Source organism: Rhamphochromis sp. 'chilingali', assembly GCF_963969265.1.
Source record: "Rhamphochromis sp. 'chilingali' genome assembly, chromosome: 7".
NCBI lineage: Eukaryota > Metazoa > Chordata > Actinopteri > Cichliformes > Cichlidae > Rhamphochromis > Rhamphochromis sp. 'chilingali'.
Window position 1 is genome coordinate 2,900,724 of NC_137934.1, and position 277,592 is coordinate 3,178,315.

The window sequence follows — 277,592 nt, forward strand, 5'->3', positions numbered from 1 at the left end:
TGATCTTATCACAGTCCCATGTCCAAATTACAGCCTGACTCTGGTCCTCTTCCATACAATTATAAATCCAATTCCTCGAGATCTTTAATCGTGATGACCTTGGCTTCTTCTGGTGTTCCATTAAGCTTTATCATCACTTTACAGTTTCTCGTCCAAGTTGCTTGGATTTTTTTTCCTTCCGTAATATGCGAGCTTGTCTGGCGATGTCTGCATTCTTTTTTGCAAGATGTTGCAAAAAAGAAGTATACTCCGCTTCCTCTCAGCTGTCTGGACTGCCTCAGTAAGTCAGTTTTGTGTTTTTGATTTACAAATCTCACTACTATCGCTGGAGGTGCTTTGCATTCTTTCTGGGAAGGGTATAGCATGCTGCAATGTTGTTACTGTGCAGGGGCAGTTTTTTACTCGCAAAAAACTCCACAACTTGCCGCTCCAGTGTTTGCAGCTCTCTACCGGGGCTCATCACCACCAGTTTTTACACCGATCCCTGTCTCGATGACTCTCGCGTAACTCCTATGTTTGGTTTCCAGACCAGTAATGATGACATCCTCAAGCCATGTCTACTGTTCCAACTCCTCCACTCTCATTTCTAAGAGTTGGATTTTCTTGTCTTTCTCTGTAATCAAGTTTTTTAGCTCTTTAATTTGGTCCATCAGAGACGTAAGTAATCCTTGTTGCTTAATTACTTTCTTGACATCCGTCGACAATGAATTAAGTGAAAGCTTGATCTCCTCCAAATCCTCTTCGATTTTCTTCATTTTTGCCATTTTCTCCTCTTTTAGATATCTATCCTTTGTTTATTCGTTTCCCTTTGTTACTATTACCTAATTCCAGGCAGGATCTATAGGCTACTCAGAATTACATAAAATTAATTAGAATCACCAAACAATTTTCACCACGCCTGTTTCTTTCTGCGCCATCTTGTTTCCTGACAATCTGGTTGTAAGATTACGATAATTATTTATTAAAAGTGAGACATTTTAAATGAGAATGAAAGAAAAGCACGTCTTTGTGCCTTCCTTTCCTTGTTAATGCCCTACGTGGCACCCTGGAAAAACTTTGCTAGACCCACCCTGCACAGCTACCAACTATCAGCTACTAGTGATGTGTCGGTCACAAACAAAACGGCTATTAAGGTGCAACACTGAGTTGAAAGCAGTTTCTTAGCACCTGGTTGATGAGGGAACAAGGTTTGTAACAAAGTTTGTCTGGTAGATATCTATTTTGTTGTTTTACGGAGCATATAGCAGCTGACCGCTACTAAGCATAAAGGCTAAGTTTTCACCCACTAGAGGGCGCTAACGTACCTCGTCATGTTTAGGCAGCGATGCCACGATTTCCCTGTTATATGCAATAATTTACAAGTTTTAGTGTTATTTGTTATGCAAGGTAAGGAGAATTAATTTGTGATTAATGAATAAGTCAAAAGGTTAAAGGTAACACACGGTTTGATTTACTAATAGTCTTTTATTCTGTATGTTGTAGCTCTTACGGTGTGTTCACATACACGGCTGTTTAATAAAAGGATTGTGAACCATCAGTTTGAGAGACCATCTTTTCAACCGGGGATGCTACACAAACAGTTTACCCTTGTGTCCTCCACACGTGTGCTTCAAGGACTTCTTCCTGTGTGCAGCAGCTGCATGACTCAGTTGGAAGAACTCTGATTAAAAAAACGGTGCTGAGTGCACGCTTATAGCCCATCTCTGTGAATTGCATTGCAGAGCTCAGCAGACAGATCCCACTCGTACACATTCCTGGATGGCTCATGGATCTGGTATTTTGTGTCAGGAACACCAACTGAGGATGTGGGTTAGATTTCTTTGAAAGAGAGGAAGAGAAGGCCGTGAATAAATCTGTCAAATAAAGTTACACAACTGTAGATGATCGGTCATTTTAGTCCCTCTTCTGTGTTTGTCCTCCTCACAAGGTTTAACACAAAACTGCCAACAGTGAACTTATTAAACTGACCCGTCTGGCAGTTTACAAGTTTGTCTAAAGGGCAGCAGCTTTTAAATGTTGCTGTGACTGACGAATTCACTGCATTCAGTCCAGGAGAAAAGCCTCTTTGATTTTGTTGGAAGAAAGTGGAGGACAAGGATGATATGGGTATGGAGGACAGAGGTCTCGGGTAGAAAAGGACGAGAACGAGGGAGGAAGTGGAGTGAGGATGAAAGTTTGGTTGGAACGCCAAGTTGGAAATGGGCGATAGGTGAAATCAGTTCAGATGAAGGAAGTGCTGTAGTTTGGAAGAAGATAGCAAGAGAGGAATTCAAGCTAATATTGACGTTTAGGAAGGAGGATGAGAACATACAGTTATGTTTGATTGCGGTATCAAAGATACCTTCAACATGAAGTCCACTTTACTCTAGTTTCATGAAAATTAGAGCTGATTGCGAACACTCATGACAATCCAAGAAACCTGAGTCAAGCTACACAAAGTGGGTGAAGGAAACAGGAAGTCAGAGCAGGAACAGAATCGAACATCCGGAACTTTCTAAGAGCTGCTGCGAGTAGCTTTTGCCGTTATATATGTCTGTACTGTTGAAAATCTGTGTTGATTTTGTTACATTGAGGGCCCCGAAAAGCGCTATATAAATGCAATACATTATTATTATTATTATTAACATAACTGATTTTCAAAAAGTTTAGTCAGTTCATCTGTACAAATGAACTGATTTTAACTCATTCACTGCCATTGACGTCTATAGCCGTCAATGGCAGTGAATGAGTCAATGGGTTTAACTCATTCACTGCCAATGGCTGGCAGTGAATGAGTTAAATGAAAGCATATTTCCTTAGATTATGTGGCTTTTTGATACCAAATAATAATAAAGCTTATAATGCCCTCTTTCATGTAACTGTGGGCACTCTGGGGTTTCTATAACCCGGTTGTCAGAAACTTCCCACACTGTCTGTCAAGTCTGTGATCACTGTGGTTGATGCTGCTGCTGATTGGTTGCTGTGGTGGTGGAGCTTGTGGTGGGCCTGTAGATGTTGACGGCTGTGCTTCTGAGTTAATGAGAACTAAAGCATCGGCATAACAAACACATTACTTTTTTAGCTGATATCACTTATAGTGAAATGAAAACTGGAACTGCTCACAATCTGGTGGTGGTGGTATCAGTGAAGCACACACCAGAGTCTGTGCTTCGTGGGCCTTATTCAGATGTCCACATGCAGTATTTTTAAAAATTGGGTCATGCAGCGTGACCAAGGCTGGTACCCAGAATGATCTGGTGTGCAGGCCTTCAAGTGTAAGCCTAAGTTACACGCATCCCTGTTTCTTGTCATGTGTTTCCTTATGGTATTAAGAGTTTTTTTTTTTTGTTTGTTTTGTTTTTTGTTATGTGCTATGTGCAGAGGTGTGTTTTTTTTTTTTCTGTTCTCAACCTGATCTCCCTGTTGGAGCTCAATCTGGGGGGAGTTATTTTTTTCTCCTTATCTTTCCTCATATTGTGCTTTTTCCATTGTTATACCTCTCTGACCTGTCTTCCCCATGTGATGTTTTTGTGTAATGTATGTATGGTTGGAGGGAAAGATGGCGCCGCCATTGCGTGCAATAGGTCGGCAGCCTTAACATGAAATTGCTCACTTGTGGGACTAATAAAGGTATCTTATCTTATCTTTTAATGCCAGTACTCTGGTCCTCAAACATTCTGTCATCGTGAGCTTAAATGGTTAAAGTGACATGCATTCATGAATCTGTCCATAGTCACAAATAATGCAACTATTTTCAGGATTTGTTGCAAATTTCTTGCAGAGCAGGTGTTCAGTCACAGGCCTACTTTATAAAATGATTTAGAGTGTGGGCAAATTAAGTATGAGAGGAGGTTTAGCAGCTGGACATTTCACAAATTAAATGTAGTTTTATTTATATGGCACCAAATATCTTAGTGTAGTGATTAAAACCACACAATAACCGTCAAGCGCCTTTATACTATTCATACATTCATACATGCTCTAAAACAAACTAGGGAGAAAAATGCAACAAAAAAGGAGAAAGAGGAAAAAGCAGTGAGACAATCACATGTACAGCCAGTCTTGTAGGAGACAATACAATATAAATCACATTTCAATGCATAAATATCCCTTTTTAATGTCAAATATATAAAATTACCATCACTCCTACATCCACAAAATCATCTCAGGCTCTTTGCCTTCACAAATCACCCTTGTTCACAGCCACTCATCAGCACAAAGGAGAGAAGAAGAGCACATGCTACTACTTTTATACCCTCCCTTTCATCCCCTGGGTCCTAAAGCCTTCCCAATTACAGCATTTGTAACTTGCGACATAATGGCAAGTCACACCAATATACCCATCTATGCTAATGGAAGGCCACATTTCAGCTGGACTAACAAAATCCCCCTTCTGTAGGTCAGCCGTGGCTTTCTCCTTGATGTTGCTGTCCTTGTCCTCCACCACTTCCTTGAGTGTCTTTCTCGATGGAAGGATAAAGGTGGGGTCATGCTTTTGGACGAAGGCCCTGAAAGCTTTCATTCTCTTCAAAGAGCTGCAAATCCTCCACAAGAAATACAGCAGAGCCTCATCCAACTCGGTCTTTCTGACTTTCACAGTAGAAAATAGACTACATTCAAAAGGGTTAAATTAAGTAACTCCAACTTCAAACATTTGTTTAGGGTACGATCCTATTACTAAAACACAACAAAGAAACAAACTTAGCATTGGCTTTATATCACATCCACTTTTCATGCTGTCAAGCTGACTGTGACATCACTGGTCTAGCCCAATCATCTTTCTGTCACCCTTCTTCAGGACAATCAGCCTTCATTCCATGTACTTTAAATCTCCCATCTGTCATTCTCCCTTGCAGACCCATTTGTGCAACCCACCTCCTCCCCATCACCTCCTCTCTCTCGTCACTCAGGCTCCATTTAAGCCTCCATCTTCATGTCCACCACCAGGATCTAGAGTCTGCAGGACATGCTCTAATCCCCATCACCGCTGGGATTCTGTTCTGCTGCGATGGGTCATCAGAGTCTAACCTCAAACTGAATTCTGTACATCAATAAATCATCTCCAGTTCTTTCAAATGATCTCTCATATTGAAATATATGGGACCTTCACTTGTTGTTGTTTGATGATGTTTAGATTTATTCACTGAATTAAACTGACTGAGTATAGTGTCAGTGTTGGGGATGGACATCAGCCAGGATAGCTTGTGAGACTTATGACATCCACAAACAGCAGCAGGTCAGTATTATTACTAATGACTTATTATTGGTGGGGATGGTTATCATTATGATACCGATGTTTTTGGTGTCATTGTTAATGACTTATTCTCTCAGTGCGATCATAATATGCTTGCATGTAAGTATGTATGTACATGCATTTTGGACTGATAGAAACAATGTTACCCTACACCCTTCCCATTTGCATGTTTTGAAGGGTGTGGCTGTTTTTTTGTTTTTGAAAGAAGAATGGAAAGAAAAGCACACCAAGACATGGGTCTTTGTCTCTGACCACAGGACGGAGTCAAAGACTCATGAATCTCTGCGGTTATTTTCTCAGCAGTCCACACACACAGTGTCTTTAAGTAGTTTTATTGATTTATTTATAGGGCTATTACATGCTATACTATATCGGATACCTCCAAACATGGGTTATTACTAGAGTGCAGCAAAGGAGATATCTATGGTCAGCTCTGGGAAGTTGTTTTTGACACACAAGAAGTGACCAAACAGATGGATGCAAAGTAATAGTAAGGGATCAATAAAGTATTCTGATTCTGATTCTAAATGTTTTAGAAGGCCTACCAGTATTATGGCTTTCTATTGTCTTTCTCTCTCAGGTAATTTCATTCATGGGAAACAAATGTTGTTGCACATATATCAATATTTATTAAATATACAATTACAGTAAAAATACAATTACTTCATATATGATACAGCCAAAGACTGTATCAGGAAAGCAGAAATAGTAGAAGCTGATTTAACAAAATAATTCAACACTGTAGGAAAGCTTTTATTTGCATTCCGGAGGAGATTTAGATCAATAACCCCTTTCAAGCATGATGTAAAGTATAAAACATATATAAAATTAATAAATATATACAACAACTGGAACGCACACCGAACGTTAACCTACAGTATCATAAACTACCTTGAGTTAAGGTCGAATTATGAGGTTGCCAATCAACCAAAATTGAGAAACCTGAAATTTTTTTTGAAAATAAAAAAATAAATACACCTGAATTAAACAACACAGAAATTAATCCCAAGAGAGGGGAAAAACAGACATCAAGACTTCAAATATAATATCACTTGAATACAGAGACGGGCATCGGTGGTCAAAACCCATTCCTATCCGAGCGACTCTTCCGCCACAGATAGATGGCCAACAACACTGAAAGACAAACAGTAACAGATTTGACCTGAGCGGAAAAACTAGAACATCTTCAATTTGCAGTAGAAAAGGTTTTCAGGCGTTTTTAAGAAATTGTGTCCAGGTTTGAAGAAAAAGCCAACTTACCAGCAAGAATACCGGGTATCAGCAGGGAAAGTACTATTGGAAAGACACTGTGTGGTGGAGGATTACTGAGGCTCACTGTCTTGTCACCATACTTTATCTAGAAAACACAAAAACGCATTTCACAGAGGGACGTCTCAACAGAGCACTGGGTCACAGTATTTCCTCTATTACTACCATTTTGAAAGAAATATCAATTTGAAAACGACTGTAGAGAACTGTTGTTATCTCTATGTCTGTTTCATGGTTTTTTGTTTTACTATGTTCGTTCCTTTCATGTCCCAGTTTCATCTCTGTCTTGTCTTCAGCGTCTGTTGTGGAAGTCTTGTCTCTGTGTTTATTTACCTCCCAGAGGTGTCTCTGTTTAGTTTTTTCAGGTTCACGTTCTCACCGTTTCCTTCCTGTTTTATTTTGATAGTCCCGTGTACATTATATTCAGTTTTGCTTACTATGTCTCATTACTTCAGTCTTCACGTGGTCTTTGTTTTGTTCTCCCCACAAGCTGTGTGATCCATGGGCCCCTGTTGGACGCCAGTCTGTGAGTTACTGGTTTTCGTCTTACCTGAGCTATTTTGAATAGCACATTTTGAGCTCTTAAGCAATAAAGCTATTTTAAAGTTTGTGTTCGTGAGTTTTGAGTCCTGCATTTTCGTCCCACCCTGCCTGCCGCATAGCGAAACCTGACATAAAAGGATTGATTCTCATTAGCTTTCCCTCACTTGTTGTACTGTTTCCGTTCAGGTTGCCAGCCCTCACCTGCTGCCTTCCTGGTGGTGCTCCAGTTTCTCCCAGCGTCCTAGCCTCTTGCTCTCCTGAAGCTTCTAGTGCGATCCCCCTCTTCCATAGGTCACTTGCAGTTTCACCCCGTCTTTCAGATGGATGCTTATTTTCGTATAGGCTGTTTCTTCTGGTATGCCAAATATATGGATGATGCTTCTTCACGATCTTGCTCAAGGTTGGGTTTTTTTTTTCCCTTGCATCTGCTGTGCATGGCTCAACAACATCACAAGGGCCTCGTTAGCTTCTTTGTGCCACTTTCCTAATTCTGTCACCCAGCACTGCATTTTGTTAAGTTTTGCTATTTCTTCTTGAATTGTTTCCTGAATTTCTCCAAATTTCCTTTTCATAGCATAACTGATGCAAGTTAGTTCTTTTTTTCACTTCACTTTTGACTTCAGCTTTGAATATTTTTAGTTTTTGTGTGAGACTCTGCATGGTCACTGTGCTGTCTTCATGCCTGTGTCCATCTGTCCCGTTGTCTCTCTTCATCCCTTTTCAGCTTGGTTAGCATTTCGTCAGCTTTCTTTGGTTTCTTCTTTTGTTTTCCTCACGCGCATGCATCATTTGAACCGTGTCAGTATTTTTTAAAGTCAGTTCTTCCCAGTCAGTCACGTCTCCCTGTCACTGTTAGTTACTGTTGTCTCTGTGCTCCATGTTCTGTTTCTAAGCCCTCCTTGTGTTCCTGGTGTCTTGACTCTAGTGAAGGTTTAGTTTTTCTGTCTCATGTAGTCTCCGTGTGCTATGTGCTTGGGTCTAAACCTGCCATGTTCCACGTCTCTGTGTCAAGTCTGCTTATGTCTCATGCTTCCTGTTTTACTTTGATAGTCCTTGTCCTATGTCAGTGTCCTATGTCAGTGTATCTAGTTTTGCTTCCCTTTGTCTCATTATGTCTGATTAGTCCCAGCTGTGTTTCCCTCCTGTTTCTCATTCCCTCCTCGTGTATTTAAACCCTGTGTTTGCCTTTTGTCACGTCATACCCTCATGGTTGTGTGATTCTCTGTGTGTTTGGTTCATTAGGTTTCCCAGTTTAGTTTTGCATTGTTTATTTATTCAGCAAATAAAGCTGTTTTCTGAGTTTTGCCTACAAGTCTGCATTTGGGTCCTTTCCTGCCTGCCACACACGACCATTTCATGACATTTTTAAAGGCAAATAGCGCTGATTTGATCTTTTCTTCTGCTAATTGTATTTTAAAGCTCAATAAAAAAACCCCCAAAAAAACAGTAATTTGAAAACATACCAGAAATGTATTTATGGTGTAAATTGTTAGCACAGTACTACACTTCTGAGGACTTTGTAAGATAATAGAGATGTTGTGATGTTATACCTATTATCACATTAATCACACTTAAAAGAAAGATTTACCTTTAAGTCATAAAATTCTGTGTTGGGTGGCCTTTTAATCCGACAGATAAATAAATCCATCTCTTTGGCCTCCAGGATACAGGGGTGTTCCTGTTTGTCTTGAACGCCCCACACTGATAACTCTTCTTTTGACATCTCCAGGTTGTCTGACTTTTTCTGAAACAACAACAGAAGTCTGATCTTCAGTGAGCTGATGTCATATGTTAGTAGATTGTTTCAACAGACGCAACATTACCTGTATGGTGACGCGTACATCTTCCCCTGTTCTTATAGCCGTGAAGCTGGTAAACTCAGGGTCCGGATAGTAGGTGATGTTTGTGGAGCAGGCCAAGGTTTGATTGGCTACTTTCAAAGACACACTGCTGCTCAAAGTTTTTTCAGCTGCAGGTGTGTCATAGGTGAGACTCTGCAAGGACTTTGACTGTATAACACAGAATGTATTTAGTGTGTGGACAGTACAGCAAGCAGATGATGATGTCAAGGTAAAGCAAGCACAAACACATTTCCAAAAGAGCTGGAATGCTTACGTCACCTTATTTTGTTGAGCATAAAGTGCATCCAGGAAGTATTCACAGCACTTCACTTGTTCCACATTTTGTCATGTTTATTCCAAACATTCCAGCAGCTATTCCTTATTCCAAAATGGATAAAATTCACTTTCAAGACTCTACACACAGTGTACCACAGTGACACAGTGAATGATAGTTGTTTGAACTTATTGCAAATATAGTTTTTTAAATTAAGAATATAACATATACATAAGTATTTCCAGCCTTTTCAGATGTGGGGAAGGGTACAGAAAAGGTCCCAATGAGCAAAAATGCTGGCCTCTTGTATGGAACCACGGGGACTTCATAGTTCTGGCAGCCTGGCCAATCTGAGTCGGGTTAGAAGGGCCACAGTCAGGCAGGAGAACCTTCCAGAAGGACAATCATTTCTGCAGCACCTGAAGAACTCTCAGACCATGAGAACAAAACTCTTCGGTCTGATGAAACAAAGATGGAACTCTTTGGCTTAAATGCAAAGTGTTGGGAGGAAACTAGCACTGCTCATCACCTGCTCATCACCTGGCCGATACTATCCCTACAGTGAAGCATGGTGGTGGCAGAATAATGGTTAGGGTTGAGATGAGATGAATGCAGCGATATGCTGTGACATCCTTGATGATAACCTGCACCAGAGCACTCTGGACATCAGACTGAGGAGGATGCTCATCTTTTGGCAGGAAAACAATGCTAAGCACACAGTCAGGATAACAAAGGAGTGGCTTCAGGACAGTCTGTGAATGTCCTTGGGTGACCCAATTTAGAGCCCAGACCCAACTGAACCTCTCTGAAAATGGCTGTGCACCGATCCTCATCATCCAACCTGATGAGCTGGAGAGGTTCTGCAAAAAACAATGGGAGAGATTTCCCAAAAATAGTTGTGCCAAGCTCATAGTATCATAATCTAAAACAGTTAGGTCTGTAATTGCTGCCAGAGGTGCTTCAACAAAGTGCTGAGCAAAGGCTGAGAATACTTACATGTTATCTTTTTGTTTTTGATAAATTTGCAGGAATTCCAAGCAAATGTATTTCATTTAGTCTTTTTTCGGGTAATGTTTCTAGAATTTTAAATGGAAAATGAATTGAATCCATTTTGGAATGAGGCTGGAACAACTGCAGCGCTCTGAATACTTCCTGGAAGCACGGAGCCTTCAGGAATTCTTGACTAAGAAACTAGAAATATTTACATTTAAGTTGTGTTAAAACTGTAGCTGTAATAAATGTCAGACTGTAAATCCAAAATCCTCTTCATTCCTGCTGCACTGAACCATCTGTCTGACCCTCACTTTCATTTTCTCATTCATATATTCAACAGAAAAGGACACATCAGAGTGCATTAAAGAGATAATGATCGGGAACATGAAAACCTACTTTGCTCATTGTTAACATGAACACTTTTGTAATTAATCGTTCATCTAGACAAAGACGCCAATCGGTTACTCTTTCAGTCACAGCTAATCTCTCTGAAACTTTGTTCACCGAGTGTTTCCCAGGTTTCCCAAGCTAGTGAGTCCATCAACTCAGAGCAGAATGTTAGACTGACGTATTCAATTTATAATAAACAGTCCCATTTCCACTGTGTGTGTCTGCAGACCTGATAGCTGCTGTTTCTGGGAAGCTTGACGTCCTGCTTGGTGTGGCTGTGTTTCACTCCTTCAGCAACCTCCAGGTGTGACCCCATGAGTGTGAGCTTCCTCTTCCCACTGCAAAACACAGAGCAGCATTTATGCAGAGCAGAGAATATGAAAGACTCTTGATCACAGAGAAGTGAGTCATCCTTGGATCCAGCAGATCTCACTGAAGAATAACGAGAAGCTTATTGTTTGATGGACCAGAAAAATAACCATCTGTCTATTTTCTTTCCTGCCAACCTGTTATATTTGTAATAAATAAATAAAACTAATGTAGTTTTAGATTCGGATGATTAACACCACCTTGACTATCTGCCTCAGGAAGACTCCCCACTTCACTAGCTGGGCCCACGTCCTCATTTTAGGTTTGACAGCGTTGTAGTAGGTAAAAGTGAATGCTTTGATATGACTTGAGCTGTGGTTTGGGGAAGGCCTCGAAGGGGACTGGCGACGGCTCCCTGGCAGATCCCCGTGTACTAAATAGAAGTGAAGAAGTTAAAGAATGGAGAACAAGGACGGAGGGAGGGTGGTGCATGTAAACGAGAATGAACAGCTTGCAGAACTGGGGAAACCAGAAGGTTGTCATCTATAGACGAGCGTGTTTGGAAGCGTGGTCCTGCTCCTGAAATTACGATACATAATCTCCAATAAAATGATCTGCAGATGATTTTGATTAATCAGGTTTGTTATTGCACTTCTTCAGAAGATAATTTCTTAGAGACAGTGTGCTCCATATGTCACATTAAATGAGACATATGGAGCACATATGGCTGGGGGGTCATGGTTTGGTCCTGCCTTCGCTATTGTGGTTGAGGGTAGGGACGGCCTTAGGCGTCTGGGGATTCCCAAAGGTGGCCTCCTCAAAAACAACTATCAGCACAAGTTTCTTTTAATCATAATTGCAAAGAAACTGACATTAAGCAAAGAGTTCAAACTCTTTCTGTAACCTCGGCTTCTGGAAGTTGTGGATCTACGATCAGCAGTTATCACTAACGAATTGTGCAAAACTAATTTTACCTCATCCAGCTGCTGCTTGGAGTAATGTTGCCGCAGGATGGCAATGAGCGGTAAGTGATGTTGGCGTCACCATGGCAACTACCATCTTCTAGGATAACACACACACGGACCACACCTTTGATATCTGTGCTGGGAATGTGGAACGTCAGACTGACGCCAGCGTTGTCCCAAATAGGAGACCTGAGCAAAGACACACAGACTCAGTGACATCATCACGACATGCAGAAAACCTTTTTTTGGTTTTTACTAATTTCGTTGTTTGCACCTTAATTTTCAATGCTTAAGTTATTTTATTGTTTTGTGTGGGAGACTTCATTGTGAATTTCACTGCATGCTGTAAACTGCTGTGTTTTTTCTTACTGTGCAGACAACAGTACATTTCTCCTCCTTCTGTTTTACACTCAGAAACCAAACAATCTGCGTTTCAAACTGTGCATCATTTGTCCTAATTTCTGCAAGCCTGAGTCTAAAAGCTCCAAAGCCAAAAAAACATAAATAAAAATCAGCGTGTCCAGTAAAAATGAATATTTGTTGTCAATGAAATCTGTATCAGTGTTTTTTAAACTCATTTTTAACTATTTTGCCATCGATAAGTGCTGGGTGAGAACTCACATATTCCCAAATTGTAGAATATGGTGGTTTGTTACCAGAAATGGGCAGTAACGCGTAATCTGATTACTTTTTTCAGATAACGAGTAAAGTAAGGGATTACTATTGCAAAAACGGTAATTAGATTACCGTTGCTTTCCCGTAGGAACGCTGCGTTACTGCGTTACTAAAACCGTGATTTTTTTTTTTGCGAGAATGTCTCATGACAGTGACGTAAGCGAGTGCGACATTTGTGACAACAGCTGTGTGCAGATCAACAATGGATCATATGTCGAGTGCAGAGAGAGTATGAGCGTGCAGCGTTTAAAGCGTGGAAGTACTGACCTTACTTTGAGTTTGATTCCATAAAAAGTGACAAAAACATTAGTGTCCGCCGTGCGTGGGAAGAAAACTTCTTTTTACAGCGAAAAAACCCCCTAAACTTCCAACAAGCACCGAGTAGCTGCCACGTAATGGGATTCTTCCACTGACCGCGGCACACCTGCACCAGGGTAAACCTCCGCCTACCCCACTCCTGCTTTACAGGTGAAAATAGAGCAACAGGACCGCTGAGTCTTTGACTTTATTTATTTTCTGCTGTGTTTTACTTGCATCTATTTGAAAGACTGAGTGTAAACACAAAATATATATATATTTTATGTGCTGGAATGTGCAGAAAATAGGTTTAAATATTAAACAAATTTCTTCCAGTCAGAGAATGTTGCATATAATTTAATTTTTGCTTGATGCATAAAGTTAAAAGATTAAAACTAATAAAACAAGTTTTAAAAAGAGATTTTTCCATTTGATTACATTTTGTATGATGGATTATGCAGAAAAAGTAGAATTGGGCTGAAAGATCTATCGCTTTATCACCTATTCAGGTTGTAAATCGTGTTTTTAAAAAGTAACTAAGTAACTAATTACTTTTGAAAATAAGTAATCAGCAAAGTAACAGGATTACTTTTTTGGGGAAGTAATCGGTAATTAGTTACTGATTACTTTTTTCAAGTAACTTGACCAACACTGTTTGTTTTTTTTTATGTGATCAACATTTTATTGATTTAAAACGGGGTTTGGGGGGGGGGGGGGGGGGTACAGACATATACAGCACAACTGTAAACTGCAGTAGCAAAGCAAACATTAGCAAACAAGGCATAGGGACAGCAAAGAAAAGACACAAAAACATAAAGTTAAAACCAATTATTGCCTCTTCCAGGAGATAACTCTGGATGAGAAGATTTTCCAAGCGTCAACAGTCGTGGGTCGAGCTTTATTTAATTTTGCTGTGGTATGTTCAAAACCAATAACACGGATAAGACATCGTCTCCAGAATGATTCCATACAAATGTCAGGACAGAACCATTGCTTTGTAATAGTCTTCTTTGCGGATGTAAATCCAGCGAACAACATTTTGCATTGCATTTGTTTTAAGGAGATTTCAGAGGTATCATTAAGGAGACAAAGACCAGGATTAACACTGTTTGTTACAGAGGTGGGACCAAGTCATTGTTTTGCAAGTCAAAAGTAAGTCTGAAGTTTTTATACTCAAGTCAAGAGTCAAGTATCAAGTTCCTGGTAAAGTCTGAAACTTTGAATTTCAAGTCTTTTCAAGTCTTTAAAAGAAAAAAGAAAAAAAATGCAATTGTATGCTAAAAAGGAGACCACTTATCTCAACACATGATGAAACACGTGAACTTACAAAATATACACAAAGTTATTCTGAAATTGCACCTCTATAAAATGCAGCTCAATTAAACTTAGCTGTAGGAATAGTCTTCCCCTGAATGAAAATTGCAAAAGCAGAACTTCTATTCAGACAAAAACTGCTGAGATTTCCACAGTAGAAAACAAAGAACCATTGCAGTAAATGTAGTGCGCTGTGATTGGCATGTCCTCTCTCTCCTGCCTAGTCTGTTTGTGCACATATGTATCTGTATGTGTCTATGTCTGAGTGACAGAGTGTGCGTTCCCTGCGTTCAGGTACAGGACCCAATTTCTGAAACAGACCCCGCTCACCATCCACCGACAATTGTGAGATAACAAGCTGCATGTTAGATGCGCTTGTAGAATTGGATTTAAAATAGCATAACAAAAATATCATAGACGTGAAAGCCAAACAATATCATCAACGTAGCCTGGACAACATTTGCTAGTAAGATGAAGTCAGCTATCACATCGTAGCAAAAGAGAAGCACCACCTACTGTTCTTTATGCAACTTCAAATGTCGGACAAAGTTGGAAGTTGTTCCATCTTCGGCTGTGATTCTCTTCTTGCATGTTTTTGCATATTGCATTTCATTTTTTGTTGACTACTTCGTAGTTTATGTACCTGAAAGAAATTCCTCTTGGCAGCATTTTTGGCTTGAGTGTTTTTTTGTTTTTGTTTTTTTTTTAATCTGGTTAATTTGATTGGCTGTGCAACAGCTCATGCACACAGTACGTAGTGTGGTGAATGAATGAATAAATGGTGCACACTTTTTATATAATATGCTTGTTAAATTTTAGATTTGGAGTAATATAGCAAACCTTTTCAAGCAAACAGGTTCAAGTCCAATTCAAGTCCCAAGTCATTGGTGTAAAAGTCCAAGTCAAGTCACAAGTCTTTTTTCAAGCCATAAAATTAATGACTCGAGTCCGCACCTCTGGTTTGTAATATGGGTGGTGTTCCCCTGGATTAAAATCTGCTCTTTATTCAGTTATTTCTCAGCATCTTAGTGATCTGTACAGTGACTCACTCTTTTGGAGTACATTCAGCATGCGTCTGGATCCTCACTCGTGTTACAAAACCAAGGTTTTGACCTGATAACACCGCATGGTTACTCCCATAGAAAGACACCACACTGGGAGTGATGGAGTAGATCTCCGGCCCCTGGCAGCAACACACAAAAATAATCAGATCATTTAGTTTCCTTCTGCTGACATCATAACCTCTACTGGATGGGGATAATGAGGATCAGACTCACAGATTTCTTCCCAGACTCCAAATCGTTGCAAGCTCTGTCCTGCGGGAGGGATACAGCACTTAGCATCTGCACAGCACTATAATCTATCAGGACTGACCTAGGACCTGTTGTAGCTAACGTTAGTTTAGTTCAAAAAGAGGAGTAAACAGAAAACTGCTAATAAAAGTATTGACATTTTTTTTATAATCTAGACATGTAAATCATTGTACTGATGAAGCAATAAGCACTTGGTGAATAACATTTTTTAAGTTAAAAAAATCGTTCTTTAGCATCTCTGGTGTATGTTTAATAGTTTCATTTTCTACCATCAATCCCATGTTTCTTGCTCAATGTTAAAAGTGATGACTTTAAAATAATGTAGCACAGACTGATATGAAGTATGAAAATCCAGAAAATCAGTCATTAGTACATCAGTCTTTCCTTGGTTAGCCCAGGAACAGCTGTTTTTGTTCCATCCACAACCAGCTTTGATGCACTCCTGACACCTGGACAGGAGACATATTGGAGATGAGATGAACAAAATAAAAGGTGTAATCACAAAAAAGATGAGCATGAAGAAGAGACGGGAAACAGCTTTCTTTTTACTCTGACTGTGAGTTGTTTCAGTCATTTAAGGTGATCAGACTTTCTGTGTGTGGGACTAAAAAAGGACCAGATTCAGTAACAAGTCACATTTTGTCTAAGTATAAAACATCGTGGACACTGATCTGATATCATAAAAGACAGCTGTGGTTTTGTTATAACAAATGTTTTACTGACATCAGGTGAGAATTACAGGTCGGCAACCAAAACACTGCATAGGATTGTTTGACTGTGTCTTATTGATTTTTACTCACTGAAAACAGGAAAAATATTTTTAAAATCCCATCTCGTCAGGTTTTCTTGCAAACCTCATTTTTTAAATGTAATTAAGTGTACAATTAAGCAGTCAAAATCTGGTATCCTATACTTGAGTAAAAAAAAAAAAACATTTCCAATAATGATTTCTTACATTAATTTGATATTTCTAACACAAGAGAAATACACATAGAAAATGCGAGGAAATAAGGGGGGTCAGTAGGAGGGGGGGTCCGGTGGCAGTGTGAGGACCTCAGATGATCGCGTCCTAACAGGTTTAGTTTGTTCACAGTGAAAGTAAGGAATCTCAGAGAAATTATGCCGAGTTAATTGGAATAAAATATTGATTTTTTTCATCGCGGTTGCGCTTTTTTAAAAAATGTAAATTTCTCTTGTTTTGCAAACAAAACTGTATGTGAGGGAAATGGAGATCAGTTTTGGATTCAGCACCCTACAAAACATAAAATTTTACCAAAAATATTCCTTGCAGCTGAAAATGTTTTTTTGCAGACGTGTCTGCGCTCACACGTCTGGTGGGACTCGCCGAGACAAGAGGAAAGCAGTCGAGGAATCGAGGATGCGACGACTCTCGTACTTTTCATGTGTCTTTTATCTAATATCTCATTTATTAATTTTATTAATTTCTTATATTTTACTCTCTGCTTTAATCTTGGCATGCACTTCAGTGAGAACTGCAGAAACATTCAGTCTGCGTTATTCTGCAGGAATTAAGGGGGAAACCGGCTGATGTTCTGACTACAGCTGAATTTAGGAAGCTGTGTTAGTTTACTGTGCTGACTAACAACATCTAACAATAATGATGATGTTGCTCTGGGGAAACTCCAGACCACAGCACATTGCGAGTGCTCACTTGATAAAAATTCCTGTCTAAAAAGTCTCTGTACACCTCCAGACGTCCTTTTTGTCTTGACGATGGCTATACTACACCAAAATAAAGACCACTCGCTAACAACGTCTGATACAGTTACAATTATTAAACTTTTCTAGCTTTGGTCATGAAGGTTTCATTCTCTCTGATTTCTAACCGTGACCTGATTGTCTGATCTGTCTGATGTACTGTAGTCTGTCCACAGTGAGTCGTTGAATTCTTTCTGATATTGATGGACTTACAACACGAAACTTGGCGCTCCCCTGATGTTAGAGCAGTCGTTTAACCTCAGTCGTTGTGACAGTGGTGATGTCCCAAGTCTGAATTTTACTGTGACATCAAGGCCTGTAAATTAAAAAAAAAAAACTTACGATGAATGTCAGTGTCTCTGTTATTACAGGGAGTGCAGAATTATTAGGCAAATGAGTATTTTGTCCACATCATCCTCTTCATGCATGTTGTCTTACTCCAAGCTGTATAGGCTCGAAAGCCTACTACCAATTAAGCATATTAGGTGATGTGCATCTCTGTAATGAGAAGGGGTGTGGTCTAATGACATCAACACCCTATATCAGGTGTGCATAATTATTAGGCAACGTCCTTTCCTTTGGCAAAATGGGTCAAAAGAAGGACTTGACAGGCTCAGAAAAGTCAAAAATAGTGAGATATCTTGCAGAGGGATGCAGCAGTCTCAAAATTGCAAAGCTTCTGAAGCGTGATCATCGAACAATCAAGCGTTTCATTCAAAATAGTCAACAGGGTCGCAAGAAGCGTGTGGAAAAACCAAGGCGCAAAATAACTGCCCATGAACTGAGAAAAGTCAAGCGTGCAGCTGCCAAGATGCCACTTGTCACCAGTTTGGCCATATTTCAGAGCTGCAACATCACTGGAGTGCCCAAAAGCACAAGGTGTGCAATACTCAGAGACATGGCCAAGGTAAGAAAGGCTGAAAGACGACCACCACTGAACAAGACACACAAGCTGAAACGTCAAGACTGGGCCAAGAAACATCTCAAGACTGGTTTTTCTAAGGTTTTATGGACTGATGAAATGAGAGTGAGTCATGATGGGCCAGATGGATGGGCCCGTGGCTGGATTGGTAAAGGGCAGAGAGCTCCAGTCCGACTCAGACGCCAGCAAGGTGGAGGTGGAGTACTGGTTTGGGCTGGTATCATCAAAGATGAGCTTGTGGGGCCTTTTCGGGTTGAGGATGGAGTCAAGCTCAACTCCCAGTCCTACTGCCAGTTTCTGGAAGACACCTTCTTCAAGCAGTGGTACAGGAAGAAGTCTGCATCCTTCAAGAAAAACATGATTTTCATGCAGGACAATGCTCCATCACACGCGTCCAAGTACTCCACAGCGTGGCTGGCAAGAAAGGGTATAAAAGAGGAAAAACTAATGACATGGCCACCTTGTTCACCTGATCTGAACCCCATTGAGAACCTGTGGTCCATCATCAAGTGTGAGATTTACAAGGAGGGAAAACAGTACACCTCTCTGAACAGTGTCTGGGAGGCTGTGGTTGCTGCTGCACGCAATGTTGATGGTGAACAGATCAAAACACTGACAGAATCCATGGATGGCAGGCTTTTGAGTGTCCTTGCAAAGAAAGGTGGCTATATTGGTGGCTGATTTGTTTTTGTTTTGTTTTTGAATGTCAGAAATGTATATTTGTGAATGTGGAGATGTTATATTGGTTTCACTGGTAAAAAGAAATAATTGAAATGGGTATATATTTGTTTTTTGTTAAGTTGCCTAATAATTGTGCACAGTAATAGTCACCTGCACACACAGATATCCCCCTAAAATAGCTAAAACTAAAAACAAACTAAAAACTACTTCTTCCAAAAACATTCAGCTTTGATATTAATGAGTTTTTGGGTTCACTGAGAACATGGTTGTTGTTCAATAATAAAATTATTCCTCAAAAATACAACTTGCCTAATAATTCTGCACTCCCTGTAGTGATATGTCTGTTTTAATGAGCTGAGCCAGTATATAATAATAAACAGAGTCAGAGAACCGCTATCATTATATCTGAGTATAATATATTTTCTTATGTTGGCAAATGTTGCAAATCAATAAACAACTTTTACTGTGAAGTGTTTTTAATTCTTGGAATTATTTCTGAAAAGCCACTGACCATCAGCAGGAAGTGTACGATCAGACAGGATGCAGGTGCAATGTGGGAACTGTGGAGGAGGGCTATTTGAAACACAAATCGAGCCAGACCTTGCAGCAAACTGACAGGCAAACCTCGATGACACTTCTTCACCCACAGTCAGGTGTGCGTGGACTTTTAGTGAGATCTGAAAATGAAGAACAAAACTGACAAATAACTGAAAGCCACAAATGGTTACAGTCCCGAGTGTGTTTGTAAGCTGCACCTGTCCGGTTGTGTCCTTTTCTACTCTGTGGGAAATCATTTTGTGTTGGGACTCATCAGGAATGGACAGCCAGTCTGAATCTGTGCAGTCATCTTCAAATGTGCAGCTACGAGAAGAAAAAGAAATGATCACCAAGTTCAGAATTGTTTGAAGACGTCAGCTGCACGTGTTGTTTCTCTCACCTGCGTTTAGAGCTACACCACACACAGTATGGATCCTGTGCAGACCAACACTCCTGCAGATTTGTGTACGTGCTGCACTTCGACACAGGAACTCGCTTTATCTAGAACAACAAACACTGTCAAATGCAGCACAGGTACATGTGACGTTCAGATAATCTGTAAAAAATATAAGTACCTGGTTACTAAATGGCACATACACATGTTTCTGATCCACTGGATCCAGATGTAATTTGGGAAACACTTTGCGGTCATCACTGGTCCTGTAGAGCACCGTGGGACAGCCAGCGTGATAGTTCCTGTCCACAGACAGCTGACAACAAGAAGGAGGTTTTGCCAAATTTGCCTTTGAACACTGGGTTAAAACTAATAACGGGATCACACCAGCGCAGAAATAAAAAACAATGTGTAGAAAACACTGCTACTGTTTTAGAGAACTCTTTGTTGCTGCCTAATTTCATCACATCCTCCAACTGTCATTGTGTTGCTCAGTGTATGAGTCAGAGTGATTAAATTTCTGACCCCATGAAAAATTTCATGTAGTCACAAAATATATTTGGGTCTTAAAATGAAGGTGATGCAGCTTTTTAAATGTAAATTAACAGCTTTAATAATAGCTGTAAATACGCTTTTTAAACTTTGTCTCCAAAAACAGACAATATGAAAAATAGGATAAACATGAATTCAGGATACTCAGGCGTAAAGAGATGTGTAGAGATGTCATGGTGAGTGTGAGAGTGCAAGGGAAACAAAAGGTGATAAAATGATCAGACACTGACATGAGACCAGTGGAACATGTGGGAGTCCACCGTGAGTCAGCAGCTCTGGTGTGATAGTTTTTCTGTTTGGTCCCCTCTGCAGACCTGATCACAAGGCACCAACCTCGAGCATGATCTCAAAACAACCCCCAGATCCAAGTTAAAGAAACCCGGTCTACAAGCTGGTTGGCGGTCATGTTAGAGTGATACCGCCAACTTTTGAGGGTTGTACAGATTGGGTCATATCAGCACAGACATTTAAAAAATACATTTAATTTTAAATAGTACAAAGACAATAAATACATTTTTTGAAGCAAAGAAAATTTAATAAAAAAAATGAACACTGACCATTATATCCTTTTTTTGAACTGGATGCCAATACATTTTTTTTTTAAAGTTACAAAAACAGGAACAAAATTTAAAAAAAAAAATATTAGTGGAACATCTCACAACTCATTAAAAGTTTATAGTGATTAAAACCAGTTCAGAGTCCACTTCTAAGGCCTGTAACAGCTATATTGTAGGTGTTACCGTAAAGTTAAACCTGTTTTAGGCTGGACTGTTTTCAACCAGGTCATATTTTGTTTATATTTCAGGTCCTTTTAATATGTCTGCTGTTTACCTCAGCAATACACCACATCTAATTACTCTGGAGGAGGCTGTAAAACTTTGTGAAAGTCCATTTGGAGTCCATAAGTCAGTAAAGCTCAGTTATGGCAGTGATAATGAGACAAGTTTTTGAGGATATCCTGAACTTTTCTGTAGGCGAGTGCTGCTAGTTTTGCTGCTGTTAGCAGCTGTTAGCCTCTTTTAGCTGCTGTTAGCCTACATTTGTGAAACTTTCTTTGAAGTGGATCTAATACTGTTGATCTCAGACACTTAATGAAGAAACTCTAATATGATGTGAGAATGTTATCAAACTGTAAAGTGGGATTTTTAGGACTATTGAGCCTAAATTAGCTGGCATAATCTCACCTGATAACCACCTGTTGTTGTTTAGCTGCCACAAATAAACGCCTCCTTTTATGTATTTTTAATGGATGATGTCTAAGTTCATAAGAATGTATCACTTTGGTTGAAGACGTAATGGCACACTTTCTTGTATAACTGATGAGCACAACGTTCTTTTTTCTATTAAATTACCTAAAAATACTTCATGTACCTTTAAAAGAAGATAACATAAGGTCTGAGAAAGTGGACATATTTTATTGTTTGTGATCAGTTCACTTTCTTTGCATGTATGAACACAAATGTCATACTGCGACCATAATGACCTTTAATTGACAAACATTTTATATTGCAATTAAGCCAAATAAAGTATTACAGTTGGTATCCATGCTAAAGGTCTGGGTGTTAAAAATGATGGTGAGGGTAACATGGAGCCTCATGGCAGCATTTCAAATGTTGAAACAAACACTTCCATTAAACTCTCAGATCGATTAAGCAATGTCTCAGAGTGCAGCAAATCTGTCTCCTCCTCTTCTCGTATTCAACCACAAACAGAAATGAATGCACTCATGATCCATGCTGCTTCCTTAGAAGAAGCCATGCTCTATATAGCAGAATGACTAAGAAGCAGAAAAGAACAGTTTTGCAATAAAATAGAAATATCTGCAGCAAACAGCAGCGGTGCTGAATGCTGAGATCATGGCAACGTTTCAGAGGCCCACTCAGATGTAATGGTGTCATATTTCTAAACAGGATCAGCACGAATGCTGCAAGATAGTGACCGGAAAAGGAGTCGTGTCATCAGAAACATTTACTGTCTGCCAGCATTCAGTTAGAAAAACACTTTAGAACACTTTACTCCGTCGAATTCCTCTAGAATTAAATGAAATTGTTACATTGTGACAGTTACACAGTAGTGTAAGGAATTTAAAGTATTGTGTAACTTCAGGTAATATAGAGGAAAAGAGACACAAATTAAATTATTAGCAATTTTAAGTAATGCAAAAATAATTTTAAGCAGTAAGTAATTTACAGGTGTTTTAATGGAAAAAGATATACAATGTATATAAGACCCCCCTCTGCCTCCCTGTGGGTTGGTATGTCTGTGTTCTTTCTCAAGATTGGCTCTTCTACAAGAGGCCTGGGAATCTGGGGGCAGTGCTTAGCTTAGCTGTCCCAAGGACTTTACTCTTCTGAACAGAGATCTCTGATGTTGTGCCTGGAATCTACTGAAGCCGTTCTTCCAATTTGGGGGTTACAACTCCTAATGCTCCTGTTACCACAGAGAGCACTTTGGTTTTTCTCTTTTTTCTCACTCTCCTTCCCGACCTTGCTGTCTGCCAGGATGTGGCAAACCCAGCGGTTATTCAAAAGAAAACAATTGCATTTTTTGTTCCTTGTCAACCACCACATTGTCTGGTTGGTTTCCATTGGATCTTGGGGACTTCAAGTGGGGAAAAGGTCTTCCTGTACACTGTCCCAGGCACTTGGTTGTGCTTCTCAGTGTACACAGCTTTCATCTTACATCCTGCTACTTTGTACTGAATAGTCACTGGGGTACCTTTGGCCAGCCTGCAACTTGGGTCCTGTCAGGTGTAGTGGACTCCTACATGATCATGGCAGCACAAGAACAACCATAACTACAAGATCAGAGGCCGTGTCCTTTAAGCTGGCCTTTTTACCGGCTGGCAGGATTTCACTTTGTCTACCTGTCGGTGGTACGGCCTATGCAGGGGTTTGCTCGTCCAGGATAGTTCCTCCTCCTGTTCCTCATTAACATGTGTCTTCAACTGCCGAGGCAGTCTTGAAGCAGTTAGTCTTTAGGGACCACCTCTCTGATGTATTTGAGGATGCTCCATGTTCCATTCTGGCTCTGACACTCGCTGATCCTCACCCTCCCGCTTCCCATTGCTAGTAACATGGAGATATCTGTACATTGTGAGGAGTTTTCGTATTTTGATTTCAGTGGCATCCTCCTCCTCCTATGGCCAGCTTATTATTCTATCTGGGTGTCTAATGACTGTCAGGGCCTATGTATTTGTAGTTTTAATCCCAACACTTTTTACCACTCAGTTGGCTGCTCAGTACACATCTTGTCTACTTGAGGTACTTGACTGTGGCTGACCTTTGTGCATTTCTGTCATGTTTCCTGTTGACCTGTGGGATATCCAGGTACTTGTATCCTTTATGTCTGCTTCTCTGCCCTCTGGCAACTCCATCACCTTCACTCTCTTTGCAATCATTCATTGTAAAGGAGCTGACTGATGATCGCTTCACTCCTGAATTAATGTCCGTATCAGCTCTCTGCAATAAGCTGGCTTAGAGGGTTGAGGTCTATGCAAAAGCAGTAGGTACAGTGCATCACCTAGATATGTTTGAAACTTTATGGTGACATGAGTGATTGCCTTTGGGGTTGTTGAATGAATGTTCTTAGTGCACTGTTAGTCTGATACAGTGCCAAGCACTCCAGTGTTTGCGTGTGGGGCACTGAGTGACAGGCTTTCTCGTAGTCAGTGCAGCGGTGTTTAGGGTGGTCTGCCTGGTCTAAGAGTCTTGGTGCACTGCTCTGTCAAACAGGAGTAGATGCCTTCATCCTGTTTTTATTTCTGAGCAAGTGTTCACTTGCCTTTCATGGAATGCTGCTAGCGACTTCAGCCAGTTCTTCTTCTTCCAGTATTACTCAGTTGCAGTTCAGGGTGCATCTGTTCCCATGTTATTATTTCGTTGTAGCTGGGAGAACAGAACTGGAGCTTTGGAGAACAGACCATTTATTGTTTATTTCTTCAGCTTAGTGGCTTGAGCTGTGAGCCTTTGTTTGGCAGCTTTCAGAGTCGCACTTATGTACTTATATTGTACTTCATATTCATCTATTCATCATGCTTCTCATTGAACCATTCTGCATCTCGGTAAACTGACTAACATTGTTCCAGACTTCCTTGATTGTGGTTTCAAGCTTTCTTCCCTTCCTATATAGATGTTTGACCTGACACTCATGTGCTTCTCAGATTACTGTGGTAGTATGAGCTCCCTGTTTCACATTTGTAAACTGTGCCAGTGCATCGGGGTAGTCTGTCTTGTTTGGGTGGCTACCCTAAGTCAGAGATTCATCTGCTGAAAATCACTTCACTAACTGACATCAGTAGCATCTATCTAACTTTGTGGGACTGGCAAGAGAACTCAGTTAATCTTTGGCTTTATTAGATCACAGTAAAATGCAAGAGACTATGGCAGAGGAAGGCATTACATGGAGCTGCATTCCTCCATCCATTAAAGCCATTAAGCTACTATTATAATTTATACATGAGTGTAAATGCACCCTGAAAGAAAATACTTTAGTAAATATAGTAAATATTGTGTCAAGCAAGCACAATATGATTCTTTAACGATGTGAGTGAGCTGTCAATACAGAATCTCTGCTGAATGGGGTTTTTTTTGTCAACTACATGAAAGCAGGTGGAGGATGATGAGTGATGGAGGAGAATCCAAGCAGAAGGCAGTGTTAGATACTTATTTCTATTAACTGATATCTATTACTTAATACACACCTTAATGAGCTGCCCGTCTCCTGTCCCAATGAAGAAAACCATCCAGCCTCTCTGCCTCACTGCCAGCACAGAGGTCATGGAGCTGTGCCTGAAGAGCACTGCCTTCGGTTTCAGGATCTTTGGCTGAAAAACAGGCAACCAGCAGATTGGATATTTACAAATAACTAACCAGAAGAAGTACTGAAAGTACCTGATATAGAAATAGCATCTCATTACTCAAAGTCTAAAAAAAGCCTTGTGTTGTTGTGCCATCAAAGTGACCTCTATTTATTCACGTTGTATTTTTGTCTTGTCAAAAAATTAAGTGCTAGCAAATACTTCGTAGTGCCAGTTGAAAATTAAGAAGTACATAATGTGGCAACATGTCACGTGTACTGTTTTAGGGTTTTTTCTTTTCTTTTTTTTTTATTACATCATGTGTACAGTTTAAAAATTAGCCTTAAAGAATCAATGGAACTAAACTTTTTTATAGATCATTTCTGTTTATATACATTTACTTAATTGAATACTAATTAGATGCAGTTTCACACACAACACGTCTTGTCTAAACAGAATGATCTCCCATCCACAGCTGCTAAAATCCAGAGAGTTGTGCTGGTCAGCAGCTGCAGCAACATGGTTTCTACTTACAGTTTGGAAAACTAATATTCTGATAATGAATCAATATGAGGTCCTATGAATGCACAGCACCAACTCTACAGAAGGCTTAAGCTGGTCTGTATACTTTATGGTTTTTAATAAATCAAACATCTTCACATGAACCAGCAGACAACACAGTACTTTAAATACCTCAGAATCCTTATTCAGTCATGACTTTTAGTTCATTTTTTACAATATGAGGCCCTGGATTTTTTTTCTGTTTTCTAAAGTCTAAATATTTTTAAAACTTTTAATGGAATATTTTGTGTCATTTATTTGATTCGTCGCTGTTATTTTAGTTCCACCATAATTATTTTTTGTTTAGTTTAATAATACAGTAGATTGTGTCCCTGCACATTTCTTACAGTTGTTATGTCTTTTTGATGCCACATAACAATGACTTAATGCTACTTTCTACAAACCAGAGAAAAAAGTGGGACAGGTGGAAACAGTTTCAACACAAAAAATAACCATTAAAAAAATAAACTTAAGTTATTCAGCGACCCACCGTCGCTTCTGTTGGCGCAGAGGTGTAGAAGTCTGGATCTCTGTCGGTGTTCGTGCTGTAATCAGGGCTGATGTCAAACACCATCAGCTCGGTGTCGGTGTCTCCTCCATCGATACCGAACACGCCGCTCCAAAGCACCGGCTGCTCCCCCGGGATGACCGAGGAGGCCACGAGTCTGCTGCGTTCACCGTTAGAGACACTGAGAGTCGCGCCCCGCAGAGACCTGAGTGTGTCAGTTTTACTTTTATCGCCTTCGAGCCAAATGAGACGGACTCTGTTTGTTCGAGCTGAGAGCACGTTGGAGAACAGATAGATGGTTGAACTGATCTGAAACCCGTCAACAAACTCCACGTCACCTTTACTTTTGATCCCAGGTTCGCCCGAAGCTCCATCAGTCACAGAAAAAATACCTCCACCCTGTTTGTTATCCGTATTCTGAAGGTTGACAGCCTGCTGATTAATACCACACTTGTTGTTTTCGGGCTGTTCTTTGTTTTGTTGGATCGCGGTCAGAATGTAAGCGTCGGTCTGAGTTTTCTTCTTCACATCCACCAGAAAGCTGACAGACCTGCTGCTGTTCTTCAGAGGTCCCACCTGGAAGTGTTCCCTGTACAGAAGGTTGGAGATGTTCTTCAGGTCCAGAATCTCGCAGTAACCGCAGTCATCGTCAGTCACACCGCAGCTGATCAGAGAGTCATTCTTTGTGAAAGGCAACAGCACGTTGATGCTGAAAGTTGCGTTCCACTCAGCTGCCTCAGAAACCCGGTAAAACTGGACATCATCCTGCTCGTTTCCGGTCTTTAAGATTCCTCTCTGGGTCAGACTGTTGATCAGACTCAGGCCGTGGCTCAGCTGGTACAGCCTCTCCTTTGTGGCGACGTAAAGTGTGTTTGAGGTCACGGCGAACTGACGGATGTCTCCATTAAACGTGAAGCCTCCATCCTCCTCCAGGCACAAACCCGGTTCTCCGCAGAGAACAGAAAGCAGAGCGAGCAGCAGGATCATCTTGAACCTACAGCAATACTTCCACTACACAGCGAAGTATGGCACGGCACTCGGCTCTCTCTCTCTGACGTGGTGTCTCAAGACTTGTGCGTAAAAGCGCAGCGTGGGTCTAAAAGCTGAGACGAATACTGCCTTCCGAAACGTCAGAACAAAGCCTGTTCGGCTTTTTTTACATCCTGTCAGAAATTATATCTAAGAGACAAGTTAACAGTAGCAGCCTCTCTCTCGGTGCCATGAAGTCAGAAAAAACTAAGGAAGACAAGACACATCCTCTTTCTGACGTGCACAGTTGTCTAAAGTGTGCAACCTTTTAAGAGCAGCACTCTCTCAGTGTCTTCATTTCCGAAAAAAAGTTTCGCATTGTACCCCTGCGGTGAACAGGAAGTAGTTCAGCGTTGTATTCTTATGGCAATATTTCGCTGCATATGTGTTTGTGAGTACAATAGCCAGAAATAGTTACAACTATACCCGGTCTCCCCTGTTTCTGGCATTTGTTGCTTTCGAGCTCTTTTAAAGTAGTGGATGCAAAATGTAATGCAAACTATTTACATGTCTCTGCTGTTAAATAGTACAGCTATTTTCTCAGCAATACAATTAGTACTTGCATGGTATGGTCTCAAACACAAAGAGTGAAATGATGCAATTAACCCCATAGTCTGGGTTAGTTGTAACATGTCCTGTAACACAATGACATAAGGGTACTGACAAAATCTTAATATTTAATCATTTTTATTCAACACCTTAATGCACGCACACACACACAGCTTCAGTGATCCCTTGCTCTCCTATGTAGCAGCATGGAATCACCACTCAGAGGAAGAAAATGTAGTTGTGCACCAGCATCTTCATTAGTACAGGTGTGGGGGTTTTAAAACATATTTATAGGACTTTGTTTCTGAGTGAAACAAAGTCCCAACGTGTGAGTATCAAAGTGCTGCTCTGAATATTTTCTGTTAAATATTTTGGCGGAGGTGTGGTAAATGGCTCCACTGCAGAGGAGCCATTTCAGTGACACCGGGCCTGGAGGGAGAGGTGTGTGTGTGTGTGTGTGTGTGTGTGTGTGTGTGTGTGTGTGTGTGTGTGTGTGTGTGTGTGTGTGTGTGTGTGTGTGGAGTCGGCCGGAAAGCTGCTCCGCAGTGGTGGTGAAAGATGGTGTGAGGACAAATCTCTGTTCACAAATCTCAAACATGAAAAGTGTTAAGTGTCGTGACTATGGTTACGATATAAACTCATAATTAATGATAAACAGAATGCCATCAACAGTCCGTTCACTCAAAAATACACAGAATATTTGAACATGCAAACAATTAAAAAAAAGGTTTAAGTAAGGCGTAAGTGCTTCTGTAATGCACGGCTGGGTTGTTGATGAACAGTGGCATGTGACTCGTGGTCTAGTTGACCACAAGTGCAGCGTCGTCACATTTCCTGATCCAACAGACTCAAGTGAATCAGTTCTCCATTTGTGTCCAGCATTATGAGAACTGTCCTCTCTCTTGTTAAAAAGAATATTTTCACAATGGTATATGTGTATTTATGCCCCTGAAGTCTTTTTTTCTGTATGTATGAATATCCAGGAACAAAAAAGAGGCACAATTACAGTAGTTCCCTTTCCCTCAACACAGAGTAAGATGAAGTTTAAGTTTTAAATCAATAAAAAAACATTAGCTGAAAACTAGATTTCGACACTAAAGCTGATTTCCGGAAGCTAATAACAACCCTCTTTAATTGTGACACAATATAAAATAATCGCCATCAAGGTGTTCTCAATAAATGCTGCCATACAGTGTGTTTGGGTCCCATAAATATGCATCACTTCTCCTTTAGTCCTCTCCAGTTTTTCTGAAACCTCTAAAAGGACCCTTACTGGATTCAGACGCCTTGGTCGGGAGTCAGACCCCCAACCTGAAGTTGCAAAGGCATGTAGTGTTGTGCTGCATGTGCTGCCAGACACTCATGGAGTGCAGGTAGTTTCTTTAGCCAGTAGGCATGAATCGTGTCAGGGTCTGGTGATGTCCTTCTTCCATATGCTGTTCGAGTATTGCTCCAACTCAAGGCTTGGAATGGATGCTGTTCTCATATTGTTCCGACACAAACCTTGTTAATCTAGATGATGTCTGAGCTGATATAGCTTCAGTTTTGTCTCTCTTGCTCATATCCCAGGAGTAGCATGTGGGACCTAGGCTGGAAAGTGTACTGGATACACATGCCCTGGCGCATTATCTTTGCCGTTCCCAGGACTACGCTCTTCTGGACAGAGATCTCTGATATCACTCCTGGGATCTGCTGGAGCCACTGGCTCAATTTGGGGGGTAGCTGCCCCGATGCTGCAGTTATCACACTAGTACTGTTGCCTTCACCATCCACATCTTCTCAAGCTCCCCCCTCAGCCCTTGATATTTCTCGGGCTTCTAGAGTTCCCTTTTGCTGATGTTGCTTTCACTGGGTATAGCTGGGTGAAAACTTTAGGGGGATTTAGATAAAGGGGAGAGAGTAATTGAAAACGTATTTATTTAGTTATTTATTTATAAGTAAATAAGGTGGAAAAACACTAAACACTCACTCAGAATATGATACATGCCATCCAAAGCCCCCAACACACATCTGCGTCATCCACGCATCTATTCCAGTAGAAGAAGCAGGAAGGGCCCAGATGGGTTTCCCATAGCTAAGGGGTGAGAGTCCCAGAGGACCAGAGGTAGTCGACCCCGCTAGAGGCTGGCTGCCCTGGTCCGAGAACAGGGTCAAAGGGCCACAGGTGCCCAAGAACCACCCGGCAGAGCCCCTCCCATCAAGGAGGTCCTAGCCACCCCAAGCAACCAAGGGAGCGGGTCAGTGACCACACCAGAACATCCAGCTCCCCCCGAAACCAGCAGCAAACTGGGACGGTGCCCCAAAAACTGCCTGTAGCCCCTCATCCCGGGCAGGGTGTGTGAAACAGGTGTAGGGATTCCCCTTTATAAACTCAGAACCTTTGTTATCACTTGTGGCCACTAGAGGCCGCTGTCCTCCCTAAGAAGGAGCTCATACAGGACTAGCTGAAGTAGCATTTTATGAAAGCAGACAGACATAATGTATCACACAAGAAAGTTTTTTTCTGTTTTTACAATGACGACCCAAACTAATAGTAAAACAGTGCTTTGGTTGTTGCAAATTAAGAGTTTTAACAAGCAGCAGTACACTGAGTCAACCCTCTGTGGGTCAATAACATCCACAGCAAAGTGAGGATAATTTCATTGCTTTCTTAATGTTCTGCTGTGGATCAAAGTGTCTGATGGACTGATGTTAGCTAACATGCGGCTGGTGTCACGGCTGGTCAGGCAGGACTTAAATGCGGGACTCAGAGCTGTGCATGTAAAGGGAGGTTTATTTACAACAGCACCAAGTGAAATATATACACATATGTACATATTTAAGGGCCTTGAGGTGACTTTTGTTGTGATTTGGTGCTAAATAAATAAAATTGAATTGAATTACAGTGATGAAGGGACACGGGCTCCAGGAAATCTAGGGGAAGGTCCAGGGCAGGGGTCCACGTCCACAGTCCTCTTCACACTGTCTGTGACTCACTCGTACTCAATCCACTCCCACGCTGAAACTCACTGACACTCATCCAAGCAGGGTCCACATGAAACAGGCAGGGATCCTGAGGATCGTTAGGAAAAACCAGGAATCACGATGAGACTCGGAGATTCACAAAGAGAGCTGGAACTACACTAACGAAGGTAAGCACAACAACCCAGCAATGAACAACAGTCCGCCGTGGCTTTAAGTAGTGGCAGAGCAATCATGCAGCAGGTGAGTGATGATGAGCAGTCGTGGAGATTGAGGCAGGGACCAGGAGGAGGAATGAAGAGGGAGAGAAAACATCCAAAACAGACGGAGCTCTAGAGAGGACCGGAGGATCAGGACACCTGGTGTGGTCTTCTGCTGCTGTAGCCCATTTACTTTGTGTTGTGCACTTAGAGCTGCTCTTCTGCACACCTTGATGGTAACAAATGGTTCCTGTTGCCTCACTATTGGCTCAAAGCAGTCTGACCATTCTCCACTGACCTTTGGCATCAGGAAGGTATTTTCCCCCAGGAAAATACAGCTCACTGGATATCTCAACTTCTTTATACCATTTTCTGTAAACCACAGAGATCATTGTTCTGGAAAATCCAAGCAGAATCAGCCTGTCTGGCATCAACAGCCACGACACATTCTATCATCTTTCTTCACCATCGTGATGCTCAGTTTGACCTGAACAGGCACACATAATAAACTGGCTGCTGAATGTATGCAGCGTGACTCTACTGGACTATACAGTTTTGGTGCCATGTTCTCAGACTGTATATATTTTCTTTGTCTGCTTTCTGCTGCATATAGTTTCACGAGTATCATTTTGCTTTTCTCAGTTTAATGATTTATATTGTCTAAAGTTTTAAATAACTCCACATTTTTGTCTAAGGAGCTTGGAAAGAAAAGCATCTGGACTGTTTTAAGTTGCTTGAAACTGGCTGAACCTTCACAGACAAACTCCCCACTTTGTTTTTGTGTCTGAACACGTTTTAGTCCACTGTACATTTCTGTGGTGCTCTTTTTAAAGTCAGCCAGGGTTTAATAAAAGTGAAAAAGTGTCTGTGTTTACATGTCATAGCACATTTAAGTTGTGCGTGTCATTTGCCTAAATGCCGCCAAAACACTGGAAAAAAATCTAACATAGACGGTTTGGAAGAATATCGTTTAACGTTTTGAGATCTTTGAAATCTTTAGGGGGTTTGGCGAAATGAGAGAGGAACTGGAAAATAGTGGAATTTCCCTTTAGAATCTCGAAGCCTGTGTTATTGCTCCCCGCCACCAGAGGCCGCTGTCCCCCTCGTTGTGCTCATGCAGCGGCACGCAGCATCAGCCCGGTCAGAGGCAGCAGAGTGTCGGGAACTCCAGCAGCTCCTCTCTATATATTTCCACTGAGGCTCTGTTTTTGGGATTCATTCATCCCCGTCAGAGCTGCTGCTCGGTCCGCCCGGACAGGATCTCCTCTTCCATCCACCCGTCCATCCACCTATCCGTGTTCACCTCCCCCTCTGCCCAGAGGTGCGCAGCGTCCGCATCTGCACCTCAGAAGGTCAGACACATTATTTTCGATCATCGGACCTGTCAACTTTTTTCTTTCTTGTTTTCCTCTCTTTCCCCCCATTTCTGTCCTCTTGATTTCATCACCGGAGGAATTACTACTGAATTCAGCGGTCACCGGTGAGTCGCCCTGCCGGTGTTTTCTCGTGAGGCGAAATCCCCGCAATATAGAGGCGTGGAAGCGATCAGACTTGTGGTCAGGCCAAGAGGTCTGATATATTAGCAGCTGAGGGAATCCTTTTAAGGAAGCTCGTGTTTCCTGAGGTGAGGTTGAGTCTCATGGGGGGAAAGTCTATCCTAAGTGTTGCTGGGATTGCTTTAAATTAACCTTAACCATAGCTTAATGTAATTTAGTCTGTGGTCTTAGTGACGTGTTGCAAGTTGGAAAAGTCTTGCAAGTCAGTTATTTAGGAAATTAAAATGGAGCAATGAAAGAGAAAGCCAGAATCCAGTTTTGTAATACAACCAAAAGAGTTCAGTCTTTATGAATATGCAGTTTCGTGTTACTCTCCCTTCTCCTTCTCCATTCGCATTCATGGGCAGCCCCGAGTACTGCAGAACAGGCCAAATCTTTATGGGAATTAGGGTCCTGTCGCCCAGCACTGGTGCCTGCCAAACTGGGCAGAAGAAGAGGGGCAAGGAAATGCTGAGTGGCTTTGATATACTGCTTATGCACTGAATTTCAATCAATTCAATCTGGACTGAAGGCCAGATAAGAATAATAATTAATTAATAAATAGTAATAATAATAATGAAAAATAAAATGCATGTACTCATTATATTTAAAACAGAGATAAATGTTGCTATATTGTGTTTATAATAGCTTAAATAACTGTATAATAGTCCTTTTTGTAAACAGAGCTGTGAAGCACTACAGTCTCTGCCTTCTGATGAAGCACTGTAACTGGTGCACTTACTAAAAAACACAAGTACAACCGACATACTCTCAGTTTTTGCTACTTAATATCCCTTGAACTGAACTTCCAAGTAGATTATGATTACATAAACACGTGTTAACCTATAAGAAAAAAATCACCGCAACTAGTTACAATGCACTTTAATGTTAACACTAATTCATAGATAATAGCAACATATCATTAACATATAAATTAGCATGATGTCCAGAATGGGGCCATTCTGCATGGTATCGAGTTCAATGTTAAAGTTGCTCCTAAGGAAATCTCAGAGTACACACTGACTTATTTGTTAACAGGTCAAATGAGGCCAAACTTATTTACTTTAACTTGAATGAAATTTATTAGAAGAGTTGTGAAGAGTTCTGCTTTTATACTGAGCCACTCCTTCTTCTATTTATGTATCAGGATGATGATCATGTGACAGATACCCGTCACCCCTGGTTGGTGTTCCAGTGTCACCATATGGTAGAAATTTTTGGAATTTTTTTGTATAATATTAAAGCCTGGTCTGGATCGTTACTGAAAATCTAGCGTCTTTTTTCGGCTTTTACTTAACTAAAAATATAATTTAAACGTTTTCTTAGAGTCAGGGCATTGCAGAAGTATTTTCCCCACTAATTTCCCTCCAGAGGCTGCGCACCATTTCACTGTATATTCTGATGACAGGCCTGCGGTTTGCCGTCTTTCTATAGCCTGTGGTGCAGCAGGTCTCCTCCCTTGGTTTGGAGCACTGAGGTCTGTAATCTCAGTCAACCACAGCACCACCACCCAGATTCATTTCTCAGGGTAAAAATTACAAAAAGGCCAGCTGGGCACACAGTGGAAAAAAATATATACACGTGCCCAGTTTGACAGTCTGGATGAAGTCCCTGCAGAGCAGAGGTCCACGTGTCGAAATAAGCACACTGCTGCATCCTGGACAGAGGGCATCGAGTCCATCAATCATCACTCTTTGTATTTCTCTGTTAAAGTTTTTGCCTCTCCTGAAAGTAAACAAGAACAGCTTCACAGAAACACTGACAGCACTGGCTATGTAGCCAATTATGGAAAAGTTTATTAAGACACAGTCTGATGAGGATCACAGGATTTGCTTTCTAATCTTGTAGTCATTTCTAATCACATGCTGTAGTTAGTGCTGACTGTTTTTAACCTTTGCCGTACACAGCGAGTTTGTCTTTCGCCTCTTTTATGTTGATTTGTTAAGAATGTTCTAATTAACGTTGAAAGTCAATTTAAAGGAATGTTGTAGAAAATACAGAAATTCACTTATTTAGTCTCCTGATGGGAGTTAGCTGAGATCGCTCATTTGTACCTATGAAGTCTGGACACCCTTAGCTTAGCTTAGCTTAAAAACAGTCTGGTGCTGTGAATTCCTAAAGCATTGCCGTTACCATGTGTTGCTCAAAAACTGTCTGAGAATGAAGTCATTCCACCCAGCCAAAAAAAGCAAAGAAAAAAGACCCTTTTCTGTAATAAACTAGATGTATAAAATGGACGTAGTTCCTGTGATGCGTCAACGGTAGCATTTTGGCTAGTTAAGACTGGTAGTGTTGCTAGTTAAGACCAGCGGTCCCCAACCTCTTTTGCACCACGGGTCAGTTTAATGTTAGACAATATTTTCACAGACCGGCCTTTAAGGTGTTACGGAGCCCCGCAGGGGACATGGGAGAAAAAAAAAATTAAGACGGACTTTTGCAAGATCTCGCAAAACAAACTCGGGATCTCGCAAAAGTTTTAGCCGCATTCTTCGGAGGCCGCCAGCTCGAAGCCGACCGGGAGATCGAGGCACGATGTGCCGGGAAAGCGGTGTTCCTCCCGGCTGTAGTAGGTCTCGACCTCCCGTTAGCTTCGAGATGGTGGGTGTCAGATCTCCGAAAACGTCGGAGCACTTTTGCAAATTTGTGATGTCTTGTAAACCGAGCAGGTATCTGACATTTACACAACTACATTCACACCTCAAAATATCTTAAAAGTGTATTTTGTGACCCAGAAAGAGTAATATTACAACTAAGTAGCTGCCGCCATTGTTGGAATGTTGCGAGATCTCGCAAAACTTTTGCGAGAACCCGAGTTTGTTTTGCGAGATCTCGCAAAAGTCTGTCTTAATTTTTTTTTCTTCCATGTCCCCTGCAGGGCTCCGTAAGGTGTCGCAGATAAATACAACAAAATAAAATGATACGACCAAGACAAAAACTGTGGTATTTTGTAAATATAATAATAAACACAAATTCACTGTGTAATTGTGTAACTTTATTAGCAGTGTCCTCCTAAAATCCGGGAAAAGACCCAGGGAAACCGAGTTAACGATAAAAACCCTGAAAATCATAAATTTCACACCCGAGCCTCAACTCTTGTGGCCTGGTACCAAACCACTCACGGACCCGCCTGATGGGTTGGGGACTGCTGGTTAAGACTAGCAACACCAGCAGAAATGCATTCATAAGCCGTATATATGCGACAAACAGACACACATGTCTGCTAACAGTACAGAACTTTATCGCTCAAGTATGTGTACACACACAATTGGGCTCAGGTTACTTCTTTGCTCTCAATGTACACTGCACAATAGGCAACAGACAATACAGACAATAGCAACATGGCACAAATAATAACACACTGGAAGCCTGGCAGATATAATGAACTGCCGGGGACATTTCTGCCCAGCCAGGTTTGGGTAGCACAGGGTGGCTGATCTGGAAATCTGTGTACGACCGTGGTCAAGAATTCCAGATGGTGGCGGTAAGGCCTGGCAGGCGCTCACTGGCTGTAGCTGCCTGTCAGTCAAAGTAAACACATCTGTAACTCTTGTATTCAGATGGATGAATTTCTCACAGAGGGCAAATACCTTAAGGAACTGAATTTTTGGCACTTCTAGTTGAACCAAAGATCATTTTTATTAACTTTAGAAAAAGTTGGGCCAACAGTTTTCACTAGTCTTTACAGCATGCTAGTTAAGCTAGACTACAGTCACGGTAAACACTCACTTGTTGAAGTAAATCCTGAGATCTTTCTTTCCCTCTTCTTATTTTCCCCATCTTCAGATTCAAGCAGTGATTTGTTATCCAACAACAGTATCAGACTTCAGCTAGCCAGGTTTTTATCGGGTTTTTTTTTTAAAAAGAGCAGAAGAAAAAGAGGAGGCTCCATATTTACAAGAGACAACATGCAAATGCACCTTTGTTAGCGCTGGACGAGTGCAGTGCTAAGGTCAGCCAAGCTAGTCACAGCTTGTCTTATCTCTGTACCGCATGCAGGTGAGATGAAGTTGATAGTGATTACCACGTTTGACACATAAAGGTGGCAAACACACAGGCCGTGGTCTTTCAGAATGTGAGAAAAATTGCTCTTTAAAATGCATCCCTGCTTTACTTGTAGTGCTTATCCTGGCTCATAGTTGTTGTTTTTTTTCCTTTCTCTGGCTGATCCTATGTTTCTTTGACCTTGGATCCATGCTGAAACAACATATCATTTGTTTTTGTCTTGGCAGCCACTGGAATTTGTTCTCTGTCAGAAAAAAGCTCTACATGCGTTGAGTAAAATAGAGAGACACCTCAGCTTCACTAAAGCAGATCATCCTGTGACTTCATTGCATGACTGAGGTGTGTGCGTGTGTGTGTGTACATACATGTATGTTTGGATGAAGGATGGAGCAGGTGTGGAGGCCATAAAAGGCAAAACAGGAAGACGAATGGCCGAGTCGATAGGGAGACACGTCTCTGTGCTTCTCTTCTTCCTCTCAGTGGTGATTCCCTGCTGCTGCGTGGGAGAGCAAGGGATCACTGCAGCAGTGCGTGTGTGTGTGTGTGTGTGTGTGTGTGTGTGTGTTTTTGTGTCGTTACAGCAATGTGTGCGAGATGGGAAACAGAGGGAGAGCAAACACGAGCGTAAAAGTGAGAAACAAGGCAGAAAAAAAAGTGCTGTAACAGCCATACATATTCCCTTCATGTCCTGTTTACATTCGACTGAAGACTTTTCCTTTAGCATCTACTGTCAGTGTAAACACTGTGCGTGGAGCTAAAAGAGAAGCTTTTATCTCCCTTTAGAGCACTGTTGTTATGGATGTTACTAATTCTTATAGCTAGCATTTGATGGAGTGAATAAGCATTTTAGAAGACAGAGGGTGTGTTTTACAGAAGTAGCAGCAGGTCTGGTGCACAGCTAACTCCAGTATCAGTAGATACTCATGTCCCCTCAAACTTTTATAATGCAGGTGTTAGATAGACACCAATAACAAAACAGATTAGATAGCTCAGATTAGATTAGTGAATGTCCGTCTCTCTATGTTAGCTCTTTCAAAGACTGGCGACCTGTCCACAGTGTACCCTACCTCTCACCCTGGAAGCGTTGGAATGACCAAAATATAATATCCCAGAGGTGTTCTGTTGAATTTGGGTCAGAAAGACTTGGGGGTTCGTCAGTGGTATCACTTCCTTTATCCTCTAGGACAGGGGGGACAACTCCAGGCCTCAAGGCCCGGTGTCCTGCAGGTGTCCTCTGGAGAACTTCAAGACATGCTGAAGAGGTCATTTGCAAATTTGAATCAGCTGTATCTGATTAACCCCCAAGGAGGCCATTTACGTGAAAAGGGAAAGACCATCTCTGAATCGAGGAGGGGCCTAAGGGTACATCTTTCGCATCTTACAATGCTGTGATTGCAGCCATTCCCCAACTCTCTGTGAATGGGACTCCTGGCCATTCATCAGTGGTTGTTGATCAATGGTCATGAGAATTTGCATAATTATGATTAAGGAACTGGCCTCCCAGCCCATTGTTCCTTCAGTGGGCTGGTTTCAGTCATTATGCAAATGTACTGTTTATAAGATTGAAACCTGCAGTCAGCTGAGACTGAAGACGTCACTTGGATGATGACGAAACGTTTCTCCCACAAAACGCTACGTCCAGATGAACAGAATCAACTTTTGGAGATTTACTTACCTGGATGATTGAGAATGCATCAAGATGAATCAGCTGTACTGGATCAAGGACACATCTAAAACCTGCAGGACCCCGGCACTCGAGGCCTGGAGTTGCCTACCTCTGCTCTAGGAACACGAAGCTGGGCATTGTTGCGCACCACGAGGAATCCAGGACCCACTGCACCGGCATGGGCTCTGACAACGGGTCCAAGAGTTTTATTCTGATAACTAATGGCAGCCATTGCGCTGCAGGGTGTGGTTGCACAGCATGTAGAGGTTTGTGAGTCTCTCCATGGGAAAAATGTCGGTGTTTGAGCGGTATATTATGGTACACAGCAAACTAAGGAAGCGATGAGTCTTTAAACAGACAGGAGTTGTTTTTGGTTGTTAGTATAATTTCATATCTGATGGCTCCATATCATAGTGTTTACCTAATATGCAAAAGATCCCTGCTGCGAGATCACGATGAGACTGTAAAAAGTCTCCCAACTTAAATATGTGGAACTATGTAAAACCCTGTGAGCAACAGAGTAGCCAAAATAAGTTTCTAGTGTTATTTCATATCTGATCTTCTACAGAGCTTGTTTAACAGGTGGGATCTAAGTGCCGTTTGATTGTGATTACACTGATAAGCGTACGTGCTGTCAGTTTCACAAAAAAAACCTCGGTTAGAACGCTCGTCTTCAATGCCATGTTTTTGCTTCCTACTGCGTCGGATAGACAGAGGGGAGAGACTGTGGTTCCACCATTTACTATACATAGGACGACCACGTTATCAACATAGATGGCAAAACAGATGGATGTTGCTACAGTGGTGTCACCCACTGGTTTGTCAGGTCCCGTTTTTGCTCTTGGCTCTTTCAAAGGAAGAGTACCCAGCCACTGGTACAGATATGTGGACGACACCTGGGTCAAAATCAAGACACAAGAAGTGGAATCCTTCACTGCGCACATCAACGCTGTGGATAAAAACATCAAGTTCACCAGGGAAGACACAAAGGACAACTGTCTGCCTTTCCTGGACTGCGCTGTGCACATTGAAGAGAACAGCAAACTCAACATCGAAGTTTACCGGAAGCCCACACACATGGACCAGTACCTCCTCTTTGACTCCCATTACCCTTTGGAACACAAACTTGGAGTAATTAGGACCCTACACCACCGGGCAGAACATGTTCCCTCTAAGCCTGAAGGGAAAAAGAAGGAACGCACACATGTAAAGGAAGCACTCAAAACGTGCGGCTATCCTAAATGGGCGTTCTTAAAGTCAGCAAAGAGGCACAGAAAAGAAGACCAGACACCAGCGAGGGAGGATAAGAAGGACAGACGCAACAACATTGTCATCCCCTATGTAGCCGGTGTATCAGAGAAACTCAGGAGAGTTTTCTCCAAGCATGACATCCCAGTGTATTTCAGACCCAGCAACACGCTCAGACAGAAACTGGTTCACCCGAAAGACAAAACGCCAAAACACAAACTTAGCAATGTGGTGTATGCTGTACAGTACAGCGAGGAATGCTCAGACATTGGAGAGACCAAACAGCCACTTCACAAGCACATGGCACAACACAGAAGAGCCACCTCCACAGGACAAGACTCAGCAGTCCATCTGCATCTTAAGGATAAAGGACACTCTTTCGAGGATGCCAATGTTCACATTTTGGACAGAGAGGACAGATGGTTTGAAAGAGGAGTGAAAGAAGCCATCTATGTCCACTGTGAGCGACCATCTTTGAACAGAGGCGGGGGTTTACGACACCAACTCTCTGCCATCTATAATCCAGTTTTGAGATCCCTTCCCAGACGCCTTAACGCCCACTCACATCCTGGGCCATCTGACCTCAGGAATTCGCATGATAAGGTGGGGCCAGGTTTCACAATGAACACACCCGAAACTCTGGCTGATTGGGAGCCACGCCCAGTTTCCCACCTTGGCTCAGGCGATTAGAGGATCATCAGGGGGTCCTTTTGTCCCTCTGTGGGGGGATACTCCCACTAGGTTTATATCTGGGACTCTCCACCATTTGACCTTAGAACTGAAGAAGCTTCTCGGATGAGAGGTGAAATGTCTTCAAGCAACTTAAAGAAGTCCAGACGCTTTTCTTTGCAAGCTCCTTTGACTACGATGACCTGGATGACTGAGAACCTTCACAGACATGTCCCGTTTTAAAGCCTTGATGTGAGTGCTGTGTCGACACGTTGTTTACTGGAGCAACTAACCAGCCAACTGCTCAGAGTGTCCTTTAAAACAAAGACTAAACAAGATGAACTGGCCTGTCTCTAAAAGCAGCCACACACTTAATCAGAACTTTAAGCCTTAATAGCATTTAATTGGGTGGGTCATGTGAAAAATGTACCCCTATACTGTTTGTTTTAAACCAGGCTGTAAACATGCTTCCTCTGTCTTAAAGACATGGGAGTCTGTGACTTGATTTTAGACCCAGCCTTAATGACTGTTTAAATGTGGCAGTTTCATTCATTCTAAGCACTCAGGAAATAAAGGTTGCATCACCGAGGCAGTGATATTAATATTGGTTGGAGATGTAATGACACGTTTCAAACTTGAACAGTGGGAGAATGCCACTCAGGGTTAAACTCAGTCATTCATCTTTGTCCTCGAAACTGCCAAACACCACAAACTTAGCTGGGAGGACAGAACACAACGTCATTATTGCTATTACAGCAGCGGTTTTGCTCACTGCTTTGACTGTGCTGTGTGGTTATCGGAGCCACATCAGCAATGACCGAAACAAATATTTAAAGATGCTGGCAGCTGCCGTGACACCACCCGCCGAGTAGGAGACGTAGACAGATGATCGATCTCCACTTGGGTCACACAGAGCGGCACGCTGTCACACCATATATAGACATATGTGTGTTGCTATGAAGGGGAAAAGGTTAGTTTAAAACATATGTGTGTGTTTAAGCGTCTGCCTGGAGTAAAGGAGAAGAAAACTGGATGCTGGCCACTTAATAATTTCAGCCAGTGTGAAGTTGGGTGTGTGTCAGTGCCAGCAACATATTAACCAAGCACAGCTTTTATTTAACTGGGCACACGAACGTGTGATCCGGTTTCAGCTTTCTCTCATTTTCCTGCTGTAGCTCATTTCAGCCAACAAAGAGCGAGAAGTCCAGTCCAGTCTGTGCTTCATGTAATGTACACAACGGTGACTGACGATAAATCTGTTCAAAAACTTGGCTGACAAACTTCAGCACGCTATAAATGGCTGTCTTAATTATTGAACGGCAAAGTTATGTGGTGTTAAATTAGAGTGTACATTTAAAAATAATTCACAGAACAAATTACTGTTGTCTCTTGACATCTGCCTGTTCAACATCATTCTGTTGTAGATTTGCTGCTCTGCTTGGGATCATTGTCGTATTGCATGATCCAGGGTTTAGCTGTTGGCCACACATTTGACTCTCGTATACTTGGTGTACGGAGGAGCTCGTGGGTGGCTCGGGGACTGCAAGGTGCCCAGGTCTTGTAGGTGCAGAACAAGCTCAAATCATCACCCCTCCACCACCGTGCTGGACACCTGGCATGAGATCTTTGTGTTTCTTGCTAATTGTGGTGCTGTGCAATATTATTGCAGTACCTTGTAGTACCATATCACCCTATTAGAGCACTTCGCTCTCGCACTGCAGGCCTACTTGTTGTTCCTAGAGTATTTAAAAGTAGAATGGGAGGCAGAGCCTTCAGTTTTCAGGCCCCTCTTCTGTGGAACCAGCTTCCAGTTTGGATTCAGGAGACAGACACTATCTCTACTTTCAAGATTAGGCTTCAAACTTTCCTTTTTGCTAAAGCATATAGTTAGGGCTGGACCAGGTGACCCTGAATCCTCCCTTAGTTATGTTGCAATAGGTGTAGGCTGCTCGGCGAGTCCCATGATGCACTGGGTGTTTCTTCTTCACTCACTATGTGTTAACAGACCTCTCTGCATTGAATCATATCTGTTATTAACCTCCGTCTCTCTTCCACAGCATGTCTTTTATCCTGTCTTCCTTCTCTCACCCCAACCAATCACAGCAGATGGCCCCGCCCCTCCCTGAGCCTGGTTCTGCTGGAGGTTTCTTTCTGTTAAAAGGGAGTTTTTCCTTCCCACTGTTGCCAAGTGCTTGCTCATAGGGGGTCATATAATTGTTGGGTTTTTCTCTGTATGTATTATTGTAGCGTCTATCTTACAATATAAAGCGCCTTGAGGTGATTGTTGCTGTGATTTCACGCTGTATAAATAAAATTGAATTGAATTATTACCACTTTAGTTTCATGTGTCCCAACGCCACTGATCCATAAGCCTTATGATTTGTTCAGATCGAAGTTTGCAAACTAAGCTGTGTTGACATGTTCTGACCCTATGTTCCGTAAAACCTTCCAAAAAAGCCACACTTGCTCAGTGTTTTTCTAATTCTACTGTCATGGACTTTAACATTCAACATGCTGACTGAGGCCCGTAGAGTCTGAGATGTAGCTCTTGGCTTATTACACTTTCTCTGAGCATGGCACAGTCTGACCTTTGAGTAACTGGGGAGACTGTCACTTGCCAGAGTTTTTTCACCTCATGTTGTATCAAAGCTGACTAACACACAGCAGGATTAACTGAGGCGTTACTCCTCCTGATCACTGGCATCAGGTGACTGAGAGCTGGAGATCTTGGTTCCTACAGCAAGCCAAGATCTTACTTTGAGTATCATTGCACGGGTGGCAGGTATACAGGAATAGTGATTACTTCAGCGTCCATGTGTTGAAGTGTCCAAAGACAGACAGGCTGAAAAATAAAGGTAGCCCCTTCCCACCTACTGCACCTTTAACTGTGGCTTGTGGTTGACAAGCTGCACCTCTGCACTGCAGCACATTAGAATAAAGGATTTGCAAACAGATAATGTCGACAACTTTGCTTCCTAAGTAGATTTGTGACTAAGCTGTATGTTTTTCTGCACGCATCGTCGCTAAACTTTAGCGCAGTGAGAAAAAATGAAAATTATCTTTAGCTGCAGCTGCCCAGCCAAACACAGCATGACTCCCCACATAGACCTGGGGTGTTACATTCTCTCTGTCAGCATTGGTGCTAATGGGAAACACAGCAGTCTCCAGCTAGTTTGTCCCAGGATTGCTGTGAAGTCATCAAGCTAAGATTTGAATTAAAGCCTTGTCAGTATCTGTTTGTTCTCAGGTTAAAGGTCCGAGTGGAATCCAGGAGAAAAACAGAGTGATCAGGCCAGAAGTTTAGAGTCAATTACCAGGAGAGACAGCGCCACAGCTGCTTGTTTTCTTATTAAACAGACGGGCGTGTGGCTGTTTCATCTGGCTGTACTGGTGTTTTCTTTTGAATGGATGATTTCAGATCTCGGTGTTCTCCCCCTCTCTCTCCTGTCTTTTTCACTTCACATTTTTCATGCACCAACATAAAAAACCATAGCCTGGGTAGATCAACAGCCTAAAAAAAAGATGGACATGACTGTCCAACATTCACTTCACTATGTTGTTGGAAATGGAAAACTCACTGATTTGTGGGTTTGTGATTTGTATCGGTTCTCTCCTGTGGAGGTACAGTGAGAGGTGTGTGAGGGCCATCACCTTCAGATGATTAAAGCTCCATAGACAGATGACAGCTGCAGGAAGGTTGCAGTGTGCATTTCATCCTCAGTGACTGCTGATGGATTAATAAAGTGTTTTAAAGCTGGTATCTCCTTTCCTGGTATTCTCCTTTTTTTCACTTTCACTTTGACTTCTAACACATTACAAAGTCCATATCAGTGTAGAAATCTGGCATGATTCTTTTCCACTGAGAGCTGACATGTTTCCACATCGTTTCATTCATTTCTTGAGTAAGTGAATCAGCCTTTCTACTGATATTTTCTTTAACCTGTACACAATGAACTCATTTTTAGACTGAACTTGATCCTTTCAGTACCAAAAATTGCAAAAAAAAAAGGAAGAGAGAAAATGCTTTGGTCCTGAATTTGTGGCCATCTTCTTAAAAGAGCTGCTAGCATCACAATCTTCATGTTATCTATGCAACCGTGTCCACATAAAATCAGGTTTTTATATTTATTTGCAACTAGTGATGTGACACTGACGTATGAATTATTTCATTTTATTTGCTAAAACTATTTATTTCCTTTTCATCACATTCAGTCATAGTCTGCTACTTCTGCTTGCTTCCTTGAACACTTTCTCTGTGACTCACTTCTGATGGTGGAAATGTTTCGTGAATGTTTCGTGGAGCTAAACGTAGACGCATTACCTCGTCTCCTCAGACGCTGCTTCCTGGATGGAGGATGTTTGGGGCTGACCTCGGAGATCACTGACTGGCTCGCTGAGCTTCTCTCGTCACAGCTGCTGTCATGGCCAAAAGCCCGGAGGTGAAGCTGGCCGTCTTCGGCAGAGCCGGGGTGGGAAAGTCAGGTAAACATCAGTGTGTGCTTGTGTGTGTTTGTGTACATTCGAGCTCTAACAAAGGACTGTTTTACTGTGCGCACACTTTTAGTTCTTCGAGTGGCTCAAACTAATATATTAAACAACTTCACCATAGGACTAGGTGCATAAATGTGGTTTTTGTTCCCAATCTCCTTCCGCCTCATTAATGTTGCCATATTGTGTCTTCATAGTTTGTGCTTTCCAGTGTTTTCCCTCCATCGTCCCTTCAGGATTTTTATGCTTGCTATAAAAATCATACTGACTTTGTTTGCATTGTCACCAATGCAGTAGGTGGTTGTTATCGGTCTGGCTTAAAAGCCTTCATTCCCGCAGATAAGTAAGTTGAGTCATTATCATCTGGTTTCAGCTTTCCTCCATAAGCTGCAGCCACTCACACTCAGCTGGCACCGTGTACGTTTTCTCTGCAATAAAACAGACCATGTGTTTCCCGTTGGCGGCAAATCAAGCCTGATTGCTTCTATGTAGCAATCAGATGTTGGAAAACAGGCCTTGGCGGGATCTCCTCTGTGTTAAAGGAGGCCATTAAAATGTCGTTGGAGGTCAATTCAAGTGCTGCACTGAGAAGTATAACGACTGAGAGGCTCATAGCCTCCAGGTGGAAGGAGTGCAGCTCTGAAGCACGTCAGTGAGGATGATGGCATCTGACGTAAGTCTGGGTTCTTCTTCACAACATACCTTGAAGCTTGAATCTGCTGCTTCTTTCCATGAACTAAAAAGTGTGATGTTGGTGCTGGAAGCTCATCATTTCATCAAGTTTTTATCCCCCCCTGCAAAAAAATATATATCAGGGAGCTGACATCTGTCCGTGTCAATCACACTGCTGCAGTTCCCGTCTTTTACTGCGACTTTCTGTTTTAACTTCTGGAAATAAGATTAGTGTTCCGGCTTCTGTCTTTAATGTATGAACATGTCACTGCTCATTTTCTCTAAGAAAAAAACAAAACAAAAAGCACCTCACTGATAACCTTTCCAACTGCTGCAAACGGTTACTGCTGATTATTTCCTGCAGTGTTTCACACGTATTTTGACCGTCACACAACTGTCAAAATACGTGTGAAAAAGCTGATGGAAACAGATAAAATAGTACAAAAAAAAATTTCACAGCAGTTTGTGAAATGCTTGCAAGATGTAATATATTGAGTCCTGTGCCTGGATAGAAAGCCATGACCATGCAATCTTTATGTCCCAATGAATCGCAAGTCACAGCTGTCCCTGTGCTTTCAGACAGGAGTTTCAATAGAAACTGCCTTCAGACACTCAGGACTTACAGTATTTATATTTTTACTCATTAGAACCTAAGTGGTACAGGCACAAAAATGTGTCTTTTAGTTTTAAAACTAAAGTTGTCCAAACTTTAAAGAAGAAAAAAACCTCTTTATTTGTAGCAATTTTGTGATTATTTCTCGCCTTGCCATCAGACTAGGCTGCAAAGTCTGTAGCCATGCTAACACATCTGTGTTTGGAACAAACAGTGGCTCAAATGAGGCTGGTCAGTGACCCCCTTGCAACCTCGGCTTGCTAGAGAAAAATCCATATTCCCTGAATAGTTGGCGAGTGGTTGCTGGAGGTTTCCTCCAATGCACCAAAACCTCCCTGTATTTGCTTTCGTCAGCAGATTGCAACAGTTACGTCTGCAACCTCCATGCAATTTCCAGGTGTCTGCAGGAATGGAGCATTTAGCTTTATGAATGTTGAGAACAATCACCTGCAGAGAAAATGTTGGGCCTTAACACTGCAACCAACACAAAGAGAAAACACTGGGGCTTGGGTGCAACTTTAACTTTGTAGGCAAACTTTCTGTTTTAGTTTGCGTTGCATTTTTCAAACTTTCTGCTTGGTGAGCTGAGCCGGTTTTTGATTCAGCACCATATACCTCTTTACACTCTAGTGGCTACCAGCAACCTCCAGCAACCACATGCCAGCCAGTTGCAGAGTACACTTAGTAACCCTAGTAACCGCAGGTCACTAACCAGGCTCTAGACCTATCGAATGGGGTTTAAAAACCAGTTCCACAGCTACCTCCAACAACCTTTAGCAACTTGTCAGAGGACACACATTGTTCCTCAGCGACCAGAGGTTGCTCTGTGCTCTGGCTGATTAGTCTCTGGGCCTCACATGCCTCATGGTTTCTATTTACACTGATTCTTATTGAGTGGGTTAGCATTTGTCATTTGTACTAAAATCAAAGTGCAGTTGATGGTGTATTGCAGATAGTTTTTTTCTTTTTTCATGTTTCAAATGTTTTTAACTTGTTGCACCTAAAACCTGCAGTCAGCTGAGAACAACATACATTATGTCATTCTGGCCAGTCAGTGGTTTACTCAAGATATCAGTACAACTGCAGCTCATTATAACTCTGAAAGAGAAGTCACAGCTCACTGAAGTCAGTTGGTTTCATCCTTTCAGACGGAGTGTCTGTGAAAAACTTCTCAAGGAGTCTGATAAGGGGAATATTTCAGCGAGGACTGAGCTATAGAACTTTCTCACAGGCCTTTTCCAGAGTTTTGGTGGAGTGCTCGTCTCCTAAGTTGTTGTCTAAAGTGTAGAAGAACAGAAAATTGTAACAAGCTTGAGAACAATGAGACTGATGCTCCTTCTTCTGGTGACAAAGCCACTTGCTCAATGAAAGGTTTCTTCCTCTCTCACATGGACATTTGATCTTCACGTGGACAGCTGCAGCTTTGTATTTGCCTGATCCTCGTGTCACCAGCATGTCTCCCTTTTGCTTTATTTTAATGTACAAAAACAGAGCACAGCATAACAGGCATTGTTGCCACATCTGATGCTTCGTGTAGCCCTGGTGATCCTTTCAGCAATGAGCAGCTCTCATCTAAACATAGGCCTTCACTGGAAACTGGCAGATGCTATCAGATCAATCAGGTTGCTTCTCAGTGGGAAAACATCTGCATTTGGGCAATAAATTACACTCCCCCTGCACGCACATTGTAACAGGGAGGAAAAGCAAAATAACAACGTTAAGCAGATTTAATATGTTGTTTTGGAGGCATACTGTGAACTTCATAAATCTCTTTCAGAACACTAAATTCCATCTTTGTGCTGCATTTTTGTTTGTTTGCATGTTTTGTCAGGTTTGTTCAAATTGCTATCAATTCAACCGACGAAAACCTTGAACAATTTGCAGTCCTTGAGTGTTAAATGTTCCTTCTGATTCCAAACACTTTAGATTTCTGATACTTAGTTTAACTTGGAAAAAAATGTCGGGTATCAGTGTTTCATCTTTACTTTGGACAGCAGTACCGGTGGTATTTTCACTTTAGCTGTGATTATTCTGAATGATCAGCAGCAGACCTCTGGGGTGTCTCAAAATTGTTTGATGGGGTTCCAGGGTGCCAGGCTCCCTGTGAGGGTCTGACTTGGACTCCTGCAGAGAGCTCTAGCTCTAATAAAGAGCTGAGTGTGTTAAGTCTGGCTCTTCTAGCAGTTTGCAGTCTTTTGGTTTATTGACTCAGCAGACGTAGAGCGGAGTGGAGTGAGAAAATAAGACCCATTTATCCAATTGCTGTGCCTACTACACACACACACACACAGCAGATGCTGTGAGCTCTCTTAGCTCCTCTGCAGCAAGGCTTTTCAGTAGTTTTGTCAGAGTGCTGCACATCAAGTAAATATTCTGTTCCATGAGCTATTTCTGACTTTTAATACATGCTGTATTAGGAAAAACACGGCAGCAGATTATTATGTTTAACACTGCAGAGAACATCAGTCAATATCTGAGCGTAGAGGCACTTTCTCCCTCTGCTGCCTCGCCATCTTTCAACAGCTCTATTGTATAGAGAGAGGACTCACAGCAGAAATGACTTCCAGGATCTTTATTGCACACACTGACAGATTGTTACAGTTATAATAAATTTTAGAATATTACAGAGAGGACCTTTTCCTGGGATTCATATTAACATTTTTTGAGCCTTACCATCGTGGCTCAAGAGTTGGGCGTTTGCCTTGTAATCGGAAGACCGCTGACAGGTCCCGCACGCCACAGCCGCTCTATCACGTGACGCGTACTGCTTCGACGTGCTACGGTTATGTGCCGAGTTAAATGGTAAATGGCCTAGTCCTTAAGGACCCCAAAGCGCTTTACACATCCAGTCATCCACACATTCACACACACATTCACACACTGGTGATGGCAGCTACATTGTAGCCACAGCCGCCCTGGGGCGCACTGACAGAGGCGAGGCTGCCGGACACTGGCGCCACCGGGCCCTCTGACCACCACCAGCAGGCAACGGGTGAAGTGTCTTGCCCAAGGACACAACGACCGAGACTGTCGGAGCCGTGTCGCAAGTTTTGTGAGGTGCTTTTTTGATATTTAATGGATCAGATTACATTTTTTTTTATTTCTCTCCGATATCCGATCCAGTAATTTATGTCAGTATCTGACCGATACCGATATGTAATATCGGATCGGTCCATCTCTAGTTGAAACTGCTCTTATTTGCCAGTATTACATTTCATTACATTACATTTCTTTACAATGACCTGGAGTTTGACACCTGTGCCTTAGGCAGTATTATTAAAAGGCGTATCGTACATTTTCATTGCTATGCCAATGATACTCAGCTTTTTCTATCCATGTCGCTAAGTTTAGATAAAACTGAGGTTACTGTACTCTGCCCTAAAGTTTTAGAAACATGGTATCCCCAGTAACACTGTGAGGAATCCTGAAGTAATTTCTGATATGTTCCTGCCTTTCTTTCAAAATTTGGAAAGTCTCAGAGTGAAACGGTGAAAACTAGTTCAAGCATTTATTGCTTGTAGACTGGACTATTGTAATTCATTATTATCAGGTGGTTCTAAAAGAAACTCCCTGAGAAGCCTTCAACTGATCCAAAAGGCTGGAGTGGGAGTACTGGGACTAGAAAGAGAGAGCAGATTTCTCCCACACTGGCTTCTCTTCATAGGTGTCTGTTGTCCTGTCCTCCTCCTTGAGTCTCATTCTGCCAGAGCTTTCTTCTTGTGAAAAGGGAGTTTTTCCTTTCCACTGTTGCCAAGTGCTTGCTCATAGGGGTCATCTGATTGTTGGTGTATAATCGTAGGGTCTTAACGTTACAATATAAAGTGCCTTGAGGTGTTCATTGTTGTGACTTCAGCCTAGTGTAGCTTAAATGTTTCAGTCCACATATAAAAAGCAACGTTAGTACTAAAATGATGTTTACTAGTATTGTTGCCTTTGTCATCTTCATAAGCTGATCGTGTGTGCTCTGTTCCTTCTGCTGTGAATGTGCTGACAGTAATTACTAATAAACAAAAATAACTGTAAGAAAGTGTTTTTCACAGGCTGGCTTTCACTGATTCTGTCTGTTTATACAGCATTCACATTAACAGAGGGAAATGTGCTTTGAAACTTCTCTGGAAATTCTTTCGGAAAGTTAACTTCAAGGCATGTGAAGCGCCAGCTCGTAAAAACTCTTGTCTCGTCACTCCTCAAACATGCTGCCTTCCCCCCCTCTCACTGGCCTGTCTGACAGCCAGACAGCAGAACAAAAACAAAGGAGTGAGCTAAAATGTGTCTGCTTCTGAAATACCACTTGCTTACCACATTCAATGCCAAGAAGAGGACCGTGGATCAGCCTGATGTATGGTCTGGAGATGTAAACAGACATTCAGAGGGTGGACAGGGGAGACGAGGCCACAAAAACAAGACACTACTGGACTCTACTGTGAAAAACTACTGTAAAAAGATTATTTGGTATCGTTTTTGTTTTGCAGAAAAACAAAATATGGATGAGATGTTGTAACACTTACAGTAATATAATCTCTAATGAAGAAAATGAGTTTGACTTTACAGTGTGATCTGATTTTGAAACAAACCTGGTGAAAGATGGCACAGTCAAACGTTCTGACTGCAGCGGCCATGCTGCTCCCAAAATCAACTGCTTGTGATTCCTGCTGGGTGAAATGAAATACCTGGAGAGTGATCAAATAACTCACCAGTTATTTGACATCCATCAACAATGCTTGTGTGTACCTCCTCACATTGCACAGTCAAGCTATTTCCGAGGGTGCAGAAGCAGAAGAGCGCAAATTGCCTGTCCTGCTGCTCGAGCTTCCAGGCACATCCTCAGCCTTTGACAGCTGACAGAGCCCAAAGCTGTGAAGCTGACTGGATATTTGACTCCTCCTGATTGCTTTCTCCGTGCCGGACCTGGTGAGCAGCCATATGGTGTGACTCATAGACTGCATTATGCCCCAGAACAAGTGCTCTAATCAGTGGGTCGGAAGTAGATTTGACTGGTTTTAGATAAGAGATCTGAAAAGGTTCCCAAATGGCTTTTAGAGTGTGAGTGATGTGCTGTGCAAAGCGCTAAGTGACTTTTATGCACTTGAATATGTTACATAAGAGTTGATCAAATTTCAAGGCTTTATTCTTTTAAATTTGGCTTATTCGCTCAGCAAGCCAGTCCTCTCTGTGTTTAGGTGAAAAGTCAAGTAGGTGCTCACGAACATGCAGCCGAGGTCAGGTGCTTAAAAAAAGTTATCAAGATCACCAGACAGCAGGAACGTCCAGTAAATAATGCATGAATTTAATTTCTCACAGTATGTTAGATTAATAAGTCTGCACTGTTGTGTTCCCGGAATCTGATTGAAGTAGAAAATGAGTATGGCGCCTTAATGCACAATTTCATACGTGGAGACCAAAACAGAGCTAAAAGAGGTAAATCTTGGGCTCTTAGCAGATGGCAAGAAACAAAAGGTCCAAATGAAAGGAAAAAAAAAAGCAAGTGACTGCCAAGAGTCAGGTTGTTCTTTAGTGATTGCCCTGATTGAGGTGATTTTAAAACACTAGCATTCGACTCTTTTTCATGCATTATAGACATTTTCCAGGCAGAAGCCAACGGAAAGAAACGACAGCCGTTTGTGTTCTTCTCTTTGATCAGGATCAGCTGATCATTGCTTGAGAGAGGGGAAAAAAAGATGCATCCGGACTAGAGATGGACCGATCCGATATTACGTATCGGTATCGGTCCGATACTGACCTAAATGACTGGATCGGATATCGGAGAAAAATAAAAAATGTAATCCGATCCATTAAATATCACGAAAGCACCTCACAAAACTTGCAACACCCCGTAACTCACCTCAGAACGTTAGCACGTCGGAGCAGTATGCATCACGTGATAGAGCGGCTGTGGCATGCGGGACCTGTCGGTGGTCTGGATAGCATGTGGAGCTTCGCTAGCAACCTGGCATTTCATCTCCGATAAAGTTATCCCGAGAGAAGTAAAGCAAGTGTGTAAGTCCATCTCTGAATGTTTGTAAAGCATTCCTGCTTTAAGCTTAACAAGCGACTGCCTCTCCTGCTGCTACTTCAATCATGAAACTGCTTAACGATCAGCTGATCGGCTTTTCTGTCGCGAGTCCGTCTCTCTGGTTTGTTTTTGGCCCACTTTGCACCAGAAAGAGGAAACCAGCGGCTGAACAACAGCAGCACGTTTAAGCTTGATAAGCTGTTGTTAGAATTTATTTAATATTACTTTCTACACCAGGATCTTTTTCTACGTAGCTGACGCTGGTAACTGTGCAGGGGCGGATCTAGCAAAGTTTAGCCAGGGGGGCCGATAGGGCATTAACAGGGAAACGGGGGCACAAAGACATACTTTTCTTTCTTATTCTCATTTAAAATGTCTAGCTTTTAATAAATAATTATCTGACACCCAAAGTTTTAATTTGATGTAAAATGAATAGAAGTCAATTACTGTATATAGTAACTATTAAGTCTAATATATATACCCTAGTAAGCTATAGTACTTTTTCCTTTGGGAAGGTACCATCTGTGCAGTCTGCAATTTTGTTGAAGAAAGATGTTGAATCTATTTAATATTTCTTGAAAAATAATTGATTTCTGTGCATTTTTTTTTTTCACACTGCATCAAATTAAGGTTGATTACGTCGATTAAGCATCATGAGGTGGAGCGTGAGGGGTGGTTCCCTATTTTTTATTTATTTATTTTTATTGTTGCTGGGAGTTGGAACCCTATTAGTTAGGTTGCTTAATATTTATGCTAAGTACTCTTTAAAATACCAGAATAGGGAGGATGGTGTAGGTTTAAGTTTATTAGATTGATCAGTATTGCTGAACTATGAAATATTTTTTTTTGCATACAGGTATAACAGAATAGCTTTAGTGTAGTTGTTGTTTTAAACTTGAGTATGAACTTATACAAAATGCAGCAAGATATTTAAAAAACAGTTTTGTTGATTAAAAAACACTATAGAATAGAATAGAATAGAATAGAATTCAACTTTATTGTCATTGCACATGCACAGGTACAGGGCAACGAAATGCAGTTTGCATCCATCCAGAAGTGCTTTAGTGATATAGATATATTACAATATATATTAGCAATAGTATAGATATGTAAGTATATTACAGAAATGGGTCTATTATGGTGTGTTATAATGTACACGGTATGAAGTATGTTGTGAATATTCTATAACTATAAGTATGTACAGGCTGTAGTGAGTACAAGCTATGTACAGGCTATGAACAGGATATAAATATGAAAAACTATACAGAATATGAAATAAATAACTTTACAGAAATATGGACTATATCGGATTCATATCGGTATCGGCAGATATCCAAATTTATGATATCGGTATCGGTATCGGACATAAAAAAGTGGTATCGTGCCATCTCTAATCTGGACACAATTGCATGAGTGATTGGATTTGGATGCCGTTATGTAGCTGACATGTATCAGATTATCAGCAGGATCTCCACTTGGTTCTTTGCTAAAGTTGGACACTGATTGGAAGGATTGCAGGTTAAAGGTGAGGACGTTAATTACCTTTTAAAATGGGCAGGAAGTATTTTTCTTTTATTCAGAAAGCTGAGAAAGCTACAGTAAGGCTGCGTATTTATCTGAACATGCCTTTCCAAAGTAATTAAGTGTGCAAGTTGAGTGTTTGCTGTGTGAAAGGAAATTGTTGACCCTGCATGCCCTGATAACTCTGTGCACAGCGGCTGATGAGTATAGTCAGGGCAACAAAGGAAGAATGACTTCTCACTCAGGTTATTGTTGCAGAATTCATGTTCAGCGTATGCTGCCAGCGTAAAAACATGTTTTAGGCATGGTGGCTATATGGCTCCAGAGATGGCTATGTTGCTATGTCACTAAATAAAATGCTTTGGTTCAGACTTTATATAAGTAGATGACTCATCAGTACTTCCTCCCATTTTCCAAAAAATGAAGCCATGTTATTGCAGAAATGGGTACGATCAGCTTGTGTTAGTGCTGTCATTCGCAAACTGAGTAAGCAGCAGTGGCCAGATGAGAGATCAATATCGCACAAGTATTTCTTTAACATGTACTATGAAGGCAAAGGAATGATATGCCTTTAGTTTTAATTTTTTTAAATGCTCTGTGTGTAATTGCCAGAAGTTACTCTATGAGAGCTGGACAGAGTCACAGAAGGGACTTAACCAATCAAACGCTCAGTGATGTGCTGGTTTAGATCTGTGAGGAGATCCTGTAGGATGCCATTAGGAGCATACCCAGACATTGTCAGGTCAACCGTGTGGGAGCTATAAAAACTACTACATCTATCACTTTGAGTTGCTGCAAAATGGGCATATTTTTTTCACTTTGATTTTTTGGGTGTCTTTGAATTCAGCTCTCTGTAGGTCAGAGGTGTCCAACTCCAGGCCTCGAGGGCCAGAGTCCTGCAGGTTTTAGATCTCACCCTGGGTCACCTGAATCAAATGATTTGTTCATTACCAGGCCTCTGGAGAACTTCAAGACATGTTGAGGTAATTTAGCCATTTAAATCAGATGTGTTGGATCAAGGACACAACTATAACCTGCAGGACACCGGCCCTCGAGGCCTGGGTTTGGACACCCTTGCTGTAGGTTAATAATATTAATTTCCATCAAGTGATGTGGCATCTTTTGTGCCTAACACTTTATCCAGTCCGTATCAGTGTAGATATCCAGCTTGATTATTTTTTTTGCTGGCAAAGCTGGACTGCATGTAGGCCCACAGTGGGCTGCTGTGGGTGAACTGGAAGTGGTTTGTCTCCTTGAGAACTCACTGATATTGAGTATTGCAAGCTGTTGAATTGATGGTGCCTTTTCACAAACTTTCAACGTGTCTAAAATTCTCGTCACGTATGTGTGAAACGAGGTCATTAAGAATAAAGTCTTAACTGCATGTTTGAGTTTCAGCTACAGTAAGGAGCAGGACTATTCAGACAGCAGATAGACATCATCAGTCCCTCTGATGCCTCATCCTCTACCATCTCTGAAGCTTCATTAAAATGTCAAAGAAAGTGAATTCCCTTAGCATGCCCACACTCAGCTGGTCTTTCTCTATCTTCCTCCACTCCCTCTCCTTCTGAATGTGCTGCATCTCCTGCCCAGAGCTGCTTTTTGTCCTCAGAAAGGAAAAGAATGACTGTGCTATTCACCTTTTCTGTTTGTGCCTTCTTAAGGCCATCTGGCGGCCTCAGAATCCAACCCTCCCCCGTGTTCCTATTCACCTGACACACACCTACACAGATTTTACTAATATTACTACAAATGATGTATTTCTGGAGTGAAGGAAGCCAATGTTCTGTGTATAAATACCAGAAAATCAGTCTTTCCTTGCCATATACAAAGATAAAGAGGAGCCATAAAAGGAAATGACTGTGTCACAGGAAGATGAGTTTGTCGAGTGGCCACGCTTATTTCTTCTGCTGAACTATTTTTAGCGCACACCTCTGACTCCTCTCAGCCTCCACACAGCCACATCCATTCTCCGCTCATGTACTCGGACAGCCGCCGCTGTCCTCAGCCGGTGCGTGACTCATCACCGATTATTTTCCTCCTCGCTTTTCACAACCTCTCTCTCTCTCACACACACTCTCTCTCTCTCTGGAGATTAGCAGCTCATTGAAAATTTCATGATGAATCCATGAAGTATTTTGTTTTTTTTGCTTCTCGGGGTGCGTTATCAGCTGAGGTTCAGCTTACTGTTTAATATTCAGGGCCACTTTCAGCTCTATTTGATTTATTCCACCCTCTGCCTTCCCACATTTTTTGGGCAGTAGCATCTTTCTGCTTTTCTGTCATTCAACTCCAAAAACTGCAGAGTTTTACTCTGCATGCATGTATGTGTGCATGCCTTTTGGAAGACATTAGAAGTGGATATTACTGCAACAGTTTTCTTAATTATCGATACCAAATTTATATGCTTATGTGAAACTGCAGATTGTCAGAGCCTAAAAAACCCAAACCAGGATCAATGCTGTCCTTATAAGGCTCCACTGTGGCTCTTTGCTGTGGTTGTGCAAATCATGACAGCTGATAAGCTCATATGGAATAATAGAGGGGGACAGAAGTCGACCACCACATCAAAGATTGTTCCACAAATCATTGTTTATTGCAGTTAGTCAGTCTATGACATTGTAGGGAGCTTTTAGCTAAATCAGCGATGCGTTTCAGCTTATAGCCATTATTAGCATTAGCAAATTTTGCCCCCTTAATGATACTGGTGACTTTTCCATCAGTATCCTGAGATCTGTTTTAGCATATTAAACTAAAAGTTTTCAAATGTGAGAAAATAAACAAGTAAAGAATGCAAATACTGATCTTTAGGTGGGTTTTTGCATTAGCAATTATTAGCAAGCCACTTTGCAACCCACCTTTTTCCAGCTTTTCCTCCTTTAAGTGACATACAGTACTCAGTTATTATCTTGGGCTTTTTGTACATGCCCACAAATGCACAGGAATGTTTCAAGAGACATGAGCTAGAGCTATACCACCAAATATAAATCTGTGTGGGTGGAAAGGCTCTTCTTATGAATATAGTCCTAACATAAGTCTTAATTCTTCACAGAAAAGAATGGCCCAAACCACTATCAACTGGCTGTGCAACCATGAATATCACTTTAAAGCCTGAGCCATGAAATCTCTGCCCCAGTGATGAAATTCCAGTGATGATGTAAAGGCTCAAAAACTCTATCAAATATGATGCACTATGCATTAAGTGGTTAAACTTGAATGGTTTCTGTTTAAGCTCCACAGGGCTCAAAGTATCTGCTGCAAGGAAAATTGAAAGCTTTAATACTGAGGCTGTTCTTGAAAATATTTGCTTTGCTTGTTCTCAGCTGCTTCTTCTACACAGCACTTAACCTTTTCGCCCGTAACCGCAGTGAAGATCGCTCCATGAGGTGTGGTCACCGCAGCGTCTCATCAGCCTTGCAAATGGTTCATGATGAATAGCGCTGTGGTGCTATTGTTAGAAGACTAAATTAAAGGGATGAGTGTGGTGTTGGGATCCTCACGCCCTTCCTGTTTTAACCCCACGAGTGCAAGCCTCTGTCCTTTTCCATCTTCAGAGACGTGAAATCAAAGCCTCTCTGGTGTCCTGTGTTACAGAGCCGCAGGGCCCTGAGGAAAATGTCTGCATCACCCTCTGCCATTGTGTGTTCATGGATCCCATCCAAAGATTAGTGGAGGGGAGTTTATCCGACCTTTACTGTCATTCAAAATGAACTTAATATGCACTGCTCAAACAAAGCCACATCTGTCTTTGCCTGTGAAGGTAACGCGCATTCAGCCAAAGGATGTGAAGCCGGTTTGTCCCGTACTGACAAAAATATGGGACAAACTACTTTTGGGTCAGAAGAGACTAAAATCAATTCGCATCACTCGCCTAGATGTAATACTGCAAGACCTCTGTTGTTGTCATGACTGGAGTCCCTCTTTGTGCGGGTAGTTTTGCTCTGAACCATACAGTATGTCGTCATGATACATCACACTGCTCCACTCAAGATGCATAGTGATTTACAAGAGGTGATTAGGCCTCTTTGGAGTGCTATACTAACAGAGCTGATTGCTATTGAAACTTCTTAGCTGTAATTAAGTTACTTGAGCTTGACGTGAAAATAATCTGATTAGATGAGAAAAATGTCTGCTGGCCATAGTGAAGTTATTAGTGAATAAATGAACTCTGAAGGCAAAGGATTTGAGTACACTCACTTGACACTTCATTAGATACAACTTTGCACTCTTAGGTTGTGCGTCCTTTTGCCTTCCGAACTGCCTTAATTCCTCATTGAACAGATTCAACAAGATGCTGGAAGAATTTCTTATAGATTTTGATCCATATTGACATGACAGCATCACACAGTTGCTGGAGATTTGTCTGCTACAAATTCATAATGCAAATCTCTCAGTTCACCAGATCCCAAAATGTGCTCTGTTGAACTGGGATCTCGCGACTGTGGAGGCCTCTTGAGGGCTGTTTGAGGTTCAGTTTCTGAGCTTTATGACAAAAGACAAGCAACAATATTTAGATAGTATGGTCTTTTAACTTGGTGTGCCCAAGGTGTGCCATGGAAAGATCCCTAACATCATTGCAACATGTTTCTGACAATCCAAATATTGCAGCGGAAACTGAGACTCGTCAAACCATTTTCCCAATCTTTAATTGTCCAATTTTGTTGGGCCTCACTTTCCTGTTCTTTGCTCACAGAGGTAGAGGTTTCTCTGCTGCTTCAGTGTCGAACAGGTTGTTTGTTCTTCTGCATGCTTTCCTTTTAACAAGTCGTCATTTAAGTTACTGTTGCCCTTTTATCAGCTTAAAGCATTTCAGCCATTCATTTTCACCGGTTCTCTGTAGCTGGCAGAGATCGGGTGAAAATGACATTTTTACACACAGAGCTGCCGCTTGCTGGATATTTTTGATTTTTCTGACTTTTCCCTGTAAACCCTAGAGATGCTTGTGTGGGGAAATTCCATTAGATCAGCAGTTTCTGGAATACTCAGATTACCCCATCTGGTACCAAGTAAAGCAAATCACATTCAAAGTCACTTAAATCACCTTTCTTCCCCTTTCTGTCCGACAGGTCATCTTGTAAATGCAGTGAGCTGCTGCCATGTGTTTGACTGAATAGATATTTGCATGAATGAGCAATTAAACAGGTGCATCTAATGAAGTGGCCACATAGGTTGGATGTAGTTCAACAGACTCAAAAGAAAAGTCATTGAATTAAGAGTGCAGGTGGCTACTGTTGTCAGCCAAGTGATCTCACTTATGCCAGTTTTATTAAATATTTGCGCAGCTTCTCTCTGGAGCCACTTTAATCTTTAACCTGCAAAGACCCCGATTACAAATCATTAACCTTTGACACGGAGACCATAAACTGCAATGTGCTCAATGGAGAATCCGGGCATTACCCCGTGTTGTTGCTCCCATTTCCACCTTTAAATGCCCAAAGAATAGCAGCCAAATTACTTTTCCACTGCTGTATGCTTAAGTCTTTCTCAAAATCTTAAAAGGCTATAAATGTGTGATACATCACCAGCTTTTTCTTAATGCAATCACTGGGAAGTGGCTTTTTTATTTATTTATTTTTTTACATACAGAAAAAGATACTCCCACAGATTTCCACCCTTCGCTTGTCTCGTCCACATAAGAAAAAACCAAGATGGTGGTGGTCAAAATGCCAAAGTTGATGCTTCAAAGCAGTAGACGAAAAAAGGAGCAGACATCGCTTAAAGATAAAACAGGCAGTGATGCAAAAACAGTTGTTGAGCTGAAAGCAGCCACAGATGAATCAGAGTCGAGCTTTCTAAGTGCCGTGCAGGTCTTTAAATTATATTTGTGTATGCGGAAGATCTGAATCCCTGTTATCTCTCTCAGTCGTAATGTTACTGTCGTATCTAATTAGATTGCTCGCAAGTGTAGCAAATCCCTCTGCATTAGAGATTTACAGAGGGGAGCGATTTAACAGCTCGGCAGAGTAAAACGGCGCGACACCTGATGGTTTAATTGCCGTTTGATTTATTACCAGAACCTGGCTTGAGGCAGCAAAACCAATTTAGCTGCCAAAATATCTACTCATGACGCTGGGAATGTGTTTATCACACAACGGCATTTAAATAGGCCGTCTGCAGCATCAGGTCGGACGCTGTTCACACTGATACAAAGACAAATGTGTTCATTTTCACTGCTGCTGCTCCTGGGCACCACCGGATGATTTATGAATCTTTTATGTTTTACAAAGCTCTTTGATTTTGTAGTATGCCGACAGCGTGCTTAATTTGGAGTATTTTTGAGGAGGGGATTTGAGATTAAAAACTGGTAGTTGACGGATTGAGTGGGGTTCATACAGCTGTTCGAGAGCTGTTCATGTAAAACATTTTCTTTCTGTTTTTAATGTTTATGAAAAGGGTTAATTATTAATCTTACTATGGTTAATGGCAAAGTAAACATGGCAGAAAAGCAGAACGCTCCTCTATTATTCTCACAAGAGCACTTGTGCTCATTATGGCCGACATCTCATTAAACTAAATGCTGTATGATGAGCAGGAATCTGAGAACCTCTGTCACTAATGAGTAGGCATGGAGAAGAAAAAGAGATGAGTCATGTGGTGATAATTGGCCAGCTGTAATCTGATCAGGAGGGGAAGAGAGATGATGAGATTTCTTCAAGTATTACTGCGTTTGGTATTCTGGGAACAGAACATAGCTGAGGCTCCTTGGAGCATTTGCTAAACTTTGCTTTCCTGTTTACATACAGTTACGGCTCGTATGCAGCTTGTAATCACAGCGTAGCAGATTTAACACTCCCAACTGATATAATTTTTTTAAACAGTAATTTGATTTCAGATATGCGAGAAAGACATTAAAGGTCAAACTATCTGTCGTTGAGCCGATACTGGCTCCTCACAGATAAATCTAATATGATGAACGCTGCACTGTAAGTACAGTACTCACTTTTTAAATCAGATACAGAGAAAGGTGGTTGCCAGCTAGTTTGTAAAATACATTGCTGGGAAGTTACTAAATATTGACTTTATAATGTTCCCATTTTTGCTGTTGGAGCTGCGAGCTCCAAGGTCTACACTATCCATTCATCCACACATCCGTGTGTGCCTCCACAGCTCACCAGAATCAGTCCTCCTACAGTATTGGTCAGAATCTATACAAACTTGCACACATTCAAACTGTGCTCAAGGACAAAGTCGCATTTGTTGTTTTTCAGAAAATAACCAGTAAACTGTGAGGAATGTTGGGCCGGATGAGCTACTGCCTCATTGACCTTCTGGTCAATATTAAATACATTTTATTGTGAAAATATCAAATTAATTAACAGCAGCTGTATCAGTATGGAGGCTCTAGTTTCACTCTGACAGTCCTTGACTTTTCCCAGTAAGGAACCTGCTAGCACTTGTCAGCTAATTAAAATTTGAATACAATCTTATATATATGCTCTTGATGACGAACAGCAAGGCAGGCAAGACTGACGCTAATGACTTAATTATTGCTGTGCACTATAGTGTTTGTGGGGGTGCTGGGAAGCACCTCCCTCACTAAGGTGAAGCACACTCTTGCAGTGTCTGACAGGAAGTTTTGATTTTGTTGTGCTTTTGTTTTGAAGTCCACTAATCAATGTTCTTTTGATGTCAACTCCCTGAAGGCTGGATTCATGATGTGCACACATGATTACAGCCTAATGATGTTCACCTGATTGGAGTTCCCCAATTATCCTCTGTTCGTGGGGTAAACTATCAGATGAGAGCTGAGGGTGTGAATGGGCTGAATATTTAGTTTGATTTGATTTAGTTAATTTGTATATTATTTAACTGGGGTTTGATTGTAGTCAGATATATCACATCCTGCAAATTCTCATTTGTTTTTCTCTACCAATTGGCCGTTAAGCCCAAATCTCTCTGAATAGACAATATATTTGCTTGTGTTAACATAAGTTAATGTTAGATGTTAGCTTGTTGGTGAGTAGCCTTCAGTAATAGTAATAAATCACACAGCAATAGTACATCGAAGATGCTGCAGAGCACATAACCCAGGTAGCTACCACAACTAAAACAAGGTAGCTGCAGCAGGCTAACGTTAGTTTTTAAAATAGAACTTACTTCCAGATGTTTCTTTAGGTTGGAGTCTTCTGATGCTGAGAGCAGCTTGAGAGAGTTTTCATTGCACAGTCAGATTTTGCCCATCATCCCTTTCTTCTTTAAAGGTAAAGTGGTGTCAGAATTTCCAAGTATGAAATGCATTCCTGCCCATGCACTGCTGGATCTGTTGTGCTGGCTCCGGGTCCATTGTGTAACTGACACCATCAACATTTATAGGATGCTCACATTAGAGCTTCTCATTGCGTGTTTTGTTTGGGTTTCCAGCAATGTGTGAAATTACCAAAATTAGAGAGAAGATAGCCAAACATAAGAAAGAGGAAAAGACCGCCGTGCAATCCATTTATTTCCACAACGTAACTGTATTCTAATTATCACCTATTTGAGCGGCAACTGTAACAGAATAAAGTTACTCATATTTCGTATTTTAAATACGTAACGCCGGTCCACATATTCCGTTATTGCCCAACACTGGTGCTAAACAGTCCCAATATTTTTATGTCACTATCAAGTTTGACAAGAAAGATGGATTTTACTGACATGGGATTTTATGAATGTAAATTTATTAAGCTCTCAGGAAGTGGTAGAAGGTTATCTGCTATATTTACTGCTACTTTAGTGCAAGTTTATACAGATAAATGAATCACAATATATTTCACCTCACCTCGACTTACTTTTGAATAAAGTGTAATGCTTTATATTAGTTTAAATAACCCAAAATTACAAGAAACTCCAAGTGATACACTAATCCTTCAATAATCTTATTCTAATTATATAATGCACATTACCACTGATTTTATTAGCAACATTTTGTACATTTACTTGAGTAAAAGTTTAATTTGACTTCAGTTTGATTTACTTTTATATTCCATTTATGCGATTGGGTGTGTGGCAACATTAGACCTAAACCTTGACAGCATTCAGGACCAAAACACTGGAGGAGGCGGCGTAATGGAGTCATGGCAGCAGCCAGCATGACTAGTCATGTAACTAAAAGCTAAATCCTAATGTAACAATTTTGTTGCTACGCTGTCTTGAAGTCATGCTTGGTTCACACTAACCTCTAAGTAAGCAGGACATGCTAAAAATTGAAGCTCGAAACAAAGAGCTGTCCCGCTGAGCTGCTTTTATACAGATACGTTTTCATTTTAGGTCTCAACATAATCAGTGAAGTTTTCTACAGGATTCTTTTCTATTTCTTAATTCTGGTAGTTTTGATTAACAAAGGTCTAAAAGTTCGTGTTATTTCGTCCTCATGCATCGCACTCAGATGCTCAGGCTCTGAACTCCAGCTCAGAGGGTAACACCATCATCCTGGGAGTTGACATGTTTACTGGTTTGTGTGTTATTGTTACTCCACTCACTTCAGACTTCCCACATCCGTTCTTTATGGGCTTTTAAAACGATTTAAAATATATATGTATGAATGGGAGCGTGATTGGCGAGCTGTAATCTGATCTGGAATGGGACTGAGATGATTAGATGTCTGCCCTCACATCTATCTGTATTAAGATGGATTGGATATTTCCCCTGGCAGCTTTGGGAATCGTAACAGCCCATGTTAAACAGACAAGCACACACATCCTTATGGCTGAAAAATGGTTTATGGGTATTCAACTGTTCCAAGAAAGCTTGGTGTATTGGTTGGTGGTATGAGATACAGTCATGCCCCAGGGAAAATGGTGGTGAAAGGAAGTCTGGGAAAGCTCTGAGACTGGAAACTGTGACCTGACCTACTGTTCAGGAAGTGGTTTGGGAGCTTTTGTAGGTCATATGTTTGCTTGTTTTTAGCATGAGGGCTGTCACATCTTGGCGTGTGTAAAGAAACAGTCCAGCACAGTAATGTTTTCATTTCCACAGTTGGAGAAATTAGTTGACTGGCATTTAAAAAAGCAACAAAAAATGCTGGCTGTTTCCATGAAACTGCTTTCAGATTCATCAGTACTTTAAAATGAGGTGAAATCTCTCAAGTTAATAAAAACGTTGAATACATTTGTGTCAGCGCTGTAAGCATCAAGCTGCCACGCTGCTGTACGCCTTTCCCTCATCTGTCCATCACTTTATGTTGACTTTAACCATTCTTAAATAATTTAGTTCCTGCAGAAGCTTTTCAGATTCTCAGAAGTAATCCTCGAACCAGGGGGTAATGGATCTGCAAAGCTGCATAAATAAAACGTCTTCATTTCCTCAGTTTCCGTTTAACTGCTGAGAGGATTTGCAGGAACCATAAATCGATAATTAAAGGAGAGCGAGCTGTGACCTGTAATCCTGTCAACGTCTCTGAAGTAAATGGTTATGATATTGACTAAGGGGTGGGGCCGGCTGCACAAATAGTAATCCTCTAGTCATCTAAACTAGTAATGAATCTTACAATCTCAAAGTTGTTGACAGAATCAGAACAAAATTGTCCGTTTTGTTTTACAGATTCCTGGTAAGTGTTACTCTTTACAAGCTTTTGGGGAGAACATTATGTGTAAATTGCTGCTTCTTGTCTGCCAACAAAGCAGCAGAGTGGCCATTTTTTTCTAAACCAAATGCAATAAAACCCCAGCAATGTCTTGTTAATGATTCATCCCTTTTCTGTTCACATAAAACATAAAAGCAGCCAATGTACTACAAGTCTGATGGCATCAATCTGCACAGGCAAATGCTATAATCTGTCTAAACCAGATCCAACACTGAATTCTGTGTGAAATTCAATTGCTGCTGATTATTTTTATCACATTTGCCAGTATTTCTGAGCTCTCGCGGATATTATAGAAATAAAGTTATCCGTGAAGTCATATTAATATCAAACCCATGCGTCCAAATATGTGGTAACATTTTCCACCTGGTAGAAGGCAGCTGTACTTAACATTACCCCCTCTGATCCCCCAGCTACTGCTCTCTTTAGATAATCTTCACTAAATCAAGGGGAAAATGTAGCTCAGTTTGTATGCTGGTTTGTCATGTAGTAGCTTTCAGTTACACAGCAATGACTGCAAGGTGCAGTGTCGGGAAGGTTACTTTTAAAATGTATTCCAATACAGAATACATGCCCCAAAATGTATTCTGTAACGTATTCCGTTACGTTACTCAATGAGAGTAATGTATTCTGAATACTTTGGATTACTTAATATATTATCATGCTTTTTACAACAACGTGAATGTGCTATTGCTGTGTGATTTATTACTGTTACTGAAGGTCTGCGACTCCGAACTGTAGTAAAGGGACCTCTGACTAATACGGCGGGGTCCCTGTCGGCTCGTAGCCGAAAAATAGCTTTACTTTGTTGTGTGGGTCAACTTTTCTTGCGAGAGACGGAGAGAGGCGTTGAAAGGCTGCTCCAACGGAACTTATTGTTTTCGGAGGAAAACACGAACACGGTGTACAGTCGAGTCTTAATAGCTTGGCTGAAGTGGTTATTATTATATTTACATGCTTCCAGCTCCCGTTTTTGCTCGATGACTGCTCGTACCTTTCCACTCCCCTTTTTCTCCCTCCTCGCGCTCACAGACACATAACGTGTATGGCAGTCCATTCTCCCTGCAGCACGGACTACACTGCCCATGAGGCTACATTCTTTAGAGCTATGCTTGTAGCATTCTGCCTGTTAGCTTAGCACAACAACAACAACAACAACGAAAAGGCGCTCTCTCACCCAGGAAACACACAGTCGCAGAGAGAGAGAGAGAGCGTCGCCCTGTAACCATGGCAACCGTAACGCTGCCGCCTGGAACAACAGAACGTAGCTGTCAAATAAAACCCAAACAGTCCTGACCCGCGACAAAATGAAACAGGAAAGTACCGCAGTGTAATCCATTTATTTCAACAAAGTAACTGTATTCTGAATACCACCTTTTTAAACGGTAACTGTAACGGAATACAGTTACTCATATTTTGTATTTTAAATACGTAACGGCGGTACATGTATTCCGTTACTCCCCAACACTGGCAAGGTGTCCAGGTCCGATACTGCAAAGCAAGCCCAAATCATCACCCCTCCACCACCAACAACTCAACAGTTGGTGTGATGTGTTTGTGCTGATGTGCAGCATTTGGCAGTTTGCTTTATGGCCACAGATCTCCACTTTAGTCTCATCTGCTCAAAGCACATTTTTCTGGAAATCTTGTGCTTTGTTTAGGTGCACCTTTATAGAAAGGAAAGAGTTTCTCTTGGTAACCCTTTCAGACAAGCCGTACTTGTTGAGTCTTTTTAGTTTTTTATCGTACTGTCATGAACTTTAACATTTAACCTGCTGACTGACACTTGTAGAGTCTGTAGCTCTTGGTTTTGTTTTGTTTTTTTGTAATTTCCCTGATCATTGCACAGTCTGAGCACAGACATCATCCTGGTGCAATTGTTAAACTCTATTAATGCCCACACTTTAACAGAGGTGGTCACACTGCTACTTACCTTCTTTGTTCCTAGAGAAACAGCGTGGGTGGTTTACACAAGACTGAAAACAGTCTTGTGTAAACTTTATTTCTCATATCTGTATATATAGTATTTCAAGTTTTCTATTATTACATTTTTATTTTCTCGCTTCTATTATTTGTTTTTAAGGCAGTTCCCATGTAACCGTTTCTCCTCCAGTCTTATCAGCACAGCTGGCTGTGTGACATGACCCAACGTGACACGAACACAATAGGTACAGGACTTGACTGCAGAGCCACAGCTCTGGGAGAGACAGCGAAGAGGTGTTTTTTTTGGCTGAAAGGAACTAAAGAGCTGTGGGTGTTCGTCTGATGGTCATGAGGAATCAATAGAGACTGCTCAATGAGTAACACAACACTGGTTCAGTACAGGGGCATGGGCGCCACTAATTGCTCTTGCTTTGTTTGCAATTAGTCCAACATTCTGCCGCTAATGTGATTAGGTCACTTCAGATAAAAGAAGCTTTTGGCAAACACCTACTACGGATGGTGTGTCTGACGTAAATCTGAAACCTCTGTCATCCATCAGCTCGCAGCTGCCCTATGAAGTCTGAGCTGAACAATTTGATAAGATCAGATCTGTTTTTTGTTACTTTGACTCCAGCTGCGGTCAGTTGTTGGGAAATGTCAAGTTGTGAAGAAACCGTTAGCAGCTGAAGACATTATAAGGCAATAGTTAATATAAAGAGAATTTTTCAACCAGCCACATGATGCAGGCTATGTGACACCAGAGAATAAACACCAGAGAAAATATAAAACAGCGGCTCTACTCTGATCTACTTTCCATCGCTACACACAGCCTGTTTTATTTGTGGCTAAGGAGCGGTAATGTTGTAGCCAGTGACACTGACAAAAGTCAATGCAGGAGTTATAAGCTGCTGTAGAATAAACACAATTTAAGCTGATTAATATTAGCTGATGCTAGCAAGCACATACTGCTTATTATTGGTTTATTACCTCTAAGACTTTACTGCTATTGCCAAACAGCAGCCTGTTTTTAATGCTTAGTTTATTTTTTTTGGTCCCAGTTATGCTAAATGTGTAGCAGACAGCAACATTAGTTACCATGTATTTGAAGATTGATCTAGTCCACAGTGGGCCTTCACCAAAGCAGACCAGGACATTGCTTCATGGTCCTTGGGTCTTTTTCATTATTTTGAATTCTCAGTTGATATAGTCGAGTTGGTTGAGTTTTGAATTACAGTTTTGAGGCCTTATTATGAATTCAAATGTAATATTAGGCTTAAATTATATTGTATTACATCTGTATCTTGTTGATTTTCAAATTCCTGTTAAGACTGCTTTACTGTTCTAGAGGTTTTCTTGGTCATTATTTGGCTTCAGTTCCTATTTTGAATTAAACTTGCTTCCTGTTTTACTCTGTTAGTTGTTTTTCTTTTGTGTCTTGTTTTGGATTTGCCTTAACATCTGTTTGATTCTTAGGTTGGTTTTTTTTCTTTTCTTTTTTTTTTTTTTAAATTTCATATGGGGCGATCGTGGCTCAAGGGTTGGCAGTTCGTCTTGTAACCGGAAGGTTGCCGGTTCGAGCCCCGGCTCGGACAGTCTCGGTCGTTGTGTCCTTGGGCAAGACACTTCACCTACCGCCTACTGGTGATGGCCAGAGGGGCCGATGGCGCGATATGGCAGCCTCGCTTCTGTCAGTCTGCCCCAGGGCAGCTGTGGCTACAACTGTAGCTGCCTCCACCAGTGTGTGAATGTGAGAGTGAATGAATAGTGGCATTGTAAAGCGCTTTGTGTGCCTTGAAAAGCGCTATATAAATCCAATCCATTATTATTTTTATTATTAAATTTCATTCCGTCTCCCCTTTAGCATCGCCTGGATATTACCAACCACCATACAAACAGATGTGTGTTCAGGGTGTTCCTGCTTATGCAAATTCAGTCATTTAAAAAAAAAAAAAAAAAAAAATAGTCGGCCACTCACTTTAGTATTCTGATTTCTGATTTGAAATTTGTGGCCGGAAGGTCATTATTCCTGCTGGACTGTTTTTTGTTTTTGTTTTTTTAAATGCCAGTTTTTGATCACACCTTTCAAAACATAATAACACAGGCTGCTAAAAGCATAAATGCAACTCTAATTCAGAGTCGCTGCAAAATGTGTGGCTCCATTTTAGCCAAAGCAACGCCTCTATCAGACTGTTAAAAAAAAGAAAAAAGGATCAAACTAGAAAATGGTATCCACATAAGCAATATGTGATGAGCACAGAAAGGCTTTTTTGTAAATGCCAGCGCTGTTATCAGCTTTCCTCTCTCTGCACACAGTCAGTAAATCACCTGTTTTTGTGTTCTGGTCAGCTTGGCGATACCTTGCACATTATTCTGTTTGCAATCCTTCAGTGAATCTGGGCCACAATGTGCACTGATGCACATTAACAAAGGCTCCTCTCTGCCGTGTGTACCTTTCTTTCCCGTGGAAGTGAAAAGCAGGAGATAGAGTTACATCTAATGAGAAAAGGACTTCACACCCCATTGGTTTTTCTCGCCACCTGGAATCCAGGCCACCGCCACTAAAACCTCAACGGCAAAATTAGGGTTGAACGGGAAAAGGAAAAGTGCTCCGAGAATAAATATGCACGCTCGTCTGCTTTGTCAACAGCAAATTGACAAATTACCTGCCACTGTTCTGTTTTCACTGCGTTCAGGGGATAATTGAACGTTACATGACCCGGACTCCCTTTGCCTAAAAACACATTGAATTTGTTAGCGAGAAAGGGAGGCTGTGATTTCCTGAGGAACAAAATCAGCAAGACAGGAATGATGAACGCTGAAGTAAAAGACCAATTTGGCTGATAAAATGGTAAAGCTTTGCAGTCTGCCTCATGCGTGAAAGTTACTGTCCTGAGCTCAAAGGCACTGGCTCACCTTCACTCCTTTTTTCATTGTGGATTTTCTTCCTTTACTTGGTTAATTGGAAGACAGGCCTGTTTTTTCAAGTTCAAAGGAGGAACTGTTCCTTCATGAGCTCTTTTCCATAAGTAGGAGCTCAGTAAGCTGACATGATTACACAGAGACCCACCTGGACTCATGAAAGCCAGGCAGTCCCAATGGCAGTGAGTCGAAGCTAATTAAAAAGTGTGAAGAGACTTGGGTGGCTTTAATGTTGCTTTAACATATTTGTTACTAAAAATTCATTTATAATATAAGTTCTAAAGCCATACTGTTTTATTTATACCACTGTGAAGAAAGTTAAATGCTGATAAAAGAACAAAGTTACCCTACTTTTACCTTTAAGAACACGGATTGACAAATCAATCCGGTGAACGCCTGGTAGGTCAGTAAAGCTTAGCATGTCGATATTGAGCCAAAGTGCAAAACTCAGCTCATTTAAATGGTCCAGCTTTAGGTGAATGAAGTAAATAGACTTACAGTCTTCCTGTGGAACGTCTTTGAACTTCATGAAGGGTGGTCGTGGCTCAGGAGGTAGAGCTGCTCATCTTCCAGTTGGGAGGTTGGTGGTTCGAACTGGGGGGCCAAAGTATCCCTGTGTGAGTTAATTGGTGTGTGAACGTTAAAACTTAAATGCAGGGGAAGACTGTATAAATACATGGACACAATCAAACAAGCACCAAAGCGCTACGTGAGAAACGGTCCATTTAGATGCTGAATGGTGAATCTCAAGCCACCTGTCATTTCTTTATAGTTTACTAGGAAAATGTGAAATACCTGTACTGATTTATTTATCTAGAAATGGTCAGGTACAAGGACGGGATGGAACATGAGTGAAAAAGCAGCCAATGTCCAAATAAAGACTAAAAGACATAACTTTACACTGACCACTTTACGCAATCAACCTCAATTATCAAAGTAAACAGAAAATAACAAAAAGGCAAGGCTAAAACTAAGACATGAAGGTTCATATTAACCCCAATAAAAGAGCAGAGAAGGCACTGGAACACAAAAGAGACAGAGGGAGGCAAAGACAGTGAAACACAACATTAGAAGCAAAAGAATCAACAAAAGGAACCAAAATTCAGCAAATACTAGACAAAACCTTTGGACCATGACAGAGATGCCCACCTCCTACAGCTGAATCCATATTTCACTGACAGACGAGAGTGGTTTCAATCATTTCATTTCACTCTGAGTGAAAGTGAATGAGCTCATAGCCACCACATTTATTTTCTCTGCTAATCTCTTTACATAAAGTAAACTGATACAGCAGGTCTCTTTTTCAGTGACATCACCCCTCCCCAACAACTGAACTAAAAGGAGAAATGTTGCAGCATTCAGCTAACTGAACACATTTTACACCAGTGTTTACAGGTCATTTTACTCTGAGAAAGAGGGTTTGGTGTGTGGCTGTGCCTGATAAACAGGGAAGGGCTGTCTAATTCAGCCTGCATAAATGACATTTCTGTGCGGCAGATTGCTTGTTGATGGTAAACCATTAAGACAGTGAGTCACTGGCTCACTGGGGATGCTTTTTTAAAGGAAGGCTGATACTGTCAAAGGCAGGCCAACAATCCTGTCTCAGAGAAGAAGATGCTCTTGATAAAACCTGAGAGCTGATGTTTCAAGGTTGTTTGAACTCTGTCTTAATGAGCTGGACGTTTTCCAGTGGGTATTAGCATTTAGATGAAATGTGTGTTAAAGTGGTTTGGATCTTATGGACTGTCGGTGCGTTAGCCACAGCTGATTTTCTGAGAATACATGTTAGTGGATGTACATATTAGGGCTGTAGATTGAGCTTCACTATTATAAACAAATGGTCATCAATTTTTAGTTAATTTCATCTACGTAGTAAAAAGTGTATTCATGAATCAGTATGCAGTCTATTTAAAAAAGAAAACTATTTAATACTTAAAATCAAACTGCCACCCTGCTGTGTGTCTCGTGTGCTGATTTCATATGCTGAACACATTTGTCCTGTGGTTCTTTGCAGCTCTGGTGGTGAGATTTCTGACCAGACGCTTCATCTGGGAGTATGACCCCACACTTGGTAAGACAGCCCAAGAAACGTGTATCCCCTCCTGCTGCTGTTACTGCCATCTCCTGTATCTGCAGAAATTGCACACTGTCAATTTTATGGTTTTATATGAAGTTCTTATAATACATGTAGTCCTTAACTAAGTTGATTATTTAAAGCTATCCCCAGGTGTAAAAAACACAGCAGATTCCACTAATTTTACAAAACCTAAGCCAGTTACTTGTAGAACCACCTTTAGCAGCAATAACTTGAAGTAATGGTTTTCTGTATGACTTTGTCATACAAGTGTTATATGGCACAGGTGTCTTAAAGTCCCAGCACAGCAATTCAGTCAGTTCAAGGTCTGGTCTTTGACTGGACCATTGCAACACCTTGATTCTTTTCTGCCATGCTACCGCTAATGTGAAATCTTCTGTAACTAGCCTAGCATTACTTTTAGCTTTGTGCCCTCTTTCTGTAAGTTTAGCCAAAAATTGAAAGCAGGAGAAACATCTTGTTCAGGCATTTTTCCTGCATGAACCTCTCTAAAGATGACATAATGAAAATGTGTTTGCTTTTGGCACAGCTAGGGTAATGGCTTTCCCCAGCTAGTTTCCAGCTTTTAATCTAAGGTAAGCTAGCTGCTGCTCATTTTAGTTTTCATAGTTAGCATAGATTCATATTAGTGCTGTTAGCGTTAATCTCGTTAAAATAACGTTAATTCCATAACTGCATTAATGCGGCAAATCTTCGTTAGCGAGTTAACGTGGATTGCCCCGCATGTGGGGCTGGACGGCGCTAACGCGTTGACACCCTGCGATGAGAGATTTAACGAGATTAACGCAGACAGCACTAATATATACCAAATCTCCTCATCTAACAGGAAAAAGAGAAAATGGAAATTCTAGGTGCAGGAGTTATATCATGGGCACTATCATGGCCAGCACAGAGCTAGCACTTTAATCTTCTGCACAAATGTTTATCTGGTGAAAACAGAATAAAAGCAATAATTGATTCATTAAAAATTCTGGGATAAAGTGCTGAAACTGCTACAACTCAGCGTAATGTAAAATTGTTGTTGGGGGGTTTCTCTTATCAGTGCATTATATACAGTAGAACTGGCCTTTTCATACTCTGGTTGAACCAGTTCTCTACATTGTAATTATGGGACACAAAGTGCCTCCTCTATAATGTGCTTTTCATTTCCTGGCTGTGCTTGGCAGGTCAGCGCCTCTGGACTGTTCACATGATGCTCCTTCAATAGCCTGCCTGTTCTTAGCAATACATGGTGCAGTACAGTGCAATCACCAACATAAAGCAGACCGCACTCAGGAGCATAATTAATCCATTTTCATATAATAACATAATGATCACAGTCATTATGGCCTCTGTGTGACATCTCAACATATGCCTGTGAGACTGCTGAGATATGTTCAGGTGCTAGACCAACAAAGAGGAAACACTTTAAAGCGATATGATTCTGGATTTCTTTTACATTTAGCATACGTGGCATTTAGATCATACTCAGCTGCCACCCATCCACATCTTACTACTTTTTTACAGTATAATGTATTGCCACTGTGCCAGCTTCATATTACACGTCTGCTGTTTAAACTCAAAGTAGGGAATGTGGTAGAAATCAGGAAAAGAGCAATAACTGCTTCCTTGGTTACAACAAGAGGTTACGTCACAACCCCTTGAGGTCTGTAATGGAAATAACAGCACCGCTGGAGGGTGTCTGTGACCAATCAGACTGCCTGGATGAAATTACCCTCAAAGTGCTCAAAACATCATTAAAACACTATTATGAGCAGATCGCACAGGTAGGGGGTTTGCATGCTGGAGAATTACTGCCGCAATGGGGGCTGCACTCCATCTATCTCAGTATGCCTTCCAGTAGCTATTGCTCACCATTCATCTCCATTTATTATCTACCTATTTATCTGGATCAGGTTTACAAACAAGCTCAGATCTTATTCCCTGCAGTGAATTGTCCCTTTTCAGCCTAGATGTACGAAACAGCCCAAGCAGAGCTATCTTGTGCATCTTCAAAGGCAGATTTTATTTCAGGGGACAGTAGATTTACTGTGACTGCAAAAAATTCAGGCTTAGCGAAGACAATTTTCTGCAGGATAGAAATGCAGAAATGCAAAGCAGGAGATGAAGCATCGCTGAATATGTTTCCAAACCAACTTCATTCTAAGCCAAAGACTAGAAAATATGGTGAAGCATGTCTTCCCTTTGGCTTCACCTGCACAAGTGCCGAGGTAGGTCTCCCCTGCAGAATTGGTTTTCCCTTCGTGGGGAGCAGCGCTGGGCTCTTCAAATCACGGACAAACAGTATCCCACAGTTGTTTATGTTTTTAAACCCATTTTGCACAGAGAGGCATTTTTTGAAAAATGCATTGATGGCAATGTTGAATATTATTACACATACAGTAAAATAATCACATCGTGACGCCTCTGCCTTTCTAAATGGAGGGACGGTAAATGCATGTGTATATGCAAGCGTGTAAAACCTGCAGATAGTCAGATTAACAGTATTTTGTCTCTATCTGCCATTCTGCAATTCATCTCATGTAAACAATAACGTGGCGCACAGCGTGACGTGAAAAAAGGCACCTACCTTTGACGTTGCGTGACGAACTCTGTATTCTTCGTCCACACGTAAACGGGAAAAGGAGTTTTAAAATATCTCCGTTTTTAGTGATTTGAAACGCCGTTTACATGTGGACGAAACGGCTGCATGTCCAAAAATACCCCTGTAGGCGTGGACGTAGAGTAATAGAGTTAGTAGTTTACATTCTTTCTACCTGTAATTTATTGCAGGTTACTTGTATTTTCCTAATTGTTTACTAAATGCTTGAGGTGTGAAAGGAACCGCAATGGAGCAAAATATGGGTGTATGTGGTTGGAGGATGCGTGCGTGCGTGCGTGAGAAGGGGGGGCGCGAACATTTTCTTGTAAAACAAAGGGGGGCCTAGCAAAAAAAGTCTGGGAACCACTGCTTAACACATTAAATTCATATTCTCAGAATCATGTAAATATACGAACATGTGGGCATCTCCAGATATGATCAGTACTTGAATGAAGAATGAGTGTGCTTGTGTGCGCGCACGCACGCACGCACACGCACACACACGCACACACACGCACGCACGCACACACTTGCTGTTGTTGTGTTCGTGCTGGATATGATGTGATGTGACGGAGGAAGCATACATCTGACTGTGAAACTGCACACTCATTAGCTAAAAGACTAAACTAAGGTCCAAAAGGGCTAATTTTATGAATTAATACTTTTTCAGCTCTTAACTTAGCCCATCGTCTGTGTCAGCATGCTTGTAGTGGGAAAAAAAAACAAAAAAAACAAAAAAAACCCTGTGAGTTCTGATAACTAAGAAAGAAAGCACTTTTTGCATTCGCTGCATTTTTTAGCTTTTACATATAAAAGCCTGCACATCCAAAGAAAGAAAATGTGTGGCAAGAATTTAATCTCTTTTTTTTCATCTCTAGTTAAGGAACCAATCATTGAAGAGAATTAAAAGATGCAAAAACAGGAGTAAAAAAAAAAAAAAAAAAACAAAACCAAAAAACGTGCAGATCTCTGTATGTTTAAATTCTCGGCTGGTAGCAACAGAGACTGAGTTTGCAGAAACACTACATGGCTCTCATTCCCAGCAGCACAATGGGAACCAACAACACTTCAGACTGCACATGGCCACAATATTGCAAAAGTTATTTTCTCCTTTGTTATCTCCTTTGGCTCACAGAAATTAATTGTGTGCTACCGCGACTGTGGTTTGGCATGACAACAGCAGCTCTGCTTTATATTATATCACACGGCTTTTTTGCTTGCTCATGCTCTGCACCATTTTCTCTGGTTTGTTGGAGCAATTTATGGAAGCGCACACTGACAGAGTTCATCAACAAACTGGATGGTTTTCACTGTCGACACTGAGACTTTTTTTCCCTGCCTGATCCCAAAACAGCGTAAAGCAGCTGTTTGCACTGTCATTTTTGTTTCTTCCCAAGACCCTTACAAAGGATGGTGAGCCTGCTTAAATCATACCACCAGCACTGCCTCCTGCCAGTGCTTTTATCAACAGATACACTGGGGTGTGGACGTGGACAGATTGGGAGCTGACAGGGAGCTGGCTCCTGAAATAGGCTGTCCCACGAGGCACAGCGTGACTCTGGTTCTCCTTAAGGAGGCTCCTTGTGAATGCAGCCAAACAGCTGCGTCAGTTGCTTCCTCCTCTGGCTCCCTGTGACATTTCATTTACATCACACAACAGAATTTATCCCCCCCGGAGAGGTGAGCACACCTGGCACACAGCAGAGGGGGCCTTGCAGGACCTGTCATTTTAAACTCTCTCGTGAGATAGAATCTGAACATCAGTCTGACAGGTCCTCTCCATCGCTTCTTGGCTTGGGTTTTTAAAGTAATAAGACCTAATCTTTTTTTAGTCAGAATAAAACATTTGAAATACAGCATTTAATTCGATTGAAGTGATACTTTAGAACTTATCTTCAAAGCTTTTCTTTTAATACGTACTATGAAAGTTCTTTTCATTGGTATCAAATGTGTAGTGCTTTAGGTTCATAGAAAACAGTCTTATGTAGTTAAAACCAAAACATAAATAAATCAAACACCTTAACCTTTTCAATGGGCCCCTTTTGGTGTGTTTTTGACAAACGTCCAGTGCAGTTGTGTAGATCACTCCCTGGAAATCGCACTACTGACACCGACACATTGCCAAATTCTAAAACTTAACTTTCATTTTGTGGAAGTGGCTGGACTTCCAGGGTATGTTGGCTGGTGACTGAAGGGTGTGTTTCTTTTTTTTTTTTTTTTTTTTTAAATGCATTGTATACTTGGACACAGTGGCAATAGAAGCAGATTTCTGCTTTATTAGTCTGAATTCACAGTGTACAGTGAAAGAGGAAAAAAACTATGACTAAAACTACGCTGCTGGTTGTGATCCTGACCTGTCATGGTCCATAAAGACCTTGGAAGTTTGAGGACTGTAGTGAAATTAAAGCCGGCACAGAGCTCCAGGAATAATCTAAAAATAACTGCCCTGCTGAAAGCAGTCCAGGGATGCACACGAAGATGATCTTGAATGAGAGACTGGACAGATTTTTTTATGTTTATGGGACGATTCCCAGAACTTTTACAACTATCATGCCAGAAGAATCAGTAAATATATAAACAGAAGCACAATCGGACTTTGTAGTGTTACAAACTGTTACACAGTTTAGCTGGTTTGAAGTTCATTCCTTCCAGTGTGGGTGCAGCTTTCGTTCCTGTGTGTCATGTTAGCGTGTTCCTCGTGTTTGTCTAGTCTGAAAGGTTCAAACACTCAGTAACAAAATTCTGCAATGGCTTAAATAAAATGCACACTGCATTTTTATGACGTTTGGGAGCAACAAACAAAATAACATTTCAAATTATGTCTAAAGATGAACTGCACAGTCTTTGTGACTGGCACATGGAGTACTTGCTCATTTTAGACATTGGGACAAATGAGTCAGGAATCCTGGACCTCTTTGTACATGATAGCAGAGGTAAGAGATTTTTTGTGAAATCACTCAGAATGCTAGAAGAAAGCATCGGTTTAAGCCCTGTCATGGAAAATGTCATGCGATGGAAAATCCCGGCAGTTTGCCTGCACAAAAAAGGTTTCAGGGAGCCTCGATCCTGCCTGCGAGGTGTTTACAGATGGGATTTTATGACAGCGAAGGGGGGCGGGCAGATAACCTGCTCTCTGACTGAGGTCAAATGAAAGGTCACAGTCACAGTTCACACCTGTGCCGGCAATACAGAGCTCTCATCCTGTTTTTCAAATCACAGAGAGGCGAAGCTCAGACTGTTTTCAGGTCATTGCAAGAGTCAAACTTCACCCTGCAACCAGGAGAGTCTGACAGCATGCTGGGAAAAACCTGTCCCCAAAATGTAAGCAGAAGAGAAAGAGTGTTCTCTCTTCAAGCTACCCAGCATCTGTCTGAACCAGGCAAAAAGCAGTTGTTTTGACCTAAAAATGATGCTCTCCCATCTCAGGCATGAACATGTTTAATACATGGTTCCTCAAAAACAAATGTGGTGCCAATGACAACTAGCTAATGTCTCTAAAGGGAAGCTGTAAACCCAAATGCCTTTGCTCTGACTGTGTCAAACAGGGGGGATTGCACTGCCTGCCTGGCTTTTATCATCAGCAAACAGAGGGTCAAAGTGTAAAGAGGTTTATGACCTGAAAGGACTAGAACTAGAAAATGACCCCATGGTAACTAATAAACAACACACTGTTGCAGATGAGCTACAGTTGCAGTCATTTTAAGGGTGGAGATTCTGTTTAATTCAATTTTATTTATATAGCACAACACAACAGCAGTCGCCACGAGGCGCTTTACTTTTTTTATTTTATTTTTCAGCAAAAAACATAAGCTTAATCCTTTCTGGCTCCTTAATTGCCAGAAAGGCTAATATGTATTTAGATGTAAATGCGTTAATAACGTCTGTTTAAACACTTTTCAATAACTATTTTCATGTTACCTTGAAATAAAACATCTCCCTCTGCTGTTGCTGCAGCTTACTGCAACTTCTACACGTGTGTACAAAATGTGCACGGAGTACCGGTGTCTGTTACATGCAACTTTGCACCTTAACCAGATGCTTTTGGTAGCCATCAACAAGCTTCACATCATTAAAGATGCATGCATTCCACCCTGGGGAAAAAACAGTCCCAAAAAAAGCATTAAAAGCCTAAAATTCCCATGACAGTCATGCACATGAAGAGTGTATATTAACGTCTGATCACAACCATATATTACTAGCTGGCTAGTAGCATGTAATCATGTTCGTCATTCTGACTGGCTTTTTGTGATGCCCACACTTCTAAAACATTTGCAGTGAAGTCTAAGGAGCTTGAAAAGAAAAGCGTCTGGACTTCTTCAAGCTGCTTGAAGACGTTTCAACTCTCATTCAAGCAGCTTCTTCAGTTCTACAGTCAAATGTGGAGAGTCCCAGATTTAAGCCCTGTGGGAGTGTCCCCCCCAAAAGGGACATGGACCCCCTATTGATCCTCTACCTAATCACACGAGCCAAGGTGTGAAAACGGGTGTAGGTCACAACCAGCCAAGGTTCCTGGTGAGCTCACTGAGAAGCCTAGCCCCACCCTATCATGTGATTTCCTGAGGTCAGATGGCCCAGGATGTAAGTGGGCGTTAAGGTGTCTGGGAAAGGCTCTCAAAACTGGATTATAGATGGCAGACAGTTGGTGTCGTAAGCCCCGCCTCTGTTCAAAGATGGTCGCTCACAGTAGACATAGATGGCGTCTTTCACTCCTCTTTCAAACCATCTGTCCAAAATGGGAACATTTTGGCTGAGAACTTTCACAGGCATTTGCAGTACATGTTTGTTTTTTTGTCACATTATGTTTTTATAACTAGCATGAGAGTTTGGAGCCGTCACTTTGAAAGGTATCTGCTATGTGTTTCTGATGTGTTGCGCGTTGTTTTAAGAAGGCTACAGTGATGCAGTAAACTGCGTCAGTCCTGCAAGTTTCCTGAAACTTCTCACCAGCAGCCCTGTCACCAACATATTTTAGATAAAATTACAGCTTAGATAAGATGCAGGGTTTTAGTGTGAGTAAGCTTCTTGCAAACAGTAATCATCACTTTTATGTGTCATCGTCTGAATATTCAAAAGAGTATTAGGTGGAATTATAATCACGAATGAAAAGAGTATTGCAAACACATTGAAAATCTGCCCGCCCTCACAGTGATACTGATTTGTTAACTCACAAAGAATACATAACGATGAGTTCCACTCCCATGTTAGGAAGTGTCAGTTTTCCAGTAATGACTCACTTTAGTTCTTTTTTTGAATGCTGCATAAAATATTTCCTCACATTTTTTGCCTTGCAGAATCAACATATCGTCATCAAGCCAATATCGACGATGAGGCTGTCACCATGGAGATTCTCGACACTGCAGGCCAGGTGAGACAATTTGTCAGGTAACTTTTTTCAGTAGTTTATCGCCTATGTTGCTGTTTTTGATTACACTGGGTAGTCTCTGGGTGGTAGTGAGATCAAACATTTCATGGCATTTCTTTAGATGTTTGCACAGTTGCAGAGGCCCAGAAACAAGTTGGCAACCTCTCGGCAACTTCCGGTCACAAGGGAAAACTACTCTGGAGTGGTTCTGAAGGTTGCTGGCTGTCGTAGGGTGAAATAAGTTGCCAACAGGGTGCTAAACTAGTTATTGCCTTGCTCGCTAGCAGCCACCTGTAGTTTGTTTGGAAGACACCAGCTTGTCTTGAAACACTCCCCAACTAAGTATGAACTGGAAACACAGAAGGTACACCTCCAAAGTAAAGGTTTTGCCTTATCGCTGAAACCAACAACTTTCAAAAGATGCAACTTTTACTTTGGAGAAGTGTTTGCAACTTCAAGAAACCAGTCATGGGATACACATTTTTCTCTGAGTGTGACAGGTGTTTGGCTGGGCCTTTAGCAACTGATTTCAAAGACACTCAACCTCTGGAAATCACTTACCTACTGGTTGGGCGATACACATTTTTCTTAGGACAGATGTTTGCTGGGAGTCTCCAACCAGTCTCTAGGCCAGGGGTAGGCAACTCCAGGCCTCAAGTGCCGGTGATCCATGATCCATCACAGCTGATTTAAAGGGCTAAATGACTCCTCAGCATTTCTTGAAGTTCTCCAGAGGCCTGGTAATGAACTAATCATTTGATTCAGGTGTGTTAACCCAGGGTGCGATCTAAAACCTGCAGGACACCGGCACTCGAGGCCTGGAGTTGGGGACCCCTGCTCTAGGCCTTTGAGACTGTGACAAAGCCTTTATAACAAAACAAGCATTTATCCACTTTATGAATCATCTTCAGTCCTTATGCCAACTAACTGTCTGTAAAAAATAAAAAAAATAACAAGTCTTTCTGCATCATTCATTTTCACAGTTGTTTCTTTGTGCCAAAAGTAGGTGTACAGCCCACTGTCTATGTCGACTGAAAAAGTGTTTGTCAAGTGTTTTTCAACTCTGAAATGTACTTTAATTAAATATGAATGTGAATGTGACTGAAATAGATGGAAAAGACATCATTCAGTTAACTTGTCCTCTGATTATTCAGGTGTTTTGAAGAATTGTTTGGCTGGATGTGAGAGTGGATGGCACTTAAAGATGTTAATTTCCTGGAGTATAATAGAAGTATTGCCAGGTTTGACCATGAGCGAGAGCTTGCGTAAGAAGATAAATATGCTGCACTGCTGCGTAGGTGTTCTGCTGGCGGCCGATTTCCCCTGCGACACTTTAGCCAAGCCATCTCTCTCTCTTGCTCTCATTACAATGTAGTCTATTTTCAGCTGGCATTAGAATGAGGTCTGAATGTTTCCAGACACGACTTCAGTGAATGTCAGACCTCTCACGGCTATGATTGTATCAAAGCATTGTGCTAACTCTTGTAATTTATGGAGGTGGAGTCTTAAGTTCAGAAGGCGGCCAGGTTCACAAACGTCAGACTCATCTGTCCTCTGGAGGAGGAATGCAGTATTTTCAAGTCGTTTTCTGGCATCTGGTACAAGAAAATTACATAATCAAAAAACTTCCTTCCAACAAAATCATTCCTTAATGTTTAAAATGGGTTAGAAATAAATTATTATTATTATTATTATTATTTATTTAGCATATTTGGATGTATAATTGTGTGTGTGTGTGTGTGTGTGTGTGTGTGTGTGTGTGTGTGTGTGTGTGTGTGTGTGTGTGTGTGTATATATATATATATATATATATAGTAAATGTGCCTTTTTAAAATGAATATTCATTAAATATATCTAATGTTTTCAGCACCATACTGTATCAGATATATATTGTTTGTATATTATGCACATGCAAAACATTTCCCCCCCCATTCAGGTTCCTAATATTCTATTTTTGAAAAATGTGGCCACTCTTCGATAAATTGTTCAGCTTCCTCTGTCGGTAACTGTGAGATCAGAGCCTTTGGGCCTCCATCTAGTCCAAGCAGGTGTTGTGTGATCGGTCATGGATGATTCTGCAGCCACATGATCAAATTAAGAGCACATGCTCGAGTGTTTGCATTACACAGATGGCTGCAGAATTCAATGTAGGGCTTAAGAGGGTGTGGCAGAGTGCAAAGATAATGTTAGGAACTAAACATGATTCTTAGATCAGAAAGGACTACACGTCTTTTTATGTTTAAACACAAAAAGAGCTAAAAATGTATATGCATATTAAAGAAGCTGACTGCAGCCTGTTCTGTTTAAATAATATTTGAGTCAAAAATATTAAATGAAAAGTTTTCTTGGTGGGAAAATTAGAGAGAAACTACATTATCAACATAAATCTACAAACAGGAAAATGCTAATATGACTTTTACAGCTTCACTGGACCCAAAGGTAAAGGCAGCACATCTGAAATTCTCCAGCTGCTCCGTCTGTTATTTTTACCTGAGATTTTCTTTGGTTGGTGTTTTATGATAATTTTACAGTAAAAAAAACAAAACAAAAACAAAAAGCTACAGTTGTTTAGCTTAATTTAGGAACTGGAAACAGGAACTGCTAACATGGATTTGTTCAGCAAAGTCTCTACAGACTTAAAGCTTCACACATAAAATAGATATGAATCATTATTACATCATCATTTTATTTAAAAACATGGGAAAATCTGTAAAACTCTAAATCAGCTTCAGCACCATGTGTCTTGTCTTCTTCTCAGGAGGACATCCAGCAGAGGGAGGGTCACATGCGTTGGGGTGACGGCTTTGTCCTTGTGTATGACATCACGGATCGGGGAAGCTTTGAGGAGGTGGGGCCGCTCCGAAGCCTCCTAGAGGAGGTGAAGAAACCGAAGAACGTTCCTCTGGTTCTGGTGGGCAACAAGTCTGACCTGGACCACGTCCGGCAAGTCGGTACAGAGGAAGGAGAGCGGCTGGCAGCCGAAATGGCGTGTGCCTTCTACGAATGCTCTGCCTGTGCCGACGAGGGCGGCGCTGTGGCCGAGGCGTTCCACGAGCTCTGCAGAGAGGTGAGACGCCGCAAAGCTGTTCAGGGAAAAGCCAGACGCCGCAGCTCCACCACTCATGTCAAACAGGCCATCAACAAGATGCTGACCAAGATCAGCAGCTAGGGAAGAGCCATGCTACCGCCTGATGACAGGAACAAAAATTGCTTTTCTCGCTCAAATGTTTTGGACCATCAGTGGACGATGACTGATTTAAGTGTGAAATGTGTTCTTCTGTTATTCTCTAATTGTTATTCGATGAAAAAAAATAAAATCCAAGTGCACTGTCTTTTCAGGCTGTAAGAGACAACGAATGACACTTGGCTTGGGAGCCATAAAAGATGATTTCTCATTAATAAAAAACTGAAATGCTTTTGGATTGAGATGACAGACATTGATGAGTCATGTCGACTAGCTAAGACAGGAGTGGGCAATCTCAGTCCACGAGGGCCGGTGTCCCTGCAGGTTTTAGATCTCACCTTGGGTCAACACACCTGAATCACATGATTAGTTCGTTACCAGGAGAACTTCAGGACATGTTGAGGAGCTAATTTAGCCATTTAAATCAGCTGTGTTGGTTCGAGGACACATCTAAAACCTGCAGGGACACCGGCCCTCGAGGACTGAGATTGCCCACCCCTGAGCTAAGATCACAAAGGATCAGGAACATGGCAAGGTTCTTAATTTTTTTCTTTTGTTCTTTCATCAAACAAACTGACATATTAAACAAACCAGAGAGTATCCAGAAAATGATTCATGCACGCTCTCCTATTTAACATGCAGGGAATCCAAAACTTTGACATTGCACAGTAAGATTTAGAGTTTCCTGTTTCTATCTCATGTGCAGGGGGCTGTTGTACTATTCTGTCAGCAGCAGTCAAAGAACTTCAGGAGCAGAGGACTCCTTTTAGATAAACGTAGATCTACTGTGTTTCACTCATTTTGGTTCCAGACAGATCTACAAAGCTGTCCGTCTCTGTCTTGCAAGCAATCCTTACGATCAAGTCTACGATGTTCCTTTGACATTAGCTGTCAGGGTGTGTGCGTTTGTCCAGGACTCGTGAACTGAACATTTTTCCCCTCAAGGAACCCAAAGCACCGCAGGTTTGGAACGTCTTAAAGCTAATATGCATACAATATCTGTTGTTTTCTCTAAATCAGGGGTGTCCAACTCCAGGTCTCAAGGGCCGGTATCCTGCAGGTTTTAGCTCTCACTCTGGCTCAACACACCTGAATCAAATGATTAGTTCATTACCAGGCTTCTGGAGAACTTCAAGACATGTTGAGGAGGTCATTTAGCCATTTAAATCAGCTGTGTTGGATCAAGGACACATCTTAGGACACCGGCAGGACACCGGCCCTCGAGGCCTGGAGTTGGACACCCCTGCTCTAAACAAAAGGAAGCACCATCACATACTTGGGATGTTCTTCACGGCGATAATGTTAATACTGTAAACTACAGCATGTTCAACAGAATATATAGCCTTAAGCACTGCTGTGTCTTAGGTGTGTACAGAACCAAGAGTCATCTATAATAGAATATACTGTAATTGTAGAAATGTGATATCTATGTGAACTTCTCTGATGAAACTAATCAGCTGTGCACTTACAATAAAAGACTGACATATCACACCAGTTTTTCCTGTTGGTCATAATTGATGCAAATGTCCTCAGTGGCTGCAGAAAATTTAAGAGAAGCACTTAAACAGTTTCAAATAATCATCACTGATTGGTACAGATGCTTCCAAGCAGATCATTAAAAGTCAGGATGCACACCATCAAATGTCACATTTACATATTAGTCTCCAAACACAAAATGCTGCTTTTATTTGTTAAAATTATGAAATATTCAAATGATGAAAGCCTGTATCAGCTGCGATCAAAGGGGATGGAGACATTGCTGATAGCTGACATTCGTATAAGTTCAAATCTAATCGTTAACATAACCATGGATTTTCAAATTAAAAGATGTGAATCCGTCCAGTTCCAGTAGTTTTCCACAGTGTCTCTCTTTCATTAGAAGAAACCTTAATGATGTAACTCAGACGCTCCACCACAGCTCTTACTTTGGTGCTGTACTGCAGACTCTGGTAATGTCTTGACTTAGAGAAAAGGCTGTAAAACCGATGTTGATTAAGTCTACTGGCTCACATGAACCACAGTGGCTTTGTGTCCAACAACGATGGTTACCTCAAGTGCAATTTTTACACTTTAAAAAGAGTCAGTTTCTTCTCTTTGGCAAACCAGTTCTGGTTCACAGAACCAGATTCCAGCATCACTGCAACTGGCCAACAAAGCCTGACCCGTTTAAACTCAGTGTCTCAGCTTGGATTAGCATGCTTTTAATGCACCATCCTCATATGTATTTCTTCGTGTAGTACATGAATTTACAGGCAAGGTCCTGGCTCCTAGCTAACAGCTAGCTAGCTAGAACTAACATTATTGGCAGTTCTTGTTGGAGACAAAGTATCTGAATTTCAGGAGCAGGACCACGCCTCCAAACACACTCCTTCCGGTTCTTATCTATATATGTTCCCCCAGTTCTACAATCTGTTTGTTCTTGTTTACGTGCCCCACCCTCCCTACCCTTTTCAATTCTTTAACTTCTGTTTAGTGCATGGGGATCTGCCAGGTCCCGGAGCCGCCGCCAGTCCCCTTTCAGGCCTTCCCCAAACCGCAGCTCAATTCATGTCCAAGCCGTTCACCTTTATCTACTAAAATGCTGTCAAACCTAAAATGAGGACGTGGGCCAAGTGAGTGAACTAGCTATATACACCTTCAACAGGCTGTACATTGTTTGGTGTACACTTCCATTGTTGTATGTAGCCAAGATGGCAGTCGCTGAGTAATAAGGTGTTTCATGGGTAACATTTTAACCTTTTCTGTTTTTTGCACACCATCTGATACTTGCAAATTATCCATAGTAATGCTTAATTTTACCCACCACACATGCAATCTAAGCATCAGGTATAAAATTTGAGAACTGCCGCTTTTGCTGTAAACCTCTGGCTTACCAGTCAAATAGCAGTTTTCATTCATTTCTTTTCAGGTTTGACATTTTGGATATAAAATATAATTTCTTTTTGTACTATTAGACATTTACTGTAATAATTTTAATTTATCTTATTAGACTTGGGTGGAACGTTGCCATGCATTAAATCTTGATTAGTGTGTTTGTGACCTCCATGTATAGACTGATGAACAGTGATTTTGTGTCACCCTCACTGCAAATGCTGCCTAGATTAGTACACTAGGGTTCTTGTAGCGCTTTGTTTCAGCAGTTATAAAACATTTGTTATACCTGCTCTTGTTTTCCTGCAGTTCTAGATTAAGAAGGACCACGTCGAAAAGCTTTTCTTCCATATGCGATATAGCAGCCAAGAAGCTCAAAGTCAACACATCTTTGACATTCTCCTGTGTTAAAAAAGGAAACTTCTCACTGAGCACACCCTGTTACTTCAGACAGACTGTAAATGAAGCAGAAAGGAGTGGCTCAGCGATCTGGCAGATAATTACTACAGTGGGAAATCTCATAATAACCCAGGAAAGGAGCCACAGGGTTCCTTCTTATCCTGACCAGCAGGAGAAAAGAGCATTTTATGGTTTTGCCATCCCTGCTGTTTACATTATGAGCCATATTTAGTTACTTTTAATTTAGTGATTAAAGGTGATACTTCACTGTGAACTGGGACAGTGCATTAATAGGACTGAAGTCCACAGTTAAGCACAGGAATGTGAGTATTCAGTGCTGATTTGGAGTTGCTATTAAACCCACAGTGATAATAGCAATGATCTAATGCAGTGGTTCAAACCTTTGCTGGCATGCCCCACTTCACCACCCTGTGATCTAAGATGAACAGTAGTGAAATCAGCACCACAGCATCATCAACCTCTGTTTTAATCATCTCCCCTTAAAAAATTAAATTCACTCTACGTAGTTCCACTTTATATTTCTCTCCTGTTCACCCACAACTCACCTCACCACCGCCCCACAGTTTAAGAACCAATGTAACTAAACAGCAACAAGGCTGAAGCATTGGACTTCAAGATGCTAAAATCCATCCTAAAGCCGAAGGGAATCATTAATGATGATTCTTCAAACCGCCTCCTTGTGTTAAAATACAGATAAGTGAAGATTCAGCAGAGCTGGTCAGAAAACACAGCAAAAGGAAGGGGAGATGACTGCTGAACTTGTGTGCCTTCTCCTTATGCCGTTACGCTGCAGTGCTGCGGAAGTTGGTCGGGTTGTGAACTGTTGGTACTCCCACACGGATCACGCTGACACCACAGTATTCTGCTTCTGGATGGATGAGGCAGTGTCAGTGGCAGCCAAGGAGATTTGCGACTGCAACTTGCTTTTTGTGTCTTAGATTAGTGTGTGTGTGGGAGGAGGTGGGCCACACGAAACTGAACTATGGATCAGCAAATACGCTTTCACACAGCATTTTTTCCGGGATGTTTGTGGGGTGCAGGGGGGAACCAAGAGCAAAGCAGGTGTGGCTCCCAAAGGAAATCGCTTTATCTGATCATAAATAAACGCCACAAATACACAGTAGAAAATTGGCAAGGAAAACACTGCACATGTTGGGGACAACTTTTTTGCCAGCGGGTGGACAGCTGCTTCTTGTGCTGCTTCACAAAGCTCGCTGAAGCTAACTGTGGAGGCAGTGAAACAAACCTTTGGAATAAATGGGAGACCTCCCCACACAGCACTCAGGAACTGTCATGCAAAAGGTAGCACAGTGGAGATGAGGAGCAGGGTTTAAAGTATAGAAAGATATTTTAACAATCGTTTTGCTCACCACCGCTGTGAAAACCAATTCTCCTCTGTAGGAAAACAAAAGAAATCACAATTTTACGATAAATGGATTCATCTTTCTCCTTGGTTGCTGCTGGGGACGGGGAGACAATCACTTCCCACTACAACGGTGATTTCTGCTCAGTAACGAGCTGTCGACACTCCTGACACATGAGAATACGATGTAAATTTAATTTAAAGTCGCAAGGTTGAGGCCAGAATTTGTTCATTTCAGGTTCAGAGCAGACGTCTGTGGGAGCTGCAGTCCTTTGACAGACACAACAGAAACGATCAAAGCAAAGTGTTGTCACAGTGAGCTGTGTGGCTGGCAGTGGTTGGGCCCAAGCGCAGGACTCAGAGATGGAATTTTTAACTTAAAGGCAGCAGCTTTATTTGCTGGCAAAACAAACTTGGCAACACAACACATGAGTACTGAGCAAAAACAAAACTCAAACTAGGAGAGTTTAACTAAACTGGGAATACATGGCGTAGCATATCATAACCTGACGACACAGGACGAGGGATGAACACACAGCTGGGAAAATGCACTCATGATGAGACACGGGGAAGCAGAACTGAAACCATAAACATGGGACAAGGACTACAAAAGTAAAACAAGAAACTGAGACAAAGCACCAAGACGCAGACTGGACACTAAGACGTGGAAACATAGGAACCTGAAGCCCAGAGATGATACAAAACAGAAACCACAATCCAAGGACTGAAGATCCAATTCCAATCCAATCCAATTTTATTTATAAAGCACTTTAAAATACCCAGCACAGGAACAAAGTGCTGTACAGAAAATAAGTTAAAACAATAGAATAACAAAAAACAGCAAATTAAATAAATAAAACACATAAGACATAAAATTAAAACAGCCCTATGTTAAAGCAAAAACAAGATAAAACAGCATCGAATCACCTAAAAACAACTAAAATAAAAATAAAAAACCAACATCTCACGTGGTGTCAAAGGCCAAGGTAAAGAGGTGGGTTTTCAAGAGTGACTTAAAAACAGATAAAGAAGTGGCCTGTCTAATCTCTAAAGGAAGCTCGTTCCACAGTTTGGGAGCTGCTACAGCAAAAGCACGATCTCCTCTAAGTTTACGCCCAGTCCTGGGTATCTTCAGGAGCAGCTGATCAGCTGACCTGAGAGAGCAGGTGGGTGTATAAGGCTGTAGCAGCTCAGAGAGATAAGATGGAGCTAGGCCATGGAGAGCTTTAAAAGTAAATAAAAGAATTTTAAAATGAATCCTAAAAGAAATGGGCAGCCAGTGAAGTGAAGCTAAAACAGGGGAAATGTGCTCAAACTTTCGAGTGCCAGTTAAAAGACGAGCTGCGGCATTTTGCACCCTCTGTAGATGACTAATATATAATGCACTGACCCCTATATAAAGTGCATTACAGTAATCCAGCCGAGTGCTAACAAAGGCGTGGATCGCTGTCTCAAAGTGCTGCCGTGAAAGAATTGGCTTTATTTTTGCCAGCTGCCTGAGGTGAAAGAAGCTAGATTTTACCACGGCCTTAATTTGATTATCAAACTTTAGATCACAGTCCACTTTGACCCCCAGGTTTGTGACAGTTGGCTTAACATACTGTGCCAGGGAATCTACATACACATTGGGGGTCTCAGTGGGGCTACCAAAAACCATCACCTCTGTCTTTTTATCATTGAATTTTAAAAAGTTAACAGACATCCAAGCCTTAATGTCATCGAGACACTGAAGTAATGGCTGTGTAAGGTATCTGCCTTTTTTCTTTAGAGGGACATAGATCTGACAGTCATCAGCATAAAAGTGGAAAGCAATGCCGTGCTTTCTCAGTACAGAACCAAGAGGAAGCAGATATAAAGAGAAGAGGAGGGGGCCTAGAACTGAGCCCTGTGGGACACCACACAAGAGGGGAGCGGAGGACGACGCATAGTCACCAAGGCTGACACAAAAAGTTCGCCCCGTCAAGTAGGACCTGAACCACTCCAGTGCTGTGCCCCTAATGCCCACCCAGTGCTCCAAACGAGAGAATAAAATGGCATGATCCACGGTATCAAACGCAGCTGTCAAATCTAAAAGCACAAGAACAACACAGTCCCCAGCATCAGTCGCTAAAAATATGTCATTAAAAACTTTTAAAAGGGCTGATTCAGTGCTATGAAAGGGTTTAAAACCAGATTGGAAAACCTCTAAAACATTTTGCTTTTCCAGGAAGGCCATTATTTGGCTGTAAACTACCTTTTCAAGAATTTTGGAAAGAAAAGGTAGTTTGGAGATAGGCCTGTAATTTGCAAGAACCATAGGATCAAGAACAGGTTTTTTAATCAGGGGTTTGACTACTGCATGTTTAAAATCTTTAGGGACAACACCTGACATCAGACTATGGTTTACCAGCTCAAGCACCAAAGGACCAACTGTAGGTAACACCTCTTTTAAAAGTCGAGGAGGGACAGCATCATTTGGAGACCCTGCAGGCTTAAGATGACCAACAGTCTCCTTTAAAAAGGATAGAGTCACAGGCTCAAACCTGTCAAAGACAGCAGAGCAGGAAACAGAGACTGAGAGGTCGTGAGCATGAGGAGAGATTTGAGCCCTTGTGGAGGAGACCTTCTCGATAAAAAAGTGTAAAAAATTTTCACAGGCTTCTGATGAGGGCTCAATACAGTCAGTATATGGTGCATTAAGAACAGAGTTAATAGTTTTAAATAAAACACGTGGGTTGTGGCAGTTTGACAAAATAATGTCAGATAAGTGTTTTCTTTTGGCATCTTTTACAGTTCTTTGATATCGACGCCAACAGTCCTTCAGCATCTGGAATGACACTTGTAGTTTGTCCTTTTTCCACTTGCGCTCAGCTCGACGGCAGTCGCGCCTGACAGCTTGGGTCAAGTCGTTCAGCCAGGGCTCAGATTTAGTTTTAGGCAGTCTGGATTTTAATGGAGCCACAGTGTCCAAAGCAGTCCGACAGGTAGAATAAAACCATGAGCTCAGTTCCTCAGTCTGGCTGCATAAAAAAAGATGTAACATAAGCAGAAAAGCATAAATCATAATAATAATAATCAGAACTATCAGTTCACCAATAAACACAAAGCACTGGGTCCATGACCCAGTGCCGTGACTAGGGCACTCCACATGTTTCCATAGGGAGGACTTCATTATCAACGTGCAGACAGCTGAGTGTTTAAATATGATTGAGGTCAAGGTTTTATGTCATGTAGGGGGGAAAGTCATGCACCTGCTCAGTTACCAGTTTACAGTATACGAGGAAACTGAGCATTTTTCATTACAGGATAACTTTTTTTTTTTTTTTAATCCATCACAATACATTATTTATAATGTTTTTAAATTTCAAAACCACCACGTTACTTTAAGCTTCTTGTCACAACAGAAGCGCATTTGAGAATTTAGCTAATTAATCTGTAGGGCATTAATCCCAAAACTGTTTGCAAGTCGCTCTAACATTATGTAATCACACTCACATTTCTATGGAAGCTCTCCAGCAGTGCACGGTGCCGTGAACAGTCCGGCTCAGGCTCTGCCAGCTTCAGTGTGCAGCTAACTGGCCCCCATGGCAGCAGAATATCCCAAGAACACAATCCCCACATCCACAAAACCTCATAAAACACAGTTAATAATGGTGATATGAATACAGCTAACAGGCAGTGATTAGACCGGAGACATTAATGGAGCTACCACGAGCTTGTTGAAACAATTATGAAGCTTTTTAAAATCTCACTTTAATCAGATTTGATTGGTGTCTCAATATACAGTTTCATGTCCTACTGAGCAGAGGAGCAAAAAATAAAAGCTGTTGAAAATACTCATTTCAAAATTGAGACACTTCTGTGCGAAGGGACTATAATAGTACTCATTAGAAAAACATACAGAATTTAACTTCCAGGCACTTAAGCCAAAAAGCAAAAAGGAGGAGATCACGTTTAATCGGTTATAACACGGGGTCAGAAATATATGTTCTGACATGTGTGGTATCCACAGAAACCTCTGAATCTCAGCTAAAATCTCATATAAACACTTTCTACAACCACCAAACAAAACGAAAACAAGCCATGATTAAACGAGCAGTTAAGTAAATGTGCACACGTCTGCTAAACAAACAAAACCGAGCCAGAAATCCTTCAAACTTCACGTAACCGGCTATAGAAAGGCTGGTTATCTTCCAGAGCTAGTACTGACTCCAAACACCAAGTTTCACCACGATCAGACCAAAATTCACTGAATGAGCCACAAAAGAAGACCACACAAACACAAATGCGCTAAAACAGAAATTGGCATTCGATTTCGTTATTTTCATCGGTAGCCGTTAGCCACGTGATTATCAGCAGTTACCTGCCCAGCTGCATCAGAGCTGTTTTCCATCAACAAGCTCCATTTTAGACCCACCTGCAGACACCTGGACAGACGCCACATGAAGTAAATTTGTGCCCAGCTGAGATTTGACCTCAAAACTTCTGATTGGTTGAAGTGACCCGAAGTGTCACCGTTACTGTGATCCTATTGGCTCAGGTGGTGTCAATCATGCAAATTGACCAAAAGAAACCAAAGTTACAGCCTCTCAGAGCTTAAAGGGCCAGAGGACGGCAGAAAAGGGCCATTGCCATGTAAATGTGTGGTTAATTCTTCACAAATATATATTTAAAAAAAAAAGCATTTTTAGGTACGGAAGAGGATTAGGGCCACTGGAAAAAAAAGTCAGAATTCTGACTTTAATCTCAGAATTCTGAGATTAAAGTCAGAATTGTTTTGTTTTTTTCCAGTGGCCCTAATCCTCTTCCGTATTTAGGCCTGTTAATAAAATTAAATAATTTCTGCTCTTTAATACCTAAAAAATTAAACTGGCATGGTGTCCATTGTGTGCCAGAGTTGGACATTTTTTGTTCAACGTCTGGATATTCATGTATTTACGGTGCAGTAATTTTTCACTGTTTCACGTTAGAAACATAAATCTTTGCACAGATGATGTTTATATGTTGGTTACTTAATTTCTGCAATGAAATGTGAACTGAGGCATATTTTTAAAAGAGTTATATGCTAAAAAAAAAAAAAAAGTAAATTAAAAAATTAGGTGAGGATAAAATCTACTAACTTTTTCTGTGTTCCAGTCTCAGTACCTTTGACACAGTAATATTTGCTGCAATAATTACACCTCTGATGAAAGTTCACAAGAGTCAGCTTTATTTTGATACCAAGATTGTAAGCACAGAGTTTGTAATTGCAGAGAAATAATGAATTAATTTTGGGCATTTCATTTTTGAGCAGGAAGCTCAGAAACCACTTTGGGGCTTAAGAGGTTAAAAGTTAAGGTAGACCATTGGAAACAGTCCACTGGAGGTAAACATATTCCAATAAAAACACTTACAGACTGATTTTTACCTCTTTACAGTTTTACAAAGCTAGACAAGGTTTAACAGTGACTCTACACACTTATTACATATTTAGTTTTTTTTCACTTTAGTTGTCTTTATTGCTTTATTGTCTTTATTGTCTTACTGATCACTAATTTCCCATTGCCATAGCCAGACACTTGCTCAGTCAGTGGACAACAAAGCAGCAATGGTTCAAAGACTGATCTTTAGCAGCAGATGCTGAATAAATGTTTTTTTAATCATACAGATGGAAGAATTATTATACAGAAAGTAGTACTGATGCGACACACAAGGGAAAATTATACATTTCCAATACTAATTGCATTCAGCAAAACCTCTTGGAAAGCACGCTAATCTTGCTGCTCATATCTCTGGAGCAAAAATAACTCTCATATCCTTCGATGCTGATATCCCCATACATCCTGTTTAGATATGCAATCATGGGGAAAATGAGCTCTGCAGTGATTCAGCACACGCTTATAAAACAAAATAGATGTACAGCATTACCGAGACACAACAGATTATAATTTATTATATGAATCAATTACAAATCAGTAGACGTGAGTTCGGACGTTCAGATGTTATTTTTATGTTTGGTAGCAGACGTGCTGCCCTGACCTCGGTGATTAAATTTTCCTTCACAAAGTGGAGAGAGAAGAAAAAAACAGGATAGTTTCATAGTGGAGGAAATGAAAGGCGTGCAGAGAGGGGTAATGTTCCCTCTGTAAACAAATCGACTCTTCAAAGCTCTTCTTTTCTCTTCACTTTGTTCTCTTGGAAATACCCCGTGATTCCTCTGAGAACGGGTTGGTGACACGCTGTTTAATTTAAACTTTAAAGAGTTTGTTTCCAAAAATGATAAAAAAAGAAAAACGTCATCAACTCAGATGTTTTTCAAATGTCGTACGGAGTCGTAAGCGTGAAACAAAACTGTTTTTTTCTAATACAGCCATGTGAAACGTCAAAGGTTTTAGTGATTTTAACAGGTGTTAATATAATTTTAGATGAACAAGGACATGTGACATATTACACTGTGCCATTTAATTTAACAGAAATAAAAGCATAATCCAGAAGTGGACTGCTTTCATAGAGATCTAGAGAGTAAGTAACACCCAAGCGCTGCTGATCAAATCTATTCGCTGAAGTGATCATCAGCAAGCGTGAGCGGCTCTATGAAAGCAGACATTTTTGGCAGTTTGCTTGAGCATTCAGCTGTCTGTTAACACAATCCAAAGGAGGAAAACACTGATCTTAGAGAGGCATTTATTGCTGTTCATCTATCTGAGATGGGTTAAAAGGCCATTTCCAAACAATATGCAGTGCATGGTTCTACAGTGAGAAAGCTCATACACAAGTGGAAAACATTCAAGACAGTTGCCAACCTTCCCAGGAGTGGACGTCCCCAAGGTCCGATCAAACAGTGCTCAGAGGAGCTGCAAAAAAACTTTAAGAGCTGCATCTCAGACTCTACGAGCCTCTGTTACTTTGTTATAAATTAAAGTTCATGACAGTACAGTTAGAAAAAGACTAAATGTGTAAGGCTTGTTTGAAAGATTTATGAGCAAAGAACCTCTTCTCTCCAAAAAGAACACAGCAGCAGACGTTAGCTTTGCAAAGTTGGATTTGCACAACAGCAAGATTTCTGGAACAGCCAAGACCAAAGTGAAGATATTTGGACGGACATGATGCACAGAGCATGAATACCAAAGCTCAGCAGCAAATCTGAAAAAACAGAGTACCAAAGTGTTGCAATAGCCCAGTCAAACCTGATGAAATGTTGTAGTGAAACCTTAAAAGAACTGTGGATAAATTAATGCCCAGTTTCAAGTTTTATGGTCATATACAGATAAACAGTGTAACCACTTCTTTGGCTCGTGCTCCTCAGCTTTGCATGAGCATGTAGAAAGTGTGCCGTTATATTTAAGAAGAAATTAACAAGAAAATTGTGGTAATAATAATAAAATATAATAAAAACAAAATACTACAGTATTAAATTTAGAGAATTTGAGACAATTGTTGGTATTTACAGTTTGTGCAAAAACTTGTGCAATGAGCATTTAAGAAATATTTGTTGAAGTGACCGTGTGTAGAGTCCTGTAATTGTCGTGAGTGTGTAATGGTGTGTACAGAATGTCAGCAGTTCTACAGCCTGGTGGCTTGTGGGTAGAAACTATTCCTGTGTCTGCTAGTGCAGGTCTGAATGCTCCTGAACCACCTGCTGGACAACAGGAGTGTGAAAAGTGAACTTCAATGACTTTGTAAAGAGGAATTGGCCAAAATTCCTCCACAATTATGTGAGACACTGAAAGTCATACACATAACCATCACCAGCTATTATTAAATAAATAATGACACAGTGTTAAAAGTCACTGCTGTTCACCTGAGGATGTATTCAAGCACCAGGTTATTATTTTTATTGTGTCTTGATACATACAAAGAGAATGTACTTTCTTTTTCATGTGACTGTATAATGAATACAATGACAATCTTCAAATGTGTAAAGCTTTTACATGAGGGTTGAAAATGACCTTTGATGGAGGTCGAACACTTAATTTTCAATAGAAATATCAACATATCTCAGCGATTTAAGGCAACTTTATGAACTTGATTGATGATTGAACACATATTTACAAATTAAAAGAAAAATATGAACTTTTGATCCCTATAATGAGGGGGTTGAGTGTTGTGGACGCGTCTCTCCAGTAACACCATCAAAACTTTAAATGAGGAAACATCTTTTAGTAGAATGGTGCACCATGAGTTTCTTTGAAAGGGTCATGAGTTAGAGATGAAACTCGTGAAACTGCAGGAGGCTTTACTAACACTTTACAAAACCCACCTCTAAGTCAGTTTAATGACCTTTGAAGTGACAGAAACACATCTGTGTGCTTCTGAATAGCAACCACTTAACCTCTCCCGCTTTCCACAAACCACCACCACCCTACCTGCTCATTTTTCTTTACTGAAATATGTCTTAGCTGTAAAAACAGGGAGCACGTCACACAAAGGAAATAAAATTCCAGCTCAAGAAGTGCCTAAAAATGGTCTTGCACTGATAGTTTGTTCAGTTTTTTGTCCATATCTATACACGCGCCGGACACAGGGTTCAAAATTTCTCCCGATGATTTGGTCTTTTGGTGTTTTTCATGTGTCAGTTTCTTGTTGTGAAAGTGATATAAAGGATGTATAGCCCAGTGACAGGAACACTCCTTCCTACTGTAGAATCACAGAAACGTCAGCAGAGATACAACAAAGTCTGGAGACAAGAGTAGAAGACTTCCATCTTTCTGTGCTTTATGAAGCATTGCAGTTGCCATGACAACCAAGGCCTTTCCTTGTTTTAAAGGGATTCACTATGGTGACCGAGGCATTGTTGTACTGTGGGCAGGTCTGAGAGGATACAGCAGGGTTTCTCACATGTACACTCGCTCAAGTGTCCAAATACAGGACACGTCGGCGCATGGGTGCACATCCACCTACACATATGTGTTCAAACAGGGGTTAAATGATGTCCAACTGTAACAGGTTAGACAACTGAATAAAACAGAGTGATGGTTAAATATAGATTTGAAATCAATGCCCTCTTTCCTGCAGGCTTCCTAGTTACACACTTTGACTTGTAGCTTTCACGAGAAAACATGACAGTCATCAGAGACAAATAAAACATTTCCCAGCATTGGACACACCATTTTGGACACAGCATTTGTGTTCAGCCTTAACATAGTCAAATATGTAATTTGACTATTGTGATAGATTAGTTTTATCATGATATAAAACAGGGATTGCGAGTCGTTTTGGACACTGACAAGTATTTAACTCAACCCACTGCAGAAGTGACAAAACTGCAGTTCCTCAGTTTGCCACTTGAGGCTACTTCCAAAAGTGAGTCATTCCTTAGTCTCCTTTTAAAATGCCCAACTTTAGGGAGGAAACTGAGGGTTAAAGTGGTGCATTGCAATTTCACCATCTTTTTCTGTTGGAGCTTTTTGAAACATTTCTTACGGATCCACTTTTAAGATGATGTAGCTGCAGGACACACCTCCGCTGACTCTCAGAACAAACTTTAAAATACGTAACAGTTTTACCAAATTGTGTTGAAGTTAAATAGTGTATGGCATGCTTTTTCATGAATACTGCTGTCATGTTTTGTGCAGGAAGAAAAGGTCATAACTGGATTTTGTAAGCACAGAGGGAAAAAACAATCCATCCATTCTCTTATGATACAGTCTATGCAGAGAGCATAAACTCAAACAAATGTTTGAGCGAAACTTGTTCTGAAAACTGTGATGCTACATTCTCACAGTTTCATACAGGACCTGTTTATGTATGATCCTCTAGCAGCAGCTTTTTGCACCACTGCAGTGCTTGCGTGTGTGTTCAAACAACATTGATGCAAAATGTAATAATTATTTGTGCAGTTTTCACGTGTTGATGTTCCATTTGTTGCTAAGCAACACCTTCTTGCCTCTTTCCTCCTCACATTTACCTGGACAAGTCCCATTCTGATGCTGCTGGATTGAAGCTGTTCATGCTTTGAAGCATCCTGTGTAATACCGGACTGATGTGCTGGCAAGTATATTTTTAAAAACTGAGAACGATGACAGTACCCACTTTACACAGTTTTCTTTTTCATATTATTCCTTTAAAAATGTATACCAGGGGGCGCTTTAATGTTTCTTTATTGTACTGTGTCATGACTTAGACAGATCCCAACTGCACCACACATCTATTGTAACAGCGCCCTAAACTCAATAAGATGTAATGCTGGCATGTTAGGGAAAATAAGTGAAGTTGAAAATACTTTGGTCTGTTATCTTGCAGGTAAATCACTCCCAGTTTCCATCCTTAAGAGACAGACTGGTGCCACTATTGTCTGAGACAGCACTGACTTGTTTTCCAGGAGATGCAAATGAAGATGTGTGAAGGTGCTTTCCCTGAAACATGATGAAGGCTTAAATATCCTTAAACAGTTAGGAGGGGTGGACTGGGTATAGCTGAATGGACAATGCCCCCTACTGGCCTACTGGTTTAATCAATTTACTGTGGAAATGTGTAAAGACCCTTTGATTCCTGCCCCAAACAGCATTTGGAGGTAAGAGGTGAAGAGTAATTTAGTTACATCTATTTTTCATCGATATTTGCACACTACAGTGTGGTGGGAATGGATTTCTTTGCAGCCAGTGGAGGCTGCAGGCAGGCAGGCAGGCAGGGACCTGCGGCTGATAAAAGATTGGACATTCCACCTTAAGAATGCAAGAAATTACACTGGCAGCAGATTACCATCAGGCTGCCAGTGGTCTGGTATGCAACTGTGGTTCGTGAAACAACTGAGAGCTGCAGAACAAAGAGTGAGAGCAGGCACCGGGTGCTGTGAGAGGTCAGAGGTTCATCGTAGGGAAGAAAGTTTAACACCTTTGTGAAGATAACATAAATCAGCATGTGGGATGAATTCTTGGGGAAGAATTAGGTTGCAGTCTCTGCCTCTTTAAATCAGTTGATGTTAAATGCAGCCGGGATGATCTGCAGAACACAAGCCTGCCATCTCTTTGATTTCATACTAAATAACTCGAGGAGCTTCAAATCCCAAGAAAACAGACAGGTAAAAGAGTTTGTTAACCCACTGTGTTTCGAGTTTAAAATGCTTTATATTAACTGGGACGTGTTTCATGAGTGTTACATGTCACCTGGATGTACCAGAGTGGGAACTTTGAATTAGAACGAGTTAGAAAAGGAAATTTTTACTGTTTTTAACTTGTACTGTGTCTTTTACCTGTATTGCTATGTATCGCTTTTATTATTATTATTTTTTTATCTTTTTAGTTTTAAATAGTTGTACAGCACTTTGTTTGAAAGCGCTTTACAAATAAAGTTATTATTATTATTATTATTAGTTATTATTCGTTTGTTTTAAAGGTACAGTAAGTAATTTTTAGGTAATTTAATAGGAAAAGGGGAATGTTGTACCCATAAAAATACATTAATAGTGTGCAATTGCATCTTCCAACACACTGATGTATTCAGAGAAACTATTTTTAATCCATTAAAAATACACAAGCGGGCTCCGATTTGTAGAAGCTAATATGCTGCCATCTTACTGTGGCTGAGACAAACATCATCATCTCAGCCACAATAATCGTGTTATTGTATCTGGCTACCTCCATATTAGCGTTTCGGCTTCTGTCATATAAACAGTAAATCATTCACTTTGTATTTGTTGTAACTATCTTCTCTATTGGGTTGCAAGATTGTGGTGTTCTTACTGACACATTGTTTATATTGCAGTGAAGTATGTGAACAGTATAGGTAGTGGGTTTCTTTCTTAAAGTTATGGAACAGTCAAGCTGCTATACACACACCCCACCAATATTACTATACTGTGTAAGTAATTTTAAATAATTAGATATTTGATTATCTTTTTGACAAACAAATATTGTAGTTGGAGGTAAAGTCAGTCTCTTTCTTGTCCATGATGTTGTGTCATGTTGTAAATTTTATAAATTCAGTACCAATGAGTATTTTTACTATAAAAAAAGGAGATAAAACGATGAGTGTGTAATGTGAATGGGGTCACTCACAGTGATTGATGAACACATAGTATTCCCTTTAGGTTAAAAGCTCAAAGGTTCTCTTTTTTGTTTTTATAACCTACAATAGAAAAACAGTAGTGACTAGGCGATGTACACAGAGCTGCTCAAGAGCCACATAATGCTTTCAGCATACGGTGGAAATGAACCGCAATAGAAACACAACTCTAACTGAAAGCCAGTGCTGATCAGTGTCTGCTTGATGTGGAAACATGTGCATCATTTAATCAGTGGTGTTGGTAACGGTGTCATAAATATTTGTTCGTACTTTTTAGTTTACGGGCAACAGGGCTCATCACTTCATCATGACTAGATGCACGGAAAAAAAATATCCTCATGAACTTTCTTTGTATTTGTTAACCTAACCATCGCAGCTTTTATTTGGACCTGCATACTTTAAGTAACACTACCAACTACATCGGTACAAGAAGAAATGTTCAAAATTTGTTCTAAGTTCAGACATTTTACACGCCTACATCTGTTTACACTTTATTCTAGTGCGCCAAAGTGATTAAAAAAGGGGGGAAAAGAAATACTGTAGTTTGAATTTAAGGTTGGCCACAAAAATACGATCGTCTCAGTTCAGTTCTTCTCGAGTACTTTACTCCTTAAAGCTGGGCTTTCGAGTCTGGCAGTCACATTCGGTCGTAAAGTAGTAATACCTGAATGATGATCGTGCTGTTTGAGAATTTATAACACGTTCGTGTGTGCTCAGTGACATATTCACAGCTGAGTGTGTTTAATATCATCTCTTAACACAATTAATTTCTGGACCTGACGTGAAGTGGGCAGCAGATGAAAAGAAGCACTGGATGCCGGCAGGTTTCTTTCTCCTTGGCCTTGTGTTGCCAGACAGCTTTTAACACCCTGAGCATCATGCCAAGAGAAATATAAAAAGGGTAATAATCCAAGATGAAAGGATTTTGGGATTATCGCTACATATTCTGAAAGTTGCGTTTTTCAAACAGGGCTTTTAAAAGTACAGTAATAGCCAAACGTTCTGTTTCAATGACCATAAATGGAGAAAAAAAAACCTTCAAATCTGATCAAGTGGAGCTCAGCAGATGACTGATAGAGACTGGAATGCACGGCAACAGGTATAATAAAAGTTTTTACTTTATTAACAGAAATCTTTCGTTCAGACAAAAGAACAAAAGTACAGAAATAATGTTAATACTAATAAATTACATCACACTTCTCACAAATAAGCAGCCAGACATCGAGATCACATAACGCCTAAATTTATACACCTGAGGCACACAAGAGGGGTTGGTTTTCATGCCACATTTACACCAATATACACAACATTAATACACTTACAATATCACCCACCATTCAGCAGAGAGGAAGGGACACAGTGAACTCAAAAACTGGCAAATGAACCCGTGCAACGGCATTATTTCTCTCATGTACATATGCCACATTAAAGTAGAGTTGAGTTTGCTTTCAGTAATAGCTGTATTTCATTGTAAGTCTCTGTGGCTGCATATTAATTCAGTCTTACACTATGCATCACTTCAACACACCCAGAGCAAATCACGATGAGCCAACCCCGGTAGCAGAGTATTGCCTTTGCTCCAAGTTATATATTAAATGAAAACAATGTTGGGGAAATTAAAAAAAGCTTTATGAAATGAGCATACGTTCCATACACACTGTAAAAGTTCCCAGATATAGCACTGGTGACATCAGCAACCTGTTTTGGGAGAAACAGGTGAATCTGGCACTGTGATTGGCTGAGATAGCTATCAACCTGCTTAACTCAAACACCTCTCTTTACGATGACAAATGATATGTGAACTATTCTTAGAAATGTCTTGATGCATGCTCAATCGTCCAGGTAAGTAAATCCAAAAAGGTTGATTCTGTTCTGGACGTAGTGTTTTCAGTGGGAGAAACATTTCGTCACTCATCCGAGTGACGTCTTCAGTCTCAGCTGACTGCAGGTTTCCCCAATCTGAAACAGTACATTTCAAGTGACAGTTATTCTGCAAATGTCCTGTTTACAAGGTTGGGGAAACCTGTTTCTCCCACTGAAAACGCTACATCCAGAACAGAATCAACCTTTTGGGATTACTAGAAATGCTTACATCTATAGAGACAAAGAGAGCGAGCAGAAGTAAACCTGGGGCGTAAATACCTGTGAGAGTGCCCTTTTAAACCCACAAACTGTATGTTAAAGATGGACATGAAAAGTGAAGCTGGTGAGGATGTGCCTTAAACCTGCATTTTCTCTAAATGACAGCAGGGGGCGACTCTACTGGATTCCATTGTAAATTTCCATTGAAATGGGAAAATTCTCACACTTTGATGTATTTATGGTCTTAAATGCTAGCTTTAAGTCTATTTAAAGCTAGCAGTGCTTTAGCCCATGGTTAAGTTGTTAATGACAGTAAGCTAACCTCCTAATTGTAATTTCATCCTTGCTTTTTCAGCACTAGGGGTTTTAGGGGGACAGCCTTTTTATGTTTACACATTTGGTTTAAGCCTGGTGTTAGCAAAAACTGGCATCCAAATTAATATCACAGTGAATAACGGATGCACTTTGGTAACAAGTCTAACTAGCTAGTCTAAGTGTTAACTAATCAGCTCCAAATACACTCAAAAGACCAAAATGTTGATGACCAAAATGTGAAAGTGAAAGCTCTGGGATTGTTAACTACAAACCAACACATGCTAGCGCAGTGGCCATGTCCATCTTTGATATACAGTCTATGTTTCATCATAAAGGAAGTAAAATTCTGAAAAGTGACATCAAAATATCTGTCATAAATATGAAATCTGTAACATGTACAGTATAGTAAGCACAACATCACTTGAAATAATAAAGATACAATATTCAAATAAGATTTTGACACAGATACCTTCAAGAGCCCAAATCATTTCAATTTATATTGCATTCTAGTAACACGTTACAAAATGTTTTCTTTAACTGAAATGTTATGAAAGAGGAAAGACAATTTATAAAATTAAATACAATTTGGAAAAACTGGAGAAATGTATAAACTGGGGGGGAAATTTTGAGACAAAGAATTTTAAAATGTGTGACTCGATATTTGACCTTAACAAAATTGTATTCCTCTCATTCCTTCTGCACTTAGATGTTGTTTTACCACAGCAGGTTTATTGTTTTATGAGCACATCAGTTATAACATGAAGCCATGCTCAGTGCACAAAATCTTGTCCAGTACTACCACTCTATTGTCAGTTTCAGCAGAGCACTGCTGAACTTGAGGTAGTTACCAATCAACATTGCAGCTCAGTTCCAATTAAATCAGCTCAGAAACTATCAGGTACGGGTCCACATCTGACCCTCAGACAAAAGGGAAGCAAACCTACAGTAGTGACAAAACTAAAATTATTTGATGTCCGGTCATTGTTTATAATTTGACCCAATAAAACAGATTTATGGAACGTGCCAGATCCTAAACTGTATTTTAAACCCAAAATGTGAGAAAAGTGACATCATAGTTCTTTCATCTTTCACCCTGACAGAATGAGCAAATAATTATATCTTGAGATAACCTTGATATCCAGAAAGAGTAACTGCTGTTTCTCTCCAGGACAAGTTAGGCTATAGACACAGTGTTTAAAGTTAACATTTAAATTTTTCAGCAACGTCACAGCCATTATTGCGTGGCACATAAGGGATAGGAAATACTCACGGTTTGGTTATGGCTTATCACACTGCAGTATTATATATGAAGTGGCAATAATCTTTACAGGTAAGATGGAACAATTTAATGTAAACCTTTAAGGGGCCTCACAATCAAATGCAGATTTGGTCCACTTTGACACAGTACCAAAAGCTACGAGATAATTGCAAAAGTGTTTAACACAAGACACTGCAGTAAATCTGAGATTACAGATGAGAATTTGACAAAAAGTCAGAATTAATACAGCCAGCAATAACTTGAAACAAAAGAATCACAGTAAGCAATGTCAATATTTTCATTATTCCAAAATGAAAAATACAAGCTAAGTAATTATTACATTAGTGTTTATCTGCCCTAGCATGACAACTGACAGGAGAATTAGCTTACTGCCTACAGTGGAAAACCACAATGTTGTTACTTTAAAGCCTAATGAGCACTTAAAAAAATAAAGTAATATTTAAATTATCAAGGGTGGTTAACAAGAGCAGATTGAGCCTGCTCTTTATAAATAAATAAATACATTTGTGGAATTTTAGACATTTGAAACCCCAACCAAGTTGACCAAGCTAGCATTGAAAACTCACAAATGCTTTTATTAAAGTGGAACATCCCCTCTGGAAGATAGAATGGCCATGATTTAAATAAAATTTAGCTAGACTAAAATTTGAAATGGTCTTCTTGAAGTTATTTAGGAATAATTAGCACTTTTATGTAATTGATTTTTAGTTAGCATTATTCTGTTGTTTCGTGTATCCTAGTATGTTTAGCCTCAAACCGTTTCCATCAGAAATGCATATTTAAGTTTAATTTACTAATTTATTTTTAACAAACCCATGGCGTCCCCTTTGGTGTAGCAAGCTAATAAACCACTACTGCTAAAATCCGTTAGCTGACTAGCCGCATTCTAGCTAGCTAGTTAGCTTTCTAGTTGAACTCAAGAACCAGCCATTTGAAAAATGCAGAAAAAAATTGCCACCACAGTAACATTGCTTCAAAGGAAGAAAGAAACCTGTTAGTTAAATTTATAAGTAGAAGCTGAAGCTAAGGAAACTAAACGAAGCCTGAATTCACTTTATTTACATCTGCTAAGCCATGCTCTCTTTAGTCAATGCCACTGTAATGTTTCCGTGTTTTGCAGGATAAATATGCAATCTGTGGTGGCATTTTTTTCCCTGCAATGAATGTAATTATTGCAAAAATGGCTAGTTAACTTTTTTCTCCTTTTCTGGAACTTTCATCATTTAACACTGGCTTTGGGATTATCATTTATCTACTAAAGATCCAGATTCTGAATTAAATGGAAGGTGGGAGAAACTATTACAGGCTCATTCTAAGTCACAAGATATAACTATTATTTACCATTACTATTTTGATAATTTTCCAATAAAAGTACCAATTTATTTAGAGTATCATACTTTGATTGTTCTTTGCATGGAAAGCAAAACCATGTAGTCAGTTTGTGTCTTTGAGCTTGCTGCTACAAGAAGCTAAAAGCTGTAGCTCACTCATTATTTTTTGAACATTTTTTTTAAAGAATATTTTGGAAATTTAAGACTTTGGTAAACTAAGATGTTTTGCATACCCTTCAGATCCAATGAATAGTCATAAGAGATCTTTGCCATCAGTCATCAATTAAGAGTTTTTCTTTGAAGGCTTCATTGCGTATGCACATTCCATCTTGCGAAATATGCTGAAAATCTACATAGTCCATCTACGATAAACCAAAAGTACTTGGTGTCTAATTTCATAATAAGTTACCCAAAAATGCACTTTTTTTTTCCAGAAAATTCAAAGTAAGCGTCAGCTCCCATCAAATAAACTGTGGAAGAAAACAGGTTGGCTCCACACATCACATTCATTTACATGCAGATCCAAAACAGTGACAGATGTTAGAAGAGGATGGCTGCCATTCCTGCAGGTATATGTGTGCGTAGGTTATATCTGCTACAGAGCAAAACTCCTAAAAAGAACTACAATAAATGAGCTGCAATCCTAGCTGACAGAGAACAAGAGACAGATGATTAAAATATCAGACCCTTGCTGTTTGCTTCTAAAGACTCACCAGTACTAGTTGCTAGATCAGTCCCCACACCAACAAATACCCCACGGTGCTATTAACAAAGCATAAAAGATTAAGAAAAGGAACAATTTGCTGGGGAAGAGCAGAGCTGTGATGGAAGACGATGGCTGTAAGCCAGTACAGCATTTGCACCTCGTTAAAAAAAAATCACAAGCTCAAAGGTTTTTCTGTGTGATTGTGATCTCAAACAAGTTAAGGGGGTTGTTTCTTTAAAAAAAACTGTTCTTTTTTTGTTATTAAAAAGCACTTTGGTAAAGTTAGGCCAAGGCAGAGGAGTCACTACATAAGCCAATATGTGTCTACAGCACACGGATGTCTGAGAAATGCTGCTGCTGGCTAAGATGCTTAAGAGACCGCTGGTGAAGCGAGAGGATTCAGTACGCTTCTCATGACTCAAGTGGAACTGGTTCAGATCAGAATATTGCCATGGACATCTGCAAACAATTTGGAAGCTGTGTGTCGAATAAAGAAACTGAAGATAGACGGATGTACATAAATGTAGAAATATGAACATAGAAATAGTTTCACCGGTCGGACAAAGAGAATGCAGAATAACAATTATATACCAAGCAGCACGAGCGAGAATATGAATATCTACTGTGATCACCTACCACTAAAAAGGCCATTGGCTGGTTTTGCTTTCTAGGAAGTTCAATTTCTATGGACAGGTTTTAGGTTTCAACACAACATTGGAGTGACTAGAAATGTTTCAGGAGTTTCGTAGATTAAACCTGAATATGGAATAATTAGAACGTGAACGGGGGGTTTGGTGACATCTTAAAATCTACCATCTCCAGTCAACATGGTGTAGGTCCTCTGAAATCCACTGGCCTTTCTAGTGATAGATTGATCACTGATTTGAAGACAGAGGGTTGCACCAGTGTTAAACTTCACAAACATGGAAAGGAGAGAGGCGACTCCATAACAAACAGAGTAAGCAATTATTATTATTTTCTGAAACCTGATGACAGGAAGAGGAAAGCGGTAGGGATGTTTTTAGTCAGAGAAGAGGCTGGCAAAGGACTGTCGGAGGGAGCGGATGGTCTCGGCTTTGGCCTCGTCGTCGGTCAAGCTTCCTCGTAACGTCTCCGTGAAGCTGTTTGTCAGCGACTGCGATTTGCTGCGCGACGAAGACGAAGACGGTTTAGCTACCCGACGAGGAAAATCATCGTAAGCAAAATCATGTGTGAGATTAACAGAACCCCAGCTTGGACTTACTTCAGCTGCGGTGATTGTTTCCCAGCTCCAGGTCCAGAAGAGGCAGGGATGGGACCGGGCTGGAACGCCTGGCTGGGAGACGTAGTGGCGGACCGGGCTCTCTGAGGGGATCCCTGGGCCGACTGAGATGGAGAGGCAGAAGCGGAACGATGTCCCCCTACCATACATGAACATGTGATGCACAGGCTTATTATTTCTCTGTACTGTATCACCACAGAAGGTAGTGGAATGAATCATAATGAAGCACTTTACTTACCTCGTCTGGGCTGCGTGGTCTGAAGAAGACACAAAAAAACACAGATATAGCATCATTTACATAAAAATGCTTGAAATTTACTGCTAACACCATGACAACAACACATTTTTGAAAACATGGAAAGGAAACAGTTTCCACGATGAGACATTTTGATTTTCTTTGCAAATACATCAACTCAGGTTGATGCCACAGATGATCAGCTCCAACATATCCTACCCCAAACCATCACAGAGCTTTCCTCCTGCTGTTTCCTTTCAGATGGTCCAATCCGGCTTCAAGCTATATGGTTGTTGATGAACCAACAATAAGTAATCTATACTATATGTGAAAGTCATTAATTGTGATGACAGTTTGAAAACAAAACCAAAAAAAAAAACAAGGGCGCTAGTGAAGTGACCATAGATGCTGAAATAGCATTAATTCAGATGCTAGTCTAGAAACACACCGCGTTCCAAATTATTGTGAAAATTGTGTTTAAGTGTCATAAAGATTAAATAAGTTGTTTTTCAATTAAACCCATGGATGCAATTGTGTCTCAGGACTCTCTGGATGACTGAAATCAATCTCGGACACCTGTGATCATTAGTTTGCCAGGTGAGCCCAATTAAAGGAAAAACTACTAAAGAAGGATGTTCCACATTATTAAGCAGACCACCATTTTTAAGCAATATAGGAAGGAAAACGGAGCTCTCTGCCGCTGAAAAGCGTGAAATAGTTGAATGCCTTGGACACGTAATGAAAATCTTAGATATTTCACAAAAATTTAAGCGTGATCACCATAATGTTAAGAGATTTGTGGCTGAGTCAGAGCACACATGGGTTCGTGCAGATAAAGGCACAATGATGAAGGTTGCTGTCAGACAAATACATCAGATTAAGAGAACAGCTGCTAAAAGGCCATTACAAAGCAGCAAACACATATTTCAAGCTGCTGGTGCCTCTGGAGCCCTGCGAACATCAAGGTGTAGGATCCTCCAGAGACTTGCAGTTGTGCATAAACCTTCTATTCGGCCACCCCTAACCAATGCTCACAAGCAGAAATGGCTGCAGTGGGCCCAGAACTACATGAAGGCTAATTTTCAAACAGTCTTCTTCACTGATGAGTGCAGTGCAACCCTGGATGGTACAGATGGATGCAGTGGTGGACGGCCACCATGTCCCAACAAAGCTGCGTCGGCCCCTTTAGGGTCCCTGAAGGTGTGAAAATGACCCCTGCAAAGTATGTGGAGTTTCTGACTGTCCACTTTCTTCCATGGTAGAAAGAGAAGAACTGTGCCTTCTGCAACAAAACCATCTTCATGCAAGACAATGCACCATCTCATGCTACAAAGAACACCTCTGCATCCTTGACTGCTATCGGCATAAAAGCAGAGGAACTCATGGTCTGGTCCCCATTCTTCCCTGACCTCAATCCTACTGAGAACCTTTGGAGCATCCTCAAGCAAAAAACTATGAGGGTGGGAGGCAGTTCACATCCAAACAGCAGCTCTGGGAGGCTATTCTGACATCCTGCAAAGACATTCAAGTAGAAACTTTCCACTTGTATTTTTATTTTTTATTCCTATTTATTCTATTTATCCCCTTTGTATATTTTATTTATATTTGTCTCTGTATTTATATATGTGTGTGTGTATGTATATATATATATATATATATATATATATATATATATGTATGTGTGTGTGTGTGTGTGTGTGTGTGTGTGTGTGTGTGTGTGTGTGTGTGTGTGTGTATATATATATATGTATGTGTGTATATATATATATAACAATTCTGTAACTGTAACTTCGGTCGTTGCTGTGCTTTTTGGAAGTCGAATTTCCCAGAGGAACCCACCCGAGGGATTAATAAAGTTCTATCTTATCTAAAAATTTACAAGTTCCATGTATGCAAGAATTGTAAAACTGCTTTTAAATAAGGGGTCCTATGTTCATTTGTAACTTGACCCGTTAAGATGTTTTTGATTGAAATAGCTTTTGATTTCAGTGAAATTGATCTACTAATGCTGCAAATTCAACAAATGGCCATTTTCAATTCTCTACAACCTATAAAATCTTTTGAAACTATGTGTGCGTAATAATTTGGAAAAGTGCATTTTAAGTTTTTTATTTCTGAAAAAAATTATCAGTGTGAGTACAGGTGAAAGTATGGCCATACAAGCACTGCTTGTAATTACAGTGCTACTCCAACAGTAGTCACTGCAGTTGGTAAAACTGTGTAGCGTTATAGTGATCATCAGTGACAACATTATTAATTAACAGACCTGATAATAAGTATCCATTGTAGAAAAATTTTATTAGCATTATTGATAGAAGTGGTAACAAAGTTTTGTAATTCGTAGCAGTTTTTATAATTACTGCCTGGTACTATGAAAAAAGTGAGTTACAGTAGTAGTAGTGGCTTGTTTAAAAGCTTTTTGTACCTTAACAGTAGAAGGCTGAGGCATGGAAACTCCCAGCAGCACCTGGGCCATCTTGTTGATGACCAGCTCTGTGATCAGCTGTTTATCCTCCTCCACATGCTCGCCAATCAGAGGCATTGAACTGTCCATCACCTGCAGAGACAGAAAACAAACAGACCTCAGCTGAAGTGTTAAAATTCCCCCACTAGATGGCAGGATGTTACCTCTTATTCAGAATTCCTCTACTCTGACCCTCAAGTGATATTAGTGATAAGACTGTGTGTGGACACACGTGATGAGTCATTTAGTGTAGATCACATGTTTGTTGGGGTCAGAAACAAGCTTTACAGCCCTGTGGCAACCACAGTTTGGAGGATACAAAGAAGTGTGTGACGAAAACTGCGAGTTTCTGTCTTCTCAGGAGGTCTTCGGTGCTCTGGCAATCAATCACATAAACAGAAGCGAAAAAAGATGCTTTAGTTTATTTCTCTATATGTGTGTTCATATAAGCTTTACAACAGTTTAATTTTGACTGATCACAGACTTCTCTAGTTAAGCTCTGTATAAACTAAATAGGTTTATCTGAACACACACAAGAAGCCAAAGTTAGAATTTCCAGTGATCTGCAAAAAAAAGTGGCTCCATCTGTAAATATTATGTTGCTGGGGCATGACTTTGAAGGGCATAGACCAAACCCATTGCCACACAAATAATTAAAATAATCAAAAAAGAAAAAAAACAAAACAAGGAAAAATGTTTTTTCCCAGCACTTGAGCTCACATGCAGGTCCATGTGTGCTGCAGAACCACAGGCCTCATGAAGCTCAGAGACCTGCTGTCCTCCTCCCTAAAAACCAAAACAAACAGGAGCAAAGGAGTGTTGCTGCTGCTGGCTAGGATGTAGATGCCCATCATGGTGGAAGAAGCTGCTGCACCGCACCCCAGCTGCAGGCTGTAAACACATCAGCAGGCATGCATGCATGTGTGTGTGTGTGTGTGTGTGTGGGTGTGTGTGTGCTTATCCTCTGGTACACAGCATATGCCAGGCAGAGATTAGACTGTACTGGAGCTCTCTGTGGCTGAAGTTGTTTTTATTAGTGGTATCAGTTAAATCCCAAAAATGTTCTTTAGTCCAATTTCAGACAAACTGGCCTCTTAGCACACACTTGGTGTTTGCTTAGATTCAAATGAATGCGACTTATTATGGCACAAGATACTGATGCAGGCAAAGACTTAACTCACTTCAATTCACAACAGTCGCCTTAAGGTGCTTTATATTGCAAGGTAAAGAGCTTAAAACAATGTAGAGAAAAAAACAAAAATCAAACGACCTCTTTTAAGCAAGCACTCATGACAGTGGGCGGGAAAAATTTACACTTAACAGGAGGAAACCTGCAGATCCAGCCTCATGGAGGCGCAACCAGCTGCTCCGACCGGTTCGGGGTGATTGGGGTAGGATGCAGAGCAGCCACTTGTTGTTTTCACACAGGCTAGAGTTGTTCTTTAGGCTCTTTTTAAACAGCTGTCCATACCATAACACTGCCTCCACCATGTTTGACTGACGATGTGGTCGCTTTTTCTCCCATCATTCTTTTACAAGTTAATCTTTTCAGAACAGTACAAGTTTTTTAATCTGGCCTTCTTGATCTATAGAACGTGGAGGTAGCTTCCAGAGCAACAAAACTTGGCATCTAAGACCTGCAATCTGTTTAAGGTTATCATAAGGTGATCGCTATGGCTGCAAAAAGAAGTAATGGCTTTCTGTCTGTAAACACTTTCCTGCTGGCTCGTTCACTTGTTTTGGGCCATACTGAAGTCTTTTTTTGTAAATTTTGGTTCCAAAAACTGAGGATTAGTTATGGTACGGAATCGACACATCGCCAGCTAATGAGTTTTCAATAATAAGCCGTTCGCCAGTTTCACCGTCTGATCCACAGTGTTTTCTATGTTGCAAAGATGGCAACGGGGAAATGTTCAACTTGATGCTCCAAAACAGGACCAGGACCAGAAACTATGGCTAAGTTCATGTTTTATACTGTCTATGAGTGTAACCAGTGGTTTGCACATCATCACTTGCTACCTCCTTGCGTGTGTTCTTGGCTTGAGAGCTATGGTGAAGCTGCTTCTCCCAATGTAAATAATTTAGAAGGGTAGATTTTTGATTTGGTTCCTCCAAAACAAGGGAACAGACCTGACCTCGCCCTGAAACAGCTTTTCAGTCAATTGTCCAATTATTTGTTAAGATTCTGAAAATGGGGGATTTGCATAAAAATATAAATCCTGAAAACTTCATCTAATAATTTTGTAAAACCTCTTGAAATACAGCATTTCAATTCCATATTAACTATCTGATTTAAGATCCACTGTAGTGGTATACAGAGGCAAAGCTACAAAAGCCTTAGTACAGCAAACTACGGACCAAAGTGTAAGATTTATTTAATGATTTCTTTGCGTAATACAAGAAACAGAAACTTGGAGTGAAACAACACCCAGCAAGGAAGAGAGCACCCAAAGGCAGTTGTAGGTTTAAATTCATCTATTTCTTATTAATTTAAAGCTTTTTTTTGCATATCATTATAGGGCTGTTTCTTTTGTGGGCTTGCCACACATTGCAACAACTTTCTCAAAAAAGCCTCATCAATCATTGAAAAGTCGTGGAACAATCTGTCAGTGATAATGACTAAAACAAGAGAGGTTTTTATGTCGTCCTTTGTAAGCACAATCTAAACTGATTAAAAAAAATCCACATTTGATGACAAAAAATTGAAAGCAAATCAAAAGCTTTATTTAAAAGAGCCTCTAAGAACGCCTATAACAAACTGAGGACACCCAAACTAGTCGTCTTTTCCACTCATTTTCTTTGTTTTTCACAGCTGTTTGGGATCTCTCTGTTCTGCACAGAACCACTTCCCAAGCTAAAGAACCCTTTAAAGCTCCCCCTTTTTTGTGTGTACCCAGCTTCTTGGCTAGGATTTGGCAGCGAGGTCGGGTGTGGCACGGTGTTTTGGCCAGTTGAGTCATTACCACAGGGGACTGAATGCAGGCCTGGTAAAAGACCGCCAGGCCCCACTTCAAACGGCGTGCGGTGGCAAGCTAAAGCGGGATCCACCCTGCTGATTTATTAGGATACAGAGTCATCTAACAGAAGACTGGATCTGCTGTAGTTCTTTCACCACTGGAACACAGAGGTGTTGTCCTGTACTTTTACTAAGCAGCAAAGGTTTGTGTTTTCTGGACAATATCGGGCTGCATGGCAAATGTTTACAGAGAAAAAGTGAAATGTGCTCGTTGAAAATGATGGTGCAGTTGAAGTTCAGGGCTGGCCAGAGGGTCATCCATTTCTGGGAAAACAACTTTAGCTTCAAGATCGCAACATGTGTGCTGTTCTCTTTTGCTAGCTTGAAGGCACAATATCTGAAATATCTCTGTCAACAGATCAAGTCACTCCCGATGGCTGAATCTGTAATATAATGATATTTTCTTACAATTAGGCCAACAATGTTCTAATCATTATTAGGCATAACATTAGCCCTTTAAGTTTTGTGTTGTTTCTGTGGACCAGTAGAAAAATATTACATTTGACATTGTAATTTAAAAAACTTTTTTTGTACTGATAATCTCAAAGACTTAGAAAGTTTTGTTGTTTTTCTTGCCTTAAGGCATCGTAGACCTACCTTTTATGTAAAGTCTGTTGAATTTACACGTGCTAAATTAAATAAAGTTTCTTTATAGTATTATGTGCCTGCTATTGTGTAGGCTCCCCATGTGCTGGGACTTCAGCAAGTGTCCTTTGGGGACGCGCAACCAAAATCTGACGGCGGGTCTTCTGGGCCCTGTGGGTTGTGGGATGGGAAGCCTCATGGATGCGCAGCTGCGCTGGGATCTGGCATTCATTGAGTGTTTGGTCGTTGTTGTGTTACTCAAGCCACACTTTTGTGGTGTGGTGAGGCTCCTGCCACTAGGGAGTGCCGTTGCTATGGGACGTGTTTTGATTGGTCTGCAACAATCTTCACAGTCTTGCCCAAAGAGATGGACTAACTGACACTGACTACACCAGCACAGCCATTCTACTTCATGTCATGTGGCTGACACATCCTGTCAGATCAGCTGTGTATATAAAATACTTTCTGTCATGTCATTTTGTCAAACGCTGTGGTGCACTGTGTCATGTTACATAACAATACTGCACCCCTATTATCTATACATTTCCCAGTGAAGTGACACAAGCTGGAGTTTGCCTCATGTTGATACCAGCTGCAGTAATGTGTTAATGAAGTGCTTCTGAGTAGCTCATTACTGTGCATTAGGGTGAGGTGTTACGGCTGCTGTCTTTGTTCTGACACCAAAAAACAGAAAGAAAGAAAACAGTTTCTGACTGTGACGGCCGACAGCTCTTCAACGTCGCACTTAATTAAATTCCATCTAGGGTTGGAGTAAAGGAGGAGGAAGTAATGCTTGTCAGGAAACATTGCTACTTGACTGTGTCGTGGGTTTCTCTGTCGTAGCAGCCTAGTACTGAGACTACACGCCCCTGGGGAGCTGATAGATACTTCCTGGGATAGTTTGAGGTCTTTTTTGCTTTCTCACAACCGCTCTCTCCCAGCACACAGATAGTCACCAGAGTGATGTCATGTTCTGATCCTAAGTTTGGGCATTTCAGATGTCCAGACTGGCTCATTTCCTCAGACTTGAAGGCATAGGAAGCTGCTCTAAAAACAAAACTGATTGCACACAACTATTTGTCTCTTGCTTCGCCCCTGGGAATAATTGTTAAAGGAAAATGTGCATTTCTGGGTAAGGTATTTACGATTTTAGATAAACAGATATTTTTTAAAAAGGACAGAAATCAAATTAAAAAAGAGAAATAAATAAACTGACAACCTTGATTAGAATCAATAAGCATTACAACAAATTATTGGAGTGGAACAAAAGTAAGACATACAGAAAGTGTGAGTTCCAGGGAAGCTCATCATAGTAACATATATGTGCAAGTTATTCCTTCTGTTGGGGCTGTGAGACCTGTGAGGCTGCTGGAGATGGCGTGTGTGCGTAACTATTAAATGATTTTCTTTATTTAATAGCGATAAATAAAGTGAGTTGACCCATAAAGCCCCATAACACATATTCCAAATAAATGAATTATATTTCTCATGTCATTATTGGGGAAAAAAAGTACGTAAGAATGTTATGTGAATGACCAACAATAATTTATCCAACTAATCTAACAGACAATGATAGCAACATAGATGTGTTGCTATGCTAACCTTTGCCATGTCAGATTGTATTTTCCATCCCTGGCTGTTCCAGTCTGCATGCATGATACTGTCTGCAGGGTGCAGGCATGATACGACCCCCAGGTTGCTCTCTGATGCATCTATTGGCATGTGAATGTTAAATAGTATAAATCTTAAATAGGATAAAGTGCTTGAGTGCACTTCAAAAACCCAGATGATCAAGGTGAGTCTCATGAATCTGAACAAGTAAAGATATGTTCTGAAATTTTCAGACAGGACCTGAACACATGAGGCACCTGCATTCAGACAATTACACACTAAGCGATGTATATTTATGAGTTCCACCTTCTTTTTTTGGCCCCTCTTAAATGACCTAAAAGCCCCACAGACTGCACCTTTAAACCATGCTTATGTGTAACATATGTTAAATGCTGTATATAGAGATACTGAACAGTGAACCTCTAGTGGCCCCAGTGGAAACCCCGTCCCAGGCACTGTTACTGCCACGCTCATCACATTGAAAGCCCAAACCTCCAACCAAACTGGTTGCGTCAAGTCACGCCATGACAGTTTTATTTGTCTACAAACTGCAAGCTACACTTCCACTGCCAAACTTTACCAGCAGACTCAAACAAACAGACTGGATTAGAAGATGAAGTGAGTCAACCGCTGACTCCTGATGTTGTTTTCATTCAGCTGCCCATGTTTGGTCTGCAGACTAATCGTTCTTTCAAGGCTGTGAAGATCATGTGCCAGCAAGTGTGGTTACACCCTTCCCGATTGACTTTCACCCATGATATGAAAAGTATTATCAGCAGGGAAAGAGAATGAATCCAAGGTAACGGTTACACAAAGTGCTTTAGCCCTGTGATGCTGCTGAGAAGCGATCTAACTGCTGGTTAACCGTTATGTTTGCAAATGTCCTGAAACATGATGACAGATCTTATTTATCTAAAATACACTATAATGCAATGAAAGAGCAAGTTTCAGCCCCTGTTTCCTGAAACTCTCCTTGGAGCTGTAGATGAAAACACACTGACCTCGATAATGTAGTCGTTCCCGTCTTTTCCATGCACGGCCTTCACAGCGCAGATGTCTAGGCCCCCAAACATCTCAGCGCAGGAGTCTATCCACATACGATATCTGAAGCACAGGGACGCAAACAGCTGACTGTTTAAAACCCAATAATCACTACAGATATCATTAAAGGAAGAATGGACTTAACAGCTATAAATGTCAGTAAAGGCTTCCAAGACTTTTGGACAATGAGATAATCAGATTCATGCTTAAAAGTAGTGCCAGTGTATTCAATTGAACACAGATGTCTGAATGATTCAGTGTACTTAACAGATCTGCATTTTTCCAAGAGAATCTCTGAACCAGCTCACCTGTCAGTCATTGCGATCTGTTCCAACATGGCAGAACCTGTGTTGGCCTTCCAGTTACCAGAAATGGATGTTCTCCTGAAGGGGGGGCACCAGGAAATGAATTCATATTTCTGCAAAAAACAAGCTAAAATGCTCCAGCAACAGTTAATCGCTCCCAACTTTTGCTTTTCCCTCTCAAGGGGGAAGCTATCATCAGTTCATCAAGGATGGCCATTTTAATCCACACCTAGATAATGTTTGTGTGAAAGCCAATCAAAGACACGGTTTAATGGTGAGGGCAGGGAAAAAAATACGATGAGATAAGCCTTGGCTACTTTGCCCCCCCTCTCCGATTTCGGTTGAGCAATTGTTCAGATACAGTCTTGAAAGCTAAAAGGTTGAGCACAAATTCTTTGTTGTAATATGCTTGGCTGACAGGAATGTCTATGGCTTCCAGATGGGTGGAGCTGGGGCACGAGGCCATGAAAATCAAGGCATTAATGCTGAAAACTGCCTGGAATCCAAGAAAAGTGCTACTTTAACATATAATTTGCCATTATTGGTGAAACTGTTTATTTTCCAGATGATGCTTTATAAGAGTTCATTTCCCACTGGCTCCACATGCCTTGCTACCATTAACCTACTAAAACGCTTAAAATGTTTGCTTTCAAATTCACCTGCAATGCCACCAACAGCCACCAGAAGTTGGTTGCAGCAAGCCAATAAAAAACACCTTACATGTAAGCTTTGTAGTTGCTGCCGATCTTCTGGATCCTGATATCGTACTTGGACTGGATGTACGGCTCGGTGGTGGCGTACGTCCCTGCCAGAGCCACCACGCTGGTGATGTCCTGGAAGTCCTGTTGGTTTTCGACTTTAATCTGCAGGAGAGACGCCACTTGTTAGCGGGCAGCTAATTACAAAGGACGCTGCTGAAACTGGCAGCGGCTGCTTTAAAATCCCACAGGAATTTCACACTTGTACACAAGCTGTATAATGAGGGGTCCACGTATGGAAACATTGCCGGGGGCGGCTTTGAAACTACATCACCTCTTTCCCAGTTATTAAACAGTAGACTGCAGACGCAGACTAAGAGGGAAATGATGCAATGGGAGCCTATCGACACACAACATGTTTATATCATATAATTCAAAGCAATTTTTCAATTTCACCGTGAGATTATTAGGTAACAATGAGGTGTGACAGCGTAAAATACAGAGGAAACAAATATTTTCCTCCAGTGACAATTACCACTGAGGGCCATTTGTAGGAAACTAAGGCTCTCATATATATTTTTAGAAGACTTACTCTGATGTTTCTTGTTGAGTGGTATTATTATTGTAATTTATGTTGATACAAAGATTAATGAGGTGTGCTTCCAATGGGAAACTGGGCATCCTAAGAGACAGTCACATCAATCGCCAACGTTATTGTGCGGCTACGAGTTTTCTTGTCTCAGGCACCAAACGAGTCAGTGCAGAGCATCCACTCACTCATCACCATCCCTCTCACTAGCACCATCACGGAGGAAGCAATGGGAACATTGCGCTTCCGTCATGATAAAACACAAACCAGATAAGGAAAACAGGAGGTTGATGTTTCCTCGGGGGTTTCGTCTTCTGTTTTTCTGTTCTTCAAATAGCACATCTAAAGGCAACCATTTTCCATACTGAAATGGTATGTACCATAAACAAAGTCTGTTTCTGTGTTTACACTGGGGCACTAAGTTTTCTGCAAATGGTAATATATAGAACACTTTAGATGATTCTGTGGACTAAACAGTTGCATATCCATTAGTCAAGAAGTCCCTTTATATACATCGACAGGGTTACCTCAATTTATGGTCAATTTTAGTTTAAAAAAAAACAGCCAACACAGTCATACATAGTGTCGAAATGGTTCAGTTTGTTGCTATGGCACTGATGGGTTAGCCCACACTCCTATTTCTTTGTAATGTGCTTCAAAGAGAGATAAAAGAGGTTATGGAAAGGCAAGGCACAAGACACTTGTGTCTACATGCAACAATTTGTGAGGTCTTAAGCAACAGTTTAATTGTGTGTTTATAAGAGTTTTACTTTAATGCCCTTTCAAATCCCCCAAACTAGTAAAAACTAAGGACAAGTTGTCTGGGTGGAACAAAGGAATCCCAAGGAGATTTTGTTTTGTTTTCAAATGATGCAACCCACCTTCAGAAAATGAACACAAAAAAACGTCAATAGGAAAAGAAATAAGGAAAATCCGAAAAGAGTGACACCAATGACACCAGAACAATAAAAGTAAATTTTAATTTTTTAAAGACGGGTGGGCAGCTTTGATGGTGAATGTGGTCACATAAACAGTGTTGTCACTTTGATGGGTAATTACATAATGAGCGTGCTTGTCAAAACCCACATATGTCGCTGACGCTAAATCAGTGACTTTCTAAAATGAGCTTACAAGGCAGACTATGAAATAGCTTCAAATAAGCCAACAGATTTAAAAAAACATGACTGTATTTTCTTACAAAATATCCTTGGGATCCATATCAGATTTTAGAAAACAGCAACACAACTAATGCCTAGTTTGAAACACTTCTACCGCTTGCTGGTCATTAAGGAAATTATGGATTTTAACTGTGTGATGTTAGCTTCTCTGTTAGCTTTAAGCACATTTTATTCCAAGACCTTCGCTAAAATACACGTACAGGATGCTTGTGCTTGTTATTAGTGGGTGTACTGTATTAAAAGAATGAACATCTTTAAGACTAGACATGGTTGAGTTAAACTGTGTTTATAGTCATGAATAGCTAATTAGAAAAGACGAAGAAGTAACCAAAATCTTGTTTATCTATTGTTTTCGGTGTTAAAAATGTCTATTCCCTGAGTGGTTGGGGGTTCTTGGAGGTTGCTTGCTGTTGCTAGGTGAAACTGGTCACAAAGCGAGTGCTGCACCAAAAAACTTTTTTTTTAAACCACTTTGGTCACTAGCAGACCGCTGTAGTCGCCTGTAGTTTGCAAGGAAGACACAGACATGTCTGCAAACGTTTGCTAACTGACTAACTTGCCAAACTTGTGAAGCTGTGACACAAACTGGAAACAAAGAACATTCTCCTTCAAAGTTGGTCTCCATTCCGGTTTGCGGTGTTGTAGCTAGAAACTGTCTCCCGACCAATTTCACCTCGCGACTGTCATAAACTAGGGCTGTCAACGTTTATGCATTAACGCTCGTGAATCCGTTGTCACGATTAACATTGTTAATGCAATTAACCCATCTGGAGCACAGAATGGACAAAGTTTGTACAAACTGCCCGAAATGCCCTGACAGTGACATTTCAGGGATTTTGAGTCAGTCTGCGCTCCAGATGGGTTAATTTCAATAAAAATGTTAACTGCGTTGCTCATGACGATGGATTAATGCGCATTAATGCGTTAACATTGACAGCCCCATCATAAACCGTTTTTCACGTGACCCGTCAGCATCATATGTTCATAATGCCAGACAAGTTAATATCACATGGTTAGCTGTCACGTCACTGTAAAACCTGAAAAGACACCTTACCGATTAAGATCCAATACAGACATTTTTTAACAGAAAGTAACTCTTCTTCCTCTCTCAAGCAAAACATTGAATCCATCTTTTGCTCATTTCTTTAGTTTTCCACCATAGTGGTAGCTTATAGCGCCTACTGCTAGCTAGTGTTAGCAAACTTTAGACATTGACTTGTAAGTTTTACTTCATATGTGACATGCTATGTGTTAGCATGTCACATATGTTGTGCTGTGTTATGTAAACACAGCACAACCAAATTACATAAAAAACCCAATCAAATGCAGTAACATTATACTAACTGTGTCTGCTCAGATTAACATTCGCTGTCATTAGCATCCAGTCAAACCAGGGCAAGTGAGGCTTCATAGGAAAACCTAGAGAATGTGCTTTGTAGGTGTGGTGGAATTAAGGCACGACGGGACCACAGAGCCATGTTTTGAGCCATCTTTATTTAACATTTGCATCACACCACCACAACCGCACACCAACCACTGAGTCCCCGTGTTTTGACACGGCGGGCGTGATTGCGGATGCCGTGCAGGTGCGTCCGCGTGGCACCGCAGACCACGCCCCACCACACAAGGTAATAAATTCAGTGCTTCGTATATAAAGGAAAATATGCATAGTATGTGTGTGTTGTTTTTTTTTTTTTTTTTTTAAAGAATTCACTAAATAGCTTGTATTTTATTTACTAAGCTTTCTCCTGGTTTGTGTTAGAGTTTCCCTAAATTGCTAAAACACCAAATTCCACTCTTTGCCATGAGAACCAACATGCTGAACGTACTGAACGTACATTCTTTTAGGACATAATTTGCAGATATTATTTTACCCTTTTTCCAATACTTTAGATACACTCACATTCATTCAGTTCTCACTGTGACGTACTTGTGTTGCGCAAGGGTAAGCACAGGTGGCAGATTTCAGTGCTTACACATAACAATGAACCATTTTTCACACTTGCTAATGAAGTGATCAGACGAGTGTATGCCACGTCAGGGCGCACAGGCACCATGGTGAGTTGAAGACCGATACCACAAAACAGATAGTAACAAGCTGAGATGCACAAGAGGAAATGTGTGGGGGGGAGTTGGTGGATGAGGAAGATGGAAAGGCGGCAGAAGGCAAGAAGAGGAAGACCAACAGTGCATTTCAGATAAAATACAAGCAGCTGTGAAAGATCATGTCCTTGGTAAACAGGACAACCCAACATAAAGAAACTTCGTGCTCACGACACTCAGATTGAAAAACTGGGTTTTGTGTTCACAGATTTCAGAACTGCAACTGTGAAAAACTGTAAAAACACTAAAGGCGCATGTCATCAAATAATACAGTCAGTGTTTCTTATAGAAACACGAAAAGACCAGAAGCTAAAATAACAAAATCCACTGACTACAGCAATGTGACTGAAAGAGTACGTCATGGTAGCAAAAGCAGAAGCTGACCACAAGGAACTGGTCCAGTTGTGAGCGGTAGGCACACAAACCTGTCCAGAGACTTACGCAATTCCTCTGAGTCAACAAACAAACTGCAATGATGAAGACAGAAACAGAAGGTAAGCCGGAAAAGGTGAAGCACTGGCACAGAAATGAAGAGCTGTGCCTGGTGGTGAAACTGGTGGTTAGTGTCCAGATAACATGACATACCACCTCCATTACAGAGGCCTGCTGCTCTAATAGCGTAATGGGAAAGCTGAGTAGAAAGGCTCACTCTCTACTGCTGTTTGTCTAATGAAAAAGGCAAAGTGTGTAATTATATTTTAATATGTAAACTGTAATCAGATAAACATATACAAACACTGCTATTAGTTACAGGTAACAATACCACAGTAATATCAACATGACTTGTCCTTAGCTGATGTCATTAATGTGTGTTTCATTAATGGAGACAGCCTATGACAACCCAACAAAACAAAATATGGCAATATTACTTTGAGCTGTAGATTTTCTATTGTTAGCTAATGAACAAAATCGCCATTAAATTCCAGTAAATGTCTGAAATCAGTTACCGAAAGGTCATAAGGTGAACAACCTCAGCAATTATATATTATACAGCATATGCATAATATGTTTGAGAAACTAGCAAAAAAAGAAACAAAATAGCAGCAAAATGTGTAAATGTTGACCTACAGTAAGCTATAAAGGCTTTCCATTTACGGGTTTAAGAGTCCCAACCATAAACTGTACATAAAAGATGGATGTCACCGACATGATGTCACCACTCGTTTCTCATTTCACTTTCTAAAGCCTTAAATTGAACTTTTGGTTGCCGCTATGTTGCTTTCGTGGAGGCAGACTTGGCCATATTTGAATAAGAAAGTTAAGTGGTCAGTTTTCAACTAATGCTAGCAAGGCTTGGCAAAATGCATTAATAAACTGTATGTATGCAACAGAGCAACACACACACATACAGCGGTATTTGCTCTTTAACTAATAAAACATGAGAATTTCTCTTAGAATAAGTGGTTGTGAGGTCCAGTTCACTAACTCTAAATTAGCAGAGGTGATGCCTAGCAGTGATCAGCTGTCAGTTAAAGCTGTAATGTCCATTAGCTAAAATCTTGCCACTATCTCAGCCATTTTTTTATACATCTGGATGTAATTAGGTATTTTAACAAGGGACTCGCTTTCAGAGCCCTCAGGTGGGCATTCAGTGAACTGCAATTTTCTAGCACTCAGCCTAAGAGGTTACGACTTAGATTAGAATAGATTAGATAAAACTTTATTATTCCTCGGGTGGGTTCCTCCGGGAAATTCGGTGTAGAGTACTACTTGTAATGTGGTTAAGTTCTACTTTAGTATTATTTATAATCAATATATGAGACTTACTGGCACATTCAATTTCTTTGCTCCACCTTGAAGGGTTTTTCTCTCAAAAGCAAATAAAATTGTAGTGACCTAAATATTCATTCTCTGAGTTCTGTGAGGTCTGTGGGGCAAAGCAAGATCTTAGTCTGAAAGGACTTTCCAAGTTCCCCATGAGGCTCATGGGAAATTCTATAGCATGTCTGGCTTCTGAACAGGAAACCAAGCCCACAGACGAGGGAAAAAGACATAAAGAAAGTGTCGCTCCTTGTATATTTAAATACGGGAGAAAGGGGAGAGGCTAAATGTGTGAATTATGTCATTGTATCAAGAGTGTGACTCCATGTCTTGAAATAAATAAATCACATACGCAAAATATCCACAGTTCATTTCTCATTATGTATTTAACAGAGATGATTAGCATCAGTCCAGTTATTTCTATGCAGCAATCACGGTAAATGGTTGGAAACTGTTAGTCAGGCTATTGTGTAACAAAGCACTAAAACTGTTTGTCCACCAGGTTAACACTTAGATATCAACTTAGTTTGACCCCAGGAACACATTACTGACTTTACAACTTTACTGTAAGAGCAATTTGGCTACTGTGGCCGATTTGAACCCTTACAGAGATGTCTGCAAAAACTAGAACAGACAGCAGTTTAGGCTTCAGACCTCCTGTCTGAACCTCAGACCAACCGAAGCTGTCCAGATAGTATCATGTTTAATTTGCATATATGGAATAAAGACAACTTGTGTGTGTGTGTGTGTGTGTGTGTGTGTGTGTGTGTGTGTGTGTGTGTGTGTGTGTGTGTGTGTGTGTGTGTGTGTGTGTGTGTGTGTGTGTGAGAGAGAGAGAGAGTCTGACCTGATAAAAGAGAAAATCTGAGCTATGAGCAGCTTGTGTGTAAAATTTTAAAAAAAGACATGGATATTATATTTAATTTAAATTTCATCTCATAGGCGATTTTAGACCCTTTTAAAAACAGCGTATTTTAGTATTATTTTCTTCAAATGGTATATTTTCCTAACTTGTCTATTTTAACAACAGTACAGGTTTAACTCCAGTGTTGTTGATGTCATGATGTTACAGTGCGCTCACACAGAGGCCTTCGCTGCTGCTGCAGCAGAAAGAAGATGAAGAGGTAATTTAATAACACAAATCAGTGATGCAGATTTAAAACACACTTTAACTGAAATATAGCAAAAGTTCAAACTGTTTGGATAAGGTGGGGACTGATTGCTGTAACATATAAAGTGTCAGCTTGTTTATATTTGTTGTCTAAATATAGTCAAAAATGTTAGCTGATGTAGCCTAGCTTATCAGCTGATTTTAACCTCCTGATCCGCTTGTCTGCTGGGATAACACGAGCCGAGGAGCTGATGTACTTTATTAAGTTTGTTAAAAAATATCTTATTTTCCTCTTCAGGTTGAAATGGGCTTTGGTTTTTGTTCCAGATCCAGGTGACAGCAGGTCAAAATGATTTTGATGTCTGGGAGCAGCCAGAATTTAATTTTGATAGTGCTTTAAACAGATACGGACCAGTTTACATCTTTTATTTGCTCATTTAGGTGACTGCATGAAGCCTGACAGAGGAGGATGGAGAGGGAAAAGAAGGGAGAGCCTTGCCTCAGGTTTCATAACTAAAGGCTCCGCCCTAAAACGGGTGGATTAGATTGAAATCTCTGATTATTCCCTCTGAATTATTCTTAGACACAAATATAGGTCATCCAACTAATTAGGTTTCTTTTGTAAAGGGTTGATAACATTAGTAAACAGCATTATTCAAATCGTAAAGGAGACTCACCTTTCCCATGCCGGCGTGGGCGTGGCCCATCTTCACAACCACAGGGAAGGATGGACTTGTGAGCTGTAAAAAAACAAAACAGTGGGGTTTCACAACAACCGTATAATTCAAAATGATCAATACAGTGTCAACGATGCATATATGATAATATCATAGTGTGTAACTGTTCTTTCTGTCTGCCTCTGCATCTCGTTTGCGTCTGACCACCAAGCTCTCAGGACTCAACAAAGACAGAAGCAAAGTCATTTGTTACCATTACTGCTATAATTGTTTCATAGATACTACAATAACATAGTTATTGTACATTATTTTGACCACAATAATTTGATGTGTGATATAATGTGATGTGAAAATCAGATATCTTCGCACCCAGTCATCACGCTACGGATCTTTTCGCAGCTCTCGCTTCACTTACTGCGGCACAACAAACCATGTGAGAAGATTTTGTCTGCTTATTGCAGAAGAAAAAAAGTAAATCCAGGGTGAACGTCTGTGGTGTTCAAACAATACCTGACTACGGGAAGGCGTTTACTGCAGCTCACACTTCAAACTGATTCATCTAGCACTTTAAAACAACAGAACTGAGCAGTGCTGCACATTAAAATGACAGAAGTACGACTGAAGCCATCTCCTGCAAAGGGTCTTGGTGTGATTGTTTTGCACCCGAGTGCAATTACCGTGTTTCGATCTGCACATATGACCCGAAAAAAAAGCTGCGACCCATAGTAAGACCACACCTGGATCCCCTTCAGTTCGCTTATCAGCCTCGTCTCGGAACAGAGGACGCCATCATCTACCTGCTCAATCGTGTCTACACCCATCTGGACCAGCCGGCGAGCACTGTGAGGGTCATGTTTTTTGACTTTTCCAGTGCTTTCAACACCATCAGGCCGACCCTCCTGGGTGATAAGTTAGCAGCGATGCAGGTGGATGCTTCTCTGGTGTCCTGGATTGTTGATTACCTGACAGGAAGACCACAATATGTACGTCTCCCACAGTGTGTGTCTGACAAGGTGATCAGCAACACAGGGGCACCACAGGGGACTGTCCTCTCCCCCTTCCTCTTCACCCTCTACACCACAGACTTCAGCCACTGCACAGAGACCTGCCATCTTCAGAAGTTTTCTGATGACTCTGCGGTGGTTGGATGCATCAGCAGGGATGATGAGACAGAGTACCGGGCTGTGGTCGACTCCTTTGTCACGTGGTGTGAGCAGAATCATCTGCAGCTCAACGTGGCAAAGACCAAGGAACTGATCGTGGACTTCAGGAAGACCAGGAAACACTTGACCCCTGTTTCAATCCAGGGGGTCAGTGTTGACATTGTGGAGGACTATAAATACCTTGGAGTACACATTGACAATAAACTGGACTGGGCTAAAAACACCACAGCACTTTACAGGAAGGGCCAGAGTCGTCTCTATTTTTTGAGGCGACTGAGGTCCTTCAACATCTGCCAGAAAATGCTGAGGATTTTCTATGAGTCTGTTGTGGCCAGTGCGATCCTCTATGCTGTTGCATGCTGGGGGAGCAGGCTGAGGGTCGCAGATGCCAACAGACTTAATAAACTGATCCGTAAGGCCAGCAATGTTGTGGGGATGGAGCTGGACTCCCTCAAGGTGGTGTCGGAGAGGCGGATGCTGTCCAAGATAAAGACAATGTTGGATAACACCTCCCACCCACTCCATGACATGCTGGTCAGTCACAGGAGCTCGTTCAGTGAGAGACTGAGATTACCGAAAAGCACCACTGAACGACACAGGAAATCATTCCTGCCTGTGGCCATCTCCCTGTACAACGCATCCACTTAACACACTGTTTGCTGCTACAGCTACACATGTTTCTTTTCCAACTATTTATTTATGAGTGACTTATGTATGTATGTATGTATGTATATATGTATGTATGTATGTATGTATGTATGTATGTATATATATGTATATATTGTACTATTCTTAGTTAGTGTATTGTCTGTCTTGTCTTAATGTTGGTTTAAAATGGAGCACTGTAACAAAAAATAATTTCCCCCAGGGATCAATAAAGTATTCTGATTCTGATTCTGATTCTGAAAAGAAATGTAAAAATGTATCCGCTTTTGATTTACGGCCTGAAAATGGTCTAAAAAGCACAGCAGTGAAAACATCCAAGGACTTGGATGTTACGCCAGTGATAAAGTCAAAGGTCAAATACATATTTTCTTTTTCAGTAGTCTGCTTAATGTTCCATGACCTTTTACACAGTCACTGTAACATAACAATCACATACTGTATCATCACCAAATACAGCTGCTATGCTTCTGGCAGCAGCATTTATGATTTATGAGAAAAATATTTAGCTCTTTAACATCTGAAATGTATTCTTGTCTAGTTCTACGGATCTACTGAGTGTCATTATTGAAATCTGTCAACACAAACAACAACTCTGACATATATTTTCTTGCTTTTTTATGTAAATTCCTGATATAATATATAAGAGTAAGATCGGGGAATGTCCAAAAGGCTTGAAAAAGAACAGAACTGCACTTTGAACTCTCCCTTTTTATATATACAGTAAGACAGACGTGTGGTAAACGCCACACTGAGACACAACTCAAAGCAGACAGCTATTTCCATTGCAACTGTCTTGGATGTATACATCCAGTGTCCAGATCCATCTTGTAAAATAACGCCCTGGCTCCTACTGAACCTAAAGCTGCTCAGTTTAGGAAGGATGAGGAGGAGACAAAAGAATGTGTGGGCTTATTACACAAAACTGCAACGTTTTGGGAAGCTGGAGGGAAGACCACAGCTCAATGGAATGGGCTTGGACAAACCCGACAGACCGCAAACACACTCTTTCTCATAGTTTACGCAACTGCAATGGATGAAATATCAACACATTACTTCAAACGTGGTTTAAACGCCCTTGATCAATTTGCTGATATGATTGTAAACGGGATGCAGTCTGAAGAGGGACTTTTCCAGTTTCATGAGCACTTTTCCCACTCTTGCGTGAAATAGCTCTCAGGCAGCAACGCCTAGTTAGACGAGAGGTCTGAAGGTCGTTTACAGCGGCTGTAATAGAGAATAACATTATTTGAATTTTTCAATTTATAAAAAAACTCAGAAACATACAATTCTATTCAAAGCCAAGTTTTCAATATTCAAAAAGCCTTCGTGCATTTTCCATTTTCACAAATGCATCTAGATAAGTACTGTGTGCACTGTGCTTATCGATGTGAATAGCTGCAGGTGAAGCTTAAATAAACACTAAATGAAGATGCTGAGGGCACGGGCACCAGGCCAGATCATACCCTGAAATGTAAGATCAGGCCTGCCAGGAGGAAGGATACGCCCAAACAGCTGCTATCATTTGATCCAGGGCCTCCCTGGCAGTCATGTGACTGCACACCCTAATGCTGCTGTCAACTCGTTTCGAGGCTTGAACGGACACGGAGCTGCTCGAGGCTGTGACCGCCGCTTCTGCTGACAGGTTTTGACAGTGCAGGCCTGTCTGACACACTGCCAAGATAAAGTGTACTCTAACTGACGCCATTATCACTTTACAAGTGCCAGAATAAAGGAGGGAGGCAAGGCTGCAGAATGAGGTTCTCTTTCTAATGTCCAAGTACTTAACTTAACTAGGTATGAAGCATTACGTAAGGGAGGAGGAATAAATATGCAAACTGGAAAGATGTAGATGTAAAAAGTCAAATGTAACACAGCAATACAGTATATAAAAGCCTATATCTGTGCCTTAGAGTCATGGACTGAAATGTAACTTTGGTAACAAGGTTTAAGTCATCATCCTCCTCATTTTCATGAAATCAAATCTTGCTTTTGCCTCTCTTTTTTTTAATAAATAGTTGTGAAATCCATCAATATCGCACAGATTTCAAACTGCCTTCAAAGCATAGGCTGCATATAAAAGATGGATGGTGCCTCCAGGACTGAAAAGTAAAAGTGCTTCTAAACCTGTGTTACTTCCAGTCACCTCGTCTAGCCATAAAAAGTCCAAGGAGCTCGGAAGGAAAGAAACTGGACTTCTTCAGGTTTACATCTAAAAGATAAATATAATGTCTCACTTCATTTATGACAACAGTAAACTGTCCTGAGTCGTGTGACCCAGTGTTTTGAATTTTCCCTGTATTCCGATATTCATTGTTTATGTTTAAGTTCATTTAGTCATCTTAAGCTCCAAGGTTGCTCAGTTTTAGTTCTTTGTGTATTCGATGCCTTTGTGTCATCACTCCTCTGTTCAAGTCTCCCTTGTTGGTTCGTGTGTCTTTAACCTGTCATGTGTCATGTCTGCATCCCATTATGTTCCTGTTTTACTTTGAAAGTCTTGTTTCTATGTTCTATGCTTAGTGTTACTGATGATGTCATTCTAGTCAGCTGTTTTCCCCATGTGTTTCCACTTCCCCCGATCGCTTCCTGTGTGTATTTAGTCTGTGTTTTCTTTCAGTCTTTGTTTGCATGTCTAGCGACATCATGTCTCAGAGTTCTTCGTACTGATCAGGTTCATGTTCGGTTTATTTCATAGTTCCATAGTCACACGTACCTGTCCGGTTTCATGTCCATGTCTCTGGTTTCCCAGGTTAGTTTCAGGTTAGGGTTGGCCCTGTTCGCTCTTGCTTTGTTTTTGTGTTCACAAACGGCTCGCCTTTTGTTTAGAACTCAGTTCCATCTCCTACCGTGTCTGCATTTGGGTCCTACTATTCACTCAAACACACAGTCAGCTCCCACTGACCGTGACATAAACAACTTTCCTTATAGGCTTAAAGTTTATTTGGATAATTTCAAGTCTTATCAGATACGAGATGTTTTTCTTCTTTTTTTTTTAATTTGGTTACATTCAGAGCAAAACAGATGACAAAATACTAAAACAGTTCATGCTCTGGGGTACGGTTACATCAAGACTGATGTGTTTACGGGTGCAGGAAAGAAATTTAGTTTTTAAGCTTTTTTTTGCAGCACTCGCTAAAACAGGCTTTCAGATTAAAATACACCTTACTCTATCCAAGCTAGGTAGCATTTCATTGTCACTCCTCCCATCTAAACATGCTCATATCCTGCGATGGCAATGGTCATCTTCTATATACAGTCTATGATTGACACCCACATTAAATCCTGCTGATTACAAACCCCATTTGGGAACCTGCGACTATCAAGATCAGTTAATATCAGAGCTTTATTGTGTGATTTCGAAGCACCTTATTGTGTAAAGCCATGTCACCACTTTAGTTTTGTGCAAAAGCGTTGCATATCCCTAAATTACACAACAGCACATCTGAGACCATAACCTAACTGAAAAGTGTTCGCACTACACTGAGCTGGAATGAATTTCTTGTGTTGTTTAAATTCCACTTATGCTTCTATCTGGCCAAGGATCTTTCTGCTTGTCTTGCAAATCTACTGCTGCACAACTCAACACCTCCACATCCTTCAACAAGATTCAACAAGTTTTTCTATTGCATAATTTGTCCTAACTCTCTTAATTAGCAGAAACGGAGCTGACATCTAAATCAGACCTGTGTTTTCTCGTTGTTTTAAAGACTGTGGGAAGTAGGAGAGCAGTCAGGAGTTCCAAACTTGTACAGCGGTTACATGTGTGCGTCACATGACAAATGATAAGATGCCTGAGGTTCAACAAGTGTCTGAGAAGAGCCCAGCAGTAGCAGTAGAGTGTGGGTGTCTATTTATCTTCTGTTCAGGGTGGAAAGGGCTGCAGCCACCCACTCTGTCTGGACACATTGCTTCCAGTCATTCCCATTTGCATGGCGATGACGGCAGACTTGTCAAGAAGAGAAGACCACATCCTGTGCTTCCCAACAAACTGACGAGGCCTCGCTATTATCTCCTTGTTTCTTCACTGACCACAAAAACAGCTCAGCTGAAATTACAATATCAGCTAGACAAAGATTAAGACTGATCGCCAAAACTATCAAATTTAGACATCCAGGAACTATTTGAAGAGTCATTTGTGACACCAAGGATGTCACTGTGTGTCATCTGTAGGGATAACATGACAGTGTGAAAGACGGTCTCAATATTTTACATTTCAAATCTTGCATTACATGCTTCTGGCAGGTTGGTGCAAAATACTTGGATTTCAACTTAAAAAGAAAAACGTGTGCTGAATTTACACAAAGTCCATGCTAGTGGCTGACCCGGTTTATAATATTTAAACTTCCTCTAGTTCTGCATTAACACCTTGATAAAATTAGATGTCAGTGGGGCTCCTGTGCTGCTGTGTTCAGGTCCAACAACTGCTAAAGCTACACTAAAACTGCTAATAAATGCAGAACAGCAGAAACTCTTCCTGAAATGTCTGTAACAAGGAAAGAAGAAGTCTCACTGGATAGAGCTTGCTTCCCCGTTTTGTTTAGAACTGTTTTAATTCGTCAAATCAGAGATCCAGCAAGGCCGGAAACACTCTCACAGATTCTTGTCTATGTTGACATGCCAGCGTCACACAGTTGCTGCAGATTTGTCTCCTGGAATCTCCTGTTTCAGCACATCTGAAAGGTTCTTAATTGGTTAGAGTACAGTGAACTCATTGTCCTGTTCAAGCTGTTTCAAATGATTTGATCTTATGGCATGGTGTGTTATCCTGCTGAAAGCAGCCATTAGAACATGTGTGTTCATAAAGAGATGATAAAGGGTCAGGAACAGTCCTTGGGCATGCTGTGGTGTTTAAATGATACTTAGTTGGTGCTATGGGGGCCGAAAGTGAGCCAAGAAAGCATCCACTCCACAACACCACCAGCCTGAAGTGTTGCTATAAGCAAGGATGGATCTGTGATGGATATGTGTTCATGATGTTTGAGCCAAATTGTCGTGAGTGACAGGTGTGGCACCTGATGCGGTCTTCTGCTGCAGAAGTCCACCTGCTTCAAGGTTCCACATGTTGTGCCATCAAAGATGCTTCTGCATACCTTTACAGCAACAGTAGGTCAAACTAACTTAGCTGTGCCATAGCTTCCCTACACTTAAAACCTAACACAGCATTTAAATCCATATATACTCTTTATTTTCAGTTTTGGTCTCCCCTCTGGCTTCTTGCTATCAAAGCTATTGTGCAGCGTTTCATTAGCAAAGCGGCTGAGCAGGATAAAAGCTCTGTGAGCAAGCGAGGTCAACGACTGTCAGTTAGCTTGCTCACTAACAGGACTAGAAGTCATATTTGTGAGCTTAAGTCATGTCTGTTTTGTCGTGTTTAAAGTCTCTAAATAAAACACATTTAATGACACTTGGGTTTAAATTTTAAAAGGTTTGGAAAGCAGAAATGAAATTCTTTGCAAAGCACTGTCTCATTTCTATTGAGAGCTGGAGTTAAAACTTTAAATGTTTTCTGAAGATTTCATCTATAAAAAGGAGCGACTGGTTTAAACTGTGGCGGTAAGCTTTTCTTCAGACATGAGGGAGTCTATTTTATGGGAAAAGTCTTTACTTGACAGTGATTGATATTTTTAAGGAGAGAGTATGACAAAACAAGTTTCCATCTTCGAAAAGAAAAAACCTCGGTGGCCGTCAGCGTCTCGGAGCTGTCCGATGTGGAAATGTTGGTCTGAAACTTCAGCTTCACCGTTCAGCCTTTTGTTCCCAGCAGTCTGTAAAAGGCATCCAGTGTGGTAAAGATGTTAAGAAGTCACATGCTAAAAAAGCTAATTATACGGTGGGTGATTTTACCAGTCTAGGTCCTTCTTTGGGAACACACAGGCTCCCCTCGAGTTACAGTAAAAGTGGCAGACGATCGGAGGTGGCACATGGTAGAAATACTTCAGGGAAACCCATCCGCCAACCTCACCGGCCCCTCCGCATAGCTGTATGCAAAGCTTGTGTGAGTCAGCCGGGACTGTTCCTCAGGTTGGTGTCTGAGGTGAATCATGCCTTCCTAACTTCAAAACAAATCCATGTGACATGTTGAACGCTTCCATCTGTGACTGGAGGGCAGGTCTGTATCCAGTGGAAACATATTCATTCGTCCCAGCGAATTGACAAATTCGAACTGGCAAATCAATCTCAGGATTAATCAGAAATAAATGTCGGCAAGTTTTCAGCTTTCAGAATCAACACAACACAAAAAGATGCTGAAAAGCCTTATAAAATCATTTCATCCATTGCTAATGCCAAAACTATTTATTATAGCAGCAGCAAGTCAACTTCTATATTCAACCAACCCACCAACAGTTGTCTTCTGCGCCACAGTGAATTACTCGCGGTCTGTCAGTATGACACACAAACACACACAGACACACACAACACGATGAAAACCTTGCAGAGAAGGGTTCAGTTGCTCGAGTTGCAGCGGGAGTTAAACCTCTCACTAGGGGCTCGTGCATTATAAAGGAAAACACATGGTGCATCCATCCTGCATTTATGATGTCTTAATTTTTATTATGGCCACTCAAAGCTGCCACATCAAGGAGAAGACATGAGGCATGATGGTTTAGGCAGACGACGAGAGCAGGGGGGACCCCGACCCAGAATCCTTTTCAAGAGTCTGACCGCAGCGAGACCAAAGACAGTTCGCCCACATCAAAACTCTGCCTGGGGACTAAGTGAGCCTCAAGAGGCCAGTAACGTTTATCACGCAGGTCCCTGCTAAGTTACTGACTGAATTCATACACCTGACAGGAGTGGAACCCTTTGAAACTGCTCCGTGTTTTAACTGAAAGCAGGAGGGTAAATTTGATTTGGAGCAATATTAAGTGGATAGGTGGCCAGTGCAAATAAACATTTATTAGACCAGAACCCTGCAGGGATGACATAAGGTGCTTTAAACGACGATGGTGGGTACAAGTCTGGTAAGACCAGGGGTTGAATCCAAATGCATACAATTTAGAGAATCAAGGGTTATTTATATTATGGCTACAGGTGAACCAACGTTTTACAGTTATAAAGAGCAGCATCTAATAACTGAATTAGAGCTCGTACTCAGTTTGAGTGATGAGCTTTATTGTCACTTTAAGATATTTTGTTTTTGCCCTCTGAAAGAAGTTGTACTTGATCTTTGTTTAGTTAACATTTTTCAATAAGTCGTGTCTCTACTTTAAAACTCTTTTGTTTGTAAGTAGAGATAAATGGTTCAGCACACCGTGTTAGGGTTAATTTACTTAAGAGGTGCTAGGACACAGAATTTTGTTACCACTGTAAACAGCCTCTTTGCTAAGTTAAGCTAACCTACAGGTTTTAGCTACATATTTAAAGTGGATAGACAGAAAATTACTAAAATATTAAACTGTTCATATCTGATGTTCAAAATAATGTCAACAGGTCCTTATCTGGTATCATTTCTTAGTAAAACTGTCCCTGTTTGTTACAATTACTTTTTACAACGAGGACTTTCAAAGTTAAAGTCCTAATTTGTATCTAAGACCTCCTAAAATTTGTTTCAAGTACTTGGAACAGCAGTCAGCCATTTTCCTCACTCAGACCATAAACCTTCAGAACAAATTTTACACATGCCCCCAAACCAAGAGTGACATAATCATGACACATGCAGTAGTTCCAGGATCCATCACTAGAGCAGACTTCAAAAAGTTGTCATAGCAACTTCCTGGACAAACATCCGCCCAAAACTGTGGCAGATGTCCATTGTGTTAAAGTGTGTACAGTAAAAGCCATTTAATGCAGTGTGGTAATTATTGTTGTGGAATTTAAACTCATCTGGCTTCCATTAGGGTCTGTCCTGGTGTATTTCCATGAGGGAGGCAGCTGTCTGGAAAACAATCCCGAGGATAGAAGTTTCCGGGGTGGATGCTTCCAAGCACTAAAGTGCTGATGGAGTAGTGATGGAAATGGCCGGTGGTGTCTTCTGGTGGTCAAGCCACCTGCTTTGTCATCATAGGCAAGTGTTTAAGGACAGGAAGAATGTTTGCTGTTGGGCTCTTTCTCAAGATAAAGGCCTTCAACTCCATGCAAAAGTTATGAAATGTTTAGAGCTGACAGAGTAGTCCTTTAGATAAAAAGGTATAGGAAACCACAAAAACTAAGAATTAATGCACTCATTTGTTTCAAATTACTTTACATTTACGAAACCAGTAAACCTGAATCTAAAAAGTTACTTTTACACTGAAAGGCAAAGAAGTTCATTTCTGTCCGTGAAAATCACGCTGGATATCTAAACTGATTTGAACTGGATCTATGAAAGGATGCCACATCATTTGATGGAAAAGAAAAGGATCAACCTACAGTGGGCTGAATTCAAAGACACCCCGGGAATTAGAAACGCGGGACACTAGTCCAATTTGCTAAAATGTCATTGCAGTAACTCAAAATAGTGAGCAGTAGTTTTTATTGCCCCCATGTGCTGGTGTGCATGTTTCTTGGGATGGGATGACAGATAGTGTCCTGAGAGATTTCTCCCCAGATCTGGAACAGGGAATCACCGGTAGATGGTTCTTATATCGCACTTTTGTACTCTAAATGAGCACTTGCCTCATACACCCATTTACACAAGCACTTTGTTTTATGCAAGTGCTTTCTAGCTAAAATCCACACACAATTATACTCCAATGGACGTATGAGAGCAACTGGGGGTTAGTATCTTGCTCAAGGATATTTGGCATCCAATTAGTAGCTGACCTGCTCTACCAACTGAGCTAAAGTCACCCCAAAGTACAACTTAGGTACAACCTGGTGGTGATGGATGGAGCAAAACATAATTTCTCAGAAACTTTTAGAAACTTATAAATGGTGAAAGGTATTTTAGAAAAGAAAAAGGGGAAAACCAAACAAAATCTAACTCTTGTTTGGAGTGTGTCCTTTAAAACCTCTTCTTTTGGATGGCTCAGTCTTTCTGTGGTTAGTCATGAACCATACCCTGCTGAGACCAGAGGGTGTGTGTTTTGTTGTTCATAGCTGTACAAACCAGAGCAGGAGGCAAGTCATCCTACATGACTGGAATCCCCCCCTAATCCAGACCGGAGACTCTACACAAACATTTATGCACAGCATGGAAACACAGTCACATTATGCAAGTATTTTTTCTAGCTGTTAAGATATTCACAAAGGTGTTTAGATAGCTTGCAATAACAGTGTTTTGATTAAACTGGCAGAGAGGATCTCTACCCGTTATCTTAGTCATCTCACAAACACTCAACCTTCTGGTGCGTTTGCTCATCTCGGATCTACCACGGTTGTTCATTACATTTGACGCAGGTTCATTTCAATACTTCTATCAGATTATGTAAGATTAGAAGGTTAGGGTATGATACACAAAATTATATTTCCTCACTGCATAGTTAAAATCTGACCTAAATGTGAATGTGTATTTAAAAACAACATTCAAGGAAGAATGATCATGTTATTGCTCACAGTTTTCATCATTTGTAGACATCGAGTTTGTGATAAACTGTTGCATGTAGATTAAAGGCGTTACAAAGGACAAAAGACTCTGTATTGAAAAGTTACCCAATAACTTTTTTTGTGGTTTGTGGCTAATGAAACGGATATTCAGCTTCCTTACAAAATTAAAAAAAAAACAAAAAAAAAACTGACTCCCCTCCGTGAATCGCTACCTTATCGTAGTGGAGGGGTTTGTGTGTCTCAGGGATCCCAGGGGCTATGGAGCTTTTGCCCCCTGGTAGGGTCTCCCATGGCAAGTTGGTCCTGGGTGAGGGACCAGACAACGAGCGATTCAGATGACCCTTATGAGAATATCACCGAGGGAACAGTTTACCCTGTCCGGGATAGGGTTACCGGGGCCCCGCCCTGGAGCCAGGCCCGGGGAGGTTGCCCAAGGGCGAGCGTCTGGTGGCCGGGCCTTAGTACATGGGGCTCGGCTAGGCACAGCCCGAAAAGGGGACATGGGCCCATCCTCCTGCAGGCAACCACCCGCAGGAGGCGCAGTAGAGGTCGGGTGCACTGTGTGCCGGGCAGCAGCCAGGAGCAGAGGCCCTGGCGGGCTACCAAGACTGGCTGGGAGGAGGCCCTGGGGCAGACCCAGGACATGCTGGAGAGATTATATCTCTGGGCTGGCCTGGGAACGCCTTGGTGTTCTCCCGGATAAGCTAGAGGAGGTGGCTGGGGAGAGGGAGGTCTGGGCCTCTGCTTAACCTGTTGCCCCCGCGACCCAAGCCCGGATAAGCGGAAGATGGATGGATGGACAAAAACTGTTTGGCGATTTCCCGGATTTTTTCTTTACTTTTCAAATCTGGAAACAAACAACAACAAAAAACCCACCAACAAAACATATCTGAATTCCTGGGCTAACTTACTGCTAAGCAAAAACTTTTGAGGGCAAAAAAGCTGAAAAGCTAAATGACATGAAACTAAATGGTGTGAGAGTGTTTGCCCTCTTCCTGATTTCCTATTTTTTTGCATGTTTGTCACAGTTAAATGTTTCAGATCATCGAACAAATTTAAATATTAGACAAAGATAACACAAGTAAACACAAAATGCAGTATCTAAATGAAAGTGTTTATTATTAAGGGGGAAAAAAATCCAAACCTAGAAGGGCCCTGTGTGAAAAATTGATTGACCCCTAAACCTAATAACTGGTTGAGCCACCCTTCGCAGCAACAACTGCAATCAAGAGTTTTTTGATAACTGGCAGTGAGTCTTTTACATCACTATTCTTTGCAGAATTGTTGTAATTGAGACACATTGGAGGGTTTTTGAGCATGAACCGCCTTTTAAAGGTCACGCCACAGCACAGGGGTGGGCAACTCCAGGGCTCGAGGGTCGGTGTCCTGCAAGTTTTAGCTATTACCCTGGGTCAACACACCACAATCACATGATTAGTTCATTACCTCTGGAGAACTTCGCGACATGTTGAGGTCATTTAGCCATTTAAATCAGCTGTGTTGGCTCAAGGACACATCTAAAACCTGCAGGACACCAGCCCTCGATGCCTGGAGTTAACCACCCCTGCCACAGCATCTAGATCGGCCACTCCAAAGTCTTTATTTAGTTTTTCTTAAGCCATTGAGAGGTGGACCTGCCGGTGTGTGTTTTGGATCATTGTCCCGCTGCACAACCCAAGAGCTCTTGGAGTAATTTTGGTCGGTTGGTTGCTCCTGGGAAGCTTCACCACTGTTCCAAGTTTTCTTGATTTGTAGATAATGGTTCGGTGTGGTTCAATGGAGTCCCAAAGCCTTGGGCCTTAAGCCTTTCCAGATTGACAGATGCCAGTAACTTTGTTTCTCAGTGGTTTCTTTAGATCATGGTATGATATGGGCTCAACAGGGCTGCCAATAATCAGACCTGATTGTGTTTAGTGAAACTGAACTCAGCTTTCCAAAAAATGTGGTCAATCACAACTAATTTAGGATTTAAGAAGATGGGCAATTACTTTTTCACACAGGACCGGGAAGGTTTGGATTACTTTTCTCCCTTAAATCCCTGAAATTATCGTTTAAAAACTGCATTTTGTATTTACTCGGGTTATCTTTGTCTAATGTTAAAATTTGTTTGATGATCTGAAACATGCAAGTGTGACAAATATGCAAAAAAATAGGAAATCAGGAAGGGGGCAAACACTTTTCACACCACTGTAGTTGATTATCATCAAAAGTATTCTGGTTCAAATCCAAATTTGCACTTATTATTCCTGAACGCTTTCTATGACTGAAATGTATTTAGGAGACTTCAACAGCTTGATTGCTTTCAAATGTAGATCAATTCCAGCTCATTTATCAGCACTGCTGCAGTGTTTTGCAGAGTACCGCCCTTTCCCGCTGCTTGCACAGCTGGTATGAATACAGATTAGCTTTGCCACATCCAGCTGTTCCAAACCATCTTCCTCCTTGATCTTCTCCTTCTCTCCTCCCTGTGTACCATGTCTTAATTAAAAACAGTAGCAGTGCTGACATTTGGGCCGAGCCCTGGTATGCACGCTGCACATGGCTGCCTTCCCTCCTCCACTGTCCAAAGAGTTGCTTATTCCTCCTGTCAAACACCCCTAACTTTAACGTTTAAATGTGTACAAATGGATCAGTTCTACACAAAAATGGACTTTTCAACGAGGGAATGATGGGAGAAGCTACCCATTGAGGCCATTAGCTGTTTTTATGTACCACGCTGTTAACATGGGAGTATATAGACCATAGACTTTACATAAAAAATGGACAAAGCCACCGTGAAATTACCCATTGGTTTTGGCTTCGCCATGTTGGTTTTTTATAGCCAGAAGTAGAAGTAGCAGAATGAGAGGGAGCTAAATTGTCAGCTAACGCTGGCAAGCTCGGTAAGCAGATTACATCTGGAAGCTGCACAGGTATTATCGACAGTCACATTAATAAAATCCCTGAGACAGAAGACTAATAAAAGCCTAGAACTTATTCAGTGAAACTGAACTATGATCTCAGATGGTTTGTGCCACAAAGTAAGACATATTATTTGAAAATGAAAATGCTCCAACTGCACAAACACAGTGAACATGTCTAGTTCAGTTACTCCAGTTAGCTGAGGGGAGGTCTAGCAGACACCGACTGGCTACAGCTGCCTATGACAGGACACCTGTCAATCAAATCACACCATGCAGGCTTTCTCACTTTATTACTGATGTCCTAATAACCTCTACAGATGAATGGGATCACGTGAAGCTTGAATTTGTAATTCTCATAGAAATGACAACTAATAAAAGGGTCGTGAGCCTGCCTATGCATAGGCCCCAGATTTGTCTCTCGGGTCTAGACCGGAGTTGTCGGGGGTGAAGTAAATTGAATACATTTATGTTTGACAAGTTTAAGTTCCCACTCTGCCTTTTGCTCCGTTTGAATAAACACTTGATCCCAGCATTGAGGGATTTAATTCATGCCTTGGCGAGCTGTAATTTTCTTCACAAAGTTGCACGAAACTGTAGCAAACCATGAAGTTAAAGCCCAGTGTAAACACGGTTAAAGAAACACTCGATGCAGACTCTTGACATCTGCTTTACGTCCCAAATATCATAAACGAAACTGCATATTTAAAACATCCAGCTCTCCTTTGTTTTAATGTATTTTCTGTGGGAACAGGAAATTGGAGCGGGATATAGTGCAGGAAGGAATTATTCAAAGAGAGACTGCAAGGACGTTTTCTTGGAAAAATCACGTGGTCCGAGATGAGTAGAGGCAGCTGAGCGGCTTTCACGGACAGTACCAACTGCCAGCAGTGTGTCACTGTGACCTTTGAACTCTCGAAGTGTGCGGAGACACGGGCAGGGGAAAATACATTTGACGTCACAAGAGAACATTTTGTATTTGTGCGCTGTCGCGTTACTCACAGGTGCAGGTTTGGATCGGCGATTGTTTTTGCTAGCATCACTGAGCTGAAAGGTTTGACTGAATGATTCCATTCACTCCATGCATCATAACGCACCGAGGCCAAATCTGCACACAGCCACTTCATTTCTGCTCCATCTTTTCCGAGACCTAATACTGCCGGAGCCCCTGGAAACTGGGAAAGAAGCATCGCTTTTCCTTTAGAGTGAAAGGAATGTGGCACAGTGTTGATGGCTTTTGCAGGACTGGCTCACCCAGGACCCGTCTGTCCTTTTTCTTCAGGAGCAGGAATGTAGGTTAGTGAATTGATTATCGCTAATAAGGCCTGTCCAGGTCCCTATTAAAGCACAACCGCAGAGGAGCTGGACCTAAATAGCTGCACTCAAGTGGAGTCTGGACATGTACTTAACACTGAGTTTCAAACAAATCTCTGTTTATTTAAAATGAATAGACTGGACTGCAGTAGTGGCTGTGTCCTGTTATTAAAATATATTGGCTAACCATCTGTAATGTCAACCACGTGTGAGATCGCTCAGATATTACAAGGAACTCATTGAGAGCAGTTTTTGTCAGTCAGTGTTTTCAAAGATGGGACCAACAGGCATTTAAAGAGTTTTGGCCAAGCCTACGCTCTTTGTGCTAGAGGTACACCTTCTGTCTGATGTAAATGTTGCCATCAGTGAGTGTAAGCGCGGCTCTATGTGTGTGTTCACATACCAGCCAATTTGCTGTGGTGACTATACTACAAACCAGCAACACATACTTATTCCAAATGGACTAGAAAGTAGTCAGCTTAAGCCTTGCAACATCATTGTGGATGTGATGGCGCTACAGCACTATTTTAAAATATTTATCATTTCTGTTAAGCAACTATTAGTTTGTGGCAAAAAGCAATCTTCAATTCTGAAAATGTAGCCAGTACAGAAGTGCCCGTACAGCATTTCCTTTACTGTCCACACGAGGCCGGCTCTAAAAGCAAGCTCATCCCTTTTTATATCGTGGTACAAGGTGGACCAGGACGAGCATTGACAGAGCCCTACAAAATGACCTCCAGCAGGCCACTGGTGTGAATGTGTCCGACCAAACAATCGTCCTCTGGTTGGGCCTGTGCTCACTGCCCAGCACCATAGCATAGAGCACCAGAATTGGCAGCACTGTGCTTTTCACAAATGAAAGCAGGTTCACGCTGAGCACATGTGACAGATGTGAAAGGGTCTAGAGCAGCTGTGGATGATCTTATGCTGCCTGTAACGTCGTCAGGACTGGTTTAGTGGTCAGTGATGGTCTGGAGAGCATATCGATGGAGGAACACAAGGGTGAATGACAATGCCCGGTTTCATGTGGTGATAGTATGTACGCAGCTCCTGGAGGATGAAGGAGTCGATACCAATGTCTGACTCCCGCATGCACCAAACCTAAATCCAATAGTACACCTCAGAAACATCATGGTTCAGTCTAACGCTGCCAGGTTTTACCTCAGACTGGCCAGGAGCTCAGTGATGCCCTGGTCCAGATCAGGGAGGAGAGCTTAGGAGACCTTTTTGAGTTTCATTTTTTCACTTTTTGAATTAAGCTCTCTGTAGATAGATCATTTTCATTCCAGTGAAATGATGTGTCATCCTTTGGTGCCTAATACATTACTCAGTCCAAAATAAATATCCAGCATTCTTTTGTCCCATTGAGATGTGACAGTTTTTCAAACTAATGCTTTAACTTGTTTAAGCAGTGTATATATTACAATGTGCCAGAGAACATTAAAAGCTGAAGCTTCAGATGATTTTCTGCTGCTTAATTATGCTAATGACAAATTCACTCACACGTTGATTTGGCCTCTTGTTATGCGACAACATTTAGGAGAGACAGGAGGCCTGAATTAGTAAGAAACGGATACGTTTGAGTTACAGACCAGGTAAGACTAAACAGAGCAGATTCAGGGTAACATGACCTCCTGATACTGCTTGAAAAAAGCAGCAATCCACAGCAATGATAAACTGTGGAATTTTCCACTTCCCACCAAGTCCATGAAATTAAACTGTTCTATAAATATTATCTCGTCCACAAGGTTACATGATTCTTAAAACAGTAACTCATCAACTGTCTCAGTTTCCTGTTCTGTTAAACATTATGGAAAATTTCAAACGCCTGAATTACATACAGTATGCTTAGACAGATGGAAAAAAGTGGCAGGGGAATCCTGATACTGTGATGTCATGTTTCTAAGTTTAACCCTGCCTGAGCACCCTCCGCCCTCCCAGTGTGTGATGTCAGCATCCTGCGAACCCCATAGACACCCTTAACCTCTGACCTGACGATGAGTCACTTGACCATCTTCCCTAAATTAACTTTCCCTCTCCCCCTCCCACATGCACCTTCCCACTGTTGTTCGTGTTTCTGGGAAAAGCTGTTTTTTTTGGTTGTTGTTTTTTTACAGTTTCTGATCAGAAGAAACCATTTACCAGATGAACTCTGTTTGAAGCAGTTAATAAAGAACACCGTGATACTTGCTAAAGAATGCCACACTTGTGTAAAGGAAAGCAACATGACTAAACACACGTACCTGTTTGGGCTTCTTACTCAAATAAGTAAATGATTCTCAGAAATGCAGGTTATTTTTGTCTGCTCTCCCAGAAATCAACTGAAATTAAAACAGGTGACCAATAATGTAAATACTGGTTTCCTTGGGTGTTTCTTCTTAAATTTTTACTAGTGACCAGGAGAGTGGTGCACTTTATTCAGCTCAGATATGTTGACTACAAGCTTAACCTTATCACGAAGGTTCCTGTTGCTAGTCAGCTACGTGTCAGTAGCTGGCAATGGGGCATTTGGATCTTACTAACAGTTTTGAGCTAACTAATGAGCACTAAGGAGAGCAGAATGCAGACCAAATTTTCTATAATCTGAAAAATAACTTGGAAACCCCCCCTAACTATCACTTCAAGGTAATAGTGTTATACTTGTAGTAGTGCTGTCAATGTTAAGTCGTTAATTACTGCGTTAGCTAAACGCGTTAACGTAGTCATCACGATTAACGCGATTAAAGCGCACTCAACCCATGTGGAGCGCAGAATGGACAAACTTCGGACAAACTGCCCAAAATGCGTTGACAGAGACATTCCAGCGACTTTGAGACAGTGTACGCTCCAGATTAGTACATTTTTAATTGCATTAGTAGTGATGACGGCGTTAACACGTCTGAGCTGCATTAACGCCTAATAACCCCTCACACGAACTAATCTGCGTTAAGTCAACTGACAATTTTGACGCGTTAATATGTTAATGTTGACAGCACTAATTTATAGACTACTTGGGGACAGCAATCATGCTAACATTGTCATGGTCCGGGTGTGTTCCAGTGTGTCTCCCTCCGAGCCGGCATCTCCACCCCTGGGAGGGGCCTCAGTGTTCTGCTGATTGCTCACACCTGTGGGTAATTTAGACGGGGACTCATACGGCCAGCGCACTCAACCTGTCTTCGCCAGATTCTCAGCTAACCCTAGTTAGTGCAGGCCACCACCGTGATTTTGCACTCGCTTTGTGAATTACCTTGTCTCATCGTGTGGTTCTCTCATAGCCACACCAAGCTGCCAAACACTAATCTCTGCCGAAGAGCTCCAACCCGGACGCTGGACCACCTGACAGTCCCACAGGTTGTTCACCCGAACCACCTGCCTGCCTCCCTGCCTCCACGCCAGGAATCTCGGACCACACACCCGGACCACTCACCCCTCCACGTCACCACCGACCACCCGCGGCAAGTACGCAGTACGAAGGAAGATTCAGAACGAACAGCTTATCCATATTTCTCCTGAACCATACCTGAACGTCTGTACTCTTTTTACAGTAACTCTGACCCTTTCCCTGGACCCAGTGTGACTCTCCCTCCAGCCCAATCCCCGGAACTGCTGTTTCCACTGACCAAGACCAGGGCCCGTATCCCTAAAGATTCTGAGAATCCTCTCAGAGAGCTCCTAACTTAACCTAAAAATTCCTTGCCAGGAGTTTTAGCTTAGAAGTGATTCCAGAACATTTTCAGTGAACTCTGAGCAAGGAATGGATGGAAAATCCTATCTTAGTGAGGAGGTGTGGTTGACCCCGTTGCTAGGTATGAGTCATCATTTCAAAAGCCGTAATTGGTTGATCCTACAAGTTTGATGGAAATGAGCTTTTGGTGATAATGAGCAAAGGATGTACCCTCAAATCAATAAACATAATTATACACTCTAATCTTATGCTGACTGTAATTGTAAATAATATTTCACATTCAAGAAAATATCTGGAAAATGAATAGTAAGCTGTAGGGGTTATAGCCATTAGAATCTAAAATATGTGAAAACTTAAACTCATTACACCCTGTTCAAATAATGATTCGTGTCTTATTTGCTCATATTAATATCCTAGCTGGCATATTTTGTACTTTCACTCCCATATGGACCCCGTTGAAAACAAGATGGCCTATCTCAAGAGGCTGTCCTTAATGAAGTAGAAATCACAACGTTACAAGTCCAGTGTGGTCTTAACGAGGGTAACACGGCTCAGCTTTTAGCAATGTCTGTGATTGCAGACCCAAGTCATCACTGCTGCATTGCATTTTCCCGGTTGCCAAATACCTCGGGGTTGTGATTACTTTCGTCTCCGGTGTAATAGCGTTGTGGCGTCGAGTTGGTGAAGTAATTGCATCTCTAAGGAGATCCACCACAAACATGATTCCTGCACGATCCAATCTGTAGCATCTCAATAATTCCCTGTCATCCAGTGTTTGCAGGACATCTCTCCTGCCTCTTCTGTTGGCCATTTTGTGCAGCTGCTTAGGGGAACTCCTAAGCCACTAAAAGTCCTCTTCCCTGCTCTTAGCAGATCTCGCCTTAGGAGCCCTTTTAAGCGCTAGGAATCTTGAGGAATAGCTTTTATATTAACTGGGATTGTCATGTCACTTTTAGGGGAAATTCTAAGACAACGTCATGACTCTGAGAATTTTCTTAGAATTTGGCCGCTAGGAGCCACTTTTTGCACAAAGATTCTTTAGGGATACGGGCCCAGATTGCTTACTTAGCCCAGGCTGCTTAAGACCCCTTTGATTCAGTTGTGGCATTTCGCACTTGTTAACCTCACTTTCCAGTTTATGAACACTTACTGAGTAAATAAACGTCGTCTCTAAAACTACTTACGTGCTTGTTCGGCGTCCAGCATTTGAGTCCTTTCACTTTTGAGGCGGCCTCGGCCGTGACAAACACTTACACTTACACCTGGGTCATCTAAACGACATCGATCGAAATGACATCGTACTTTAAAACAGATCACGCCATTTTATTAAACTTCCTTAAAATACATTTGCAGAGTAAAGTCAAGGACGTTTTTGCTCATAGGAAATGTTAATATGAATGTTACTCTATTGCACTGTACAGTGACGCAGTCAAAACACTTGTGAATAGAAACAGAATTTAAGATAAAATTATACAAAAGTGGAAAACTTTTTCTTGTTGTAGGACGTTGCTAGGAGTTGCTGGGCCATGAAAACTTATGCTACGAAGTTTTCGGTGCAACGTTTTCGTGCTGATTTTAATCCCAGAGGACGTTTGGAACTCTGCAGTTGCTGAGTTAGCAAAGAGTTGGTGGGTACGCTTTACCACACAGAGACGCCGCTCTGTAAGATTTTGTGGTTGAGTTTCTAAACTGTGTAGTTCTTTCAGTGATGGCGTCCTACCATGCTTAAATTCACTGAGCACTGTTTTGGGGTGGCTGTGGCTCAGGACAAAGACCTGTACCTGCTGCTCAGTTCATCAACACCAAAGCAGCTTAAACTGATTAACAACGCCTCCAAAACTTAACTGACCAGATCAATATCCTGAAAGTTTAACTGAGTTGATGATAAACTCTGATTAAAGTGTTCCTTTCATTTTTTTGAGGAGTGTAATAACATTATGAGCCACATTATTGCCAGTTAAGTCAAATTTAAAAAAAATCTTTTAACATTTTTTTAAATGTACATAACAGATTTTTGGGTTTTTTGGGTTTTTCTTCTCCTGTTCTCAGCACTGAATCCGGCTTCGGCATTCTCTCAACCTTAAGGAATTTGTCAAAGCTATTTCCATGCTGTCATATGCGCATGTTTATGGTTAGGCCTGGTGTCTCATTGTCTCATGCCGTAATACAACATAGTCATTTTGTGGGGTTTCCTGACCGCACACACACCAAATATGTACAGTACAGTACAGCAGGGGAGCCTGCGTCTGAGCAGCGAGTGCTGCGGTTGCATTTGGCCTGCCTGAGTAGGAAGTTACTGACCGTTCATCATATTTTATTGTAGGGGGAGTCCCATTGTGAGCAGGATCATGGGTCAGGGCCATGTTTGTGTTTCTTCTTCTGATGTCTTAACTACACATCAAATGACAGACATGCTGGAGTTGGTAACCAGTGAGCATCTGCTCAAATATTCAGTGAAGATAACATGCTGAGTAGCTCAACATCAGGCCGTCATGTCATTTTGTAAAATTCAGCTGCAACAGTGGGGAGGTGAACAGCCACCAAGATCAAACTTGTACAGACTGGTTTCAGATAGCAAGCCCTGAGCTCATTTCCAACTATTCAAACTCTATTGTTCAGATAAAAGCAACAGTGATAGCTAAGGTTATCTAGTAACGTCATTCCATACCAGAGAAACAATGACATCACTTGTGTCCTTACAGCCATTTATTGGTTTGCTCTACTTTCCTAGACACAGAGACAGAATAACTGGCTTGCACTTCCTTTATTTGGAACAATATCAGGCAAGCAAGGTCACAGTCTAAGTCCACTACTCCTTTATGTTCAGCAAAGAGGCCTGCATTCGATTTCTTTCATTTTCAGGAGTGCTAAATGATAAAAAAGGGCAGATCACCAACCTGCATTTTGCCTTTTTTAAAAAAAACAAACAAACAGTTTATTAATGCAGATAAAGACTAACAGCTAAATATTTATTACGTTGCTTCATTTTTGTTTGCCAGCTCTACAGCACAAAGTGTTTTAGCATCTTTCAGCATCTTTCAGGTTTTACTGTGGGGAAGGGGGTAAAAGTTGATAAAGTGTAATATCCCAGTGTTTTGTGTTGTGATATTGTATCCACACGGGGAGCCAAAATGTCAATATTTTATTAAATAAATATAAATATTCTGGTAATACTACTAATACTAAGATTATCAGAAGATTGCATGTAATTGCCAACTTGACCCCACTGACCCCACTCAATCACAGACAGGGAAAGACAGCAGACTGACTCCATCTTATGGCAACATTTAGGGCAGGTTTTAGTGACAGTGTTGTTATGCTGAGGTGAGATGTCTTTATCTTACTGGATAAGACAGCGACAGCTGCCAATGTTACATTTGAGGACATAATTTGCAGTTTAAAAAATGTGGTAAATCATAATATGTGTTATTGTACTATTCCCCATATTGCAAAATGTTCCAATAATATCATATTGTGAGTGAAGTATTGTGATAAAGTTGTATTGTGGTGTGTTTGGTGACTCCTATGTCTACAGTACTGCCCTGTTTTAGCTTTTGTGTGTTGGTGTCACCAGCCCATCGCAACACTGCTGTACGTTAATTAACAAATTAAGGTGTTAATTAACAAAGTTAGCAGGTCACTTTTTAGAAGTGATGGACCCTGAGAAGTGGATGCAAGGAACGTCTTTCTTTTCCACCCCAAGGTAGCAGGGAAAAAAAATCTCAGTACTGAGAGTGCCATCCACCTTCAAGCCATGATCTTGGAGCAGAATGAACTGTGATGGATCAAATGCATCATTAGAGCAACAACACTCTAATGTTGTGGCTACACTGAACACCTGAATCTAGCATGTGCATTGAACTTGCTAGTACCAGCTAGCACAGATTTCAGCATTGTACTGCCTGCATACTACATCCAAACCTTTGGTCAATGGAAAATTAGGACTCAAATGTGAGAAGTTAATCAAAGAGTGTTATGGAAGAGCGTACTCTGCTGTGTTAATATGCCCTGAGAAAAAAAGAAAGCTTTGAAAATGTGTCTCTCTCCAGACTGACAGACAAGACAGATCCAGGAAATCGTGGATTTTTCTCCTTGGCACATAATGAAAGCCGTGTTGCTCACGAGACAGCCCAGTTACTAATCTTTGTATGTGGGATAACAAAAGAGTTAAAGATTACAGAGGAACTGGCAGCAACGCACTCAGTCAAAGGTACAGGAAGTTCACAGACTTAACAGCATGCCTAGTTAGGCTGGGGACAAAACAGGAATGCTGATTAAATAGTGACAAAATATCACCACTTTGACTATGCCTGTTTCATTCATATCATCACTTAAGTGTAACATCCATCCTCATCAGTAGCAGTTTCTAAAAAGATCGAATTAGAATTCAGCAGAATTGAGTTTAGCTTCTTCATGGAACTCTCACAGTTTACAACAGTCCCAGTTTACCATGTGGCCCCTTGAGAAAAGTAACCACTGACCCCTGAGCTGGAGGTTGCTTAGTAACTTAAACCTGTAGTTGTTAACACACTCCTGTTACACAGTTTTGCAACAGTGTAGCAACTCTTAAACCTGAAAACACCACAGAATACAGAAGAAAAGCTCACCAAACTTGCTCTGCCTGTGAATCAGACAGCTCCACATCAAACGCGCGCTGCAGGTGTAACCACTATAAATATGCATTCCATACAATCCGTGGCACATCTGACCCAGGAGCAGTCATCAAAGGCTTACATGTTTGGTGAACCTGAAGCATAACCCTGTACAGAACTAAGCAAATCAATCCTCGAAATTTTTAGTACAGAAAACAGAAACTGTGAGATAGGAGGAATAACGTGCATCTGGCCTCAAACTGGCAACCTTTGGATGACTTTTCCTTTATGCCTACAAGCCAAACAATACTTTTACTTTATAGTGTCAATGCTGACTTGAAAATAGAAACATTAAATGCCTGTGATAAAGCATCTGCTTGTACCAACTGCACTGGTTTGGGTAAACTGTGTGAAATAACTTCCAGTCCCTTCCTAATAACCACACTCCACCTGCGGTTCAGTTTACCACCCAGTGGAGTTTCACTGGACAACAGGTGTTTCCTTTGTGTCCACGCAGCCACCCAGCGAGTTGGAGAAAGATCCTCCGCCAAACCGCAAGATCCCAAATCCTCCTGCGAAATACGGCCAGTGCGCCTGCTGTGTCACAACTTTCACTGCCGGTCCTCCTTACAGTGTCGAGCTGCAGAGCAGAGATCATCCTGTGTGTCCCATTTAAGTGGAATGGCATGTAAGCCGAACACCAGGGCCGGGTGAGTGAGGGCTGGATACTGTCCCTCGGCGACCGTCTCTCCCAGCGGTGCTATCTTTTCAAGTTCCAACTCTTCCTGTGCCTCTCTAGAGGCCTGTCAGTCGGATGAAAGGTATTTCCTCTGAGTCACCACTATGTTCTCTTTTGTCAACCATGGCTTAAAGACCTCCGGTATACAAAGCTGTTGTCTGCTCCCCCGGCGAACGGCCAGCCTCACAACAAACCTTTTTCTATAATTGGACTTTTTCAGATGAAATGCACTATGCTCTGCATTATTCTTACAGGATGCTGGCCTACTTTTAGCAGCATGATTTCCAGAGGGTGTTGAGGGTTTTTTTTCCCTTCAGTTGCATGGATCAAGTCACAGTGACAGACTGTGAGAGACACACATAACCAGAATATTCTGGAGGCCATCGTCTGTTTTATCTTGTCCCATTTCTGACAGTAAAGTTAAAGTAGAACACGATGCTTGCATAGCATGGGCCTATCATTTTTAATAGTGCACCTACAATCTTCAAACATAAACTTATTGTTGAACTCGAGCATCCCCACCGCATCTGTCTTACTCTCTCGACTATCCAGCGAGAGCGTCTCAAGCCAAAAAGACACATTGAACCCACACACATATGGTGAACAGCTCTCTCTATTCAGCTGCTCACTCCAAAAAGGAAAATTTACCTTCACATGCTCTGCGCTACACATAATAAATCACTTTTTTGATGCTTGCTACATTCCGAGAAATATTTTGCAGTGAAGTGTTGCGCTTTTCATTTTCGAGCCGCCTTCCGTCGGCCACCCTCGTAAACATTCACTCTGCAACTTCCTACATTTTCAAGAATTCCTGTTGACAGAAACCAAAGGACAAAGTTTGCATGTTGCTTTCTGCCCAGATTAGAGTGAGAGAAACAGACCCAAAAGGAAGAGGAGGGCGGGGCTCATTCAAGTTCATTTATAGCTTCTTATCATACGTACATCTGCAGACGACTCTGCAAGGACAAAACAAAGAAGGGACAATCAATCCCAGAATGACGTCACGGTGCCCGACAGGAGTCCAAAGTCATTGTATGGGCTCAGTGAGCACTGTGTGCCACGACTTAAATGGTCATGACAACGTGCGAGTGTGTTCACCGCACACCACCGCCAACCGGTCACTGCAGATGGCCCCGCCCCTCCCTGAGCCTGGCTCTGCTGGATGTTTCTTTCTGTTAAAAGGAGTTTTTCCTTCCCACTGTCACCATGTAAGTGCTCATGAGGGAGTTCTTGATGGATGGGGTTTTCTCTGTATTATTTACAATATAAAGCACTTTTAGGTGACTCCTGTTGTGATTTAGCACTACATAAATAAAACTGAATTTAATTCAGTTGAATAGACTCTCACAGTTCTGTATTTCATATTAAATTCGATGACTTGTATATTTTTATTCTTTCATTGAGTGTAAAGAGACAATAGCACTTAGTATATTTTTATCTATAAAGCCCTACTGAAAAAGCTCCCTTCTTATTGGTGGAAATTTTCAACAGTTGCAAACACCTGTTGTGATTTGTGCTCTTCTAGTCCAGATGCCATAATTTCAAGCACTTAGGACACAGGTGTCGAACTCCAGGCCTTGAGGGCCGGTGTCCTGTAGGTTTTAGGTGTGTCCTTGATCCAATACAGCTGATTTAAATGGCTAAATGACCTCCTCAACATGTCTTGAATTCTAGAGAAGCCTGGTAATGAATGACTCATTTAGTTCAGGTGTGTTGACCCAGGTTGAAATCTAAAACCTGCAGGACACCGGCCCTTGAGGCCTGGAGTTCCTGACTTAGGACTACCATTTCCTGGATGACAGAGAACCTACAAACTCGAGGGACTTGAGAAGAAGAAAAAGAAAGAAAAGAAAATGGTCAGTCCTCAGCCTCTCATAGTATGGCACAACTGGCTCTGAGCTGACAATCACTTCTGACAACTTTAAGGACAATTTATATTTTAAAGCAGTCTATGCCAATAATCACCATATTAGGTTTGTGCATTATTTGGCCCTGATTCATGTTGTTATCTTATACAATATGTTAGAAATGCAGAGCTGTTCCACTGCTATGAAGTCATATGTCATTTGGCCCAAGTGAATCACTCCTTTCTGCAGCCGGCCTTAACTTCCTGCTAGTCTGGACCTTCCCGTTTTCATCGCCAAAGCCACAAATGACACATGCAGATTCACTGCTTCAGTAGGGGATGCCAATAAATTTGGCTTGGATTTGAGGTCGGAGACTGAACTAACAGTACTAACAGCATGGGCATTTTCTGTGCTTGAATACAATTACGCAGCTGACGTGTTTTCAATAATGTGTACTGGAAATGTAGCTGCTGTTGACCATCGGATGAGGCTGTACCTCTGATAACACACTGTGAAAATGAATTTCCGCAGATGGTTAATGTCCTGCTGGCTGAAATGTGTTGACGCGTTACACCTGAATGTACCGCTGAACAAACACTGACTTCTTTTGATGAGTTCTTGATGCGAGTCATGGGTGAGGGATAAAACAGAAAGTCCTGAGGTGCCTGTGCAGTATTTCAGCCTGTTAGTATTTCTGAGTGTGACACATTAACAAAAGCATCCATTAAGTGGCCTTTAAATGACTGAATTTTCTCAAAGTTGGCATATGCTTTTCCAAGAACAAGCAATCTCTCTGCAGTAAAATCAATGGATGCTGCCAACAACTTCTCAACTTTTTGATCTACATGATGTCAAAAAGATGGGATGTCCTTAATGTAGCAGTTACACAAGGCCCGCCCCCACTGGCTGTTCAAACCTTCAGTTTGCCAGGGGCAGGCAATCAGAAGTAAGCTGGCTTAAAGAGGTGCTAAAACAGCATTTAAAGAGTTTAGAGTTGTGCAAATTTACTCTAACAGAATCCAAGAAACGAGCATAATGGGACCACATGTACAAGGCAAACAGTCAGCTTTAAATTTTATGATTAAAAGTTTAAAACTGAAATTTCACATGCTTATCAGTACCCTGCTAATTACAAAATTAAGCCTTGGTGTGCCTGCGATGTCTCTTTAAAGCGTGATAACCATTAATGAAGGCCCATCTAGGGTCAGAGTTCCCCGACATGATTATTTGTGCCGCGCTTATGTAACCACGAGCAGCGTGAACACTTAACATAGCTCGCTCAGTCTCTCAGCAGATAAGCCCCGGTGGCGACAGAGCAGCGGATCTGTGAAGCAGTCAGGAGGGAGAGGAAAGAGGCTTTAACTGGCTAATATAACTGAATGTGCCTAACAGGTGGCTTGAGTAAAGCCTTTGCAAAACAAAGTGAAGCTATCCACAGGTCCACATGAATCTTCAAGCACAGTGATGATCAACCTTAAAGAGGGAGAGAAAAAAGAAGAGAGTGGCTTTCTCTGCCCTCACATCTGTTGATTTTACTGTGCAGAGATGAAGAGTCATCTGGTTGCCTCGGATTGCCGCTGCAGACTGTGTTTGCTATTACTCAGCATTAGTAATTAAAGGGGGCGTCAGAGGGTGGGCAGGATGACTAAGTGAGGCTCCTCGGTGAGAAATGAGCAAAAAGGAAACAAAAGAATAAAGGAGACATTGTTCATTATTTAGTTATTCTTCTTGCAGTCAGAAGGGGGTGAGGAGAGGGGGAGATAAAGTATTTCTGGAATTAATCTAGTGAATGAGATTTGATAAACAACTCTTTTTAAATTCATTAGTTGCTCATTTCTACTTAGAAACTGTGTTAATTGTTTGTTTTTTTTATGTACCAGTATGACATGTGAGTTCATACTGGCTATCTACATGTCTTTCATTAGTTATTACATAACTAAATCCTGTTTGTAATGAACATGACGCTAGACGACATTTTTACTAGTTGAGCTTCACTTATCTCACCCCACTTTCCCTTCTGTGATCAACATCAAACAGTTGCACGCATATTTTTTTAGCTAACATCTCATTCTCTACTTTATGTTTCTGTATTATTATTGTTGTTGTTGTTGTTTTTATTATATTTAGGTCTGTATGGGAAAATAAGATGAAGAGGGGGAAATGTTCCAGTATGTCATCGTGTCTGCTATTCCTAATAGCGTGTGATTGGCCGCACTGGTTGCGAGCTCTGAAGAGGGAGGGGCGTGAACCTTTCGTCGCGCGCTTATATGTGCGCGTGTGCTCCTCCGCGGGATCAGGGAGAAACGCTCGAGCAGAGAGAAGCGAGCTGTGACAGACGAGCAGCACTACAGACGTGGACGGTACTCGCAGAACCTGCTACATCTACTGACTACTTACTGAAGCAGCAGCCAGCGTGTGGTGGTGATTCAGCGGACTTAGTCGGACAGTTTTATTCCAGAGAGGGAGTGAGAAAGTTTGGAGAAATGCACTCAGTGTACCTGGTCAGCCTGCTGTTTATCTTCAGCACCCTGCATGTTAACCAGCTGACGGAGGGCTGCTCGTGCGCTCTCACGCACCCCCAAGACGCCTTCTGCAACTCCGACATAGGTGGGTAACCCCGATTTTTTTTCCCCCTCTCATACTCATGAAAATTAGTGTGACTTTATTCTAACCACTGCACGGAGGTCAGATGTTAAAATAAAAGCTTTGCTTGTCACAGGAGCGTGAAAAAACTGGTTCCTTCCAGTCCTTTCTGGGTTTTCGCATGCGGATCTCTCACTGTGAATTGGACATTTTTAATAAACTCTGGTAGTTTTTGGTCAGTGCAGGATGCTGATTAAAGTGAGAGAGCTTAAAATGTCCCAAACTGATGAAGACACTTGAGGACCTGAGTATAAGAATCACCTGATTCAATTCACCTCGTGGTCCCACCTGTTTAAATCGGAGCGAGTGCAGAGTTCTCCTCCAGCATCTGCCTTGATGATCCTTAGCAGGCTTCCCCACACAGATGATTGAATGTTGTTGCTCTGTGCGTGTCTGTGTGTCAGAAAACTGTTTGACTTTTAATTTACTTCAAATATTCCGCTTTTGCTCGGGACACAAATGTCTGCACATTCTTCCCAAAGCTGTGCTCTGGTGGGAGGATGGGTGGGTGAGGGGGAATGTTCTTTGATTGGTGTGAATTGGAACCAGTTGAAAACAAGACCCACAGTGAGTTTACATGTTTCAAATACTGTTTATTTATCTGCACGCTCTGGTATTTCTGTGTTGAGTGGCTCAGTACCCCCGGCCTCGGGTTGATAAAGCAGCAGTGGAGTGTCGAGGTGTACATGGCTTGTTTTACTGGCCTGGGTGTGCTTTCTCTGACTGCCCAGAATAATATGAATTTAGGATCTGGCTTAGCCTGGAACGCCGGTCCAACCTGACCTCTGTGGTTGGATAACACCAGTAAAGACCCGAGGATCATTTGATCTCTGCTGTAGGGGGAGAGAGGGCTGAAGTGTTTCAGATGGGACAGAAAGGCGGTTTTTATTGCAGACGAGGAGCGCAGACTCGCATTTGGGTTTCTGACTGGAGCCGATATTTTGTTTTAATCTCATTTGACCTGAAAATGTGTGAACCGTCATGAGGCACTCTAAAATCCTTAGCCCGAGCTCAAACAATAATCTCTCAGTTCAGAACACACACACACACACACACACACACACAGCTACCATGTGTGTAAACCCACCCTAACACCTACTGTCAGCTAATTCACATGAACACACTCTGACATCATTGTTAATGATCTTGTACTTGCTACTAGTAACCAGTAGAGGCTGAAAACGATTATAGAGAACATTAGTTACTGATGCCTTAAAATCTTAATGAAACTGGAGACTTCTTCATGTTAAATACACACACCAAATCATAATTTACTGCACAAATGATACCCATTATTCTTAAAGGTGAAGCAGACTTCCTAAAAGTGCCCTTTTGACTACATTTAGATGTCTGCAGCCAAAGCTTTTGTATGAATTAAGCAAAGAAGACATTATTTATTCAACTTTATAATTATAGCTGAGTCTTTGGACATAACCAGGCTGGCTGGTTCCTCCTTTTTTCATTGTCTTTATGCTAAGTTAAGCTAAGCGAACTAACTTGAAGGTAGTGAACATAAACTGTAGATAAAAGATGGACACAGCTTATTGGTCAGAATTCAATAATACACCTGCAATGCAAAGTGTACCATATTTGATACATGACTTTTTGAGACTTCTACATCATCAGTGTGATTTCATTTTTGAACACACACCCCAACCTGAAACAATTAAATTCACAATATATATTTAAGCAATAAATAGTATAACAAAGCTGTATGTAACAAATATGACACAAACTAAAACTCATATATCCAAATTAATATACAGGTGTATTTGTAATTTTGTTAGATTTTATTTTTTGGCAATTATTTGATGGTTCATACTAGAGATGGACCAATCCGATATTACGTATCGGTATCGGTCCGATACTGACCTAAATTACTGGATCGGATATCGGAGAAAAATAAAAAAATGTAATCCGATCCATTAAATATCACGAAAGCACCTCACAAAACTTGCAACACGCCGTAACTCACCTCAGAACGTTAGCACGTCGGAGCAGTATGCATCACGTGATAGAGCGGCTGTGGCATGCGGGACCTGTCGGTGGTCTGGATAGCATTTGGAGCTTCGCTAGCAACCCGGCATTTCATCTCCGACAAAGTTATCCCGAGAGAAGTAAAGCAAGTGTGTAAGTCCATCTCTGAATGTTTGTAAAGCATTCCTGCTTTAAGCTTAACAAGCGACTGCCTCTCCTGCTGCTACTTCAATCATGAAACTGCTTAATGATCAGCTGATCGGCTTTTCTGTCGCGAGTCCGTGACTCTGGTTTGTTTTTGGCCCACTTTGCACCAGAAAGAGGAAACCAGCGGCTGAACAACAGCAGCACGTTTAAGCTTGATCAGCTGTTGTTAGAATTTATTTAATATTACTTTCTACTCGAGGATCTTTTTCTACGTAGCTGACGCTGGTAACTGTGCAGGGGCGGATCTAGCAAAGTTTAGCCAGGGGGGCCGATAGGGCATTAACAGGGAAAAGGGGGCACAAAGACATACTTTTCTTTCTTATTCTCATTTAAAATGTCGAGCTTTTAATAAATAATTATCTGACACCCAAAGTTTCAATTTGATGTAAAATGAATAGAAGTCAATTACTGTATATAGTAACTATTAAGTCTAATATATATACCCTAGTAAGCTATAGTACTTTTTCCTTTGGGAAGGTACCATCTGTGCAGTCTGCAATTTTGTTGAAGAAAGATGTTGAATCTATTTAATATTTCTTGAAAAATAATTGATTTCTGTGCATTTTTTTTTTCACACTGCATCAAATTAAGGTTGATTACGTCGATTAAGCATCATGAGGTGGAGCGTGAGGGGTGGTTCCCTATTTTTTATTTATTTATTTTTGTTGCTGGGAGTTGGAACCCTATTAGTTAGGTTGCTTAATATCTACACCAAGTACTCTTTAAAATACCAGAATAGGGAGGATGGTGTAGGTTTAAGTTTATTAGATTGATCAGTATTGCTGAACTATGAAATTTTTTTTTTTTTTGCATACAGGTATAACAGAATAGCTTTAGTGTAGTTGTTGTTTTAAACTTGAGTATGAACTTATACAAAATGCAGCAAGATATTTAAAAAACAGTTTTGTTGATTAAAAAACACTATATCGGATTCATATCGGTATCGGCAGATATCCAAATTTATGATATCGGTATCGGTATCGGACATAAAAAAGTGGTATCGTGCCATCTCTAGTTCATACTTTAAAGGCTTAAGTGCCTTGAACTTGCATTCTCTTCAGCAGCCAGCAGGCGGTGACTCCTCTGACTCTTATAAAGCATCCAACTCTGTAGAGGTGTACTGGGGGGTCTGAGGTCCCCATTAGTCTCAGAGGAGGATTTGGTTTAGGATGAGCCTGGAGGCATTACATCACGTTTCAAAACATCAAGGTAGCAACGCCTAAATTGCTAAGCTTGAAGCTTTAGCGTTGGTTATCTTCAATGTACAGCATGGTATTCATACCGGCACAAAGCTAGTGGTGTCAGCTAACTCTGAAAGTAGATTTTCCCATTGAAATGCTCTGTTAACCTTAACGATTTAGCATATGGATCACCATCAATAAACAATAATAAAGCTCATATTTCCAGAATCCAGCAGCTCTCATAAACCTGCTTTTCTCTCGTCGATTGACATCCTGTTCAGTTCACATATTTTTATTACCCCTTGGCAGCAAGAAAAACGTCACATCGAGGACACGGTGTAACTTTAAAAATGCCATTTCATTTGCAGTTTCCTTTTTCCAGTCTCAGAGTGTCATAATCGCTCCACAAGACTTTGCTTTTCCTAAGGCTTTGCCAGACTTGCCTGTGAAAAGGAGGCTTCTCTTTGCTCAGATTCCAAGGACAGAACCAGCGTGCCTCTGTAGGTGGAAGTCACTTCATTTAGCTCTGACGTGGGCAGCAACTCACAATGATGGTTTGGTGAATCCTCTGCAGCATCTTAGAGGAGGAGGAGGTGGTGCAGGTTTAGCCTGTCATACTTTAGAGGATCCCACTGTTTATAAGGGGAGATAACAGAAACTGTGACATTACAGCCCCAAAATGGCCGTTTTCTCTTTGGTGGGGACTGATCACAGAGCCTGTGGGTGTGTCTTCAGCCAAGTGACCCCGTTTGACAAACGCTCAAGCGATGCCTTTCACAGTCCTTCAAATCTTTTGGATAGCTTGTGGTGTTGGCACCCCATGAGACTTGCAGTGTAGAATCTGGGACTGACTTCAATGGGGGCCAGCGATCAGTTGTGAGCCCCACAAATCCCATTTCCAAGGCCCTGGGCTTAGCTTGGGTTGTGCTTTGAATGCTTGCGGTTTGCTTGCGCACCTCCAGTCCCTCGATGAGAAGCGCTTCAGAAACACTAAAAGGTCACATGCTCACAGGATATTCTGGGTCAAGTGTAGCCTCCCAGCATGTGCAATTACCAAATCATGGACAATTTAACTGTATAACTGGTGTAGAGATCTTTTTATTGTTGTTGTTTTAGGCTGAATGTCTTTTTTTTCTTTCTGTCAACTCAAACTGAAACCTGCTTTCTTCGCTGGACTCGGAGACGTGGAAAACAACACGGCATAGGGTTGAAATGCTCATTTGACAGGAGAGAAGGGCTGTAATTCTCAACGTCAACATCAAAGCCTGTATCTTCCAAATTTAAGACCATCAGTGGAGTTCAAAGCATTTTCCCTCTTGGTTTCTTGGCCCTGACCCACAATCACCCGCAGGCACTCCACTGGATGAATCACAATTAGGTTAAAGGGGTTGAAAATTAGGTTATTGCAGAATGTCTCCTTTTTACTTGACAAATCTAAAACTGTGATATACAAAAGTATGCATGTGCTGCAGTTTCCTGTCTGTGTTGGACTTTATTCTGTGGTCATGTGATAGAAAGGCCCAAAATGTACTGCCTACTGTTAGAGTTGGCAGAGTTGTAGCTGGTTGTTTTTTGTTGTTTTCTTTTTTTCCCCTGCTACATACCTGAGCACTGGGCAATGACCTGGCTGCTGCCTTATGCAAAGACCTTGTTGGCCTCTACTAGGCAGCTGGGTTAAAGCAGCCCATTCACAAGGAGGAAATGTGCAGCACTTGTTTTTCCAAAGCCCTCCCGAAGCAAGATTAGAGGTCTGGGAGTAAGCTTTGACCATGAAATTCAATATTGCTTCGTAATGCCGCTCATTCCCAAAATGCTTGGAGGTGACAGGAGCAAACTTTTACATGCTTGCGCTGTAAACCGAGTTAGAAGCTGAGGATTAGCGTGATATGCGTTTATGCTCGGTTTGGGATTGGGGATCAGGCCATTGAAAGAAAGGATCCTGCCCCACTGTGGATGTTTGCTATCCATAGAGGAGCTTAGTGAAACAAGCAAAGCATAGTGGGTTTAGAGCGATGCATGGCATTGAGCTTTGTGACCTCATCCTCCTATTAATGAGTTATGTAGCATTCAGGTAAATAGCTACTCCCTTTAGCAGCATCTGCTCTCTCCCCCCACCGTTGAATTATGTAAGCTTGGATCAGATTTTTATACTTTTCCTCAAGTGAGTTAAAATTCGAGGAGATGTCAAAGAGTCTGGATTCCATACAAGCTTGGGATGTTCGTCCCCTGAGCCAGGCGTATCGAATGTCCAGCCCGCCCTTCCCTTCTAATGACCACACAGCCACCCAGAGGTTAACTGTTCCAAAACAAGAGGCCAATACAGGGGCGACGCACAATGGTACAACACTCATACATGAAAACACAATGAAGAATAAACCAAAAAACTGTCATTTATTCAGCTTCAGTATGTTTATTAAAGGTTAGCGAACTTGAAAGAATAGTAACAAGTACTGTTTGATCTGTACTGACCTCTAACTGTCAGTGTTACCAAGATTTACGCAACACTTGCAGTCTAACAGGTAAAAAGGTGAAAGGCAGCTGGTGATTTGAGTGAGTAACAGCAAGTCGGTGAGTGGCAAAGACAAAAAGCAAGAAGAGGAAAATGCAAAGCAGGTGCAAAGGTAGTACGATGCACAGATAGCACCCAGTGTTGGGTTGTGACTGCCTTTCCCAGAGCTTTCTCAGCATACTCCCTAATTTAGATACAAGGTTTCATTGTAGAGCACGATGCTGTGTTTTAGATACTTTGGCCAAAGTGTGCAAAAGGGTACCAATTTTAACTCTGGCAACTAGCATTTTTGAGGTCTGCTAGCGTGACGGCAACATTAAAACGAGTAGTTGGTTCAAGGTTCCTGTCGCTCGATCCCGCAGGAGCCTCTAATGAAGGGAAATCAACTTTCTAATTTGGTGAATAAGAAGTTGAATTCACAGGCAGTTAAATGGATTTTCGTTTTCATGCACTGCACTTTGCTTTGTCTGGCATTACCAGCTGTGTGTTGGTATTCACTTAGCTTAAATATTAGCTAGAAGCTTGATGACTGACATTACAGTTGGGTACTTTTTAAGAAGTCTGCTACGTTTGAGCACATTTAAGCCAAATTTAAAGACTGTTAGGTTCTTATATTTGATTTGGCAGAAATCGACCATCATGGTATCAGAGTGATAGGAAAGAAAAATCCCTGTGCTTCATAAGCTTCCCTCCATTTGGCATGTGAGCGAGCGCTGCATGCTCTCTGCGCCAGTGTTTTTCACCTGACATAAAGCTCTGCATTGGGGATTCGGTTTCAGTGTTTATTTTTGAGCGTGATAGTGTGTCGTCCTGAGAATTCCTCTTCCTCCTACTCGCCTCCTCAAGCTTGGACAACTTTCTGCATACCAAAATCGGCGTTACGCGCCCCGTGCCTTGCTTTCCTCCTCTCCCTCACACATCCACAGACACACTCAAACGACTAGCCTTATTCTTGCCATGCTTGCAGTTTGCCACATTGTACGTAGGCTGGCTAAATGTTTAACTAAATTACACGCTCACCTTAAGACTTAGCATTTGCATCCATGCTTGTGTAATCGCCTGCTTCAGGCAAGAGAGTGGAGGGGGATTTTTTTTTCTTCTTTTTTTTTCAGGTTATTTCCTGTTTACCTCTCTTATGACAAAAAGACTCCCACTGTTGAAAATGTGTGTCAGGTCTTCAGCAGAAGATGAATCCCTGTGCGTCACAAGGAAAGTGTTCTGAGGGGAGGTAGTGGCGGAAGAGGGTGGGGGGTTATAGCCTGTTTTGAATAACAATAGGTTGGTGAACTACTTGAGGTCAACTTTCTTTCCTTTCTGGGCCTAGCCTACTGCTTTTGTTGCGCAAAGAGATTAATTTCTTCTCATGAGGGTGCTTCCAGATCAAAATTTTCTTCATACATATTTTAGTTACACTTGCAGTTGCAGTGACAACCACAGGGAAAGACTCCTCCTCCTCACTCGTCACTGACAGTTCCAATAGCAAGAACACTGCATAAGCCCGGGTTAGGTTTCGCTAACCTAAACTTAACATGACAGACATGGCTATGGTGTAATAGTTAATATATTTACCTCACAAGATGGAGTGAACCTTCAGCCAGGTAATACATGACTGATATTAAAATACATTTTTGTAACAAAACTATTACACGTGTTATTTTACTTGGTTTAGTTCAAAAGTTGTTAAAGCCAAACTTTTTTTTTTTTTTTTTCAATCATTATCACTCTTAGCTAGGTTACCTAGCTTCCACTCATTAACCGTAGAAACGATGGCTGTAATTTTGTAAATTATGTTCTTTATTTGAATCTAACTTCAGGTTTTATTGAACCTGGTGATGATCCCCATAAACTAATAAGAAAAGTGTTTTACTAAAATATTAGCTTTGATAAACTAAATGTTTTTATACAAATTATATTTTGCAATCAGATGATCGCCTCCTGCTGGCCATTAAAAAGAATACACATTTAAGGCTGGAAGTGCTGTTGACTTCCTTTTTTAGACCTGGAAGCCAGGCTAGGTTAGCTAGCGTAGTTTGCTAACTTTGAGTCAATCAAAAACACTAAAAGAAGTTTAGAAAGTACCTACTTAGTATACCTGTAGTTTCCAGATGAACCAGGGTAATGTGAGAAATGGGTTTAAATATGTGAGCTGGCAACTCTGCGGTCATTTGCAAATATAACTGCTGAATGCAGAGGAGGTCAATTCAAGGAAATCCTGTCTTTGGTGCGTCACACTTATTATCACAGGCCAATTAGTGGCCTTCGTCTAAAGAAAAACGAAGGGGTCCTATCTGGATGTACTTCAGCTAAATCAGCTGACCTGTGACTCGTCAAACACAAACATTTGTTAGTCCTGAGGGTTGGTTTTGAGGCCGGGGCAGAGAATGAAACTGCGTTTTCGGGTGGCATTTGAAAATAATGGCGGCAGTGTACTGAAATGAGGCAAAAGTATCCAGTTATATCTGCACATTCCTGTGTAATTGTGCTCCTGTGCTGTTGTAATTGCAGCTGCAGACGTCTGTCAGACAGCATTTAGATGCATTTAGCAGAGGTTGATCACATAGCAGCGCTCCTGAGTTCATATAGAGCGAGCTGACAGGTTAATGGATCAAATGCTGTGCACCAAGTTATTGCAAAAGTTCAGAAAGTAGAGGGCAGGCAGGGGCTGGAATCTGGAAGGAGTGACCCATGTTTTTTGTTTTTTTATTAATTTACGATTTAATGTGATTTAATCTTTTATTTGGTGACATTAACAGTGACAGTTAACAAAATGCCACCGCTTTCTACTAAAGAAGACTGAAATGAATGAAAAGTAACACAAAATCTGTTTGAGGCTCCTGGATGGCTGCATTGCTCAATTTACTGCTTCAAAATAGGATTTGGTGTGTTGCATAAATAAAGTCTCGGTTCAAATAGGGGACCGTATAACTAAAATAAATCTGTGGTCACCACTTTTGGGTGGCCATGCTGTAATAGCTTCCTATTTGACTTGTAGTTTTATGCCCAATTTCCTTTTGCCTTTTAGCAGGACAGCTAGACAAACAGAAATCCAACAGAAGATGCCACATGCCTCATTTCTTTCTCCCCCCTTTCTGGGGAATGTGAAACCCCAAAGAATCTGGGAAGGAAATTCCACAGGGAGAAGATAACAAACATAGTCAGTGTTAGTTGTGTCTGTGGCTGTTGGGCTTTGGGCAGCAGGTGAACTTCAGAGCGGGACTGAAAGCTCATGCAGGGCCCGCAGCTCGAGGCAGGCGCTGAAGCAGCAGCTCAAATGATCACTCGTTTTGTACACTCCCAGTTCCTGGCCTTTCATAATAAGCCCCCTTACGCCAACACAAGTGAAAGCAAACAAATCAAACTTGCCGCTAAGCATTTTCACCTCGCCAACATTTACATGAGGGTCCTGCACTCTGATAAGATCGTTGTCAAGCTGTACTCCCAAAGATGGGACCCTGTTTTTGTTTAAAGTCACACGTTTTCCTAATTATGTGAAGATTTAGTATTCAGATTGTCAAAAGTTAATAACAGTGAACATGAATGGTTTTTTTTCCAATCCCACCCTAGAGTAGTTATTTGCAGACATCCATGTCTTTCTAGTTCAGACTCTTTTCCTTCCATTTCTGTATCAAACTCATTCTTTCCTTTAGTGATTTTTCTCTATTGGCTTTCTCAGCAAATGGAAGTAATGCATAAATGGTTAACTGTGGTGCCAACCTGGTCCTGAAACGGCATTTAACAGAAGCAATGTGTTTATTTGCTTGGAAAGTTGTACGCTAAAAGGAATGCACCTGTGTGCTCTCTTCACAGTGATTCGAGCTAAAGTGGTGGGCAAGAAGCTCCTGAGAGATGGACCGTTTGGAACCATGCGCTACACTGTCAAGCAAATGAAGGTGAGAACAAACATCTGCTTAATCCGATGCTGTTTGCCTGAGTTAAATACAAAGCTACAGAAAGCAAAATCCTTTTATGGCAAGTTTCAGTTTAATCCCTGTGTTTGTGCAATAACATGACCAAGAAGAGATTTCCAGGACACCTAGCAAACGACCAAAAGGAACGAAACATCTAATCTTGCTTTTGTTTACATTTCAAAAACAGGATCAAATAACATGTTATACAAATAACAGAGTAGTTTAACAATATCGAAGTTTTGTTTTTTTCCCGCTGTAGTATAGCTAACTATACTACAGCGCCATATTTAACTCAAAGTCATATTAGCAACTGACTGGACATTTACAGAAATGGCTGGTTGTTTCCAGTTCTTCTGCTAAACTAAGCCAATCACAAACTATCTAAATATTCTAAAATGGTCTCTATATAAGATTTATATACATTTTTCTTTAGCTCTCATGAACAGAGAAAAAGAATTTTGCTATTATTAGCTAATGATATGTACTAGCTAGTGATGACAAGTTAATCCTGAGCTCCATGAAACCATGACATCTGCTGACATGGGACGTTACCTGTATAGCCTGAAAATATCCACACATACATGTATATATGAGGCTTGCCTATCTAGTTTTCTTTTGTCACACTACAGGAAAGAAATATGCTGATTATTATTAGTAAAGATTGGCTTTTCCCCCAGTGTTGTCACTTATTTAAGGTTTTTGTTTTTTTTAATCTGAAGCAAATAAATTGTAAAATTTCTGCATCTTTTCAACTGAAGACCAATCTTTGCTCTCATTTTTAAGTATAACTGACTACATATCGTGGCTTGTTACATTTTACTTACAATGCTGTCTCTCCGCCCCCTCAGCTGCCGTGTAATAGCTGAAAAGCATTTCAGGATCCTTGCCCTGAAAGCTCATTCTTTACTTCCTCTATATTCTTACATAACACTGCATATTTCTGACAGATGCTGACATCGGCCTGCTGCTCAGATAGAAGCCAGGCTGGAGGATTAGCAGGCTTTCGGGCATTAGAGCTCAACCAAACTCCTCACTCTGAGTGTAAATATTTCAGTAGAGTCATGCGATGCATCAGTAAAATCCCAGGTTGTAACAAAAACATCAAGTGGCCTGTTGATGGCGAAGCATAGCAGGTGCCACTCTGGGATTATCCTCAGCAATTAGACGTGGCCTTTGAGCCTCTTGGTTTATTTATTTGTATTTCAGTCTGCTGGTTTGTACTGAAAACAGTGCTTTGCTCTAATAACTTACACAATTCCTTTCAAATTTCAACAGATCCTATGAGACTTGTGCCTTTGGCTTTCCCAAAGTGCCACAGTTTCTGGCTTAAGTAACAGTTTGTTCTGCTTTTCTCAGAACGCCGCATCTAAACAGGGATTTCCTGTTGTTCCCAGACAAATAGATTACACTGCCAGGGGAAGAAAAATCCAGAAAGTTCTCAGAGCAAACATTCACTTCGGGCTCTACATGACTGAGCTGAATGGAAGGACTGGATTTTAGCAGTGACCTTGCCAAAACGCCATCAAAGTGAAAGCATATTACACAACGTAGCTATGTTATCTATGATTAGGTTGAGGGCAGAGCCAAATACTCCTTCTCCCCTGAGGCGCTCCTTAAGAAATGTCATCTGATAAAGCCAGTGTGCTGTTTCCATTCGTCATTATTTATATGTGGAGGTTGAGGAAGAGATGGAGTGCCATGGTGCAGAAACATTACACTTTCCTATTTTTAAAGAGCATGGGGGTGTAATTCCATGTTTGATTCTCATGTCTTACAGATGTACAAAGGATTTGAAAAAGTCCAGCATGTGCAGCACATTTACACAGACGCCTCGGAGAGTTTGTGCGGTGTGAAGTTTGACATCAACAAATACCAGTACCTGATCACAGGTGAGCCGTGGTTTTGAGCGTTGCTCTGACTGATTTTTACTCAGACTGTTGAAATAATCAACGTTAAGTGTGAGAAACCCTCTCAAAGCGAGGCTATGCAACGTTTACAGAAACTGTGCTAAGGGAGAAAATGTCACCGTAATCAAATTATATGAAGGAAACTCTAAGCTAAGCTATCCAGCTTTGCTCGATGGCTGTCTGCTCCTCAGAGTCATTTTTAGTGCCGAGTTTAATGTAAGTGGAACAAGCAATGATTAAGTTTTGGTTAAAATTAGTTTTCGGTTAAAAAGCATTCTGGAGTGGCTGCTCCACTCTGTGTGTAGGGGGAGGGGCTCAGAGTCTTCATGAGGAGATTAATTGGTGCATTCCAAAGACTCCTCCCCCGAGTTGAATGTTCACAGCTAAGTGCCAAAGCTTTACCCCGAGTGTAACTGGCACCTAATTCTGACTTAACTCTCAGCCATCAAACATCAAACAGGCCTTTTAAAGGGTATGGAGGTGGGATAAGAGCTGAAAGTTGCTTCTACAAAATATCCTCATTGTGAAGGTCTTTGATTGTCCAAAATAACTGTTTTTATTTGATTTTACTGCCTTTGGCATTTCTGATAAATGGCTTCAGGTAATCATTTGTGATAGCACCAGAGAAAGTTATAACTGACCACTCGCGGTCTGTTTCGTAATAACATAAACTTAGCGACTGCTTGTATGTGACAGTCTCAGAGGACGTGTAACTGTTAGCAACACTCTTTCTCAATATATCCTTTTTTGAGCTTGTGGCATGATTAAATCCAAACTGAATCCATTTTATCACCAAATGGGTGCTGAAAACATTCAGAGGCCTTCCAGCCAGCATCACTGCAAGATACACACACTTCTCCTCCCCAAGGATTTCTTGGTTTGTCCTGTCACACAAAGTTTCCCACTAATTACAACCTACTGTTTGCCACCGTGCAAGGTGGCAAAGGAATGGCCCTCTTAAAACTCATTTCCCTTAGCTTCGCCGTCTAGAAACTGCAGTTTTGTTTTGTTTTTTCCTCTCACACACACAACTCGTAATTAGCAGCCAGCAGGAAGCGACTGGCATTTTCCAGCAGAAGCACTTTATGAGTTGCTATTTCTAACAGAGGTGCAGTTTACTTTGGACCCTGCTGTGCTTGGTGTATATAACTGTCGCTAAGTCCCGACCTGTAAATACTCTAACTGCACCGCACAGTGCAAGCCAACGAGCTGGCGTTGCTGGGCAGTGACTGCTATGTTTACCCAGTCCGGGTGCGAGGGGACATCAGTGTCTTTCGCTCCTGCCAGGGCATCTATAGAAAGAACTCCATATAATTAGGATTGTATTAAGAACAATTTAAACACACCGAGGCCTCCAGCGTGAGCTGCAAAAATCTCTTTTGATCAAGCATAAGGGCGCTGACCCCGATTGGTATTTTAGGTGCGTGTCGCACACTCTGCACCATGTAATAAACCCGCAAGCGACTCCAGTAATCCCAGTGCAACGATGCAGGCCGATTGGGAGGTGCACTGGGGGTCGAAGATGCACATATTTGTGAGCTGTCACATTCCCATGAGGTGACAACACTGATGACATCGAAACGTTCCCGAGCACATGCAGTGTGCCATTGTGCACCTGTCTCGGGAGTCCGTAAGGTGCAAATGGTCCAGCACTAAAAATAGATGTCTGCTGACATTTGGATATCCAGAAATAGAGGTGCTGGTTTAATATGGGCTTACTGTATGATATTGTCTTACCATGGGCAAATAAGTTGGACTGGTTGAGTGATGGGACTACAGTATCCTGTGTTATATTGAAACGATTACAAAATAAGTGGCATGCATGCATTGTGACCTGAGTCGGGATTAATGTGTGGGTCTTTACACATTAATCAAGTACAGATGCTTTTATTGGGCGCCAGAGAGAGCAAAGTAAATACGCCCCTTAAGGCCTTGGAAAATATTAAAATTTCTGTGAATTAGGTCGATAATGTCGTTCTGTTGGTTCGTCCAAAGTCGAAGATTCAGTTTGTCATGTGTGTGTCTGGCAAAGAAAAACGCCAAATCCTCACATCTGTTTGCATGACTCCAGAGTCCGTTTTAAAGACTAAGAGGTACTTAAACATCGTTTTATACAGAGGTGAGAACACAATCTAAGAGTGACATCCAAATATCCTGTGCTTCCACAGGACGAGTCTACGACGGCAAGGTTTACACGGGGCTGTGCAACCTGAACGAGCGGTGGGAGCGCCTCTCGCTGGCGCAGAAGAAAGGCATCAACCATCGCTACCAGCTGGGCTGCAACTGCAGGGTGAGTGTCAACAGGCAACCTTTGTCCCAACAAGGATATGATAGATGAGGAAAGACGAGGCTCAAGAGGAGCTTACTGCTGCTCATTTTTGCAAAGGCAACCAAATGTTATCCTGCTGGATGACCACTTATAAAGTTGATTAATATAACAGGATTTAAACAGTACAGGAGGAAGGATGTGTATACTTAGTTATGGTGGCTCTGTGTGAAGAATCAAATCAATCATTAATTCTACTGCAAGCCATTGAACGGATTATTTTTTATCAAGACTGAAATATGAGCTCCTTTTTAAGTGTCTAATTCCCACTATTATTCATCACGGATGTTTAGCTGGGATAGAAATGGAGAAAAAAAACAAGTTTTACTACTGTCACAGGGAATTAAGTAACAGGTCTGGAATCAGCTCAAGCCTCCCATTTCATGTGACTCACACATGTAGCTTGCTGCTGCGCAGCTGCCGAAACGCCTCATAAACATCCTACTGTACAGCGGCGCCGCGGACATCTGCTAACGCGCCGGGCCCCTATCAGTATAAGTGGATTAGCAGGGAGACCTGTTTGTTCCCAATACGGGCCAAAGCAAGTAAACTGTGCTCAGATTGTACGTGGCAGCAGCCCAGAGGCAATCGAAGGAGGCAATCAATCAGCTGAGGCGTCATGGTGACGGCCCTTAAGCGCAAAGCAGACACAGAAATCACTGCACGGTTTTAAAAAACAGCTCCTCTGTCCTTCGCATTCCTTCACAAATGAGGACTTACGGCACTGGAGCGCGAAGAAGCATGTCGTGGCAGTTTTATTACTCTCTACAGATCGTTAGAAGCACTCGAACTGAGAAGTTATGTCAGACATCTCTGAGCCACGGAGGATGAACTTTCTTGGCCTGAGTAACAAAAGCAGCCAAAAATGGCAAACGTGGCCTTTAATGTACTAATTGAATTTGCTGCTGAATTCATATCCAGATAAGTGTGACGACTCGGTTAGTTATGTGAATCTTCCTGTCACTTCAGGCTGTATATTCATCTGTGAAGCTGCTTTTTGTGTGAGCACCTGGAGTGGTGACGCACGAAAGGCTAACATCGAACTGAATCCTTGACAAACTACAAAAAACTCTCGCTGCTTCAGGAAGATGTCAACGTTCCGTCGCACAAAGCAGCACGTGCCAGTGTAGACTTACTGGGTTTGAGCTTAGTTATTTAGAGAGCTGCCATTTTTTCCCCCAGTCCCATCAGATCAATAAATCTTCTGCAGTAAATCCCTGAAAGCAAACGCTGAAAGGCAGTAGAGCAAAGATGCATGTTTTGCTTGTTTCACCAAGCATGTATTTCATGTCAAGTGTTTTTGAAGATCCAAGCTATGTTTCTTAGCACTCATTAAGCTAATTCATAATGAACCATAAATAAACCTAAATACTGTAAATTCAAAGTACTTTAGGATTTGAGAAAACGCAGTCGGTAAATTGTTTAAGTATTCAGGGAACATCTTTCATACTGCCAAAATCTGCTTATTTGTCTTTTTGCTATGCTACCTAGGAAGCCAGATCCAAGCTCAACTAGTGTAACCATTTTCCGCCATTTTTAACCTCTTCTTTCAAAGCTAATAAGTGCTAAGCTAATTAGCGCTATGGTATGATATTTAGTTATAATATAAAAAGTAGTGCTGTCAGCGTTAAAATGACGGCGTTAACTTATTAACGTGCTAACCGCGCGAACGCATTGATGCCGTGCAGCCCCACGCACGGGGCCATCCGCGTTAACTTGCTAACGGAGATTTGCCGCGTTAATGTGGTTATGGCGTTAACGTCATTTTAACGAGGTTAACGCTGACAGCACTAATAAAAAGCTGTTATAACTCAGTATCATGTATGTTCTAGCAACATGCCAAATCATGGGATAGTGCTTGTCAGGCTTCATCTCGGGTTTTTCTCCTTTCTCTGTAGATTAAGCCCTGCCACTACCTGCCCTGCTTCGTGACCTCCAAGAACGAGTGCTTATGGACGGACATGCTGTCCCACTTCGGTTATCCCGGCTACCAGTCCCGGCACTACGCCTGCATCCAGCAGAAGGAGGGCTACTGCAGCTGGTACCGAGGCATGACCACCCGTGATAAAACCACCATCAATGCCACTGACCCCTGAACACAAACGCCCTCTGACTGAAACTCGCTGCCGCCTCCCAAACTCCGTCCCATCCCTGGTCACGTTTAGAGTATTACAGGACTGTTCGAGCTCACCTGCCTGGGTGATGTCCCCCTTTTTTAAAGGAAAAAAAAGAGCAAATCTATTACAGTGCCTGTTTGTAGCACTTCTGATAGAAAATAATACCCCCCACCCTCCCTTTATTTGTACAGCTTGTCCTGTGGCTCCTTTTTCCTTGTACTACAAACTCCGTCCTTTGCACCAAGTTGACATCGGTGACAAAGACAGAAAGGGCCAATAAAAAGTGTAAGACCTCGCTCAACCTACTGAGAGCTTCTGAAAAGATTTAATCATAAGTATTATTTACAGCATCAGTATCATTGGCTTCAATTAGCAACCTGCAGTTTAGCTAGTAGCTAGTGTCAGGATCATTTGAACGAGGAGAAGTCTCTAAAGCAAAAGCCAGGAGGTGTCAGACGAAGTATACTACGAAGATGATCCTTTGTAAATTTGCTGAGTAAAGCTAGCTTGTTGCTATCAATATACCGAACATGGCCGAAACAGCGCCAACATATTATATATGTTAACGATACACGTCTATTTTGGCTTCAAACCCCTTTGTGAAATGGACAATATTTCACAGTGAAGTATCGGTTATGTTCAGTTTGAACTGTCACACACGTCTTTATAATGGTAGTAAGTCTGCTTCCTGTTTTTAACGCGACTGTTGCGCACTGCTTCACAAAAGTAACACAGTGCCAGCGCGGGGAAGCGCCCGATTTCTTGCAGAGATGGTGATATTTTATTTGTTGCTGTATATAAAATAAGCTACAGAAATCAACTCATCTGAAACCTCTATTACATTTATTTATATGTTTATTGGGTTATACTATGTGGTATATGTGCATAAAAGAAAAACAGGCCAAATAATATCGTGAACTCACTGCAGTGTATTAAATGAAGCACCAGCATCAGCAAATTCAACATTATGGTACTATTATGGTAGTTTGGTTTTTTTGGCTTCATTATAATCCCCCCCACCCCCCCAAGCTGGTACTCGTTACCAATCCGATAAAATTAAAACTATAACAGAGGTTTCAGAGAAGGACATATTTTGTAAGTGTATATTCAATCTTTTTTATTTAACTATTTGAGATGAACATTATATATAAATGAAAGTAACAATATATTGTCACTAAATTCATTCTTGTTCGCCTGTTCCCGTCTGGGGTTTTCTCTTATTTTTACTTCCCTTCATTCCATTCCAATAACGGACACAGACTGGCCTCACAAAGAGGAAGAGCCCATTCGTAATTTATGCTAAGAGAGCGCCAAGCACAGAAACTGTTGGTTTGCTAAAAGAATACTGATATCACTCTGACATGTTTGTGCTAATTATGCATCTATTTTTGGCAGTGATTTAGCCTAGTTTATGGCAGCTTAAAGCAGGATACTGTAAACTGCCTCGCATAGCATAGTAGAGAGGAAGGACAAACTACGGTGGTTTCAAATTCGTTCAAACACTACTGTGTATGTTTCATATGTTGAGATGGTTATGCTAGCTGTGCTATTTCCAGACTATGTGAAGCTAGGCTAACTAGGTTGTGTTTCATTTATGGTCCATTTCTGGTTATCTGTGTCACTTTTTTTTTTTTTTTTTTTTTTTTAAATCCCTTTAATTTCTACGAAATTCTATATTTTCTCTTATTTGTTGTTTTTGGGGGGGTTTTTCGGTTCTGTTTTTTTTGTTTTTTTTTTAAACAGCATTTTGAGCGAAGGTTAGCCGGGAGCTCACTTTTTTTTTCTTTTTTTTTTTTTTTTTTTATGACTGAATCTTTCAGCAGTATTTAGTTTATCGTTCTTCACCTCCATACATAATGAGCTCTTCCTCCAGCTGTGGCATTTCTGTGTCATTATTTCTGTGGTTCATGTTTATGTAAATATACTATCTGCTTAACACAGAAATCAGTCAAAAGGAAAAAAAATCCAATCAAGGAAGCTGTGTACAGTCTGTGTGTAAACACTGATTTATGAATTATGTGGGTTGGGGATATTTCCTTGTTGGGGTTGTAGAAATGTTTGACTTAATTTCTGTGTTTTATATTTTTATAATAAAGACTTACTGAAAAATGCTCCACAGGAGGTCTTGGGTGATTTTTGTGCACATCCGTGAGAGTGGACCCCCCCCCCCCCCGTTGAAATAAAGAATAATATCTGCGGGGCACTCACCATCTGTGTGTGGTTGGGATAAAAAGTTTGTTCATTCAGGGGGAATTTCTCAGGGCCGAGGGAGCGGTACAGCTTAATCATTTGAGAAAACTGCAAGCAGAAATAAACAAGACAGGAAGACGTCATTATTCAAGGAGGACAAACAGAAACTTCTATAAGATTCATGCGTGTTAACGACTTTTAGGAGCAGAGGATATGGATCGTCTGAAACTCCAGGTTTGTTTGGGTTTTTTTTTTTTTTTTGTTTATAAAATGTGGCCTGGTACAGTTAGACCCACCTGTTAGTGTGAGGGTTTGAACACCTGTTCTTCTAAAATCAATAATCCATTTGCTTACACCCCGAGGTAATACTTTCTTGGAGTTATTTATTCTTGAGGTGCTGGAATTTCCTTTCCAATAGATTTGTCTTCAGACCTGCTTCGGTTCATTGTTTTAAACGTGTCGCATTCAGCAGTTGGTTAACACATACAGCATGATAGGTGCCTTACTGGTGATCAACCACCTCATTTTTTAACTTGTGCTTTGTAGAATGAGTAACAGAACTGTAAATATATAGTGAAGAATGGCACCTTTAACAAAACTGTGCTGCATATTTCCTGCTTTAAACCTAAATTTAAGACCTCTTTCAAAGCCAAGCATCTACATACTTTTCACTGCAGTTTTGTAGCTTTTCTCAGCACAAAGTGACTAAAAACACGTGGTGGCCGAGGCCGCCCGCTCTGCTGGCCAGCTCAAATCACAGGTGTTGCAGCTCCATTTATTAGCACAAATAAATCAGTCGGAGGCAGCTGCCGAGGGAGGGACTTTGCGACACCTTTGTGTGGGTGAAAGTATAGCAAAGAGAGCCGTTACGGAGCGCTTACCACCCAGGGTTTGCTGCAGAAGTTGTATATGGAGAAGATGGAGTTGACGCTTGGGACGCCGCCAAAATGGAGGCCGATGACAAGATTCCTGAAGTCCTCACCGGGAATCATGCTGTAGGCGTGCTGGCGAATCAGAACAAAGTCTGGCTTGAAGGACCTGCAGCAGGACGGATATGGAAAAGGAACCATCAGACTGGGCCTGTTGTCAAGGTTAAGCATACAGTTAGGCTGTTGAGGGTTAGAGTAGCGAAGAATTCCAGGCAGCTTTGACTCAATAGGTAGAAGTAAAGCAAGGTTGGTGGTTCAATCCCGGGCTCCTTCTAGCCTGTGGTTGTGTTATACATGTCCTTAATGCCTACATAGTGTGGCTTGAGTGTTCAGAAAAAGCAGGAAGCAGCATACCTGGTCTGACTGATCAACATGAAATCTTTGCAAGCTTTTGCACCCAGACGTGCCAGACATCTACAGACTTTAGTGATTTCCTTTTCACCAAAAGTAAACTGTATCAAAAACTGTTGGACAAAAAAGTAATCATGGTATTTGATAAATATTCATCTAGTGTCGTTATAGGATCCAGTTTAGTTTGTCCAGTACTTCTCTTTATCTATACATCTACACATATACACGTATATGTGACTCTTTTGGCAGATCGTAACCATCCACCCACTCCTCCATGTAACAATCAACTTCCTGTTTAACACCTAACCTAACAGCACTGAGGGCAAACATCTCCAGCATAGTGTCTCCTTGCAGGCTGACAGCTCTGTTGGCACATTATTAACACACTATATCTGGACGCTGTGTTTACAGTCAGGCCCTCTGTTGTTCAGTGCATCGAGCTGATGGGGTAAAGTAATGCTCCTTGCAGCACCTAATCTTTTTGAACCATCTATCCAATTAACCCAGCCTAATCCTTCCTTTTTAGACACTTTTCTGGGATCAGAGCCAAGTGCCCCATGACCCACCTGAAAGCCTCTTTTAAACTAGCCCACATTTCATAGTGACAAGGAGAATTCAGTTTGACTTTTATTTATTTATTTACCTGGAAACTTTAAAGTTCTAAACAAATGTTCCTGCCAATTGCTACATTGATGTAAAAATTATTAGAGCCCGGCCACTATAAGACCAATATTTGCTCATTTGAAAATCTGACATGTTAGGGGATATTTTTTTTGGGACATGGGAAATAAACATTTGTTATGTGAATTTCTGAGTCCTTACTTTGGCAATGAAGATCTTGTTTTATTATGACAACGAGTTACGGATGAATAGTTTACGCTGTGCCGCACTCTGCTCAGAACATCAGGTTTTAGTGTTCTAACCATACGGGATGCTGCAGGGTGCCCTCTAGTGGACAAATTGTGCAACATCGACATTCATAACGACATTCATAAGGGTGTTTCTCCCGCCTGTTCTTTACTTTTTCCAATATTCATTAATTTATCAGCCGTTATAAAAGCCGATACAGACATACAGGCAAACAGCCAATTTATCAGCCCCGCCCATTAATTTGATCAGGCTCTAAAATTGATCTCAATCATACAGTGACGTCTGGCTTGCACACAAAGTGTCCATATTTAGTAAATTGGTCATGAGAGACTCACCGACCCATTTCCAGAACTTGGTGCATAATGACACTAATGTAAAATGACACATTGTATATACTTGTGAGATTCCAGTGGCTTTGAAACAAAGATTCGACACACTGAGACTGGTAAAATCCTCGCACTCATGTTTCCGTGGTTAGTACCAAATCTGACATGCTCCGACAGGAAGCATCAGCCCGCTGCAGGTGGAAACCAAGCTGATGAGAGCGGTGAGACTAAACCCAAACAAAGTTGTGGGATATAAAACCAAAACAATGAAAGACATTGAGGCAATATAAAGCTGATGGAAACTACAGAGTGGGAAAATTCTTTGTTGCTAAGGGAGACGCCTTTTGACACATTCCCCTTGTGACATATACTTAAACGTATTAAAACAGAACACAAAGGTACACAGCAAGCCACTGGATTACCTGCAGTTACAGACACAGGTGCGTGCAGTAGGTAGAGGGCTGAAATTACAGCAAGGCCCTCCAGCAGACTCTGTGGTCCTCAAGCGCTGCTCATGTTAGACTGCACAGAGAAGACTGGCAGGATGGCTGAGGAGTGATATGTCCTCGGCGACAGAGCGACTACAGCTGTTCCTCCCTGCTGCTGCTGCGCTCGGCCGCAGTGGCAACAGACCAAAGGCTCTGCTATTTATACTGGATGGAGCTGTTTATTGAAGCCCAGAACCCGACCAGACTCGACTGCTTCCTAAACACGGGACGTGCTGTTCCAAGCAAACTCCATCCTGGTTACAACTGTGCACGAGCAGTTTAATCAAAGAACACCTTATTAGCCTCAAACAACCTACTTGATTACACTACTTGATTATAACAGAACGGGCAGACGCAGCGGTCGTTCAGCACAGTGGGATTTCACTGGGCTAGAGTTAATGACGGCAGGAGCAGCAGAGCATCACTGAAGTTTGTCACCCATTAACTTTGCTTTTGTGTGTCTTCACCTGGACTCATCCTGTTAAAGTACTGCTTCCTGCGAGCCACGGATTAACCCTGAAGCAGCACGTTTATGTTTTACGATGCGAATACCTCGGGCCCTGAGACTCACTGCTTCACAGGCGATATTCTAATGTGGCCTTTGAATAGGTTACAGTGCAATAAAAGGCTAATAAGAGGCTCAGATGGGGGAAGAGCACAGATATAGATTAGGAGGTGAGGACAGAAAGGATCCGTGTGGATTCATAAGGCCACAGATAAGACAGGATTTGTAAAGTAAGCCAGACAGGGACCGAGTGGGTGGTTCTGTGTGGCGCGTGCATGTTATTGCTACCTGTCTGTGCAGGTGCTCCTCCCACAGAATGATACGGTTAACTGTTGACTCTCATCTGGCTCTAGCTGTGGATGTGAGAGTTTGAGGTCTTCTCACTTTCTGTGTGTTCGCCTGGTATAGACTGGTGACTTGTCCAGTATCAACAGGTCACTCTTACAGTCACTTCACAAAAGCCCCCAGAACAGGGAGGTGTCACTGCACAACAGGAGCTGTGTGCAAATATGAGCTAAAGTATGTGCTGATTATAAGTCATAGAAAATGTTTGGGAGCTGCTACTCACATTATTTTAAGTCAACATCTCCATCTCATGACTCCTTGCTCGTGAATGCAGCCACTCCCAGTGACGAACCCACAGAGAAAAACTGCCTGACTCTGCAGTTTCCCCCAGCTTTGTGGATGAGTTTCAGCATCTGAATACTCACCCACATCTGAATTGAATATTTCGTTAAATGGTTACAGCTCTGATCTGAGTAAGATCCATCACACAACCCTTTAAACACAGGTCAACAGCTAGCTGGGGAACACGGGAACATTTGGTTGCTCCAACGGTAAAATATTTCCCCTTGAAACGGGTGACAGAAAATAGATCCAGATGAAGGGTGATTACTAATTTGTCACACAGACAGACTAACATCTCCAAAGTAATATTTGCTCTGCTTCGGTTTCATGAGTAACCCCCAAAAAACACAGCCAACGCTATGAGCTTGTGCTGTGTTTGCGTTTTCACTGCTCCAGTGAGAAAAGGTGCAAATTCTATAGGACAGAAAGAGTCATAGCACAAGGCAGGTAATCCTCAAAGCACAGATAAACATGTTTAAAACAGGACACTTTATAGTGGCTGTGAATACACATCGAGCCTGGCAGTTACGTAAGCCCATCATAAAATGTACCGCACAACGGCGCCAACAGGATGTTTTCATCAGCATTCTTGGAGCAGGAAAGTATTCAAAACTCAGGACAATATGCTGCCGTTTGGTCTCCAGATCCATTTATCATACAGAATCTCTGACCTTCTAATAGGCTCCAAAGGGATGTCTGAATTGTGGGGAACACTTGTTCTCGAAACGGTCCTGCGGCTGTTTCAAAAGCTGGTGAGGGCCTTATCTTCCACCATCAGTCTGTCTCTCATTGATAAGCATAATCGGGGTAGAACTCGGCGGGAATGCCACAAATGTCAAACAGTACATACCGAGGATCAGCACAGCGCTCGTACACAATGGTGCATTGTGCCGCGCTGGCTCCCTGTCATCAGAGGGAAATGCACCTTAGAGAAAGTCTGTGCTTTCCTGTTAGGAGGACGCACTCCAGAGCAAAAACTCTCAATCAGGCCACAATCGTTTTATGTGTATATATGGGGAACATTTCCTACTTCAAGACAACTACAGGACTGATGCTTTTCTTTACAACTTTTACATTTTTCATGAGGTATAGCTCTCTGTCACTTGACTTGACTGAACACACTAAGGCAGTTTTTCCTTAAGTCAATGGGAACCTAACACAGGGTGCTGGCTAAAAACCACTAATGCTACCAGTCATATTCAAAGTGTTAAGGCGAATGAGTGACCCAACCAAGAGCAGTAAATTTAGGTCGGAGTAATGAGCGATATCACAAACTAACCCCCTCCTATTACCAGTTTTAATTTGCTTTTTACATAAATAACTACATTTATATAAATCTGTGAATGTAAATAATTGTGAGTAATTTAAAACTGAATTTCAGTTTTTGTATCACTGCGGCCCACCTGCAGTACTTTTTGCGTCCCATCAGGGGGCACCGGTCCACACTTTGGAAACCACTGGAGCTGGCTTTTCTGTTTCCCTGGCGAGTACATTTTGTTTTTCGCTAGTTAAAATCAGCGTCACATTTAATCAGTGGACTGCAGGCGCATTGTTCTAACAAAACTAGCCAGCATTAGCTCAGAGGTCCCGACGTTTGCATCCTCATCAGAATATAGTCACGTTTGGTCATTATATAAAAAAAAAAAAATATATATATATATATATAAAAATAATAATAATAATAGCCAAAACGCTAATCTAAAGGTTCAAAACAGCAGCGCGTAAGAGGTATCACAGCTGCTGTTCATCTTTTATATACAGTCTCAACCAGCACAGAGACGGCTCTGCGAGCCAATTAGCTCATAGCTGAAAAACACCGTTAGCTTAACATGTTAGAGATTGCATGATTTAAATAAGCTCTAAGTGATCAATACAATGAAACAAATTATTTTATAATAAAATGTATGTTCTGTGCAGAATTCTACCGTTTGGTGTCGCAGCGCTCGTTGGCGTCTGTAGCTGCAGGACATTTCAGAGGACCCACTGCACTCGAGTGCAGCACAGACAGAAAAGGTTCCTGAGTTTTAGAAAATCTATGTTCAACTAAAAACAGTTTGAAACAGCAGAAGCAAAAACGTGAACCTGAACACTGATGAGATTGAATAATTAATAAAGCCACTTTTATGAAGTTAAAACAATTGATTCAGTTTGCTGTTCTGGATTTTTACTAAGGACAGAACACATGACGCTACCATATCCAAAGGCTCTGAAGAACTCTTATTTCTCTCTGTGTCCCGTCTCTCCCTGTAGCCGAGCATCTTGTTGTGGTCCCCCAGTCTGACTCTAGGACTCCTTGTGGTTGCGGCCGTGGCTCCAGGCCTGGTGGCACCAGAGTGACCTGGCAGCATCTCAGATCCTGGGAAGTTGCTGTCAGGGCTGCCAGAGGTCTGGATTGTCTCCAGCTGAGCTCGCAATCCGAGGCTGATCTTGACACGACACTGAGGTCACACAGAAAACAACCCAAAAAAAGAAACGGGGCCCAGCAACAAAAAAATAAAACTTCACACGTGTGTTAAATCTAAACAGGAGTGGGAGTAACTTTAGCGTGCCGCAATTTTGAGAATGTTTAGTTGTTGAAGATTAGGAAAAAGAGTCCCACAGGAGGCAGATGTAATGAGGAAAAGGAGCTGCGAGAGGAACACAGCGCCAAATGACCTCTGGCAGGAGGGGAAATGAGCGTTGTTAGGAGTTTGAGTGAATTAGCGGGGCCATTTGTATTCATGGCTATATTACAAAAGCAGAGATGGTGGATCGGGCCTCACGGCCGCTGCATGCTTTCACTGCAGTCAAAAGAAACCACCCTCAGGCCTCCTAAAGCCACGTCTCAACTCAGCGTGTCTGTGAGCAGGATTTATTTGCTCGGTAACAAGATGAACCTGTTTGAGGTATTAAGTGTTCAGGCTGCTCTGGGCAGACAGTTCCTTCCCTGATTAAAATGGGTTTTTAAGGGGGTCAGCAGAAGGGGGGCGGGATGCTAAGGATTCTTTGCTAGCCAATGTGTGTGTGTGTGTGTGCGTGTGTGAACAGCCTCTGTGTGGTCTAAATTGTAAATTGTCACCTGAGGTAACCAAAGGCGGAGAGTCTTGTTATATGTGCAGAAGGGATTTGGAAAGCGGGGGTGGCCTTCTTTGGCGGGTAGCTCGCAGCATAGAAAATTAAATGAAAAGAGGGGGTAAAAAAAAAAAGGAAAGAAACAGGACAAGGATCTGCTAATGTAATCTGGCGGCCTCCCTCCCTCTGTCCATCTGTGGGGTTGAGAATGGGGAGGAATGTGACGAGCCAATTCAGCCATTTGAGACAGAGAGTGAAAACAGCGCAGAATTAAAGAGAAGTCTGGATCTAATGTTGAAACCGATTCAGAGCATCACCTCCAGCCCTGACAGTTCGTCCAAAATTAGGTTTTTCATTGACAGAAAATGACAGAACTGCAATTTGGGCCCAAACGAGAACGTGATCATTTGTATGTATGTGTATTTACCCATGACTGCCCTCACCTGGGCTCTTGGTGACGAATAACAATAGCATATTTTACATCCTTTAAATAAGCTCATTTTAAATAGTGGAGTTATTGATCAGTTTGGGGGTTTTTTTGTGTGAACTTGTGTTTATCTACAAAAAGATTCCACAGGACATTTTTAAGTAATATTAAAACGTAAGTCAGTCTGTTTTCTAGACCTCTGCATCACCACCTGAAGTCTGGTGTAATGGCCGCTGAACGGAGCAAAGTTTGACCAATCACAGCAATGAGGTGTGACCAGAAGCGACTTTCTGAAGAGTCACTTGGATGAGTGATGAAATGTTTCTCCCACTGAAAATGCTACGTCCGGATGATGGGATTTACTTATCTGGATGATTGAGCATGCATTGAGACATTGGCCCGGTACCGGTCCGTGAGTCGTTTATTTTGTTGTATTTATCCGCGACACTTTAATGGCCAGTCCGTGGTGCAAAAAAGGTTCGGGACCACTGTTTTAAAGGACTATATCCCTGAAAAAAAAAACAAAAAAAACCAACGCTTATGGGTAAGAATAATGATTAATAGAAACGTGAACTTTTAGGTTGGTAGCCGGCAGCTGAATTCAGTTTTCTTACCCCTCCCAATTTGAGTACATAGTCCGTTTACCTTAGAGTCATGTGTCCATGTCTCTGGAGACTTTGTGAAAAGAGTCAGTGAGTCAGTGAAGCTCAATTCTGACCAAAGACAGCGATACTGAGGCGAGTTGTTGAGAATATCCAGAACCTTTCTTTTGGTAAGCGCTGCTGTTTTTGCTGCTGTTCGCCAGCGTTAGTGAAACTTTCTTTGAAGTGGGACACAGTGAATGAACTCTCATGTAATGTCAGCATTAGAGCAGGGCGATATGGCCAAAAATATTTATCACGATATATATTTGAAAATTTGCGATAACGATATAATTGATGCGAGACAAAATACAACTCCACAACATTACTAGCGCAAAAAGAAAACCTTCCATTTATTTTCACTTAAATAAGAAGCTGGTTTTTATGTACATTAAAGCTTTATAAAAATGTAACAGTGCAAATACAAATTCCTTGCTGAAAGTTTAACCAAAAGGCATTTCCAGTAGAAATGGGCTGACATATCCTGAGCATAACCATGTATAATATCCACTGAAGTTAAAAAGAGGTGCTTTGCAACATTAAACTGCAGTGTGCAGTGCGTATTTTTCGGACCATAAGGTGCACGGGATTATAACGCACATCAAGCGAAACAAAGCAGTCAGATAAATCAAACTTTATTAAACTCATTCTTCTTGCTTCCTCCACTTCTGTACCATTGGTTCATTAATGTTGAATTCTCTAGCAGCTGCTCTATTCCCATGTTGTTGCAGTATATTAATGACTAACCTCGTATTGTGGATGGATTATCTCAGTTGTTCTCCTGACTGAAGTTTGGTCCGTTTACAGCACCCTGCCATGCGATTGCATTTGTCTCTAACCATGAAGAACCTTCACGTTAACTTTTATAAGTGGAAAAGTGTTAGTGTTCGTCCTCCAGCTTCACTGTTTATGTTATGCTAACATAGCTGTGTCGCTAGCGATCACGTAGCACATCATTATATACCAGCTAGCCCAACTTCAGTAACCCTACAAACGTCACTGCTGTTTAGTTTCCTGTCTTCATTTATGTTGGAAGTGATAGCAGAGCTGTACGTTTGATTTTTTTCAGAAATCTCTCAGTCAGAACATGCTATATCATGCTTAGGTAACTAGCGAGCTAACTTCCGCTAGCTTCCCGCTAACTTCTAACTCTGTTAAATGTAATAAATTTTGTTTTAATGGATGCCTGGAAGTTAAACTTCATAGTTACACCTGGTAAAGCAGCAATGCTGATCGTTTTATTAAAGATGAAAGAATTTAGACAGTTTTTAACGCTCAGTGATGCTGCAGTGTTCGTTTGAACTGAAGTATACGGAGTTTAGGACCCAGATTACTCCCAGATTTAAGAGCATCTTAGTCTGACAAATACGACAATAACGATGGCCGCTTGCATGTTCTGCAAAAAAATGTGCTTTGTCGTGTATCTGACGGACAAACACCAGACCAGTTCCACATCACTGAAGTTGCACCATTTTTACAAACCAATTCTGGTTCATCTGTTTCACTCAACAATCGGCCATGTGCGTATGAAAACAAAGGCACTGCGCATGCGCGTTTTACTCATATTCTATCGCGATATTTCATTTTCCTATTGTTGCCTAACATTATACCGGTATTACCGTGAACGGTATAATATGGCCCAGCCCTAGTCAGCATGTAATCAAACTTCTCAGAGGGAAAGTGTGATTTTTAGGACACTTGAGCCCAACATTAGCTTAGAGGACAACCTTTTATCCAAATGCCCGTCTCGCCTCTTTGCTCGTGAAATAGCCACACCCTCTGGTAGCCTGCACAGGACAGCCAATCTCCAAAGAATTGCATTCCAACTTGGACTGACTGCAATCACTCCCAGACAGACTAGCAACGGTTTGCAGATAACTAATCACTCTAGGGATGTGTGATATGACCAAAATCTCACATCCTGATGAGACATTTATTTTGCCATGTCTGAGTCTGTGGTGGGGGCCGGTTTGCGGCATAACTTGCATAGTACAGTTTTCTGGTCCGTGTCAGACTTTTCATAACCAAACCATTGTCCATCCACCCATCTACATTAAAGGGACGGCTGTGGAGCGTGTGAGCAGCTTCAAGTTCCTGGGTGTCCACATCTCCGAGGATCTCACCTGGACGACCAACTGCTCCAAGCTGGTCGAGAAGGCTCACCAGCGCCTCTTCTTCCTGAGGACTCTGAGACATCCTGGTGAACTTAACTGCACTACTGTAAATGCTGTATAGACAATCATTCTGTAAAATAAGATGATTATAATTCTACAACTGTTTACAACTGTTTATAACTTGTTTTAATATTTATATCCTGTCCATAGCCTGTACATACTTATAGCAGATTCATAACAGACCTTCATACCGTGTACATTGTAACATACCCATAATAGACCCATATTTTGTACCCTCATATCTATAACAGACCCATTTCTGTAATATATCTATATATCTATGTTATTGCTAATATATATTTTGTAATATATCTATATTATGGCTAAAGCACTTCTAGATGGATGCAAACTGCATTTCGTTGCCTTGTACTTGTGACGTGCAATGACAATAAAGTTGAATTCTATTCTATTCTATTCTCATTCCATGCTACAGAGGTAGCACCTCATTTAGGAATAAAGTCCTCGGTTTGTTTTGACTGGTCCTTCTGTTTGGAGCTACCTGGCTCTGCGTCATCTTCACTGGCCATGCTGGTATTCTCTGTGCCTGCATCCACGTGGTTACTATAACCGCCATTTATAGTTACTTCATGTTTTTATTTGAGGTAATTTGTTTGATGCATCTTCTGAAATTTGGTGTTTGAGAACAATGCATGTCATTTCAGTTTATTTTGAAAAATCTCAACACGATCTTCAGCTTTATTGTGAAAGGTTTATGTGGAAAATAAAGAAGCGGACAGCGGAGCCACACGCTGGGTTTACCGTCGTTGTTGCTAACGACAACACATAAAAACATTCGCTTGTCCAGCTGTAGTGTAATAAATAATAAATACATAAAAGAGAAATAGGGAACTTCAAGAAATGAATATAGCTGCTACAGTGACCATCAAACCATGAAAACATATTGCCGTAAACAGTTTATTTTGCAACACCACGAAACAAACGAAAGGGTATAATATGAAACGATAGATGTTTTCATATCCGATATATGTCGTTATATCGAACAGCCCTAACCCACTCCTTTATAAACACAGACAGATTGGTTGCAACATGTTGCCAATCTGCACCCACGAGGACAGCTCAGTTATAGTGCTACATTAAAGCGAGGTTGCTGAGCACCTGTGTCTTTTTGCAGCTAACATCACTAAGTATGGAGGAACTTCTGAATTGCTCTTTCTAATCTACGAGGTTCTGGTTGGACTCTGAATGTCGCTGCTATTCTGTCCATACAACTGCTGCTTTTGTCTGGAGCTAAGTGGGTTAATAATACTCACCATTTCATCATCTACTAAATGTATTTGCTGAACTTTATGTAAAAGGGCATTTGGAGTGGTTCACTTGTGAGATCTAGTGTTACTGTAAGTATCAGTGTCCTCGAGGGTATAATAATGTGTGCAGAAGTATTAATTAGATCCTCCAAGACTAGTAAAATATATTTTTATAAAACTGTGATCCTCGCCACGATGACGGTTCAGTGTTGCATTACAGAGAACACGCCAACGCTTCTCAGTCCTCCACGTCCACTCTAATTGTACATTTATATTTTAAGCATCTGGCTCCAGCCCCAAACTACTTCCAGTGAGTGCAACAGTAAAACAAGCTCAATAAAATACTCAACCGCCAGCAGTTAACGTCCCCATAGCCCAATATTAATCACCACTAATGAATCATCTGCCTTTATTAACCACAGTCAGAGCTCTGTGAAGATGGCAGAGGAGAGGAACACTGCTCCCTGGCTTATCAAACTTTGGCTGCCGCGACCAGTGTTCCCACTTTGAGCCGAGCAGCCTGGCTGGAGGTTTTGGCAGCAGAGAGCAGAGAAGCCAAAGGGCTGACTACAGCAGAGCAGCAGGGAATAAAATGCCAGAACTACTGTACCTTGTGGTGTGTCACTCTGCTCTACTGTAGGCTGTACAGCTTGTGCCACGTTGCACGTTTTTCCTTTGCTGTCCATGCACAAATGCCAAGTTAGGTGAGGGTTCAAAGAACAAGAGAAATAAGGATAAAAAATAATGGAAGATAAATAAGTACAAAAATAAGTAAAGGAAGACGAGTGTGGTTTGCAAATGTTGATGTAGATGGAGCTTAATGTGCAAAATGAAGTTAGTGTGCAAAGTGTCTGATGTGCAAATTGCAGTTGAGGTAGGTCAGCTGTTCAGGAGTCTGACAGCAGGGGGGAAGAAGGAGCTGTTGAGTCGGGACGTTCTGGGTTTCACACTCCACACACACTCTGGAGGGCAGAAGTGTGAACAGTCCGTGTTGGGGGTGTGTGGGGTCTTTGAGGATGGAGGCGACGCTCCTCTGGACTCTGCGATGGTAGATGCTCTGCAGAGAGGGCAGCTGTGTGGTGTTCAGTGTCCAGGTGAGGTCCTCGCTGATGTGGATGCCCAGGTACCTAAAGCTGCTCACCCTCTCCACCTCACACTCCTGGACAAACAGCGGCTGGTGAGGCCTCTTCTTCTTCCTCATGTCCACAATCATCTCCTTTGTTTTATCAGTGTTGAGGGTTGTTGTCCTCACACCGTGACACCAGACCGGCATTCTTAACATTTCCTATGTTTAGGCAGGAAGTCCATAAAGCACCAAGACTAATCACGTGCATTTGTTGGACACTAAGGTTCAGTCGGCTAAATCACCAGGTTGGCGTCATCGCTTTCTTGCCAAATCTTGATCTTGGTTAAGGATCTTGTCAAAGCCAATGTGCATCTTATCCTGCTTTGCTTGTGCAGTGGCAAAAGTGTCGTGGAAAGTCTAAATAAACAGATTTTGAATCGCTTGTGAAAATCTAACAGGGTGAAGATTTTCCATTCTTGCATTTACATGAGGATATGGAAAATTGAGATTTAATTCCCCAACTTCAAAGGTGCCTTTAGCTCCTTTTGTGATGTCACATTACACGGCATGTTATCATTTGCAGGTTTTTAATTGGCTAACATTTCTTCACAGTGTGCGTTATAGCGCCACCTGTCGCTCTGCCATGAACTTGAAATCACTTGAGATCATTTCTTGAGTTTTCGTGTTTCAAATCAAACTTGGAAAAATCCACATTTAAAAAAATACCCGTGTAAGTGTGGAAATAAGAAGCCTAAGAATCCCATTTGGCAGCAACAACTGCTGTCCTTGGATAACAGCAGGTCCTATAGCCAAGTGTGGCGTGCTGGAGTGAATGTGGTGCATACATAAGTAGACACATTGTGTTTTTATGTGTATCTAATGATAAGAATGAGGCTGGATTTTTGCAATAGCTACATTTATGCTTTCAGGCTTTAGGCCTAGTTCACATTTGTGTTGCCTTTTACAGCGAGCATCAGCTGAGACAACACTGCACTCAGTCAGCAGCAACCCACAAACCAGCTGCTGCAATCAGCAACCGTGCAAGAGCTACGAGACGCAGCTCTCCCAAAGAAAAGATCGCTATCCAAGAAGATGGGCATAAAACAAAGGTAAGACAGCTCCACAACAACCTCACACAAAAAGACGAGGTCCACGAAAAACCAACACCTCGGGTGAAAGCACACACTGACCTCGTCCACCGCGAGAAAAGAAGTAGAATGGAACGACGCCTGTGCTGCTCTTCAAGATAACGTTGCTCGTCAGGAGGAATCCTGCATAACCAAAGTCCAAAAGGAGGAGAAGGAGAGAAACATTCTCTCTGAGAATTTCTGGATGAAGGGAATCAGTGAGATGGAAAAGCAAGAGAGGCAGAAAAAGACACAAAACTCTTCATCAGCAGGATCCAACAGCTTCAGGTGCGCAGCCTGAGCTGATCGTTTGATTTCACGATAATGTTCTGTTGGATCCCAAAAGCGGTTTCAGAATGTTTCAAACTTTAATGCAGAATCCTTAGTGATTTTTTTTTGTCAAACAGCTTGCACTTTAGAAAAGGAGCAGGAAGGAGAGGAGGAGAAGAAAGGAAGAGAAAGACTTGGGGGAGATGGAGGGAAGAGGAAAATGCAGAGGAAAGACAATGAAAGAGGGAGGAGGCACAGAGGAGTGTGGAGAAAGCAACTTTGATTCCTACAGTTTCCCCTCTCCACCTTCCTCCATCTGTCCCCTAACTCATCCCTCTCAGAAACTGCCTCTATCCTCCAGCACCAGCTCTCCCATTGCTCCACCACATCCAGAACACTGTGTGAAGGATTCAGGAGACAGCAAACCAGAATCCTACATCTCCTCCATTTTATCCCCATCACACCTTGATCCTTTATCCCCCAACCCTTTTTCCTTACACAATACCCTTTACCCTCCCTCCGTCCCTCCATTTTGCTTCACTGTTTCACTGTAAACAGTTATAAACAGCTGTAAATAACTCAATAAAATGTAATCGATTACATCTAAATCTACAGTGTTTTACTACTAGCTTGTTTTAGAGTCAACAAATGAATATGGATGGATGAGGTCATATGAACAAAAAGTGTGTGTTCATCACTCATGTTAAGATTTAAAATGCATCTCAGCACTGATATTTACTGCATTCCCAGTTGAAAGTATAAAGACAGTTGAAAGATTACATGACTGCCCTGCTAATCTCTAATCATACTCACCAGATGACAAACATTTTGTTTTCAGATACAGTCTCTTTTCCATGAAATATAACTAATATAACCACACTTCAAATAGTAAACTATCAAATCAAACTTGAATCTCTTAAGAGATAAAAACAGATTAAAGAGCTGAAGAGCAAAATAAATCCATGTGTGAACTGATTAATATCTTTTATTTTCATGCACATGGATATATCAGGCCAGATTTGCCTTGTTATACCACATAAGCCCAACATGTAAAGTCCATCTTCTACAGCTTAGAGCGGACTGTGCAAAAACCTTGGGCTGTCCCTCTTTTTTCTATTTTGCAAAATGGGAAACAGGTGCAGAAATGTATTGAAATATGCACAAATCTACAGATTTGTACAATTCTAACAAGCTTGAAAGTCAATATTCGGCACCACATTTGGCTTGTCAAATTTTGTATCACAGCCTGGACTCTCTTAGGCTAGCTTTCTTTTTGTTTCTTTAAATCTTCTTTAAAGGCTTCAGGAATAGTTCTTCAGACTTCTTGAGGGTCATTCAAAGCTCTTCTTTGGAGTTTGCTCCGTTTTCGGTCAACACGATCCCACACTGCATTAATAATATTGAGGTCCCGGCTCTGGGGAGACGGGTCCTTGACTGATTCTGTTCCTCTGTGTCTTTTTCTATCCAGGTATGATTTTTCTGCACGGGCAGTGTGTTTAGAGCCATTATCATGCCACTGCCAATCACTCTTTCCTTAGTAAATCGACTTCCGTGGTGGATAGTACTTTCCTGCATTCATAATTGACAAAATTTCCAACACCACTCGCTGATATACAGCACCAAGCCATGACACAGCCTTCTCCGTATCTTAGTTTCCCTGTCAAGAAGTCATTCCTTAAGAATGGCTTCTTGAGTTACAAGAATAAGATTCAGAATAATAAATGATAAGCTAAGCCCAAATAATCTGGCAGTGAATGTCAGTGTTTGTGAGCGAGTAACACCATCTGTAACCAATTTGGCTTCTCCACCATTACAGCAACATCATGAAAAATATTCAACCCCCACAATAACCTCAGTGTCAACTCTGACAACAGGTGGCATTGTAACAGCAGCACCATTCGCCTTCTCGGTCGGCAGTTATTCTCACTTGATTTGTAACATGGTCAGACTTCTTCCCATAACTCCCCATACGCAAAAATATTTCGAGAGGAAAATTAATTTAATGAGATAACAAACATAGATGGTAACGCTGCTAATTAAAAATAAAACATCGATATTGTGTGTATAATACGCACATGTAATTGTTCTTTTTGGATGATTTTGCACAGTTTAGGTTACATTTAAGGATTCTCTTTTATTTTTAACACCGTACAGTTATTGCTACTATTTTATTTCATTTTTAAATTTTCTATAGCTACAGTATCACAACGATAGTTATTATTAATATCATTTTTGTTATTACTATCATTTTGTTTTGTCTCCTCCGAATCCCATTTTGCTCCACTGCTGCTAAATATTAGCTGGATGTTAGCAGCTAATAGGAAGTACCTACGCTTTGGTTTGTTTTGCTTAGGATTGGAAACAGTGCAGTCCAACTGCTGAAAAGTCCATTGGAAAAGTAACATTTTTAACTACCATCTAAAGTGCACTGCTTGGGTTCAGACCACTTCATTGGTTGTTCCAATGATTGCCTAAGAAAGACAAATGATTAGCCAATTAGTGCCATCCAAGCTAAAACCCAGGAAGAGTAATAACTGAAATTACTGGTACCCCCTCAGGTACCACTGCTGGTACCTATGTCAAAAGCCTAGGTGACTTCCTTCTGGAGTTATCGCAGTTACCACACTTATAGGAAACTTGACCTCTGACCTTGACCTTGAGGTTGAGGTCACTAAGATTCTGAGAGTTTTAGTACACACCTATTATGTCAACTTGAAAGTTCCACATTGCTTTGTTCTGAAGTTATTGCATTTTCAAAACGATGTGTCCGCATTGCCCGCCTACCCGCCAGGGAAACAAGGATACACTATCAGGCTTTTACAGCTAAGGCGTAAAACGGAAGAACAATAAGTAGACAGAGGTGTAATATCAACATGGCAATCATAGAACCGCCTACATGAGCAAAATATCTTAACTTAAAATTAAGTTGGATTTATCCTTGTATATGGGTCTCTAGAGGTTAGTTAAGACTAAGACTAAATCCTGTCCCATGTGGAAATGGTTTAGACTGGAGGCAACGTTATCTCACAGCATACATTTCATTTATGAAATTAATCATAATCCAGACCGACTCTTTTAGGAGCCCATTCTTGTGATTCTTGGAACAGGGTCGATAAAACAACAAAAATGGCCTTGACATCGAACAAAAACGTTTGGTCAAGAGCCATTCGTTGATCATTGTGTGCAAGTTTTCCTAAAATGTAACCAGTACTACAGGAAGAGAAGCCCTTCTTGCGAGCTAAAGAATGAAAAGTTTGCTAATATTTTCATTTTTGACCCAACTGCTCAGTACGTCACTAAAAACACCAAAGACGTGACTTGTGTGGAGTCCAAGCTTGTCACCATCATCAGCCCACAACAGCTGTACTGAAAGGTTTCATGAAGTAAAAGCAACATGAGGTCTACATGTTATTTAGAAACATTTATGCAAAAAACTAGTACAAGTAGATTAATAGCAACCGTCAGTTTTGCCCGAGTTCTAATTCGGTCACTTAGCTACAACTCCTGCTTGTTTAACGTGCATTTGCAGGGTGGAAAAACCTCACGGTGACGCTGTGAGAGCCAGAGATAAAAGAAAGCTCAAACGCACATGAAAACTGTGACCAAAGTGAAAAGATTAAACAGTTTTCCACTGTCACACAGATTTTCCTGCAAGGATAAAAATTAGTAAGCAAGCCGTTTTTAGTTTTTTCAAAGGCTAAATCGCATTAAAGCATTGATTTTATAGAGTCTCACTCATGCCGGGGGAGGGGGGTTGAAACACAGAGCCATGCTTAACAGCACTGAGAGAAAAGAAGTGTGCAGGCTCACTGTGGCACAGTATATATTGGATGGCCCAGTGCCTCAAACGACTTCCCTTCGAGTGTCTTACCTGATCACTTTGGTGCCACCTTTATTGACCTGCATGTCCACCATACATCCCGAGTTAACGTAGGAAGCCAAGTTGATCTCTGAGAACTCTGCCTAGGAGTAACGAAGACAAGGCATGTCAAGGTCATACAGCGACATGCACAAACATAGAGCATTTCACAGTCCCTTTGAATCAGTGTCTGCAAGCTGGAAGAAATGTGGACACTGCGTTAGACTGCATTCAAATTTGACTTTATGTTGTTTGTGAAAAGTACCAAAAATCAACAAGATAGTGCTACAACACACTCTTTCACCTCCATTTTACATTTCTGCACTCTCATGGAAATGAGCAAAATACAGAGTGACAAAGTGAGCTGGTGAGAGAAGGCTAATTGAGTTATTCCCAGTCAGTGGCCTCCTGGACAGTGAGGGCCTTGTGAAAGGCCGTAGCCTGGCTACCTAATGACTCAGTCAAACTTCCAGAAATACTCAGAACGAAAGGCGACAGTTGACTTCTGGGAATGGACTTTGTGCACGATTGGGAGGGATGATTCAAATGTCCTTGTACTGATTGTCACAACAGCCCATAAATCTATTCATGTTTACTGCTTTGGACCAAATTTCAGAGTAGAGTAAGAGTAATTCTATCAGATTGATAACCAAGTTACTGCAAAGGATTTCTCAAGGTTTCCTAAAAAAAATGAGCAAAATAGTAAGAAACTTTGTTGCAGCTAGACAGCAATGAGGAAATAGGAAATTACTCCAGTGTGTGCCAGAATACCATAACATCATTAATGGGTGTGCGCATACTTCTGACTGCACCATTCAGTGATGCTGGTCAGAGGTACATCAGACCTTCCTTTCCCCAAACAAGCTCCAACCATTAGAGAATGATCTCAGCACATATGCAGGCAAAGAAAAGCTCATAAAGAAACTCTTTGTAGACCAGAACTTACACAAAACCCAGGCAAACCTGCTAAAATGGGAAAACAACATCATATGTGCCTTTTGGATTAGAGCGTGGAGGTCACGTTCAGCATCATGCTCAGGTTTAGAAATCAATCAGGTCCAAATTTGTTTTTGCTAATATCTTATGTTTAAGGTGAAGCACGTCTAATAACCAACAGAAAAGGCTACACTTCAGAGGAGACGGGCTCCTAGAGTTGCAAATAATCAAAACCAGAAATTTTGAAAGCTGTAAAAAACTATATTTTATCATCTTCCTTCTTTTGTGGGAGTAAAAAGAAACGTGAGCTATACGTATAGCATAATACTGAAAGTAAATACTGAAATTAAAACTGCACAAAGGAAAAAGTTCCTTACTCAGTGGCTCTGGCCCTACTGTGCCTCTGATTCGCCCATCGCTCCTAAATCAATCTATTATCCTTCCTTGTGGGTGATTTATCAACCTAACCTTCTCAATACATCCCAGTAAGAGGGACTGTAGGACAGGCAAGGACTTCATAAAACTTTCAAATTAAAAGTCATGTGGCAAATGAACACTGATTTGTCTCAGTTTTATTGTCTTGTTTTGGAAGAGAAATTACCGAGGTCCAGACCTTGGTGACCTAATATCTGTGGTGGGGTCAGAATTTGGCATAAACAACATGAAAGCATGCCTTGTTTGCTCAGTCAACAGCTCAGGCTGCTGGTGGTGTAATGGTGTGGGAAATATTTTCTTGGCACACTTTGGGCCTCTTCCTACCAAGTCGGAATCGTTTCAATGCCGCTGCTTATCTCAGTATTTTTGCTAATCATGCCATTCCCTCTATGACCACAGTATATCCATCTTCTGACTGCTGCTTAAAGCAGGACAATGCACCAGGTCACGATGCTCAGAACATCCTAAAGTGGTTTTATGAACACGACAAAGAGTTCAAAATAATAATTGTACTCAAATAACCATCACAGTCATCAGATCTCAATCCAATAGAGCAACCGTGAGTGGAACAGTAGATTTGAATCATGGGTGTGCAACAACTGTGTGATGGTATCATGTCCATATGGAGCAGCATCTCTGAAGGATGTTTCCAGCATCTTATTGAATCTCTGCCAACCCAAAAGTGGATCCAACCCAGTTTCTACTAAAGTTACTGCTGAGTGTATATCTACCTCTAACCATTAAACGAATGGTTATGAAGTTATGCTTAGACCTTTACTGTCAACTGTGGCACTCACCCATATGGCAAACTCCAGGACTTAAAATTCAACCACAAATTGTGGTTCAGCTCCACTTGGGCCTCATGTTCTCCCCAAGAATTCCCATATCCTCTAATTAAATAGTAAATGGACTAGTTCTTATGTAGTTTTTCTACTCTACGTGATCACTCGAAGCAAAGCACTCTGAGTGCACGACATGCTTCATTCATCCAATTCTCCGATGAATGCCTCAGAGTATCTTGAGGCATTGCCATTCAGTATCTCACCCAAAGACACTTTGGCAAACAAACTGGAACAGCCAGAGACCAAAACACCAAACTTCCAGTACGTAGATAACTTTCTCTACCTCCTGAGCAAGTTTGTCAAAAAAAATAAATTTCTGTTCTTTGCTAGCCAACATTAATACCTCTTTGTGTCGTGAATTACTCATGCTAACTAGGATTAGCTAAAAATTCTCCAGCTGTACCTTCTTGTACAAATACATCATATCCACTTAAAAAACACAACACACATTTACAGTCATTGGTGCCCCTACAGCTACTGTAGTCAGTTATAACGAGTTGAATTGAATTGCATTATACAGCAGAAACAATATGTCTGCGTAATATAACCAAAGCTACACCCTAAATATGCAGCTCCAGCCTGTTTGTCAGACCTCATTCCTCACTCTGAACATGCTCTCTGCTTTCCCTCAGAGGAGAGTCTGTCAAGCTGTGTCACTGTAAACTTCCATCTGCCGCAGGTACAGAACGCCCCTGGAGGGACACTAAACAGCAGTCGGTTGACCTCAGACACGAAACGCTGCCGTTTGGTAGTCGTCACATCAGTTTCAAGTATGAGACATGACACTCATGTAGTGGATTAAATGGGCCCTAAACAAGTAGCCTGCTCTCTGTGGAAAAGCAAAAAGTCAATCTGAAGTGACGTGGTCGACTCTCGAGCGCCACATTTCACAGGAAACACGGCTGCATTTCCTGGTGTGCTAATCCCAAGCCAGCTGTGGCTTGGCTGTGGCTCGGTGAGCAAAAATGAAATAATAACCAAGCGACCATTTCATAACCATTTCACAAAAGTGTCAAACGGAGAGCCAAGCGTTTGTTTGGTTCTCAGCTCTGCTTTAACTGCTGCATGATTACGCCACGAGGACGAGATACTGAAAACACTGCTTTTGGCTGGAGAGCCGGACCCAAAAAGCATATCAAAATGTAGCACACCTAATGGGCTACATCTGAAGCCTCTGTCAGTGCGCCCCAGGGTGGCTGTGGCTACAATGTAGCTGCCATCACCAGTGTGTGAATGTGTGTGTGAATGGGTGGATGACTGGTTGTGTAAAGCGCTTTGGGGTCCTTAGGGACTAGTAAAGCACTATACAAATACAGGCCATTTACCATTTGAAGATACTATTATTATTATTCTGAAAAAGAAAATTCTTCTTATTTTTACAATTCAAATGTTTCCCAAGGACACTCATGGGGTGAAAAACACCTTCCCACAGTGATATCTGGCCTTTGGAATAAATCCCAGAACACATGTACAGCACATGGCTAATGACATATGGCATTCAGCTAATCAAATACGTTTATGACTCGAGGGCTGACGGTCTAAATCATGGACTTGTTAGATGCAAGAAACCCTTTGCAGCTGGTCTGACAGATCTGCATTAAGGTATGTCACAGTTCACAGCTTGGAGAAAGTTGTAGTTAACTGCAAGAATGGTCAGCAAACCATTTTTTTTCTTTATTCACAGTGTCACTGGTAGACTGCTTTTATTCTACCAGTGTAGAACTCTTACAAAATCCCAAATTCATTACACATTACAGAAACACAATTGGGCATTTAGCACCTAAGACATTCCCCCTTAGGTGTTGGCAGACAACAGTACAGATAAAAAAAAAATATCAGATTTAGTTTACAATTCTAACAAGCTTGATCACACACTGCCTACATAATGTTAAGGTTCGGGCTCTGGGGTGGCCAGTCCATGACTGGTAGTGTCCCATTATGTCTTTTTCTATCCGGGTTTGCTTTTACTGGACTGGAACTAGATTTGGAATCACTGTCAGACCGAAACGTGACGCTATTACCAATCAGTTGCTTTCCAGAGCAGTATTTTCCTGCATTCATTCTTCCATCACTTTTGATAAGATCATCACTGGATGAATTCAGCCAAAAACCACGACAGCCTCCACTGTGTTTTGATGGTTATACCTTTCTCTTACATATTAAAGCTGATTTTAACCAAAAAAAAATGTAAAATGTGGATTCATCACTCATTTTCAGTCCAGTATTTGCGTAATTTAATAAACAAATAAGCTTGCATTGCTAGTTAAGCAAATTGGTATCTGGACATCCTCAAGCTGTGTTTTTCATCTGAGGCTTTGCCAAACTTTATTGAGACTCACACGGGCTTTCATCTACATAAAAAGGACTATTATCAGGATAGGATAGCTCTGTGGCCCATGTAAACCTTGTATGGGGGAGTAAACTTCCTTTAAAAAGAATTTGCTGAGTAACAAAACTGTTCAGGTTTTTTTGGGTGGGGTTGGAGGGGCAAGAGCGAGAGGGAGGGAAAAAAAGAAACACCCACCTCTTTTTATTTATTGTTTTGCACTCTCAGAGGAAGAGCAGGGGGCGAATAAATACCATAATCTTATTTCAGGGACAACGAGGCGCCACTCTTGCTCACTGTGCCTGAAGGACATGTATTTGGCTCTGGTGCTTTTCTCAGCTCCCCTCTTACTGATACCCATTCCCAAAAGAAACATCTGTGTGCTTTGCAGCATATGCCGTGCCAAGAAAGGCTCCTAAATGCACAACACACCCAAATGCACACTGACTGCGTGACACTCCCATGCACATGTACGCACTAATGCACCGTGCTGCTTCTAAACAAATCCCATCCCAAACACCAGGGCCTACAGTGGCTTGTGTGGCGACCTGATAAAACCAGAGAGTGGGCAACATTTTGGCAAGCTTCAAGAATTACACACCATCTCCAATTGGCTGGTTACATTTAAAAGGAGTGCTAACAGCCAGTGTCACTGGGTAGTAATGGATAAAGAAGCTGGTACAGGGCACAGGCCCAGAAGCCAGGGCAGGAGGCTTTTCACAGTGCCATGGTTACCATCACGGTACCACATTCAGACACTTGCCTTGGAACAGCTCTTGCCCTGGGAAAGGAAAACAGGAAGTGATACACAGGACAACTGCCTCCAGAACTGATTCTTCTCATCTGTTGACCTGCATCCAGGCTGAATTAAGAATGGTGTGCAGTCAAACTGCTATAGCAGAAACACAGTTTGGGAGAAAGTTGATTTACGATTAAGTTTAACTATGGCTCAAAGCTGAGAACAACAAATCTTGCTTACTTAAGCTTGTTTGAATTTCTGCACTTTCAGTTTCATTGTCATTCCCTCTACTCACAGCTACTTTCATCACAGTCATCCAAACTTGTGATCTTTTCTTCTTTTTAGCACACAGCTAACGTCTAACTGGCCTTTGAATCACATACAGCCTCTTCCTGACTGATAAAGTCTCATACTAGGCAAACACTGCTGTGGTGAAAGGCAACAAGGAGTATTTATTTGTGCGCTCTGTCAACTTATGCCAAGTTACATTAACCCATGGATACTGTTTACAGTAAACACCATCTGACAGCAGCTCATCTGGAATCTTTGTTGGTATTTTTAGATCTGGACTAAGGAAGGTTATTAACTTTCAGGTGGGTAAAGGTGCATTTTGCTTGGTCCTGAATCAAAAACAACTTAAACAGACCAGCCACGTTACACCTAAATCTTTGATTTGCAAAAATGTCCAGAACGACAATTTTTTTTTTCTTGAAGGTAAAAACATTTGATAATTTTTTACATAAAATATTTCATGATTTCCAGTTTTGACTGAAGGAGCAAACCAGAGATTAGTTGAAGTATTAAAGCTGAAATTGTCTGAATTTATTTGAAGTGTAACACGTGCAATGGAAATTTTGGGTCTTTAAGTTCGCAAGTCTCCAGGACAAACTGAACTGTCATCTTAAGCGTAAGCGGTGAAGTCTCAGTAACTGTCACGGTACTTGGTCACAGACCCAATGCTTTGTGTTTTTTGGTGAACTGATAGTTCTGATTATCATTATGATTTATGGTTTTCTGCTTATGTTACATCGTCAGTCCTTGGATTGTGGTTTCTGTTTTGTATCATCTCTGTGCTTCAGGTTTCTATGTTTCCACGTCTTAGTGTCTAGTCTGCATCTTGGTGCTTTGTCTCAGTTTCCTGTTTTACTTTGGTAGTCCTGGTCCCATGTTTATGGTTTCAGTTCTGCTTCCCAGCGTGTCGTCATGAGTGCATTATCCCAGCTGTGTTTCCCTCTTGTCTCCCATTCCCTGATTATGCCAGCATGTATTTAAGCCCTGTGTTTTTCCCACGTGTCCTCCGTGTTAGCTGTGTGTTCCTCAGTCGTCATGTTTTGTCAGGTTATGTCATGAACTCCCAGTTGAGGTCATCCTTCCCAGTTTGGATTTTGGTTTTGTTTCTAGTGCTCATGTATTGTGTTTCTAAGTTCGTTTTCTGCCAGTGAATAAAAACTGCCTCTCACTACCCCTAGCTCCAATTGTGTGATTTCTTTTCACCTCAAAATAGATGTTTTTCTGCTCCAAACTGCTTCTTTTATTGACAAACTGACACCTAGTTTAAAAACAACTCTAAATAGAAAACGTTACATAAATATAGCAGTTTTATTAATCCCACATTATCTGGCATGTGATGCGCTGTTTTTGTTATTTGAGGTCGAGCTGTTCAGTTTTACGCTGCAGTCAGAAAAAACTGCGTGACTTGACTCAGCACATGGGGAACACGCAGTAGTTGCGGGGCAGATACTTTGTTTAATGTTTTCGTCGTTCTCGATAAGCTCTGCTGAATCCCATGCTGATGCAATTGAGAAGCCTGAAGTACAGTGGACTATTCATATGCACCACAGAGAGGTATTTGTTGCTAATAGCTACCACCTTGTGCAACAGTGAAATAATCCACTGAGGCATTGACGGCTGAAATTCACGACAGATGCTAAGTGCAACGGAGCAACAGAAGGCAGCAAGTTACACACCAAACCATCCGTCTTCTGAAAGCTCTCCTCACATGCCCTATGTCATGGGCAAGTACGAGCCAAAAAATGGTACGGATAACATACAGCCAACTGCCTGTGAGCTGCCATGACTGCAGCGGAAAGGAGCGTGGACGGCGCTGAGGTCATATGCCTGCCCAGCAGATGTTGCCCCGCGCGACCCAAACCACACGAGCCGGCAACCCTACAGAAGTGCCTCTTGTTCTTTTGCAAACAACAGACCTCTTCAGTTCTGTTTAATCTGTCCAATTGTGTAAATTACAGTGTTTATGAGTTGTGGGTAGTAAACAGGCAGTTTGTCTGCCAGCCTGTTGTTGGGTGTCATTACGTCTGTGATCAACATTGATTGTAGCTGTTGAACTTTACAAAAATCTTGCAGCAGACTGTCAGAATTTTCTAAATATCTAAAAGTGAAACAGGCACGGTAAAAAAAACTGCCAGTGCACGAGAAACTAAATAAGAAGGTCTTGAACTTGGCACTGCCACAAGGCTGCAACACATCCAAGACCCTTCAGACACATACAAAAGGCATTGTAGGAGATGGATATCCCACAAGCTCCAGAGATCTGTGGAATGTACCACTCGTCTGAATGAACACAGCTCTTGAGTCTAAATGTAAAACAGCAGGCAAGTGTTCAAATAACAAATTGACTGAGTCAGTGGGTCGAATAATCTACAGCCACCTACTGCGAGATAAAACTCCTCAAGTTAACATCTATGAAGGATATAATACAGACGCAGGTCAGAAGACGGGGTTATGTTAGGGATATAATTGATTTCTGATGTTTCCCTGTTTGGGCCTTGCTTGGTTAGACAGGACCACAGTGAGGTAGAAATATCTGGGAAATCTGTAGATATGTAGCCTTTGTCATAACTGTTTTTACCCTTTTAGTATTTAGCAAATTTCATTAATGTTCAGTGGGGGGTTGCAAAGGAAATGGTTTGTAGTGAGTTGTACGTGAGGCCGAACACTAAGGATGTGCAACAGGTTAGAGTGATTAAAGATTGGGATGGAAATGCAGGGAACTGTGCTCTCCCCTTTTCTCTTCATCATCTATAGAGCCGACTTCAAGTACATCAAAGAAACTCGTCTCCTGCAGAAATTCTCTGATGACACAGCCATTACTGGAAGTATGGAGATGGGATAGGAAGAGGCGTACAGAGGACTGACTGATCGGTGTGTGAGGTGAATCACCTGCAGCTAAATGTGGCCAAAACAAAGGAGCTGGTGGAGGACTTTGGCAGGAACAGATCCCGACCCTCCCCCGTCTGCATTGGTGGGACTGATGTTGAAATATTCACAATATAAAATTTGGGGCGATCGTGGCTCAAGAGTTGGCAGTTCGTCTTGTTATCAGAAGGTTGCCGGTTCGAGCCCAGCTCCGACAGTCTCGGTCGTTGTGTCCTTGGGCAAGACACTTCCCGTTGCCTACTGGTGGTGGTCAGAGGGCCCGGTGGCGCCAGTGTCTGGCAGCCTCGCCTCTGTCAGTGCGCCCCAGGGTGGCTGTGGCTACAATGTAGCTGCCATCACCAGTGTGTGAATGGGTGGATGTAGTGTAAAGTGCTTTGGGGTCCATAGGGACTAAGTAAAGCGCTATACAAATACAGGCAGTTTACCATTTACATAAGTATCAACTGGACCACAGGCTGCAGTGGTCTGCTAACACTGACGCTGCCTACAAAAAGGGTCTGAGCTGGACTTACTTTCTACAAAAGCTCAGATACTTCAATGTATGCAGCTGGCTGCTCTAAATGTTTTATCAGTCTGTTGTTGCGAGCACCATCTTCTTTGCTGCGGCGTGCAGGGGGCGAGGCATCAAGCAAAGGACGCAAACAAACTGAACAAACTCATCAGAAAGGCCGGGTCTGTTGAGGCAGGGTACACCCTGGAAAGGTCGCCAGTCTGTCGCAGGGCTAACACACAGAGACAGACAACCATTCACATTCACTCCTATGGGCAATTTGGATTAATCAATTAACCTATCCCCACAAGCTGCATGTCTTTAGACGGTGGGAGGAAGCCGGAGTACCCGGAGGGAACCCACGCAAACACGGGGAGAACATGTAAACTCCACACAGAAAGACCCCGGCCTGATGGTGGAATTGAACTCAGGACCTTCTTGCTGTGCGGCAACAGTGCTAACCACGGTGCCACTGTGCTGCCTAACTGCTTCAATGAAAGAAAGAAATCTACAACTCCCAGCCCGATGACTGCCGAGTGCAGTGAAGAAGTTACACAGAAACAGGCTCTCTGCAGTCAGGACTGTTTGTGTGTTTGTAATCCAGAAGGTATGCTGACTTACAGTTACCCTCAACCCCAACAGAATCAAGAAATACTACTGAACAAGCTGCATGTAATGATTTTGTGAGAAAGCAATGGGTTCAAGCTTGTTTTATGAGTAACTTAGGAGCACAAATAAGCCACCAGCAGCACTGCCACAAGCATCTGTTTAGTGGTTAAAAAAAGAAAAATGGGATTAGCCAGTGTACACGGGGCTGTGAGCATCAACTAAACTGAAGTTCGAAGTGAGTCGTGTAAATAAGAGGCAGCACACTTTAATGAGAGATCACATCTGAGAATCAAAGCCAGTCTCTCCTGGTTCTCTTTCGGACAAGTTCGGACTGGCATCCGGCCTCCTTTAGTGCACCATCACACGCTATGGTGAGTGTGTGCTCTGCGAGTCTAAAGATGGTACCTTATATGGCAGCAAGCAAGTCAGAGAAGAGTTATGAAGGTTTGGCATTGCTTTAGAAAGCTTAACCAGCATGAACATGATGCATGGCAACTAGCAAACTAAATGTCCATCCATGTAAGGCATGCAGTTTGTAATTACATTATAACAGAGAAAAAACAGCTCAGGGAGCACCTAAACGGCCTTCATGTTGAGCTATCTTTCAACTCTGGTGAAAAAAACAAAGAGGCTATTTTCAGTACTGGGCAAAAATCTTGAGCCACCCTTGATTTCTTTATGTTTTGCTTCTGAAAAGCCACACTGTCTTGTAATTTTTCAATGCAGTCTTGAGCAGCCGCTCTTACTTTGAACATTGGCCCCCTTTTTTTTTTACCAGTGCTGTGTCTATACAAAGCAGACAAATTAGCAAAGAGCTCATTTAAATTGTATCTTTAGGCACTTTGTCACTAGCAGCCCGTCACACCATTTATTCCCATTTCTTTAGTTGTAAAAGTGCCAAAGATAACACAGTTTGACAGGCATAAAAAAGTATTTTTGCACCAACAAAGTGATTCCCAAAGAGCTATTAGCTAAATACTTGACATATCTTGGCATGGTGTACATTTTGTTAAAGAAAATTGAGGAAAACTGAACAAGCGGAGGACAAAAAAGGAAGTGGCAGGCCCCAAAAACTAAATCTGAAGCAACTGAATATAATCTAAATGTCATGTTCTTCAAAAATGACAAAAAAAAAATACAACAAAGACTTAAGAGATGCATCTGGCCCTTCAGTCGATCACAGAGGAGGCTCTGTCATGGTGTGGAACTGCATTTCAGCTCCCAAACTGTCACACTGGATGGAAATATGAAAGCAGAAAAGTGCAGTTAGATTTTTCTTATCTGCCAAGTAATATCATCTGGAAAGTGTTTGACTGGCAACAGCAATTATCCCAAACACACTCCCAGTGCAGTGTGTAAAAACATTCCTGGATAGAAAAGCACACAGTGGAAACCTATCAGACATTGATTGGCCTCCCCAAAGCCCAAAGTCACTCAAGAAAGGACATTTATATAAGAAGCCAACAACAGTGGAATTCAAGAGAGCAGAAGCCAGTGCAGTGGGACTCTCTGCTTTTATTGTTGTTCCCTAAAATGGTTCATCGCAGCATGTCGCAAAGTTTTCACACAGAGATCGTGTTTCCATCATTCTGAGGCTCCAAACAGCCGATGAAGAATCTGGCTGCTGAAGGCAATTAGCAACCGACTTGTATTTGTCAGTGCAGGGGGCTTCTGGGAAAGAGGGTCGAACAAAATCCAAGTAGGTCAGTTCAAGCTATAGCTGAGCTATGTGGGGGGTGGAGGGGTGCTCATACGTCGCTTCACCCTCACTATTCTCTTAAGGGAGCTTATTATTAAATCAGCTGCATTTTTATTGGAGTTCAATAATTATGAGGCCGCAAGATTAAAAAAAAAGAAAAATCGATTTTCAAAAGAAAGTGTTGATTCATTCCAGCTCCCACGCCGTCCTGGAAGGAGGATGTGACCACAACAGTTGAGAGTAAAGCAAACAGGCTATAAAATCAGCGTTCCAGCTTTCTGCGGTTTCTTTCCCTTCTCACATAAAAACACACCACTCCATTTCAAAGACAGCTTCAGTCTCAACAATGGCTTGCACATGTCAAACTGAACAGCTTTTTTAAGGTAAATTAGATGGTATCTACACACTGTAAATACCGTATGTCTAGACATATAAGCGGTAATTTCATAACTGTGCTGAATTAACGTACGCTTTCTTCCTTACAGGAATAATTGAATATGGTGACACATGAGTGGAAGCGTTAGGAGGTTTTTTCCCCTAAACAACTAAAGCATTCACTTAAATGTTATACGCTGTTAATTAAAAAAAAAAAAAATTCTTATCATTTAGATTTCAAGACTGAGAAGAAATTTTAAGTGTCCATTAAGACAAAGAACAACTTCATTAACTTAAATTAGCCGTTAAGCTAGCGGTGTAGTTTTAGCTTGAAGAAAACATGAAAAGTAAGACCTCAAACCCTCATGTTCGAAAGAAAAATACAATAAAGGTTTCATTTTATAATACTGGACTTATTTTTCTACGAAGGTTTGAACTTTGCGAGTGTTTAAACAAGAGAGAAACGTGTGAAAATGTTCATGTCTGTCTGAGAAAAGTGCATAAAGTGTGTAATGTTTTTTTTATAGCCTTAAAATATCTATAATAACTGTAAAATAATTAAGCTGACTACTTCGCGGATTTCGTCTGTTGCAGGTTATTTTTGGAACGTAACTCCTGCGATAAACAAGGGACCACTGCACACATGTCCCAAAGTGCCAAACTGATGATTTACAAAAACTTTAAATGGAAGACGACATGTAGCTCGTCAGGACTGCCATAGTCTGTCAACATTTATTACATTCTTATTAAATGGACAATAACCTTGGTGTGCATTATTCATTATTATACAGTTTTGGTTTTGAACAGATAAAAAACCAAACATTTTGTAAATCATTTCATATCATTTATTACAAATATTTTAGTGACATGTTGCTGCGCAATCAGTACGAAGCTGTTAAGAGGCAAAATATTTATGTTTAAAGGATCAATGAGTACATAACACAATAGCTATCAATGATGACTTTAAAATAATGAATAGGCAGAATAGCGTTATTAAATACACTGTACCTGCTCGACACGGATCTCGTACTCCCCGTTCAGCTTTTTCCCTCGGAAATACTTGGCCCTAGATGAAATAAAAGAGAGAATTTGTAAAAGAAATGATAATAGATTTGCTTTTGATCCATATCAGATGATTTCTTTTGTTTGCATTATGCACATTTGGCATTTCTACAGTGGAATTCTGATTTCAGCCGATACTCAGAAGGTATAAATCACTATTCCAACACAAAATGATTTGTTACTATAGGTCATATGCACTGATTCCTCTCCTGCAGAATAATGTACGTGCTCTAAACACTCCTAACAGTGAAAACAACCTTAAAATATCTTTGTTTATTTGATAGAAAGAGGGCTGAAATTTCAACAGACCTTCCAAAATACCTTGCAAGTAGGCAAAATAATGACTCACATTTTCCATGATTACAGAATCTGACCTTGCGGGGCTTCAAGTAAACACAATCCCTTGGCTAAGGGTGAAAAAAAGTGCTTTTAATAAAGGCAGCACAATGAATGAGTAGCTGCGTGTTGCTTTTTCTCATGTGTTTGTGGCAGCAGTTTGTAGAGCAGGTGAAACTGCACTGCGGTTGCTACATATTGAGCACTTACTCACTAAACTAAGTTCAGAAGTCACGTGACAGTCACACGGGAAAAAAACAGGAATCATCTTGTCCTGATGTGCAGCAGTTTCCTTCAGGTCTGACACAATTAAGTTCCAGTTACCAGAAGAGTTATCTTACATCCCATCAGACTTTGTCCTGTCAGACTTGCAGAATTTAGATTTACCAAGAGGCACGTGGCTTCTGTGAGCTATTTCAAGATGTTTGTGTACAGAAAAGTGAAACGTGAACTTTTTCTCTTTGGTTAATTTGAATGTACAATGCACGGCTAAACCGGTAAAAAAAAAAAAAACAGTTTTAAAAAAGCCTAAAAAAGGACACAGAGCAGCTACAATTAGGCCCATATACATTTGGACAGAGACAACTTTTTTCTCATTTTGGTTCTGTACATGACCACAAAGAATTTTAAATGAAACAACTAAGATGCCGTTGACTTCCAGCTTTAATCCAGTGGGTTAAACAAAAGAGAAACATGTGAGGAACTAAAACATTTTTCAACACAATCCCTTTATTTCAGGGCCCGAAAGTAATAACTGAAAATAAAATGTTCGTTTCTAATACTTGGTTGAAAACTCTTTGCCGGCAATGACAGCCTGAAGTCTTGAACTCATGGACATCACCAGACGCTGGCTTTCCTTCTTTTTAATGCTCGAGCAGGCTTTGACTGCAGCGGCGTTCAGTTGCTGTTTGTTTGCCTTTCTGTCTGAAGTTTAGACTTCAACAAGTGAAATGCATGCTGGGTCGAGATCAGGTGACTTTCTTGGAATATTCCACTGCTTTGCTTTAATAAACTCCTGGGTTGCTTTGGCTGTATGTCTAGGATCACTGTCCTTCTGTATTATGAGACACTCCTCAATCAATTTGCTGCATTTAGCTGGATTTGAGCAGACAGTCTGTCTCCGAACGCTTCAGAGTTCATTCGGCTGCTTCTGTCTTGTGTCACATCATCAGTAAACACTCGTGTCCCAGTGCCACTGGCAGCCATGCACGCCCAAACCATCACACTACCTCTGGTATGTTTTACAAATGATGTGGTATCCTTTGGATCATGAGCTGCCTTCTCCAAACTTTTACTTGCCATCATTCTGACAGAGGTCTTGCTTTCATCTGTCTAAAGAATGCTTTTGCAGAACTGTGCTGGCTTTTTTCTGTTCTTGAGGCTTATGAGTGCCTTCCAGTGAACCCTCTGTATTTACTTTCATGCAGTCTTCTCTTTATTGTAGATTTGGATATCAATACGCAGACTCCTGGAGAGTGTTGTTCACTTGGTTGGCTGTTCTGAGGGGGTTTATCTGCTTTGATCATCCGCTGCTGTTTTCTTCTGTGGACATCCAGGTCTTTTTGCACCGAGTTCACCAGCGCTTCCCTTGAGTCTCAGGATTTACCAAAGTGTAGATTTTGCCAATCCAGCTATTCTAGCCATTTCTTGGATGTTTTTTTTTTTTTCTCTTTTTGCAGGTTAAGGACGACTTATTTCACCTGCGTGGAGAGCTCCTTTAGCTGCATGTTTTTCACAACAAAAATCTTCACACCTCAAATCAACTCCAGACCTTTTATCTGTTTAATTGATAATGGCATATAATAACAAAGGAACACCTACCCATGAAATAGCCTTTGAGTCAGTTGATCCAATTACATTTGGTCCCTTTAAAAAGAGGGTGGCACATGTTCAGGATCTGAAACTCCCAAACTTTTGATCCAATTTGAATCTGGAGACCCGCAAATGAAAGCTAAGCGTCTACACATTATGTCCATGTCAATTATAAAACTAATTGGAATATGTTTCCATCCATCCGGCTGTTTCAGTCTATTCATTTGGTGGACTGACCCAACACCTGCCACAGTGTCAACAACATCATGCTCTAGTTTTATTGTATACTGAGACTTTCATAGTATCAACTTATCTATGACTACATTAATGTGAATAAAAATACGTCCAGTTTGTCTTGCATACATAATTGCCCAGTGCATGTTGGGTAATGATATATGGCGAATATAACTGAAGAGGGGGTTTCTCGCAATCATTTGCAACAACCTTACAGTTATTAAAGTATTTAACGATACACAACTCAAAATAAGAGCACCATTATCTGATATAAGTCAGCTCTCCTTTCTTAAGCGTAGATCTTTGGTTATTGTTTTTGTTTTATAGCTGCAGGTGACGCTGCTGAACTCTCAGACGTGGGACAGTGAACAATCTGTCAAAGGCTCCGGGCTGGACCCTTGAGGAGCTGAGGATCTGGGCTACATGCTACAGGCCTTCTGTTACTGGGACGGGCTTTCCAACCTCCTCAGACTGAAACACATTTCCCTTTTTGCAACATTTTTTTTCTCTTCCACCAAACAGAAAGCCTCTTTCCTCTTCTGCCTGTCCGCCTTCTTTTGTTTTTCATCTGCCCACATGTGTCCTTTTAGCTCCATTCATTAATGTTCATTACAGTCACTGAGGAGGATCTTTTTTCCTAACATCTCCCAGCTGTTGGGCTTGATAGTTTTGGGTCCCAAGCCGTCTCATTCTCTGTAATTGTGGAAGCTGGGATTCTTCATGACTGACCTACATACTAGACAGGCAATGCCCCCTGGCAGTCAGGACCACCGCTGCCTCAGAGCGGGAGGCATGCTGAATGGCCCAAACAAAAACAAAAAAAGCCCGGTATATGTTTAAGGTATTGCAAAACATTTAATAATAATAATAATAATAATAATATTAATGGATTGCATTTATATAGCGCTTTTCAGGGCCCTCAAAGCGCTGTACAATTCCAATATTCATTCACTGGTTTAATTTACATCAATTTCATTTACAGACCACTGGGCTCTGGGGTTTGAATGAGTGTTTTAGATGTGATCACATGTAGAAGCGCTGCACAGAGGCCTGGGCTTTCCATCCCTCGGTCGTGCATACGCCCACTACATAAACACCACGAGGCTTAACGACTTCTTTTATTTTTGTAACCATGAGAATAAGTTACTTCTTTTTGTGTACCACTCATAGAAGGCGTATGAGTCATGCATGTGTTATCGCTGCTTTTATTAGGAGGAACTCCATCAGAGCTGATGATGTGCTAATACCGCTCTGTTTTTAAAGGAGATTTTCTATAGTGGCCTCATATTTTTACAAGCAGATAAAAATTTAAAATGTGCTGGTTTAGCTCGTTTAAAAAAAAAAAAAAAAAAAAAAAAAAGGTTGTAGCTGGTGTTGTTTTCACCATTCGATTGTGCACATGTGTGCGGCGAGGGCAAACATGGGCCACTGGAGACATCCGCTGTAGGAGGGACTCCCACAAAGGCGCAATAGGGATGCATAACAAGACCATCACAATATCTTAAGCTTTAAACCTGCAAATAGTGATTTCTTTAGCCACTTGGAGACAGCAGAATATAGATGTCAGTAGCGTCACATCTGCTGTAACACTATGTCCAAGGCAGCTATGTGAACTTTTTTAGAAGTAAAAATAAAAATGGAACTATAAAAAGTTATCTGGATTAGAAAAAGCCTGCCAAGATCAGATTGTGCCTCTCTGCACACAGAAAGAACATCCGCTGTGATCAGCACTATCAAGTATCAAACAGGTGAATGATCAGAGAGCAAAGGCCACACCCATCTTAGTGGGCACAGATGATCAGCCATGTGTGCTTCAACAAAAATGTCAGTCTAGGAACAATGGCTTTAAATTAAAGTAGCATTCTTCATTCAGACATAGGTTACATATATGTTTGTGTTCTTCACAGTTCATTCAGACGTTGAGGGAATGAGTTTTCTTTGTGGCTATTTTTTTGAAAGTTACTTTGATGATTTGAAAGGCCACCTTGTGGGAAATGCACCCATACAAACTTATTAAACTGCAGCTGAAAGACTGTGACCTCTCTGAAGTGAAGTACATGGTTTCATTTGATGATAGCGCTTCATACAACTGTTTTGCTGTGTCTGGGAAATTTATTCTAAGTAATTCTTGGAGGAAATGAGTTTCCTTCGAAGGATGGCTGGGCTCTCTTGGAGGTAGGGTGACGAGCTCAGTTATTCCAGAATGACTCTGAGCCGCTGGTCTTCCACCACGAGCCAATTCAGGTGGTTCGGGCATCTGACTAGTACGCCTCCTGGAAGCTTCCTAGGTGAGGTATTTTGGACATATCCTACTGGGAGGAGGCCCCGGACTCCCCGGAGAGAATATATCTCTCAGCTGGCCTGGAATTGACTCTGTGTCCCCCGGGATAAGCTAGAAGAGGTGGAACTGGTGAGGGAAGTCTGGGCTTCTCAATGTGCTGGCCCCTGGACTCAAAGGGGGCGGGTGGATGGATGGATGCATGGATGGTATTATTTTACGTTACAGCTACACATACAGCTCTGTTGTATGTTGAGATCATGGATGGATCCTGTTTTTGTTTTATGCAGCAGGTTTGTAATAAACTCAGAAAAAAACACTACAAATAACTGAAGCACCAAACTCACATAATCTCCTGTTAATGTGTCATCAACAGCTGGATTGTGGCAATTACTGGTGAGTCGCAACTCCACTTCACCACTCATTTTTAATCTGTAATAGAAGTGTAACTGTAGCTCCACTGGGCTGCAGGTTGTGGCAGCAACAGTCTAAGACCCTCCCTGGACACCTTCTCCAGCTTTTCCAAGGCATTCATAAAAAATAAATGATGGCAACGCAAAGTGGGCGGGATCTGCAACAAACTTTATAGGCAAGCAACTGAGGATACCAATGAGAGTGAAAAATACTGTTGATTGGCATATGACCTGCATTTAATCATTTATTATCATTACTCTCTGGCTCTTTTGTCCTCCCTCGCTCCCCTCTAGGTTTCTTCCTGTTAAAATGGAGTTTTTTTGTCCCACTGTTGCCAAAGTGCTTGCTCATAGAGGATCAACTGAATTTTGGAATTTTCTCTATATTACTGTAAGCCTTTACAATATTGTATTGTAGGCTCTCTAGGGCTGCTCAATTAATTGAATTTTAATCTCGATTACGATCTGGGCTTTCAACGATCATTAAAAATGACTGAGCTGATTATTAGCCCCTCCCTCGTGCTTTACTCTCACGCTGCTCCGTGTGGCAAATCAAGCGCACCTCTCTGCATTTCGAACACGCGTCACAACAATTAAGAGGACCCGAGGGAAGCTTGGAAAGCTAAGCAGAAGTTATTTGGAGAGGAGAGTGACTGCTGTTGGTTGAAAAGAGAGGTAAAAAAAACTTCAGTGGTGTGGAAACATTATGGGTTCGCGGAGTCAGACGTGGATCAAGTAGACACAGTGTGTAAACTTTGCTACAGTGTAGCTGCACCACAGAGCAACACTGCAAAGTTCACTAAACATAGATGTTTACATTTTTCATTTATTTTTTATATTGCAAACATTTGCACTGTTATCAGTATTTGCACACTATTTTATATTATTTTTTGACAATCTTTAAAGTCATTATTCAACACATTGTTATTGTTAAATAAATATCGTCAAATAATCGAGATCGCAATTTCAGTGAAAATAATCGTGATTATCATTTTTGCCATAATCGAGCAGCCCTAAGGCTCTCTATCTTACAATATAAAGCACCTTGAGGTGACTGTTGTGATTGGGCGGTATATAAATAACTTGAATTGACCTGCTAGTAAATACAGTAGAAGGTCGCCTAGGCAACCAGAGCCTGGAATGTCTGCAAGCAACCAGCTGGCAGCTGCAAAACGATCGCTGCCAGTATGTACGCAGCTTAAACCAGCACAGAGATGTAACCCTGCAAGTATTGTCATGGGTCTGCCCCGGGGCTTCCTCATGCCCAAAACACTTCACTTAGTAGACGTCCAGGAGGCTGAGGAAGCATCTCACCTGACTACTTTTGATGTGGATGGGGCAGCAATCCCTCCCATATAATCGCCCCCATCACCCTCTCTCTAAGGGTGAAGCCAGACATCCTTTGGAGGAAGGTCATTTCTGTCACTTGTACCTGCCGTCTCATTCTTTTGGTCACTACCCAGAGCTGGTGGCGATAGCTGAGGGTGGGACATAGACTGACTGAATCGAGTGGAGTGGCCGTCGTGGCCTCCAGTAAGTTGAAACACAGAAAGTGTGCCATCTGCATTTACTGTGAGGTTTATGTACCAGAGCTGATGCTGAAAGTAGAAACGTTCTGATGGTCACATTTTGCCGTGTATGCAGAAAAAAATGTAAATGTATTTGTCTTTTTTATAAAGGAGTGACTGCGAGGCTTTGCCTCTGATTACTAATCTCAGAGACTGAAAGCAGGTGAGCGACTTCACGCTTCTTTTCTCATGTTGTTAATTTTTAGAGAATTCTCCAAAATAAACGTGCCTGTTTTGTAAGGTGCGCACTTTAAAGGGTTTTTTCCCCAGAAATCTGTATCTAAACGTGATCAAATAAAATGAATCAAACTGTCTGGGACGTTTTTATCTGGACCTTTTAGCACTAAACGTTCCAAAAGTAAATTACTGTCTTTACCCTTTGAGTGCTTTATAAACCCAGTGGCCTTCTAATGAATTCATTTTGCACTTTCTGAACTCTTTGTGAGACAAAGCATAGATTAACAAATGCAGCGAGAGGATGTTTAGCTTTTTTTGTGCCAGTGTGTGGCCTCTGTGCTTCTTCTGCAGACAAAACAGAAAATTTAAATCTTCTTCATGTGGTTCGAGATGACCAGGGGATGTCAATAGTACTGGGCTACTCTAGAAGAAGTAAGCAGTATGCCAGCGTGGGGCTGAATTGAGCAATCAGATGCTCATATCATTCAGAACACAAAGCAAACAGACTGACAGCTACTTGGCCCGTCGTCTTACGAGTCACCCTGAAAGAGAGGCAGCGGGAGAGGCAGAAAAGGAAGGATTGTTGGTGGTTGCGGTGATGCTCTCAGTGCTGTGTACTGCTATTGTGCATGAGTCATTGCTGGAGGCCAAGTCTGTCAGGACAGAGCAGGGTTTCCCCAGAGACCCCAGCCTCTCTGCTGGAATGCCCAGGAGGAAATTCAGCCCCGGGGGGGAAAGGATAGATCAACGGACACCCGATATGTTCACAGCGCTCTCGAGTCAGGGCTGCTCAGAAAGACTGGACAAGCTATTGAGCAACCTGTCTGAAATCACAGCACAAGTTCTGGTGTTCCTACTACACTCAGAGATAGCTTCACTATGTTCCTGCACAACCCAATGAAAACTACAGTTTCATTTCATTTATGGACCACATGATTGTATACAAACGGGCTGGATGAATGACATGAATGAATTTTTTTGTTTGTTTGTTTGTTTTCCAACAAGAACAATCAGGTTCGGGCAGCAGAGTAAAGCAGCTGTTGTGGAAATCACATATTCCTTTGCCTGCCCCAGTCACTTTGTTTAGTTCGGTTCAAAGATTGATGGCCGATGATCAGGGCAATCGGTTCCCCTTTTCCCAACTGTACATAAACACATCGCTGTCCAGCAGTAATTCAGTAAGAAAATCTGCAAGTGAATTCATCGTTTTTCATGCAGCCTGACAATCTGCGCTGGTTGTGTTTAGTTGGGTTTCTAGCCAAAGCTATTTTCACTCAAGTACAAAATTATTTGGATTTTCACCAGTAAACATGTAATCTTTCAATTTTTCCAGCCAATACCAACCTGTAGCTAAGGCCAGGAGCTTTGGGTTATGATAGACGGTATGAGATATCAGATCCAAAAGGCCACAAAGCCTTTTTCTCCCTGGGACAGGAGTGTCCAACTCCAGGCCCCGAGGGCCGGTGTCCTGCAGGTATTAGATGTGTCCTTGATCCAACACAGCTGGTTTAAATGGCTAAATGACCTCCTCAACATGTCTTGAAGTTCTCCAGAGGCCAGGTAATGAACTAATCATTTGATTCAGGTGTGTTGACCCAGGGTGAGATCTAAAACCTGCAGGACACTGGCCCTCGAGGCCTGGAGTTGGACACCCCTGTCCTAGGGCGTCTGGACCAAACCAACTGAATTGGTTATAACGTCTCACTGAGAAACCTCTGGGGTGTTTTCTAGGCACAACAAGCTGAAGGGAAACTTTAAAGTAGGCCCAGTCTACTGGAGATATTACACATCTAAACTGTCCTGGGATCATTTTGCAATCCCCCATCAGAAATTGGAAAATGGAGTAAGCAAAGGAAAGTGGATGGATGGCCATATACCTGCTGAATGTCTGTCAAAGAGCTAAAGTTGTGTTTTTTTAGCAATCGCACTTCTTCCATGCAAAAAACATTACGTTAGCGTCTAAACTTGTGACCATATATAGAATAAGCTCAATTTTTACTATGTAAATACATGAAAACCACATTGCATCTATTTAGAACGCGATGTTGAAAGACCATTGGACTCCTGGGGCTTAAAAAAAATCAAGAGTACATCATGAGTCAATAAAGGGTCATAAAGCCAATCATAAACCTCGCCAACACAATTGGAACTCTTATCTTCACTTTGTCATTTGAGCAACCTAAAGATTTCAACAGCAAAGCAGCACACAATACATCACTTTCCCAACGGTTATAAATGAAATCCAGCGACAAGGTTTAGTTGAAGACATGTTGCAAAAAGAGCAGCCAAATTTTTTCCCCCTCAATCTGCATCTGAGAGTCGAGCGTTAACTGTTCGACTGCTGGCTGAAGTGGCTCAAGTCTCAAGTCGACAGCCACCTCCTGAGCTGATCTTGTGGACATTCACAGTCACCACTTCAGTGCTGGTTCAGTTTTATTGTTAGCAGCAGCACCATGACTGACACTCTTAAAGCTGCCATTGGTCAATGATAACATGCAAACATACCAGAGAGGAGCTGGAGATGAACATTTATAATCTCCTGCAGAATGAGTAACAGTTGTCTTTACTCTCAGGACATCCATCAAGCAAATTCAAGCTTCAAATCAGGGATGTCAAGCTCATGTTACATGCCTCATGCAGCCCACTTTGATCTTAATCGATGAAACTCCTTTCTCTCAGTGTAAATAAGTTTAACTAACCCCTGAGATATCTTATCATAAGAAAAAGATGCAATTTCAAAGGTACATCTACACAATGAAGAAATCCTGCTGCAGTAAATGAAAGATCTGTCGGTCCAAAGTCCAAAATTTCCTTCACATTTCCAAAGTCATCCAGTGGCCCAAATTGGAGTTTTTGCCTGGCCAATTCAGGCCCCCAGGCCTCATGTTTGACACGACTAGTCCAACAACAGTATCAGTTTCCATGGATGTGATGTTGTTCAGGCAGCTTTGGAGCCAATTTTAGGTATATTCACTAACAATGGACATCAGTGATAACAGTCCAAAGTGTTAAGTGAATCTAAAAAAAAAACTTCTTGAATTGGATATTAATTAATTACTGCTTTCAGTCTGTTATCTAAATGGAAAAGACATGACCTTCATCTCTAGAGATAACACTGGTTTGAAATGAAATCAAAGTGATAAGTGATGATGTAAAGACTAATACTCTGAGAACATCTGTAGGCTCAAACGCTACAAGACTGCAAGAGGAAGTGCTTCAGATAAAATTTATAGTCTATCAGATAACTCCATCTGCTGGTCAAAGCTCATCACTCCTACATAGAAACATTGAAGCGTCAAGGGAAATGATAAGCAGCCGTTTATGAGGCTTTAAGTAAGCTACAGTGCCACCCAGTGGTTAACTCAGGAACAGTTCTACATTTAACAGCGTTTAACAGCAGCTTGACACGCTTTGAATTCAGCAGTTAAAAGCAATATCATGTTTTCCTGCTCTATTTCCTCACACTGAACGAGACTCTTTGCCCTGTGAAGTGACATCCATGGACATTTGCATTGATAACCAACAGGAACAGTCTCTTTGTCTCCTACCTCTGAAGACATCCTAGAGTAGACAGAAATGCAGTTTCCTCTCAGAGCACTTAAATTGCACAATTCTGAAAAGTTATTGCAGAAAATGTGCCAAAAATAAAGCAGTGCCTACCATCCATCCATCCATCCATTCGCTTCCGCTTGTCCTTTTCAGGGTCGCGGGGGGCGCTGGAGCCTATCCCAGCTGTCATAGGGCGAGAGGCGGGGTACACTCTGGACAGGTCGCCAGTCTGTCGCAGGGCCAACACACAGGGACAGACAACCATTCGCACTCACATTCATTCGCACATTCACACCTAGTGATAATTTGGATTATCCAATTAACCTATCCCCACAAGCTGCATGTCTTTGGACGGTGGGAGGAAGCCGGAGTACCCGGAGAGAACCCACGCCTACCAATATTTAAAAAAATAATGTGTTATTAAAATGTTGCTTGGAAGCTTTAAGTAAATCCCTTTTATCAAATTGAGGGTGGCTGGGTATGTGAGGTCTCCTGGCCAGGTCGCCAGTCTGTTGCAATGTTTAAAAAGATGTAAGAAATGATTAAAAAATGATGTGTTTCTACATCTCACGTGTGTAGGTGTTATGCTGTTTTGCTTAAGGCTTCAAAGCAAGCTGTGGCATCACAGAAATCCTGCTTGTGCTTAAAATGTGGGCCCTAAACTCAGCACTGTCGTGTCAAACTGTGCAGAAAAAAGCTCAAACTTTGAATAAAAGCTGCAACCAATAAATGACAATAAGCAAAGCGAAACTATGGAGCATAGATGGACACCTGGACTTCAAAATTGCAATCCATCACACATAATCTAACCCACTACAACAGTGCCGCAAGCTATTTTGACAGAGTTAACTCATATGATCAAAATTTGAATACTAAAATCTCATTTGAAGGTAAGGTTTCGTTACCCTGGATTGCTTTATATTGCTCAGATGTTCCTGTTGCTGCAAAAGCTAAAAAAAAAATCAATAAATCAACCGCACTTTAAAAAAAAAACTTCCATTCTTCTCTCTTTATTTAACTAACAGAGTTGGTGATTTAAAAAAAAAAAAAAAAGCCGCTGTTCTCTCAAAGAGTGAGGATGCTCCATCTGAGTGGCTGAGTGAGCTTTTGTGCCTCAGAGGGTGGATGATCCCCTGACGACTCATTTCAAAAACACCAGGGTGTGAAAAGAAATGGGTCCTCTTGGGATTGCAGCTTAAGGAAAAGAGGCCACCCGGCTTTGAGGGAAATTGAGAGCAATCTTGGTGCTTTTGACACGGCTGTCAGTGGGGCGCTTTAATTTAGGGATCATTTTTAGACTCCTGCCTGATCTCCTAGTAGAGGATTGCCTCCGCACATAATGATCCCTACTAATTCTGTGGGTGCAGCTTGAGCGGCTGGAAATGGCTAATAACAGCCCAGCTGAGGTCGGTCTACCAGCAAATGTCAGGCAACAGAATAACAATTCATGAAATGGATGAGTGGTTTATTGATTCCGTAAGACAAACACGATAAACTGGCTGCTGCGTGTCTTCACTGCAGCTCAGGAAATCAATTCCTCCGGCGTTGGGAGTAAAAGGCAGCTGAAGTCGGCTTCAAAAATTCATGTATGGGCTGTCAGCGAAAGAAGAGCTCATTTCTTCTGATTAAATCACTTTTTTTTCCTGTCACATTCCATCGTTCCTTTTCCTTGTTACCATGACAATTTTAATTCCAGCAAAGAACGCTAATGCAAACGCCGGCTAAGACCAAGGACGTACAAATCTATCATAAACAATAACACATCTCACTTCATTCAAACTGAAGCACAAGAATGTTTTCCATTTGGCAGGAGAGTAGAAGGAGAAATACAAGCTATCAAAGTTGACCTTTTTTTAATCTTAGCAATATCTTCTTTTTAGATGCTAAAGATTTTGGTGGCTAATTAGCTTACTGACAATGAGATGTTTTGAAAGTAGCATCTTAAAGGAATACAGATGTTTTTCTAAATACACCTACGTGCTTCCAGACAAGAGTGTCGGATTAGTACTACTGTTAACATCATAGCATTAAAAGTATGGAACCGGAGCTAGAAGTAGATAGCCTAACTTAGCATAAACATTAGAAACAGTTAGCCTAGCACTTTTCAGAATTACTTGAATTATATGAACTACAGCAACAAAAACAATACACGGCAAGAAATTGTCACTTTATATTTTACTTATATATTTATATTTATGTATTTCTTTATGAATAAAAACTATATTTTGTCAGTTTGCAATGCTATGCTAGCTGTTTCTTATCTTCATTTTACTCTAATGCCAACTTAGTCCAGCTTCACTCTTACATCCATGACAGCAGTCCTGTTTTACAAAGTATGTACACCTTTTCTGTAATTATATACATTTTAAAAACATGCTAATTTATAGTTTAATAATCAAACAGTCAATGTAAAGAAGCCTTATATCAGGGTAAACTCACTGAACATTTTATGTCTTCAAGGTGTAGACTTGCTTTTAGAAGGTCTGGTGATGTATCAAAGAAGTTCACTCTTAAGTTTAATTTGCCATGTCCCACTTATACTACTACACTTTATACAGCAGTAAGAAGGTTACTTCCACTTAACTGCTCATTGGTTTTTGTGATCCGCTGTGGAAATTTTAAGGGAAGCACGACTGTAAATGACATGGAAGAGTTCTAGTACTCTGACAAACAAATCAGTCACACTTCAGTTCATTATTTGCTGGAACTTGAAGTGATCTCAGATGAGTCATTTCAGACTTCAGAGAGCAAGCACTGTGATGTGAAATGTTTTCTGCTCAAATATAAACCCACACTTGTGCTACTACATTAAAAGGCTTCTGCTCACCAGTCTGTGTGCTGATCATCAATCACCAGCAGGATCTTAGGCTTGCGTATCACAGGCTTGGCCGGCTGAACACCTCCTGCAGAGGCGCTTTCAGCAGCCGCCGCTGCCGCTGCTGACTTAGCATGCGCGGCAGCCGCCACATTCTGGGCCATCTGTGCACTCTTCACCACGCTGGAGAAGGAGCTGAGGAAGCTCCCTGAGCCTGAGGCCGGACCAGAGGCTGAGCCAGAGGATACGCCCGAGGCTTGAGGCTGGCTTGGGACGCTCGGGGGCTGCCGCCTCTCTGTGGCTGGGGAGGCAGGAGAAGAAGTTGATGAGCCTGGCGGGGTCGGCCTCTGCAGATCCATCATGTAGCCGTTGGGGAGGTTGGCCACAAAGCTGCTGTCTGACAGGCGCCGGCGAAGGTAGTTCATGGTGATGGGCTGGTGGGTCAGTCAGGCCAGAGGTGAGAGGGAAGAACGCCTGTAGTCCTGAAAAAGAAGAGAAGATTCAAAACACAAGAAGCGAGCTCAGGCTCACTTTTTAGTGCTGTCTATGGCTGATGTTGTGCTAGTCCAACATACAAGCTACACCAATCTCTGATGGGGTGGTTGTCTCTTTGGTCGCATTCTGAATTGACGTATTCACAGAAAATCCCCCAGTGCTACAGAAGCATTTTAACTTCTTCTGGGTAATTGCTTGCAGCCAGCAAAATTAATGTTTTGATTCAGACTAACTGCTCTAATCAGCCATGTTTCCTGCTCCAGCAGGCAGCTAATCAAGCAAAAACAGCTCTGATAAAAATGTACAAAATGAGTTTATCACACAATTAGCAACTAGATGATGATCATGATGGAGGATGTACTAAACCACAGTGACAATGATAGTCATGGCACAGAGAACTGTTTGGTGCTTCCCCACACTGAGCAAACAGGGTCACAACAGAACAACAAAGCTTCAAACCCCCTCTCTCAAAATGAGAGCACATTAACAGAATGATGCAAACTTGACTGCAGCTCCTCCAATGGCAACTTGAGGTTTGCTCCTAAATGAAGTCAAACTCAACAGACTCTTATGTTAAAATGCACAATTTTAACCAGGAATATAACTTTTCTTTCCCTTCCTCGTCTAATCGTATTTCTCTGTCTTTAACTTCCAATATAAAGCACCATGAGGTGACAGTTTGGTGCTTCACAGATAGAATTGATGAAAGGGTGAGTGAGATTTGTAGTAGAAAGTGCTTTGGGCAATCTATTAGAGTGGAAAAGCACTATGTAAGTACCAGTCCATTTACCATGTATTTAATTATTCTAGTCATTTAGCTTTATACGTATCTATCAATAGCGGACTATCTCGTGAGCGTCCTGAAGCTTTGGTATAAAGATTAAAAAACAAAAAAACAAAAAAAAAAAAAAAAACAGGAAATGCTTTCTCGAGATTAGTTCTGATGATAATATATCAGTAGTGTGTTTACAGTAATCCAGATGATAAGACACTGAAAAAGCTGTCAGGCTATGAATTGTTTAACACAGCCTAAAGTGAGTAAAAGATTATCAGCAGTATCTATGGAGAGTTTGAGTTAGTTCACTGAGCAGACTACAGTATATGGCATGTAAGCATCAGGATTAGATGCTGAGGGCACAGATGAATCTGATCCAATATTTAACAATATGATGCTTTTCTACTTTTCCATGTTCACACTAATCAGCGTCAGACCTCAGGCAAAATGAACCACGGATGGAAAGCAGTGTCACATCGATGAGGATGAAAAACTAGAGCTGTTATTACTGTGACACTTCAAAGTTGTTCCACTGTGATTTTCTTTTTTCTTATAACAGCTACGAATCTGTTAAACCCGATTTGCATAAGATCGAGTTACCCATGCCGGGTGGGACAGAAACCGCTGGCAAATAATTCAGCGACGCAGCCGTGATGATGCAAAGTTGGAGGAGATTCATAGCTCATTTCTTTGTAAAGCAGACGAGTCAGTTGGAAAAAAACAGTTATATAACACATGGAACCCAGCGAGGCAGAGGAGAGACATTCAGGCAGATTAGCCATCAAACTGCAGTGAAGCACGCACGCAAGCGGAGAGGAAAAGAAACCCCTAAACCTGATTAAAAATAGGCTGCTCCCACTATAAATGGAGCTTAGATTAGATAAAAGTGCATTTCTTATTGTGGCGTCTTGTCTCAGGCGGATGCGCCCAGTGTTTGTGGCTGTGTTTTTGCAGAGGAGGAGAACCTGACAAGCCTGCAGACATAAGAGAAGGATGTGGAGCAAATGTTACATCTTGACAAGTTACTGTAGTCAGGTTATCGCCAAGAGGAAGCTTTCTGTGAAACTTGCAGCTGTTGCCTGATATTGCGAGGCAAGAAACTGAAGTGAGACCTGAGCTGCACAGAAGCTGAACCGTACTATTCTGCTTAGCAGCAGCACAGTTACAGCTGTTAGCAGTGTGATAAAGCGCCACTGGATCTCTCCTGACAGAACACTGAGCTCAGTGACGAGTAAGGCCCTATTAATATCAGTCAGGTTACATGAATTATTACAAAATCTAAATACAGCATAGTGTCCACAACGACCTGATCGTTTTCATCCTAAGGTAAGAGTTGCACTCTTAACTCAAAACGTTCATTGCATCATCTGGCCATCCGGCAAATTAAACTACAGCATTCACCATCCACTTAGCTCTAATTCAGTCTTCACTAGGTCCCGAGAAAAAGATCGGGCCCTTAATCTGCTAATTATGCTCCCCCGCTAGTGACTAACTTTCACCTTATTGCTGTTTGCTGCTGGGCAAATGGCATACAGTGATGTTATCATGGCTCCCTGCTAGAGAAGCTGCTGAGAGTGAGAACAGTGACAATGAAGGTCGAAAACTAAAATTAGCTATAAAAGTTTCAGAAGTTCTCCACAAAAGTGTGTGGAGCTGTAAAATATATTTGACTTTTTTCATATTACACAAAACTGAAAGATTGTTAGTGTAAAAATATTGATTTTTTTTTTCCATAGACATTTAAAAAGTGTCTCACTGTAAAGCAGTTTTTAAACATATGGTACTGAAGGAACCCCATTTCCTACAAAATACTGGAATACTGAATAAAATATAAATAAAAACAAAATCATAAATCTATCAATCTTTCATTCACAGTAGAACATAGAAAACATATCAAGTGTTTAAACTGAGAAGAATGCTTTGCAACTAATTTGGTTAAATGGCAACAGGGAAGTTTTCCCAGAAATAAAGACGAGCTGAGGTTTATCAATTTGCAAAAAAACCCTTTCATCTACAAATTGTGGAACAATTTCAGAACGTTCCTCAACATAAAACTGAGAAGACTTTGAATAGCTCATCATCTACAGGTGTTAGGGTGCCTGGGCCTCGACCCAGTGTTTTGTGTGTTTGCTTCTTTCATTTTGTTTATTTGATTATATTCTAGCTTTCTTTGTCTAATGCGTTACAGGACTGTTCTAAGTTTAGGTTCTCTGTGTGTTTATGTTAGAGTTTTAGTCTTCTGGTTTCTGTCTGTGCTCCAGAGTTGCTGTCTCCCCTGTCGGCTGTATCCTCTTGTCCGTGTCTCTGTGTTATGTTTCCTGTTTTACTTTGAAAGTCTGCGTCTCATATTAATGTATCTGATTTTGCTTCCCTTGTCTCGTTAGCCCTGATTTGTTCCAGCTGTGTTTCCCTCCTGTCTCCCATTCCCTGATTGCTCCCTCTGTGTATTTAAGCCCTGTGTTTTGGTTGGTCTGTGTGGTGATCGACCCGCATTCTCGGCTGCAGCCAGTTGACAGCTTTCTCAGAGAAGGCCTTGTATATTTCACCAAGACGATGCTAACTGAACTAGCCTGTCTGCAGTCCACACTGATAACCAACTGAAATCATTTAGAGTATCATGAACCAAAACTTAAGACCTCCTCAGTTCCCAGAAGTTTACAGACTTTTTGAAGATGTGTTGCTGACATCAAAATAACATGAGTTAATGGTATATTTTCTCAGTTTAAACATTTTATATATTTTCTGTGTTCTGTTATGAATAAAATATGGCTTTATGACATTTGCAAAATCAATGCTTTCGGTTTTCGATTACATTTTACGACGCCTTCAACTTTTTGGGAAATGGGTTTTTATAAAATATGGACATTTTTAAAGCCTTGAATGTGTTTTTTCTTTTTTTTACCTGATGCCATCTTGGTATTTTGAAATATTTTTGATTGCATTAGGACGAGAGGGTGAAGAAGTAAGTAATGGGACATTTCTAACATTTCTAGATTTAAAGCATCGCTAGCCAAGGTACCTAATGCTAGCTACCTTGGCTAGCAATGTGAATTGTAGAGACACAAATATATGCTATGCATTGCTAACATATAAAAGTCTCTCTAGCAACATAGATAACTAAAGTACAGGGTTTGGGGAAGGATAGTAGTATAACTAAAAAGACAGAAATACACACAAGCACCAACACACTAGCTCAATGACTTCTTGTGTGAGGCTGGAAATATTCAAGTCAAAGGCCATAAATAGCATTTAATATAACAACTGATTGAATTTGGAGCCACTGGAAGGACTTGTCCTGAATAAAACATTAGCATTCTGCTAATCAGTTCAGGATTTCCACCTTATGATGCCTAGCTGATAGTACCCTCAACAACTACACCCTTAATCGTGCAGAACTTTAGGCTTTGACAGTGGGAGTGAAAAACTTCCTTTTAAAAGGAAGAAAGTGGGGAAGTGGCGCATGCACACTGGCTTTGTTTTCAGCATCAAAGTCTGCGGCTTGAGACTGATACACATTTACTCTCTATCAATATACAGCAGCATGATGTTATATCTAGGATGGAATCATGGTCAACAGTGTGCTTTCTTTATGACAGTCATAAAAATACTGAATATTATGAGACTAAGACTTTATTACTTGAATTTAGGGGTTGTTGCCCAGGAGTTTATTCTGGATTAGGATCCCAGTTGTCAGTAGGAACAGCAAAACAGGAGCTGTAATAAGCTTTGCAGCAGTTAAGCTTAACAGTGTATCCTACCACCGAGTGATGAGCATCCCCCCATGGAATTATGCTAATATGTCAACCACTGCAAAGTTTATACAATGCAAATAAGACATTACAGTAAAAAGAAACAGCAAAAGCAGGAGCTAGAAAATCGACAGAATAAAGAGAACAGCAAACTGTAGCAATTACAGGCATAGATTTACTGACTGGCAGCTCTGTCCTCTTTGTGACGACTTGATCTCATTGAAAAGACGAAAATTACTATCTTTACACTTGTGGCACATTTCTACTTTTTCAACCACCCCCTCAGCAAAGTTTCCTCTGTGCCTCAAGTTTTAAAAGCCTTAAAGCTTTTTCCTCATCGTTCTCTCAGCAGTATACCCGCACACTGTTACCCCTGAACAGGTGGCAACACTGCTCATGGGACTCTAGCAGGAAGTAGCAGAAACAGGGTCAATCGCTGGTTACTGCGGCAAAGCCTGAGTTTATACTGAAATATCCAAACATTCAAAAGCTTGAATAATCCTCAGTTGAAATAGACGATAGCAGCAAAAATCAGCTCAGCAATAATCACAGGCTTAGCTGCTAATGAAGGGGAAGGAGGACGATAATGCCACACCATACTCTGGACCCCCGCTGATGTACAGCGTGCGTTTTTCTATATTTAAAAATCTCGAAATTGACGAGGAGAGAGTGCGGCAGACCCAGCAGCCTTCCTTCCTGTTCTTTCCTCCTTCACATCCAGTCTGTGAATCTGTTACATCTAGCACATAATCTGAACGCCTCTTCTGTGAATTTACACACCAAAGCCTGATAGAAGTGTTGACTGAGTGGTGGAAGACATGCAGCAGTGCCACGTCGTCTTCTTTGACCACTCCACAGGCCTACAGGAAGTTAAGAGCACGTGCCATATATTCACACCGTGCCATAAAGACTACTTGCTCCCCGCTAAGGTTTTCAAGTGCCTGCCTCTCCTAAATGACAAAGTGTGGAAACCTAAACTGTGTGTTATCTAAGACCCTAACTGCTCTTAACTTCCTTCTTAAGGCTCTTACGGGAGCATACAGCGCCCCTCACACCCCAAAGCCAAACATGAACACACGGACAGATATTGTCTGCTAAACTGGAACGAGCTTACAGGGATCAGTGCTCATCTCCCCAGTGTGCAGCGTGTCACCACGAGCAGTCGAACAAGGTTTTAATTATTCATGACAGTCTGAGGTGAGTGGCTGGGGGTTGTAACGAGAGAGCAAAGCATAGCTGCTTGGACTCGAGTCTGAAATTAAAGAGAGCAGAGAGACAAAACGCTGGGAGAACGAGCTGGCTGGAACCTGCCCCGAGGCATTCTGGGGGATTATTAATAACCGTGCGGGAATCGGTGCCGCGTTGATGCTCATGATGTTACTATCCTGGGGCCATACAGTAAAAATTCCTTGGTGGCAGGCCCTGTTGTCATGGTTACCATAGATCATATTAATATTCATCGATCATCATCAGTCAGTCAATCTCTCTGTCTGCCTGTACACATGTGTTGTTGTTTCCTCTACTGTTTTTGGAAACAAATCGGTCAAACTTCTCAACAGCGAGCATCTTAATCTACAAGGCAGACAGCCATGAAACATGCCGGGCCCACTAAGGTTTATCAGATCCTTTCAAATTACCCTGACCTCTTCTGTAGAGCCATCCTGTCTCAAGCCTCAAAATCTAATTAGATCACTGCTGTTTTGTTGCTTCAGACCAATGCTCTCACCCATCTCAAGCAAAAAAGCAAATTAAATACATATGTTTTTGTTTTTCCAAAGTCAAGTCCCAGGCTTCGTTACCACATCTGTTTGGTTTTTTTTAATTTAACTATAATACTTCTTTACACTGTATTAGATTACCTAACTTCTCCTATTAACATTTAACCCAATTTAGATTTTTGACTTTGTTATTTCTGCTTTGGAAAAACCAAAACAGCCTGTCTGTAATTTTATTTTTCATATATAATGGACATGTCACGGACATCTTTTATTGTAATCTTTTGATACTTTTCTGTGTCTGCGCTAGCTGTAAGCTAGTAGCAGCTGATCTAGTCATCTGTCAGTCAGTCCACCTTTGGGGTCTATTCAGTTCCTTTTTATTTATATTGTACCAAAGTTAGATACAAGGTGCGAATCTCATTGCTTGTAAAAAAAGAAACTCGTGTTTTCATCCAGTATGACACGTTTTTCTTTGTCTTTCTGGGGTTTGACTCACTTTTGAAGGCTTTTGGGGCCTTGCTAGCTTAGCTAGCTTATTCAGAAGCAATGGCTGCCTCCTGCTAAATATGGCCTCACAATCATTAGAATCTGACTACTTTAATAATCCCTAGGGAAATTATGTTGGTTACAGTTGCTCCAAGACAGCAACAGTAACAGACTAAACTAATTAATAATACAAAATGTTACAAAGTTTACAAATAGCACTAATATATACAAATCACACAATTATAAATATCAAGAATATTACAGAGGTGAAATATATATGATTGACACTTAACTCTGACCTGTGAACTTTGTCATTTGCTATTTTACTGTAAAGCAGCGGTCCCCAACCCCCGGGCCATGGACCGGTACCGGTCCGTGAGTCGTTTGGTACCGGGCTGCGAGAGTTGAGGCTCAGGTGTGAAATTTATGGTTTTCGAGGTTTTTATGGTTAATTTGGTTTCCCTGGGTCTTTTCCTGTGTTGTAGTTGTGTGTCTTATTTTGGAAGAAATATTTGCGCATTACCATAGCGACCAGAGAGCATTAAGGGGCAGAGAGGAGTTACTCTCAATGTTGATGCTGCATTTCAGATGCTGCTAATAAAAGTTACATAATTACACAGTGAATTTGCGTTTATTATTATATTTAGAAAAATACCACAATTTCTGTCTTGGTCATATCATTTTATTTTGTTGTATTTATCACCTTAAGGGCTGGTCTGTGAAAATATTGTATTGAAAATACTGTCTGACATTAAACCGGACTGTGGCACAAAAAACGTTGGGGACCGCTGCTGTAGAGCGTGTGCAAAAAGGCTGTAACTACTGCAGTGTTTACAGTGTGTTAGATGGAGGAGGTGTACAGGGAGATGGCCACAGGCAGGAATGATTTCCTGTGTCGTTCAGTGGTGCTTTTTGGTAATCTCAGTCTCTCACTGAACGTGCTCCTGTGACTAGCCAGTAGGGCTGCCACAAACGATTATTTTGATAGTCAACTAGTCACCGATTATTTTTGCGATTAGTCAACTAATCAGATCATCATCCATTGGACGTAAAACTACAGCTTATTGCACCAGCAGCATCTGCTCTTATATAACTATCATTAGCTTACAGCTTTAAGTGTTTAAGGTCTGTGCTAACTAAAAATAAAGACAAGATGATAGTTTATTAAATTTTAATGAAATTTGCAGATTGTTTCGGTGAAGTTTAATAAACTCCTTGCTATCTAAAATATAACAGGACACCGGAGTAAATTCTCGAGCATCTCACACTTCTGATAATCAGCTGTCTGCTTGATGTTTATTCAGCTGTGTAAAAACTATAACTTTAATCTCAGCCAAACCGATTTACTCAGGAACAAATAAAATACTGAAAAAAGCCAAACAATAACATTTTTAAGTTATCTAAGTGACTCATATATCATGTTTAACCTGAGTAGCGAAGGACGGCGGTGGGTTTGAAAACATTTGCCGGGAGTCCGGTGTTCTCACGGGCTCTAGTGAGCCTAGCCCCCGGCTAGCTATCGAGCTAGTGGGTAACAGACGTCTCCAAAAACGTCGGAGTGCTTTTGAAAATATGTGGTGTCTTGATAAACTGAGCAGATATTTGAGGTTTACACAGCTACATTCTTGCCTGAAAATATGTTAAACGTTTATTCTGTGACCCAGAAAGAATAATAAGAGTAATATTAAAACTAACTAGCTGCCTCCATTGTTGGAAACTGCGCTGGGCTGCGCTATGGATTCTGGGACACAGTTTCTTCTTCTTCGGGGTTTAACGGCAGCTGGCATCCTTGTACATGCAGTGCTGCCATCTTCTGTTTCAGTCCGTTATTACACTCTTAAATCCTGCTACTTATTCCTGCGTCTTTTGTGATCTTACAAAGCTTCAAACGACGCGTCGACTATTAAATCAGTCGTCGACGATTTTGATAGTCGACGTAATCGTGACTAGTCGACTAATCGTGGCAGCCCTACTAGCCAGCATGTCATGGAGTGGGTGGGAGGTATTATCCAGCATTGTCCTTATCTTGGACAACATCCGTCTCTCCAACACCACCCCAAAGGAGTCCAGCTCCATCCCCACAACATTACTGGTCTTGCGGATCAGTTTATTGAGGCTGCTGGCATCTGCGACCCTCAACCTGCTGCCCCAGCATGCAACAACATAGAACATGGCACTGGCCACAACAGACTCATAGAAAATCCTGAGCATTGTCCGATGTTGAAGGACCTCAGCCGCCTCAGAAAACAGAGACGACTCTGGCCTTTCCTATAGATTGCAGTGCTGTTTTAACCCAGTGCAAAGCTAGCAGTATTTCCTATTATATGGCTCCACAAGCTAACACAGTCAGACTGTTACTGCCTTTCAGCAACGTTTGGGAAACTAAAAATACATTTTCATCTTCACTGATCGTCACTGCTCACGTTTCATACGTTTGCTTAGCTGTAAATGCTACTAACCGTTCGATGTTCCATATGCACGCTGTACTTTGCAAATAACAGAGTTCAGACTATAACAAAACAACAGCATCATCACATAATCTGCACTGTCTTCTCAGTCACTTAGTAACCCACGCTTACGTACAGCTACAAGCAGGGCAGAAGTCCATCTAACTGACACGCCAACCTTTCAGGAAACAGGGATGTTTGCATGACTCATCTTTGTGTGCCTAGCACTCCGCCACCTTTTTCATGTTGCTACTAGGAGTGCACTAGGAGGCTATGGAGCTGGAAAAAAACAAAACATCTCTGCCAAGTCATTATCATACAATAACAACATCAACATAAAGCTCTGCAATAAATAAATTACTTCTGTCTCAGTCTGATATGTTTAATGCACAATATTAAACTGGTTAGATTATGATGGCATGACTTTATTGGGCTGTATTACGTGACCTCATAAGGAGTCCATTACTGAAATTGCTACATAAAAAAGTAGATTAATTAATGGTAATAAATACATATAGTGTTCATACTCAATACAGAATGTGCTCAGAGCAGAAAGTGTTCTAAATCCTAAATATGAAAATATGAGCAGTGGCATTTGCTATCAGCTAAACTGTTATTTATGCATACATACATATATCCATCTTTATACAGCACTGGCTCAAAACGATTTCAATCCGACTGTTAAAACCAAAACCTTTAAATTTGATTAACTTTGCAGAAAACTGAATCCTTTGCATTTGGGCCACACCAAGCAAAAGGTTTTGCCACATATATTTCCAGACTTGGATCCATAAGAACCTCCCAACATATCACAAGTCCAAAAATACTGCACAACATTATAAAACATACTGTTAATCTGCAGTATCTTTCTCTCCCTGTACGTTCTCGCCTCTGCGGCGGCCGAGACGTTTACAGCAAAGATGGTATGTTGAGTTGCTGTGGGAGGGTGCGTGGACGCCTGCTGCTTAGTTGATCAGCCATCGCAAAACTTGCAAAATGGCAGCTTGTGAAGACACTATTAGCCTCTAGGGTGTTGATTTCAATGCACCAAAATGCTAACATGCTGCGAAATGCTTTCAGTGCACTGCCTCTCCTTTCTACCAACTTACTTCCAAGCAAGACATTGTGCCAAGACACAATTTGGATAATGGGGACATAATTCTGATTAGGAATACAAAATCCATTTCAAAAACCACGAAGCGTTGGACCTAAACTGAAAATCTCACTAATTTTGCACTTAGAGCACACCTAGGAGGAGCAGGAAAGTCATCGTCAAACTGCGAAACTCGATGGTTCAAGTGACACAACAGTCTCAATTCACTATAAGTGTCTGCAGCAGCAGCAGCAGCGAGGAGCCGGTGAGGCGAGGAGTCACCGCCAAGTCACCGAGCCAAGCCGTCACTGCAGACACCGCATTAGTGCACGTCCACACAAAAAGGCAGGAGGCCGACTAAATGTACTGAATCACTGCAGAGATTAGAGGTTCATCAATCCATCAATCACTCAGTCAGTCTCAAACAACATCTTTCAGTTAAAGGGAAAAAAATACAAGTGTAAACACAATTCTGGCTTCCAGCGTTTGGTATAGAGCTCCAGCACGACGTAATCCAATACACCACCCATTCCCTTCATATCTGAGCTATGACCAACAGGTTGTCAGTGAATCATTTCCATAATCGCAGCATCAGTGGCATATTGATTCATTCAGAACAAGCCTCCACATTACTACAGCTTGTTTCTCCCAGTCATTTCTCAAACTGCTCTATTTTCTGCATTAACTTTGACATTCGTCCAGTAACGCCGGCTGATTAAGGACAAAAAGGTCATTCTTATCTTGCGATTCATCTTTTAGCCAGAAAACGTGAATCATTAGCAGCTGCAGTCGGCCTTTCATGCTGAGGAGCATCTGCTGGAAGGGAAGCAGATAACTGCTGATGGACAGAAGGCTTGCATCTGCCTCCTGATGACCTCATTACTATTTCATTGCGTTTATTTTGTAGTGTGGCGTCATTGGTAATAAATATTAATAACTACGTTGTAACACTGCATCCATTGTGCAGCACAGAAGTGCATTACAATAAATATGCATGTTTGTTTGCAACATTTAAAGACCAGGAAAAAATTTTTTATTTACTCTTTAAGTGCTTTTTTTTTTTCTTGCTCCACAACAATTAAGCTCTCTGGGTAAATAAGAAAAAACACTGGGTGTGGTATAATCTGATCTGTAACCTGGCAACAAAAAAAAAATAACAGCACAGTCATCATTCATCTAAATCAAAACATCTTTACTAAACTCTGATTGGTGGACAGAAGGATCTGAAAGCTACCTAGACAAACAAAACATGAAATGTCCACTAGTGACCAGCTGTCAAAGCTTTAGCATCCAGCAAATCGCTTCCAGTGTGGATACAGCTGTCACTACCCGATCCATACCGGAAACCCAATCGGTACCCCGCATGTGCGAAAGGTGTCTACTTCCAGTCGAAGCATTTTACGATAGTTACGGGTCAGAGTATCTGTTAAGATGTTAAGAATAATAAGTACCTCTTAAAGTTTTTGCATTAATGAACCATTTCAATATAATAAAGACAAAAACGAAAAATAAAAAGATAGTTAAGGATCAGGACTCCCCGATCCTTGCTGCGCATGTGCAAAGTCGGACCGTACTGTCGCTACCCGATCTATACCGGAAACCCGATCGGTACCCCGCATGCGCAAATCTTATGTCACTTCCTCTCTTTGCAAACATTGCGACATTCAATATATTTGAATGATACGGTTAGCGCCCAGTTAGCTCCTAGCATTTCTCAACAGCTCTGCCTCCTTTTCGACTACCGGGACATTTAAACAATGGATAATCCGTATCCGCAACAAATTTTTGCTTTTCTCCTCAACAGAGAGCGTTCCCCGATTGAACAACAGCGCCGTAAATTAAGAAGAATGGCGCCTAATTACAGACTTAATAATACAGACTTTATAATATGTCACGTGAAGATTCAGCAGCCAGATGAAGTGTTTACTGACAATTGACAGTGATAGCGGACATCATCATCACTATTCCAATCAATCCTCTCCACACAGACAAGCATAAACACACTCGACTATCACTAAATCAAATTTAACACACATTTGTAATGACGCAAATTCAGTTTACAACAGGGTTCACTCGCTCGGTCAGCAGGTGGCGGTATCCTCGTACACTGGGGAGTAAACTGCCATTAAACGAACAGAAGAAGAAGAAAACCCCTGCACATACGCAGTACGGATCGGGTAGGCCCGATTTGTACGGTCCGACTTTGCACATGCGCAGCAAGGATCGGGGAGTCCTGGGAGTCATTATCGGAAACATTTTAAGAGGTACTTATTATTCTTAACATCTTAACAGATACTCTGACCCGTAACTATCGTAAAACGCTTTGACCGGAAGTAGACACCTTTCGCGCATGCGGGGTACCGATCGGGTTTCCGGTACGCATCGGGTAGTGACACGTACAAATCGGGTCTACCCGATCCGTACTGCGCATGTGCAGATGTTTTCTTCTTCTGTTTCATTTAATGGCAGTTTACTCCCCAGTGTACGAGGATACCGCCACCTGCTGACCGAGCGAATGAACCCTATTGTAAACTGAATTAGCATCATTACAAATGTGTGTTAAATTTGATTTAGTGATAATCGAGTGTGTTTATGCTTGTCTGTGTGGAGAGGATTGTTAGAATAGTGATGATGATGTCCGCTATCACTATCAATTGTCAGTAAACACTTAATCTAGCTGATGAATCTTCACGTGACACAACATTGTTATTCTTTTACGGCGTTTTTGTTCAATCGGGGGACGCTCTCTGTTGAGGAGAAAAGCAGGAATTTGTTTGTATACGGATTATCCATTGTTTAAAGTCCCGGGCAGTCGAAAAGGAGGCAGAGCTGTTGAGAAATGCTAGGAGCTAACTGAGCGCTAACCATCATTCAAATATATTGAATGCCGCGATGTTGGCAAAGAGAGGGAGTGACGTAAGATTTGCGCATCCGGTACGGATCAGGTAGCGACAACAGCCTTAGCAACAGTGAAGGAAGATATTTCTCATTTATTTTGGTCATGCTTATACACAAATCTTTTCTGGCAAGAATTTTGTGTTTTTGTTGTTTCCTTTATCTTTTCTGAGTTCTCTCTTTGTTACAAGAAAATATTGTTTGGTTTCTTTAAGTACCCCATGCACAGGGCAAACAAATTTTATTTGATTAATTTATTGATATTATTGGCTAAATTTCATATACATAAGTTGAAATTTTCTAACACAAAACCATCCTTTCAGTGCTTTTTAAATGAAACCAAACAATATGTTAAAACCATACAACATTCTCAAAATCTAAAAGCTGTCAAAACCATAAACTTGTTCCCTGTTCAATATCATGTGATTCTTTAATAGACTGTGTCTATTTTGTTTTTTTTATACGAACCCCTTGACATTGTGTTTGCTATTTTGTATTTGTATATCTGTATTTTGTGCTTTGTCAATAAAGCGTATTCAAAAGAAAAAAGAAAAAAAAAAGAAACAGCCTTAGCAACAGGCTAGTAATCAAGATGGTGGTCGCAAGCACCCCTGTGCTAGCAACTGGCTAGCATTTAGCAGCTAAAAAACTACACCTAGTTTAAATTAACAGACACAGAAATAGAGTAAATCTTGGACCAGAAGGCCAGAAACAAATGATGTTAAAGTATTTTTCTGACCAATATCAGCTTTTTCAACCAATTGCCAATATTTACTTGATTCCGAATCAGCAACTCTTTATCTTTTTTTAATGTTCTTAAATGTATTTAAATTTATTAAGCTTTCATATAGCCAGTGACATTCTGTACTGTCATCATACACACACATGGTCAGCTCTGATTTGTATGCTAAGAAGTCAAAATAAAAATGTCAATTTTCTGTGCTGCGCTTGTGTCTGCTGCCGAAATAGTTACTGCAGGTTTAAATTGGGTTAAAAGCATATATATGATTTTTAATATATCAAGATATTACCTGAAATAATTAAAATACCTTAAAAAAGTAAAATCTAAAAGTTAGCTTTTTACTTTAAACCAGATTAGTGACAAGTAGGAGCTCAATTAGGACTAAAACAGGCTCTTCTCCATCAGTTTCATGTCTCTGAATGGGAACCACACACACACACACACACACACGAGTTAATGTAGCCTGACATCTGCCTTAACACAGCACTAGACTGGCCACCCCCTGGTCACAGTCATGACATGGATAGCCCCACCTCCCCTCCCTTACAGCGGAGTGACTGGACTGCAGGCTGCAGAGACACGGCTGAGGGAATCCCTGCACAGATCCATATCACACGAGCTGCCAATTCAAATGAGTCTGACACAGCAAAACGCTGCGCTCGTGTAGCCAAAACACATTTTTCCATCGGAGCGATAATAATCAATAAAACATGATTAATGCCCAGGAAAAAAAAAAGCTTCATTGTGTGAAGCAGCAGCTGTTCTCTCCTAACAGAATGAACCCGCAGCAGGAAGCACAAACACCCCGACAAAGGCTGGGAACAGAAACGTGGGCATGATGCTGAGAACCAGAAAGCGCCAACACGCACAATTTACCTGAGCGGCAATTGTCAGTTATCAGCAAGTGTCGGGCGATGACCCTTCGTCTTCTTCTACTGATGCTGCTGCCTCTTCTTCTTTTGCGCTCAGGTCCGCGGTCCTCCTCAGCCTCCCAGCCAAGTCCCCCTCACTCTCTTTCTCTCACTCTCTCTCCACAATGCATGCTGGGAACGTGAGGGGTGTAGCGTATTCATTACCGCAGTCGGTCCTGTAAGCTCATTGGTCGGATAATTATTTCTTAAAATGAAATGGAAAAATAAATTAAAGAAAATTATATTTAAAAAATTTTTCTCGTGTGTTTAATTCAAATATCCCTTTAAATATTTTTTTTGATTTTTTAAAAATTAATCATGAAATGCTTATTTAATGTAGAAAATATGAACCTGCTGATCCATGTATTTAGTTTGCTGTATTTGTTGATCTCTTGAAGCTTGTTACAACAAAGGATGTCAGCGCATATAGAGAATGTGCAAAGGGACACTGACAAAGAGAATCACCATGGTTACGGTGACAGTCTGCAAAAATCTTAAATTGTCTAATATTTCATTGCTAAACTTGTGTGAAATAATGCAACACACACAGAGAGACACACACACACAGACACAAAGTGCAACATTTGCCCCCGAAATGTAACGTAGCGCTATGACACTGCAGATTTTGATATCGATCAGATGCCAAGTAAATTCAGTATTTCTGATACTGATACCAGTACTGATAATTTTACCCTATAAAAGGCATCTTATCTAGGGGAGAGCAGTGTGTATGAATCATAAATTCTGAACACATTTGAATGAACACTAAATCACTTTTACATCTTTTTTACTTTCCACAATAATTTTGAAACTGGGTTTTTCTGAGACCTGCAATCTAAATGCGCCCGTCTTTAAAGGACTTAAAGGACTTATGCTATAAATATAATAGACATGAAAGTCAGCACTAAAAGGTTCAGACTATGTTCAGTGGGCTACAAACTGAACTTGGAAGATAGAAACAAAGTACTGATCTTACTGCGGTGGTATTAATCCAAGAGAGGCACTTATGACAGTAAGTTCACTGCACTGAGATTGCCTCCACAGTCACCAGATCTAAATCCAATTGAGCACCATTGAGATGTGGTGGAACAGTAGATTCAAATTACAGATGCCGAGCTGACAAATCTGCTGCAACTGTGGGCTGTCATGTAAACATGGACTAAAATCTCTGAGGAATGATTCCAGCACCTCACTGAATCTGCACACAAAGAATTAAGGCGCTCAACATGCCACAACCAAAGTCTACAGCACAGGTGTCCAACTCCAGGCTTCGAGGGTCGGTGTCCTGCATGTTTAAGATGTGTCCTTGATCCAACACAGCTGATTTAAATGGCTACATGACCTCCTCAACATGTCCTGAAGCTCTCCAGAGGCCTGGCAATGAACTAATCATGTGATTCAGGTGTGTTGACCCAGGGTGAGATCTAACCACTGTGGATGACACCACAGTGGTTGGACTCATCTCAAGGGGGGATGAGTCGGACTACAGAGATGAGGTCAACAGACTGACTGAGTGGTGTTCAGTTAACAACCTCCAACTGAACACCACGAAAACTAAAGAACTTATCTTGGACTTCAGGAAGGGCAGAGCAGACCCACTTTACATTCACGGGAGCTGTGTGGAGAGGGTACACTCCATGAGGTTTCTGGGCGTGCAGATATCTGATGACCTCTCCTGGACTGCAAATACTACAGCGGTGGTTAAAAAGGCCCAGCAGCGTCTCCACTTTCTGAGAGTGCTCAGGAGGAACAACCTGGAGGAGAGGCTGCTGGTGACATTTTACAGAGCCACCATAGAGAGCATCCTAACGTACGGCATAACAACATGGTATGCAGGGTGCTCAGCTGCGGACAGGAAAGTACTGCAGAGGGTCATCAACACAGCCCAGAAGATCACTGGCTGCTCTCTGCCCAGCCTGGAGGTCACTGCAAACTCTCGGTACCTCAGCAGAGCTGGCAATATCATCAAGGACCACTCTCACCCCAGCAACCAACTGTTTGAACTATTACCGTCAGGCCGACGGTACAGGTCACATAAAACCAGGACAAACAGATTCAGGGATAGCTTCTTTCCCAGAGCTATCACCGTAGTAAATAAGCACAAAAACAATTGAACCTATTCCATACCGTCACTGTCATTATATTATGCTGCTATTCATACTGTCATTATATTAATGCTGCTATCCTGTATATATTGTACATACTATTGTTTGAGTACTTACCATTGTTTTTTTTGTACTTTTTATATTTTACATTTATATTTATTATTGAAACTTGCACCAAGGGAGTGGCACTCCAATTTCGTTGTACTCTGTACAATGACAATAAAGGCTATTCTATTCTATTCTAAAACCTGCAGGACACCGGCCCTCGAGGCCTGGAGTTGGACACCTCTGGTCTACAGGTATGTACTCTTCCCACAAGTGACCAATAAAACATCTACTAATGCTTCGATGATAGGTAGCCTCCCAACATACCACCACTTACCATCATCACAACAAAATATAAATGAAGAAACCAGTGGGAAGATATTGGTGATGCTGATATCAGCAGTAGTAAATATTTTATGACAGCAAAAAAAAAAAAAGAGGGATTAAAAGCGGACCGCCTGGCTTTCACTGATGTTACAGACAGTAATAACGTCACTGATGATTTTTATTAGCCGCCTGTCTGCAGACACGATGCCCAGTTTGTTTCACTGGGGTCAAAACAGAAAAAGCTGATGCAATAAGAGTAGGTTTCATCAGTTTGTTATGCAGCATGCTTGCCTCATAATGACTCTGCGCTCTCTTCAATGAGCACGTCAGCAGCATCACGGGCACAGAGCTGGATTAAGAAAACTTTTAATGAATTCAGGGGTAAGAGTGTGAATGAATGTACAAATCCCAGGATTGTTTTGGAGCTAATTACACTCTAATTAAAAGCAGTGGTCCATCTCCCAGCCCTCCGGATGCAAACGCAGTCACAAACGTTGCAATGGGATCTAATTAATGCCACTTTTTTATGTTGCACTGCAGTAAAGCTCTCAGCACGAGCTGTTGATGGTTGTTTACAGATGTACACATGAATCAGCTTTTGTATGTATATTTTATGCTGCTTTGTTTCGATTTTAAGCCTGTTTGACTTTTTTTTTTATCCATTAGTAGTATCAGTGACAGTTTATGATCCAGCCTGCTCTTGGCCATAAATCCATTGCTGCCCTGGCTCAGTTTTCCATCAGTGAAACAGCTGTTGCAGACAAGAAAAGAGAAGGAGGCTGCATCCCCAAAGTGCAGTGCAAATGCTGTCATCAGCTCACAGCAGGACACATCTGTACAGCAGCTGAACACAAATACAAACTGACATGACGGCGCAGCATCAGAAGATTGAAGTCTCTGTCTCACAGCAGCGGCACTGTTAGTGCAGTTTTTGCTGCTTTGGGTTGTTCTTGTTTGGGGGGGGGCTTGGGGGTTCAGATTAGATGTATAATGAAACTGTGGATTCTGGAAAATGACCAAGTGAGTTGTTTAATACAGTTACAATCACATTTTGGGGTTAAGAGACCTCCAGCAGACGTGCAAATGAGTAAAATGTGCATATAGTGGAACCACAGACTGTATATAAATCATGGATGTAGCTGCTGTGACGTCGTTCACTGGTGTTGTTTTAGATATAAAGTCAACCTGGGGGAAGTCCAGGCCTCGAGGGCCGGAGTCCTGCAGGTTTTAGATGTGTCCTTGATCCAACACAGCTGATTTAAGTGGCTAAATGACCTCCTCAACATGTCTTGAAGTTCTCCAGAGGCCTGGTGATGAACTAATCATTTGATTCTGGTGTGTTGACCCAGGGTGAGATCTAAAACCTGCAGGACACCGGCGCTCGAGGCCTGGAGTTGGTCACCCCTGCTGTAGAGGAACAACTACTGAACTATGCAAAGACTGAATGCTGATTGGTATAAAAGATGGCTTAAACAGGAAAGGGCGAAGAAGTACACCTGAGAAGCACTGCATTCATTGTTTTCAATCCTCAGACTCACTTTCTTTAAGTTTTATTTCTTTTCGTGGAAACTGCGAAAAGGCTTTCAAATGATATGCATTTACTGCAATAAATTAATTAACAAGGATGTCTACAGGGGTTTTGTATAGACTGTATATAAAAGATGGCTATAACATTTTTTTTAAAGAAATGCCTTGAACCTGCATTCTCTCTAATAGCCAGGAGGGGGTGACTTATAGTGACTTCTATTACAAAAAGAATTCCATCTGCAAAGACATCTTTAGGAAATATTTTACACACTTAATGCATTTTGAAAAATTGCAATGAATTTCTGGATTTCACGGATCCAAACTTACTGTGTAACCTATATACACGCCAAACATGTTGCCTTTTTTTTTTTTTTTAAATTCACCCTCAACAAATGCACTATGATAAAAAACAGGAAGTTGACAGCGATCATGAGCTGGTCCTCATGTTCAGAGAAATGGAAGAAACAGAAATTCTAGGTTCATCCATTTCTCACAAGAAGGCATGCAGAGAGACAAATTTCATGGTTTGATCCAAGGAAGGTGTAGCTGTAAAGCTGTATCACGACTACTTTTTGCACCAAATTTGTCAAGTGAAATTACGCGGTCACTATGAACGGCTGCATTATGAATAGGTGAGTCCCAAAAATATTTTAAACGTTTGAAATATTTGCATTTTACACCTCAGGTATGTAAAGGCCTTTACGCTCCAAATGAAAAGCAAAGCAGATTATTTTTTAGAGCTACAATGTCAAATGTGGCTCTCACTCTTTTTCTAAGAAACGAAATCTATAATTGATGCAGGAGGCCAGGAAGCTGCTGCTGGCCTTGTATCACTCCACAGTAGAGACTCTCCTACTGCCTGGATGTTTGGTACGCAGGGGCCACAATGAGAACAGGAAGGCTGCGCAGAGGGTAATTAACACTGGCCAAAAAATAACTGGCTGCCCTCTGTGACCCCTGGAGGCCATCGCCAGATCCTCCTGTCTGAGGAGAACAAGGGCCATCACAGGTGACCCCCACCCACCACCCGTTTGACTCGCTGCCCACTGGTAGCGTCTCGGGTCAATCAGGTCCCACACCTCCAGACCATCAACCCTCAGGCCACTCACATATGGACTCTATTCTCAGACCAAGTCCTCAGCACGACTTCCAAGCACGTTTCAAGTTGTTCTCTAATGTGTGCCTTTCTCTTAAGCACCATTTGAGAGGAAACAGTTGTAGATGTGTTGTTTAAATCCGCTGAGCACCAAAATAGTAATGCAACACATCTTCTCTACAGCATCCTTATTGGTTTTCTTTAGGAAATGACAACATCACAGAAAGTGAAAAAATAACTGCAGACCTGAGTATTGCCACCATGTGAGAATTATGCAGAATTGTAGGAAGACCACATTTCCCACTGCTCAGTTGCTTCTTGTGCTTCACCCTAAAGGGCAGAATGACATCATCAGGTACATCATCAGGGGTCTATTAATTATCGCACCTAAATGAAGCCAGAAAAGCTTTGAGGGATCTAAGTGCTTTGACCTTAATGCCAGTATTACCTTGCATTCACTACCGATGGCTAGCTATATTAATTTTGCATGAGTGCATGATAATCATTTCCTAATTAGCACTGACCACCAAGTAGAGCTGAGCTGAGGGGGAATTGTCATTATTTTTTAGATATTTGTTAATAAATCAAAGAGTTCTTTTAAAAAAATCTATAAAAAGATGCTTTCTAAAATCTCAAACATAAATTCCCTAGACGACTTTTGAACCCCTTACATTACTTACTTACATTACACTGTTGCACCACAAAGATGTCTGAAGTCTTGCTACATAAAGCATCTTTAACAACATAGAAATATACTATGTAACTTTAAATATATCTGTATATCGACACCATTACCAGTCAGCTGATCCACAGGTGCCTTATTCATCTACTGAGGCTGCTCATGCATGGATCTGCTGCCTGCACCTTCAATTTAAGTTTAAGCAGCTATTTCAGATACTCCACAAAAACTTCTGCCATCAGCCAGAAATAAAGATCTGACTCGCTTTCATAGCCCCCCCCTGCGGTTTTTGCCATAGCATTCTTCCATCAGCTGGAGCTAAACCACTGTGACTCAGCAGAAACATAAACATCTCACACGCCGGGAGGGCCGCGTGCAAACAAAGCAGAAAGGAGTCATATTTAATTCATAAGCCAGTGCATTGCAGGAAAGACCAGATTGTCTGATACGCCGAAGCCTGGAAGGTCCTGGCAGCTGACTCTGGAGGTCCAGGAAATGACAGCCAGGGCCAGGACTGCAGCCGCCATGAAGCACACGTCAGACAGGAAGGGGCCCCACTCAAGCTGGTTAATGTCAGTGGATATTTACTGTCGCTGGGTGAGCTTTCTGCATCCTGCAGGACACAGCTGCATTTCCCATAGGACAGCTCTATCTTAATGGGCAGCAGAGGCATAATGAAGCACGGGTGGTGGATAAATGGATGCAGCAGAAGTGGCAGCCAAATTTATTTTCGCCCTGGGAATTGGGTCTTTGTAATCTAATGTGGAGGCTGAGCTCTTTGTCTTTTTCTTTGTCCCCCACCTGTGGTGGTTGATGGGGGACTTGATATCATTAATGCAAACAGGCTGAAATAATGTAGATTTATTTGGAAATGAAACAGGACCACATACATTAAAAATAATATATATGGAAACACAATGCATTTGGTTTGATAACGCCTTGGTGGCTTTATCAGTTTGTTTGTGTACCTGCCTCCCTATTTTAACCCCGCCTCCTCAACAGGTACTTATGCTAAAAGGGGCGGGCTAAAGGAAAAAAGAAGTGGGCAGAAAATCTAAGATATGAAGATAAAGCATAGACTGTATATGTAAGATGGACAGCATAATGCCATTTGTCAGCATTATGCTTTGCAACTTGGAAGCACAGAGAGGAAAGTTTTAAATGTCACCATGATGTGGATGTGTCAGCTGTGAGATGGATATGACATGTAATAGAATCAGTCTTCCTAATGGCCACCAGAGGGCGACACTTAAACTTGAAAACAATCATTCTGCTGTTTAGAAGTTTAAAGAGGAAACTGCACTTAAATGCCTTGCTCTCTCAGCTCAGTAACCCCCTTTCCTGATGCTTTTTTGGGGGGTTTCTGTCGACAATTGTCTGCCCAACGGCTCATTAGCAAGTGAGCATATTTATCTCTGCATTTCAAAATCACATCTGCCTTGTTGTGAATTCCACTTCCACAAAGCTAATTCCCAGGAGTCAGGCCTAATCAGAATCAGTGTGACACCGTTTTCGATCTTTAACCAAGGCCGATTACTTTTTTCTTTTTCTTTCATTAAGATCACAGAAGACCTGGATTTAATAGCTTTGTAATTGTGCAAAAAGTCTGTTTCCACCATTCGTTGCTACAGTGGAAACATCCAAACATGCCCATATTCACACTGCAGTTTATAGGAAACATAACAGAAGGCAGTTGCTAGTGCATGTACGCTGATAGGAGGGGGTGCTACAGCGGGGTTACTTTACAGGCCTAATGTTTTGTGTCAGATGAAGCACCGGCAGCCATATTGATCATTTTTCATGCCCTGCCTCATTTCACTAAGAGCCCCAACATGACTGCTGGTGGCATTTTTTATGTCAGTTATGAGACACGCAGAAAAAAAAGACAGAACGAACTGCAGCTCTGACAGCGACAAACAAACAAACACACTCTAATGTGCTGCAACATGCTTTACTTTAATAATTGTGAAAACAGTGATTATTCATGTTGAGCAGGTGAAATGATCAATAATCACACCCTAAACAAATCACCCACCATGCACATTACAAGCCTTTCATTTACATTTTATCAATAAAATAATCAATATAGCCTGGTTTTTTTTTTTTACCTTCTAGTGGTTGGTAAAAGCTTAAGTCACATTTTTTTTCATTTTAATCATAAATTATTTTCAAATCACTTGAAAGATTAAAGAGAAATCCCAAGGAGCATTAACCAATCACGGTTAAGCAGGCTTTGAGCAGGACCCTACAGAGATATCGCCAAAATGCAATATCCAAACAATCGTTAATCTTCTTATGGGAAGATTTATTTAAAAAAAAAAAAAAAAAAAAAAAAAAAAAAAAAAGACCTTATAGACAAATGGAACGAGCAGGCCACGCTTGGATATCGCCCCAAAACACTCGCTATCACTCGGAAACAGTGAGGTTGCAGTGGCTGGGGTTGATTCTCAACCAGTTATATTTTTTTAAATGTTCACTGAAAGACGCAAATCCAGTAAGTGAACAACATTTATGGGGGGCGTTTGTTTATGATAGGACAGTAAAGGAGGGAGAAGGCGTGCAAATGGTGTGGGGTCAGATTTGAGCCCGGCCCTCTGCAACAGCCTTATGTTATATGGATCACCTGCTCTGTGAGCACTGAGATATACTGGCATCCAGTCACTAGAGCAATATTTAAAGTGACTCAAGGTAGCTTTGTACTCCTGAGTTTGTCACTCGTAGTTGTAAACAACATTAAACATTTTCTTTCAGGTTTTTCCAAACACGGAGCAGTGACTATCACACGGCGCCGCTGTTTGTTTCTGTGTTCCCAGAAGTTGGGCCCAGCTTCCTGCTGACATCACAAAGGTCGTCTAAAGCAGCAAAGCTATCATTAGGCACCAACGCGCAGTCCGTCATGTGTCTTGACTAAGTTGTTACGAGAATTCGTGACACTAATGGCCTAATCTGACACAGTGTTTTTCATCATTACGTGATACAGTACGATGCGTTCGTATGGTAACCACTAAATGTGGATGACGTATAAAACTTCCTGAGATAATCACGAGGAAAGCACTCAGGTGTTTCTTCTGATACGGCTCGCACGCCGCTGCCGTTTATTTTTTATTTTCTGTAAAAAAGTTAGTGTAGTTTCTTTAAACAACACCTCAACAATTGTGATTGTGCCAAAATGCCACATGTTTACGTGCATCTTCAATTTGCACATAAAAACAAAGTGCGTGGAAATGCTGGCAATTGGTAGAAAATCATTTTACATTTGTTCGAGGTGGAAAAATTCAAGCATCAAAACAACAACAAAAAGAAATTATGAAGTGTAACGGGAAAATGTAACAGTTCTGAAGCTTTCTTCTGCACTGCCTCTCGCTTACCTATTCAGCAAACCAAAGTCTCATCATTCAAAGTCATGTGAAGCTGCTTTAATAGCAGTTGACTGAGAAATGAGTTAATCCTAAACTGGTTATCTGTTCATTATAAACAGCAGCTAATAAATCACATATTCTAATCTTCTGGAATTCATTAATATCTGTGGCTTCATTTGTTTTCTTCTCAGTTACTCCAATTAACACTTTTAGTGCTCAAGATCCACCATTGCTGTCTGTTTTTATGCTATTATTAATTATTATTACTATTATTATTACTATTATTATTATTATTATTGCAAAACACCACCAACCCCCTTTACACCACTGATGTTAAGCAATGACACAAGAATCGGATGTTTTCTTTGGGGGTGCTGAGGGAGATGGAGGGACATGTGTGGGCTGGTTAACTGTTCTGATGTTTGAGTACGAGGTACTGTATTGGTACCCAGAAGACGCCGAGCTAGATGGGTACCCAGAAGACGCCGAGCTAGATGGGTGGGGCGAAGAGGTTGTGTTAGGTGAGTAAAAAGAAGCGGAGGTACTGGCTTTATATCCAGAGGAGATCGTGCTAGGTTGGTAAGCCGATATGGTAGCTGGCTTTGGTGCTGCCACTGGCTTTGGTGCTGGTGCTGATGCACCACCACTGTACATCAATGTACTAACTAGTGGGTGTGTGGTCTTGTACTTTATCAGGTACTCGGGGTAGATCTGGTGCTTCTCAAACACCACATATATGGAGGGGTTCATTACATCGTCAACACAGCTGTCATAGAAGTTTATGTCCCCTCCGTCCTTCGAAGGAGGTCGGGGATAATCGGAGGACCCTTTGGTGAAGTCTCCCACCAGCACCCGTGAGATGAACATGTCTCTGACGTCAGCGTCACCGGTGTAGTTGTGGGAGTATCTGGCATCACGGGCAAAGTAACTACCTGTGTTTAGACACCAAAAGAGACCATTGTGATTATCGGGCAAAAACACAAGCATCGTTCCTCACAACCACAGCTGACAAAAATGTCTGTTTGGTGAGTTTGGAGCTTCTGTTTTTTAAATGTATGGTTTATGAAAACATGCTTTTTATCAATAACTGTTTCAGCTTGAACATTTCTTCCAATCACCTTTGCCAAAAGCCGTTCCATTAAGTCCGCAGATTCTCCAGTCAAAGTTGTGGTGGCAGATGGTGTCAACAAATTTGGAGTGAGTGCCATGAAAAAGCTTTTTCTCAGTCACATTTCCCCCTTTGTTTTTGGTCTTCATCTGATTCTTTTGCCTTGAAATAGAAGACATACAAATATCTTACGTCAGTCTGGTTTGTCTGTATGTCGTGAAAGTGTGCACGCTGACCCTGGACTGTGTACACAAACATTAACACAGCCTCTGGCTCTGAGGAGTGACACCAGTGCAGGAATTTAAATCTGTATTCTTTCAAATCACCAGCAGGGGGCAGAAAATGGATAAAAGAAGTCAGAGTTTACTGAAGTCTGTGGACCGCAGAAGACAATACGTACCATTGAAAGACTTCCCAAAGAGCTTTGTTCTGAATCCTCTCAATTTTGACAATATCAAAGCCTTTCATGGTTTTACAGAAATGAGTTTCCACCGTCTTAAATTCATCTGAAGCGCGCTGGACGGAGATTCGCTGTAAGAAAACAAAAAAATATTGCAATCTTTCAACACGAGCATTTCCCTTCACCATTTAGTTAGTATGAATTCTTTAGCTTTATGTCTGAGTACAAATATAAATTCTATAATGTTATTTTTAAACAAGGCCAGCAACAGTGTTAAAAAAGGCATTTTACTCCTAAGAACAACACAGAAATGGAAACTCTGAATTCAACGATAGGAAATATATTTCTAAGCTTAGCTTTTTTTTGTCTTTTTGTTTTTTACTTTTTTTCCCCAAATATGTTCATAGAAAAAAATTATTTGGGAAAATCTTTTGCTTACTGTAGAAATTCCACTTGAAGTGTCATCTGCACAGGAAGCAATGTGGGAACCAGTGACTGAATAAAGTAAATGGTTTTTATCTTAAATCAACAATACAATACAAGACCCGGTGAATACAGCCGGGTCCCAAGTTAAACTCTCCAAATCTCTGAAACAGCCAATGAGAACGTAAATGAGAAGGAAGGATAATGTTTACTGATATATGACAGGGTGGTAAATACATTAGAGGGTGACCAGTTTCAGAATACATAGAGAGCTCAGTATTCAGGAACTGTACCGAGGAAAGTTCTTAGACAGTGAAAGCCCACATGGAGAGGACTACAGTAATTAATGGTAAATGGCCTGTATTTGTATAGCGCTTTACTTAGTCCCTATGGACCCCAAAGCGCTTCACACACACACACATTCACACACTGACAAGCTACATTGTAGCCACAGCTGCCCTGGGGCACAATGACAGAGGCGAGGCTGCCGGACACTGGCGCCACCGGGCCCTCTGACCACCACCAGTAGGCAACGGGTGAAGTGTCTCGCCCAAAGACACAACGACCGAGACTGTCGGAGCCGGGGCTCGAACCGGCAACCTTCAAACTGACGAACTACCAACTCTTGAGCTACGATCGCCCAATAAAGTCTGTGAGAATGTAAACTCCCAGGGTTTAATGGATAACTGGAACTTCCAGTATCAGGATGGTGTAACATAAGAGCCCACACTGAAAAATACTATGAGGCCAGAATCAAGTTTCTATCTGAGGAAGGATAACAGATCAGATATGATCTTAAAAATACGTTTTTAAGATAAAGGCTTGTCTGTTTTTATTTTATGTCGTTCGGTTGTCTTATTTAATCCTTTTTCTCTCTTTTTTTTGTTATTTTGTATGCGTGTTATATTGTTTAATATAATGTTGTATTTAAAAAAAAAAACTGATTGCTTTCACCTTTTACTAGAAAATTACACTGCATAACATTGAGTTGTACATCTACATTACTATGTTTGGAATATGTTAACATATGTACAGTGTTGGGGAGTAACAGAATACATGTACCGCTGTTACGTATTTAAAATACAAAATATGAGTAACTGTATTCCGTTACAGTTACCGTTTAAAAAGGTGGTATTCAGAATACAGTTACTTTGTTGAAATAAATGGATTACACTGCGGTACTTTCCTGTTTCATATTGTCGCGGGTCAGGACTGTTTGGGTTTTGTTTGACAGCTACGTTCTGTTGATCCAGGCGGCAGCGTTACGGTTGCCATGGTTACAGGGCGACGCTCTCTCTCTCTCTGCGACTGTGTGTTTCCTGGGTGAGAGAGCGCCTTTTCGTTGTTGTTGTTGTGCTAAGCTAACAGGCAGAATGCTACAAGCATAGCTCTAAAGAATGTAGCCTCATGGGCAGTGTAGTCCGTGTTGCAGGGAGAATGGACTGCCATACACGTTATGTGTCTGTGAGCGCGAGGAGGGAGAAAAAGGGGAGTGGAAAGGTACGAGTTGTCATCGAGGAAAAACGGGAGCTGGAAGCATGTAAATATAATAATAACCACTGCAGCCAAGAAGAGTGCCTGACGAGCCCAGTTGTAAGTAAGCTATTAAGACTCGACTGTACACAGTGTTCGTGTTTTCCTCCGAAAACAATAAGTTCCGTTGGAGCAGCCTTTCAACGCCTCTCTCTGTCTGTCGCAAGAAAAGTTGACCCACACAACAAAGTAAAGCTATTTTTCGGCTACGAGCCGACAGGGACCCCGCCGTATTAGTCAGAGGTCCCTTTACTACAGTTCGGAGTCGCGGACCTTCAGTAATAGTAATAAATCACACAGCAATAGTACATTCACGTTGTTGTAAAAAGCACGATAATATATTAAGTAGTCCAAAGTATTCAGAATACGTTACTCTCATTGAGTAACGTAACGGAATACGTTACAGAATACATTTTGGGGCATGTATTCTGTATTCTGTAATGGAATACATTTTAAAAGTAACCTTCCCAACACTGCGTGTGTGTGTGTGTGTGTGTGTATATATATATATATAAGTCTAAACTTGAGTGTGAGCTCAAACAGCAGAGACATAAAACTAATATTTTATGGTTTCACAATACCGAATATCCTGTTTCGGGGATCTGTGTCTTGTCCCAGTTGTCTGGTATTGGAGCAGATGCTTTAACCACGGGCCGTCTGCAGAGACAGAGGGTTAGGATGACTTTAAATACACAAGGTTTGGGTGTAATACGTCTGAAAACATAAGTAACACAAATGCCATTAAAAGTTTCTTTGATATACAGACACCTTCACTTTTTACATATGTTTTAAGATTTCATTTTAAATCAACAAAACATTTTTCCCATCACATGCCATAATGGCAAGAGCTCATGTTTGTCATTTTTAGGAGTGTTTTTGTTTGTTTTTCAATTTTTTTTATAATTGCTAAATAAAAAAAAAGAACAAATAGGACCCACTGCTGAGATGATCTGGATACGGTTAAGAAAGACGCACACCTGAGCATGTAATAACCCCCACAGTTCATACTAATATCAGAAAAAACAAACAAACCAACTATGAAATCTTAGGAACTCTTTCTTAACATCCAGGGCGACAGGCCTCACCAGGTCTAGATCAGGGAACGGGTCTAGAATCATATCTCTGTGTCACTGTTTTATCAATTATGTCTTTATGGTAGAAAGATGCTTGAAAGAAGCCACTTTGAGTAAAGGGCACCAGATAGCTCCCTCGGCACACAGCTCTCACAACACGACGTGATGTCACGGTGTTGGTAGCATCATGCTCTGTGCTGCTTCAGGCAGCAGAGACGGGCAGGGCTGAGTTAGATCAAAATAAAGGTTCACATTTCTGCACAGCAATGAGCTGCATCATAGGCGTTGCTGCTGGTTACAGAAAGTCTGTCCTTCAGTGGTCCAGAGTTAAACTCCAATACAGTATAATGTGCATCAACAGACCTGAAACAACCAAGTCTGACAGGACCTGCCATGAAGACCAGAATAAACCAAACAAATCCAAGAGTGTAGAAGCCAGACTCACAGCTGTACTACTACAAAATCGGTTTGGGATTTTTTTAATGAAATTTGTGGAAATTAAAAAAAAAAAAAAAAAGAAGCAACTTAAGTTTAGCAAGCTCTGACTGGAGCATTTTTAATGTCTAGTGCTTGCCTGTTTTTTGACATTCTTGCTACTGAATGGACAAACATGGTGAATTTGCTTCACTCTAATCTTAAGGCCCTGGCAACACTAGTATGTTGGCACGTATGGTAAACCAAACCCAAACGAGCACTGTCTTCATGCGGCCTTCCCTCAGCTGGAAGCTCGAAGGCCAAAGCTGGAACATCAAATTCTCCCGAATTCTTCCTCAAGGTCGCCTGCAGTGACTTGGGGATTGTTGACTTTTGCTTAAAACTAGGTGAAAGCGCACTCTCTCTCTCTTTGGATACAGGAAACACACACGCACACATGTACTCAGACACACACACACACACACACACACACACACACCGCCCTCCAAACGCCTTCGACGCTTACACCTGATGCGGTCAGGCAGGTCTCTGTCCAGCGCCAGGTTTCAGCTGCAGGACCAGATGACTGTTGTCTACATTGGCTCTCTCCATTACCCCATACCACCCCCCACCCCCCGATCCCTGTCGCAAATCATGTGTTTTTTATGTTGTAAGTTGTGAGGATTCATGTGCTTCATTGTGCTGAGGGTTTTTTTTTTTTCTTTCTGTTCTCAAACTGCTCTCCCATCTGGGCGGAGTTCTTTTTTTCCTCCTCTTCCCTCATGTATTGCATCATCTATCTCTCTGTATGTACAATCAGAAGGCGTCCTGTTTCACTGCATGTACGTGTAACATTGCTAATGACAATTAAACGTCTCAATCAAGTATTGAACAGGAATCATGTTAGATTCTGGCAGACACACTGGTCTCTACAGACTGGTTGGTAACGATCAAGGAGTTAACAAGTCTATCAGACTCATTTAAAACACTACATGTAAACCAAAGTGAAGGTGTCTTAAAACTTTCTTGGGGCTGTTTTTGGGATGACGTACCTGACTTTCTTTGTTAGGACATCTGCAGCAGAGACAAACAGTGGCCGTCTGCACACACACCTTTTGGTGCCATAGCGTTTATTTGTCTGTATCATGTCTGAGGAGGAAGTTTAAAGTTAAATGATAATGAGAAACTCAGTTTTACATTTTAACATGCAGAAATGAGTCAACACAGAGTTTCTATATTCTTTGTTTACCCTGGAAACTGAGTGAATACGACTGGGAGCCAGCAATGAACTCCACCACGTCTTTGTCATTGGCCAGAAACTTCTCCTCCAGCTTTGTGCTGTTGATGTCTGCTGCTTTATGTCCACTAGTCTGCAAAGCAAGAAAGGTGACTGTGTTTTTAACCTGAAAACAAACCTGCATCAGCATAAGAGCAATGAACGATTGGTAAGAGAAATTAATTTATAATATTTAATAAATATCCCAAGATAGCGACTGTCAAATTAGCTTGGCTGAAAACCATTGAGGCCGTTTGAAAGTCTGACGTTCTTTCCAGTAGAGTTACCCTAACAGACTTTAACTTTACTTATTTATTTTTTAAACTCAACAGTCCAGTATGAGCATGCTCAGTTCACATGATCAACTGAGCACAGCTGGTACATGTAGCCGTTTACTTCAGCTGCTAATTTCTCCTCAGAGATACCAGAGCTGTATGCACAGACTGTGGCAGCCTCGATTTACAGCCATAATAGATGAGATTAAAACTTTAATCATGAGCTGTAATTCCAGCAGCTTAAACAACAGAATACAGAGAGGATAAAAAAATATGAAAAATATAGTTGTGATTGCAGCAGAAGCAATGCAGTGACCTCCAAAATGGTCAGTGAAATAGAGGTTCAGTGACTATTTGTAGCTCAGATCAGCTCCGCTAGCTTTTCTTGCTGAGGCATGCTGTCAGTGTGGATATCTTCAATAAAACTCTGGAGCAGCTATGTTTTCCATGTTTGTTCACTGTTTTCTACCTCCCAATCTGTTGAGAAGTGTTTCACAATTATACCAGTCCTATGACGTGGCATTACCCAGAGCAAAGACTTTAACCTTTGATTAGAAAATCAGATAGTTTACGCTTTAATAACAGCCTCTGATGTAATAAATCTATTGAGGCAGTATGACTTTAAAGATATTTTAACAGAGAGTGACAACAGAGAACTGACTTCGAAGCTGATATATTGAACGCGTTAGCAAACAGTTACACATTTACATAGTCAAAAACCCCAGTGGATGACACTAAGGTGCTTGTGTGCACCTTTTATGTAAAGGTCCTACATGCTCAGTGCTCCATTATTTTTGCAGTCTAGCACCTAGATATGGTTCTGAGCAGGTATTATAGAATTGGTTTTTAAGAATTTTTTATCATTGAAAATGCTGTCGAGATGTTTAGCTCTCCTGACGAGAGCTAAAGCTAAAACAAACACAAGCTGAAAAGCACTGAAATGCTTTGTGGAGATCACCTGGAGGGGGAAAAACACCCGGTAGGGTCATAGTTCGAGGGACTTTTTTCCACATTACAAATGTTTTTTTTAATCATGTTTACAACAAAAGTACTGACTCACGTGCTAACAACCTTTTGAAAACACTGTGGATGAACAGTGGATTCTGATGCTACTCACATCTGCGGAATAAGTGTTCCACCTCCCAAACTCATCCTGCCAGTACCAAAGCCACTCGGTGGTGTGGATGAAAGTCGGCTCAATCACGGAGTTTTCTGTCGAGAGTCGACGTACTTTGTTCGATCCACAGGTCATCGTGTCAAAGTGCACGGCTGGACTGGTGTTACTGCAGACACCCAAAACAGAAGGCATAATGTTAACATTTTAACAAGTGTGTGGAGTTTGAAAGAAGTTGATATTAAGGAAACAGTAATAGAAATAAAGAATTGTGTCCTGTGGCTGTGGAATCATCACCTAAATCGTCTCCTTTCCACAACCAGGTCCTTGTGTTTGTGTTTGTATTGGGTCTCACTTTAGGATGAATTTGTCTCATAATTGGAGATTAAGTATCAGAACTTCAGGAGTGGGACCACACCTGCAAACACACTCCTTCCAGTTCTCATCCATATAGGTTCCCCCAGTCCTACAAGCTGTTCATTCTCGTTTACATGCCCCACCCTCCATCCCCTTTTCAATTCTTTAACTTCTTGACTTGTATTTAGTACGTTTAGTACGGGATGTGCCAGGTCCTGGAGCCGCCGTCAGTCCCTTTCGAGGCCTTCCTCAAACCGCAGCTCAATTCATGTCAAAGCCATTCACCTTTATCTACGAAAATGCTGTCAAATATAAATGAGGACGTGGGCCCAGCTAGTGAATTACCCGTTACCAATGTAAACCTTATTCTACAGGCCCACACACCAACACAAATCCCTATTCTAAAGAGGACACACGTATGATCTTTGTCATAGTATTTATGTATGAACACAAAGCAAAGATGAAAACCAGCACAAAGAGACGTTAAAGCGATCACCACAATGATTCTACTTTGGAAACATATACAGGCAGAAACTGAGCTGGCAGCCTGACTGCTCCTCAGTAGGGAAGGATACCGGTATCAGGTGCCATGATGGCACCGGTTCTGACATAAACGGTAGTAACCAGACCTAAAAGCAGCGCACATTTCGGTGCTTTTTTTCCTTAGATGTCACACACTTCAGATTCTAGCCAATCATTTTACGTTTCCGAGGATAGTAGGCGGGTCCAGGTACGTACGTTCTTTTAGAGCAGAGCTACAGATTACAAATGTCCAAGGCGAAGCGGTCAAAGTCTGGCTGTACTTCACAGCAAAAGATGCAAACTCAGCAGCAACAAGTGCTTTAAGCTGATACTGTGATACTGTCAAAGGAGGTAACACCTCAAATCCGATGAAACACCTGGCAACGTACAGTGTTTTTTAAAGGCAAGAAATGCACCGTATTTGATAGCTTGCTGCGAGACCTCACACCGAGCGCATCTACTGCGGGTGTGGTGTCTGTTATCGGACCCGGAGTTAGCAACATCCCCCAAGAACCCGAAGAGGAGAGTCCTGGCCCCTAGCCCTGCCAGTGTAGCAGAAATGATGACGGATGATGATGCAGCAGCAGCCGTTCTTCTCTGCGTGAGTAGCTTAATGTTGTTCGTGTGTAATTTACGTTGAGTAGGCTAACCACGTTATTACATTGATTGATTGATTGAATCTTTATTTTGAACATGTTGAAAAAGTATAAAAAAAAATAGAATTAAAAGAGACAAATGAACAAAGCAAACAAAAGGAAAACGAGCAACCACAACTCCAAATAACGTCCATGTTCAAAAAGGAGCAGGAAGAAGCATAAGCTTATTTAATCCCACCCCTTTTCCACTATCTAGTATCAATAGACTACAGAAATACCTCCTTGCAATTACATTATATGTTATGTGTAATTTTTTATTTTTTTATTTTTAAATATATACACATATATGTTTCTATCTATCCATACCTACGTATATACACACATACGCACATATACACATTTTCAATAACCCCATTAACACCTCAAGGATACACAGCCTACAATTATATATATATATATATCCATACCAACAAACCCGTGCATGCGCACACACATGAAAATATTAGACAAGAACACCCTATCAAATCTCTACCTTTTCCCTGTACCCTGTAAAAACCATATCCTTAAACCGCTTTTTAAACTGCGCCATGCTTGGACATTGCTTCATATCTTTACTTAGTCTGTTCCACAGCTTCACTCCACACACAGAGATGCAAAAACTTTTTAATGTTGTACGGATACGAGGATGTTTTAAATTTAATTCCCCCCTCAAATTGTATCCCCGTTCCCTTTTAGAAAACATTTTTAGAATATTGTCAGGAAGCAGGTTATTTATTGCTTTATATATAATTTGTGCTGTGAGAAAATGAACCAGATCTGTGAATTTTAGAATTTTTGATTTTAAGAATAGTGGATTTGTATGATCTCTGTAACCAGTTTTATGGATTATCCTTATGGCCCTTTTTTGTAATATAAAGATTGATGATAGCGAACATTTGTAAGTATTGCCCCAAACCTCTGCACAGTAATTCAAATACGGTGCAATCAGGGAACAATAGAGAATGTGGAGTGATTTGTGGTCCAGAATGTGTTTTACTTTACTCAAGATTGAGACACTTCTTGAAATTTTGTTATGTATATGATTTATATGAGACTTCCAGTTTAATTTATCATCTATAATCACACCAAGAAACTTATGTTCAAGTACTCTTTCAATTTCCACACCATCTACATGAATCTGCACTTGTGCATTTCTAAGGGAATTCCCAAATAAGATAATTTTAGTTTTACTTAGATTTAGCAATAGTTTGTTCCTGTTAAACCATTTTTTAATTTTGCACATTTCTGAAGTAATTGTATCCAGCAGCTCCTTTAGATTCCCCCCAGAACAAAAAATATTTGTGTCATCTGCAAATAATACTAATTTTAATATATCAGATGCCTTACAAATATCATTTATATAAATAATAAATAATTTTGGACCCAGTACAGAGCCTTGTGGAACACCACAAGCAATGTCCAAGCATGATGAGGAATGGACACCCAGCTTCACAAATTGTTTCCGGTCACTTAAATAATTTTTCACCCATTGCAGTACAACCCCCCTGATCCCATACCGTTCCAGTTTATTAATTAATATGTCATGATTGATTGTGTCGAATGCTTTCTTGAGATCCAGAAATACTCCAGCTGCATACTGTTTCTGATCTATAGCATTCGTAATCTCCTCAATTGATTCGATTAATGCCAGAGATGTTGATCTTTTTGATCTGAATCCATATTGACTGTCAGAGAGTAATTTATATTTATCTAAGAATTTGTCTAATCGTTTATTAAACAGGTTTTCTAGGATTTTGGAGAATTGTGGTAGTAAAGAAACAGGCCTGTAATTTGTGAAGTGGCGTCTATCCCCGGTTTTATACAGCGGCACAACTTTAGCTATTTTCATTTTGTTTGGCACTTTTCCCGTCTGAAATGATAAGTTGCAAATATATGTTAGAGGTCCTACAATTCCTTCAATGACCTTCTTGACGATTTTCATGTCAATATCATTACAATCAGTAGATGTTTTATATTTACACATGTGTACAATGTCAATTATTTCTTTTTCCTCCACTGATGTGAGGAACATTGAGTTAGGGTTCCTATCAATCAGGTTTTCACTACATTCTACTGATGGCAGTGACTCAGGAATTTGTTCTGCCAGTTTTGGTCCAATATTTACAAAATAATGATTAAAGCTGTTGACCTTATCAGCAGTGTTTTCCATAATATTGCCATTATCGATAAAGTATTGTGGATAACTTTGTTGTCCAGAATTATTTTTAATGATACCGTTTAAAACATCCCATATTCCTTTCATATTATGTTTATTGTTGTTCAATATTTTACTATAATACTCCTTTCTACATACACGTATAATATTGGTCAACTTATTTTTGTATTTTTTATATTTATTTTCAGCATCTTTTGTTCTTTGTTTTAGGTATTCCCTATAGAGTGTATTTTTCTTTTTACATGCATTTTGTAAACCCTTAGTGAGCCATGGTCTATGGTCATTAATGCAGGTAAGGTGAACTAGCAAACATCATCATAGCTACATGCGGCTGTCTTCTTGTTTGATGGCAGATACTCCCTTCACCCTGGCCAAAAAGGCTAAAATGACCAAAGAAAAAGTGGAAAACAGCTAAACATGAGAGGTTTTTGGACAAAGTTTGTGTTTTTTCCATTGTTTAAGCACTGCTTCCAGCCAAGAGTGATACCATATATGCCCCATAGCTGCAGAAAAGGCTAACGGTGTTATCTTGGTGCTTGCAAAGAGCTGAAGTTGTGTTAGCGGGATAATGCAGTTGTTTCCATCCTGGATGCAGTTCCCACTTTACCATCACACTCTTGTTCTTTTGCGGAATAAAAATAAAAGTAATGTCCGTGCTCATGCTGTGGACCGCTCCACTACTTTCATCCTCAGACACATGAGCTGAAATCAGCTGATTCAAGTGCAGGTGGAACCAATATTAGAATCAATAGGCAAGCAGACTAACAATTCCAAGGAATGCCACTACTGGGAACTGTTCTCGATTCCCATCCCTACACCTAACTGAATGCTCCGAACCAGTAAACTGCCAAAAGTTCTGCTTTTAAACAGTCTGTGATGATCACAAAGTCAAGTGTATTTGATTATCAGATTATCACGTTGTCTTTTGCAGGACTGCAGAGAGTCCTGTGAGAACTTGGTAAGTACCTGTATGAGTTACTGGGGTCACAGTAGTCTCTCTCAATTGTCTCATTATCGGGCAAATCAGTCCACTGGTGTCCCTCTTGGACCTGCCATCGGTACGGCATCTTGTCATGAGCTTTAAAACATCGATCTAAGAAGAAAGAAGAAAGACAGCTGGTCAAAGTCAAGAAAGAACTACATTAACGCCTCAAACGCTTACTAACCATGACTTTCTCACCATCATGTTTGCAGTGACCTTTAATGAAGTACATGCAGATCCCTGTTTTATCTGAAAGAAACAGGAGATATTTCACAGGCTTCATTCAGACAGCAGCTTTAGTTCATCTGAAAACATCAGAAGTGTTTTCAGCTGGTGTTTACCTCTGACAGGCCTCTGTCTATTGTTCTGCCATTCTCCACCTTTAGCAGCTTCATCACTGACAGCAGCGTTAATGTTGCTTGATGAACGAGTTTTTGGTAGTGGTTGCTTATTGGTGCCCCTGTTGCCGCCTCTCCCTCTGACAGCTGCTTGACTTCTTCCATGACGGCGTCTCCGTCTTCGAGTCTCACCGTTTTCACTGCTCGCATCGTTGTCACTGGTGGCTGCGGAGATGTCACTGGTGGAAGAGTTTTCATCGTCGCTTTCATTCAGTCCATTACTGGTGTACAGATCGAAGATGTGAGTGCCAGCAAGCATCTCAGTAAGTGAGGAGGCTCGATCCTGCACTGGTCGGCTGCTCTGGTTTCCTCTGTTTCCCCTATTGCCCCTGCTGCCTGTCGCACCCCTACCACCTCTCCCTCTGCCTCTCCGCTGTTGTTGACCATTCTCAGCCAGCCTCAAAGCCTCTTTATTTGCATACACAGCCTTCAAGGATGGCAGAAGGGCACCAGGTACGCCTCTTTCTTGGACATTTTTTATGGGCTGTGGAGCAGTAAAATTGTGATTCCTCGAGCAGCTGCATTCACGGCTGATGTACTTCTGGCAGATGTGGAGCCTCCTGCAACCATCACCATCCTGACACCGGCCGAACTCTCCATCACCGTTGTTGTAGTCGTAGCATATCTGATGGAGACAGAACAAAATGAAAGGAAAGCGTGGTTATATACACGGACTGTAAGTAAAAGATGGAATACAATCACTGACTGTATGTAAATGATGGATATAAACATTGCAACATCCTGCTTTTTTTAACCAGTTTAAATTGATTTTACTCTAAATGCCACGATAAATTGTTCAAAACGTTTTCTTAGGTCTAGTATATCTTTGTCAAGTTTAAAGACGATCCATAAAAAATTGTGGGTAATATAAAGTTTTGACTGATTTTTTAGATGAGACTTTGACCGCGACCCAATTTTCATCTAAATTAAATCAGCTGTTATCATCACACAAAATCTGAAAAAGATATCGTGAAAACTGTGGACGGTACTGCAAACAAACAAACAAACGAAAGGAAATGATTATTTACCAATTACATTGCATGCGTTTTAAAACTTTTAATATACTTTTTGACATGTATAAAAAAGCTGATTTGCCACCAACGTGACAGAAAATGTGTTTTAAAATTGGAGAACAATACACATCTGGCAAACAACTTTACCTCTAAGTTTTAAGAACACCTCAATTTGTGAAGAATTACATATTATATTACACTGTGTGGGTGTCAGCTGTACTGTTTGTTATTGCTACAGTATCAACAAGCTGTTACAATTTAAATGAACATATCAGAATCAGATGTGAAAAGATGTTATGACAATGATGATGAGTTCAACCTAAAGTATTTCGTCAGGGTGCTTTTATTGTGTGTTAGGTTAAGACTCACAGCAGGAAGGAGTGTGTGGTCACTCTGCAGCAGCAGGGTGCACAGCTCCTCTCGGCTCAGGCTCTCCAGCTCATGCTGCCTCAGAAGTCTTTGGTTATGCTCAGAGGTCAGCTCATGGGAGAAGCTGCAGCCCCTCCTGTTGTAACAGAATCCACACAGCTGAGTCATGACTGTGACATGAGAAGGATTAGGGCCACACACAAACATGATAAGTGCTGCCAAACGTGGATTAATTCATCATTACACGTACACATGCTGTGTGTCTGTTTCCAAATTCAGCCCGATACCAATAAAAAATTCATTTTGACTGAGTGTCTGTCAACATATGTGTTCTTATATTTTTCCAAACCCGAGAATTTGTCCCTAAGCTTAGCTGGCTTCAAAACCAGTTAATATGACGACAATAATAAACACTAATAATAATAATAATAATAATAATAATAAGCACTACGAATTATTTGACATTTTAGCCTCTTTAATGGTCCGTAACTTGGTTGTACACAAATACGACAATAAAAATAAAGTTTTTATTGAGACTCAGAAGTCGGTACAAGGAAGCACAGAGAGGAACTTTTCCTATTAGCCTTTCGAGTCACATGATGATATTTGTTCAGGTTAGCTTTCCTAACAAATCTGCGTCAAACTGCTGAAAATGTCGAATTCACTGACTGTAAACAGAGACACTAGTCAGGGCCTTTAACCCTGGAATATTTTGCAGCCACTTTCAGCATTACTAGAAAAGGCCTGGATGAACAGAGACGGTGGCTGTTTCACTCGGGCCATGACTCACCTTTCTTACTTTAAGTCCAGTATATTTACCTGAGCTGAGTGAACTGACAGAATCCGCTGAAGAGGAAGTTTTTGCACAGGTGCAGACCCCTGCACGTCCCCGGGCAGTCTTTCACTCTGCAAAGTCTCAGGCGGGTCCTGGCCACCACCTTCGGCTGTCCGTTTGGACAACAGGAAACAAAATTCTCTTGGTTACAAATGATCTCCGACAACTTCGTGGGATCTCCGGAAAACAGATTATACACTAAATCCTCCGTGTTGACTGCTCCTTGGCCGGCGCAGATCATTTTCAGTATTTCCGTCTCCATCGTGTCCGAGCTCTGCCTGCGTTAACTTCCACCTGGGAGACCAAACCGCAGCTTGACGACAGCGGCCGCTGGTTTCATGGGAGGAGGAAATCTTCGGTATCATTTCTGACGATTGGAAAGCGAAACTGAGCTATTTTTATCTTGGACTGATGCTGTAATGCTGCTGATGTCCACTTGGGGGCGTCCACGAAAGAATATAGGGAAGACATTTGTACTCGGCACACAGTGTAACATTAACACAGTAGAGCTGATTAGCAGAAAGCTCAAAGTCTGACTAAAGGAAGTCATAGCTATTACCTCCTGTTGTAGCTTTGCTCTCCTTTAAACCTTTGGGGTGAATTTTCGGGTCTTTAGCTGCTTAACTGTCCATCAGCTGCCAGGCTGTGTGTTTGCAGGTTAAATAGCTCATGCATGTCTGCCTGGGGTGGGGAGGGTGAACCTAAATACATGTGCTGCACAGCTGTGCACTAACAACAATCACAAGTCCAAAAATATCTTTGCTCTTCTTGTTTGCATAGCTGCTACACAGAACACAGTGAAAAACTGAGGTGATTCTCCAGTGGCACACCTGAACGACAGAACAATGTGAATATCAAGAGTATCATACCAACACTAATACTGGTAACGGATTGATACGAGCACAGGAGGATCGATATCTTGTTTTATCTTCTTCAAGTTCAATATGTAACCGACTGAACTGTGTTATTTATTTATTTTTGGAAATGAAAAAATGTGCCTCATACATGCACCGTGTTGACTGTCACGTCTATTTTATTTATAGCCCACAGCACATTTAAAAAGCAGAAGTTGACCCAAAATACTTTAGAGACAGGCGCCTTTACAATCCAGCTCGCCAACAAGCTCACTTTTTAAAATGCAAGAACAGCAGTTAGCTGTGTTTTGTTGTGTTAACTCATTATTGTTGGAAAGTAAAAATCACAGCAATTTAGTGATCATTAAAATGCGTCCAGAATTTGCAAACTGATGATGATTAAGTTAGAAGTAAGTATTCCTCATTAACTGAAGGTGTTGGAACGCCTGAGCAGAGGGAAAATATGAATGTTGTTATTGTAAATATTATTGTAATCTTTATTTGTTCTTTTTCAGGGTTTTTGAGGGCAAAAAGAAGGTTTGTAAACCCACAGCTTATTGCTGAAGCTTGTTCGCCTTCATCTTTTTGCTCTTTAACAAATAAAGAGGGTTTTTTTGTTTTGCAGTTTTTTATCCTGCGACTGTGACTCCAAAAGGAAGTGCAGATCATCATATGTCCTGATGCAGACCATAATTTAGGCCACGTAAACCACAGTGGGCCATAATCAAGAACCACACCCGTGAACAGTCTCGATAACTCTTAAATAATTATTTATTTGAATGATTGCCAACATGCACACACACAAAAATCTGTTTTGATAGAACATTTCAGAAGAATAATAGCTTTAATAGTAGAACAGGTTTACAGTGAGCACATGTAAAGAATCTGGAGGCGCCATCGGCAAACTTTATGAAGCCTGAAACATCCTGTATGACTTTTTTGGGAGAGGGTGAGCCTTTGGAGGCATATCCTTGGAAGGTAACGCAGACTTCCACGTGTTAGTCAGCAGCTCTCATGACTGCTGTTTAAGGCATCAGGACCTCAAGCTATGCTCATGGAGTCTGTTCCTAACAGTTTCATCGGGAACATGCACATAAATATGCCATTCTGTAAGGCTTTGGCAGTGATCTTTCTATTACTTTCTGCATAAAGCAACAGATAGCGATCCTGCTGCTGGGTTGATGCCCTTCTATGGCCCTTTCAGGGTTTCCTCATGCACAGCCTGCCTGGCTGTAAGTACCCTCTCATACAGTGTCAAGAACAATAACAAAAAGCAAAACTAGTAGCATGGGGTATTTGTATTTTGTTATATCTGTTTCTAATCATTATAAATATATAACAGCTAATCCAAGTACTACTGACCAAGCGGGCTATGACTGCAAAAGAGCTAAAGAGAAAGGAAATACACACAATGTAACATTTAAACCATCTTCAAACAGAAATTAATTTTTTTTATCAACTGTTTTCTGCATTTACAGTCAGACTATGAACTAGAAAGACTGGCAAATGGAACGAGGTGCACTGTGCACAACAGGGCGAAGTGAACGTTTAACAACCACCACAGCATCACCTTTGTGCTGCACTAGAGCAGCGGTCCCCAACCCCCGGGCCATGGACCGGTACTGGTACATGAGTCGCTGGGTACGGGGCCGCGAGAGTTGAGGCTCGGTTGTGAAATTTATGTTTTTCATGGTTTTTATCGTTAACTCTGTTTCCCTGGGTCTTGTGTGTCTTATTTTGAAATAAATATTTACGCGTTACCATAGCGACCAGAGAGCATTAAGGGGCAGAGAGGAGGATGTTACTGTCAAGTGTTGTTGGCGCATTTCAGGAGGACGCTGCTAATAAAGTTACACAATTACACAGTGAAGTCACGTTTATTATTATATTTGTCTTGGTCGTATCATTTTATTCTCTTGTATTTATCCGCGACACCTTAAAAGCCGGTGTTCTGACAAACCATCCTACTTCCTAATTCCAGCACAAATGTAAGTAGGCACGGTTTGCCACTTAACTTTGCCCATCGGAGTATTCTTCTCGCTCATATTCACAAAGGTAGGACGGTTCGCCACTTAATTTCGTGTTGTGCGCATGTGTACAAACAACAGGTAGGATGGTTTGTCAGGTAGGATGGATTCCCGGAACACCGGTCCGTGAAAATATTGTCTGACATTAAACCGGTCCGTGGCGCAAAAAAGGTTGGGGACCGCTGGACTAGAAGGTCCATGTTTTTCGCTTTCCTTCTTCTCAAGCTTTTCCGAGCACAGTGAGTATCGCACACTGCTGCTGTTTGTTTCTATACGTGTTCCCAGACGTTGGTCCCTGCTTGCTGCTGACATTGCAAAGGTCATCTAAAACAGCAAAGCTATCATCAGGCACCAACACGCAGTCCGTTGTGTCTTGGACAAATCCTTACGAGAATCTGAGGCTCTAAACGCCTCCAACGTTATCCCTTTTTATTATTTGATATGTTTTAGGTACGACGCTTTCGCATGATAACCACTAAACGTGGATGACGTATAAAACTTCCCGAGATAATCACGAGGAAAGCACTCAGGCTTTTCTTCTGATATGGTTAGCACGCTGCAGCATATCTATATTACTCGCATAAACCTGTCCTATGGGCGGTTTTTGCTAAGCCTGTATGCTTTGTCGAATTCTTCATTCTGTATTTATGTTGAGTATAACTAAATTCCTTCGCGTATGTTGAATGTCACAACAACAACAAATGGAGACATCATCGCATTGTCAGGGTGATAAATATGAAAACTTAAAGACATGGCTTAAAATAGATGTTAATAACTGCAATGTTATTAAAAAACTTTTCTTTAGATTGGCCCACCATTAAGGAGATACATACAGATATATGCTAAGATCATTAGCGATACAAAATGTCATTATTACATTTTGTATAAAAGTTAGTGTCATTTCTATAAAAAACACCTCAGCAAATGGGATTGTGCCAGCCTGGTTTTATGTGCATCTTTTGCACATAAAAGATGCAAAAGATGCACATATGTCTTCATGTGCAACATGAAGACAGACTGACTGGAAATGTTTGTGATTTGTGGAAATTTGTCTTCTTTTAAAAATCACTTTGCATTTGGTCGAGTTGAAAAAGATTGAGCATCGAAACAAACAAAAGAAACTTGCTTATTCAGCATTTTCATCATTAAACCTAAAATAGCAACTGACTGGGAAGCTAGTTTTACCAAGTATTTCCCAGGACAATTCACACATTTTTACCAACATTGCTAAATGCTTAATGGTAAACATGTGGTTCTCATATCTCTTTTCTACTCTGAGTACTCAAAGTTACATTTGTCTCACTATCAGCACATGAAAGAAACTGTGCTGGGTTGGTAAGCTGATAGGGTAGCTGGTTTCTTTCACCAGTACACTGTCTAATTGTACTGTATCAGGTACTCGGGGTAGATCTGGTGCTTCTCAAACACCACAAATATGGTGGGGTCCATTACATCGTCTACACAGCTGTCATAGAGGTTTATGCCCCCTCCGTCTTTTGAAGGAGGTTGGCAATAATCGGAGGACCCTTTGGTGTAGTCTCCCACCAGCACCCGTGAGATGAACATGGCTCGGACGTCAGCGTCACCGGTGAAGTCGTGGGAGTATTTGGCATCGCGGGCAAAGTAACTGCCTGTGTTTAGACACCAAAAGGTACAATTGTGAAAAAATGTATTTGTGGGGAAGGAAACTGGTAAACATGCAGAGGTGATTACACGGTGAAAAATCAATGTTTTCCATAAGAATAACTCCACAGGACTCACGGTGTCACAAAGATGAGCGTGGCTGGAGTCTTTGCTTTTTAAATCTATGCTGAACATGTGCTGAATAACCAATAACTATTTCAGCACGAACATTTCTTCCACTCACCTTTGCCATAAGCCATTCCATGAGTTCTGCAGTCGAAGTTGTTGTGGCAGATGGTGTTTACAGATTTGGAGTCGATGCCATGAAAAAGCCTTAGTTCAGGCACATCTCTCCCTCGGTTTTTGGTCCTCATCTGATTCTTCTGCCTTGAAAAAGGAGACAGGGAACAAATTAAAGCAAGCTGTAAGAGTGTGAATCATGGTCTTGTGTCTTTGAGCCTGTGTTTTAAGTTTTTTTATGCTTTGAGTTTTCTGTGAGCTCATGATTTGTTCTTTTGGATGTTGAGACGCAGTTTATGTTCTAGCTCTGTATTCACTCCTTTCAATATATTATTGTTTCACATTGCTTCTGTGTTCGTCATTAGGTTATGTAATCTTTAGTCATCATCTTTTATGACCCTGTCCCGTCTCCCCAGTCAGTCACGTCTCCATGTTCCCGTCACTGTGTCAAGTTCACATGTCTTAGTCTGTGTCTTTGTGGTCTGAGTCTCCCTTTGTTCTCATGGTTGTGTTCTCCTCCACAGTATATTTTACTACATATAATATCCCCATAGGTCACATTATATCTGGAAGAAAACAAGCCATGAAATTTTGGGAAGTCTTTGTAGATCTCCAAGGTAACACTGGGTAACGGTCTAGATCCAGGCAAGGATATAAAGAAAAAGTAGAGAAAAGGTCAGAAAGTGTGCATGCTAATAGTAGACATTGAATAAAAGATGGACCAAGCCTGTGGCTCTGAAAAGCAACACCACTGTGGGCAGCTTAAATCTCTATATTCAGGGGGCAGCAGGGGTCAAAAAACTGAAAAAGTGGTCAGTTTATTGAAATGCATGAAAAAAGATCTTCTTAGTACGTTTATGACTTCTTTAAATATTTTCCTATTGGGTTGATTTTCTCCATTAATAGTTTAAAGTCTACTTTAATACAACATGAGTTTCGTAAATGATGCTGTTACTTTATCAGACAGGGGTGGCTACTTGCACAGATACAATAACCTGGTTAGAATCTATCGTAGACACAAGCTGTCAGCCAAATTTAACAAGCGGCTGATGCATGGATATTAACTGGATGTCGGTACGTACAACTGAAAGGCCGCCCAAAGACTTTGGTTCTGAATTCTCTCAATGTTGATGATATCAAAGCCTCTCATGGTTTTACAGAAAAGAGCTTCAACCTCCTTAAATTCTCTTGAGCTGCTCTGGAGGGAGATTTGCTGTAAGAAAACAGAGAAACATAGAAAATGTTCAGTCACAATAACATTGAACAAAAACAAGCTGTAATCACAATTTTAAAACACCATCATCAAACACAGAAACAGAAAGAATTATTAACTTTTTTTTTTACTTTGGCTTCTAAACAACACTTTTTTTCAACACTTGCTGAAGGAAATATTTGGTTTTTTTGCTGAATACTTTATTATGTTCCATTTAGCTAATATAGCATCTTTGCTGGCTGAAGAAACAGATAATCAGGCTGTGCTGATGTAAAAAAACAAAACAATGAAATGAAAAAAGAAACAGCAGATATCTAGCAATACTGAAATCATTGACTGTCTTTTTTTTGAAAATTAAAAATACAAAATCTTATATCAGAATAAACTGAGGCATCGAGTTTTCAGCAGCCGTACTAAAGAAAGTTGACTCCTAAAATCTGCAAACATGTGAAAAACAACCTCAGCTATCTGGTACTAATTATCCCATTTTGTTAAAAATTACACTGCAAACAATAAGAAATAATAGATTACAATTACTCAATGATGTTTACATTTAGAAATGACTGTGAGCTAAACCAACAGAGGAAAATTATATTTTTTACATTTGTTGGTTTTCACAGTACCGAATATCCTGTTTCAGGGATCTGTGTCTTGTCCCAGTTGTCCGGTACTGGGCCAACATTTTGAACCACAGGCCTTCTGCAAACAGAAATGATAAGGAATGCTTTCATTATTGTTCGTTTTAAAACCCCAAAACACATTTATAGTTATATCAGTACTGAAATTAATTAAAATTAAAATCGTCATTTTCCCCATTAAAAGCCGTAATAACAATAGTACGATTTTTTACTGGATTTTTAAAAAGATTATTATTATTATTATTATTATTGCAAATTCATCAATAAAACTACCAACAAAAACTTAACAATTCAGATTTATGTCTGAGGCTGCAATTTTTGGATTGCAATGATTTGTTTCACATTAGAGCACAGAGAACATGTGGAATGTTTAAACTGGAAAAACTGCACCATCATAACAAAAACGTTCATGTGTAGCATCCCCTTTTCTAACAACAGTCCACAAATGTCTGTGAACTGAGACCAGTTGCGAGAGAGAGATGCTCAACATTCCTATTTTTAATGCAGTGCCACTTGAGTGCTCAAAGATCTCATCAACTAGTGATTTTTGGCCTGAGATTGTTCCAAGTAAAGTCTTTGTAGATCTCCAAGGTAATACTGTGGTAAGGTCTAGATACAGGAAAAGGAAAGTATATAAAACCATATCTAGAGCTTTGATTGTCTCAATGAGAAGAGTAAACCGAACAAGAACATGAATTCTCCTCCCCAATTAGAATGAACTTCTCAGATGTAAGAACACCGCAGAGAATAAGCTGCTCTTGGGATGACGTACCTGACTTTCTTTGTTCGGACGTCTACAGCAGAGACAAACCGTGGCCGTCTGCACACGAGCGTCTTCGTGCCATTAAGGTTGTTTGTCTGCATCATGTCTGACGGGTAAGAAAAAAAAACATAAATAAAAGTTTAAACTTGTGCAATGATTATGACACCACTTTTAAAACACAGAAATCAGCGATCAGATACAGTTTCCATATTCTTTGTTTACCGTCGAAACTGAGTGAATACGAGTGTGAACCAGCAGTAAACTCCACAACGTCTTTATTATTGCCCAGGAACAACTTCTCCAGCTTTGTGCTGTTGATGTCTGCTGCTTCATGTCCACCAATCTGCAAAGTAAGAAAGGCGAGCAGGTCTTTAAACGCATAACAAACAGGAATTGCCATATGAACAATAAATCGTTGGGAAGCAAAAGAATATTGTCTAAAGAGCTTGTAATATTATAAAGGTCTCAAGGTAGAAATTCCCAAGTTAGCATAGCCACAATTATGAAAACAGTAACATTTGGTTTGGCAGAGTCGTCATGCTGGACGTCCTTCCTCACCGAGCTCATTTATGTGGCGCTCATGTGGCATGGCTTTGAACTTTTGAACCCCTGACACCAGATTTGTGTTTTGGTATCAAACTAGGGATCTTTTGCATGTTAGGTATATGTGTTAACGACCACAGCTGGAGCCTTAAGATTTTTGAAATTTGATCTTAGGTTGCAGACATTTTATATGAAAATGGAAGAAAAGCAAAGCATGGTGCATTCATTTGGTTGGTAGCATGTAATTCTTCCTCTTTCCTATAAATCAAAGGTAAGTGACTGCTTATTTTAGTATTAAAAATCTCAACAATTCAGAATATGAGATGAGATATGAGAGGAATACATTTGGTAGGTAAAAGAAAAAGATTAGGAGATGAGCTGTAAATAAGAGAATAGAGCAAGTAAAACATTAACCATGAAACAAATAAATCAGGATATAAAGAAGGCCAAAATAAAAAAAACTAAAAAAGCACGCTGGGCCACAGCCAGTGTAACTCAAACTGCTGAGAAATATCATGATCTTAATTTAGTTTAAGAGTAAATCTCTGCCAGCTTCACTTCTTTCTCCTTTGTGTGCATCATTTATTGCAGTTTACATGTAGTATTAACTGCAGCAGTAGGTGCCATTGATAATGTGACTGAGACAGATGTACAGTGGCACAGATCAGCTCCACCTGCTCTTCATGCCTAGGCACGCCGGATATAAAACTCTGACCTGCTGCAGCTATTTTTCCATGTTTGTTCACTGTTTCACAAACATATCAGTCAGGAACTACTTCACCCGTACACCCCTCCTAAGACGTGGAGTTACTCATGGCAAAGACTTTAACCTTTGGTTTGTTAAACGATGTTTAACAAACAGACTACTGTAATTCATTATTATCAGGATGTCCAAAAAACTCGCTGAAAAGCCTTCAGCTAATCCAAAATGCTACAGCAAGAGTCCTGACAGGGACTAGAAAGAGAGAGCAGATTTCTCCTGTTTTGGCTTCCCTTCATTGGCTTCCTGTTAAGTCCAGAATTGAATTCAAAATCCTGCTCCTCACATACAAGGTCTTAAATAATCAGGCCCCATCTCATCTTAATGACCTTGTAGTACCATATCACCCTATTAGAGCACTTCGCTCTCGCTCTGCAGGCCTACTTGTTGTTCCTAGAGTATTTAAAAGTAGAATGGGAGGCAGAGCCTTCAGTTTTCAGGCCCCTCTTCTGTGGAACCAGCTTCCAGTTTGGATTCAGGAGACAGACACTATCTCTACTTTCAAGATTAGGCTTCAAACTTTCCTTTTTGCTAAAGCATATAGTTAGGGCTGGACCAGGTGACCCTGAATCCTCCCTTAGTTATGTTGCAATAGACGTAGGCTGCCGGGGGATTCCCATGATGCATTGAGTTTTTCCTTTCCAGTCTCCTTTCTCACTCACTATGTGTTAACAGACCTCTCTGCATTGAATCATATCTGTTATTAACCTCTGTCTCTCTTCCACAGCATGTCTTTATCCTGTCTTCCTTCTCTCACCCCAACCGGTCGCAGCAGATGGCCGCCCCTCCCTGAGCCTGGTTCTTCCGGAGGTTTCTTCCTGTTAAAAGGGAGTTTTTCCTTCCCACTGTCGCCAAAGTGCTTGCTCATAGGGGGTCATATGATTGTTGGGTTTTTCTCTGTATCTATGAAGCGCCTTGAGGCGACTTTTTGTGTGATTTGGACTATATAAATAAAATTGAATTGAATTAAAAAGATCAGAAAGTGTAAGCTCTGAATGGCTGCAACGTCAAACTTAAATGGTAGTGGAAAATTATTTACTTTAACCTTCTAAGACCTGAACTCTTCCACAGCAGCATTTTTATTTTCTCTTTGATATTTGGGCTGATTGGGTCCTGATAAATGTAAAAACAAAGAATTACCAGATTTTTTTGTTTTTACCTAATTTTTGTTTCTAAGAAAAATAAGAGCCACATATGAGGATATTCATTTAAAATTTCGATAGAACAGAAGCAGTATAATGTCCTCGTAAGTGGATCTCAGGCCCTTGTAGAGCAAAATTGAGTATTTTGATCTAACTAACCCAAAATGTGATGTCCACATATGTGGACGCCAGGTCCTAGGAGGTTAATACAGTTTTCATAAAACAACAGAGCTATACTAAAATTTAAGTGAGTAATGATGTTTATACTACAAGATGATGTCAGTCTGTTTTGTTGTCATTGTGATGTTGTGCATCGTATTGACAAAATAAAGTGTGTTATACCGCTCTACCATCACACAAAAAGTTGAAGCTGTGGACACTGGGCTGCTAGCAAACAGACGAACAAACAGAACCCATCACTTACTCGCTCCCTTCAGCAGAGAATGAAAAACAGCAAATGCTCTTACGTAATAAATGTGACAGTATGAGCTTTTGGATTTAGCAACAAACTCTTGCTGATATGTTAAATGTGTCAGAGTTTTTTATTTGCATGTCCACAAAACTAGCATGCATTTGGAGTCTTGTTTAAAGTTTCTTGACAAAATTAATGTAGCTCTGTTCTCCAAATGTGTTCGTGTTCAGTTTTAAAAAGTAAAACAAAAACACAACAACGGTGAAAATGAGGCTTTGAAATGCAATCGACAAACTAATGGGTGACGCAAAGACGACTGTCTTCACTGTTTATCAAAGAGTGCAAACAACCTTTTTAGTAAACAGTCAGTTACACATTTTATATGTTTGTACAGCGGTCTGTTAGAGTTATGTCCTAATATTGTCTTTTTCTTAACAACATAAAAATTTAAAATACGATAACAATAATGTCGTTACTCACAGCAGATGCAAACATGTTCCACCTCCCAAACTCATCCTGCCAGTACCAAAGCCACTCGGTGGTGTGGATGAAGGTCGGCTCAGTCACCGAGTTTTCTGTCGAGAGCCGACGTACCTGCTTCAGTCCGCAGGTCATCGTGTCAAAGTGCACGGCTGGGCTGGTGCTACTGCAGACACACAATTAAAACAAAATGAATCCACTGCTAGCTGTGTACTGCGTGTGTGTCATTTGAAAACACAGCATTAAGACATTTCTTGTAGTTGGTCATCAGGTTTGCACACATCAGCGAGGGATCTTAGACCACTCCTTTTTACAGAAACTCTTTAAACCAGGGCTGCCCAATCCCAGTCCTCAAGAGCTACTATCCTGCAGCTTTTAGATGCATCCCTACTCCAACACAGCTGAATCAAATGGTTTGATTACCTCTTCAGCATGCCATCATGTTTGGCAAAGGCCTGATAACAAGCCATTCATTTGATTCGGGTGTGTGGGAACAAGGATGCATCTAAAAGCTGCAGGACGGTAGCTCTCGAGGACCGGGATTGGGCACCCCTGCTTTAAACCCTTCAGGTTCTTGGGTTCCACTGAACAACTCAAAGCTTCAGCTCCCTCCACAGATTTTCTATAGGACAGGTCTGGAGACTGTCTGGGCCACTCCATGACCTTTGCTCTTCTTTAGCCACTTCTTTGTTGACTTGGTATGTTTTGGGTCACTGCCATGCTGGAAAATCTGTCCACTCAGTGGTCACGCTGCGGGAGGGAAGTTCTCTTCAAGATTGTACGGTGCATGGCCCTGTCCATTTAGGATGGGAATTGATAAGAATTTAGCGATTCCGATTAAATGATTGATATCAATTATCAATTCTTCATGGCTTTCACTGGCTCTGCTTTGAGTCGCCACCATCTCTAAGCAGCATAGCAAAGACATTACATTCATGGAAGTTAATTACATGCTGTGTGGTCAAATGTTTGTGCATGTTGGAGGGATTTCCCATCCTTCTTGTGTTTTGTGGTCATTACTGAAAAATGTAAAAATGTATTACACAAATTACACAAAACCCTTTTTTTTTTTAAATAATGCAGTACATACTGTAACTACTTGTTACATTACTCTTTACATTACCTAAAATACTAAAACACACTGTCATAATAACCAGTTAATAGTATAATAGTACAAACCTTAGGCTACAGTCCAGCACACCAACACAAATCATGACGACACAAGGACACACATATGATCCTAGTCATAGTATTTAGGTGTCAACAAAAAGCTGCCAACACAGAGCAAAGATGAAAACCAGCACAAAGAGCGATCGCCATGGTGATTCTACTTTAGAAACATGAACAGGTAGAAAGAGAGTCTGCAGCCTGACTGCTCATCAGTTTGTTACTTGTTGAAGTTCAGGCTCTGGCTGATGGGCTGCGGCTTTAACATTACTTTGGGTTCTTGGCTGGCTTAGTATTAGCATGCTCTCTGTGCAAAGAGCCAAAGTTGTGTTACCACCATAGTGCAGCTGTTTCTGTCCTAGATGCAGTTTCCACTTTACCATCACACTCTTGTCTGTTTTTTTGTGCAATAAGAATAAAAGGACAGTCCATATCCAGGCTATAGACTGTGCCACTATTTTCCTCCTCCAACAAACTGAAATCAGCTGATTTGGACAACAGGGAACTGGTTCTCTACAAGAACTGGATCCTGATTCTCAAACCTACTGTCCATTAGAACCTCATTCTGGGGAACTCATTCTGAACGCTTAGCAGAAAACAGCGCTTGACTGTGGTAAAAGTGTTCTTTAGCTCATATTCAGCATTTCTCTTCTGCCAAACATGGTGGCCAAAGAGATCGACTGACTGACCACAACACTTTCTCCCAAGCCTTCTCTCAATCATGAAGATGTTCACTTGAGCAGGTGGACCTTAAGGTTGCAGCAAGATTTCTATCTATTCTGCTTTAAACGCAGTTGAGATCAGGAGTAATGATAATGGTAATTTGTTGGAAATTCATGTCAACTCAATGTGCTTAACACTGAACATAAAAACATAAAAACCTGGTCACCAAACCGCAACCACCACACTCCACACAGCTTCCCGTGACACTGGGGGAGACAGAGTTCTGTCTGCATGTCAGAGATCAAATCCTTATTTCACTCAGCGACATGCAGGTCAAAGAACTTTTCTGTGATATGTTGATATTCTATCTGCTTCCATCAAAATAAGTAACTAACATAAAACTACCATAAAATTCTGTTCATTTCACTTTAAGTGAGCAAACTTACAAATTCAGCAAAGAATCAAATATTTTATTTTAATATTTATCCAAAGCGTTGCGCCTGAAACCGCCGTATTGTAGCGTCCCTCCAACAGGAGACAGAGACGGTCAGGATTCCGTGTACCAGCTGTTCATTAGGAACAGTAACACAGTCGGCTGTGGGCTGTAGACAACGCCAAAACAAAGAGAGCGCTCCCTGAAGAACAAAAACAATCCCTCTGTCTCCTCTTGAACTTGTGCTACATTTTTCCCCCTACACACACACACACACACACACACACACACGCTCCATAACTCCCACCCCCATACATACACTCTCAGCCAACCACAAGCATGTTCTCCTACAGACTCTCTGTCACAGGTGTTTGATATGATCGACAGGCTTAACAGCCTCTAGATTATTACACCTTCAAGGACACTCAGTAAATCACATCATTGCACGTGTGGAGCAAGTCCATCATAGCTGTGTGACAAATCTGAACACAATAACGCTGATGACACAACGATCAGATTAACTTGCAATCCAGTTTGTTACATACTAACATCACAGAGAGCCAGCGCTTCCTAAAACCAAAGCTTTCTGAAGCATTTTACCTTCAAAAAATCTGGAAACGCCCAAACCTTTTATCTAAAATTGAGATGTCTGAGTTGCAGAATAAATGTAAGTACCTGTATGAGTTACTGGGGTCACAGTAGTCTCTCTCAATTGTCTCATTATCGGGCAAATCAGTCCACTGGTGTCCCTCTTGGACCTGCCATCGGTACGGCATCTTGTCATGAGCTTTAAAACATCGATCTAAGAAGAAAGAAGAAAGACAGCTGGTCAAAGTCAAGAAAGAACTACATTAAAACCTAAAACACTTACTAACCATGACTTTCTCACCTTGATGTTTGCAGTGACCTTTGATAAAGTACATGCAGATCCCTGTTTTATCTGAAAGAAACAGGAGATATTTCACAGGCTTCATTCAGACAGCAGCTTTAGTTCATCTCCCCACAGAAGTGTTTTCAGCCGTTGTTTACCTCTGACAGGCCTCTGTCTATTGTTCTGCCATCCGCCGCCTCTAGCAGCTACATCACTGACAGCAGCACGAATGTCACTTAAGGAACGAGTATTTTGAAAAAGCCGATGGTTGCCCCTGTTGCCGCCTCTCCCTCTAAAAGGCACAGCAGCTTTTTTTGGACGCCATGTCCGGTTTTGGCTTACATCATTTTCGCTGCTCGCATCGTTGTCGCTAGTGGCGGCAGAGATGTCACTAGTGGGAGAGTTTTCATCGTCGCTTTCATTCAGTCCATCGCTGGAGTACAGGTCAAAGGCGTCAATGTTTGCAGCAATGTCACTAAGTGAACAGGCCTGATCCTGCACCGGGCGGCTGCTGTGGCTTCCTCTGTTCCCCCTAAAGCCACTGTTGCCCCAAGTATCTCTCCAACCTCTGCTGAGCTGATGGCCACCTCTGCCTCTCTGACTTTGTTGACCATGGTCACTGACTCGAGCCACCTTCAAAGCTTGTTTATTTGCATAAGTAGCCTTCAAGGATTGAAAGAGTGTGTCAGGTACGCCTCTAGCTTGCAAAGCTCTGAATGGCTGTGGAGCATTAAAATCGTGGTTCTTCCAGCAGCTGCATTCACGGCTGATGTAGGTCTCACAGATGTGGAGCCTCTTGCAACCATCACCATCCTGACACCTGCCAAACAGTCCAACACCGTTGTTGTAGTCGTGGCATATCTGGAGATATGGAGAGAGGAAAAGATGAAAAGTGAAGGTTATAATCACAGACTGTAAATCAAACCTGGATTATAATCATATATTCTACATAAACGATAGATAGAACTGTCTGACATTCCTGTTTGATTTGTTGTTGTTTGTTTTGTTTTGACTTTAAAAAGGCACTGTACATGTAAGCTGTATAAATAAGTAAGACAGGAAAGACTGAGAGCATAAGCTTGATTTGAATCAGTTTAGGTCATTTTGTCATAAACTTCTAAAAAACAGGTAAATTCAAGGAGAGATGCAACCATTTGAATCTCCCCCTGCTGGGCATTAAACAAAATGCAGGCATTTAAAGAACTTTCATTTAACACAGTGGTTCCCAAACTTTTTTTTTTGCTAGCCCCTCCCCTTCGTCTTACAAGAAAAGGAAATTCGTCACGCAACGTCAAACGTATGTGCCTTTTGTCACGTCACGCCGTATCTGTATCCCACTGTATCCCAATTCAGTGTCTGCAGCCTTAAAGTACGCAGCCTCAACGATCCTCAAGGGCCGCGTACTCAAAGACCGCTAAGGCCGGAAGTGCGAGGCTTGTGAAATGGGACGGTCTAGCCTCCGTTGCGCTGCCCAGGTTGCCTAGCAACCATGATACTAACAGCTGGAAACGTGTCATACAGCTGTGTTTGACAGAGATGAAGGAGAAAATCTTTTGTTCATTTGTTTGTTTGTTTCTACATGAGCTTTGATCATTCTCTGTAAGATTAAGCTCAGCTATTGAACGGCGTATATTTTAAAGTAAAGGCTTTAAAACCAAGTTAGCACAAACGTCACTAATGTCACATAACTTTGCCGACATGTGACCAACAGTAATGTTTTAATGTTCTTCGTTATTAAACATTTGCACATAAATAAGTGACATAATATTCATTACTTACTTAAAGTTGACTCTTCAGGCGCCCTTCACCCGCCGTTTTTTTTTTTTGCAAAATTATCCACACCCACCGCCGCGCTATGCATTCTGGGATAATTGGGTTACGAAGTCTACACCGCCACAGCCTTAAAATTCAGGGAAATGAAGGACGCATTTCAGGGCCGCATTTCGAGCAGCCTTTGAATTGGGACAGCCTTCGTCGCATCGCGGTGACGTAATCGGCCTTGAAATGCGGCCTTTAAGGCTGCAGACCCTGAATTGGGATACAGCCATCGTTTAATTCAATTCAATTCAATCTTTATTGGCAGACTACATGTCCATAAAAACAAGACAAGAAACACACACACACACAACTCTCCCCCCCCCCCCCCCCCCCACACACACACAACACAAGGTATACCATTAAATATATATATGTATATAAATAAGTATATAAAGCATTTGTAAAAATATAAAACCATAATATACATAAAACACAATTACTTAAAATAAATCAATAAATACACAAACACTTTAACCAGTGCTTTCTGAGACTGGATGAGTAACGGGAACCACTCACTGTCGGATCTGTAAGTGCTAAAATTATACTGTTACTCGAACCATCCAGTCGTTCTCTAAAACTGAACATTAACTTTCTTAAAAGTGCTTTAAAAGTCCAGACACCCACAGCTACAAACATCTGACTGGCACTACCACTTCTAGGTATCCTGCAAAGGATTCTCATCGCATCATTATATGCAACATGCAGCTTCTGCATGCTACATTGTTTGTAGGATGACCACAAGGGGGCAGTATATAGCGGTGTGCAATACGCTTTAAACAAAGCCACTTTAACTGGAAGTGAACAAAAGCTGAATTTGCGTGCAATAGTATTTGCCTGCACATAGAGCTTATATCGTTGTCTGTATATGTCATCATCATCATTCATTTGCTCAGTAATAAAGTGACCGAGGTATTTCACCTTTTTATGAACTTCAAGAGTTTTTTGTGCCAGTTTAAACAAAGGGAAATTTAGCTGTTTATCCTGCTTGGTTCTACATATCAAAACAGCACTTTTAGCAGCATTGTACTCAATGTCATATTGCACACCATATTCAGTACAGACATTAAGAAGATCCTGTAACCCAGCATTGCTTGGACTAAAAACAACCAGGTCATCTGCATACATAAGATGATTTATCAGTGCTTCACCTAATATACACCCAGTGTTACAGGCTCTCAGCTGTATGGACAAATCATCGACATATAAATTAAATAAAATTGGAGACAAAATCCCACCCTGTCTGACACCATTGCTGACACCAAAGGGGGCAGAAATACTGCTTCCCCATTTAACCTGCATGTTCTGATGAGCGTACCAGTAAGAGAGAATCCTCACGATTACATTAGATCAATCTCTACAATGGCGGATAGAGACAAAATACTGTTAATATGACTATCTGCAGTTTTTACACGCTTACATTTACACACACAGTTGCTGTCCCTCCGTTTAGAAAGGCAGAGACGTCAATGGTGTAATTATTTTACATTTTTTCTCAATAGCTATATTTTTCAAAAAAAAAAAAACATTTTTAAAGAAAAACACTTTCAATTCATTTAAAAACAAAAGTAACATGTTAGTGGAAACAGCGGGTGTGGCATTGTGTCGTAGGAATGCAAACTAGACTGACTCGTCCGGTTCATGCTGTGTGTTGTTAGACTTACATCAGGAAGAACTGTGTGGTCACTCTGCAGCAGCAGGGTGCACAGCTCCTCTCGGCTCAGGCTCTCCAGCTCATGCTCCCTCAGAAGTCTTTGGTTATGCTCAGACGTCAGCTCATGGGAGAAGCTGCAGCCCCTCCTGTTGTAACAGAATCCACACAGCTGAGTCATGACGGTAAGTACTCAGTAAAAGAAAAGAAAACACCCCAAAACAATAATGACAACAACAAAAAAGCTGTCATGTACGTCATGGGTTATCTTTCTGGTAGAAAGTCCGTTTGCAAGTCAAAAGACGGCGCGATAACTCATGGACAGAATTATATGAAAGTCAAGTTCAGCGTTTTGGGAAAAATGTTTTAGCAGGATTCGCCCAATAATAGGTTTGATGTACAGCTGGGTAGAGCCAGCATCCGTTTAACTTCGAAGACTCAGACAATAAGCTGTTTATTTACTTTAAGTCCAGCATGTTTACCTGAGCTGAGTGAACTGACAGAATCCGCTGAAGAGGATGTTTTTACACAGGTGCAGACCCCTGCACGTCCCCGGGCAGTCTTTGGCTCTGCAAAGTCTCAGGCGGGTCCTGGCCACCACCTTCGGCTGTCCGTTTGGACAACACCGAGCAAATTTCTCTCGGTTACAAATGATCTCCGACACCTTCGTGGGATCTCCGGAAAATAGATTATACACTAAATCCTCCGTGTTGACTGCTCCTTGGCCGGCGCAGATCATTTTCAGTATTTCCGTCTCCATCGTGTCCGAGCTCTGCCTGCGTTAACTTCCACCTGTGAGACCAAACCGCAGCTTGACGACAGCGGCCGCTGGTTTCATGGGAGGAGGAAATCTTCGGTATCATTTCTGACGATTGGAAAGCGAAACTGAACTATTTTTTATCTTGGACTGATGCTGTAATGCTGCTGATTTCCACTTGGGGGCGTCACCGCGCTGTATGACCTCCATAGACCTCGACTGAAAATGAAAAGAAGGGCTTACTTTTGCTTCACAGCTGAAACATGTCCAGTAATGAAAACACATGGCGTCACAATGCGTCTATGGCTCTGTGGATGTGTCGTTGCGCAACAGCCCATCTCCTGTATACTACTGCACAGACTGTGCTGGGCTATAGAGCAAACTCTTATGACAGCTCGTATGGATGGGCCATTGCGAAGGAACTGGATTAACTGTATTTTTAATTAATTACTTAATTAAGTTATTAATTACTTCTCCAAAAAAAGAAATCACTTTACTTTACTGATTACTAATTTTCAAAAGTAATTAGTTACTTTATTACTTAGTTACTTTTAAAAAACATATGCAACCTGAATACATTATAAAGTACTATTGCTTTATAACGTATTCAGGTATCAGCCAAAGTCTATTTTTTCTGCATAATCCGTCACATAAAATTGAATCAAATGAAAAAGTATCTTTTAAAACTTAGTATTAGTTTTAATCATGCAGAGTGTACAGCGGATGACAATGTTTTTACAGAATCAAAGTAATGTGAGTACTTCCAACGCTGCATGGTCGCACTCTCTCCCGAGCTCCATAGTATCCGTTGATCTACACACGTCTGCTGCTGCCACAGACGTCGCGCGCTCGTATGTCACTCTCACAAATAAAATCACGGTTCAGTAACGCAGTAGCGCTTACAGGAAAGTAGCAGTAATCTAATTTCTCTTTTGCAATAGTAATATTGTACTTCACTTAAAAATTGGAAAAAAGTAATCAGATTACAGTAGTTACTTGCAACGCGTTACTGCTCATCCCTGGTCACCTGTAGGTTATTATTATAGCTTCTAACAAACTGACAGGCTAATATTTTGCCCTCATATCGAGTTTTAAGGAAACTTCCATGTGTTTGACTCCAACAGCAGCAGCGTGCGCTCATCAGTGCACAACAGGGCGAAGTGTGAAAGATGAACAACTACCACAGTATCGTCTTTGTGCTCAGCGTTTGTTTTCTTTCTTTCTCTTTTTTTTTTTTACATGTTTTTCCAAACACAGAGAAGTGAGTGTCACACACATCGCAGCCCTTTGTTTCTATCTGTGCTCCAAGAAGTTGGTCCCAGCTTCCTGTTGACATCACAAAGGTTGTCTAAACAGCAACGTTATCAACACACAGGCCGTCATGTGTCTCAGCCAATCTGACAGTGTCTTAATACAGTAGGACGCGCTAATATGACAACCACTAACTACCTGAGATAATTACGTGAAAAGCAATCAGGTGTTTCTTCTAGCTCAGCGTGCTTATGTGATATTAGCGTTGTGCTGCTATTTCTGAGTTATTCTGTATAAAAGTTATTTCAAAGTTTAATTTAAACATAATGAGTGGAAAAGCTGTCAAGTTTTAGAAATTCACCTTAAATAATTTTACAGTACATGTGATTTAGGTGGAAAGGTTTGAGCATCAAAACAACAAAGAGAAAAAACAAACGAGAAATTTGAAAATGGAAAGAGAAAGTATGAAACATTTAACATTTCTGAAGCTTTCTTTAGAAACCTGCATCACCTCTAATCTACATGTTCAGCATGTCTGTCAAAGTTTCTTCATCATTCATATTAAACCTAAAATACTTTAATAGAATCTAACTGGGAAGCTGGTGCTACCAACTCTATTTCTGGAGCACAGTTCACAAATCATAACTCACATTTTCAGGTACCACTTCTGGAAAATCTTTTTACTAACTCAGCTACATTTTCAGAAAAGTCTAACAATTCCCTTGGAGATAGTGTGGGAAATGGAGTTGATGGTGTGGGTTTGTTGACTGTTCCACTGGTTGAGTCCATGGAAGAAGCTGTGCTGGGAAGGTGCCGTGCAGTGGTTTGACTTAAGATGGTATTTAGTTTGTGTACTACCGATGGTGTCTGTACTACTGCTGCGGTGGGTAATACCAGTGGTTTCCCTACTGCCACGTGTCTTGGTACCACCACAGATTGCTGTGCTAGTCTCGACCCTGATACTCGCTTTGGTACTGTGCCATCAATAAACATGTTTGTGGTCTTGTACTGGATCAGGTACTCGGGGTAAATCTGCTGCTTCTCAAACACCACATATATGGAGGGGTTCATTACATCATTCACACAGCTGTCATAGAAGTTTATGCCCCCTCCATCCTTGGAGGGAGGTCGGCGATAATCAGAGGACCCTTTGGTGAAGTCTCCCACCAGCACCCGTGAGATGAACATGGCTCTCACATCAGTGTCACCGGTGTAGTTGTGGGAGTATCTGGCATCACGGGCAAAGTAACTACCTGTGTTTAGACACCAAAAAAGACGACTGTGAAAAAAATGCATTTGTGGGGAAAGACAGCAGGAACCCTAGTGTCACAAAATCATCTGCAAGACTGAAATGAAAATGTTTTAAATGGATGCTATTCAACATTTCTTCCAATCACCTTTGCCATAAGACGTTCCGTGAGTTCCGCAGATTCTCCAGTCAAAGTTGTGGTGACAGATGGTGTCTGCAAATTTGGAGTCAGTGCCATGAAAAAGCTTTTCTTCCCTCACATTTCCTCCTTTGTTTTTGGTCTTCATCTGATTCTTCTGCCTTCAAGTAGGAGACAGAAAAAATGAACTCAAAGGGGTACATGTACAGTAAGTGTGTGAATGTAAAGTCACTCAATCTATGTAGATGTGAGGCAACCAGAACCCGGGGGACAAGAAAGAAAGAGAAAGAAGAAAAGAGAAGTTGGCAACAGAGGGATACTGAAAATCTGCATAATGACCTGATGTAGGAAAAAAAAAACCCAAAGAAAAAGTAGGAAACCACGGTAACAACCAACATAAGCATAAGTAACAGTAAATAATACATATAGAATGTTACTGAGCAGCATACACGACTAGTAATGCACGATATGTTTACAGGCAGCAGCCAACCAAGATAGTGTGTGTCTGTGAGTACCTGCTTGTACACCTGTGTGAACACTTGTGTGTACACGCATAAGGTTTGTTCATGTAAGTGTCCAATAATAGGTTTGGGGAGCCATAGCCCTGCCCCCCAGGACATGAAGCAGGCATGGAGGAGATCCAGGCCCCAGGCATCTACAGGTCCCCCAGAGCATGAAAGCAATGATCATGACACTTTGCATTAGGGCTGGGCGATATGACCCAAAATTCATATCTCGATATTTTTTAGCTGGATGGCGATATAAGATATATATCTCGATTTTTTTTTTTAAGCCATAAGTTAAGAACAAAAAGAGTTCTTAGTCACACTGTGTCCCAGATGTCACACGGGCACTTTTATTTACATACAGCGTAGATGTACATGAAGAAATTACTCAAAAATAAATTATCAGCATTTATTAAATAATCATGGTCCATAAATAAAAGAAAACAATGTTGTTTTTGTGCATAACAAAAAGCTCACAATTGTGCACAGGGCTCTAGAGTGCGACCAATTTGGTCGCAAATGCGACCAAATTTTTCAGTGGTGCGACTAAAAATAAATATTTGGTCGCACAGGTGCGACCAACTGTTCCGGTAACAAAAAAAAAATCTCTGTAACTCTCCATGTGGTCAACAACAGACACACATTATGCACCTATCGTGGACTAAACCAATCAGAGATAGTCAGGGGCGGGACCTCTCTGATTGGCCGTGGTCCAGTTGAAAGTGCAGGTGGAAGAGAGAGGTGAGTAGCTTGAATAAAGCGATATCAATTCATTAACGGATTCCACACAAAGACCTAAACACGGAGCGGACCCAACACATCAGAATCAGCTTCGTCTTTCTCGGCTTTCTCACCCGACGGCCTGAACACGGACACGCTGTCGGAGCTTAGCGATTCTTCGGGTCCGCGCTGTGTTTACGTCTTTTTGCGCTGATTCTGAGCTGCAGGTTTTGCCTCTCTCCAACCAAAATTCACCGAGCCAGCAGCAAAAGAAGCAGCAAACTGCGCTTCACATTTGATCAATGTCGTCATGAATTCCCTCTGACTTTTGCTGTTTTGCTTCCACCACGATAAAAATCACACTTCCTGCACAGCTCTCTCTCTCTCTGTACTTGAGGAACAGTTTCCCGTCTCAAATCTGTTTTCTGCATTATTCATTCGCTTATTACCCACCAGTCTAGCGTTGTTTACAGCGCTTTTTCTTTTTTCACTTAAATGACCTCGGACAAGAAAGCCTAATTTCTGCTGTTCAATACTGAAGAAATTTAAATTTCTTAAAATTATGCAAAATTGCAGAATATTTTTAAGGTTATCTGCTATAAAAAGCCAGACCAGGAAAATCTCCTTCATGTTTTCCTGTGTTTTATTCTCAGTTACTTTCACACAAAGGCATCTGCTGTGATTTTCACAATTCTGATGAAGTCTCATGTGTATCAGTACTGATAAATGATCAGAATTATAATATTTCTGACTGTCTGAGGCTAAATTGAATCAAATCAGGACTTTGAGAACCGGAATTGAATGGATTATAGAAATCAGTGATGATACTCAGCCCTAGTGAGCAGCCTAGGCCTGAGAGAAGTGGATGTACTGTAGCTGTGGGTAATAAGAAAAGATGAAAAGAACTATTGATAACTTTTTTGTTAAGTTAAGGCCTGATCTGTCTGAAATTCATAGCCAGTGCTCTGACACGGTGCCATCAATATTTGAATGCTGAAAAAGCACAGTGTATCCAGGAAACACATTATATGCTGCAGTAAATGCACTGCCCAAGTGTCCCCTCTCCCCACGGCCTTTCAGCAGCAGACAGCAGCAAACAGGTCGTCAGAGGAGGCCAAGATGATGATTAAGTTTTTAACATTTTCTACAATATTGACAAAGCACTTTAAGCACAAGTTTGTTTGTCAATAATTTAGAAATTAATATTGTCTGTATGGACTTCCCCCCCCCAAAGAAAGTGCACATGTAAAACTGCGGTGTTAAGCGATGCGGTTGAAAAATTTGAGTGCGCCTAACTTTTGTGCCGGTACGCCTAAATTTTTAAAGTTAGGCGTACCGGTGCGCCCATGTCAAAAAGTTAGTCTAGAGCCCTGGTGCAGTCAAAATGTAAACTAATAGACGCTGAGCGTAATAACAAAGAGACAGATTTCACAGCTGCACCACGTCTCTAAACAGGTGCCATTTGTGGTCCTTATACACACACAGTACGTATCACTCCGCGAAGCTCCTCCCCGGTAGCCGTAATCCTCCGACATCAAGCCGTGCAGCTCCGTAGCTTAGCAAAGTCATATTAAAACATTTTTTGACAGATTGCTGAGCGCTGTGTACCACATAAAATCGGTTCGCGGTCAGTAAGCACAACCAGAATTCATACATAAGGCGCACTGTCGAGTTTTGAGAAAATGAAAGGATTTTAGGCCGTGCAGCCCCTCCGGGCTGCATGTCGTTAGCGCGGTTAGCTCGCTAACACGTTGACGCCGTCCAGCCCCACGCACGGGGCCATCCGCGGTAACTCGCTAACGGAGATTTTCCGCTTTCATCTTGTCATTGCCTGCAGGTGAAGCTATGGGGGAGGCGAGGCCGAGTAACGTTGCGTAGAGACAAAAGTGGACGAAAGAGAGGCAAACCTGCGGCTCCACAAGTATAATTATAACGTAACATAGACTATATCGATATAAACGATATTGCCACATCTTATATCTCGTATGAAAATATCGATATTTTTAAAAAACTCGATATATCGCCCAGCCCTACTTTGCATATTAATGATCAAGGAGCTGACCTCACAGCCCATTGCTCATTCATTGGTGCTGGTTTCAGTCACTGTGTAAATGTACTATTTATAAGGTTGGAAGCCTGCGGACAGCTGTGAAGACGTCACTTGGATGAGTGACGAAACGTTTCTCCCACTGAAAACGTCCAGATGAACAGAATCTGGTTTTACATCGGTGTGTGAATGTTGTTAGTTTGTACTTGAGTTTAGAAGTGCATGTATAAATGTGTGAATTAGGCATGTTGTATACAGTGCTTTGAATACTCCG

At 41.2% G+C, this 277,592-nt stretch overlaps 7 protein-coding genes and 1 long non-coding RNA gene across 11 annotated transcripts in view; 3 read left to right on the top strand and 5 right to left on the bottom strand.

The window, feature by feature from the left end:
• Positions 1 to 5,851: 5,851 nt before the first annotated feature.
• On the bottom strand, positions 5,852 to 27,414 carry LOC308399751 (plexin-C1-like). The gene is made up of 16 exons (XM_080887189.1): positions 26,071 to 27,414; positions 24,924 to 25,046; positions 19,851 to 19,985; positions 19,676 to 19,776; positions 19,494 to 19,599; positions 19,250 to 19,415; positions 17,349 to 17,451; positions 15,790 to 15,865; positions 15,381 to 15,419; positions 15,153 to 15,286; positions 11,827 to 12,006; positions 10,773 to 10,881; positions 8,869 to 9,054; positions 8,634 to 8,789; positions 6,494 to 6,590; positions 5,852 to 6,367 (listed from the first exon to the last, which is right to left on the bottom strand). Exons 1-16 carry the CDS (start codon positions 27,073 to 27,075, stop codon positions 6,312 to 6,314), a joined length of 2,772 nt encoding a protein of 923 aa, XP_080743315.1. The 5' UTR covers positions 27,076 to 27,414; the 3' UTR covers positions 5,852 to 6,311.
• A 4,553-nt stretch (positions 27,415 to 31,967) lies between these two features.
• Positions 31,968 to 83,365, top strand: rerg (RAS-like, estrogen-regulated, growth inhibitor). 2 transcript variants are annotated; one of them, XM_080888065.1, is made up of 5 exons: positions 31,968 to 32,179; positions 44,282 to 44,429; positions 70,669 to 70,725; positions 78,622 to 78,695; positions 81,451 to 83,365. In XM_080888065.1, the coding sequence occupies exons 2-5, from the start codon at positions 44,369 to 44,371 to the stop codon at positions 81,859 to 81,861; spliced, it is 603 nt and encodes a 200-aa protein (XP_080744191.1). In that variant the 5' UTR covers positions 31,968 to 32,179; positions 44,282 to 44,368; the 3' UTR covers positions 81,862 to 83,365. The 2 variants fall into 2 exon arrangements, with proteins under 2 accessions (XP_080744191.1, XP_080744192.1); XM_080888066.1 differs by having other exon boundaries at positions 32,174 to 32,307.
• Positions 83,366 to 99,646: 16,281 nt separating this feature from the next.
• syn3 (synapsin III) lies at positions 99,647 to 229,481 on the bottom strand. Of its 2 annotated transcripts, none has more exons than XM_080886140.1 (14): positions 229,272 to 229,481; positions 214,015 to 214,484; positions 200,767 to 200,824; positions 188,143 to 188,234; positions 171,036 to 171,192; positions 170,173 to 170,262; positions 122,840 to 122,902; positions 115,443 to 115,585; positions 114,726 to 114,800; positions 114,378 to 114,480; positions 108,126 to 108,257; positions 105,704 to 105,722; positions 105,448 to 105,604; positions 99,647 to 105,349 (listed from the first exon to the last, which is right to left on the bottom strand). In XM_080886140.1, the coding sequence occupies exons 2-14, from the start codon at positions 214,425 to 214,427 to the stop codon at positions 105,226 to 105,228; spliced, it is 1,626 nt and encodes a 541-aa protein (XP_080742266.1). In that variant the 5' UTR covers positions 214,428 to 214,484; positions 229,272 to 229,481; the 3' UTR covers positions 99,647 to 105,225. The 2 variants fall into 2 exon arrangements, with proteins under 2 accessions (XP_080742266.1, XP_080742265.1); XM_080886139.1 differs by having other exon boundaries at positions 229,279 to 229,480.
• Positions 138,030 to 142,966, top strand: LOC308399127. Its single transcript, XR_013972079.1, has 4 exons — positions 138,030 to 138,326; positions 141,384 to 141,526; positions 141,602 to 141,785; positions 141,872 to 142,966. It is a non-coding gene; the product is annotated as an uncharacterized lncRNA (long non-coding RNA).
• Positions 151,492 to 170,076, top strand: LOC308399125 (metalloproteinase inhibitor 3). The gene is made up of 5 exons (XM_080886141.1): positions 151,492 to 151,796; positions 161,514 to 161,596; positions 163,392 to 163,503; positions 165,690 to 165,811; positions 167,746 to 170,076. The coding sequence occupies exons 1-5, from the start codon at positions 151,673 to 151,675 to the stop codon at positions 167,941 to 167,943; spliced, it is 639 nt and encodes a 212-aa protein (XP_080742267.1). The 5' UTR covers positions 151,492 to 151,672; the 3' UTR covers positions 167,944 to 170,076.
• Positions 229,482 to 236,859: 7,378 nt separating the features above from the next.
• On the bottom strand, positions 236,860 to 254,070 carry LOC308399041 (protein mono-ADP-ribosyltransferase PARP12-like). Its single transcript, XM_080885982.1, has 12 exons — positions 253,339 to 254,070; positions 252,520 to 252,655; positions 251,081 to 251,762; positions 250,938 to 250,988; positions 250,724 to 250,850; positions 246,071 to 246,236; positions 244,652 to 244,772; positions 244,455 to 244,551; positions 242,497 to 242,572; positions 239,960 to 240,090; positions 239,570 to 239,721; positions 236,860 to 239,383 (listed from the first exon to the last, which is right to left on the bottom strand). Exons 1-12 carry the CDS (start codon positions 253,614 to 253,616, stop codon positions 238,785 to 238,787), a joined length of 2,616 nt encoding a protein of 871 aa, XP_080742108.1. The 5' UTR covers positions 253,617 to 254,070; the 3' UTR covers positions 236,860 to 238,784.
• A 986-nt stretch (positions 254,071 to 255,056) lies between these two features.
• Positions 255,057 to 271,511, bottom strand: LOC308399043 (protein mono-ADP-ribosyltransferase PARP12-like). Its single transcript, XM_080885985.1, has 12 exons — positions 271,132 to 271,511; positions 270,663 to 270,798; positions 267,342 to 268,044; positions 267,202 to 267,252; positions 266,988 to 267,114; positions 264,050 to 264,215; positions 260,935 to 261,055; positions 260,722 to 260,818; positions 259,935 to 260,010; positions 259,181 to 259,311; positions 258,103 to 258,245; positions 255,057 to 257,866 (listed from the first exon to the last, which is right to left on the bottom strand). Exons 1-12 carry the CDS (start codon positions 271,407 to 271,409, stop codon positions 257,613 to 257,615), a joined length of 2,283 nt encoding a protein of 760 aa, XP_080742111.1. The 5' UTR covers positions 271,410 to 271,511; the 3' UTR covers positions 255,057 to 257,612.
• A 581-nt stretch (positions 271,512 to 272,092) lies between these two features.
• The window catches only part of LOC308399042 (protein mono-ADP-ribosyltransferase PARP12-like), a 17,283-nt gene continuing 11,783 nt past the window's right edge, over positions 272,093 to 277,592 (bottom strand). Inside the window, exons 11-12 of one of the 2 annotated variants that reach the window (XM_080885984.1) lie at positions 274,055 to 274,206; positions 272,093 to 273,910 (exon numbers count right to left, since the gene is read on the bottom strand). In XM_080885984.1, coding sequence (XP_080742110.1) covers positions 273,312 to 273,910; positions 274,055 to 274,206 — 751 coding nt within the window. In that variant the 3' untranslated portion in view covers positions 272,093 to 273,311. The remainder of the gene's footprint in view (positions 273,911 to 274,054; positions 274,207 to 277,592) is intronic. The other variant, XM_080885983.1, reaches the window with a different exon arrangement.

Excerpts from the sequence above, each read along its gene's own strand:
- LOC308399125 (XM_080886141.1), top strand. The coding sequence starts at position 151,673 with ATGCACTCAGTGTACCTGGTCAGCCTGCTGTTTATCTTCAGCACCCTG. Across the intron at positions 161,597-163,391 it reads ACACTGTCAAGCAAATGAAG|ATGTACAAAGGATTTGAAAA; the intron begins GTGAGAACAAAC and ends CATGTCTTACAG. Across the intron at positions 163,504-165,689 it reads ATACCAGTACCTGATCACAG|GACGAGTCTACGACGGCAAG; the intron begins GTGAGCCGTGGT and ends GTGCTTCCACAG.
- LOC308399041 (XM_080885982.1), bottom strand. The coding sequence starts at position 253,616 with ATGGAGACGGAAATACTGAAAATGATCTGCGCCGGCCAAGGAGCAGTC. Across the intron at positions 242,573-244,454 it reads GTCCTAACAAAGAAAGTCAG|ACGGCCCGTGGTTAAAGCAT; the intron begins GTACGTCATCCC and ends CTGTCTCTGCAG. Across the intron at positions 239,722-239,959 it reads CTTTGGGAAGTCTTTCAATG|GCAAAAGAATCAGATGAAGA; the intron begins GTACGTATTGTC and ends TTCTATTTCAAG.
- rerg (XM_080888065.1), top strand. The coding sequence starts at position 44,369 with ATGGCCAAAAGCCCGGAGGTGAAGCTGGCCGTCTTCGGCAGAGCCGGG. Across the intron at positions 44,430-70,668 it reads AGCCGGGGTGGGAAAGTCAG|CTCTGGTGGTGAGATTTCTG; the intron begins GTAAACATCAGT and ends GGTTCTTTGCAG. Across the intron at positions 70,726-78,621 it reads GGAGTATGACCCCACACTTG|AATCAACATATCGTCATCAA; the intron begins GTAAGACAGCCC and ends TTTGCCTTGCAG.
- LOC308399043 (XM_080885985.1), bottom strand. The coding sequence starts at position 271,409 with ATGGAGACGGAAATACTGAAAATGATCTGCGCCGGCCAAGGAGCAGTC. Across the intron at positions 267,253-267,341 it reads TAGACAGAGGCCTGTCAGAG|ATAAAACAGGGATCTGCATG; the intron begins GTAAACAACGGC and ends TGTTTCTTTCAG. Across the intron at positions 264,216-266,987 it reads GACCCCAGTAACTCATACAG|TAGCACCAGCCCAGCCGTGC; the intron begins GTACTTACATTT and ends GTGTGTCTGCAG.
- syn3 (XM_080886140.1), bottom strand. The coding sequence starts at position 214,427 with ATGAACTACCTTCGCCGGCGCCTGTCAGACAGCAGCTTTGTGGCCAAC. Across the intron at positions 200,825-214,014 it reads GATGATCAGCACACAGACTG|GGCCAAGTATTTCCGAGGGA; the intron begins GTGAGCAGAAGC and ends TATTTCATCTAG. Across the intron at positions 122,903-170,172 it reads ATCCCAACCACACACAGATG|CTCACAAGTCCATCCTTCCC; the intron begins GTGAGTGCCCCG and ends GTTTTTTTACAG.
- LOC308399751 (XM_080887189.1), bottom strand. The coding sequence starts at position 27,075 with ATGATCCTGCTGCTCGCTCTGCTTTCTGTTCTCTGCGGAGAACCGGGT. Across the intron at positions 15,866-17,348 it reads GGAGCGCCAAGTTTCGTGTT|GTGTCAGGAGTGCATCAAAG; the intron begins GTAAGTCCATCA and ends TCTCCTGTCCAG. Across the intron at positions 15,287-15,380 it reads TGGAGTCTGGGAAGAAATCT|GGGCCGGAGATCTACTCCAT; the intron begins GTGAGTCTGATC and ends TGTTGCTGCCAG.